The sequence below is a fragment of the Schistocerca nitens genome, chromosome 2, assembly GCF_023898315.1.
Source record: "Schistocerca nitens isolate TAMUIC-IGC-003100 chromosome 2, iqSchNite1.1, whole genome shotgun sequence".
In the NCBI taxonomy this organism is placed as follows: Eukaryota; Metazoa; Arthropoda; class Insecta; order Orthoptera; family Acrididae; genus Schistocerca; species Schistocerca nitens.
Genome location: NC_064615.1, coordinates 804,165,903 through 804,454,260, shown reverse-complemented (window position 1 = coordinate 804,454,260; position 288,358 = coordinate 804,165,903). Strand labels below are relative to the sequence as shown.

The 288,358-nt window shown below is 41.3% G+C and overlaps 2 protein-coding genes across 3 annotated transcripts; one reads left to right on the top strand and one right to left on the bottom strand.

Annotated features, from left to right (window-relative positions):
- The first annotated feature begins 27,957 nt into the window (after positions 1-27,957).
- LOC126237061 (uncharacterized) lies at positions 27,958-102,836 on the top strand. The gene is made up of 7 exons (XM_049946847.1): positions 27,958-28,191; positions 45,987-46,111; positions 55,696-55,862; positions 76,817-77,014; positions 85,016-85,202; positions 100,951-101,058; positions 102,371-102,836. Exons 1-7 carry the CDS (start codon positions 28,036-28,038, stop codon positions 102,486-102,488), a joined length of 1,059 nt encoding a protein of 352 aa, XP_049802804.1. The 5' UTR covers positions 27,958-28,035; the 3' UTR covers positions 102,489-102,836.
- Positions 102,837-156,557: 53,721 nt separating this feature from the next.
- LOC126234643 (homeobox protein Mohawk) lies at positions 156,558-278,304 on the bottom strand. Of its 2 annotated transcripts, none has more exons than XM_049943373.1 (6): positions 278,040-278,304; positions 211,426-211,525; positions 182,615-182,780; positions 167,947-168,127; positions 164,399-164,884; positions 156,558-156,955 (listed from the first exon to the last, which is right to left on the bottom strand). In XM_049943373.1, exons 2-6 carry the CDS (start codon positions 211,479-211,481, stop codon positions 156,855-156,857), a joined length of 990 nt encoding a protein of 329 aa, XP_049799330.1. In that variant the 5' UTR covers positions 211,482-211,525; positions 278,040-278,304; the 3' UTR covers positions 156,558-156,854. The 2 variants fall into 2 exon arrangements, with proteins under 2 accessions (XP_049799330.1, XP_049799329.1); XM_049943372.1 differs by having other exon boundaries at positions 156,559-156,955; positions 278,035-278,304.
- Between the last annotated feature and the right edge of the window lie 10,054 nt (positions 278,305-288,358).

Sequence of the window (288,358 nt, the reverse complement as noted above, 5' to 3'; positions counted from 1 at the left end):
AAGTTTAAACGCAGCCAAAACCTCTCAGACAAACAGAAGCTAAACGATGTCAAAGTTAGCGTAAGGAGGGCTATGCATGAAGCGTTCAGTGAATTCGAAAGTAAAATTCTATGTACCGACTTGACAGAAAATCCTAGGAAGTTCTGGTCTTACGTTAAATCAGTAGGTGGCTCGAAACAGCATATCCCGACACTCCAGGATGATGACGGCATTGAAACAGAGGATGACACGCGTAAAGCTGAAATACTAAACACCTTTTTCCAAAACTGTTTCACAGAGGAAGACCGCACTGCAGTTCCTTCTCTAAATCCTCGCACAACCGAAAAAATGGCTGACATCGAAATAAGTGACCAAGGAATAGAAAAGCAACTGAAATCACTCAACAGAGGAAAGTCCACTGGACCTGACGGGATACCAATTCGATTCTACACAGAGTACGCGAAGGAACTTGCCCCCCTTCTAACAGCCATGCACCTCAAGTCTCTAGAGGAACGGAAGGTTCCAAATGATTGGAAAAGAGCACAGGTAGTCCCAGTCTTGGTCGTCGAGCAGAACTGCGCAAAACTGTAGACCTATATCTCTGACGTCGATCTGTTGTAGAATTTTAGAACATGTTTTTCGATCACGTATCATGTCATTTCTGGAAACCCAGAATCTACTCTGTAGGAATCAACACGGATTCTGGAAACAGCGATCGTGTGAGGCCCAACTCGCTTTATTTGTTCATGAGATGCAGAAAATATTAGATACAGGCTCCCAGGTAGATGCCATTTTCCTTGACTTCCGGAAGGCGTTCGATACAGTTCCGCACTGTCGCCTGATAAACAAAGTAAGAGCCTACGGAATATCAGACCATCTGTGTGGCTGGATTGAAGAGTTTTTAGCAAGCAGAACACAGCATGTTGTTCTTAATGGAGAGACGTCTACAGAAGTTAAAGTAACCTCTGGCGTGCCACAGGGGAGTGTTATGGGACCATTGCTTTTCACAATATATATATATATATATATATATATATATATATATATATATATATATGACCTAGTAGATAGTGTCGGAAGTTCCATGCGGTTTTTCGCGGATGATGCTGTAGTATACAGAGAAGTTGCAGCATTAGAAAATTGCAGCGAAATGCAGGAAGATCTGCAGCGGATAGGCACTTGGTGCAGGGAGTGGCAACAGACCCTTAACATAGACAAATGTAATGTATTGCGAATACATAGAAAGAAGGATCCTTTATTGTATGATTATATGATAGCGGAACAAACACTGGTAGCAGTTACTTCTGTAAAATATCTGGGAGTATGCGTGCGGAGCGATTTGAAGCGGAATGATCATATAAAATTAATTGTTGGTAAGGCGGGTACCAGGTTGAGATTCATCGGAAGAGTTCTTAGAAAATGTAGTCCATCAACAAAGGAGGTGGCTTACAAAACACTCGTTCTGCCTATACTTGAGTATCGCTCATCAGTGTGGGATCCGTACCAGGTCGGGTTGGCGGAGGAGATAGAGAAGATCCAAAGAAGAGCGGCGCGTTTCGTCACAGGGTTACTTGGTAACCGTGATAGCGTTACAGAGATGTTTAGCAAACTCAAGTGGCAGACTCTGCAAGACAGGCGCTCTGCATCGCGGTGTAGCTTGCTGTCCAGGTTTCGAGAGGGTGCATTTCTGGATGAGGTATCGAATATATTGCTTCCCCCTACTTATACCTCCCGAGGAGATCACGAATGTAAAATTAGAGAGATTCGAGCGCGCACGGAGGCTTTCCGGCAGTCGTTCTTCCCGCGAACCACACACGACTGGAACAGGAAAGGGAGGTAATGAGAGTGGCACGTAAACTGCCCTCCGCCACACACCGTTGGGTGGCTTGCGGAGCATAAATGTAAATGTAAATAAAAGTGAATGGGTAAATTGGTTGTGATGACTGGTATACGCTACGGGGGTTTTAAAGACCTCTCTTACTGCTGGAGCTGTTAGGATAGTAGCTTCAATGACAGTATTTCGCAAAGTTTTAATCTGCAAAGTTTCGGACGGTTCAGACTCCATAGCAGTGTTGTAGTCATAATCCGATAAGGTATGAATACAATTTCCCTGTTTTCTGCTAACAAAGGTGGCAAGGAACAAAACAGAATAGTACGTAATTGTGTATACAATTTTTGTTTAAAATTAGACAGAAGGAGAAAAAATATACGGGGTGTCCATAAAGTCCCTTTACAACCTCAAAATTTTATTACAACGGCAGTTGATGAAATATTTTAACAAAATTTCTGTTATTGTAATTAGTGTTTATAAACGTTTTTTTACAGTGTTTAATAGACCTCTATATGGGCGCGTTTAGTTACATGAAGCACATCAAGACGGTGATCGATTTCTTGCCATGTTCGCTGTAGGATGGCGTCATCAATGGTGGCAATGGCATTACGAATCCTTTGCTTCAAGTTAGCAATGTCCCGTATCTGTGTTTGATACACTATATCTTTTACATACCCCCAAGGGAGTGATATCTGGCGAACGCCGTGGCCAAGGAATTGGCCCATCCCTCCCAATCCATCATCCTGGAAATGTTTCATTGAGAAACTGACGAACATGCAGTCCTCAATGTGATGGTGCACCATCTTGCTGGAAAATGATAGTTGGTTGTAAGTCAGCCAGTTGTGGTGCTACATATTCGGCCAGAACGTCGAGGTAAACATCTGCAGTAATTGTTGAGTCGTTCAAGAAAAATGGACCAATTATTCGGTTTTTACATGAATCCATACCACACATTCACTTTTGGACTATCCCGGTGAAGCTCCCTAGTCACATGGGGGTGTTCAGATCCCCAGATTCTCACATTGTGTGTGTTTAATGTCCTAGAAACATGAAAGTTGCCTCGTCACTGAAACAAACCCTCTTGAAGAATGCTTAAGCCTCCGAAAGGCGTTTTAGCATGTTGAGTGCAAACTCTGTCAGTTTTGGCTTGTCATTTGGCTCAAGTTTCTGTAACAGTTTCACTTTGTAAGGGTACAGCCATATGTTCTTGTGGAGGACCTTATGCACATTTGAATGTGGTAGTTGCAACTGTCTGGTAGCAGTGCGGATGGACTTCGTAGGTGAACAAGTAATGACGTTTAAAACGCGATCAATGTTTTCCTCGGATGTTTATGGTCGCCTGCTCCTCCCTTTATCCAACACTGTCTCCATAATTTTTTTGTGCCATGCACGGATTGAAGGGCGCGGTGGTGGATCTGTTCCATACTTCGTTCTGAAGTTTCGTTGAGTCTGAACATCCGATTTTGTCTCAATAAACGATGACGCACATTGTGCAACTCTTGAGGAGTTGTCATTTTATAGAAGTTCAGTTCCTTCCATCAACAGAGTATCTGAAACAGAAAATTATAGTATATATAAAAACTGTAGTAAACGATGATTACAATAAAAGAAATTTTGTTAAAATATTTGAACAACTGCCGTTGTAATAAAACTCTGAAGTTGTAAATGGTCTTTATGGACACCCTGTGTATGGAGAAACAATTTGTCTAATGTTTAAATGCTCTGCTACTGTAGTTAAAACTGACTGCAAGAAAGAAAACGAAACCGCACCTGTTTTCTGAACAGAATACCACAGTATTTTCTTTCTTATAGGCGGTGTTAAGCGAAAACCTGTAGGTTGTTGTTAAAAAAAAATGTGCGGAGGTCTGAATCTTTACAAGCCTATCATGTAAAAATATGAAATAAATTGGTCAAGAAATTTCGAGTATTTTCCTATTTCTGTGTATTTAATAAAATACGTAGCCTATGTTCGTCCAAATGTTTATTACAGTAAACAACTTGACTGCTTAGTGCTCCACAACTTCCAGATATTTATTAAATGACATCTCCTATACCCATCATCAGCGGCATATTATGTACCTCTATAACAGTGACATGCGTGTCAGTTAATACGTTATTGTTGTTGTGGTCTTCAGTCCAGAGACTGGTTTGATGCAGCTCTCCATGCTACTCTATCCTGTGCAAGCTTCATCTCGGAGTAACTACTCCGACACCCTTCTGAATCTGTTTAATGCATTCATGTCTTGGTCTCCCACTACGATTTTTACCCTCTGCGCTTCCCTCCAATACTAATGTCTCAGAACATGTCCTACCAACCGATACCTTCTTCTAGTCAAAATGTGCCACAAATTCCTATTCTCTCCAATTCTATTCAGTACCTCCTCATTAGTTGCGTGATCTACCCATCCAATCTTCAGCATTCTTCTGTAGCACCACATTTCGAAAGGTTCTATTCTCTTCTTGTCTAAACTACACTACTGGACATTAAAATTGCTATACCACGAAGATGACGTGCTACAGACGCGAAATTTAACCGACAGGAAGAAGATGCTGTGATATGCAAATGATTAGCTTTTCAGAGCATTCACACAAGGTTGGCGCTAGTGGCTACACCTACAACATGCTGACACGAGGAAAGTTTCCAACCGATTTCTCATACACAAACAGTTGTTGACCGGCGTTGCCTGGTGAAACGTTGTTGTGATTCCTCGTGTAAGGAGGAAAAATGCGTACCATCACGTTTCCGACTTTGATAAAGGTCGGATTGTAGCCTATAGCGATTGCGGTTTATCGTATCGCGACATTGCTGCTCTCGTTGGTCGAGATCCAATGCCTGTTAGCAGAATATGGAATCGGTGGGTTCAGGAGGGTAATACGGAACGCCGAGCTGGATCCCAACGGCCTCGTATCACTAGCAGTCGAGATGACAGGCATCTTACCCGCATGGCTGTAACGGATCGTGCAGCCACGTCTCGATCCCTGAGTCAACAGATGGGGACGTTTGCAAGACAACACCAACTGCACGAACAGTTCGACGACGTTTGCAGCAGCATGGACGCTCGGAGACCATGGCTGCGTCTACCGTTGAAGCTGCACCACAGACAGGAGCGCCTGCGATGGTGTACTCAACGACGAACCTGGGTGCACGAATGGCAAAACGTCTGTTTTTCGGATGAATCCAGGTTCTGTTTACAGCATCATGATGGTCGCATCCGTGTTTGGCGACATCGCGGTGAACGCACATTGGAAGCGTGTATTCGTCATCGCCATACTGGCGTATCACCCGGCGTGATGGTATGGGGCGCCATTGGTTACACGTCTCGGTCACCTCTTGTTCGCATTGACGGCACTTTGAACAGTGGACGTTACATTTCAGTGTGTTACGACCCGTGGCACTACCCTTCATTCGATCCCTGCGAAACCCTACATTTCAGCAGGATAATGCAGGACCGCATGTTGCAGCCTTTCTGGATACAGGAAATGTTCGACTGCTGCCCTGGCCAGCACATTCTCCAGATCTCTCACCAATTGAAAACGTCTGGTCAATGGTGGCCGAGCAACTGGCTTGTCACAATACGCCAGTCACTACTCTTGATGAACTGTGGTATCGTGTTGAAGCTGCATGGGCAGCTGTACCTGTACACGCCATCCAAGCTCTGTATGACTCAATGCCCAGGCGTATCAAGGCCGTTATTACGACCAGAGGTGGTTGTTCTGGGTACTGATTTCTCAGGATCTATGCATCCAAATTGCGTGAAAATGTAATCACACGTCAGCTCTAGTATAATATATATTTCCAATGAATACCCGTTTATCATCTGCATTTCTTCTTGGTGTAGCAGTTTTAACAGCCAGTAGTGTATTTATCACCCATGTGTCACTTCCGTACACGGCTACACTCCATATAAATACTTTCAGACAAGACTTCCTGACACTTAAATCTATGCTCGATGTTAACAAATTTCCCTTCTTCAGAAGCGCTTTTCTTGCCATTGACAGTCTACATTTTATATCCTCTCTACTTCGACCATCATCATTTATTTTGCTCCCCAAATAACAAAACTCATCTACTACTCTAAGTGTCTCATTTCCTAATCTAATTCCCTCAGCATCACCTGATTTATATCCACTACATTTCTTTATCCTCATTTTGCTTTTGTTGATGTTCATCTTATATCTTCCTTTCAAGACACTGTCAATTCCGTTCAACTGCTCTTCCAGGTCCTTTGCTGTCTGTGACAGAAATACAATGTCGTCGGCAAACCTAAACACTTTTTTTTCTTCACCATGGATTTTAATCCCTCCTCCAAATTTTTGTTTTGTTTCCTTGGAGATGGGCTATAACCCTGTCTCATTCCCTTCTCAACCACTGCTTCCCTTTCGTGCCCCTCGACTCTTTCAACTGCCGTCTGGTTTCTGAACAAATTGTAAATAGCCTTTCGCTCCCTGCTTTTGACACCTGCCACCTTCAGAATTTGAAAGAGAGTATTCCAGTCAACATAGTCAAAAGGTTTCTCTCAGTCTACAAATTCTGGAGACGTAGGTTTGACTTTCCTTAATCTATTTTCTAAGGTAGGTTCAGTATTGCCTCGCGTGTTCCAACATATCGATGGAATCCAAACAGATCTTCCTCGAGGTCGGTTTCTACCAGTTTTTCCATTTGTCTGTAAAGAATTCGTGTTAGTATTTTGCAGCCATGACTTATTGAAATGATAGTTCGGTAACTTTCACATCTGTCAAAACTTGATTTCTTTGTGAATGGAATTATTATATTCGTCTTGAAGTCTGAGGGTATTTCGCCTGTCTCATACATCTTGCTCACCAGATGGTAGAGTTTTTTGTCAGGGCTGGCTCTCACATGGCTATCAGTAGTTCTCATGATTTGTTGTCTACTCCCGGAGCCTTGTTTCGACTTAGGTTTTTCAGTGCTCTGTCAAACTCTCACGCAGTATCATATCTCCCATTTCATTATCATGTCAGTCTCTGACAGAATTACAATGTCGTCGGCAAACCTCAAACTTTTCAAGGTTTTTGTTAACCACATTTATGGTTTAGACAGTATGCATACATTTATCTGCGATCTGTATTTAAAAAGCATGTAGTAGTAGTAATAGTAGTAGTAGCTTTATTCACCCATAGATCTCTTTTTACAAGGATATAGGACATGTCAAAATATTAACAAGTTTTGACCAATTTAAAATAAGCTAATTCATATACACATACATTTACAGACTTCTAGTTAGAGACAATCATTAGGTTCACTCGTGGTATACAATACCTTTTTTCAAATAACTTATTAAATAATGTAATGCCAGACTCTGCACTCGTATCTCACTATCAGTCATTGCACAAAATATACACACATTGTTTCATAACACTTCACTCACTACACACACACACACACACACACACACACACACACACACACACACACACACACACACACTGGTGATCTCTGGGCCTTTTTCTGTATCGCAACTTCCCATTTGCTATCCTGAAAAATTGAGTCAGCATCCCTCCATAATGAGTGAGATGTTGAACTCAGAAAGAGGAATAGGTGCTATAATTGTGCTATGCATAGCTTGGGAGTAAGTATTTCTAGAAAGGAAAAAACAAGGGAAAAAACCTAAAGTGAAGGTGTTATGTGGAATTTTGGATGTTTTATAATCATTATTATTATTATTATTTATTTTTATAACATTCTTAGTCAAATCCCTACTCTGTTTTATCTTAGTAAATGGTTCAAATGGCTCTGAGCACTATGCGACTTAACTTCTGAGGTCATCAGTCGCCTAGAACTTAGAACTAATTAAACCTAACTAACCTAAGGACAGCACACACATCCATGCCCGAGGCAGGATTCGAACCTGCGACCGTAGCAGTCGTGCGGTTCCAGACTGTAGCGTCTAGAAGCGCTCGGCCACCCCGGCCGGCATTTATCTGAGTAATCCTTCAGTGTATAAATGTTTTGCATAACAGGTACTTTTAAGCTGCCTTTTCAAATGAGTGTATTTTTGCAATTTTTTTAATCTCGTTTGGTAATTTATTGTACAGTTTTATTCCTTGGTATCAAATGCTGTTTTGAGTTTTATGTTTATTTTTTCTTGGTAAATGCAAGTTGAGTCTAGCTCTTGTTGTATGGTCATGGACAGAGCTGTATTTACCCATGTTTTTTTGAAGTGTACAACTGACTGGTAAGTGTATTCACATGGAGAGGTTAAAATCCCCGATGTTTTGAACAGATCTTTACAATGAGCTCGACTAGTATTTTTGGTTATTATTCTTATGGCTCTTTTCTGTAGTTTGAAAATTGCGTTCATATTTTGTGCGTTTGTTCAAATGGTTCAAATGGCTCTGAGCACTATGGGGCTCAACTGCTGTGGTCATCAGTCCCCTAGAACTTAGAACTACTTAAACCTAACTAACCTAAGGACATCACACACATCCATGCCCGAGGCAGGATTCGAACCTGCGACCGTAGCGGTCGACGTGTGCGTTTGTTCCACAAAAAAGAATGCCGTAGCTAGGAACTGAGTGTATATATGAATAATATGTAACTAAAAGACACTTCATGTTACGCACTGATTATAGGATTCTGAAGGCATAACATGCTGATGACATTCTGTTTGCAAGTGTCTTTGTGTGTTCACGCCACTTCAACTGAGAATCAGTATTCATTCCTAGAAATTTTGCATTTGTTACACAGCCTATAGAGGCGCCATCTTCATATAATTTAACATTGTCATTTTTCCTCTTCAAACTGAAATTCATGGCATTAGTTTTCTTTACGTTCAATATCACTTTATTGCTTATTGACCTTGAGAGTTTCATTTGCTTTCTCTGCAAGGAGTTCTCTAGTTTTCACATTGACTATAATATTGCTGTCATCAGCAAACAGAATTTTTTGACCATGAGTAACACTACTGGGAAAGTCATTGATGAATATCAGGAATAGTATTGGTCTTAATATACTACCATGTGGAACCTCTATATTAATGTATTTTGATTCTGATAAGTGTTTTACCAAATGTTTAGATCTATCTGAAGTATGTGTTATCTCTACTCTTTGTACCCTATCTGCTAGGCATGATCGAAATCAGTCATCAGCTACCCCTTTTATTCCTAATGCTTCTAACTTATTTAGTAGAATCTTGAGGTCGACTGTATCAAAAGCCTTAGAAAGACACAAAAATATGCCTGTGACACACTCATCTTTATCAAGAGCATCAAGTACAACTTTAGTGAATTCTGCTATGGCTGACTTCGTATTTTTGTCGCTTTGGAAACCAAACTGCGATTCGCTTAAAAGATTGTATTTATTCAGGTAATTCATTAATCTGCCTTTCATATTTACTTCAATTATTTTTGAGAATGGTGACAGCAGGAAAATGGGCTGGTAATTTTCTATGTCTTCTGCATTACCTTTCTTAAGTAAACGTACAACTCTTGCCTGTTTTAGCTGCTCTGGAAATGTCCCTGATGTGAAGGATTCATTTATTATATTTGTTAATGGGCCTTGTATAGTCCTTATGCACTGTTTCAGTACACACAATGGTACTTCATCTTAGCCTACTGACTTTTTATTTTTTAGTTTTTGAACAGTTTTATTGACTTCATTCTCTGTGGTTGGAAGTAACGTCATTTTATATAGCGCAACATTATTTACAGGTGTTATATTTGTTTTGGGGCAATTTTTGCTGCAACTTCTCTGCAACACTTGAAAAATGCTCGTTTACATAGTTTGCTAATTGTTGTGGATCACTTATTACCTTATCCTCCTCCCTTAGCAGTATGTTATTCTGCATTTGTTTGCCCCTCATGGGTGTTTAAGTGTTTGGGAGGACTTCTTAATACTTGCTGTTATCTATCTGTTTTTGTGAGATGTTGATACAGACATGCACACTTTTGGAAATACCTTTTCAAAGTTCAATTTAAACAATGTGGAGAATTTAAAGAATTTCATATTCACATTGGTTTCCTTATACACTTCATCCCAGCTTTGTTTTTCTAGTACTTTTGAAAAATCTTTTATTTTGATTTCTGATAGTTGTCGTTTGTAGGCTTGTAGTTTAGGGAATGATTCGATGCCTGATTTTACAGTTGTTATTTGAGAGAGATGGTCTGATAGTCCGATATCTTTTACAGCTACATCACATTTTTCCCTGTCCATATTTGTGGCACATGGTCAATTACTGATGCAGTCATTGTAGTAACCCCTAGTTGCACTTTTGACCAATAGGGATATGCGAAAACTCTGAAGGATATTTATGAAAGTGCTGCTTGATTCATTTATGATATTAGTGTTGATGTTAGTGCCCCCACACAGAGTTATGTTGACTTTTGTACTTGAGACTTTATCTAGAACTTCTGTTAATTTATTGAAAAAAGTGTACACATTACCACTGGGAGATCTATACACACACAAAATGATTAATTTCTTGGTGATATCGAGCCTTGTTAATACAATAGCTGATATTTCAAAGTGTATGTCTTCACTTACTGTACTGAGGTCATGTCTTGATTTGAGCTGTGTTCCTTTTCTGATATAAATGTATGATCCTCCACCCCTTGCAGCAGTTCTGCAGCAACAGTTTGCCCTTTCATAGAGTGATAATACTACATGTTGAATTTCTGTGTCTCTAAACCAGTGCTCGGTTACACAAACTACTGTGCAATTCAAAGATTGGAGCTCAACTTTTAACAATTGTATTTTATTTTTTATTGATTGCATGTTTCGATGGAGGATTGTTAAGTCTGTGAAATGCCCCAGGTTACTCTTCCCAATGGTTTGTTTTTCTTTGTGACATCTGGTATGTGTTAAAATCTGTCTGGTGAGTGATTTTTCAGTATTTTTAAACTTCTGGAGATATTCTTTAGGCAGAGGAACCTGTTGTCTGGATTTATCCTAAAAATACTTACTTTTCCTACCTATGACAACAGGTATTTGACCATAAGTGGCTCGAGATCCACCCCCTATACTTTCATGAATCAGCTGTACCAATCTTCCCTTCCCAGTCCTGCTTAGGTGTATTCCATGCTTAGTGAAACCCCATCTGTTGATAGTCCCGAGGGTACCAGAGAAAGATGAGCGAAGTTGGCTGTCCTCAGATCCATCCCTAGCCCCACATTGATTCACCTCACAGCTCCATCAAGGTGTGGTCAATTATGACGCCGGAACAGCTCAACAAAGTGTATGTTGGTGCCACGAGTCAGAGAAGCTACCTTGTCCAGGTCACCCCCTATGGCATATGCCCCATCCCTGTCCAAACTGTTTCCCGCTCCTCCCACTATCACTACATGGTCTTCTTTTGTAAAGTCCTTACATAAAGACCCTGTACATGTAGTCTATGTCCGTCCGAAATTAAAACGTTGTATAAAAATTTGAAGTAAATATGGCAAGAACTTTCGGATGATTTTAGTAACAATGGTAAACAACAACCTGTCTTTATGATAGTAGTAAAATAATAGAATGATAGTAATAATAATAATAAGAAGAAGAAGAAAAAGAAAATAGTATTAGCTGGAATTACAACCTAATTACACTCGTCAAAATTTGCTTCTCATGAGTTAACTTTTACAGCATGCAACAACAATTATTGCAGTCACACTCTATATGTAGTTTCCACGCGAATTCAGTATTATTTATCGTGAAATGAAGTATAATGTAGCCGTCATATCTACTGTACCTCTACACGTACATGAAGCAAGTCATACGAAAACCTGTGTCCATCTGAAAATATCGTTACAGACCCACAAAATACTTCATGGATTATAAAAAAGTACAAGTACGAGCAGCACTGGCGTTCTGAGGTTTCCATACAAATTTAATTATGAATATAGATAATAATAATTGCATATGGCTGAAAGACTTGTGCAATTCTTTTTGTTGGACACGGCTTTGGCGACTTGTTTGTCCCTAACTATCCCAGTTATCCAACTGGGGAAGGGGACTTAACGCTTTAAAAAAATAATAAACAAAAGAAGACGCGTACTACCTATTGTTTCTGGCAAATTCTCCCATCGTTGACAAGTGAATGCTAGGTTAAATAGAAGACTGAAAAATTCGTAGTCCAACCAAGATCCGTGCCCACGACTTCTCGGTTTGTGTACATGAGCTTTACTGCGAGGCTACCAGGCCTGACAATTATGTCTGTAGTACTTCAATAGGTTTTGAGGGTGAGTTTGCGAGTATCCAAATACGTGACTTGCATGGCCCTATCTCTTGATTGCAATGGCTTTGAAGCTAAATTACTTACACCACCAAGGGACACGGTCCTTGTTATTTGACATAAATTTCAACTCCTGAGAAAAAGGGCTCTTTAAGGATGGAGAGACAGGCAGACGGACAACAAATAGCAAAAGACTTATTTTATGTGACATAAATGAATCGGTAGTTTGAAGAAGAGAACAAGCGCCAAAAAATCGATTTTTTTCGACAAATGTGTGTTAACATATAGATGCACACATTGAGCTATAAAAAGCAAACATAAACCACTTATGTGCCGGCTTAACTGAGTTTTGAAATGTTCGTTAATTTGAAGAAGGGAACAAAAGACAGTTTCGCTTACGTCCACCCTCTGCATGGTCGCGCTTACAGCCAGTGTTCGTACATGCTGTTCATTGGCTTAAAACCTCGTGTTTGCTGTGCATCAGAGTATTGTTTTGTGTTTAATGTCTGCCGTCTGAGTTTAAATATTCTGTATTAAAGGTAAATGCACGATAGTTATTAATATAGTAAGTAGATGTTTTAAAGGCTTGTTAGTTTGACGATTCTAACGTAATGTCATATTTGTTGTTGTAGGCCTACTTCTCAATTGTTTGGTGTGGAGGTTATTGCTACAGTGTGTTCATCCATCTTCGAAAGTAATGACTCTACTACAGTAAAACAGAAGTAAGGTACTCGTCATCCAGAAACGTACACTGGTAGTCATGAAGTGCAGAAAAACAAACGACATCGTGGTGACGAGAAAACGAGCATTAGGACAGGTGTAACAGACTATTGATAGTATTGTTTGCACTTGTAAACGTAAATGTACCGCAAGGTAAGTGCAGGTGAGAAGGAACTTTGCTTGACAACTTTGCGTGGTGTGTGTTCTCATAATGAACAGATTAGTGGGGCTGATTGAACTGAAATTACCATTAGCGAGGCGATCTCAAAGAGAAGCACCATTCAAACGGTACAGCAATTTTGTTTAGGCCTATCGTACAATGGAAGTAATGAATGGCAGGTAATGAACATATGACTGTGTGTAAAAATGAATTTAGTATTGTGTACTGTGTGCATTATAAAGCGATCTTTCGATTAACGTCATTAATAACTGCAAACCTGACTCCCGTGGATAAGAGGGGCCAGATTTGACATCGAGGTAACGTAATACTGGAGAACATTCGTTCTTTTAACGATGAACACGTTAACGAATTTCCTGCTAAAGAAACACATTATAGTAATTAGAATATGAAATATTTGAGTGCCGAACTTGAGGTCAACCATGTACGACCTCTTTTGTAAGAAACAACCAGATCTTTCCAAGGAAGTAAAACAAGACTTATATAGAAAGTAGTTCCACTAAAATTACGATTAGAAATTTGAACGTCGACTGATGACCATAGATGTTAAGTCCCATAGTGCTCAGAGCCATTTGAACGTCTCAGATCGGTGTCTGCAGTACTTGTGAAGAACTAACTGCAGAGATAAAAAGTCCGCATCTGAACGACAGCGAGTTGCTGTCACACTCGAAGAGATCATTCATGTTGGAGGTTTTATATCCAACCGACAAAAAATAAAAACTTTTTCTTCTAATGACCCGAAGGTTGGAGCAATTGTATTTGACTATATGCTAAACCTCCATTTGCCAAAATTGCCTGTTCAGGAAATGTTTTTGTGCCAGCCGTGCCGAAAAAATGCGTACGGGGGCGGAGCGGCAAAAAAAAAAAAAAAAAAAAAAAAAAAAAAAAAAAAAAAACTTCTCAGGAAACTCTGGTTATTCATATTCCGCATACCGACGTGAGACAATATCTGCCCATTTCCGTGTTTATCCGGAAGGCGAAGCTCAAAGGAGACCTGACGAAGCATGAAGCATGCACAAACAACATGGGCCCTCAAATTAAAGAACTTAATTTTTCAGTGACGCCTGCGGGGATCAAAACCGCACTAACACTTTAGTCCGCTTTCTCCTTGCATTGGTTGGCAATGGTCGACTTAACAAAGGTTTATAGTAGTTCCCATTGTGAGGCACTCCTTTCCTTAATGTGAGCGCAATTTTTTGACAGTGAAAGGAAAATCAGACGACTAGTCAGAATCTACACACCACAACAATGCAATGATTTGATTCAGTTCTCAAGAAAAATAGGATTCAATGTCATTCAAACCCCTGTTGAAAGTATCCTGGATTTTAAGAACTCGTGACCTAAGTTCTACAAAAACAAAAGGAACTTAGACCACGGAAAAGTCCTCATTTTCGTTATCCAATTACAGTTAGAATATTTCTTACCTAAAAGTTATTTAACAACGTCTGAGTTCATTGATGGTGTGGTGAAAAACACTTTCTTGTTGCAAGAAAACAACGCAGGAGTGCCTCACATTCCAACAGAAATGTCATACAATGGATAAATTCCAATACAATACAAGAAGATTCCATATGAGCAGAGACCATTTTGTGAGCAGGTGTTGATGAGATCCACAACAGCTATTGGTGCTGCAGAGGACTGTGAAAGTGGAGAACAGTAATGATTTTGAGAGTAAATTTCACAGATAATGCTTTCATCATCCGTGAGCAGTACCAACATTTTTCGTGTACACTGCTGAGCCAAAACATTGTGATCACCTCCTTAATAGTTTGTTTTCCCGTCTTTAGAACGAAATACATCACCGATTCTGCGAATCAGAGATCCGAAAGTTTGTTGGTGTGTTGCTGGAGGTATGTGGAATTAGTTGTCTATGCACAAGTCATGTAATTCTCGTAAGTAACGGGCCGCAGATGTGCATACTCGGTGATGGCGCCCGATATCGACCCAGATTTATTCCATAAGATTTACATCAGGCAAATTTGGTCGCCGAGACATCAACGTGAGTTCACCATATTGTTCGTAAAGCCACTGCAGCACGGCTCTGACTTAGGGACACGGACAATTATGCTGCTGACGTATGATACCACCGTCGGGGAAGACATCAAACATGAAAGAATGTAGGTGGTTCGTAGCTGTCAGCGTGTCTTTGATTACTACACAGACCACATGCAAGCGCTGTAGACTGTCTCCCATAGAGTAATTCTGCTTCTACCAGCCTGCGTCCGTGGCGCGCTACACGTTTCGAGCCGCCACTCACATCGATGACGGCGTTTGTGTAGACGACCACCAACCTAGTGTAGCAAAATTGTGATTCATCCTAAAAGTCGACACGTTTCCATTGATCGACGGTCGAATCCCGATGTTCCCGTGCCCACTGCAATCGTAATTGACGATGTCATTGGGTGAACATGTGAACACGTAGGGGTGGTCTGCTGCAAAGCTCGACGTTCAACAATGTACGCTGAACGATATGCTCCAAAACTTTTGCTCGTGCACCAGCATTATGCTCTTTTGGCAAATATGCCACAAATCACCATCTATCCTACTTTACAGAGCAGACGCCTCGCTCTGTGAACAGCCGTGGACGTCCAACCATTTAGTACCTAGTGGTAGTTTCATTGTCCTCCTACCTCTTTCCGTAGATGCTCACGAGTGTAGCACGTGAACATTCGACCGGCTTCACCGTTTTCGAAATACTCGTTCAAAGGCTTACCCCAGTGGAGTTCTCCATTTGCAGCCCCTATCTTCGCTAGGGTGAGAACCCGTCCCTGCCTGCTCCGGTTACATGCTTTTGTTACCGCGTCACGTGCCCGCAACGCTACAAGGTGGTATCCAACGTCACGGTAGGCAGTTGGTCACAATGTTTTGGCTTATCAGTGTATGTTGTATTATGAATGTTTTGTGAAAATGTGTATAACTATTCCTGACGATGTATTAAGAGCCGGCCGGTGTGGCCGTGCGGTTCTAGGCGCTACAGTCTGGAGCCGAGCGACCGCTACGGTCGCAGGTTCGAATCCTGCCTCGGGCATGGATGTGTGTAATGTCCTTAGGTTAGTTAGGTTTAATTAGTTCTAAGTTCTAGGCGACTGATGACCTCAGAAGTTAAGTCGCATAGTGCTCAGAGCCATTTGAACAATTTTTTGTAATAAGAAGTTTTAATGCCCAATTTATAATCAATCTGAAGAAGGGAACAAATCCTCAGCTTTTAATATCTTGAAGTGTACTTCAGAAGAGTCCATTTCGTCTATCCAAGGTACTGAGATACGAGGTTAATATAGAAAATCTCATATAACTGTGTGGTCAACACACAGGTAAAAATAAGAAGAGGAGAATTTTTTTTTTTTTTTTTTTTTGTACAAGAGGAGGTTTTTGGGTTCGTTCTCTTCTTCAAACTATCGATTCAACTACAGGTTAACAATTTTCGGATTTTTTCTTTATTTGGACTGTGAAACCTTACTTCTTGTCACATTTTATATTCTAAATTGGGGGGGAGTACCCTTGATTCTAACAAGGAAACACTTGAATGCGAGGTCGCAAGTTCAATCTTTAAGAACGCTCATTTGAAAGTGTTGTGTTAAACAATTATGACAGAAAATATTAGCTGCTAATGACTCATAAGAGGGCAACAGAAAATGAGTGTCCGGGAGGTGCAGAGCGCATCGTAAAACTGTCTATACTTTAAGGCGTAGCTGCAGATAATGCGGTAATATATTTTTTAGGCGCAGAAAAAAGAAACATCTAGATGCTGAATTTGTCCAGTGGTTCCAGGTGGTATGAACTGCAGTGTCACAGACTTTTCAGGAGTATGATTTTTATATGCAGCCCAGGAATCAAACAAAAGCAAGTTATTTTGACCAGATACTGAGCAAAAGTATTGCTCGTAGCATAGTTGTTCTCCTACGCCCATTTTCTCACTCTTGCTTGCTGTGACGTGAATATTCCCTCTTGCCCTTGCAAGATCACACACATGGGAAAGAATCGGAAGGGGGCAGAGCAAGGCAAACTCCTCGCAGCACAATGAATAACTTACCAGCCAATTTACCGTCCAGATTAGCTGTAGGCACAATTGTATATCAATGCGTTGAGGCATTGGTGTTAGTTAATCTTGATACAATTCTCTTGATACATCTAATTCCCAGGTTTCCTTTCATACAAACTTCCTCTTCAAATCCATATTGATCGCAGTTGAAAACAAATTCCTTACTGAACGATCTACAAATTTTTGAGCCATTTCCCCAGCTCGCCGTACATTGTCAAGGTGACGCTTTGTTTGAAATTTCGATATCTTACGTATTTTTCAATTCTGTAGCACTGTTTGAAATTATGCAACCATTCCTTGAAATCACGGTGATCTATGTAGTGCGCAATTTGATGCGCATAATAGGTCACTGTAATGCACACCCTGTAACATGTATTGAGCATCCTTGAAATGCGCAAACACTAGTTTTTGTAACAAGTACGTTTTGTCCTCTCTTGAATATCCGTGGTTTTTCTTATGCACTCCACCACGGCCGCCCAGGGCGTGCCAAACTTCACGCCTGCAGCATGTGCAGCCCACGTTCGGGCCAAGGGCCGGCCTGTCGCTCGGCTTTGTTCGGTCATTCTCGGAAGTACCCGGAACAGCGCGACATTTCATTTAACATTGCGCTGCGGCGTTTCGCGGTCGGCACAACTCTCTTGAGTTGGGCAGAATCGTGGTATCAGCACTGTTTACCCTTCGCTATTTGTTCGTGGGATGAAGAACGTTCACAGGTCCAGTGGCTGTTTGCGCAAAAAAAAAAAAAAAAAAAGGCCTAGAGATCCATCGTCACAATCCTTTAAAATGAATGGATATACAGAACAGAGGGACGGGAATTTTCAGTTTGCATAAGCGACGGGAACAGGTTATTTCCTACGAAACGACATTATAGTACCATGCAGAAAGAATTTAAACTTTTAGTTGACAATGAAAGTGCAAAAAATTATAACGATCGACAGACGAAATTCATTGTTCTGTACATCAAGAAGCACTTATGCTAAATTTGCAGGCTTGAGCGCTTGAAGAAATTAGTGACACGAATAGTAAAATTTCGGAAGTCGACCCATTATTCCAGTTTCAGCTGAACAGTTGTCAGTGGAAATGAACGAAGAGTATGGATACTTCATATATTACTGCAAAGTACGTTGGTTAAGTCAAGGGGCAGGCAGGGAACGATTATTCAATTTAAATCTCGCTATTGTTGAATTTATGAAGAAAAAAGGAGTGCAGGAACGAAACTTAGAACATCCGGAATGGATTGGAGACTTCACATTTTAAGTGCCCTTGACTGCACACTGCCCACAGTAAGACAATGCAAGGTAACTCCTTTCTGATTTGATGGGGATGCGTTTAAAAAGAAAATCGCGCTGTAGGACACATTCCGACAAAGATACTCCAGTTCCCTAAGCTCACTGTCGTGAAAGAAATGCGAGGTCTGATGAACTCATTGTGGCCTTGCAAGAATTACGATAGTTTTACATATAAAGGTTCTGAGGATACTGTCAATCTTACATCTGGTTTTCAACGGTTTTAGAGACCGATAATGAGGTTGCGAAACTGTTACAATATTTCGATCGAGATATTAGTGTGAAAGACTTTTTCTCTATTAAGAAAATAAATAAGTCACGATTAGGTGGCAACTTGAGTGCCAAACTCTGTGAAATTGTCTGCGTCCGTCCATATGCTGACACCTTATACCATATAAATGTTGTATTGTGTCTTCAGTGCATCAACAATAATTAATACTAAAAACTGCTTTTGTTTGTGATCTATATTCTGGGAAACGTGAAATACAAAAGCAAGTCGTACACAGTACGACTGTACTGCCATTGAAATGCGGCGCGTTCGCTGTTTTCCCGTCTTCCCCTCCACACGCTCAGACTGCGCAACATGGTGGTTGGGGAATGTGAAGATGATGATGTTTGGTTTGTGGGGCGCTCAACTGCGCGGTCATCAGCTCCCGTACAAATTCCCAACCTTTTCTCAGTCCAACCTCGCCACTTTCATGAATGATGATGAAATGATGAGGGCAACACAAACACCCAGTCATATCGAGACAGGTGAAAATCCCTGACCCCGCCGAAAATCAAACCCGGGACCGGGGAATGTGTAGACAGGCTGAACGCTTTGGCATTCGGACCCAGGCATGGACCGCAAGCCGAAATCTCGCCACCCCTGCACTGCTCTGTCATATTGCGGAGGACTTATTCGAAATCTGTTCATAATTGTTTTTTGACTATGCTGCGGATGATCCTCCATGTACATAATTGTGTATACTACCCGCTCCTTGGACAATGATTGCTCCTTTACTAGGTTTCAACGGAGACGGGATTTGTGGCTCCTTGTCTGACAAGGATGATGAACTACATTGCTCGACACCATTTTTAATATCACTCACACTTGTTAAGCACGTATCATCATCATCGTACTCGTCACGTACATTGCCCGAGCAGTAGAGAGTATACGACACCGCACAATCCACTGACTCATCTTACAGAAACGCTAATATTTCATCTGCCACTTTTTCTCACTCTGCGAAATTCCTGGGGTTGCTTTGTGGCGAAATGTTAACTTCGGCAACTGTTGTTGTTGATATAATGCAATGTTTACTTTGTCGTTACCAATGCTCTGCTTCGTATCAACACCACTAGCGCTGTAACACTGTCGTGAGTTATTCGTCGACTAAGCAGTTCAACTACTCTTGGTAGCCTCAAGCTGTGCTCATCATTGGATACCTCTGGTCCCACCCCCTGCTGCCGTTAGCAACCAATACTGCAATTGCATGGTAGACAATATGTGAGGCACCGAATGCCGTAAATATCATTGGTCTATTGGCCTTTTGCGACCTCGCACTCTATGGGTTCCTTGTAACTCAAACGGCAAAAAAATATTGTTTAGTGTGATAATTACAAATGAAGAATTTTCGGATTTTTCCTTTACTTGTATTGTGAAACCTTGCTTCTTACCAAATTTTTGATTCTATATTTTGACGAATAAGTTTGCGAGTACTAAAATAAGTGACATAAACGTTTGACTGGATTGATTTAAAGCTTAAATTTTTCACACAGACCGTAGACCTAATTATGCAATACCTCTACTAGTCCCGGAGAAAGGGCCGTAACAATCGGACAGACAGGCAGACAGACGGACAACAAAGTGATGCTATAATGGATCCGTTTTTACCGATTAAAGTACGGAAACCTAAAAATTGTTACTGACACTCATAGCTATTTTTACTTTGTTTTATACAATGTACAGTCTCAATTCCCTAATTAATTGCTGATCTTGCGTTGAGTGAAGTGGAAATAATTGCCGAAACTATAAGGGGCAGTCAAATGAAAAAAAGACAGGTAGAAGAAAAGTAAGTTAACTTTTATTATTTCGAAAGTACACCTGACAACGTGTCAAATATCACATCACCGCAACTATAATAGAAAATGCGATCTGTCCATTATCAATGGATAATGTCGTAATTCTATCCTTCTCCACTAAAGCGATCAGTTCTTTGAAGAAGTTTCCAAGTAATCTACGTAAGATGCAAAAGATAAGACTCCATGAAAAAGATCCCGAAGCATTTTTCTTATATTTTCGTTTCTCAATTTTCTGCTATCTTACGCAGTTACTGGTTAGGTCAATGACGTTAAGTGAAAGTGGTCCAACCAGCGGTTACCTACAAACATTTATCCTTCAACATCATCCTTTTCCTGTATCAACAGCATGGTTTCCTTATTTCTGTGGTAAAAACCATGTCTCCTTGACCTGTTACTTTTAAGCTCCTCATTCTTCTCCATTTCCTTATTTTTCATCTCCTTCCATTTTGATGATGGCCACAATTAGTTCTTTCCTTTTCATTAATTCTTTTCCTCATTGCCCACTACTACTATTGTTAGAAAGATACACTCTAAGGCAATAAACAAAAAGAAAAAAATGGAACACCATGAAGGAATTATACGAAAGGGACGGGAATGAGCAGTTGTGATGTGCATGTGCAGAAAAACAAATGATTACAGTTTCAGAAAAACTGGCTGGTTTATTCAAGAGAAAGAGCTTCATAAATTGAACAAGTCAACAATACGTTGCCCGCCCGGTTAGCCGAGCGATCTAACGCACGGCTTTCGGGAGTGGGAAGGAGCGCCTGGTCCCCGGCACGAGTCCGCCTGGCGGACTTGTGTCGAAGTCCTGTGAGCCAGCCACCGGGGACCAAACCGCGCAGTAACCCTGGGTTCGGTGTGGGGCGGCGGAGGGGTGAGGTGGACTGCGGTAGTCGTCGTGGGGTTGTGGACCACTGAGGCTGCGGCGAGGACGGAGCCTCTCCGTCGTTTCTAGGTCCCCGGTTAATATACAATATACAACAATACGTTGGCGCATCTCTGGACCTTATGCAAGCAGTTATTCGGTTTGGCATTGATTGATACAGTGGTTGGATGTCCTCCTGAGGGGTATCGTGCCAAAATCTGTCCAACTGGCGCGTTAGATCGTCAAAATCCCGAGCTGGATGGAGGGCCCTGCCCATAACGTTCCAAATGTTTTCAGCTGAGGAGAGATCCGGCTACCTTGTTGGCCAAGGAAGGATCTGGTAAGCGTGAAGACAAGCACGAGAAATTCTCGCAATGTGCGGGCGAGCATTACCTTGTTGAAATATAAGCCCAGGATGGCTTGCCATGAAGGGCAACAAAACGGATGTAGAACATCGTCGACATATTGCTGTGCTGTAAGACTGCCGCAGATGACAACCAAAGGGGTCTTGCTATGAAAAGAAATGGACCCCAGACCACCACTCCCACTTGTCGGGACGTGCAGCGGCCGACAATCAGGTTCGTATCCCACTGCTGTCCGGGGCGTCTTCAGACAAATCTTCGGCCTGGAATCTCATTGACTGGAGTAGAATTGTCTTCAGGGATGAGTTCGCTTCGAAATGAGCCCCGATGACCAGCGAAGACGGGTCTGGAGACGCCGCGGTCAGTGTTGGGATACCAATATGACTCGTCGCTCGCCATGCGGCCCAGCAACGAGGATTGATGGTACTGCTTAGAGTACAGGCTTTGCTTAGTGCAAAATTGAGCCTGTGACTAGCACAATGACTATAACTTGCTAACGGCCGTTCCTGTGACATAATTGCTTGAAATGCTTTACATTTACCAATCATATTCGCTCCTCCATCATAGGATTGTCCTCGGCAATCGGCTACTTCAATGCCATTCAGTATCCTGAAAGATGATGCTTGCTAAGTTTTCACCCGTCAGGTTAGTAACAACAATAAATTTTAGAAATTCTTCTCTTACAACACTATTCTCAACATCAAAGAAACGTATGCTTAGCGATAACTGTTCAGAAGTGCTTATGTCAGTTGTCTCATGTGCTATTATGGTGAAAAATTTGGATTGCTTTATGGAATTAACCATTTTTCCGGTAATAACATCAGCATGGCAATCCATTAAATAATTTGGTGTTGTCTTACTGATGTAACTGGGATTTTTTGAGACCGACTGTATGTGTTGTTCAAATGGTTCAAATGGCTATGAGCACTATGTAACTTAACATCTGAAGTCATCAGTCCCCTAGAATTAAAACTACTTAAACCTAACTAACCTAAGGACATCACACACATCCATGCCCAAGGCAGGATTCGAGCCTGCGACCGTAGCGGTCGCGCGGTTCCAGACTGAAGCGCCTAGAACCGCTCGGTCACAACGGCCGGCGCATGTGTTGTATGTAGTAATATTCCATCGCCTGCGTCAATTCAAAATTTCAGTAAAGCACGAAAGTTTTCCTCTGAAGTAAATTCCAATAATTCCCGGCCGTCTCCTGACTGCGTTCACCAATCAACAAACCGTCATCTCTATGGCCCTGCAAGGATACATTCTGCGCTCCACATAACAAATTGGGATTAGTTTCTTCTGTTTTCGTCCACTCTTTTCTTTCTGACGTCATCCATTCCCGTTAAAACATCCGTTGACTTCCCTTCAGTCACATGAAAACAGTTCTGCCAAGCAACCATATTTCTCTTATAATACTCTTTCTCTCGGTGACTGTGTGTAATTTCAGTTACTTTCTTATACATTCTCTAAGCTTCCTAATTTTACATCGTTGTTATCTCCTTCCGCTATTCCAAAGAGAACGCAAGTTTTACAAAATCCGTCGCTTAATTTGTTGCTGCAGGCCAGCCAATTTTCTTCTGGCAGTTTTCTCTACGACTATCGCGTTTTATTGCCTTCTGCAACTTGCGGAAAGCAAAATATGGTAGGAGGTACCCAGATGCACATTAACCATTGAAATATTTCCTTGTCCGTAAGATGTCGACTTCTCCTCACCAATTGACCGATATGATATTCATCCTCAATAGTCTCGTCATCACATAAACCACTCACATGACTTACGGAGGAATTACTAGTAGAAGCTGAATCTACAGTCGCTGAAAGTGATGCCCCTTCCCCAATATTAATTTCATTTTGACCTTCTAAGTTTTTCAAAGAAACCAGTGAAGTGTCCTTTGTCGTTTAGAACCGCTCATGTTCTCTCCTGTTTAACGCACAGCGGGAAGCAAACACAGTAATGCCTCTACTGCAACCATCTATCGGCCACAGTTGCAAATTGCGTGGGTCATGAACACGAGTACAATGCTCTGACTAGCGATGTTTTATGTTGTATATTAACAGCGTCTGGGGACGTGTCCCTGTGCCCCCCTCCCCCTTGTAAACCCGTCACTGCTGTTTATCGCGAAATACTGAATTCCCTAACGACTTCCGGAAATGGAATGTCGCACGTTCAAAGTGTGTTAAATCCCATCGTGCGGCCACATTCGCGTCGGTATCCTTTTCACGTCAATCATCTGAGTACAAATAACAGCTGCGCCAACGCACTTCCTCTATATACATTGTGTACTCGACACCACCGTCGTCTCTATATGTTCAAATCGCTATCCCATGACTTTCGTCACCATACTCTATAAACTACACTGTTAATGCACTGGTGCTCACGCAAAGGATTACTATGGTGTGACCTTAGTTAAAGTTCAACTGTGCCGTGTGCAAAGCCCGGCAAGTGACGCTGAGAAAGATGGTCCCCTTGTTCGTCCACAATGCTTTGTACACCGATGAGCCAAAAGATTACGAACACTTGTTCCTTGGGGCGCTCGCGTGAGCGGCATTTACACCACCTCTTCAACATGTAACTTTTTACGCACCTGATTCTCACGTAATACCTGGTTATCTATCAGCTCACTTTACGGCGCGTGAGCTTGACACTGACTGATTTGACTCTATATTCCAGTGTAATAATGCATGACCATTCGAAAATGAAAGCCAATTCCTGGCTGTAAATGCTGCCGCGCGAGCACTAACGTTGCTCCCAATTGCTCGAGCGGCTGAGGGTTAATAGCGTGTGATTGTACTTTTGGAACCCGGTACAACAGAGGTTCCGCTTGGCATGGATTCTACAAGTCCTTTACAGGATTCCTGAAGCACGTGGCGCCAGATGTCTACAGATAGGTCAAGCAATTCCCGTAAATTACGAGATGGTGGTTTACTGCCATGCATCTGGCGCCTGATATATGTCCAGTGAGTACAGATCAGGCGCTTTTGCTGACCAAGTCATCAATGTGAGTTCACTATAATGCTCTTCAGACCACAATAACGCGATTCTGCCCTTGTAACACGGACAGTTATTCTGCTGGAAGATGTCATCGCTTCATGGGGATACTTCATGCATGAATCGAGGCAGGTGGTCCGCAATAATGTTCATGTAGTTCGCTGCTGTCATTATGCCTTCGATTACCACCACAGATTCCATGGAAGCCCAACTCAATGTAACCTATAGCACACGAGGGGCGTTTGAAAAGTCCGTGCGAAGGCCGAGAGATGGCACCAGCGGCGCGTATTGAGGCCATGTTTAGTTAGTAGCATCTCTGGAAAGAACGCACACACACTTTCAGCCATATTGGTCTATTTCTTTGTGTTTGGCATTCGTGCGAATCAAGGAAGTCGAGTGATTGTCAAAAATGGACGAAAAAGAATTTCGTGTGATGATTAAACATTACTTTATGAAAGGCAAAACGCCTCAGGAGACTAAAGAGAAGTTTGATAAACATTACGGTGACTCTGCACTTTCGATTAGAACAGTTTATAAATGGTTTCAAAATTTTCTGAGTGGCCATATGGGCACAAGTGGTGCTGAACGTTCTGGACACCCTGTGGAAGTTACGACTCCAGAAATCATTGATAAAATCCATGATTTGGTGATGGACGACAGAAGAGTTAAGGTGTGTGATTCATAGTGCTGTGGGCATCTCGAATGAACGAGTACATAATATTTTGCATAAACTTTTGGACATGAGAAAGCATCTGCAAGGTGGGTTCTGCGATTGCTCACGCTTGACCAAAAGCGGAATCGTGTGAAGTGTTACAAGGATGGTTTGCAGCTGTTCAGGAAGAATCCTCAGGACTTTAAGTGTCGTTTCTTCACTGTGGATGAAACATGGATACATTACTATACTCCTGAGACCAGACAACAATCTAAACAATGGGTTACCAAGGGAGAATCTGCACCAAAAAAGGTGAAGACCATTCCCTCGGCCAGAAAGGTAATGGCGACAGTCTTTTGGGATTCGCAAGGGAAAATCCTCATCGACTATCTGGAAAAGAGTAAAACTATTGCAGGTGCATATTATTCTTCGTTATTGGACCGTTTGAAAACAGAGTTGCAAGAAAAACGCCGGCGATTGGACCGCAAAAAAGTCCTTTTCCATCACGACAATGCACCAGTACACACCTCAGCAGTTGTAGTCGCAAAATTAATGGAAATAGGATTCCAACTCGTTTCACATCCCCCCTACTCTCCAGACTTGACTCCTTCGGACTGCTATTTGTTCCCCAATTTGAAGAAATGGCTGACGGGACAAAGATTTTATTCATACGAGGAGGTGATTGCAGCAACTAGTAACTATTTTGAAGTCTTGGACAATTCCTATTATTCGGAAGGGATCAACGAATTAGAACAGCGTTGGACGAAGTGTATAAGTCTAAAAGTAGACAATGTCGAAAAATAAAAAAAAGGTTTACCCCAAACACGTAAGTAGCTTTTATTTTTGCACTGACTTTTCAAACGCTCCTCGTAATTCCGCTCTCACCGGCCTGCATTTGTGACGCGGTGTATGTTTCGTGCATCCATTCGCGTGGATGACGATGCGTAAGGACCCAGTCATCGACCTGGTGTAACAAGAAATGCGATTCATTCGACGGGCGACGCGTCTCTATTGATTCACGGTGGAAACTCAGTGGTGCTGTGCCCACTGGAATCATAACTATGTCTTTGGTCGACACAGGAACATGTGGAGCTCCATGTTCAATAATGGTCTTTGAACGGTGTGCTCCGAAACACTTGGGCCTGCACCAGTAATGCACTCTGTCGTCAGATCTGCCATACATCGCTGCCTATCCTGGATTACACAGTGAGGGATCCTCCAACGTCTACGTTTTGTGATGAGACATGGTCGTCCAATACCATGCGACCTACTCGTTATTTCAGCATCCTTCAACCACTTTCCATAGGTGCTCATGACAGCAGTACGCCAACAGGCGACCGACCAGCTTCGCCGTTTCAGAGATTTTCGTTTCCAGCCGCAGAGCGATAACAACGTTTCCTTGGTCAAAACCGCTCATGTCGTTGGATTTCTATATTTGCGGCCCTTATATTCGCTGTAATGACTGCCCATTACGCCGGCCGCGGTGGCCGAGCGGTTCTAGGCGCTTCAGTCCGGAACCGCGCGACTGCTACGGTCGCAGGTTCGAATCCTGCCTCGGGCATGGATGTGTGTGATGTCCTTAGGTTAGTTAGGTTTAAGTAGTTCTAAGTCTACGGGACTAATGACCTCAGATGTTAAGTCCCTTAGTGCTCAGAGCCATTTGAACCATTTTGACTGCCCATTCGCCTTTCTTTCGTTTACATTCTTTCCTTATAGCGTCACGTTCCCGCGAAACTACCAGGAGGCATTCGATATTGCGGCTGCAGTGGTCGTGATGTTTTGGCTCATCAGTGTAATTGCCTGTAATGCGAAAAATAACCTATGCTGCCAGTCAAGATTTTTCTGTCTTTATTTTCCACATGACGCGTTTCGGAAAATAATTATAATCATTAAGTGCGTTTTTCGTGTACTGCGGTATTTTTATTCGTTATGTTTGCGATGTGTGAGTTACTGCATCATTCTGGTACTTTTAGAGTAATATGAACACACGCAATTTTGTAATTACTAATGTATCCTTCTCTATCGACAGTTGCGATGTTCTCCGTATGAGGACAAAAAGAAATCAGTAAATAAGAGTGAAAACCAAATTCGCGATTAATTATAGAGAAAGACACACAGAGATTATAAAATTGCGCGTGTTCATATTACGGTAATAGCACCAGGACAATCCAGCAGCACACAAATGGCAGACATACGGATACAAGTGTCTTAGTACAAGAAAAACGGACTTCGTATAGGGAATTATTTTCCGGGATTCATCGCACAACAAATATATAAACAAAATCGTGAATGCAACAGCAAAATTTATTTTGCAGCAAATAAAAACTTTTTTTTTCAATCACAGTCTTTCTGCAATCACTTCATGCTGCATAAAATAGAACAAAAATATTAAAGAGCACTTAGAGGTTGACCGATAGTAATGTCTGCGAGCAAAGTTATTAGAGGGATTACTCTCCGAGTATTTTTTGAAAAATGCTTAGCCTGTGTTGCCCTCCCAGATTGAAGTATAGTATATTGGCTAGATGGCATAATCTCGCTGTGATCAGCTAGAGAGCCTGACGTTCCATTAACGGTCTCTGTCGGCAGCAGTTGTTGTCACGAGCAGCTGAGAGGGGGAAGTGAGTTCCGCCTACCAGCGAAGCTTCTGGAATGGCCCGGCGCTTTCGAAGGAGGGCGTTTATCCGACGCCCGAAAAATGTTATCTGTCTATTGAAAAGAAGGTGAATGCGCTGAACATGAATGCTTCGGCTACGCTGCCGTTAAGAATTTCGAGGCGCAGCGTCGGTGGTCACGTGACTTGCCGAAGGCTGTATTTAAAAGCACGAGACAGCGTCAGGTCAGCACAGCGGCCTGTTACGCGAGAAGTGAGTGTGTAGTGCGTGATACAGTAGCATTGTGGAGATGCCGGCAGACGTTATGGATGCGCTGCAGTTCGACCCTAAGACATTGTCACTGAGTTTAAAACGCGTGCCCGTCCCGAAAGTGAGTCACGATACCGATGTCCTCATCAAAGTAGCGTTTGCCGGTTTTTGTGGGAGTGATTTGCACATGCTGAAGGTGAGTTGACTACATGACCGGTAGCTGTTTCTCTCTGTCTACAATCTTCCGTACTACCATTATTTGTGGACTGTTATTTTCTACTTAAATACGTCAGTGAAGTCTGGCTGCAAAGAACCTTACATCTATTTACATTTCTAAAGGCGTACATCTATTTACATTTCTAAAGGCGTTTAAAAACTTTTGATTTGGTAGCAATATGTTCTACTAGACGACGTACCGTCACGTAGAACTGCAAATTTACTTTACGGTGCAAGTGCATGTAAAAATAGTTCTCTAATATCGTGAATATGCCACAAAGAAACCAGCCCTTAACGTCTCCTTAGTATCCAGATCTTTAGAAAGGGACCTTGTTGAACAGAATACGTCCCCATTATCTACATTAATATATAAAAAAAAATTAAAAAAAGGAAGCCAGATTTTAATGACGACCAGGTTATTAGAGGCTGAACATTAGCGCTGTTCGAAAACGTGGGAAAGGAAAGCTGCCCAGGCCTGTTTAAAGAACAATTTATTAGGGGAGAAATCAGTGTAAACGCGGGAAACATAGTCGGGATAGACGGGCAGGAGATAAAGCTATTCCGCTAACAATTACGAGACCGGTGCCCTAGCCACTGCTCCTTGCTTCGTCTTTAGAGGAAACACTTCAGCTTTCGCTTTTGTGTTTTGGGGAAAATTTTATCACGACGCCTCTAGTGGCGGTTGAGTCAGTTCTCTGCATGGAACCGGTGTTCCTCACTGCAGCACTTTACTGAATATAGTCTGTGTGCAGTGCAGCATACGGCGTATTGAAACTTATTGATTTACGTAGAGCGCAGGATCTCTCCGTTTCCAGCTTGGAGTGTCGATCTGGCACACAGTTTCACTGTGTCAGAAGTTTCATCTCCAGCTTTTTTGTAACACAAACTTGTCTGACGCTACACATTCAAGAGGCTTAAGAGTACGTTTTCTTCGAGATGGTTCATAGTGGCTGATAGCTCATAAAGAATACGTAATAACACGCTGAAATATTCTCGTCACTGACGCTACATGGGTGTAATCGGTCAACGCTGGTGCCGTGCTGGTCCGATAACAAAACAGCAAATAACATCTTCCAGCTTGCAACCTGCTGAGACCTACACTACACTATAGCAATTGCTGCTATAATGAATTATTCTGTGTTGCATACGCGTGAACTAATGCAGTACTACCAATGTTTCTCATGGGCCTCTGACTTAAACTAATTTGGTGCCCTCCCTCACTTCTTTCTATACATAGCGCCAATCTCTTGATCTTTATATGTCTGCTGCACCCGACGTTGCCAACAATGTACCGGTATACAGGGCTGCTGTAAATAATTCATTCGTTTCGAAAGCTCTATATTTTCCTAACTATGTACAATTACGATTGACTGATGAATAGAAGTATACTCTCATCAAGTTTTCATTTTGCTCTCTACAAATGTTCTACGACCGTCCCCCTGGTCACAGAACACATGCCCAAACGGTAACTAAGTTCGTTCCATACTTTATGCAGAAACATCCTGTCAGTGGTCATCACAGCAACACTGATGCGTTCTCTGAGCTGTTCTAGTGTTCTTGGCAGCGGGGGTACGTAAACACAGCCCTTAATGTATGCCCAAAGGAAAAAGTTAAAAGGCGTTAGGTTAGGCGAAATGGGGGTCAAGGGAATGGGACCAGATCATCTTCACCACTATGCCCAATCCAGCGATGCTGAACACCGATGCCCCAACGAGCTGGTGCACTGTCTTGTTGGAAGATAAAATTCTCGGAACCAGCAGTCTGTTGTGGAAAAAACCACAACTAAAACGTATGTAGGTAAGAGATTCCCGTCATAGTCTTCTCACCGAAGAAAAAAGGCGCCTATGGCTTCGTCTGTGAGATTGCACAGAAAACCTTTGGCTACCTCGTTCACGCGCCACAATTCCATGAGGATTTTCAGTGCCCCACACTTTCATACTGAGGCGATTAAGTTTCCAGATAAATGGAAGGTTGCTTCGTCGCTGCATATCTACCCAGAGGCGAAATGTTCAACCTCAAGTGCTTACTGCATTTTGTCTAGGCATTGCAACGCCAGCCGGTAGGCACAATGCAAGCTTGGTGAGATTACGATTCTATTCATCTATCAATCATATGTGTACATTTAGTACTTAGGAAAATGTAGAGCTCTGAAAATGAAAGAATAATTTATAGTAGCTTTATATTTCTTTGACTTCAGCTGCAATTTTTCCCCCTTTTTTTCTAGCTAAATCAGCCTGTTGTACGTCTTGGCACGTATTCCCACGAGTTTGTTGCACTTAATCCTGTCTTTGAAGGAATTATACCGTTACTCAACTGTTGGGACACAAGTTTCTGGTCCTGCGTTGCCCAATTATGTGATTTCATCAGCCCAACATTAGCCAATGGAACTGATGCAGATCGAATAATGTGGCACAAAGGTAAGGCACTAGACTCGCATTTAGAAGGACGAGGATTGAAATAATCCTCTGGCAACCCAGATTTATGTTTTCTGTAGTTCACTTCAACCACTTAAGGCAAATGCTGCGTTAGTTTCTCTGAAAAGGACACGTCCGATTTCCTTCCTTACGCTTGTCCAATCCCAGCTTGTACTTTGCCTCTTGAAGATATGCTCAACTCTAAGCTTCCTTCCATGCATCTTTCTTTCATTATTAAAATTCCTCTGCTTGCATATCCCATGCAAGGCAGTGCATTGCTTGCTGTAATGTCAGACAGGCTTATCGCTGCACCAGGCAGGAAGGAACGAACGAACCTACAGTTCAACGTGCCATCGACATCGATGCCATTAGAGATGGAGCACAAGCTCAGATTCTGTCAAGGACGGGGAAGGAAATAGGCCATGCCCTTACAAGCACTGCACCAGGAGAAGTAGCAGCAGCAGCAGCAGCAGCTTGAGAGCATGTCATCTGACGCCAGCATTACAGCCTGAACTACCAACTACTAATAATGATAAGGCTGATGTTTTGCCACAAGAACTTTGCATGTGGTACTGCGCATGTGCACAGCGCACTTTCCTCTTACCACATGTTTCACACTTCTCACAGTAGACTCCTTGTGGCTTGACCACAATTCATACCTGGTAGGTCCTGCAGTACATTTTGGACTTCATATTATCTAGCTCAGCATGTCGGTCACATCTCGTCACAGATGGAAGTTGTAAAGTACTAGCGGTCGACTAAGCCACTCTACAAGAGGATTGTGATGCTACTATGATGGCAGGCAGTTAGCCAGCATATACTGACAATGGCCCAATGTGTAGAGTTGATACTTCCACAGGAGCATTGACATCATCACTTGACAGCACAGACCGAGAAACGCTTTGTGATTACTTCTATGTCTGATGCACTTACCACACCATGTTGCAACAATAGTCAATATGCTGCTGGTGACCACTGACTTACACTGAGAGTTTTATGTGGAATGTGAACCATGGTTTAACTTGTTTCTTTTTTTTATGTACAGCATTCACTAACAAAATCTGAAATTCCTGTTACATAATGGAGGAAAAAAAATCCTAGGACTAATAAAGTGTCAAATCATTGGATTTGTACATAGATGCTACATTCACACTCTTATAAAATAAACCACTGAAAGCACTTATGTTTGCCCAAGTGGCAAAATCTGAGCAGCAAGAATTTAATCTAACATAGAATTCAATTTTAACTGTAAATTAACTGTAAAGCTTTGTGCATTGGATATTACTAAAGTAAACTGATATTATCTGGGTGCTGTGCAATACTTAAAATTTTGCAGTATTTTCAAATTCAAGACTTCAGTACTGCTCCAAAGAAGCTACCAACTGTTAGTACAGTGTTTAGGACACTGACTGCATATTCACTTGGAGTGGTGGTCAAACCCTTTCTGATTGCTTTGAATCATTGGAGGTGAATATTAGAATGATTACCAAGGTCGATTTCCTACCCTGTCCTTGTCCATCTTGGCACTGACTCCAGTGATTTCATTGTTGATAGGTGATTAAACTATATTACATTCCACCCTTTCCCAAACTCCTTTTCTTTCCTGATCACTTTTCCCATTTTATTTGTCATCACTTTTGTACTGACTGAAAATGTATTTTACGATAACTGCATCAGTAATGAATCAGAAACATTGCACAATAATGGAAATTAATGCAATAGATGTGCTGGATGGTTATCAATGCTAGACTCGCACAAAAACTAAAAGACAGCTGATCAGTCATATGAATCACTTATTTAGGAAGCCATGTAATTCCACTGCAGTTTTGTAGTGAGCTTTGTGTTAACAAGGGTAGGCATTACATGTGCACTTAGATACAGATCTAATCAATAAAATTCTATGGTTTTTTCAGTAGTGAGAGAGAGACTTGAAATTTCTCTATCTTTTTGCTGGCACTAGTGAAAAGCATGTCAGGAATTGTACTCACTTAATTTTTTGTTGCTTAGTTAGTTCCATGAAGTTTAGGAGCTGGACTAGATACCTTCTTTGCTGCACAAGTTGTCTGATACCCCCAGAGAGGATGTGGGCTGACATACATTACTACCGTGGATTTTCACAACCAAATGTTGATCCAAGTTGATCTTAGAGGAGTAAGTAGAGATCAGTCAGTAGCATTACACAATCTCTTTTGAATCTTGTTAAGTATTTGCATTATGTTGCCTTATAGAGATCACATAAGGGTAACATTAGTGTATCTTTGGAAAAACTGGACATGCTGTTAGATGTATTTAGAAAGACAAAATGGTTACATTATGATTTTGTAATAGGTGGAGATTTGAATGCAGATTTTGATATAACAGCCAAACATAGTGTCACTGAGCTCAAAAATCTTCTAAGACAGTACAATCTGCACTTTATCAATTATAGACCCACAAGAGAAAAAGCATGTCCTGACAATATCTTTGTCAGTTTCAATACTGCAGAAGAATCATGTGATGTGACAGTATTCACATTCTAAGATCGTGATTCTGTATCATTAAATTACATAAGTAGGTTCTGTGCTGATAAGAATAACATTGACAAGTCTGTTCCAAAAATGGTAAACACTAGACCGGTCACAAATGATAAAATTGACAGTTTTGAGTCCCTTACTAATGGAGACTGGTTTGGCCAATGGTCTGGTGACACAAATTATAGTCTATGTAAAGATCTGTCAGCAAAACTAATATTTGAAAGGTTTTTCAAAGCATTTTTGACACAATTCAATGACTGCATTCTGATAAAGAAATGCAAAATAATCGACAAAGGCTCCAAAGGCAAGGGTATAAACAAACAAAACCATGCTATACTGCACAACTAACAAATCTGAAAAACCATGTTATGTTGTTGCACAGTATACATAAAAATCTGAAGACCGACAATGCCAGATCAGCCTATGTTCAATGTAGGAATAAGTACAAAAAAGCCATTGTGGAAGCCAAAAGCGCACACGACTTCAGCAGTATTGAGAACTCCATGAATAAACACAAAGCTACATAGTGTTACTAAAGATGAAAGAAATAGAGATTTCAGTATATGCCCTCAGAAATGCAATGATTTCTTTATTAAATCAGTACAAGAAGTAGGAAATGCTATCACCAAACCTGTCATTGGCTCATCTGATATTCTTTCAAAAGATGTCTGTAAACCACTAGTAAATACAAGTATGTTTACCTTCTCTGATATCCCATCTAGTCTCGTCCTATTAAAAGTTAAACATGTGAAATCATCTGAGAGTGTAGACATATATGACATTTCTTGTAACATTGTAAAAAAAGGTAATAGATTGTATTGTGTTTCAGTTAACATACTGCATAAATAAGTGTATAACTGAGGGATATTTTCCTGATGAGTTAAAAGTGTCTAAAAGTGTTTAGGGTAGTCCAATATACAAAAAAGGAGATATTGACTCACCTTCAAGTTACAGACCAATTTCCATAGTCCCAGCTCTCTCTAAAGTATTTGAATATGTACTATACCAACAGTTATCCATGTACTTTGAAAATGAAGGAATAATTAGCAAATCACACTTTTCAACTGTTGATGCTACAGACAGAGTAGTCAAACACATACATCAAGTGTTTGAGGATAAAAGATTTGCTCAAGTCACCTTTTGTGATCTAAGCAAGGCTTTTGACTGTGTAGAGCATAAAATACTCCTAGAAAAAAAAAAATGGAATACTACAGCATTCGAGGTAACAGCCTTAAACTATTGAAATCATACCCACAGAATTGGAAGCAAGCTGTTTGTGTAGGTAAAGAATACTTCAGTATTGAATTAGTAAAAATAGGTGTACCACAGGGATCTGTACTGGGGCCTTTTATGTTACTGATAATGATGAATGATCTGCCATCATTCATTGAGTCCATGACAGTACTATATGCACATGCTTTCCTTCATTTTAGTAATGATTTCAGTTGCCTCAAAGCTTGTTTTGCAGACACAATTGCTCAAGCATCCTATTGGTTTAAAGCAAATGGCTTCCTACTGAATGATAACAAAATGCAGCAGCTGGGTTTTGGTCTAAAAGATGAGCATCCACCAGATGATCCTAGTTTTGTTAAGTTTTTAGTGGTATATGTAGATGAAAAATTATCCTGGGGCCAACATTTACAATATATTAGTGGTAAATTGTCTAGAGTGATGTATTTGCTATGGCGACTTATAGATATGTACCTCAAAATTATGTTCAGACATTTTGCATTTTTTCCAAAGCATCCTAACATATGGTATTATTTTATGCGGGAATTAAAGTTCAGTGCATGACATCCTAATTCTAAAAAAGAAAACCATTAGGATAATTACTGGTTCTCCATATAAAGCACACTGCAAACCATTGTTCTGTGAGCAAAACATCATGACTGTAATAAACCTATATATTTACTGTGTTTTACACCACACAAAAAAGAAGTTACTGGAAGCAAAACATAGAGAAAATATACATTTCTACAACATGAGAAGGAGCAGATGCATTTATACTCCTTAACACAGACTGTATAGTCACTTAACAGCTATGAACTGATGGGGCACAAATTATTTAATAAGCTTCCACAATATGTACAAGAACTACCTGAACAAGCATTCAAGCAAAAACTGTACGAATGGCTAGTTGCTCACCCATTCTATGACATAAATGATTATTTCAAATGTAATATAATTTTGTAGTGTTAATGATATGCCTCTTGTTTTCTTTGAATTAACAGTTATATTGTATTATATGTCTGACATTGCCTATTGCTGTAACGGCCAAATGACAATAAAATTATTATTATTATTATCTACTATCTTGCATATTAAATATGTGCACCTGAGAATGTAATTGTCATTGTTATATCAAATTGCATCATATATTTCTCTACTTTAAGGGCAAATTTGAAACTATGTTTAAATGAGCTGAAAGCTTGAAAAGCATTATTAAAGAGAAACTGAGTAGGAATTAAAATAATAATAATCTACCAAAATTATGAAAGCTCTTAATTATATTAAAGGAAAATACTGTTAAGAAAATTAATTACTAGATTTCTGGCCTCTGCTTACCTTCAGGAGGTGATAGAGGCAGGTGTAATAATAAGAGATATGTTTCTTAGCATTCAGAATTAAAATAGTTCATGCTTACATTTATGCAAGGTACATATTTCTGTGGCAATTGTTGAAAATTAAAGCCTTATAATAAATGTAAATAAAATTCATTCTGAAATAATGTCAGAAATATTTTCTGTTTTTTGTATCTTTTTCTCATGTCTACCCTCTTACATTCAAGGAACATACTTAATGTACATGGTGAATTTGAGTTATAAGTAAAAACTTGGGTGGTATAGCCTGATACAAAAAGAATGAAAATGCTAATATTAGCATATCTCCAGAAATGTGAATTTTCTGTTTCCTCCTCCCAATACCCTTCAGTACCTTTTATGGATTTTTACAGTGTATGTCCATGACAATTACAGGAAGATATTCTAAAGATTCTGAAGTTGAGTTCCTGTTGAGTTCTAAGTTTTTGTTACATTCAATGGGTCTTGCATATTTGAAAATAGTGGAAAATGTGTGAAAGTGGAAAGTCATTCTCAACTTCATATATCTCATGTAGATGACTGGATAAGTACTTCCACATGTTGGAGGACAGATCTATGTCTGAGAGTGATGAGCATGATACCAATCTGCCAAGTGCCTCTTTACCCCCCCGCCCCTCTACCACACACCTTAGACATCAGTGGAAATGTAAAAAAAGGAAAAATCAAACCAATTGAGAATGGTTTCTCTAGTACAACTGAAGATACATGGATCCAAGAGAAACATAGAGAAACTTGAGATGATATGTATATAAGAGAGGTATTTAAAGTCAGTAGAAGTCATTGTCCTGGTAAATTGTTTTCTCTGCCTTAAGAGAAAGCTCTTCATGGTAACAGAGATAAGGAGTATGAAAGCACCAATTGAGATGCACACACTGATGCTGTGATGTGAGAGTAAGATGGGCTAAAAGTGTGCATACCCATATTTTCACTATAAATAACCAGTTTGTAGTAGTTCATATCTACATTTTCGAGGTCATATTTGCTCTTATATGTTCTATGGAAGCTGTACAGACTACCACTGCTACTCTTATAATATGAGGATCTTACTAGGCATCTGTGATGACTGGACATCCAGAACCATAAATAAGAGTGTGAGAATGTTCATGTGCTCAATGTCGCCAGCATTGCTGTAAACGGATGTAGCATTTTCAGCTTCTGTAACAAATACCTGAAAAAAAACCTTCCACTCACTTAACATTATCTGAAAAGACAATTTTTCCACTCAAAAGGCAACAATTTCAAGACTCTCAGACATACTCAATTGACTGTGAAAAGCACAAGTGTGTCTCGGTGCCTTGTGTCTGCTTACTCTACACATTTGCACCAGACTAAAGGTTGTGACCTTGGACATTCTGTTCTGAAGAGAAGTTATGTTGTTGTCCCCTCTGATGGTGGGCAACATCAAAATCATTATCAGTATGTGTATTATAACCTAGATTCATATGGTATCATCAAATCAAAATTGACTCCATCCTTCCAGCATTGTTTTAATTTTTTCTGGTGGTGTAGGATGGATACACATTTTAGAGATCTTTATTCTTCCTTAATCTAGCTGGCATAAATGACAATGCATTAAAAGAAAGCTGCCACGAGGGCACTATGTCGTGAAAACTGGGCGCTGTGTTGTAAATTATCAGTGTTTTAGGCTGTATCAAGGAAATGACTGACCTTATCACACACATTATCAGTGCATCCCTAACTGAGCGTCTCAAAGTCCTTAGGTAGCTAGAGGAAGCAGAATGATAAACATCTGTAGACAATATAGAACACGAAGGCAGTATCTGAAGATCAAAGTCAAACCATCAGCAGAAAATATTGCATCCCTTGGGTGACGTGATAATGACCATTCAGGTAAAGAAAGTAGAAATAACGATGCCAAGAGTTCCTGAATTTCATCAATTATTCCACTCCAGTGACTGTAGTATGTCAGCCCATCAGGATAAACTCTGTAGAGCAGAAAAAAAGCTGCACAAATATTCAGATGGTTTTTAATAATATATCAGTGTGGTGCAGATATTGACAACTGGCTTTAAATGTTCAGAAACCTGAAACTGCACACTCTTCAAAACAAAAAATGTAGTGTCCTTTGTCTACAGTATCAAAAAGTCATAAATGGAATCAATCAACTTAAACAAATATCTGGATGTAACAATTTGTAGAGATGTGAAATGGAACGATCAAATAGGCTCAGTCATAAGTAAAGCACATGGCAGACTTTGGTTCATTCATAGAATACTAGGGAAATACAATTAGACTACAAAGGGGATTATTTACAAATCACTCGTGCAACTCTTCGTAGAATATTGCTCAAGTGTGTGGGACCAGTGACTAAAGGATACTAAAAGGGGATATTGAACATTTACAGAGAAGTGCCTCATGTATCGTCACAGGTTTGCTTGACCCATGAAAGAGTGTCACAGAGGTGCTGAAGAAACTGAATTGGCAGACAGCTGAATACAGACACAAACTATCTCAAGAAAGCCTCCTGATGTAGCTTCAGGAACCAGTGATAAATAATGAATCTAGGGATATTCTACAACCCCCAACATATCGCTCCCTTAAGGATGATGAGGACAAAATTAGATAAATTACAGCATGCAGAGGCATTTGAAAAAATTTAAAAAACAGACATTCTTCCTGGGCCCCATATGTGCATGTAAAGTGAAAAATCACTAATAATTGGTACAGTGGGAGTACACACTGCCAAGCATTTCACAGACTATGGATGTGTGTGTAATATATATATATATATATATATATATATATATATATATATATATATATATATATATATATATATATTCTTTTTGTCTTTTTGTCTTTAAATATGTCTGCTTGTGTCTGTATGTGTGGATGGATATGTGTGTGTGTGCAAGTGTATACCTGCCCTTTTTTCCCCCTAAGGTAAGTCTTTCCGCTCCCGGGATTGGAATGACTCCTTACCCTCTCCCTTAAAACCCACATCCTTTCGTCTTTCCCTCTCCTTCCCTCTTTCCTGATGAGGCAACAGTTTGTTGCGAAAGCTTGAATTTTGTGTGTATATTTGTGTTTGTTTGTGTGTCTATCGACCTGCCAGCGCTTTTGTTTGGTAAGTCTCATCATCTTTCTTTTTAGATATATTTTTTCCACGTGGAATGTTTCCCTCTGTTATATATATATATATATATATATATATATATATATATATATCTAAAAAGAAAGATGATGAGACTTACCAAACAAAAGCGCTGGCAGGTCGATAGACACACAAACAAACACAAATATACACACAAAATTCAAGCTTTCGCAACAAACTGTTGCCTCATCAGGAAAGAGGGAAGGAGAGGGAAAGACGAAAGGATGTGGGTTTTAAGGGAGAGGGTAAGGAGTCATTCCAATCCCGGGAGCGGAAAGACTTACCTTAGGGGGAAAAAAGGACAGGTATACACTCGCACACACACACATATCCATCCACACATACAGACACAAGCAGACATATATATATATATATATATATATATATATATATATATATATATAAAGTTGAGAGAGAAAATCAGCACATGTCAGAGGCATACTGATAATGATTTACTTTTGAACTCACTACTCTCCATTGCCTGGACAGTACCACTTTACAGTGTTGCACATAGGTGCAGAAACACGATAGTCATATTTCAATTTCAACAATCGTGAAGCATATAGCAGTTCATTCAGTATATGTGGGAATCAGAATCTTTGTCATAACCACATAAGACAACATTAGGTTCTCATCTCATTTAATGTGACATTTTAATGACAAATCAAAAGAGAGATGTATTAAATAGATGTTAAATTAACAAATGATATCACAGAAATAAAACAACATTAAGGATCGGGAAGCATTAAATACAGAGCCCTGTAAGGTTTGATATTTGGCTCACTCCTGTTCTTGACCAACTTAAATGATTTACCAAAGACAGTGGAAGATATCTGAAACAATTTCTATGGGTGGTACAAGTATAGTGATAAAAGGCCCATAGACATCTCTACCAATGATGCTTATCAGCAAATAGTTTCACTCTTAATCACACAGAAGCACATTATATAATTCCACTCATATGAAAGTGACATAAGTACCAGAATTAGGGATCAATGGGCATACTGTAACTGAAACTCCATATGTGAAATTACTGGGTCTCTATATGGATAATGGAGTGTGGTTGCACCAATGTGTGGATAAGTTAACCATAAAGCTCTGTTCTGCCTGCTTTGTACTGAGAAATCTCCCTCACTATGTTGAACTGTGAATTGGACTTCAAGTACACTGTGCACACTTTCACTCAGTACTGTCTTAGGACATAACCTTATTGGGACAATGCAGCTAAGGTCAAAATAATGTTAGGTTTACAGAATGGTGCTTTAAGAATATTATGTTAATAATCAAACATATTGCAGAAGCATCATCAGGAATTTTGGGATTGTTACACTTACATGCCAATACATTTACTCCCTATGCATGCTTGCTCTGCTGCAAAAGTCTATAATAGATTGCCGCTAGACATTGGGCAAGAAACTGAAAATCCTGAAATATTCAAAATTAAAGTAAAAGATTATCTTATCTGCTCCTTGTTTAGTTTTTTAGAAAATTTGAACACACTTATGTAAACACTGGCTAACACTAATGTTCACATTAATCAGACTTTAACTTTATCAGTATATACAGGGTGTAAATGATAGTTCTTTACAGTGCCACAATGATGTAGAGGAAACTGAGATGAACAGTTTGATATAGGACGGTTGTGGTCTATCGTGTCAGAAAAATACCTGACACTGGCCTTCAAAAATCACCTAAGCTAAAGTGCATGCATGCTGCATGAGATTTTCATTATCTTTTTGCTCTCTTTGCTCAAACAGTTTGTCCTAGAGGAGTTATTCAATAAAAACTTAAAACTGTGAGGATTGAACAAACCCTCACCCTCATGCTCATATTCCCACCAGTCAGTATTTCTATGGTGTTAGTAGTGTCATTCCATCATACCCCTGTACAAAACTCTGCAACTACACTTATTATTTCTCATGCTTAGTATGAAGTACTGGATAAAAACAGCAGCTGGATAGTTAAGAAGTGCAATGGCTTTTTGCAAAATAGCTGTCTTCATATACACTTTACAGATGTAGTCTGTAGTGACTGCTTCAAACACTTAACTTTTTATGACATGCTATGAAACACAACATGTGAGTGAATGGTACTTGGAGAAAAACTGCAACATTCATTCAATGAACACGAGGTAGAAAAACAATTTCCACTTTGATAACTAAGCATTGTGTACTATTCAGCAGGTTTCATTTTCAACAGACTTACAAGAGAAATGGAAAAAAGAGTGATTAAATCCAAATTCTGCAAACCTAATTTGAAAAGTTTCCTTAAGGTATACTCCTATTTTATATAGAAGTTCCTTGCAACAGTTGAGAATTTTCCTTTGTAATGTGTTATTTATCCATATACTCTCACAATTTCTTCTGTTCTTTATTAATTCTTTAGTTTATTTTGTTTGTAAATTTTGTAACCATGCTTTGGTGAACTTTGTTCTGACATGTTGCATGAATTAATAGCTTTCATTGCATGGTCCTAATCATAGTACAATCCATTCATTCATACATTGTGTTTTGCAAATACATGAAAAAGTGCTTTTAGAGATGTGGAACAAAGTTACAGATTAACAGGCAGGGGCAGCCACTGTAGGCTACTTCTGTAAAATTCACTAACAAAAAATCACAACAAGTGCTAATCTATCCACACCTGCTGCATCGTAGCAAACATTTCTATAATTTGGTGGGTTCAGTAAATAGCTGTCTATGTGTGAGAAATGTTAAAAAACTGTTTAGTATGACTTTGTTTTAACTGGAATATATGATCTCAAGTCCAAGTATTCTGATAAATTACATGAGAACATAATAATGTAAAATGTTACTTTGGTTTTTGATCTCTGGGGAGCTGTAGTTCCCTATATCATGCCTACAAGCACTCTGTTAAAGACTGCTGCACCCAGATGTAAAACTCCGTTCTGAATCCTAGGTAGGGATGAATGATCTACATGGCAGTTACTTTTACTTCATGAATTGTAGTTGTAAATTTCACAGTCCATTCTAAATTCACTTTTATTATTAGCCACTAATTTCTTCAGGGACTATTTACATTGACACAAAAGTGTAAGACAATCCCTGAAGAAGCTCCTGCAAGATGTTCATTGCCAACTTTGCAAAATATTCTTACTGTACACTTATATAGACTAAACACTTTTTTGACCTTAGCTGCATTACCCCTGTTATTATGTAACACAATATTGTGTGAGACTGTGCAAAGTATATTAGTAATCCCACTTACAGGTCAACAGATGCAGTATATGCAGATCTGAACTTTATTTTCAACTTATCCACATAGTGATGCCACTTCAGTTTGTCCATCTGGATTAGAGATGGGTGGTCTGCTCCTGAACTGATTCAGAGAACCACATCCTTCTAAGGAGTGAGTGTCACTGTATAAAATTGTGCAAATAAATGAATTATTCAAACAATGGAAAATCCAGGATGGAATGTAACAATAGTATGAAAAGGATAGTTGCTACTCCCCATACAATCCATGTTTTAGGAGTTTTTGAAGAAAAACCTCCAAATGCACCCACACCCCTATACTCATTCCCCCCCTTCCTCCACCTCTCGTCATGCCTTTAAATGAGAAAGTCCTCCCCACTATCCTTCCCACCCCTCCCACAGTGGTAATCTGCTGTCTACTGAACCTACAAAATACACTTGTCCATCCATGCACAACCCCTGCTCCCAACCCCTTACCTCATGGCTCATATTTCTGTAAGAGACCAAGATGCAAGACCTTTCCCATACATCCTCGTACCACCAGCTACTCCAGTCAGGTCATAAACATCACCTACCCCATCAAAGGCAGGGCTACCTGTGAAACCAGTCATCAGATCTACAAGATAAGCTGCAGCCACTGTGCTGGCATTCTATGTGGGTATGACAACCAACACTCTGTCTGTCCGCATGAATGGCCACTGACAAACTGCAACCAAGAAACAACTGGACCAACCTCTTGCCAAGCACGCTGCCCAACACGACATTCTTCATTTCAATGATTGCTTCACAGCCTGTGCCACATGGATCCTTCCCACCAGCACTAGCTTTTCTGAATTGAGCAGGTGGGAACTCTCCCAGGAATATATCCAACATTCCTGTAACCCTCTTGGTCTCTACCTTTGTTAGTGATGGATGTCAAATTAAACACCTTTCAGTCATCTAGCTTCCAACCTTATTTTATTTGGCAACCAGTTTCAGAGTTTTACTACACCATCTTCAGGCCCCTGACCAACATGTAGGAAGATTCTATCTTGGTTTCGATCAAAACAGGGGCCAGTAATACTAGTATTAGCAGACCTTTGCTATAGTGATAACTTCAACCATCATCTGCCGACGTTCATGTTTATGTATCTGCCAACAGATGATGGTTGAAGTGATCGCTCTAGCAAAACTCTATTAATACCAGTACTGCCGGCCCCTGTTTTGAACACATCCAAAGTAGAAACTTCCTACATGTCAGTCAGGGGCCTGAAGATGGTGTAGTAAAATGCTGAAACTGGTTGCCAAATAAAATAAGGTTGGAAACTAGATGGCTGAAAGGTATTTAATTTGACATCCTGTATCGAACAGCTGAGTCCCACAACCACCTGTAAAAAGATGGACATACAGAGATACATTAATCATTGTCCTCACCCATCTAGCCCCTTCCCTGTTCCCATTCCAGCACTACACAGCCCTCTATTCCACCAATGCACCAAGTCATTTTACTTCTCTCCTTTTGCACTACTCCTCCCCGCCCCCCTCCTTCCTAATTGTTTAATTAACATTTGGGTGAATTTTACCTTGATAATGTTTATATACTTTTGAATGTGTTGTTAATTCTTATCCTTTGCCATAGCACTGCACTCAAAACGTGTGGTCAGTGATCATGTGAGTCTTAAGGATTGAAGTCTTCAGCCACTGCTTACACAGAGCACATCACAAAGCAACTCAGAAGTCACTCCTCTCTGAATGATTCAATGCTCCCACCATTTGCATGGAGCTGATTGCAAAGCAACCCATGAGTCACTCTGCTCACCAAAGCTTACACAGAGTGGACTGCAAAGTTACTCAGGAGTCACTCTACTCTCTGCACTCTTGGATCATTTACCAGTTTAGCTTACAGCTTGCTTTCTTCATTCAGTGCCTCTCTCTCTGAGTTTAGCTTTAACGAGCCATTGTTTTTATACTATGTAATAACAGTATGTACATTACATAATTACTTTTAGATATATGATACTGTGTGTGTATATTATTTGTTTTATTTGTATTATTTATTTATTTAACCTGATCAGATAATGTCTTCAAAATCTCTCTTACTTGGGACCATGGTTTTATATGTAATTACAAAATTTATTACATCACAGTTACTTAAATAATTGTATTATTTTTAATATTTGATATCTTCTTCTTTTTGCATTTGTTAGGCATTTGCCTTTTTGTCATGTTATTTGAAATTATTTAGCTTTCCACTTTTTCCTGTCTTCCAGAGTAATAATTCATCATTAATTCTAGTACTCTGTCATGCTCCTGTCTTGTTACAAAGTCTGTTCAGTTGTTCCTGTATTCCTTAGCTGCTCCTTTAAGCTCTTCACTCCTAGTTCTTCTGATGTCAGCATTCATCATCCTATCAGATAGTGTGTACCAAGCTACATCTCCAATGCCTTTGTTCATTTCTACTTGTTACAGTGCAAAACTCACTTCCACATGCCTTAGTTGGTAATGAAATCGTTTTGTAGAACTAAGGTACAGTTTTTTTCACATTTTAGTTCTAAGTGTTAAATAGATTGTTGTGTCAGTGTAATTAGATCTTTCTACTGTCTTTTGTATGTCCATTTCTGTCATGAATGAGACAGTATTTCCTAAAAAGTTGAACAAGTTTACTGTTCTGTTTTCTGATCGTTTATTATAATTTTGCTGGAAATTGGCTCCTGATACCTGAAAACCACACCACAACTTTTGTTTTATTTGAATATACAGACAGGTTATACAACTTATCTGGTGTGGATAAAATGTGATCAGTTGTTCAGAATGTTACGACCCGGGATGTGCGGTGATTGTCAAATTAGGCAAATATTTATCTGAGGCATACTTGCCTAGTAACATCGATCCCTTGAACTGGTGGGGAAAGAAATTGCTGTACCCAACACAATACCAATTGGTTCTGAAAATATTGTATATCCCAGCTACATCAGTGCCCTGTGAGTGTATCTTTTTATAAGCAGGACAAAAATGAACTGAGAAAGAAACCAAACCATTTCATGTGAAATAGGTCAAATTTTATTTATAAATCATAATACTGCTTGATTTTTTTTTTCCTCATGTGATACATTTACTGTCGTACCGATTGTAAATCATGACTACAGATTATGTTACAGTTTTTATATTGTATTTATTACCAATAAAAGTATGGAAACATAACAAGAATCAAAATTATTTTTTAAATGTTCCCACTAAAAAAATTTAGCATTTCCTTGCAATATTTTTCAAGTTTTGCAGCAGACAAAATGTAAAACTATTAAATCTCAAAACTACTTGGGACTTAACATAAACTTTTTACTCTTCTTTGTGCATTCTTTCAAAATAGTACCAAATCAGATAAAAATACAGTTATAGTGACCAAAATGAAAAAGGAAAATGCCTTCATTTTATTTATTTTTGTGAGTGAATGGTGAGAGGTGAGTCACGAAAAAGAGGTAATTCCTTCCAGTGAGTGAGAGAGTCTAATGTAATCTATGAAGATCACAGTTTTGTCCATCTCTAATATGAATGCCTAGAAATTTTACTTACGGCAACTCATCCTTTGTGAGCCCATTAATAAAAGGAGGCCATTTAAAATTGTTTGAACTGTAGTAAGTTAAAACGCTAATGTAAAAGAATTTCAGTGTACCTGTGAAACATAAAATTTAGCCAGCCAAACAATGATTTCTCTCATTTTCAAAAAAATAACTATGTGTGCATTAAATAAAAGGAGTCTCCAGACGTTTTTATGATCTGTAACCTTGCTTGTTATACCTTTTCTTCATATGACAGGATTAATTATTATGATGCTCATACAAATTTAGTGAAACACGATATTGTACTAATTCAGTATATATGTTGTTTTCTGGTCATTATGTGTTGTTTTATTGTGAACAAATTGTTATATTAAATTTTCAGGGCCAACATCCTTGCATTGACACACCATTCACTCTAGGACATGAATTTAGTGGGACAGTAGTTGATGTAGGAAAAGCAGTACACCATGTGAAAGCTGGAGACAGAGTTGCAGTGGACCCCAACAGGTATGCAGACATTGACCTTGCTTTATGACAGATGAAAACTAAAAGAACTTACTTCTGGCATTATATAGGCTATGCAAAATATCATAATGTTTGTATAGACTGTAACCTTGCCAAAGACTTTGAAAATTTTACATTCACATTACTTCGCTATTCCGTTTATGAAGTAAATATTGTAGGTCTAATGGCAATAAATAAACTCAACCTCATTAAGGAGGTTCACGTTAAAACTGATGCCACTAACCATGAGATGGTTTCAACAACAATGATTATCAAAGTATGAAGGGGAAATCAAAACAAGTACTCTTGAAAGTTTTACATGATTAGTGGACTGGATAAAGAAGTAACAGTGTCATATCTCATTGGAGAACTCAAAACCTTTGGCTCTGAGGATGAACATATAGAGGAACTGTGTCCCAAGTTTAGTAAAATAACTGACCAGACTCTAGAAAGATATGTGCCTAGTGAAGTAGTACACGATGGGAGGCACACTCTGTGGTAACAGGTAACTCTAAAATAATCACAGGGCTATTTAGAAAGAAGCTAAAGGAAGATTGTTTGGCTTTCAAAAGGCAAATGCACAAATCCTTCAATGATACCTGCAGCACAGTCTTATCAAAGGACTTTTCACAAAACCCAATGAAACTGTGGTCTTATGTGAAGGATGTCAGTGGAACCCAAGTTAGTATACGATCACTCATGGATGGCACAGGAACTAAAATACAGAATAGCATGCTGCTGCTACGGTCACAGGTTTGAATCCTGTCTCGGGCATGGATGTGTGTGGTGTCCTTAGGTTAGTTAGGTTTAAGTAGTTCTAAGTTCTAGGGGACTGATGACCTAAGATGTTGAGCCCCATAGTGCTCAGAGCCATTTGAACCATTTCAACAGGATAGCAAAGCAAAAGCATAAATCATGAAATGTGCTTTCAGTAGTTCCTTTACAAAGAGAAAACCATAAATAAGTACAACAAAAAAGATTGCCAGAAAGTGAGCCTTCATTGGAAATAGATAACGTACATATACACATTCATGCAAACGTAGCTCATATCACATGACCACAATCTCTAGTTACTGAAGCCAGACAGCAAGCAGCAATGCAAAATGGGAGAAGCAACCAAGGCTGTGGGAGCATTGGTGGGATAGAGGGGTGTGTAGTGATGCAATAGGAACAGCAAAGTGGCTGGATGGGTAACAAAGGCTGAGGCTAGGAGGGTTACTGAAACATTGGATATATTGCAAGGAGAGTTTCCAACTGTGCAGTTCAGAAAAGCTGGTGTCAGTGGGGAGGATCCAGATGCAGTCACTGAAATGGGAGGGCGTATGGATCAGGTCTTGTATCTAGGTCTATTACAGGGATATGAGCCTTGAGGCAAGGGGTTGTGTATGGATGGATAAGGATATTCTGTAGGTTCAAAGGCAGTGGTGGTGGAGGGGGGGGGAGGGGGGGGAGGGGGGGGAGGATAGTGGGTAGGATATTCCTTACTTCAGAACATGGTGAAAGGCAGTAAAAACGCTGACAGAGAATGTATCCAGTTGTTCCAGTCCTGGATGGTACTGAGTCATGAGGGAATGTTCCTCTGTGGCCGGCCAGTGAGACTTAGGGAGGTGGTGGGTGTCTCGAGATATAAGGCATGGGAGATATGTTTTTGCACAAGGTTGGGAGGGTAATTATGGTTTGTGAAGCAACATCAAGACCCTTGGCATATTTCATGAGGGGCCACTTTTTATGTGCAACACAGGACACACTTGCTCAACTAAATTGACTAATTGTTTGTTCATCATTTTTGATTATTTGAACAAACAACTTTAATGTACTCGGAGAGTCTTCCATATTAAACACCAAGTAAACAAACACTTCTTTCATATTTCTTAGGTGGCATAAAAGACTGTTCTTGCTATTGCCAAGAATGAAGTCACTTTGCTACACACTATAGTGGAAACAAAAGTTGAGTTCTGGATTGTTATTAGTCCACAGGTTTTGAATGCTAAGTTCTTCTATGCGTGTGAGTTATGTCAAATTAAATTTCCTCACTACAAACCCTAAAATTAAGCCCTAGTCCAGTCCTGCCTAGCTGACAGGGTCTGGTCCCCTATAGCATGACATCTTGGTGAGAAGAGTGGTGGTGAATGGTGGACTGGACGACAACAGCTGTAGTGGTGGCTGCAGTTCCAAGCAGGTGATGTCACTGCTTTCTACTGCTTCAGCAAGAACTTGCTTCACAGAGGATTACTTCATTTTGATTGGCTGTAGTGCTGGGCCGCAGAAGCAGAACACCGTACCGATCTGTGCACACCAATTCCAGATGACCGTGATGATTGAGGTGTTGTGGCGAATGCCAGTCACCCTTGTAGGTAATGATGTAGCCATCTTTGAGGTGAAGATCAACATCGAGGAAAGTGGCTTGTTGGGTTGTTTATGACCAAGGAAAGCAAATGGGGGAGAAAGTGTGGAGGTTCAGGAGGAATGTGGATAGAGTGTCCTCATCCTCAATCCAGATCATGAAGATGTCATCAATGAATCTGAATCAAGTGTGGGGTTTGGGATTGTGGGTGTTTAGGAAGTATTTCTGTAGATGGCCCATAAACAGGTTGGCATAGGATGGTGCTATGCAGGTGCCCATATCTGTACTATTGATCTCTTTGTAGGTAACACCTTAAAAGGAGAAATGATTGTGGGTGAGGATACAGTTGGTCGTAGTGACTAGGAAGGTGCTTTAAGTTTGGAATCCATTGGTTTGGGAAAGGTAGTGTTCTATAGTGATAAAGCTGTGAACATTAGAGATGTTAGTGTAAGGGAGGTGGCATCAATTTCGGTGAGGGACCAGGTGGTAAAGGACAGGAACTGCGGAGGGTCAGTGGAGGAAATGGTTGGTATCTTTAACAAAAGAAAGTAGGTTGCAGGTAATAGGCTGAAGGTTTTGGTGTATGAGACCAGAGATTCTCTCAGTGGGGGCACAGAAACCAGCCACAATGGGGCAACCTGAGTGGCTGGGTTTATGGACTTCATGAAGCATGTAGAAGGTAGGAATGCCGGGAGTGGTAGGGGTGAGGAGAGAGATGGACTCTGGGGAGAGGTTCTGGGATGGGACTAAGGATTTGAGGAGAGACTGGAGATCCTGCTGGGTGTCGGGAATCGGACTTCCTCATTTGAGGGCATGGCAAGAGGTAGTCAAAAACATGGCAGAGAATGTGATTCAGTTGCTCCAGTCCTAGCTGGTACTCAGTCATGAGGGGAATGTTCCTCTGTGGCTGGGTTTGCAGGTGGATGAATCTCACAGCTGGCAGAGTCCTTCTGCCAGCAATTCTTGCAGTTCAGAACAACAGTGGTGGAGTGTTTGTTAACAGATAGAATTATAAGGTCAGCATCAGTTTTTAGGTGTTGATTGCAGATCATTCCTCAGATGTAAGATTAGTTTGCATGTTGAGATATTTGGGGAATGATGGTAAGGCAAGGTTGGAGTTTAAGAAATTCTGGAAAGCTAACAGGGAGTGATTTGGGGGCAGTGGGGGTGGATCGCAGTTGGATGGAGGTGCGAACTGAGTCAGGTAGGGTTCAACATTGGTCTTTGGTTGTGTTGATTGGTAAGGTTGGTGGTGAAAAAGTGTTTCCACTGTAGGGACTGGGAGAAGGAGAGAAGGTCTTTAACAAGTCCTGCATGATTGCACTTGGGAGTGAGGCAAAAGGTGAGGCCTTTGGAAAGGACTGATACTTTTGTGGATCTAAGGTTTTTGGGGAAAGGTAAAGGTTCATGACTGTGTTTTGTGTCTGTTTGGGTTCTGGATTCTGTATGGTGCTGGGAGGAAGCTTTTGCAGGTGGGCTAAATGTAGTTGGTCTGTGAGACAGGGTTTGTCAGCTATTGGGGGATGTGGGGAAGATTTTCAGGTGGTTGTAAAGGTGGTGGATAGTGGTAGTCAAAGACATGAGTAATAAGTGAACAGCCTGCAGAGATTTTTTGAGGTGGCATTGTACTTGTTGCTCTAGTTCCTGGAAAGCAAGCGTTTCAATGTGTGATCTGAGATCCAGGAATATGGGTTTGCATTGCAGGAGAATTTTACAAATGAACAGGAGGTATTGCAAGGAAGTTCAGGGCTCACTGATATGATTTTGTGGAACTACATTGGTGAAAGTTAAGGTTTGGTGGAATCTGAACACATGGCGATCATTGTGGAATGAAGAGTGGCTGCTGGATGGTAATGACTTTTGTGGGTATTCCATGAGCCAAGCAACAATGCAGGAACAGTATGTGGGACTGGATTCTGGCTAGGTATAATGAAACTTTATTGTATTGACACAGATGGAAGGAGCAAGGATCCATGGTGGTCAATAAAATACATAAACGTATGTATTTTTATGCACACAAACTAATCATACATCTAAAGAAAGATCTGCAATCCACCACCTATTAACTGATACTGACCATATAATCCTGTGTGCTGACAAAGGCTCCACCACTGTTGCTTTGAACTGCAGAGATTTCCTGGCAGAAGGACTCTGCGAGCTGTAAGATTCATCCACCTACAAACCCTGCCACAGTGTCTCATTCCAGAAATCCAGCAGGATCTCCAGTCTCTCCTCAAATCCTTCACAGCCTGTGCCATCTGCATCCTTCCCACCAACACCAGCTTTTCTGAATTGTGCAGGTTGGAGCTCTCCCTGCAATATATCCTATGTTCCCATATCTCTTGTCCTCAGCCTTTGTTAGTGATTTTCCTTACCCGTCTAGCCATTTCCCTGTTTCCATTGCAAAACTACACTGCCCTCTATCCCACCAATAAACCCACAGTGTTTTTATATCTCTCCTTTTCTGATAAGCCCCCTCCCTCTCCTCCTGACCTCCGTCCAACTTCCTGGCTGCATCTAGCTGCCCTACTCTCTCCCCATCTCATCCCTGTATGCTTCCACAAGCAGCACATTACCATCCCCCACCCCTACCCCGCTCTCCCTCTCCCTCCCCACTCTAGCCCACTCCTTCCCCCACAATGCTGTTGCTTCTCCAATCGGGCTTCAGTAGCCAGAGACTGTGTGTGTGTGTGTGTGTGTGTGTGTGTGTGTGTGTGTGTGTACCTCAAACAAAAATATTGCTGCCATATTTGGAAGTAAGCACAGGTTACACCCTTCTATGAAAAAGATAGATGAGGAGATCCACAAAACTATCATACAATATCTTTGACATCTTTTGCAGACATATAAAACATATTCTGAGCTCAAGCATAATAAAGTATCTTAAAGAGAATGATCTGCTCCATGCCAACGAGCATGAATTCTGAAAATATAAGTCATGTGAAACTGAGCTCAGCTCTGAAAGCCATGGATTGAGACAATCAGGTAGATGCAATATTTTTTGACTTCCAAAAGGCATTTGATTTGGTACCAGACCAACAGCTATGAAAGAATGATTGTGTGAAGTCTCAAATGAAATTTGCAGGTAGGAAAGAGTGTGTCTTGGATGAAGAACCGTTGCCAGATGTAGAGGTAGCTTCAGGCATGCTCCAGGGAAGTGTGTTAGGACCCTGCTAGTCATGACCTTGCACACAATATTATAACCTCAGACTTCCTGCAGATGATGCAGTTACCTATAATAAAGTGTTGTTTGTAAAATGCTGCACAAATATTCAATCAGATCGTAATAAAATTTCAAGGTGGTGCAAACATCGGCAACTTGTTTCAAGTGTCCATAAATTTAAATTTTTTTTACATCACAAAACACTAAGGCCTAGTGTCATATGTCTGCAGCATCAGTGAGTCACAGCTGAAAGCAGTCAAGTCACACAAATACTTGCTTTAACAGTTTTTTGGGATATTGAATTGAATGATCATATAGGCTCAATTATAGGTAAAGCAAGTAGTAAAACTTCAGTTCAGCAATAGAATATTGTGAAAATGTAGTCTGTCTGCAAAGAAGATTGGTTGCAAAACACCTGCGGGAAACATCCTAGACTATTGCCTCAAGAGTATTGCTCTTAGCTTTCCAACCATGTGCAGTCATTTACGAAACATGGTATTTTGAAAGCGTACTTGACCATCATCTTTAGGTGATACATGTAAAATAAGCATCTTTGCTACCCTCTGCCTCCTTTATGCTCTTATCACTCCTCACCCTTTTCTCACTACTTGGCTGCTTGCCAAGCCAGCTGGAACAGTGGGGGGTACAGTCATTTAATGCTGGGTGTGAAGTGCTGCAGTCCCTCGGTGCTTCTGCCAACCCCGTTACATGCAGAAGTTGCTCTTGGCCGATGTTGTGGCTTCAGATGGCTGAGTGCTATGCCTCACACTTAACTGAGAATGGAGCCACTATCTCTACAGATCAGGCCAGCCTCCAGGGGCTCAGCATTTGGTTGCTGGGTACGGGCTTGGCAACCCCTGCTTCCTGAACTGGGCCTGGTAAGTGCAACCAGTCCTCTGTTACCATAAGCTCTGCACTGCAGTGGTCACTGAAGTAAGCTCTGGGCATGCTTCAGTGACCACTGCAGTGCAGCAGTGGAATGTTGTGTGTTTCAGAGAATGGGGGCCTTGACTTCACCACCTGGACCATGAGGAAGGCATACTCCTCTCACTCCTCTCTCTCTCGGAGATGCATAATTATATGGCATTCTGATGGCACTGGAGAGGATTCACAGATATCACAGTACAAGGTTTCTTGTCTGTTGTGACTCGCTTAGTGCACTGCAAGCACTTCACCAAATGTATCCAGTAAACCAGTTGATTCAGCTCATTCATGACTCCTTACAGTGGCTCCAACATTGTGGCAAGGAGGTGATCTTTTGCTGGGTACCTGGCAACATCGGGATACAGAGTAACGATGTGGCTGACAAAGCTGCCGATGAAGCACGTCTGGGTGGTGCTGTTCATCAATATCCCAAACCGTTGCATGCCATCATCTCATTTTCTGGCAGATGCATCGTGCATCAGTGGGAGACTGAATGGTTGCAGATGACAGAAAACAAACTACAGTCACTCAAATCGACCACACAGGTATGACTGACTTCACGTCAATCTCACTGCTGGAAGGAGGTTCTGCTTACCAAATTGGGCATCAGCCCTAGCCCTTTAATAAATGGCTTCCTTCTGTGGTGGGAGGATCCACCACTCTGTGAAGTTTGTGGTGTGTGACTTTCAGTTCAACATATTTTGGCAATGTGTGTCCTATATACTGATGTTAGGGCAGCCCTCAGTCTCAATGAAGATTAGCCCACCATCCTCACAGATACTGATTCCAGTGTTGCAAAAGTGGTGCAATTTTGTGAACCGTCAGTCCTCATCCCTAAATTGGTGGGGAAGGGAGGCAGCCTTTAATACATAATAAATTGCTCAACATGTGGGGACAGCCTTCATCCCCACCCATGAGATTGGCATGCTGACTTTTCATCAGGGCACTGATGACCATGAATCTCAGTGCCCCTCACCTCAAATCATCATCAGATCAGGCAAGCAGCCACTCATATTTCAACAGCCTCCTTTAGAAAACAGTCCCAAAATGACATGGTCTGTCTTAGCACTTCTCTTTGTTTATATTCCATGGTGTGCCTTGTAGCAGTGCAATGTTTTGCAACTGCAGATCTTGTGGTTTGTTTGAGATAGGTGTGTCTCCTGTGCTTATGGCACCTTTCTTCATCTGCCCATACAGTCTGCCAATGTATGTTTTACTAAATTTACATGCAGCATGGTAGACACTAGGTTTATGGTGTCTTAAGTCATCTTTCACCATATATAATAATGCATGCATTTTCAGAGGTAGACAGAAAAGGCATTTAATGTGATGCCAAGTGAAAATTCTGCCCATTTTGTTCGGTACTTTGCTGGTGTATGGAAAATACGCCTTTGTCTTATCCTCTTCATAATGTTCTACTTGTTGCACAACTTCACTTGGCTGGAACCTGTAAGCAATACAAGTAGCTAATTTGCTGGGAAAGTTTAAGATCACACAAAGTAAATTTTAGTAATTTTATGTAATACTACAGTAATGACAAACATGGTTCTCAATAAGGATACTTCTACTGTTTATAATGGAATAGTGAAAGATAGGTTGTGACACAGTTTAGTGAAAGATTATTGTAGGCCAAGTTAGTTTACAAAAGAATGAAACAGATAATGGAGAATGAAAATAGGAGACAAGATACTGCTGGAAGTGGATCTGTGGGGATAGGTCATGAGTCGTGCATGGGAAGTTGTCGGTAGAGTGCTTCCCCATGAAAGCCAAAGGTTCTGACACCGAGTCTCAGTCTGGCACACAGTTTTAATCTTCCAGGAAGTTTCAAATAATGGAGATGCAATGAAAACAAGATCAAACAGATGACATAATAATTATAATACATATGCAGGTGTACAAAAGGCCATTCCTCTTAAACTTGTAGAGTATTACTTTACATGTAGATGTGACATGAATGTTCCTTATTTGTAGCTCGAGTTTCTTTTATGTTTTGGTAATTCAATAATTAATTTTTTTATTGTACTTCTCACAGTGCTTTCTTCCTTATGAACAGTTTTTTGTTAGTTTTCTGCACTAGTAAACTGTTTGGTTTTTGTTTCTGATTTTTAACTGTGAATCATTATGTTACATATGTACTCTCATTGTAATAACTTGGTACAAAACTAATTCAAATTAATTTTCTCAGGTAGCTGATATGTCTACAAATTAAAATTAGAGGAAATAATGTGTTATATATCTGATTTTCATGCAAGCTCACTTACAATAAATAAGAGCATTTTATTTTTATTTTGCCTCCTCAAGATATTAGTAACTCCATTATCCTTCTTATTCTACTTCATTTTTGTCTGTTTCTTCTTATTCTCTTCATTCTTACCTTTAGTGTTATCATTGGCATATAATGTTCCATGAGTGTATTGCGAACAATACGGGTTTGACAGGAAAGGGACAGGGGGGATCAACTGTTATCTCGTCGAGGAATTGAGGGGAGCCATGGATAACAAATACCAGTTTTATATTATTTGTGAAATGTTTTACTAGATATTGGTGTTAATAGTTTTATTTTTATGAGCAATAGTCATGGAGAATTGATTATCAACTAAAATTTTAAAAAATGGAGTTACATAATTTTTGGTTTTCAGGTACTTGTTTTCATTGAAATCCCTATTTGGCAGTAATGAAGCACACTGCCATAGAAGCCATAACAGAATCGTGGAGCTTATCTCCAATTTATCAGTTAAGTTGTGTCATTTCATTTTGGCTCCTGCTGTGGCATGTTATATAGTGCTGTAGGGATTTCAGTGTGTACAGGATCACTGGCATGTATCTGCAAACAAAGAAAGCATTTATTATTTTTTTTCCAAGGTGATAATTAACACACTATGACTATATATCATACCACTGATTAACCAAATTTAAACAACCAGTTTGATTTTATCTTTAAACTTAAACTCCTGCTTCCATTTTGGAGTAATATTTTGTAATAATCCTCATTTGTAAATTGAATGTACAATGTAGTTAATAGGACAGTCCCCACAGAGGCATGTGTGATGTTAAATGTCAGCAGTAAAAAGATAACAATGGAAAGACATCGACACCTTTGTAATCATAATTAATATTTAGGATTATAATCTCATTCTTTTTCATTTATAATTCCAGAGGCTGTGGTGCTTGTCAGTTCTGTTCTGTTGGAGACTATACTCGCTGTGTACTTCCAAAGAAATATTCGGGAGTGGGATGCTTTCGTGATGGTGGTTGGGCAAATTACTGTGTGATACCTGCTGTACAAGTTCATAAATTAACTGATGACATAAGTCTACAGCAAGGTAAATTTTGGTATTTCATTTCGTGAACATTCTATTCAACTTTTCATTGATATGCCTCACTTTAGTAATAGATTTTTCTTTGTATGATTTTCCAACTTGACAGTTAAAGTACAAATTTAATCAATAATATATTACAGAAAATGCAGTTGGCTCTTAATATTAAAATATCTAACAAAATAAAAATAACTTCAGCAATAGTAAAATTAAAACTGACGCTGAATGCATTTCTTCTTTCTCTCCATATTCACTGTTTGTCAAAACATTGTATCCATTTCTTCATCTATTTTTCATGCTTCTTTTTGTTACTGCTTCTTGGTACATGAATATGTAGGCTAGATTATAAATTTATTTTGACTTTACTTATGAGGGCAAGGTGAAAACCTCTGAACCTTCTAATGAACAACTATTTCTTAGTACAAGAGCATACTTGATTTTCACTGTCAATCCTTTTCATTTCAAGCAATTTGTCTAACATTTTACCAGTGAAAATATTCCATTCCTGAAGAGAGTCTGAAAAATCCATAAAGTATTCACTAAGGTTGCCATACCTTCTTCACTGATGTCTGAAAGTTTTCCAGTGACAGAGTTATTTAAATATGGGAACAAATGGAAGTTAGATGGTTTCAAGTCTAGTAAATAGGTTGGTGTTCCAACAACTGGTACTTAAAAATCTGTCATTTGTTTCATTGACCTAATAAAAGACAATTTTCTTTTATCTTTTGCACTGTAGATAAGTCATAGCTAGTTTGTCCTTCTGGTGGTGCAGAGGCCATGCATAGTAAACAATAATTTATTTTTTTTACAAGTTTCAAGGTAATATATAGAAAAAAAATACAATTTTGTATGCCAGAAAACACTGAACATAACCTTTCTGGCAAATTAAATCGACTGCATATTTTTCTGAATAGGCCACCAACTTTCAGCCACTGCTTTGACTGTTGTTTTGTTTATGGCATGAAGTTGTGGTACTATGTCTTGTCCAAAGTAATAAGTTAAAAACATAAAATCAACAGTATTCTCTTTGAAATAGTCAGACAATTACATAGAAATTCATTTTTGGGTTTGCCTTTGGTCAGCGTTCAACAAATGTGGTAACCATTGTTTGTGACGGCGCGGTTACTTTAATCCATTACCTGTACCTACCTGTGAACTTGTTGCAGCAGATCGCCAGTAGGAACAGAAACTTACCATACTGCAACTCGCACCAGGCTGCATACAACTTAACTATTTCAAGAATTGGGGAAAGGTCTTAATTTTGAATGAAAGATGGAAATACTGGCAAAACATCGTATGTTCTGAACCTTGATAATTTACACATTCACTGCCAAGCCCGTGTTAATCTTGATACAGTCATGCACAAACCCTTTCATTCACATCAGCAAGTTTATGGTAATGTATTTCTCAAAATCTGAACAGCTACTGAGCACGGATTATTGTTAAATGAAAATGCTCACCATACTATTAAGTTTATTGGTGTCTAATGCCCTCATGTTTTTAGTCTCAATATGCCATACGGAATAACTGTCTTTTCTCATACACAAAATTACTTAAAAAACTTGTACTTCCTAAAAAAACACACAGGAATAAATATGTTTTCACTTTAAAACACTTTTGAAACATGTAATACAACTAAAACCAGCAAATTATAATTTCCTTCAGAGCTCATATTACACATAACTGTACCATTGAAAGGCTGGGCTACACCCATTTCACTCTATATCTCCAAGAGAAAAGACAAACAAAGAATACTCCATTCTGATTGGTCAGTCTTCTTTAAGGCCAATTGAGAAACATTATTCTCCCAAGTTCGTCCACGCTTTTCATGACTAACCGGTCAACAAATAACACACTTTCGAACTGTACTTTTCCTGAAATAAAATTTAACATATATTTTGTTTATACTTTACATTACTATTTTCATTTGCACTCAAATTAGCTTTCCTTTTACCATAAACTTACTTAACGTATTATGATACAAAATTCCCCATCATCTGCATTCACACTGTCTCAAAACTTTCTTACACTAGTTCATACAGCGTTCATCAGTAGAACAACGATCCACATATTTACTTTAGATCACATTCACACATTATTCACACTGCTAAAAGCATATAAAAAAACTGTAAAAACACAAATAAACAAAAATCCTTCAAGAAATAAACAGAACAATTCACAAAAACACTCTCTTGAGCTGTTTCTTGAATGTCTCTGTAGACTACTGTCCTCCAGCAGATGAAAATTAGAACTATGTACTTGACTGAACCCGCTTCAGACCATCTATCATTGTGCGTGCATGAGTCATTCTCCCGATACACTGACTCTAGACAGGAGCGATATAAGGTGCCACACCTCACACCCCCTATGATTATAAAGTTTTTTTCCAAACATTTAGAGTTATACAATTATCAATCCTGGCTTGAAATTTTAAATCTTTCAAAAAATTCTCATTCTTATAAACTAATATTACAAATTTCTTATTCCAGACTTAGCAGTCTGCAACTAACCTATCCTAATCATTAATGTCTTTATGAAAAATCATCTCTTACTTGACAAAATTGATACAAATTTTCAAAAAAAAAATTCCATTTTTAATATTTTTTTCAACATTTTTAAATTCATATTTCATGAAAGTCTTTTGAAATTAACTACTTGTTCACTTTTTTATTTAAAGGCAATGTGATTTGTGTACTTCCATTTAATACATGCAGTGTTGTCCCTGAAATCATACTTCCGTGTAAGACTACTTTCTTTACATACATCCTAATACACAATCTCTTATTATTACAAGAAATTATTTACAAATTTTATATTTTGTTTGACTTGAAAGCAAGTCAACAGAGTGTTGCTTCCTTATTTCACTTTAATTAGCCAGATCAAATGTACTAGAATTTTTTTAAAGAATTTATTTCCTTTAGAAGAGTTAATGAGTTTTTTAAAGAAACTAGTTGATATTGAAAGCAAAACTTAAATTCTTCTTTACTTTATCTCAACTTGAGAACATTTAATTGTGAAGAACACATTTCACACAAAGCAATTATTTACAATCATTTTATAATACATAGTTACCACTTTTATGCAGTCTCTCTTTGCATTACTTCTTTTTCATATTTTTTACCGCTATTGAACAGAAATAAAAATTTTTTATTTACAATATATACATAATCTCCACATTCATTCATATTCCTTTCACAATAAATGTTCTACAGTTCTATCACGGTATATTTTTCATCATATTTGTTAAACTTCCTTTAACCTTTAACTATGTGGCCACTGCATATCCCTTTTCATCATTACAAAATGAATTTTCCTTACCACAGCACTTCAGTGTTCATCATCAAAATCTCCTTTATTAAGTGCACTTGTCACATCCGGTTACTTTCATTTCCCTATATTTCACACACCCTCCAATTTATTTTTACATATTCCAGTAGGATATTCCTTCCTATCTGCCATTATTTTAACTGATACGTTAATGCTTCGTAGACATCCATATCATGTAATAACTTCTCATAGTACTAAAGTCAGTCCTTACTGTCAGCTTTCAGCAGGATAATGCACCCTTTTTCTACTTTCCCTTTACATCATCACCTTTGTACCTTAATTATTTTCCTACATCAACATACTTATGTCATCACTTCACTCCATTACAATTTGACCCCCATTTCTCTCACCGTAAAACCTATTTTGTCATAAGACACCACAAAGCCCTCTGAGGCTCTCAAACACTTCACCTTCACTGATAGAGAAGAAAATTAAGGACGATAGATTCAGTTCAGAATGACAGACGAGGAAGGTAGAAAATACAAAAAGAAATTGAAGTAACATTGTCAATAACTCAAGTACCTGGTTTTTGCAAAACACCTAGCATTGCATAGGTTGGAATGCCCTCTGAGGTCTCTAAGCTTAGCTCACATCTGACTTTGGACTAAAGTATCTTTTCACATCAATAACATTTCTTAAGACCAATGGTTTCCCTGATTTCCAGTATACTAATCTGTATGCATTTGGGCATGGTTTTCCAGTATTCCTAAATGGACCCATACATTCATCTGTAAACCTTTTCGTTTCTGCAGTAATCTTTTTTGACTTTTCCCTTTGATGCTCCTCTAAGTCTGGCACCTCTTTTACTTTTTGTTCAATTTTTTCTTGCACCACCTTTATTTCCTCAAGGTCCACCCTCACATCATTCCCATACTCATTGTAGCCCTCTAAATGTTACATCCTTCTTTCATTGCTAGTGTCGGATCCCTCCTCCAAAAACTCGTTCACAACCTCCCTTCTATGGAAACCTTCCCTGTTTCCAGAAATTACACAGATTTTTGCAGAATTAGCCTCATTACTTTTCTTACCCATACTAAATATCCTGTCCACTAATGACAAGTCTTTTCTTTTTTTTCGCCATTCTACCTTTCCTCTCTCTCTTCCTTTTTTTCCACAATTAATTGACTGACCCCCACAGTTTGGTCATCATTTTCCTGCCTCTCACTTATAGCCTCTCAAATGTCTTCATTTATAGATGCTAGTATTTTTTCTACACTGACATCACTAACTTCCCGTAATTCTGCAGCTTCTGTTCTTTCTCCTTCCCCAGAATATGACTCGACTTCAACTTGGTTGCTAAAGACTTTCTGGAAATCAGGTTCTGTCACATTTTCCAGTAAACATCACCCATTTCGTTTGCAATACAATGCATATTTTGTTTATGTCTGTCCAAAAAATCCCCTAAACCTCCGTTAAATGACAGATTTTTATGTAGCTCATTTAGTCTGTTGTTACTACCTTCTTCTGCTCCCCACTTATAATCCCTGTCTGTTTATTTCTAATATGTACAAAGGGTTTTGCTAGGGGGTTCAATTTACTACTTCCTGTCTTGTAAACACTAGCCGTACTGTCCTGTAGCAGATGAAAATTAGAACTACATGCTCGACTGAACCCACTCCAGACCATCTGTTACTGTGGACGCATTCATTCTCCCGATACACAGGCTTTAGACAGGAGTGATGTAAGGCACCAAGCCTCATGTTGCTCAAAGTTTTCCCATGATTAAATCTCTATGTGAAATGTACTATACTCTTTCTTCTTACATACACCATGTGATCAAAAGTATCTGGACACATGGCTGAAAATGACTTAAAAGTTCGGGGTGCCCTCCACCAGTAATGTTGGAATTCAGTATGGTGTTGGTCCACCCTTAGCCTTGATGACAGCTTCCACTCTCGCAAACATACGTGCAATCAGGTGATGGAAGGTTTCTTGGGGAATGGCAGCCCATTCTTCACAGAGTGCTGCCCTGAGGAGAGGTATCAATGTTGGTCAGTGAGGCCTGGCATGAAGTCGGCATTCCAAAACATCCCAAAGTTGTCCTATAGGATTCAGGCCAGGACTCTCTGCAGGCCAGTCTGTTACAGGGATGTTATTGTCATGTAATCACACCACCACAGGCCATGCAGTATGAACAGGTTCTCGATCATGTTGAAAGATGCAATCACCATCCACGAATTGCTCTTGAACAGTGGGAAGCAAGAAGGTGCTTAAAACATCAATGTTTCTATACTGTGATAGTGCCATGTAAAAAAAAAAAAAAAAAAAAAAAAAAAAAAAAAAAAAAAAAAAACATCCACTGTTCAACCATCCGATGTTTACACTCCTTACACCTCCTGCCTAACTGTCATAGTACTTGCAGTGGATCGTCGTGCAGTTTGGAATTCTTGTGTGATGGCTTGGATAGATGTCTCCCTACTACACATTACAACCCTCTTCAACTGTCAGCGGTCTGTCAGTAAAAAGATGAGGTCAGCCTGTATGCCTTTGTGCTGTGTGTGTCCCTTCACATTTCCACTTCACTATCACATCAGAAACAGTGGACCTAGGGATGTTTAGGAGTGTGGTAACCTTGCATACAGACGTATGACACAAGTGACCCCCAATCATATGACCACGTTCAAAGTCCGTGAGTTCCGTTCGTTCCGCAGAGCACCTCATTCTGCTATCTCATGATGTCTAATGACTACTGAGTTGGTGAAATGGAGTACTTAATATGAAAATCATATGTTTTTGGGGGTGTCCGGATACTTTTGATCACATAGTGTACCTGTATTCTTATGAATTTCATGTACTTTTACTCACCAATAATAGAGTTCCACACTTCATACTTTCTTCATTTCCTGTGTGGCTTAAGTTTTTGGATCTGCTTAACGTGGTTAAATCTTCACAAAAAGTACAGCTATATTTTAATTCAATAGCACATTTCTTCATAGTTGAAAATGAAAAAGTAATCTCATTATAATTATCAACTTTGCATGAACTTACTTTCACCATAAATCATCCAAAACAAACAATTTTAAGATAACACAGTATTTTGATTAATTCTCTGGATTTAAACCCATTTGACATCACTAGTCCAAAGAATATATAAACCAGACTATTGTGTAGATCAGTTTATGGCTTGTCATATGTTAACACAAAACATGAACCAACATAGTAGAAACAAAATTTCATTGATATAAAAGTTATCTCTGTGACAGACAGAGAACTTTTCACCTTGTCCACCTATGCAGTTGGTAGTGTGGTTCTTCCTTCACAATGTGTTTTGGAATACTCTTTGTTTTGTGGATGAACTTAAGTTTTTAGAAAATCTTTATTACTTCTGTTGCTTCTGCATTTATCTGATTCTTCACATTGTAGCATGTTAAATACTATCATCTGTCACACAGCTCATGGTGAATTGTAGCCAGATTATGCCCTTTTACATAGAGGAACTAAATTACTCATAGTAGTTAAAAAATCATTTTCTTCCACTTTTTCTTCCCATTTGTCCCAAACATGCTCAGTGAGCACTATTATGGATCTTCATATCCCACAGAAATCTGATGTGCTCACTAGGAATCACCTGGAACTCCCAGGTTAGTAGCCATGACTGATAATTACTGGACCACAGAACACTTGTGTATGGAGGGGAAGCACAGCTCGTGAGAAAGCAAGAGAACAATAACCTGGGATTATTTAAAGTACAATTCTCCAGACTGGTTTCAAAAATAAAGCAGGCACACAGCGTACCTTATGAAAGTAACTATAAAGAGTAGACTGCTGGAATCCTGCATGTGAAGAAACAACTAAATGTGACCCACAGCAAAGCATCAGGTAATAGTTATCTCTGCACCAGAAAAATTAATAGGGGAGGGGTGGGGGAGAATTTTAGTGGCAAATAGGGAAGAGAATGTACAGAACAGTTTGTTGAAGACATTGATTATGGCTTGTTATCTGGTTATACTGCTTAACACACTGTGTGCTCGGAGGTAAGTTACCTGGGCTAATACCACTGGTCTGGTGCATTAATCAGTCTAAGTGTGATTGTATTATTAGTTTCCCCATGCCTAGAGCTCTAGGCAAATGCTAGACCGTTTACACATATTCACCTCAAAAACACAACATACAAGTAACTGAAACTTCCTGGCAGATTAAAATTGTGTGCACAACCGAGACTCGAACTCAGGACCTTTGCCTTTTGCGGGCAAGTGCTCTACCATCTGAGCTACCAAAGCACGACTCACGCCCGGCCCTCCCAGCTTTACTTCTGCCAGTATCTCATCTCCTACCTTCCAAACTTTACAGAAGCTCTCCTGCGAAACTTGCAGAACTAGTACTCCTGAAAGAAAGGATACTGCGGAGACATGGCTTAGCCACAGCCTGGGGCATGTTTCCAGAATGAGATTTTCACTCTGCAGCAGAGTGTGCGCTGATATGAAACTTCCTGGCAGATTAAAACTCTGTGCCCGATCGAGACTCGAACTCGGGACCTTTGCCTTTCGCGGGCAAGTGCTCTACCATCTGAGCTACAGAAGCACAACTCCTGCAAGTTTCGCAGGAGAGATTCTGTCAAGTTTGGAAGGTAGGAGACGAGATACTGGCAGAAGTAAAGCTGTGAGGACCGGGCGTGAGTCGTGCTTCGGTAGCTCAGATGGTAGAGAACTTGCCTAAGAAAGGCAAAGGTCCCGAGTTCGAGTCTCGGTCGGGCACACAGTTTTAATCTGCCAGGAAGTTTCATATCAGCGCACACTCCGCTGCAGAGTGAAAATCTCATTCTGGAATACAAGTAACTGCAATGTGATTACATACAGAAATAACACCATGAACTGAAATATGATGCACAGAACCTTCCTACTTTATGGTTATTGAAGTTTATAGCTAGAGGGAAGGTATTTGGGCATAGTATATAAATAACATTGATTGCCAAATTTGGATGGGTTACTGCTAATAATTAGCTGCTCCCACCATAGGTATAATTAATGCCGAAGGAAAAGAAGAATAAAGACAAATTAAGATAGACAATAATTCACCTGCTGAATAGTGTGTGGTGAATAGAAATACAAAATAGCACAGTAAATATGCACTGTCTTACACAAAATAACACAGACACCCAAACACTCACACCAGAGGACCTAATGTCTCACTCAGATGAATGGTGATATTTCTTCATTTTTGTTTATTGTTTCCATGCTGGAATTATTATTATTGTTACACTTTAAACCAGGGCTTCACAACATACGTGCTCGCGGAGCAAGCTGTGAGCAGCAAGGCGCAAGCACGGAGCAGCACGAGCACGGAGCAGCGCGAGCACGCTACCCCCTCTACCGGACTAGAGCGGAGAGTCACGTGGGGCACACAACGGCTGCCGCCAGTCAATGTAAATCCGCGGCCACCCGCAGGGATATCACTCACGAATTATTACTGCGACAAATGAAACAAATAAAGGAGAATGTACACGTACAACATAATTTTACTTAGTGTTTGCATCTACATTCGTATTAATTTGTGAACTGTTACACAATAAAAGGTGTCACTGAAGTGTGGGATTCTCGGTGAGCTTGTACTTTTTGCCCTTTACAATTGCGTCTATGTTCGAAGTAATGTTTTTGCGCATTGTAGGCGCAGCGAACAGTTTAAATTTCGATCAGACAATGCGTTTCTCAGGCGCGTCTTGTTACATTTCATTGCAGAGAACAGTTGTTCACAAACATACGTGGAACCGAACATTGATATTATTGTAGCCGCCCCCCCCCCCCCCCCCCCCCCCCCCAGGGGATCCACAACTCTTTTGTGGATACGTGCGTAGCGAGCACGGGACCCCGAGCTGATGTGGCCTTCCTTCCTTTCCGGGCTGCATACCTTCCCTTCCCGCATCCTTCCCCATCCCCCACCTTCGCCCCCCCCCCCCCCCCCCTTCACCTCTGGCTCTTTCTTTCCCTTTCTCCCCCTCTGAGGTTATGGTTTATGCCTATGTCCGGAGACGGATGCTTGTAAATATACTACATTCTTCGCCTTCCTTGATTGTAAGTCTTCATCCTTCCTTTGTCCTTCTCTTTTCCTTACCTCTTCTCTCTACCCTTTTATCCGCTGCGGCGTTTGAGACCTCTCTTCTTTCCTTTCCCTTTCTCTTTCTTCCTCCCTGTGCGTGTCTGAAGGCCAACCCACGCACTTCCATGCATAGCCGGTGACGGGGTAACGCGTAATTCCCCGCCCCGGGTAGACAGGTAGGACACGTATGTACCCCCTGGTAACGGCCAGGCCCAGGGAGGGGTGATTACCCGAGCTGATACCTTCCGAAAGTGCTGATTGGTCCCTCCGTCCGTTTGTCGGGAGGTGTGACCTGAGGTGTGAACAATCACCTAAGGCGGGAGTGCCCTCAGAGAGGGCCCCCACAAGGGAGGAGCGCACCATCGGAGACGCCGGTAATCTTGGGGGATTCTTCCGCAATGGTTTCCTCACCTTCCACTATGTCTGCTCACAAACATAAGTTCACTGAGTCTCAACCACAGTCAGTTCTTCCATCGTTGCCACAGTTCCTTGTTGTTTCTCGGTCTGACGAAGGTCACGACTTCTCCACGGTCAACCCTTTCATTATTCAGAAAGGTGTCGACGCAATTGCAGGTCCTGTAAAGTCTTGTTCCAGATTACGGAATGGCACCCTGTTGTTAGAAACAGTCAGTGCCCTCCAGGCCCAAAAATTGCTGCGTACCTCACTACTACACACTTTCCCTGTCCGGGTGGAACCGCACCGTACCTTAAATTCCTCGCGTGGAGTCGTTTATACACGCTCCCTCGATGGACTGTCTGACGAAGAAATTCAGCACTACCTGTCTGACCAGGGTGTAACGGCTGTTCATAGGGTTATGAAAAGGGTTGACACGAACATCATTCCAACCCGCACTGTCTTCTTGACATTTGACAAAGTTCAACTCCCATCGAAAATCAAAGCCGGCTATGAGATAATTTCCGTTCGCCCTTACGTCCCAAACCCTACTCGTTGCTATCGGTGCCAGCGGTTCAATCACACCAGCCAGTCCTGTTCCAATTCGGCCAAATGTGTTACGTGTGGCAGGGACGCCCATGAGGGTGCTTGTCCACCTCCATCCCCTCGCTGGGTGACCACGCTGCTTCCTCTCGAGATTGTCCCGTTTTTAAGGACGAAAAGCTCATCCAGGAAATTAGAGTAAAGGAAAAGGTGTCGACCTTTGCTGCTCGAAAATTATTCGCCAGTCGACAGCCCACCGTGCCTCAGAAAGGAAAATACAGCGCTGTCCTTGCTTCTCATCGGCCAACAAAGGAGGCGGCCACGCAGACATGCGACCCCACCTTTAGTGCCACGGTCGTCAGATCGGCCAGCGCAAAGATCGCACGTTCAACCTCACCACTTTTGCCTGCCCACTCTCTGGCTCACCCTTCGTCGAGTTCTGCTAAATCTCGAGTCCAAAAGTCAGACACCAAGACTTCGAAAAAAGAGCATACTCGTGAAGAGTTTTTACGTACGGCAACTTCCCAACCATCGGTTCCTCCTTCCTCTAAACATCATACTTCCAAGAAGGCTACAAAGAAACCCAGTTCCTCTCCTTCTCCGCCAAGGCGTGTCCCATCTACAGCACCACCTGGCGGAAATCGCCCTCGGCCGTCTTCTGTGTCGCCGAGGCGCACTGCTGGCGGCCGATCAACCGGCCGGTCGCTGGTGGCAGGAGCTGCTCCTGACCAACCTATGGATCAGGATCTTCTGCCTTCAGCTGAATGCCATTCCATGCTGTCGGTCGCAAGCTCAGAGCATTCGTTGAGTTGACAGCGACCTTGGTCACATTCCTCCATTTTCTGTTCACCCTATGTCCATTATCCACTGGAATATCCGCGGTATTCGAGGCAATTGGGATGAATTGTCGATCCTCTTACAATCCTACTCGCCGGTCATCTTCTGTCTTCAGGAAACAAAGCTGCGTCCCCATGACCGCTTTGTTCTCCCTCATTTTCAGTCCATCCGATATGATCTCCCCTCTGTTGAAGGCACTCCGGCACATGGAGGACTCATGATTCTTCTCCATGAAACTCTCCATTATCACCCAATCCATTTAAACACTTCCTTCCAAGCTGTCGCCGTCCGTCTTTCCCTTTCCGGATACACGTTCTCTCTTTGTACTGTCTACATTCCATCGTCCACACCAATGGCACGAGCTGATCTTCTTCATCTTCGTGGTCAGCTTCCACCCCCATATTTGCTGGTTGGGGACTTCAATGCTCACCACCCGCTTTGGGGATCTCCACATCCTTGTCCACGTGGCTCATTATTGCTAGACGTCTTCCACCAAGCAGATCTAGTTTGCCTCAACACTGGGGTCCCTACGTTTTTGTCTGCCTCCACGACGAATTTATCTCATTTGGACCTTGCGGTCGGTTCTGTTCCGCTAGCTCGGCGCTTCGAATGGTTCGCCCTTGATGATATACACTCGAGTGACCACTTTCCATGTGCCCCTAGACTGCAGCCTCAACAGCCATATATGCGCCCACGACGCTGGAAGTTTGCCCAAGCCGATTGGACACTTTTTTCGTCTCCAGCGACATTCGATGACCGTCACTTTCCCAGCGTCGACGATGAGGTCACACATATTACCGACGTTATTCTTACAGCTGCGGAACATTCAATACCATGCACCTCCGCATTGCCCCGGCGCCCCCCAGTTCCTTGGTGGAACAAGGCATGCCGTGATGCACTACGTGAGCGGCGACGTGCTCTCCGCGTTTTCCGCCACCATCCTACTTTGGCCAACTGTATCCGCTATAAGCAGCTCTGAGCACGATGCCGTCGTGTCATCCGTGATAGCAAGAAGGCAAGCTGGAAATTCTTTATTAGCTCATTTAACACCTTCACTCCCTCCTCGGAAGTTTGGAGTCGGCTTCGACGGTTCTCAGGCGCGCCTAGTTTCTCCCCGGTCTCTGGGCTCACTGTCGCGCATGACATATTAGTGGACCCCGTCGCAATTTCTAACTCGTTGGGTCAGCACTTTGCCGAGATTTTGAGCTCTTCAAATTACCCGCCAGCGTTTCTCCCGACGAAACGTGCAGCGGAAGTGCGACATCTTGCTTTCTCCTCTCAAAATCGCGAAAGCTACAATACTGTTTTCTCCTTGCGGGAACTCCAACATGCACTCTCTTCTTCTCGCTCCTCCGCCCCAGGACCGGATGGTATCCACGTCCAAATGTTGCTGCATTTATCAACCCATAGTCTGCGTTACCTCCTTCGCCTTTATAATCGAATTTGGACCGACAGTACTTTTCCCAGACGATGGCGGGAAGCTATCGTCGTTCCTGTTCTGAAACCTGGAAAGGACAAACATCTCCCCTCTAGCTATCGCCCCATTTCTCTCACGAGTAGTGTCTGTAAGGTTTTGGAGCGTATGGTGAATTACCGTTTAGCGTGGTGGCTGGAATCCCGCAGTCTTTTAACACCTGCCCAATGCGGATTCCGAAAGCATCGTTCTGCAGTTGACCATCTTGTTGCTCTCTCCACTTATATCATGAACAATTTTCTCTGGAAACGCCAAACGGTAGCAATATTTTTTGATCTGGAGAGAGCATACGATACCTGTTGGAGGACAGGCATCCTCCGCACACTGTTCTCTTGGGGGCTTTCGAGGCTGGCTGCCCCTTTTCTTCGCGAATTTATGGCAGAGTGCACATTTAGGGTGCGGGTGAACACCACTCTCTCCCGCACTTTCTCCCAAGAAAACGGGGTACCCCAGGGCTCCGTGCTGAGTGTTGTACTGTTTGCCATCGCTATAAATCCAATTATGGATTGTCTCATTCCTGATGTCTCGGGCTCCCTCTTTGTGGATGATTTTGCGATCTACTACAGCTCTCAATGGACCAGCCTTCTTGAACGATGTCTTCAAGGATGTCTCGATCGCCTCCACTCTTGGAGCATCGAAACAGGCTTCCGTTTCTCTCCCAGTAAGACCGTTTGTATTAATTTTTGGCGACGTAAGGAGTTTCTTCCGCCCTCCATACATCTAGGACCTGTCAACCTTCCATTTTCAGACGTCGCTAAATTCTTGGGTCTTATGTTTGACAGAAAACTGTGCTGCTCCTCCCACGTTTCCTATCTTTCGGCTCGCTGTCTGCGATCGCTCAACACCCTCCGTGTCCTGAATGGTACCTCCTGGGGAGCGGACCGAGTGGTCCTTCTCCGTCTCTATCGCGCCTTAGTGCGCTCGAAATTGGATTATGGAAGCATAGTCTACTTCTCTGCTCGGCCGTCTATTCTTCGGCGTCTCGACTCTATCCACCACCGTGGATTACGTTTAGTGTCTGGAGCTTTTTATACTAGCCCTGTGGAAAGCCTTTATGCTGAGACTGCTGACCCTCCGCTGTCCAATCGGCGAGCAGTCCTTCTAAGTCGTTATGCTAGCCATCTGTCTTCCATGCCTGCTAATCCAGCCCATGACCTTTTTTTCGACGCCTCCTTTGATGTAGGGTATGCAGGCCGCTCCTCCTCCCTACTACCCCCGGGAGTCCGCTTCCGTCAACTGCTCCATTCTCTTTCCTTCTGCTTTCCTAAAACCTTCTTGACAACTTGGGGTACAGCACCGCCTTGGCTCCATCCCCGGACCTGCCTGCTCCATGACCTTTGTCGATTTCCCAAGGATGGTACCCCTACACTTGTTTATCGTCGGGCATTTGCTGCTCTATGTGCACAAATGACGGACACCACATTTATTTACACCGACGGCTCGAAAACATCGTTAGGTGTAGGGAGTGCCTATATTGTTGGCGACACCCCAAATCAATTTTGGCTTCCTGACCAGTGTTCGGTGTATACTGCAGAACTTTACGCTGTTCTCCAGGCTGTCCACTACATCCGCCGCCATCGGCGGATACAGTACGTTATCTGCTCAGATTCTCTCAGCTCTCTCCTCAGTCTCCAAGCTCTTTACCCTGTGCACCCTCTGGTCCACCGGATTCAGGACTGTCTGCGCTTGCTCCACCTGGGGGGCGTCTCGGTGGCATTCCTCTGGCTCCCGGGACACGCTGGTATCTGTGGGAATGAGGCGGCCGATATAGCGGCCAAGGCTGCAGTCTCTCTTCCTCGGCCAGCTATTCAGTCGCTTCCCTTCACCGATCTACGGAGCGGTTTATGTCGCAAAGTTGCTCATTTATGGCATGCGCATTGGTCAACACTTCCCCATAATAAATTGTGGGAAGTGAAAGCCCTTCCTTGCGCTTGGACCTCTTCCTCCCGAATGCGTCGTCGGGAGGAGGTGATTTTAGCTAGACTCCGGATAGGGCACTGTCTGTTTAGCCATCGACATCTTTTAAGCGGCAATCCTCCCCCACTCTGTCCCCACTGCTCTCAGCTGTGGATGGTAAGACACCTTTTAATTGAATGCCCCTATTTTAATCCGTTACGCTCCCGTCTACAGCTATCACCTGATCTCTCGTCGATTTTAGCAGATGACACGCGCTCAGCTGACCGCGTTCTCCAGTTTATTAGTGACAGTGAAATGACGTCAGTCATTTGAAGCCTTTTTGGGGACAACCAACCCCTTTCTGTAGTGGATTTTTAAGCATTCCTTCTGCTTTTAGTTTCTCTAATTTTATGACCATGTTCCCATTGCTGCTGGTTTTCAATTTCGGTTTTTTACTGTTTCCTAAGTCACGGGCTGGGCGCTAATGACCATAGCAGTTTTGCGCCCTAAAAAACCAAAAAACAAAAAAACAAACAAAAATACATTGTAGCCGCCAGTTTGTGCAAACGAGGAAATCTATCCTGAGGGAAGTATCTGTAGAATTCCAAAATGTTTTTCTTGTTCTGAAATTTGTCTCTGTATTCTCTGTCACACTGCAGGTCAATAATTTCTAGTTGCAGCTCAGGACGAATCTCTTCAATATTCGCTGAATATGGAGAGGAGAACAGATCAAAATCACTGTCTAGTGCTGTCAGATCTTGAAAGCGTTGATCAAATTCTTCCTTATAGGCAACTAAACTATGTGAATAACGTTCACAGTCTTTGTGAACATCTTGCATGGATGATAATTTAGGAAAATGAGCTAGATTTCCTGTTTCCAGCTGACTCACCCAAAGTGTAAATTTCAATTTAAAAGCTCATATTCGATCTATGAAATGAGTAATTAGCGGATCCTTACCTTGTAGTGAAATGTTAAAAGCATTCAGATGGCTAGTTAAATCTGCTAAGGATGCGAGATCACAGTTCCATGAAGGCTCTTTCAATTCAGGAACACACATGTTATTTATTTCCATGAACATATTTATCTCGTCTATTAGGGAAAAAAATCGATTTAATAATTCGCCACGACTAACTCAGCGGACCTCACTGTAATAAGGCAGGCTACCATACTGGCTTTCTACATCCTCAAGAAAGCTTTTAAATTGCCTGTGTTGTAGCCCATGCTTCCTTATATAATTGGTTGTACGAACAACAACACTCATCACATTTTTAGAGTGATACTCTTTGCACATAAGTTTTCCTGGTGGGTCACACACTGAACGCCCCTTATTTTATTCGGCACGGTCAGTTTTTGCATTTTCTCCTTCAACAGCGCAACGAAACCTGATTTGTTCCCTGTCATCGCTGGTGCACCATCTGTAGACACTGAAACTAAAGAATTCCACAACAATCCTATATTTTCAACACTTTCTTCAACACTACTTAAAATATCACCTCCGGTTGTAGTGTTCTTCATGGCTACTACATCGAGGAGCTCCTCCCTCACCTGAAGATCTCTATTAACACCTCTAATAAATATGGCAAGCTGCACTGTTCCAGTGATATCAACACTTTCGTCCAGAGCTAGAGAATACGCCATAAAATCTTTACAGATATTTGCAAGATGGCTATGGATGTCGTCTGCCATGTCCTGTATGCGATGCATAATGATCATGTTAGATAATGGCACAATCCAAAACTGTTCAACTTGAAATGGACACAAATGTTCCGCTGCAACTACCAAACATTCTTTTATTAAATCGCCATCAGTGAAGGGGCGCAGGGATTTTGCTAAAAGCAAAGCAATTTTGTAGCTCACTCTGAGAGCTGCCTCAGTTGATTTTTCTTCGTCGTCCAGATCTTCTTCGGATAGCTTCCTTTTAAGTTTAATAACTTCCCGTGCATGATCTGGTCCATCACATTTTCCTCTTCCGTAGTCTTTCGCGTGGTACGACATAAAATGTCGTTGCAAATTAAATTTCCTAAAAGAATTCAGCGTTTTGTGACATGCTAAACATTTTGCAACACCATCTTTTTCTGTAAACATATACAATTCCTCCCAGTGGGGGTTCAACTGTTCAACTGCAAAAGCATGGTTGGGGTTACACAATGGCGACTTGACATGATTCTTAACCAGCGAAGTGACTGTTAGAGCTGGTCGTAGTACTTTAAACGTTACACAGTCGGCACGAATTCAATAGGCACGCTGCGGCCCTATTCAAACGTGCGTGCGCATTTCCCCTCCCTCCCCTCCGCGACCTTGCACCTGCTCGCGAGCACGGGCCTGAGCAGACGCGAGTACTCGCGCTCAAAACCGGCCAGTTGTTAAGCCCTGCTTTAAACAAAAAAGGGTTTATGTTGTTGGTTATGCAAGCTCGAAAAGTTTGATACAACATAGAGCTGGAAGACAGCATAAAAATAGTAAAATAACTGATGATTTATGTTATACGTCAACAGGTGCAGTACAAAACAGAATTGAAAGGATAATGAAAGCTTCCACCTGCCCCTCCTATCTCTTTTACTGTGTAAGACACAAAAATATACTCCTCTTCAAAAATATTTTATTCAATTCCTGTCTGAGGTGCCAGAGATGGCAGTCATGTGTGCATGAGGTGGGCTTGCTTGTTTGAATGTATGTGCTTTTTTTTTTATCTGGAGGAGGCCTGAAGCTAAATGTGTAACAGTCTTACTGTTGTGCTAGTCTGCAGCTCAACGTGTCATCTTTATGTTGAGTAGAAATCAGTCCTTTTCCTAGTATTGTTGTTATTTCATTAAATATTTTACCTTTTACACATGTCTTTGTAGAAGCCTGTTACTGTGATGTACAGTCCTAATTATGAAGTCCCATGTAGTAGCTATAAGACAGATGATATGAAATTCAAACCTCTGGCTACCAAATTCAATGAATTATTTGTAACAAGAAAAATTGGTCAATTGAAAGTGGATCCAGTGAACTTATTTAGATGGAATATGCCAACACCAGACATCAGTTTTGCCAACTCATCTGTCACCATCATGAGTCACCTTCATACAGTGCTTTATTTGCAAAAAAAGACTCTGGTACTGTGACTTCTGGATGGTGTTTTTGAAAATTAGACTTCTGACAATGTTACTTTAATGCTTTTCTGAGCATTTTAAATGTGTTGTACTGGTAAAAAATAAAATTCCCATGTGCACCAACAATCAATTACTACATGTTTTATTGATTAATTTAAGTATTATTTCTCAGTATATGATTTGTTACAAAAATGAAATTACAATAATGTGAACACAAGTAAATTTGAACTATGAGATGCCAAAAAAGGGAAAATCATAAATGTTTCAACTTACAGTTTATAAAACTGTCCAAAGCTTTGAAAGATTTTCATTGTGTATCTCTCTTCTCCCTCTTTTCCTGCTGTTGGTGTTTATAATGGAGTGCCATCTGCGAAGCAGCTAACATTCCACATACTTTTAAGGGTGAAAATGATTCAGTAGTTGGCCATTCTACTTCACAGAAAATAGTGAAGAATCAGTTTTTGTTAACAGAAAGGCTTTACCACCAGCAATGATCAAATTAATTTGGGAAAACTCTCTCTCTCACATTCACTACATAACATGAATTGTCTTGATACTAGTTGTCAATGGAAGAAAATTTGTAAGATTCTTTGTATTGATTTCACAGTTTTCATCAAAGTTCCCACAATTGTCAGAAATGTACTCACAAAATTCTTTAATTATATCTCATTTGTTCAACTGAAAGTGAACTGCAGGTGACTCAACTGCTTTTTCTCCAAAGTACTGTCTTTAATGTCTTTGGGCCAAGTGCTTGTGTTGATATCTCCCCCAGTCAACATTCTCTTTTCAGTCCCTTGTGAAAAGTTGCCATAAAAGTCAACACGATTAATAGAAAGTTCTTTAGTTTTTTTCATAAAGTTTGATTCCCATAAATCTTTTGTTGTTGATAGTTGTCACGGCTGACTATCTGAGCAATAAATGTGTCAAACAATATCTTAAGTTTTTTGTTAGCACAAAATAAGTCTACATCTAAGTGTTGCAGTTCCTCACAAACTTCTGAAAGTTCTTAGAAATGCATCACACATAACTCTGACTCCAGATTTTTGTCCAGTCGTCACTGAAGCTCTATTAAACACCACAGAAGTTAGTCTACTCTTTAAAATTTTCATCTAAATTGTAGCTTTCAAGGCAGTGAACCACAACAAGAAAAATGCCAAGAGATGTCACAGTTTTTATGTCATCTAAGTCCAAAAATAAATTTACAGGGGCTTTCATACTCAATTTTGTAAGGCAAACTGGTGATCAAGTTTGAACTGTGTCCATTGGCTATGGTGTGAATTTTTCAGCTTCTTTGTCTGGTTTTTGTTTGTCAGGTTTGTTATTGAAATAACTACTTATTTTATCCATTGTAAATGACAGAAAAGAACTTAAGCACATTGATTTTAGAATGTTACTCAAGAGAACTGAGCAAGCTCAACAGAAAAGTGACAGGTAAAGTGGGTACCTGACACACCAAACTGAACAGAATTGAATAAACTGAATGAAGTGGCATATGGCAACATAGTGGAGCTTGTGCAGGGTGGCAGAGCAGGCAGGGAGGCAGCAGAGGTAGCTGGCCACAGCATCTGCCACTGCCTATGTCTAGAAAAAGTACAGTCTAGTTTTACATAATTTCAACCACAGAAAAATTTCTATTCTACCACATCGCAAAATCTGTGGTTTTGATTTTTCTTTCTCGGAGGTACTGGTGAGGCATACCGGTGTGTAACATCACAAATCAAGCACTGCTTTTATAACCAGTTAATGAGTCAAGATGCATCTCCTGAAAGGCTGAAGTATGCTGCAGTAATATCAAGTAATGAAAGGGAAGATGAGGAACTGACTTCTAACCATGGGTTGATCTACCTCCTCCCCATGTTCTCAAACATTTTGAGGAACAGAATACTGAACCATACTTCTGAGAAAAACTGCTTAAAAATAACTCAGTTTGGCTTCCCTAAAGGTTTATCTTCTGAGAAGGCAACATATGACTTCACAAATCCAATTCTAGTAGAACTAAACAATAAAATCTACCCTTTTGGTGTTTTCTGTGATCTTGCAAAGGCCTTTGATTGTGTAGGTCATAAAAATCTATTAGGGAAACTAAAATGGTATTACATTAAGGCCTTTCTCTTACATGGATGGAGATGGAGTCAATAGAAAACAGAGGGCCACATTAGCAAATGATAAACTGGGTTAAGATTATATTCAGAGTGCATAAACATTAAAGATGTTGTGCCACAAGGTTTGGTGTTGATCCATTCCTGTTTTTGGTCTACACTTAAAATTTAGCTGGGATATTGGAGGACTCTTCAAAAACTCAATGTTTACTGATGACACAAGTATATTGACAAGGAGACCAAATATATCTATACCATACACAGCCGGGGCAATAATGGAACAGGCTTTCAACTGGTTCACAGCTGACAGCTTAACCCTTAATGTTACAAAACACCAACATTATGCAAATTCAGACAAAAAAAATTGACTTACAGTTGCCAGGAACAGAATTCATTGGGCAGATGCTCCATGTGTGAAGTTCTTGGGCATCAAGATAAATAAAAATATGATGTGTCATCAGTGTGTGTACAAGTTACTCAAAAACTTAAGTTTTTTGTGCTTTCCACTTAGTACTCTCAGTAGCTCCACTTAGAACTCTCTGCAGTGTGCTGTATACTTTGCAGACTTTCCCTCACTTCTGTCATATGGTATCATTTTCAGGGGCATTACAGAAGTTTGCAGTACAACTATTGTTTAAGGTTGATAACTGAACATTTGTAGAAGCCCCTTCAGGGACCAAGGGATTCTTACACTTACTTACCAGTACATAATTATACACTCTAATGGTATTCATGGTCAATAACAAATGTGAATTTAGTGTGAACTGAGCAGTTCACTATCATAATTCTAGAAGTAGAAACAATTTCCCTCTAGGGTTCAGAACAGAGTTTCACTTTCAATAATATCCATAAAAGGGCGCCAGTGGACAGCAGGCAGTAAATAGAAAACCTCAAAATATTTCAAAACATTTCAAAAAAAGTAAAAGATTACCTCATTACCCACTCTATAGCTTATAGAATATGTGGACTGAAGAATGTTAATAGTGTGTAATTCTAATATTTGTTCTGAATGGATCCTAGTTTTACCAGGATGTAATTACTATAATTCAGTTTTAGTAGATTATTGATAATCATAATTAGTTGTTAACTGACTTTACAGTACCAGCTAGGAGTGGTTGTTCCTGCTGGTTAATGTATAACTTGACTCATTCTATACATCTGAAGTCTCTGCTTCTTGGTGGGGTTTACAGAACACAATGTGTGGATGAATGAGTGAATTATTTTACAAACAGAGTGATCACTTAGTGATTCTTCTTTTCAGGTGCACTGGTGGAACCACTGTCATGCATTTGCCATGGATGGGATCGCATACAACCTATCAGAGTGGCTTCGCGCATTTTAGTAACGGGTGCAGGCATCATTGGAACTCTCTGGACAGCAATGCTACATGCTAGAGGTTACCAAAACGTGACTGTGAGTGAGATGGTAGAGCACAGAAGAAATGTAGTTGCTAAATTAGGTCAGTCTTATGACAGTGGTGTTCTAACAATGTATACATATAGATATTTTGTGCAAATGTGTCTTTCTTTTATAAATCTTCAATGGACATATTAAAAGTACAGCAACACTGACTTTCAAAACTAAGTTTCTATGCATTGATAAAGTTGCATTTTTCAATATTAATGATGTATTAAGAAAGCAATACATATGAAGCATTTTAATTGGCACAAATAACAACTTTTATACAATGTTAATACTAACTGTGTTGTTTACTTTGAGGATTTATTCACAATGTTGGCTGTACATTTCACCACAAAGGACTCATGTCTCTAGAATATTGACAGGGAATAATTTTCAGTGATACTCACACACAATCATTTATGTCCAGTATCTATGGCAAGGGTTTACAGAAAGCATTCTTTACATGTTATATCCCCACGAGAGCTGTAGAATATATTCACTACCATGAGTTCAACAGATGCTGAAGCATTGTACCAATGCTTAGCAGTGCTAGATGACAACCTAGGTTTGACCATTTTTGAGATCACAGAAATTACTTCTTTGATAAGACAATAATGCTTGTTTACTAAAGTTTTTCTTAAGGTGTGTACACAATAGACCAATGAAGACCAATAAACAACAGATACTGGATTCAGCCAAACATTAGTTTCCAGTGCGTTTGGCTTCTCATCCTCACCAAACTAATGGCTTGGGGCAAAGGGATTCAGTCATGTGGAATCACAGTTGGCTCCGATAATTTTCCAACATTGCTAATGTCTTGTTATTATTATAAGATGTGTTTTAATTATGATATCACCGGCTGATGTTATGAGGGAAGAAGAGGATTTAGCAGTTGTCGCATGTGTAGCATTTATTTTATTGCGAGAAGCTGATTGTCAGAAAAAGAAGAAGGTGTACAAAGAACTTCCTAGAGACACAGCAAATTGCTACGGAACCAATAAATATTCAACCCGGTGTCCACACTATGAGAGGGTTCCTAAGATCAGCCAACTGCCAATGCTTTGATGTTACCACCAGCAGACTGAACCACAACCAAAGCCAGCCAACCATTGGCTCTGATCTGCCACCCGTACACATTATGCAAATCTCAGCCAATGAAGTGGTTGGCTGTCATAGTGTGTATGACCTATTACATGTGTAATTGATGATAGGACATAATAAATTATAAGACCTCATTTTAAGGCAGGGTGCCCACTGGAATGACGTGGCGTGAAGCATTGCTTGGCACAAGGCATGCGTCTAGCTTGCAACTGCACAAGGAACATGCACAGTCTAATGGAGCAGTATCTCCCAGACTGATGCAACATAAGTCAGTCATATGGCATGCCACACCACTGCCAGATGAATGCAACATGCTCCAGTTTTTGACGCATGCCACGGCTGTGCTACTGACAGTTTACAAATGTTTGTGTTTTGGTTTTGTGAGTCCCTGCAGCCAGAAAAATGAGAAACAATCCTGAGTTAAATATTCATTTTTTTGGTCTATTGAAAAATTATCCTTGTATTTATGATCACACCAGTGCTAATACAACAATGAAAATGCTGAGAAAAAGTGTGGGCATGGGCTGCTAGTGAAATATGATGAACAGATACAGTAACTGAAATCCATTTAATTTTTTTGTGAAAGAGACTGAAGGTATAGAAATAAATAGAATTATATAAGCTGGTTTTCTATAAAAGATGTGTGCAAATCTTTCTACTGACTTGCTGGATCTAATGTAGTATCAGATACTTTGTTCTGAAAAGACAGTGCTAAGAAAGAAACAATGTAGTAGAATAATCAATTGCATAGCATTGTTTCTGGGTCTCTGTTGGTTTTAAGACTTTTGATGTGAGTTCTTAGTAGCATTCTGTACCTTGTGGTGCACAGATGACTTAGATACATTACCATGAATCCATATGAAGCTATGAATCAAACAAGAAGCCTGAACTATCATACCAATTTTATTCATGTCACAATTTATTGAAGTATCCAATATCCAGAACCTTGAAACTACCATACTGAGAGAGCATTTTGCAGACCTTACCTTGGATAATCTGTAATTAAGTATGTACTTCTCATTAAATACTTGTCTATGAGAATGTAACTGATTATGTGTTTTATATCTAAAAACACAGATGATGTGACTTACCGAACGAAAGTGCTGGCAGGTCGATAGACACACAAACAAACACAAACATACACACAAAATTCAAGCTTTCGCAACAAACTGTTGCCTCATCAGGAAAGAGGGAAGGAGAGGGAAAGACGAAAGGATGTGGGTTTTAAGGGAGAGGGTAAGGAGTCATTCCAATCCCAGGAGCAGAAAGACTTACCTTAGGGGGAAAAAAGGAAAAAAGGACAGGTATACACTCGCACACACACACACACACACATATCCATCCGCACATACACAGACTGATGAGGCAGCAGTTTGTTGCGAAAGCTTGAATTTTGTGTATATGTTTGTGTTTGTTTGTGTGTCTATCGACCTGCCAGCACTTTCGTTCGGTAAGTCACATCATCTGTGTTTTTAGATATATTTTTCCCACGTGGAATGTTTCCCTCTATTATATTCAATCATTGATTATGTGTTTTGTGAGAGGAAAAGTATTTAGTCCCAAGTTTTATCCTTATCATCAGTGTTAAGACCCATTTTGGGGTTGCACACTCTAATAATTGATGAGGCCCAGATTTATGATAAGAACACTTTATTCATGACACAAGTTCACAACAAAGTAGTTCAGATAACAACTGAAACACCGTTTCTGATCACTTGAAAGTAACAGAAATGAAGTTTTGTTATAATACCAATTCCAAGGGAATCTTCACCTCAGGAGTCTGCAGATCAGTGTCTGTGGAGGCCATGCTGTGTAGCGTACCGTGAAGTAGTGTGGAGATGACGCAGTGTAGTGTGGAGCATCTCAGCTGGTCTCGGTGAGTTTGGATTGATGAGCTACAAGTGCAGCTGGCTCCTGGCCTGGAACTGAATGAGCAATTGAATGCTGCCATTGGAGGTGGCGCTCTGCCTTAAATATCCAGCAGGTGGAAGTAAGCCTGTGACCATACGGAATGCACACAGAATTTGTTTCCTCGACAGCAGCACTGCCGGTTTCCTGATGCATGTACTGTTTGGAAGCAGGGCTAGTGCCTCTTGGTGGAGCCTGTAACAACTGGTGTATCAACAGATTGTTTGTACAAAGTCTCTGGAGAAGAGACGCCTGCAGGTTGAAGTCATTGTGCTGGAAGCATAATGTAGTTGGCATATGGCTGGTATACAGCACCCTCCCCCTGCCCCACTTGAGCAGGTGGCAAAGCCAGCTCAATGAAGGCCTCAGATCCTGCATCACAACTTCTCTGGGGTGACATGAGAGGTCCCATGGAACAGGAGGTCCAGAGTGGCTGCAGCTGAATCCCAGATACCCAGGACCCAAGGTTGTAAAGCAGATGCTGTCCAGAGTGTGGCCAATCCAGCCAGTGCTGCAAAGAGAAAATGCAACAGAATTAATGGAAGTGTAGAATGTGATGCACATGAGGAGCGTGTTGGTGTGCGTTGATGTAGGTTGTAGCCCAGAGTACAGAGAGATGCCACAAAAAGAAATGGGAGTGGCACAAGGACAAAAGGGAATGCTGTAGCAGAAAGGTCATCACTGTATGTGGACTGATGGAGCAATGCAAAGATGATAGGGTGGAGTGTACGGGCTGGTCTCAGTGAGTTCAGATTGATGAACTAAGAGTGTAGCCACTTCCTGGCCCACAACTGGACAAGCAATTGAATGCTGCTGATGAAGGTGGTGCTTCACCTTAAACATCCAATAGGTGGAAGTAAGTCTGTGACCACATGGTGTGCAGAATAAATTTGTTTTCTTTGTGGTCACACCACTGGTTTCCTGATGTTTGCAGTAGCTGGAAGCGTGTCTGGTGCCCCCTGATGGAGCCTGTACAATCGGTATCTCAACAGACTGTTAGTACACAGTATCATATCCACAACAAGTGATATCATTGTGCTATTTGTAAATAGTCTCCAGTGGAGAGACACCTGCGAGCCAAGGGTAAGCAACTCGCACTTAGAAGACATTGTGCTAAAAGTGTAACTTAGTCAGCCTATGACTGATATACAACAAAATGCTTCATCTGGAACAAAACAATATTGAAATTTGTGGTATTCTTCAGACAAAGATTTAGATTCTGGAAGTGGGAACATCTCCCCAAACAATGCTTTAGCGAAACAACTTTCTTTTAATACTCTCCCATCACTATTGCAGACATACTCGCCAGTGTCAGCTGATAAAAATAATCCATCTGCATCTAAAAACAGCTAACAAGACTATGGACTGGAATTAAAAAATGCTGAACCAGATTTAGTGGGAGCTTCAATCTTGATGTACTTTCCATTAATGCCACCAACACAGTTTGGTAGATTCCACAGTACCTAGTAACAATCAGCTGTTTTATGCCAGAATTATTGAGTTGGTGTTGGTAAATCTTCAGGCTGCAGATGTTCTCAAATTACCTTTGACATTTTAGCTACAATTCTTGAATGGTACTGTGCACTCAGAAAAAATAAAACTAAAGTGGGATACATATTCAACTTTTTAAATACCTTAAGGCTGAATTTGCAGAAGCGGAATGTTCATTCAACATTAGCTGCATGGTTAAGTTTTGAGAAACTCCTACACTTCTTTTATTGTTCACATGCTTCATCTGGCACAATCTAGCAAATTGCAATTATGATGGAATCTGGTAACAATTTTATAAATGAAGTCCAACTAAGGATAAAAGAGATTAGATAACTATAAAAATTAGAAATGCTGTGTTTTCTGAAGTATTCTTTGCATGACTGGTATATGGTTGATATTGGGAAATGTATAGTATATTCATTGTTGGTATAAAGATAAATACGAAATTTGTTAATTATTTATTTTAAACATCCCCAGAAAATGAAATGAATGACTGATGAGAATGAGGCATCAGTGGCAGCATGCATTACAATTTTTTTTATACAATATGACAAGGGATAATGTTCCCACATTTGTTTCATAAACAAGTGGTAGTAATGACATTGGATACCTTTCCATCACATGAATAAAGCCACATGATAGCCTTGATCAATTACATTACTGAAAAGAGTGATACTTACATAAATAGAAATAGAACACTGATCAAACCACATTCAGGAAGCCCTGCTCTAAAATGGGCTGCCGGATAGTGTGGCAGAGAGTCAGCAATAGAAAATTAGTTTGTTTTATTATATGTCAGAATAATTTGCAGATGGAGCTACAGAACACAATAATCAAGAGAAAACTTTGAAATCAACAAAATTGCACATGTAAAGGGAGATGAATATGACAGCTCATTTTCTGCCTTAAGTAACACCTCAGATTTTGCTATCCTGATAAGGCACTTTATCAGTTTCACTTACAAAATAATTAGTCTTTGCATCTCAGTTTCTTATTACTGACAAATTTCTTATTCTCTATCCTAGTTTGTGGCAGGCTCAAATCCTTTCACAGTAAATATGTCTTCAAGTTGTTACCATCTCTCTCATGTACATAACTATCCAAAACACAGTATGCTTTATGAGGGGCATTAAAAAAGAAACAAGCTGGAGGCATAATTGTAGAAAACAGCACCTGTGTGTTAGAAGTATTGACCCTGGCTGTTGAGACACTTGTCCCACTGTGACACAATGCAGTGAAAGGCTGTGTCATAAAATTCCTGGGGCTGCAATGTTAACCAATTCCACACATACAGCTGGACATCGCCATCCACACAAGTGCAGGAAAGGTTATGCTGACGTTCTTCTTTGATCAAGATGGCCCCCTTTTGATTCACTTCCTGCAGCACAGGACAACAGTGAATGCCCAATGCTACTCACAAACCTTGACCACTCTTTGCCAAGCGATCAAATCAAAATGACCTGAGGTCATTCTGCTCCACAACACTGCAAAGTGTCATATGGCCAACACAGTCCCGGCACTCCTGCAGGAATTCAAATGGGAGGTTCTTCGCCACCCTCCATAAAGTCTGGACCTCTCTTCCTGTGATTATGCCATTTTTGATCCCCTTAAAAAGACTCTGAGAGGCAAACCATTCACCTCCGACGACGACATCCAGCTGTACCTGCGGAACTGGTTAACATCGCAGCCCCAGGAATTTTATGAGACAGCCTTTCACCACGTTGTGTCACATTGGGACAAGCGTCTCAGCAGCCAGGGTCAATACTTCTAACATACAGGTACTGGTTTCTGTAATTATGCTTCTGGTTTGTTTCTTTTTGAATTCCCCTTACAATTACATAAATAGTAAAATACAATTTCACATTCATTATTTGCTGGAATACAAGCCATTTGTTTGCCAATAAGTGAACAAAACCAGTTTTTTAATACTTTGTGAATGAAACAGTTAGTGGAAACACGAAAAATTGCCTTCATCCATCCTTTTCGATGAGATGAGAGCCAATATAGACATAGCCAGCAACAAATAAACTGACAGCTGTATTTTCATCTCTGGTTTATTCCAGAGCCAACTGGTTTTCACATTCCATTATGCCATCATCAGGTGGTAACATAGTGGCTGAGCCTGTATTACCAGACAAAATATCAGGCAAAAGTGAACAAATATCTGTGGCAGTGTATGTAACACAGCTGTACACTTGTAAACAATCTGAGTGCAACTCTGTCTACACAAGCTTAGCCACTATGTTACCACAGAGGGCGTGACACTGGCATAATGGAATGTCAAAACTGGTTGCCTCTGGAATAAATCAGAAATGAAAATACAATTGTTGGTTTATTTATCGCTGGCTATAGAAAAATTGATGCATATATGATGTTAATAAGAATTCTGCTGACAGCTGATAAAATTCTTGTTTCATTGAGACACAAGAAGTATCAATAAAACACGAATTTTACCAGCTGTCCGCATAATTCTTCTTAATGTCATGCCTTTCAACAGCTGCATGTGCCCACCCAATATAAAATACAGTGTTGATGTATGTAGTATCTCTGGCACTTACTCTGTGATTGCCTCTCTCTGGTTTTAAAATGAAAATAACTGTTAACGGAATGTTAACTTAAAATGTGACAGTAACTGACTTCTTAAACAACATGCAAAAGATAAACATGAGCTACAATTCTGCATAGCATGTGGCGATAGTGTCAGGTATGGTGCATTGTAGTCTGTCATGGGCAACTGCCAAAAATATGTCATTTATTTACCAGAGTTTGGAAATAAATATGGCTCTCCTTCTGGTGTTAAAAATAATTTTGGTATGTGAGCTACATTTTATAGGTACAGCTGTGTATGACCTAAAATGTACCAAGTGTAAACTAGTTAGTGACTATAGTTTTCACTACAAATTTTTTGAAATGTGTGCAGTAGGTTACTTAAATTTGAAGTATATGGTAACTACAAGCAATAACAGAAAGAGAGCCACTTCATTATCAAACTGTAATGTGAGACTATATGGTGCAAAAGAATAATTTTTCTTTTTGGTCCTATAGTTCTCTAAAAATCGAATAGAAAAACACTGCATAGTCGAGAACACATGTGAATACCAAAACAGCGATTTTTAATTTTTTACTTAAAAGTAGAAGCTGAATTAGAACCTGACTACAGAGATGGATGTAACTCCACTTCATTTACATACAACATAACTGAGCTGACTAAAGTCAGAACAGCTTCATCATCCAAAGAGGACATGGCACCAATTTACTTCTATTGGCATTGAGTCACATGCATGCATGCATGCATGCCATGCTATGCCACTGTCATGTATCTGTGGTGGCATGTATATCACTTGTCACACCACATCAGAGGGGGGGACGGGGGCTTCTTAAGACTGCATGATAATTACACCAGAGAGTGAGAGAGTGAGAGAAAGAGTGAGTGAGAGAGAGAGAGAGAGAGAGAGAGAGAGAGAGAGAGAGAGAGAGTGTGTGTAAATCACGTTGAAAACTTTTCAGTTTTGTCACTCAGATCAAGAATAATGAACTATATTACATATTCTGCTCTTAGGTACAGGATGTGAAGTCATCAGCCCTGCTGAACTAAAACAGCGTATGCAGAAAGATCCATCATACAAATTTGATCTTATTGTTGACTGCAGTGGTGCCATACCTGCCTTAGAAACAGCATTAGAAATGCTTAATGATGGTGGAAAGCTGCTCCTTTTTGGAATGCCCCCTATGGAAGCTGAAGTCAAGTAAGTTCACAACAACAATATATCAAATAGAATTTGCTTTTGCTGATGCTAATTCTGCCCTTGCTCCTTTTACTAAATATGATATTGTCAAAAGTGTCCATCTTGTCTTAGATCTGAAACTGACCTTTCTTTTTAACCTTCCCCAACCTACATTCTTCTTATATCTTTCTGCCCTCCAATGAGGGAAGTAATAATCCTGAAAGCTAGGATATTGTTGTGTACTTTTATGTGTGTTTGTCGCCAGGACCAATTATTTTGCCCTCTAAAGGTAAAGTACTGACCAGCAATTCTGTTTCATAATTTTGCAAATACAACACAACTCTTATGTACAACACAATTTTGGTGCCATATTCTCATTTCTTGGCTTGTACCATAATTGGAGCACTCTATTTAGAAATTGAAATTCTAATCTTTGATTTACACACAAGAAAAGTTGGTTTTCTTAGCAAACACATGAGATTTCAAACACCAAAGAAACAAGTCAGGCATGGTTTGATAATAAAATCCTTGTGGTTTCTTAGTGGAGTCTTTTTATTTTTCTCTCACTCCAGAGTTTTTACTCCACTCAGCCATCTGATACACATATTTATGTGGTATACTTAATTATATGGAGAAAATACAGAAATTCATATCTACAGAATTAAAAACTCAAGCTCTCACAATTTTTTCTATGGTAAATTTTTAATGAATAGCATGATACACTGTGTGATCAAAAGCATCCGGCCACCTGGCAGAAAATAACTTAAAAGTTCATGGCTCCCTCCATCAGTACTGTGGAATTCAAAGTGGTGTTGGCCCACCCTTAGCCTTGATGACAGCTTCCACTCTTGCAGGCATACATTCAATCAGGTGCTGGAAGGTCTCTTGGGGAATGGCAGCCCATTCTTCATGGAGTGCTGCACAAGAGAGAGGTATCGATATTAGTCAGTGAGGCCTGGCACATAGTCGGTGTTCCAAAACATCCCAAAGGTGTTCTATAGGACCCTCTGCAGGCCAGTCCATTACAGGAATGTTATTGTTGTATAACCACTCTGCCACAGGCCGTGAATTATGAAAAGGTGCTCGATCATGTTGAAAGATGAGATTGCCATCCCGAATAGCTCTTCAACAGTGGTAAGCAAGAAGGTGCTTAAAACATCAATGTAGGTCTGTGGTGTGATAGAGCCATACAAAACAACAATGGGTGCAAGTCCCCTCCATGAAAAACATGACCACACCATAATACCACCGCATCCAAATTTTACTGTTGGCACTACACGTGCTGGCGGACGACGTTCACCGGGCATTCACCATACCCACACCCTGCCATCGGATCACCACATTGTGTTCTGTGATTCATCACTCCACACAATGTTTTTTCACTGTTCAGTCGTCCAATGTTTAAGCTCCTTACACCATGAAATCAAAGTTTTCTCACCTCCCGTCTGTCATAGTACTTGCAGTGGATCCTGATGCAGTTTGGAACTCCTGTGTGATGGTATGGATAGATGTCTGCCTATTACATATTATGATCCTCTTCAACTGTCGGCGGTCTCTGTCAGTCAACAGACAAGATCGGCCTGTACGCTTTTGTGCTGTACATGCCCCTTCATGTTTCCACTTCACTATCACATCAGAAACAGTGGACCTAGGGATGTTTAAAGGTGTGGAAATGTCACGTACAGACATATAACACAAGTGGCACCGAATCACCTGACCATGTTTGAAGTCTGTGAGTTCTGTGGAGCGCTCCATTCTGCTCTCTCATGATATCTAAGGACTACTGAGGTCGCTGATATGGATTACCTGGCAGTAGGTGGCAGCACAATGCACCTAATATGAAAAACATATGTTTTTGAGGGTGTCTGGATACTTTTGATCACATAGTGTAAGTAAATTAGATATTTGTGTTCAATTCACACTATTTCTTAAATTTATATGAATACTATTGAAAACTATAGATTTTTCCCTATACTCTAATGGAAATTAACAATCTTTTCATAAAGGCAGATGTCTTTTGGAAACAAAATAGTAGAAGCTGGTTGAGGGTGGGTTTATCCTGTATTCATCAATGTCTTCAAAAATCTGATCTTCCACAGTTAAATTTGGGACATGAATACAAGATGTGGTTCACATCAGCTTCTATCTCAGAATCACATTCACATGCAGAATAACCATAAATGTTGATTCTGTGCAGCTGTAGAGTGGGGAGGGGGAGGGGGTGGAGAGCTACAGATTTGCTAATATGATGGCGTAAGTGAGAGAGAGAGAGAGAGAGAGAGAGAGAGAGAGAGAGAGAGAGAGAGAGAGAGAGAGAGAACTAACAGCTTACATAATTTGTTTCACAAACCTCATCGTGCTGGAATATGCCTTTTGTAGTTTCCACAAAGGCCCATGCCTTACAAACAAAAATTTACAATAATGAATGATTAAGGCTGTGGACCACAGTCTGTGTATCTCTTATGTAGAGAAAAAGAGATATGGTTTAAGCAGTGTCAAATGATGGTGCAAATAGTTGATCAGTCCAAATGAGTCCTCTTAAACCATGGTCTTATGTGAATTTGAGATGTACTGCTGTGTAATATCCACCTTTCATCTGTTGTCCATTGTTCCACGTCTCTTGCCATTGAAGTTTTCTGTGGCTTTTGACCTCACATAAGTAATCTGTATATAACAATTTTAAATTGTGGACTGTTCCAGTAGCTGCAGCTGGCTTCAGTAAGAAGTCTTATTTAGACAGATTCTCTGTCCCCTCCATCTACTGCAAACATGTCCATTACTAAATTTAATATATACTGTTTGGATATTTAATTCCATCTCCAGTGTTTAATATTTCTAAGAACACTCTGGAAGACAGACACAGTTTATATCTCTAAGAAGTGTGTTGAATATTCAAATTTGAGTGCATCCAAAATTGTCAGTGTCTTTCATGTGAAAACTTGAGCTCCCTTAGGTTGTCTGAAGGCTTTATGGAACTGATGCAATTCCTTGGCCATATTTGGGGGTTAAATCTGTAAGATGGCTTCTATCTTATCTGGCAGTGGTAGCGATCCTGCTGCTGTTATCCTATACCCTAGGAAATCCTCTTGGGACTGGCCAAAGATGCATTTGGTGGTGTTCAGGACAATGCCATAGTGTTGAACTGCTTAAACACTTCCATTAAATGTTGCCAATGTTGCTCTATCAATGACAAAAAACTAAAATATCATCCAGGTAAGTGAAAACAATAGTTAGGCCCTGTAGCACTGATTCAATGAAGTGTTGCCATGTGTGAGCAGCATGTCTGAGTATGAAAGTCATAAATTTGTTCTCAGACAGGCTGAAAGGAGTGATGATCAATGTGGGAATATCTCATTCAGCTCAAGGGTTCTGTGTGTACACTTTTGCACAGTCCAGGATGCCAAGGAACTGCACCACTCAATGCATAGTTATAGTTACATAACAACAGTACTGGGTATCTGTACGGTATTGTTCTGGCAGTCATGGATCTGTAGTCACCACAAGGCATCCATGCATCTCCCTTTTTCGGGACCAAATGTTGTGGTGAGGACCAGGGGCTGTTGAAAGCCACATTACATCTTCACTAATCATACTGTTGAATTCTGCTTTTGCAATTTTAAGATGATCTGCAGCCAAATGTCATGGTTTGCAAGACGTGGGGGGACCGTCAGTGATCTCTGTGTAGCGGGCAGTGTTGTGCCTTATCTCCTTATGTGCTCCAGGGGGTCGTCTCAAAGCCGGAAATCCATTCAACAGCTTCACATACTTGCCATCTGCCACTTGTATTGCTTTAGCAATATGAATGGTTTGCAAATCTGCTGCAACAGTAGATCTACCTTGGCCGCCAACGTGTTGTAATATGTGTGCAAAACACTTGGCACTGTGCTAGCGCACTGCTCAGTGATTTCTCTGACAGGAGCCAGTATCATCACGTCCTGGATTTTATCTGCCAACTCTGCTATTACATCTAAGGGTGTGTCAGACAGTGACGCTATAATTGCTTTGACAGGCAGTGCTCCTTATTGCACCTTGTAAGCTGTCCAGAACAGTCCACATGTCGACTTTTTTTCTTAGGTGCCACAAGTACTGCACAGGCTTTCTGTCTCCAATGTCTTTCCAACTGAGAACCTGACAGACTTGCTCTTCATGTTGTGCTGACACTCACTGGATCAATTATGGTCGCGAAGTAATTATATCTTGCACTTCCACAGCATACTGGTGATTTAATTGGCCTACTATTGAGGCAAATGAGGTAGTGTCTGCAGAAATTCCAAACTAAAAAAAATTGGCCTCCACCTGTGCAAACAAGAAAGCTGTAATGTTTGGCCAGGAAAGGTAGTAGTCTTACAGCTAATTGTGCCACAGTGGTTGTCACGTCAGTCATTTTGCAAATCTCTTCTCTAAGTGCTCATTAATCCAATGATACTATGCAGATAAATCATGCTGGGGTACATCACTTCACCAGTACAAGCTGGGCAGACTGTTGTTTGACCATTAGAACCTGTGCGTACTTAATATTATGGAACCACACTACACAAAAACTCCCTTGAATAATGTTAACATTAGCTTTATTGATCACAGCCGCAGTAGATGGTGAAAAATACTTGGCTTGTACAATTGTTCCAAGCTTGCAATTGAAAATAACATGCAGGGAACAAAACATGAGTTATATCATAACTATACATGAACTAACTACCAGCCAGAATATACAAAAAAAAAAATTAAAAAGCACAATCAAATAATAAAAACACACACACATAAAACACTAGAAATAGTTAATGGGGAAAAACTGTAATTTGGGCTTCCGAGGTTAAAATTTGAAATGTACACTGCCAGGAAAAAAAAAAAAAAAATATCACACCTGGAGAGGCAACATCGAGGGGTTTGGTCTGATGTTGGCATATGCCACCTGGGGGACAGTAGATTTACTGATAATGGTTTCATTGTCGTCCGCCAACAGATAGCATTGTAGCATAGCTATCAGAGTGCCATTTGTGCCTACCCTTTAATAGGCAATGCTCAGTCAGAAGGCTCAATGTGGTGGAAAGTGGGCAATCATGTCATGGAGACCCACTTGTGTTTCCTACAGACAACTGAGTGAATTTGAAAGGGGTAACTGTTGCCTTCCGAGCATCCTTTTGGAGAACTGCTACACAAGTTGGACATCCTGTGTCAGTTGTGCAACAATGCTGGTGTCAGTGGTCACATGAACATGCTTACATGCGTAGATGAGGTTCTGGATGTCCACGCATCACAGACACCTGCCAGAATTGTCATATCATAAGGACAGCAGTGGCAGATTTACAGCTACCACAGCACAGATAAAAGGGCTTACAAGCCCTGATGTGTCAACACAAATTGTTGCGAACTGATAATCAGCAGTGGGACTATGGGCATGCTGACCTATAGCCCATCTTCCACACAAGCTACAGTATCAAGGTGCATGGCTCAACTGGTGCCATCAGAGGATCACTTGGAAGATGGAATGCCATGCTGTGGTCTTCAGCGATGAAAGCAGATTATGCCTGTACGAAAGTGATAGTAATTTGTGCATATAATGTAGAACTGTTGAGTGTTGTCTTGTAGAGTGCACTGGCCCCACCCCAGGCCTTATGGTCTGGAGTGCAATAAGCTACAACTCTCGTTGCTCATGAACTTCTAGGAGAGAGTAATCCACACTTACATATTGTGCATGAATTTTGATGCAAGACCGAAAAGATTCATAGCTTTAAATTAAATAATTATAAAATTGTGAGTGACTACTGTAGAAAGATACACAAGATGTTGGTGTAGACATTTATTTAGAAATAATGTCCAGTGTGAAAACATTGATTGGGTTCATGAACTCACTGTGAAGATGTCGTTTGAATCAGCAGCAGTAAAAATAAAGCTAGGTGAAAACAGCTTAATTGTAGGCCCATATAGATCATCAAATAGTGATGTAAGGAATTCTTCAGACATTTAGAAGAAGTTCTGGATAAGCCATTAACAAACAAAAAACAGGCCATATTATGTTGGAGATGTGAACATTGTCTCTTTAAGCTATAATGTAAATTATCTTGGGTATTCTGACATGTTACAATGCTACAACCATATCCATGTCAATTCATAAATTCAGTACCAGAATAACACCTGACTCACAATCTTGCATTGACCATGTTGTTACAAATTTAAATAGGGACGAACTATTGCTAAGATCTATCGAGAATTGTCTCTTGGACCTTAGAGCTCTATCCCTAGAGATTAAGGCAGACCATAAAATAGTTCCGCATAGTGACTTATTCACTTATAAAAGAAAAATTCACCATAAGAAACTGAAGAAACACAGAGGCTGACAAAAGGTATACAAATCAGATGATATTAATAAAAAAGTAGGATCATTTTTATGAAATATTTAACCATAGTTTTAATCAGGCATGTACGATAGTAAAACATCTAAAGAAATGAAAAATATTAAAATTGCTCCAGAAATCCACAATTAAAGGAAAATATGAACAATCTATATCTGCTGTTCACGGATATGAAATTACAGTACTTCCTAAGAAAGTAGAAAAACACAAGGAAAATACACAGGAAATCCCTGAAGACTCTAAAAGCACACTATTATGCTAAACAAATAACTGACCCCAGCAATGTCAGTAAAACAGCTTGGAATATAGTAAACAAAGAATGTGAAAATAAAGTGTATCCAAGATCCAGTAATAGCACTAAAAGAAACTGGAATGTTGATAAGTAAGTAAGTAAGTAAGTAAGTCAGGTCTTCATAAACATTTTAGGCATTCAAAGAAGAAATTGAACCAACACTACAAGTAAACTCAGTTAAAGTGAGTAATTCATGTTTCCTAAGGAGTGTAACAGAATATGAGGTAACGAAAATAATCTCAAAGCTCAAAATAAAAATATCTAGTGGCTGGAAAACCATAGGTGACATATCATCTACATTACTCCAGAAATTCAAAAATTAATTAATAAAACCAATTTAATAAGCAGGTTTGGTGAGGAGGGGACATTTCTTGAACTTTAAAAAATTACTGAGGTACCACCAGCATATAAAGATTTATTTTTATTTATTTTATTTATTTATTTGTTTGTTTTGATCCTCTGAATCATACACTACTGGCCATTAAAATTGCTACACCACGAAGATGAGATGCTATAGACACAAAATTTAACCGACAGGAAGAAGATGCTGTGATATGCAAGTGATTAGCTTTTCAGAGCATTCACACAAGGTTGGTGCCAGTAGTAACATCTACAACGTGCTGACATGAGGAAAATTTCCAACGGATTTCTCATACACAAACAGCAGTTGACCGGTATTGCCTGGTGAAACATTGTTGTGATGCCTTGTGCAAGGAGGAGAAATGCGTACCATCACATTTCCGACATTGATAAAGGTCGGATTGTAGCCTATCGCGATTGCGGTTTATTGTATCGTGACATTGCTGCTCACGTTGGTCGAGATCCACTGACTTTTAGCAGAATATCGAATTGGTGGGTTCAGGAGGGTAATACGGAACACTGTACTGGATCCTAACGGCCTCGTATCACTAGCAGTCGGGATGACGGGCATCTTATCCGCATGGCTGTAACGGATCGTGCAGCCACGTCTCAATCCTTGAGTCAACAGATGGGGACATTTGCAAGACAACAACCGTCTGCATGAACAGTTCGACGACGTTTGCAGCAGGATGCTCTATCAGCTAGGAGACCATTGCTGCGGTTACCCTTGATGCTGCATCACAGACAGGAACCCCTGCGATGGTGTACTCAATGACGAACCTGGGTGCATGAATGGCAAAACGTCATTTTTTCAGATGAATCCAGGTTCTGTTTACAGCATTATAATGGTCACATCTGTGTTTGGTGACATTGCGGTGAACGCACACTGGAAGCTTGTATTCGTCAAATGCCATACTGGCGTATCGCCCGGCATGATGGTAGGGGGTGCCATTAGTTACTCGTCTCTGTCACCTCTTGTTCGCATTGACGGCACTTCGAACAGTGGACATTACATTTCAGATGTGTTAAGACCCGTGGCTCTACCCTTTATTCGATCCCTGCAAAACCCTAAATTTCAGCAAGATAATGCACAACAGCATGTTGCAGGTCCTGTACGGGCCTTTCTGGATACAGAAAATGTTCGACTGCTGCCCTGGCCAGCACATTCTCCAGATCTCTCACCAATTGAAAACTTCTGGTCAATGGTGGCCGAGCAACTGGCTCGTCGCAATACGCCAGTCACTACTCTTGATGAACTGTGGTATCGCGTTGAAGCTACATGGGCAGCTGTACCTGTACACGCCATCCAAGCTCTGTTTGACTCAATGCCCAGGCGTATAAAGGCCATTATTACAGCCAGAGGTGGTTGTTCTGGTTACTGATTTCTACGCCAGTCACTACTCTTGATGAACTGTGGTATCGCGTTGAAGCTGCATGGGCAGCTGTACCTGTACACGCCATCCAAGCTCTGTTTGACTCAATGCCCAGGCGTATAAAGGCCATTATTACAGCCAGAGGTGGTTGTTCTGGTTACTGATTTCTCAGGATCTATGCACCAAAATTGCGTGAAAATGTAATCACATGTCAGTTCTAGTATAATATATTTCTCCAATGAATACCTGTTTATCATCTGCATTTCTTCTTCATGTAGCAATTTTAATGGCCAGTAGTGTACATTGTACAGAAATGCACATCACGATATAGAACAGGTCATTTGATACCTATTATGCATTTATAAGAACAGGAATCTATCAAATGATTAAAGTACTTCCTAACAAAGTAGAAAACCACAAGAAAAATATACAGGAAATCCCTGGAGACTCTAAAAGCACACTACTATGCTAAACAAATAACTGACTCCAGCAATGCGAGTAAAATAGCTTAAACAAAGAATGTGAAAATAAAGTGTATCCAACATGTAGTAATAGCACTAAAAAAACTGGTATGATTACATATTTATATCACATGTGTAATGTACTTATGTCTTATATTTATTGTGGACCCGAATTTAGCATTTGTACCAATAAAACTAACATTCAGTTATGTTACATAGGGCCAATAGTTTGGGATCCATTATCTGATGTTTTTGTTGAGCAGTTCCTTAAAGCCGGTTGTTTTTGAGGAATTCCTGTTTGCTGTAGAGGCAGTGTTTAATTAGGAGTGACTGTAGTTTTACTTTAAAATCCTTCACTTGTGTATTGTTCTTCACTGCTATTGGCAGATGATTGTAGAGTTTTATTCCCATATATTTGACATCTTTACTGTATAGTTTTGTTGAATGGGGAATTACTCATAGAGAGTTCTTTGTCCTTGAATCCTGTTGGTGCCAGTCTGAGTTTATATCTAAGTTGCTAATATTTTTCTTGGTGAAACATAGTAGATCCAGTATGTACTGACATGGGTGGGGTAGTATGTTCAGATTCTGTAATAGTGGTTTACAAGATTCACCCCTGACATAAATAATTACACACCAATTTTATTGACTTCAGTGCTTGGCTAGTTGCTTGAAAGAGTAAGTCTAGACTAAATGTAATCTTTCTTGCGTAAATACTCCCTATTAAACAAACTCACAGCATGGGTTTCAAAAGGGTGATCGATAACAGCTGCAGTTACAACTTTTTTTCATGAACTGCCGAACAGGCTGGATGAAGGAAACGAAGTCATTGGACTTTTCTAGATTTGTGTAAGGACTTTGATTCTGTGAATCATGCAGTACTATTGTCCAAATTAGAAACTTATGATATAACATGAGTAGTACCAAACTTCTTATGTTTGTATCTTCAAGACTGAAGACAATCTACTAAACTGTTTTTAAGACTGAAAGTAAAAATCCTAACAGTAAAATCAGCATACAAAACTCTCAATTGTGGAGTTCCCAGGGAAGTAGTCTTGGTCCATTTTTATATGTTGTATATGTTAATCACATAACACAGCCACAAAACTCAAAGCCAGTAAACTATTCCGATGATACAGTATGCTTGGGCCGTATTGAAAAGCTAGCACTACAAAAGCAATAAAAAGAACTCTGAACTGATCACAGAATAACAGTGAATAAACGTACACTGAATAAGAACAAGATTGCTGTAATTCAGTTCTTGCTGAATTATAATTAATTTCATACTGAAGCACTATGCTGTTGAAACATCCAATAAATGTAAGTTTTTAGGCATTGTGTTTGGTGAACATCTTATGTGGAAAGAGCATATCAACTACATCTGTTAAAAGATTAGTTGCAATATTTACTTACTAAAATGGCTCTCAAATACAATAAATATTTCTAACCTTAAACAAGAGTACTACAGATTAATTCACTCACATTTGCAGTATTGGGTTGAAATTTGGGGTGCGGAACCTGCAGTCTACATGGATAGTATATTCAGGCTTCAAAAAAGAGCGATTAAGATAAGTGATAATGTAAGTAAACGCCAGTCCTATATGAACGACTTTAAAAATTATAATTCACTGAATGTGGATTCATTGTATGTCTTTAAGAATATGTCTGTCTTTATAAAAGAGAATGATGAACTGAGCATAATGAACAGAGACATTCATAATTACAATGTATGAACCAGATGTGGTTATCATAAGGTACTGACTAATAGAAAGAGCTACAGATCACAGTCCACTTGGAGTTGGAAGACGACTCTATAACAGGCTGCCAAATAATGTGAAGCAACTTCATAGAAATATTTTTAAAGGCAAATTGAAACAGTTGTTAACTGAAAAAATTTTTATATTCACTCAAAGATTTCTGAACTCCATTATCAACAACTCTTACGTTTTGTATACCTCAGTATATTAATGGTGTTTGTATACAATGTGCTTTGTACGACAAGATATTTTTGAGAATGTACAAAAACTGATGATGTTCAAGACTGAAAAGTTATTGATGATGATGATGATGATGATGATGATGATGATCACCATCATCGTTTAAGACTGATTACGCCTTTCAGTGTTCAGTCTGGAGCACAGTCCCCCTTATAAAATTCCTCCATGATCCCCTGTTCAGTGCTAACATTGGTGCCTCTTCTGACGTTAAGCCTAGTACTTCAAAATCATTCTTAACTGAATCCAGGTACCTTCCCCTTGGTCTACCCCGACTCCTCCTACCCTCTACTGCTGAACCCATGAGTCTCTTGGGTAACCTTGCTTCTTCCATGCATGTAATATGACCCCATCATCTAAGCCTGTTCGTCCTGACTGCTACATCTATAGAGTTCATTCCCAGTTTTTCTTTGATTTCCTCATTGTGGACACCCTCCTGCCATTGTTCCCATCTACTAGTACCTGCAATCATCCTAGCTACTTTCATATCTGTAACCTCAACCTTATTGATAAGGTAACCTGAAATCACCCAGCTTTCGCTCCCATACAACAAAGTTGGTTGAAAGGTTGAACAGTGCACAGGTAACTTAGTCTTGGTACTGACTTCCTTCTTGCAGAAGAGAGTAGATCGTAGCTGAGTGCTCACTGCATTAGCTTTGCTACACCTTGCTTCCAGTTCTTTCACTATGTTGCCATCCTGCGAGAATATGCATCCTAAGTACTTGAAACCATCCACCTGTTCTAACTTTGTTCCTTCTATTTGGTACTCAATCCGTTTATATTTCTTTCCCACTGACATTACTTTCGTTTTGGAGATGCTAATCTTCATACCATAGTCCTTACATTTCTGATCTAGCTCTGAAATATTACTTTGCAAACTTTCAATCGAATCTGCCAGCACAACTAAGTCATCCGCATATGTGAGACTGCTTATTTTGTCTTCACATATCTTAATCTCACCCAGCCAGTCTATTGTTTTCAACATATGATCCAAAAATAATATGAACAACAGTGGAGGCAGGTTGCAGCCTTGTCTTACCCCTGAAACTACTCTGAACCATGAACTCGATTTACCGTCAACTCTAACTGCTGCCTGACTATCTATGTAAAGACCTTTAATTGCTTGCAAAAGTTTGCCTCCTATTCCATAATCTCGTAGAATAGGCAATAACTTCCTCCTAGGAACCCGGTCATATGCCTTTTCTAGATCTATAAAGCATAGATGCAATTTCCTGTTTTACTCGTAACACTTCTCCATTATTTGCCGTAAGCTAAAGATCTGGTCCTGACAACCTCTAAAAGGCCTAAACCCACACTGATTTTCATTCAATTTGTCCTCAACTAATACTTGCACTTTCCTATCAACAATACCTGAGAAGATTTTACCCACAACGCTGATTAAAGAGATACCTTTGTAGTTGTCACAATCTTTTCTGTTTCCATGTTTAAAGATTGGTGTGATTACTGCTTTTGTCCAGTCTGATGGAACCTGTCCCAACTCCCACGCCATTTCAATTATACTGTGTAGCCATTTAAGACCTGACATTCCACTGTATTTGATGAGTTCCGACTTAATATCATCCACCCCAGCCGCTTTATCGCACTGCAGTCTAGTGGCCGTTTTCTCCACTTCCTCAAATGTGATCCTATTTCCATCATCATTCCTATCCCATTGTACATCGAAATCTGAAACATTACTGACCATATTTTCACCTACATTGAGCAACTCTTCAAAATACTCCCTCCATCTGCCCAAGGCATCAACAGGATTCACCAGCAGTTTTCCTGACCTGTCCAAAATACTTGTCATTTCCTTCTTACCTCCCTTCTGAAGACTGCTAATTATGTGGTGTCACCGCCAGACACCACACTTGCTAGGTGGTAGCCTTTAAATCGGCTGCGGTCCGTTAGTATACGTCGGACCCGCGTGTTGCCACTATCAGTGATTTCAGACCAAGCGCCGCCACACGGCAGGTCTAGAGAGACTTCCTAGCACTCTCATTTGCCGAGACGATAGTTAGCATAGCCTTCAGCTACGTCATTTGCTACGACCTAGCAGGGCGCCATTATCAGTTTCTATTGATCTTGTGACGCATGTACCATCAGACCGACATTCACCATTAATGGATTAAAGTTAAGTATTCCACCAGCTACGTCCGTTTTTCTAAATTCTAATTTCCTTGTCCTGTTCCAGACCTCACACCAGCCTGCGTGAGCTAAAACGCATGCCTATCGGCTTCCTCTATTCATAGGGTGTTGGCTCTCCTTCCAACCCACAACAAATTACACTCCAGAATGGTTTTCCAGCAGTTTGACCCAAAGTCTCCAACCTGTTACAAAGTCTTCCCAAGATTTCTTCTTGGATGCTGCAATTATCTGTTTGACTTTGTTTATTTCTTCAACATAACTCTCTCTGTTTACCTGAGTTCTAATATGTAGCCATATTTGATATGCCTTCTTTTTCCTTTTACAGGCTGCCTTGACTGTGTCATTCCACCAAGCTGTTTGCCTCATCCTACCTTTACACACTACTGTTCCAAGACATTCTTTAGCCAATTCTAGTACTGTGTCCCTGTACCTTGCCCATTCCTTTTCCAATGACTGTAATTGACTACATTCAACTAACTGGTACCTTTCTGAGATCACTGTTATGTACTTGTGCCTGATTTCCTTATCCTGAGGTTTCTCCACTCTTGTCCTCCTACATATGGACATAACTTCCTGCACTTTCAGCCTCATAATACCAATTTCATTGCAGATTAAATAGTGATCAGTGTCATCAAAGAATCCCCTGAATACACGTGTGTCCCTCACAGCCTTCCTGAATTCCTGATCTGTTATTATATAGTCAATGACAGATCTGGTTCCCCTGCCTTCCCAAGTATACTGGTGAATGTTCTTATGTTTAAAAAAGGAGTTTGTGATTACTAAGCCCATACTGGCACAGAAATCCAAGAGTTGTTTCCCATTCCTGTTGGCCCTGATATCCTCTCCAAATTTACCCATAATCTTTTCATACCCTTCTGTTCGATTTCCAATCCTGGCATTAAAATCACCCATGAGCAGAACACTGTCCTTGTCCTTTACTCTAACAACTACATCAGTGAGTGCATCATAAAAACTATCCATCTTATCTTGACCTGTCCCTTCACAATGCGAATATACTGACACAATCCTAATTTTCTTGCTAGACACTGTCAAATCTATCCACATCAGTCATTCGTTTTTATACTTTATTGCAATTACACTGGGTTCCATTTCTTTCCTGATGTAAAGCCCTACACCCCACTGTGCTATTCGTGCTTTGGCTCCTGACAGGCAGACCTTGTATTCTCCCACTTCCTCTTCTTTCTCACCCCTTACCCATATGTCACTAACAGCTAAAACATCTAACCCCATCTTACTTGCAGCCTCTGCCAGCTCTACCTTCTTCCCAGAGTAGCCCCCATTGATATTAATAGCTCACCATCTCATTACCATTCATTTGCCGAGTCGTATCTTAGGAGACCCTGGTTTGTCCATTAGAGGTGACCTCAGTCACCTCCAAAGGTCTGAGGCATTTTGCTCTGATTGTTGCCAGCATCATATTTAAAGTACCAGGGAACCAGCTTGCTAGCCTTACTTACCCTGGGTCCCATTGAGGGACTAACTGGTGGATTTGGTAGTCTTTGCCGTCTGAGAACAAAGGTGACCACGACTCAGAATATGTCCAAGATGCCCAGCCTTATTCCAAAGTAACTTGTATCCCGACCATCAGGACCACATACTTGGCCACTCATACGTTGCCCATGGTTCATGAACTAGGACATGACAACAGGAACCCACACCATGAACCATGATGATGATGATGATGATGATGATGATGATAATTTAACCAGACATAATGTCTGAGAAAGGAAATAATAATAATAATAATTTTTGTTGTTGTTGTTGTTGTTATTGTTAAGGGTGGAATAAGCTTACAACTGGTACACTAGTCTAGTTGCACTGTTCATGGAGTGAATCTTTCTTGTTCCTTTTGGCAAGGGAACCTCTTGGAAACTAATTAACAGATAATGAGAATCTACCACATAAATTAATTTAGTCTATCATCAGATTTCAGGTAATGACTGCACACTTTCACTTGACGCCTGAGTGGAGGATGCTGGGAGCAGTAGCTTGCAACTGGCCTGTAGCACATTGGCTGCTGAGAAAAGCCCTGCTTCCTTTTCTCAGAGCAGCTAGCTTATATTTTATAAAAGAAAGGGAAGTGTAGCAGATTTGTGTGTTACAGACAAGTCGTTAGAAATGCCGGGTATAGCTTCTTCGCTCACCTTTATAAATGATGTTAATAATCACAATGCAGAACAGCAGACACAGGTTAACACTATATTCACAATGACTACTTATTGTTATGGTGCTCAATACTGTTATATAGCTAATATTGGCAATGAGTGTAAACATTCTGGAGTGGCACAAAGTCAGTTGACTACCACCGCTCACAGACGGGCCAAGTAAATGTGTGCAATCAGTATTAAATTAGACAGAGGAAGCCATATGGCAAGAGAGGCAAAGGAGAATGAAGATGATGTGGTTTAATTCATATTTCTGTTTTTGTAAAAGGAAGCCAATTCTCAATTATTTTAGGTAGGTTTGCTTCTTTTTTATCTCTCTTTTTTAGCTTACAGCTGTATCTCTGCTTCTATTACATGAGTCTGGTATCTTTTTGCAGTAATCATCAATGCTATAAATACCAGTACAAAAAGTAATATACCAAATGGAATGCAAACACTATGAGAGTAAAATTCTGGGTGAATCAAATCTTCGAGTAGACTGTTCAGGTCATACTAGAATATTATTTGCAAATATTGCTCAGAGCTTTGTTCATCTATTACATTTGTACAACCTGTCACTCTCTTTATTGTGAATATAGATTCTATCTCTGCAACTTTTTTTTCAGGTGGAAGCCATTCCTGATAATGATGAATGAAATTTCTGTTGTTGGAACCCATGTCAACCAGTGGAGTTTTCCAGAAGCAAGGGCAATGATGAGTGTTCTTGGACCAAAGTAAATACTATCTATTATTTTTACTGTAGACTGGTAGTTATACTAAATGTAAACATCACATTTACCTTAGAAAAGAGCACTTAAGTGAGTGTATAGCTACACCTGACTGCTACAGCATTTCTGTGCTTTGATACCAGCACAGGTGGTCCAAGGTTTGTAAATTTGAAGGAACACTGGCAACATGCAGTGGCTTGTATTCAGGTATCTGAGACAACAAGGTAGCAGGAACAAATCTTATGAGTTGCTCTACAGCACATTATCTATTTCTCCTCATTTTGATTTTGAAGTGGTGGTTATAAATTCTATTGCATTTACATTTCTTCTTTCATCTTGCCTCCAATACTGTGAAACTAGTCTTAATTTGTTATAAACCTTACAGAAGAAGGCAACAGTGGTTGCTTCCACCTGTTAATTTATAACTTGACTCATTACCCATTCTTGATGGTCCTCCATGATGTGATTCACACAACACACTGTGTGAATGAATAAATCAAAATATGCTTATTTTCTCTGCAGTATATTCTCTGTTTCTGTCACTTTCAACATGATAATTTTCTTTAATATGTTTACTCTTTTCTGTCTCCTACACCTAATGTCTCTCTTTGCTAGAGACTTTATATACCTTCTAACTTTCTGTGTCTATTCTTCAGTATACTGTATGTATTCCCATTGTTCTGTTATTTTTGTTTGTCTATTGATTGTCCTCCTTGTCAATATACAGTGATATATTTACTTTGCCCAAGATACTTGTTTCTGTCTACTTCTCTTGTCTTTCCCACATTGCTCTTGTTGTTTTGTTTCTATTTATTACATCTTGATGCATAATACAGCATGACTGAACTACACAAGCAATGTGAACTCTGTTGCTAAATGGAGTCTGAATTACAAAACCATGACCACATGGACAGAAATTTAAAATGAAATAAAATTAATTGCAACTGGGAGCTGCTTGTGATGTAATGTGATCAAAAACTTTTATTCATCCACTTGGCCCTAAATGATAAACAATTTATTTCAAAACATCTGGATTGTGTAAAAAAAATCTGGAGAGTCGGTTCAGAATTTGAATGCATTAAGAATGTAGTGATACATCCAAAAATATAAAGGAAGAAGATGATTTTTTTCCTTTCTTTGAGGTAGAGATACTGAAAAGAATTTTTACAAAATAGCAGAGTCAAGTTTCATGTCTTAATTTGTTTCCAGAGAGGATGCATTTGTGTTACTGACAAGAAACAAAATGAAAATAAATAAATAGGATGTATAAATCATTGTAAATACAGCTACAGAAATTTCATTTTCCATTTTGTTGCAGGTACATTGATTACCAGAAACTTGGAGTCAAGATCTTCTCTCTAGCTGATTATGAGCAAGCAGTAGCCGAAATGAAAAGTGGCACAATCTCAAAGGCTGTTTTCAAGATTTCATCATAAGTACTTTACAGCGCTGTTGTTTTTGTTACATTTTGATCTTGTAATTTTTTCAAATGAATTCCTGGTTACTGAATGCTTTATTTACTGTCTGTTTTGGCCACTACTGTGACTGAATCAAGATTCTGGACGCCACTACTCTCCAAGTTTGGGGAACTTCTCATGACATCAACTTACAAACAGCAGGGAATCAGCTGCACCATAGTTTGTTCATCATTCAATATGAAAAATCACAAAAAAATGATGTACTCACGATGAATAGTTACTCCAACAGAACTAGAAATTTTGTACGCCTTAGTGAATTGTTGATGAATAAAATATTGCTGTTCTTTTAATATACATTTACTTACACTTGTGTTTTGGACATTTCTTTTTTGTTTCCCACCAATATGTCACATGTGCTGTGGCACATCATTCAAACACATATGACAATCTGTCAGCTTGGTGACATTGGATGTATAATCTGCCTGCATATCAGAGATCCTTCTTCTTATGCATCTTTGTATACATGCTAGTTACAACAATAAAAAGTACTTAGAATGAATGTAGGCAATCATAGAGATGATGTAAAATATGGTTATAATAGAGGGAAACATTCCACGTAGGAAAAATATATCTAAAAACAAAGATGATGTGACTTACCAAATGAAAGTGCTGGCAGGTCGACAGACACACAAACAAACACAAACATACACACAAAATTCAAGCTTTCGCAACAAACTGTTGCCTCATCAGGAAAGAGGGAAGGAGAGGGAAAGACGAAAGGATGTGGGTTTTAAGGGAGAGGGTAAGGAGTCATTCCAATCCCGGGAGCGGAAAGACTTACCTTAGGGGGAAAAAAGGACGGGTATACACTTGCACACACACACATATCCATTCATACATATACAGACACAAGCAGACATATTTAAAGACAAAGAGTTTGGGCAGAGATGTCAGTCGAGGCAGAAGTGCAGAGGCAAAGATGTTGTTGAATGACAGGTGAGGTGTGAGTGGCGGCAACTTCCCGTTATCCACCAGGCCTCAATCTCCACTAATTTCAAGTTGCTGCCACTCACACCTCACCTGTCATTCAACAACATCTTTGCCTCTGCACTTCTGCCTCGACTGACATCTCTGCCCAAACTCTTTGTCTTTAAATATGTCTGCTTGTGTCTGTATATGTATGAATGGATATGTGTGTGTGTGCGAGTGTATACCCGTCCTTTTTTCCCCCTAAGGTAAGTCTTTCCGCTCCCAGGATTGGAATGACTCCTTACCCTCTCCCTTAAAACCCACATCCTTTCGTCTTTCCCTCTCCTTCCCTCTTTCCTGATGAGGCAACAGTTTGTTGCGAAAGCTTGAATTTTGTGTGTATGTTTGTGTTTGTTTGTGTGTCTGTCGACCTGCCAGCACTTTCATTTGGTAAGTCACATCATCTTTGTTTTTAGATATAGATGATGTAAAATATTAGATATACGCAAACTGAAAAGAAGCCTACATACCAGACATGGTATGCACCTAAATTTTGAAGGCAAAAAATTCTTGTGTGACAAAATATGAGAAATTATCAAAGAAAAAGATGACTTAAACAGAATTCTCAGTCACAAAGTAGACAATGATGTTTTTTTAGAGGAAAGTATAATACATTAACCCGTGCATATCAGAATGTCCAGTATGTAACTAATAAAACAGAGCAGCTGAGTGTTTACCTAAATGAAACTAAGCCACACCTCTTCGTAGCGAGTGAATTGCTATGCAAGGAAGAGGAAGCATATGGTTACAGGCTAAAAATTTACAAACTTATAAACTTGTACTGCAGAAAGAGACACAAAAGTGGTAGTGGTAGGCATTTATAGTAGAAATGATGTAAAATGTGAAAAAGTTAAATGGATAGATGATCTGAGTACTAGAATTGTATTTGAGGTTGCAGCAGTAAACCTGATGTATGGAAACAAGTTTTATTATAGCAGCACTGTATAGGCCACCTGGAAATAACACAGAAGAGTTTCTAAATTGCCTAGAGGACTTGCTGGAGGGGACAGCAATGTATAAAAAACACTTGTTGCTTGTTGGAGACATCAACATAGACTCATTAAATAATAGTGTTTACTGTTTGCACTATATGGATGTATTACAGTATTATAACTTTAAACAAATGAACTCAGAACCTACAAGAGTCACTGCAAATACAAAGACATGTATTGACCATGTTCTCACAAATGTAGGAAAAGAGAAAGTAAATGTAAACACCTTAGAAAACTACATTTGTGATCACAGAGTCCTTACTATGGAAATTGATGTAGGGAACATAGATTTAACTGAAAGTAATACAGTTCTATGTAAAAGAAATTTTAATTATTCTAAACTTAAGAGGGCACTAGGGAATGAAAAATGGGAACCAGTGTACAATGCAACTGAATTGAATGAAAAATGGGAATATTTCTATAAGTTATTCAGTAACACTTTAAATGAAACCTGCCCTTTAGTTAAAAAAGTAAATAAAGCTGTAAACCATAAAGCCAAGAATCTCCCTTCTGAAATTATTGAACTGAGGGAGAAAATGAAAGATTGCTATATACTTTTTAGAGATACTAAACTACAATATTTCTCAACAAAATATAAACTGCTCAGAAAAACAGTGTGTCCTTGACTAACCTAAAAGCACAAAAAAATACCTCTGAAATAAGGAACTCTTGCTGTATCAGTAACACTGCCTGGAAAATAATGCATAAAGAAAGTGGGAAACAGAATTCCTATGAACACAGCAACATAACATTAAAAGAAAATGGTGAAGAAATAAATGACCCAAAAGAAGTGTGTGAGAAATTTATACAAAAGTTCAGTACAGTTGGCACAAATGAAGTTCATGTCAAGCCACAAAATTTTAGTCTTGGAAAATCTAGCCAGTCCTTTTATATCCACGGCATTACTGAGAGGGACGTCCTAGTAATCATATCAGCACTTCGACCAAAAATGTCTTGTGGCTGGGATGACATTTCACCTAAACTGCTAAAGCAATGCAGGGATGAATTAGTGAAACCCCTGACTCACTTGATAAATACCTCCCTCAGAAATGGAGTATTCCATGACCTTTTGAAAATTACTGAAATTATACCAGTGCATGAAAAGGGATCAAAAACGGACACTAAAAACTACTGGCCAATATGATTAACCTCAGAACTCGGCAAATTGTTAGAGAGAGTAATACTAAATCAAGTTGAATCATATTTCACCAAACACAATCTGTTAAACAACCCACAACATGGATTTAGAAAAGGGAGTCCACTAAAACAGCAGTAGCATCTTTTATACACAAAATATTAAATAAGCTGGACAAAAGTGACAAGGTAATAGGCACTTTCGTAGATATGAGTAAAGCCTTTGATACTGTGAATCATACCATTCTTCTGTGTAAGCTAGAAGAGTACGGGTTGAGAGGACTATCCTTGAAACTACTTACCTCCTATTTGAAAGACAGGAAACAGTGTGTAAAGCTAACTTATCAAAATAATGAGCAGCTCCTAACAACCAAATCAAACTTCAGGACACTTCAATGTGGCGTGCCTCAAGGAAACATACTAGGGCCGTTTCTTTTCCTTGTATATGTAAATAACTTATTTGAACATCAAAATTGCATGGTTGTAAGCTATGCCGATGACATATCCTTCACCAGCTGTGACAGTGATATGCAGTCTGCAGCTAACAGTACCAAGACCAGTTTCAATACTCTGTCCGCATACCTTACAGCAGACACGCTTCTTGTAAATAAAGACAAAACGGTAATAATGAAGTTCATCCACAGTTATAATGCTGCCATAACTGATACTGTATTTACATCCCAATTGGGTCTTGCATATGCAAATTCACATAAATTTTTGGGCATCGTTGTTGATGAACACTTATCATGGAAAGACCATGTAGATAATATTTGCAAGAAAATCAGTAGAAATGTGTATTTATTGAAACGGGTCTCAGCCTTCTTGGACCATGATACTTTAAGGCAAATATATTTTGGGTTAATTCATCCACACCTGCAGTATAGTATTGAGATAAAGGGTGGGGCATCAGCAGTTCATATAGATAGACTTTTTAGATTACAAAAAAAGGCAATAAGAATGGTAACCAAGGTAAAGAAGAGAGAGCCTTGTAGAGACATCTTTAGAAAATATAAAATTCTTACAGTGTACTCCATGAATATACTGCAGACAGTCATGTTCGTGAAACAAAATCCTGAATTTAATATGAGAAAAAGTAATGAACACAACTATGATACGCAGGGAAGGGAAAATTGTGACCAATAAAAAGGCAACGGACCACAGCCCACACAGAATGGGAGCAATTTTCCACAATGCACTACCCTGTGAACTCACGAAAGTAAATCTAAATATGCTAAACAGTAGACTGAAGCAATTATTAATAGAGAAGTGTTGTTACTCTATGGAGGACTTTAAGTTGTAGTGCCATCTTGGAAAACAGTGTATACAGGGTGTTACAAAAAGGTACAGCCAAACTTTCAGGAAACATTCCTCACACACAAAGAAAGAAAATATGTTATGTGGACATGTGTCCGGAAATGCTTACTTTCCATGTTAGAGCTCACACAGCACCAGAACATACCAGTGTGACTTCAAACACTTTGTTACAGGAAATGTTCAAAATGTCCTCCGTTAGCGAGGATACATGCATCCACCCTCCATCGCATGGAATCCCTGATGCGCTGATGCATCCCTGGAGAATGGCGTATTGTATCACAGCCATCCACAATACGAGCACGAAAAGTCTCTACATTTGGTACCAGGGTTGCGTAGACAAGAGCTTTCAAATGCCCCCATAAATGAAAGTCAAGAGGGTTGAGGTCAGGAGAGCGTGGAGGCCATGGAATTGGTCCGCCTCTACCAATCCATCGGTCACCAAATCTGTTGTTGAGAAGCGTACAAACACTTTGACTGAAATGTGCAGGAGCTCCATTGTGCATGAACCACATGTTGTGTCGTACTTGTAAAGGCACATGTTCTAGCAGCACAGGTAGAGTATCCTGTATGAAATCGTGATAACGTGCCCCATTGAGCGTAGGTGGAAGAACATGGGGTCGAATCAAGACATCACCAACAATGCCTGCCCAAACGTTCACCGAAAATCTGTGTTGATGACGTGATTGCACAATTGCGTGCGGATTCTCGTCAGCCCACACATGTTGATTGTGAAAATTTACAATTTGATCATCAGAATCGAGGAAGTACAGTACATACTGACGAAACTAAAATGAGCTCTAACATGGAAATTAAGCATTTCCGGACACATGTCCACATAACGTCTTTTCTTTATTTGTGTGTGAGGAATGTTTCCTGAAAGTTTGGCCGTGCCTTTTTGAAACACCCTGTATAGACAACGTCTCCGATCTATCAGTGGTATGAAAGAATGTAATTATACACTGTATTATGTATACTGTACTATTATAAATATAAGCTAAATTGTGTTATACATCTCATAGCAAATACAAAATGCTGTTGATCTATGTGCTATCCATTTGCTGCTCATCACTTTGTAATGTCAGTGGCAATCTGCCCTTTTGATCATAAATTTTAATTATATGTCTATTTTAAAAATGATGTAATGAGCATCCAATGACAAAATGACAGCACAGATCAGTATTTGTCCACTGTGGGTGGGAAAAGTGCCATTTACAAACCTCCTGCTGCACCGAAATCTGTTTGTAAATAAAAAATTCAGTGTTATACTCCATTATTAAGTTACTTTTAATTCAGAATTTTCCAAACATACAACTTGCCTCTTCATGCTCTTCTTTTACTTACTTCCCTCCCATTTAAGCTGATAATTTAGGTTTATGTGTAAGTGGTATAAGTCTGCCAGTGGAAGAAGGCATCACTTGGATGGGGGTACTTCCACAGTGGTGTCTTAGTTGCCACAACAAGGATACTGGAGGACTCAAGGCACTATGCTCCAAGACTGCCAGTCTCTCAGCTGCATTCACACCATTGGCTTCTGCAATGAGGGAACCATTGTTTAATTTAAAATTTGTGGCAGATGTGGATAAACTTCTGGTACTGTGCAACAACAAATTTAAATGCTATTCAAAGAGAGCATGTCATGAGGTAGGTGAGGAGGTAAATCTGTTACTGAAGTTATTATTATTAGTAAAAAAATACAAATAAAATATGACATAAAACAAATATGTCCTGCATTCAATGCTTTGAAATCCATCTTGTTTTTAATAGAGATCAAAGATTTAAAAGCACTCATTAAACAATAATACATTTAATAAAAGCATAACTACAATGTTTGTGTTTACATAATAATATGTAAATAAAATGTGCAGAAATTCAATTACAAATTTTACAAAAACACATACTTCAAATACACAAAAGTATAAATGGAGCAATTATAGTAAATCCAGATTATTGTTGATGCAGTATTTCCACAACCATGGGAGGGAAGCACAACGTGGTAGAAAATAGTTGGCGAAATAATTCCTTTTTTCAGGCAGTACACTGTGGATTCAATTCAATGACTCACCTTGGCTGTATTCTGATGGTGGGAATTTCAGGGTTATTGCACTGTAGTTCACCACAACTGTATTGAATACCTTCATATTTATAAATGAAATTATGCAAAATGTACAAAGATTTTATTATATCAACCATCCTTTCTGTTGTTTGAGAATGAATTGGACTCATCAGGACTTGGAACTTCTGTGTCATAATCTCACAGATTCTCTTCCTGTGCTTAATCTACAATTATAAATTCCCTTAACATTATCAAGAGTTCTTTGTGGATATGGTTGCATGAAATAGTGTGACAGTTGAAATGCTTCATCTCCAATGAAGAAGTAAGGGAAATCATACTATTTTTGTTGTATCGTGCTTTTGATACAACCGCAGAAGGAGATTTTACTCATCGCCACCTCAGCTATTGATATTGCCCTGAAGGAACACTATGAGAGGAGAATGAGAACTCTGAAACACTGACAATGATTAGTGACAAGAAAACACACATTTATTGACAAATACTTAGCTTTGTACAAATCACCTCAGGCAGCAGATCCTGAAGTTCAACTACTATTCCAGACATTACAGCTGGATAGTAAACAATTCTTATCCCACTAGAATATTCACTGAAGGCAGTCTGGAGTGGACTCACTAGAAGCAGATGATGCGGCACAAAGTACACAAGTAGAAGGTGGTCTCCGTGGTAGTTGACTGACCTGGAACTGCCTGCTCTGCTGTGGCGCTGGCACGTCTCACTTCTATAGCGGCGCCACCACTGCAACTTCTTGATGCACCAACCAGTAGAATCACCAATGCAACTTCTTGATGCACCAGTCATTGGGCTATATGCTGTCTCTGGAGTGGACCTATCAAAGCCTGTGGTGCTGTCTGGTAGTGCGGGCTGTGCTTACAACAAATCTGCTGGCTGTTGTTGAATATGACTGTGGTGCAAACCAACAGCAAGGGAGAGGTCTGGGTGCAGGCACAGCAGATGGGGCAGGAACCAGAACTGAAGCCAGAGACAGGTTCCCATCTATGCCCCAGGGATGACTGGCAAACTGCAGGGAGGGCAAATGCCTACATCCAGAGTGGGAGTCTCAAATGCTGGAGAACCCCCTTTGGAGAGGGGACATCCATTGTGGGTGTCTCAAATGCTGGAGAATCCCCTTTGGAGAGGAGCCTTCTAATTGTGTACTTCGTGCCGCATCATCTGCTTATAGTGAGTTCACACCGGCCTGTCTTCAGTGCACATTCTAGTGGGACAAGAACTGTTTACAGTGCAGCCTTAGCTTCTGGAACAGTAGTTGAACTTAAGGATCTGCTGCCTAAGCCAATATGTACAAAGTTCAGAGTTCGTCAATAAATGTGTGTGTTTGTGACACTAGAAGCCAGGATGCTGAGGTGTCACCCACAGTGACATGGGCTGCTGTGATGATGGCACTGGGGATGAGGGCACATCCGCCTCCATCGGAAACACTTTGGGCTGATGTGCCATTTGGTCTGTGGTGGACAGCTGTGACTCTGGCTTCTGGCTGTGTGCTGAATCTGTAAAACAAAATGCAGAGGCAGAATCAGGAAACCTCAGAGACCACAGCTGGTTCTGATGTCCTTTGTGCAGCGACTTGTAGGGGAAGAACTCAAGAGCATGTTGGTCCAGGGACACATGAATTGGTCCCCTGTTGCCAACACTGTCTAGGCCAGAAAATCCTGAGCAATACTGCATCATGGATCTGAAAATGAAAATCTTTGCACTGACCAGTGCTCGTAGTTGGTGGCTGCAGCAGATGAAGCAGGGTTCAATGCCAGTGGCTGTGCAGGAGTTTAGCCAGGGGAGGTCCACTTCGAGGCTTCATGTGGTAGTTGGACGGGAATCCTCCCGTGAGTGAGTTCCATGGAATTTACTCATCTGTGCCTCGAATTTTCACACAAAACATTCAGCTTCAACATTTGATTGTGGGTGGAACAGTGCAGTGGTCACATGTTCAATATCATTCGCCATGCAAAGTTGTTCAAATTCCTGTGAGGTGAATTGTGGTCCATTATGAGACACTAAAACTTCCGGCAAGCCCTTAATGTAAAAAATTGAAGTAAGTGTTCTGACAGTACTGGCTGACATCACAGAATTCATGAGAACCACAAATGGAAAACGACTGAAGGATGCACTGCAATAAGCCATCGTTTGTTCCAGAAAGGACCTACAAAATCAATGTGGATGCATTTTCATGAACGGCTGGGACATGGCAGTCAGAAAAATGTTGAGGTGGAAGGTGGAGCTGTCTGTTGCTCCATGCAATCTGCACAGCTTGATGTCATATCTTCAATCTGGGCATCCACCACTGGCCAAGAACAATAGCGTTGAACAAGCTGCTTTGTCTTCATAACACTCCAATGTTCCAGATGCAGCAACCTTAAAAGAATCTGTTGAAGGGCGCATGGGATGATGGCCTGGGCCTGCTCACTCTCAGGGTGTAACAGTAAAACACCATCCTGAAAAAGCTCGATGGTAAGCGAAGCATTGACATAGGCCTACTTCCAGATTAACAATGTCTTTCACTCTCCATTGCTACCCTGTGCACATGTAATTCAGTACAGTGCTACATCCATAGCTGTTATGCAACAGAAGCCCATGGGAAAACTGTGAACTGCAGAAAAGTCCAGAGCATATGTCCAACAACATGATGCTTTGGAGGAGTCGAACTGATCATCCTTGTCCACCATTAACCTTGATAACACATCAGTGTTACAATGTTGAGCCATAGTGCAGTACAAGACTTCGTACTTGTAGTTCGACAACAGTAATGGCCATCGTTGCAATTTCTGAACCATGTTTGGCAGAACAAGGGGTGTAGCTTGTCTTAGATGGGCACTGTAACAAAATTTCATGAGGCCCTTTTACCTGACTGTGGCGAAGCTCAATTGGAGGGTAAAGATTCTTCACAAAAGAAACAAAAACTCTCATTTGGAATAAAATAAATATTTATTGATTAAGTACAGGTTACGTAGGTAAGTAATTATTTACAATTAATACTTCTAGGAGCCAAGTTAGCCAAACAATTAAAATATATTCTTTTCTCGCCTTTTTTCGGCAAAATTACTTATTAAATCGTCCAAAGCTGAAGATGATTTTAGTTTTTCGAGATGTTCTGCCTCTACAGACAGCAATGACAAGTCTGAAAGCCGTTTTTGGCTCATAGAAATCCTAATATAGTTTTTAATCAGTTTCAATTTCGAAAAACTTGTTTCAGCTGTTGCAGTTGTTACAGGAAGGATAAAAAATGGGAAATATGCTATTATTACCTCCAGAAAACTGGATGCAAGACTACTGAATTTAATCAGTAATAATTCCGTGAGTTCCTTAATGGAATGTATTTTCTGAATTTCAGTTTTTAAGCACATTTTCAAAGAAATTAATTATTCAATCAAATGGCATGTCTTTACTGTATTTAGCAGTCAGTTTTTCCGCTTCCTTTTTTATTACTTCATTTGAAAATGATGCACAGTTTCTCCAGTTGTAACATTTCAGATGTATTACTAGGGTCACAGGGGCCCGCCCGGTTCACCGTGCGGTCTAACGCACAGCTTTCCAGGCGGGAAGGAGCACCTGGTCCCCGGCACGAATCCGATCGGCGGGTTTGTGTCGAGGTCAGGTGAACTGGCCAGTCTGTGGATGGTTTTTAGGTGGTTTCCCATCTGTGGACTGGTTCCGCCTCAGTTACACTATGTTGGCAATTGCTGTGCAAACAAGTTCTCCACATACGCATACACCACCATTACTCTACCACGCAAACATAAGGGTTACACTCGTCTGGTGTGAGACGTTCCCTGGGGGGGTCCACCGGGGGCCGAACTGCACAATAACCCTGGGTTCGGTGTGGGGCGGTGAAGTGGACTGCGGTGGTCGTCGTGGGGTTGTGGACCACTATGGCTGTGGTGGGGACACAGCATCTCCGTCATTTCTAGTTCCCCGGTTAACAAACAATACAATACATACAAGGTCACAGACGCTCTGAAATCTTTGTTTAGTTTGAGAAATTAGTGTATCTAAACAGCAATAGTACACATTGACTTTGAAGTACGATTCCGCGTCTCAAATTCTCTCATCTGGTAACTCATCAAAATATCACTTCATCATCTTCCCTCTTTTATTTTTGAAAACGGTTGTTACTCTTTTGCTAGGTCTCTGGACTCGTTTAGCAAACCATGGAATGAATTTTGATTTCTTACTTCGCTCAGTCTATTTAGAACATTACTTAGTAAAATGCTAGCTTTCTGTAAGTCATTAATTTCATGCTGTAGAGCCTTAGGAACTGAATTAATGATCTCAGATAATGAATTAAAAAGGGCGACATGCACCATAAAATCGTAGTTCTCTATAATATTAATTATACACTACTGGCCATTAAAATTGCTACATCAAGAAGAAATGCAGATGATAAACGGATATTCAGTGGACAAATTTAATATACTAGGACTGACATATGATTCCATTTTCACGCAATTTGGGTGTATAGATCCAGAGAAACAAGTACCCAGAACAACCACCTCTGCCGGCCGCGGTGGTCTTGCGGTTCTAGGCGCGCAGTCCGGAACCGCGCGACTGCTACGGTCGCAGGTTCGAATCCTGCCTCGGGCATGGATGTGTGTGATGTCCTTAGGTTAGTTACGTTTAAGTACTTCTAAGTTCTAGGGGACTGATGACCACAGATGCTAAGTCCCATAGCGCTCAGAACCATTTGAACCATTTTTGAACCAACCACCTCTGGCCGTAATAACAGCCTTGATATGCCTGGGCATTGAGTCAAACAGAGTTTGGATGGCGTGTACAGGTACAGCTGCCCATGCAGCTTCAACACGATACCACAGTTCATCAAGAGTAGTGACTGACGTATTGTGACAAGCCAGTTCCCCCATTGACCAGAAATTTTCAATTGGTGAGAGATCTGGAGAATGCGCTGGCTACAGCAGCAGTCGAACATTTTCTGTATCCAGAAAGGCCTGTACAGGACCTGCAACACGCGGTCGTACATTATCCTGCTGAAATGTAGGGTTTCGCTGGGATCAAATGAAGGGTAGACCCACGAGTCGTTACACATCTGAAATGTAATGTCCACTGTTCAAAGAGCTGTCAATGCAAACAAGAGGTGACCGAGACGTGTAACCAATTGTACCCCAATCCAACACGCCGGGTGATATGCCAGTATGGCGATGATGCATACATGTTTCCAATGTGTGTTCACCACGATGTCGCTAACACGGATGTGGCCATCATGATGTTGTAGACAAAACCTGGATTCATCTGAAAAACTGACGTTTTGCCATTTATGCACCCAGGTTTGTCGTCAAGTACACCATCGCAGGCACTCCTGTCTGTGATGCAGCGTCAAGGGAACCACAGCCATGGTCTCTGAGCTGTTAGTACATGCTGCTGCAAACGTCGTCGAACTGTTTGTGCAGATGGTTGTTGTCTTGCAGACGTCCCCATCTGTTGACTCAGGGATCGAGACGTGGCTGCACAATCCGTTACAGCCATGCGGATAAGATGCCTGTCATCTCGACTGCTAGTGATACGAGGCCGTCGGGATCCAGCACGGCTTTCCGTATTACCCTCCTGAACCCACCGATTCCATATTCTGCTAACAGTCATTGGATCTCGACCAACGCGAGCAGCAATGTCGCGATACGATAAACCGCAATCGCGATAGGCTACAATCCGACCTTTATCAAAGTCGGAAACGTGATGGTACGCATTTCTTCACCTTACACGAGGTATCACAACGTTTCACCAGGCAACGCCGGTCAACTGCTGTTTGTGTATGAGAAATCGGTTGGAAACTTTCCTCATGTCTGCACGTTGTAGGTGTCGCCACCGGCGCCAACTGTGTGTGAATGCTCTGAAAAGCTAATCATTTGCATATCACAGCATCTTTTTCCTGTCGGTTAAATTTCGCGTCTGCAGCACGTAATCTTCATGGTGTAGCAATTTTAATGGCAACGCCGGTCAACTGCTGTTTGTGTATGAGAAATCGGTTGGAAACTTTCCTCATTCTGCACGTTGTAGGTGTCGCCACCGGCGCCAACCGTGTATGAATGCTCTGAAAAGCTAATCATTTGCATATCACAGCATCTTTTTCCTGTCGGTAAATTTCGCGTCTGTAGCACGTAATCTTCGTGGTGTAGCAATTTTAATGGCCAGTAGTGTACTTTTGCATTCGTCCCGCACTCTTTTTTAGTGGAAATTAAATTTATCTGGTACAAAGTTTTCATTATTAACCAATAATTGTTATTTATAGACGATTTGGCCCATGTCTTTAAGACCATCTAATAGGGCATACCTTCTTAAGTGTAATTTTATGTTTTAGATATTTATCGTCGCTCAGCATTGACCAGTGTTTTATACTATTGCCAAAAAGGTATATATTTTTCTCAAATCATCGGAAATAACTCAAACTTCAGGAATACGTTTCGCAACATCATTTAAATGTAATTTGGTGCATGTGCTGTACAATGAATATAATTGGCATTTGGCGCATGTCCTTTTAAGGGCTTGTAATACTCCATATACACACGACATAACATTTGCTACATCGTAACCCTGCCCTCTATATTTGGACAAATCAATTACATATTCTTTCATACTATTAAAATTTGCAGATTTAAGTCCTTCTACACTACAGTCAGCTATAGTATGTTTTTAGGCACACGATCATGATTTTCTACTATCGAGACACACAGAAAAACTACAGAAAGTTGGTCAGTTTTTGATAGGTCTTCAGTTGTATTCAAAATAATCGCCATAAACTGAGCTTTTTTAATTTCTAAAACAATATTTTCTCTAACTGCGGTAGCAAGTAAATTAACAATCTCATTTTGATTCTTGGGGCTTAAGTAATTTATTTCACATTTTGGCTTTAAAAGAAGTTCTTTTAAAAAAGGATCATAACTCGATAGTAAACGTAAAATTGACATGAAATTTCCAGATTCAGAATTATGGCCTCTTAAAGATAAATTGCATGAAGGTAAAGTAATTATGACATTAATAAAACGATGCAATACATCTCGCCTGAAAGTAATTATGACATTAATAAAACGATGCAATACATCTCGCCGGAAAGTAATTTTTCTGTTGATTTCACTTTGCAGTAAAGTATCGATGACATTACCTGGTAACCAATTATTAACCTGGTAACCAATTATTAAGGCGCATTAATATGCTACGTTGAGTTTTCATAGTCAGATATACATTGTGTAAAACTGCTTCAAACTGAAACACCATGAACCCATGCGGAGGAGTATGATTTGCTTTGACCATCTGCAAACAATCAACAGAAGTGACAATATGGTTTGTTTAAAATGTTAGAATAACATACCCATGGCCTTAAAATTTTTATACCAGTCTTATTGAAATATGAGTAGTGATAGGCTGAAAAACATCGGTTTGTTTCTGGATCCCTTGGAAACTGTCGTTATTGTTTAAATGGGCCAAATTTATAAATTTATTTTTTGTTTGCATTCGGTAAGGCTGCCACCAAAATTTCCTCTATCTGACGAATATATATTATGAAATTCCTCAGACTTATTAAGACCTTCGGTATGGATTTCTTCTATTTCCCGAACCCTGGCAGGCAGTGTGTTCCAGATGGATCTAAAAATAAAATGAAGTAAAATTAATATTGAGGATTTTTGGAAATTTTTCAAAACTGTAGGATTAAAAATGTTAATTCAACAACCCTTTAATTCCTTTAATTAATCTTTAAACCAGGCCCGGCGAACCCAAAATGTTCCACAGCCTCTTGATGATGTGCAACGTCAAAGCGGGCCACAATTTAAAAGCTGTTCAGTCTTAAGATAGGTGCGGTATGGGGGTGTGCGAAGTGCAGATGGCGGATGAACAACGGTGAGGTGGAAGGAGTGAAATAAATAAACCTAATTTGCGCCATCTTATTCAGTGCAAGAAGAAGAAGAAGAAAAAAACCCATTTTCCTGTCGAGCCGCATGACTGCACATTCAACGAATATAAGTGATATTTCGTGGGAGCACTTTCTTTGCAGAGTATTGATATTCGTATGTGTTACATTTTTCTGCCAAAGAATATGACATTAAAGTAAGTCCATTCTGATATAGATACTTCATGAATGAGAGAAGACAGACATTTACGATACGGCACTTACTAAACTTATACGATCCTGTTACGTGCCCTTGAGGCGTTGAAAAAGTAATAGATAATGTGGCTGGAAAAGTTTCCTCACCCATCTAGTAATATTAGAAATTCAACTTAGCGCCCAACAAAGCGATAACAACAACAATAAAACATACATGGCGAAACTGCTACTGCAGAGCAACATCATGGGCGAGATTCCTTTAGGACAGGGCTTCCCAACATGTGTTCTGCAGACCCCTTAGGGGTCCGCCAGATCTTTCTAGGGGGTCCGCAGCCACCCTTCACCAAATCGTGTAAAATAATGAGTAAAATTATTGAATAAAAATGTGAAAATCAAATTCATCACTTTTTTTTCGTGTGAAAAAAAAAGTGTACTTTTACTTCAGGTCGTATTCCCAAGCAGCCTTTGCGGTTCCTAAGTGAGAACGCATACACAGTATAGTGCCGGAGACTGCAGCTTCCCTGATCGACTGTTTCGCAACAATATGGGGGTCGTTTGTGCGCCGGCTCACAGCTGTAGATGCGCTAAAACCTTTTACGCATGCACGGAGCGAGCTTTGTCGACCAATCACAGCACTCGCTGGCATGTATGCGGCCCCAGGCATCATTTAAACTTGCTTTGTCAGTGCACTACCTATTTCATAAGTCGATTTTTGACCTTCAAGTTGTTTTCATTCATCTCTAAACCAAAGTCTATTGATACTTCAGGAGGGGGGGGGGGGGGTCATTGAGAACAGACTAGGGGTCCGCCATGGATTTTCGACTGAAGAAGGGGGTCCACCAGCTGAAAAGGATGGGAAGCCCTGCTTTAGAACATAGGGGGATCGTCAAAATGTGAATAAAATAGTGGAGTACGGGGCTTAATTTGGGCCAAAAAACGCAGGAGAGGCGTTTCAGCACCTCCAAGAGAAGAGATTTTGGGAACCGAGTGGACCAAGTCCGCACCAGAGATTGAAAGTAGTACGCTTATTTTAAAAAGTAATGTAAAATAGAATTCACCACTGCGAAGGCACCGGTGAACGTAACAGTTATTGATCTGTGTGTTACGAAAGAGTGTTAGCGATTTGCTTGCAAAAAAACATTCCACACGAAAATCAGTTTGGAATAGCTGCAAAACTGCAATGCGCGTTGATTGAACTCTCTGTATTTGTGCTGTCTCCATTTGTAATCCTCTGAGTTTAGTGTATATTGAGAGACATCTTTGTTCACTCATTTTACAGTTTTGAGAACTGTTACTTATGTGCGTATACTGTAGTCTTTTGTTCTTTTTCGTTATAAAATGTACCTGTCTTTTCTTTGGTGAGTTATTTTTTCATACTCTCAATTCGTGGCAAATTATTGTTGTAATAAATACTATGCAAGCATATTGACCTATGTTTTCCAAGGCGCATCAAGATTAGAAACAAATATTTGTAGCAGCTCTAAGACGAAATTAATGATCTTGAGGAGTACGTAACCAGCAAAGTCACCAAATCTAACACACCATCCTGCAATTTATATCGCTAATTCAGACCTTTTTTTCTAACCTATAATCCATAAATTCATCGATCTTACTCGAAAAATTCGATTATCGTTCTTAACTATAACGAATTTTCCATCGGGCCATTTCTCCCAAGGAACCATTTTTTTTTTTCTATTGGATGTATCAGTCCATATTTTGTCCTCATTAAGCGTGACAAAGCGCAAATATCCGTAAAACATACTTTTATAACCTTTGGTTACATATGCCGTACACGCCGATAATCGCGGCTCCCGACCTGCAATAAGTTAGGAACTAGTCAACAATCGGTAGTAAGATCTGTACTTAAATTTCTAGCATTCATTTCGGAAAAAAATTAATGTAACATTGGAAGTTTGTGTTAATTGCTTGGGACTGAAAAAGAGTTCGTAATTCGCCTTAACCGATAAAATTTACTTTTAGAACTAGTGTATTCCTGCCTGGACCAAATTTTCTTTTTTTTATGTTAACGATGAGTTCGCCTTGAGCGATTTCGCGCTAACGAGGTTAAACAGTAATGCCGTTCTATATTGATTAAAATTTTATTTTATTAAATGTGTGCACATCTACATTGACTAATTTTATTTTTCATTGCCCTTTCCACACCAGATGTGTTGGCTGGAAGATGTATCACCATCTTATTAATCGCTTACGATAAAAAAATTTATTTCATACACTCTGCATGAAGTGCGTAAAATTAAACATCCATGTACATACACCTAATGTGGGAAAACTTGTGTATGTAAAATTACGCAACGTATTTTCTTATAAAGACTCGTACTATGTGCGTACAAATCTAACGAACGCGCTGCTCGCATGTATTTACCTACTGCAATTTGTTCAAATAAACAATAGACCTAGATACAACCTTTAACACGCAGCTGCTCTCGAGCGACATGCATCGCATGTGCCTCTTAATCTAACCCAATGGTTTGTTACCATAATTCAAATAAAATTAGGTATGTTGTACATTTCCGCGATGACGTCTCAGAATATGATTGCTAAAAAATGAAGAAATTGTGGGCAATTTCTTTATAACTTCCTCCTTCTTCTGTTTATTTCTTCTTTTCATAGCTCCAATGGGGTAATCTCTTTTCTTTCACTCATTTCTTTCACAATCAAACTTATTAAACACAATTAACCTTATTAAAGTTAAATTAAACTTATTAAAGAACAAATAATCGCTAGATTTACAACGTTTGCACGTCATGGACCGCATGTACAGATTGAAATAAACGCTTATAGATATCTCATTCAACTCAAAAGGTGAAATGCCGTAATCATTGTTTTCTTCTAACGTGCGCCTCGGGAAATCTGAGACGTCCAGTGTCGCCAACATTTGGACTCCCAGTTAATTAAGCGTTTTGGGTGCGGCCTAAAGCCCGGTCCACACGCAACGATCTGTCTGCGCAGACATCGGCGCAGATGTCTGTACATGCAAAAGATCGCTGCAAATATGGTGTGTTCACACGACACAAACCCCAATCTACTACTCGTCCGCCATCTGTCGGTGTAGAAAAGAAATATCAGCGGCAAGCGACTACGCTCCCCGTAAATGTAAAAAATTTAATTCAGTTATTTTGAAATATAGAAATGGAGGAAGTTCTGTTGTGGTCTGTGTTCGCAACTTGTGTTGCAAAAAACATTCAGACCAACCGCAGGTAACAGAGAAAGCGGTCAAAATGGTGTACACAGTGGCTGCTAAAGCGAAAGCAGTTTTCTCACGTAAATTTACTACGAGAGTTCCAGGGCGACCCTAACGACTGGCGAAATTATTTGCGGATGGATGTCGAAACTTATAATTATCTCTTAAAGCTTGTAACCCCTCATATTATGAGAAAAAATACTTGTGTGAGAAGGGCAATTTCTCCTCATGAACGGCTGGCGGTAACATTAAGATTCCTAACAACAGGAAGGAACTACAAGGATTTGGAATTGTCAACTGCAATATCGAAACAAGCGTTGAGTGAAATAATACCCAACACATTTGAAGCTATTTACGCTGTCCTGAAGAATGAGTTCATGAAGGCAAGTCAAGTAAATTAAGCCTGTCAAGTTACAGATAATATTTTTGGTGTTGTAGACGTGTTTGAAACACAGTAGGCCCATATTATTAGAGATTATATACCCACATGGCCAATGAGCTATGGTTTACTTTGTTTCTGAGTAGGCATCTTCAGTTCGCTACTGTGTAGAAGCAACCTGTTCAATCTTTTATTCCATGGCAGGATGGATACGTATCGTAATAAACTTTGTTTTGTAAAACATAGACAAGTATATTCATATTTCTTTTTATAATAGCAGTTAATTTTCTATTATGTTTGCACACAAATATATTCTTTTGAATAAACTTTTGATAAACGTATGTGAAATATATTGTTTTACATTACCCCGTGTTCCATTTACTCGCACATTGACACTCCAATTTCATTTTCAATTGTACTCCTGCTTGGTCTTGGCGTTTCTTGATCACTAAGAAAGCCAAGCAGATCAAAATACCATAACGTTGGCTGGTATACTTGATCTACTCCTACACCAGATCTTCTAGATTTCTGAACTTTGGATAACTCTTTTCGGTAAACAATTCGCAACAATTTTTTTTTTTTTATTACTGTTTCTCTGTTTGCCGATGCGTCAACTGCCCGCAATTTTTCAATCAGAGCATTGTATGCTGCTGTCTTTTTGTCTCAGTCACTATATTCTTTACTTTTAATCTTCCACAAAAATGGGTGGTTTCTATATATTTCAATGAATTCACTTACAAACTCTCGAGAATACTGACGAGTATCAGCCATTTTAGTGCCCTGTGCCCACAAATACAAACACTAGACTGAGCAAACAGCTGTTTCGCGCCAGATTTGCGGCGATCTCCTGTCCACACGCTCCAACTTGTCTGCGCAGATGTGGTTTGAACCCACAGATTTGAGAGGTTTCGCTCAAACCTCCAACTTCCAGATTTGCACACACTTCAGGTTGGTGCAAATCTTCTGTCCACACGCAACGATCTGTCTGCGCAGATGTGATGTGTGCAGACAGATCGTTGCGTGTGGATGGGCCGTTAGACTTAAGCGTTCACCTTGAGTGAGATTGTGGAAAACTTTTACGAATTTTTGCTAACACTTGTCAGGGCCCCTGTATCACTGATACTGCAGTACCTGCACCTCTGGGCATAACAGGCTCGGTTGAGTGGAAGAGTGAAGTTAGTGGCTATCATCTGCAAGTAGAACTTCCTTCCGTAAAGGTAATAATGACACATGGTTGCACCATAAATGCTCGCCAATGCTTCGTTTTCAGTCACTGTAATTTCCCTGATCTTTTGTCAGAAGTTTGGAGGCAAAAGCTGTTGACTGAACCGTAGATCTGACATGATGTGACAGAATGGCACCTAGGCCAATAGAAGAAGCATTAACCACCAACACCACTGGTTTAACCGGATCAAAAAGTACGAGGCACGTTTTACTAAGAAGCACCCATTTCAGCTGATTAAAAACCAATTGACGTTCCTTGGTCTATGCAAACAGAACATCCTTCGCTATAACCCATGAAGTGGAGCTGCAACCTAGGCGTGAGCAAGTAGCAGTCCAGTTTCCCTTACACTGCTTGCAGTTCTTCTAGATTTTTGAAGGCTCGTAAATGAGTCTGGGTGGGGTGACTGTCCTGGACTTTGAGGACATGTCCCAGATATTTCTATTTCTATATGGAAAAAAAGAGCACTTGTCTTTGCAACACGTGAGGCCTGCTGACAACTGTACTTGAAAAAGACACACGAGATTGGCTAAATATTCTTATGCAGGAAGGCCAAGCATAATTTGAGCAAGAAGGCACCTTGGCAGTCACTTGTTCAAAAAAACATTGAAAGGTCACTGATGCTGAGGCACTACCAAAGGGCAGATTTTGAAATTCAGATAGCCCGAGATGAGTGTTCATAACTAAAAATTTCTTTGAGTAGTCATTAAAACACAATGGGGGGTAAGTATCTGCCAAGTCTGTTCATTAAAAGACAATTTGAGGTAAGTATCTGACAAGTCTATCTTGGAAAAATAACGAACCTTGCCTAATCTGTCGATCAGTTCCTCTGGACAGAGCGCTGTCTGAGAGTTCACAGTTGACATGAAATCAACACGCAGTCAAAGACATCCTGAAGGTTTGGGAAGGATGACTGATGGGAAAGACCACTGACTTGCACTGATTGGCTTGATGACCTCAACAGCTTGCCATTGCTATAATTGTTCAGTGATCTGTTCGCTAATGGCAAAACTTTGGTTATGCCTTGTCTTTGAGTGACACATGATCAAAAAAATTGTTCGTACAACTGAGACCATCACTAAAAAGCTCACTAAATTTGTCACACAGAGCTTAAAACTTTTGCAACACTGACTTGAGGACTGATGATCCGAAAATGCGAAAAGAATCTAAGCCAAAAATATTCTGTAAAGATTTGGCAGAAAGCACTGGGAATACAACTGTCTTTGGTACATCTTGAAAAGCAGCTGGCATACTGAGAGTTCCCAAAAATGGAATTTCCTATCCAATATAAGCTGACAACACATGCCTAGCTGGACTCAGTACTGATGAACCTAATTGGCTCAAATGGCTCTGAGCACTATGGGACTTAACATCTGAGGTCATCAGTCCCCTAGAACTGAGAACTACTTAAACCTAACTAACCTAATGACAGCACACACATCCATGCCTGAGGCAGGATTCGAACCTGCGACTGTATTGGTCACGCAGTTCCAGACTGAAGCGCCTAGAACTGCTCGGTCACACTGGCCGGCTTGAACCTAATTGTTCGTAAGCAAGTTTGTTCAGAAGTGTAACTGAAGTATCAGTGTCCAGTTGCAATTTGACATCTTTCTTAGCTACTGTCTTTTTTTGATATTTGGTATGCGTATTCCATAGATCTGTACATGCGAGTGATTCGCCTGGATGTGGAACGTGTCAATACAATTGCACAAATACAATTAATGCTACAGAATAGTAATATAATACAATGATATAGATATTAATAAGTATCACTTTTTCTCATTTACATGCTGTCATTTAACTAGTATAGCAATTCTCAATATAACATTATAACTATCACATTAACACTATAACATTAACATAATATTGTATCGTTCATCTAATAACTAAGGGACTAAATACATCTATTATTAAGGGAGGGCATTACTTCTGGAAAAGAATTCATCTAACGAGTACAGTGGATGGTCAAGCAGGTATTTTTTTAACATACCTTTGAACAGCGTTTCATTTTCTCTTGTACATTTAATATAATTAGGCAATGCATTAAAAGTCTTTATAGCAGCATACTTTACTCCTTTCTGTACAAGTGTTAAATTTTTTTGTTCAACATGTAGATCATCTTTACCTCTAGTATTGTAGTTATGGTATGAACAATTTGTTTCATACTGAGCATAGTCTTTATTATCTACATTCATCAGAGAGTATATGTACTGACATGTTGTGGTCAGAATACCTAACTGTGTAAAAAGTTTTCTACATGAGGTTCGTGGAGGAACCCCACACATGATTCTGACTGTTCTCTTCTGAGCAGTTAAGATTTTTTTTGAGGCTGGTGAATTACCCCAGAATATTATGCTGTAACTGATTAATGAGTGAAAGTACCCAAAGTAATATGATTTTAAAATGTTGATGTCCCCAAAATGAGTAATGATTCTTAGAGTAAAAGTTACTGATGAAAACCTTTTTAGAGTAAGGGACACATGCTGTTCCCAGTTGAGCCTACTGTCAATGTGAACCCCCAGGAATTTAGTGGAGTGCACCTGTTCTAGTTCCTGATTGTCATGAGCAATTACCATATTTTCTAGAGTTTTATTTTTTGTGTGGAACTGTATAAAATTAGTTTTTTTTAATATTAACTGAAAGAGAATTGATTGAAAACCAAGCTGTAACTTCTCTGAGTATATCATTGACATCGGTCTCCAGATCAGCAGTAGACTTACCATCTACAACAATGCTTGTATCATCAGCAAACATTGTGAATTCACAATTTTTACTAATGGACAGGGGTAAATAATTAACATATATTAAAAACAGCAAGGGTCGAAGGACAGATCCCTGGGGAACTCCATGCTGAATTTAACCCCATTCAGAATCCACTAGATTAAAAGATCCCTTGTTGCAGCCATTTAGAACCACCTTTTGTTTCCTGTCTTCAAGATATGATTTTAGCCATTTACCTATAGGCCCTTTGATTCCGTAATGATAGGCCTTCTCCAAGAGTATCTTGTGGTTTACACAATCAAAGGCCTTGGAAATATCACAGAAGACACCAACTGGTGACTTCTTACTATTAATAGACTCCAAGACATCATTTGTGAGTGAATATATGGCACACTCTGTGGAAACCCCTTTTTGAAAACCAAACTGTCTGTGCTTAATAATATTAAGTTTATCAAGATGTGCCACAATCCTGTTATACACTGCCTTTCAAGAACCTTTGAAAATGTTGTTAAGAGAGAGACAGGACGATAATTTTTGACACCTGTAGCATCGCCAGACTTGAAAAGAGGTCTCACATGGCATATTTCATTCTCTCTGGAACAACTCCCTCATAAAGAGACGTGTTGCAAATGTGAGCAAGTACTACACTTACATCATTACTGCAGGCTTTCAACAGTTTACTGGAATTGTTATCGATACCTGCTTGAAGATCCTTTACTTTTCAATGAGTGAATTATTTTTTTATTTCATTAACAGTTATGGGTGTTACATTTATATCATTAAAACATTGTGGGAGGTTAAGTTTCAGAATATCTGCAGCTTCCCTTAGGCCACCACTGCAACTTATTTGAGAGGTGACATTTAGAAAGTGGTTGTTAAATGTGTCTGCTATCTGTTTACCATCAGTTATTTCCAAATCGTTAATTTTTAGGACAGCAGTTTTTTCATTGTCAGATGGTGCAGTACCTGTTTCCCTCTTTATTACATTCCAAATCGTTCTAATTTTATTGTTTGAACAGTTAATTTCAGATTGTATGCACATACTTTTAGATTTTTTAATCACTTTAGTTAAGATTTTGCAGTATGTCCTATAATATTTCATCTGGAGGGGATTATTGGATTGTCTGGATATTATATACAGTTCTCTTTTTCTCTGGCATGATATTTTTATGCCCTTGGTGAACCATAGTTTTTTGCTTGATTGCCTGTTCTGTAGTCTACAGACCTTTTTTGGAAAGACATTTTCAAATATACCTGATAATTCATCAGTAAATAAATTATATTTTGTATTAACATCATTTGCAAGATAAACATACCTCCAGTCAGTCTCCCGAATGCATAATTTGAATTTTTGGATATTTTCCTCATTAATGTTTCTAATGGTTTTCCACTGTGCACTAGCTTTGTTCTGATTTGTATTAAAGTTGTCAATTGTGAGTATTTCTCCATCATGATCAGAGAGACCATTTATGGTAACAAACTCCCTGTCCCATCTACATCCCACATCTAAGAGAGAACTATCCTTCCTGCCTGTTAATGTGAGCTACTACAATACACGACAGATGAAGTCAGCAAGATTTAGTTGCGGACTTATGTTTGCATCAGCGTGACTTGTTTGGCACATGAAAAAATCACCTGCCTGGAGTTCACTAAGTTTTGTACATGGGCGACCTTTCACAACATTTACTACAGCCACTGTTCCATTGCAGGCTGCGGCATGACAAAATTTATGATTTGAATTGGTTTAGTGGTATGTTGCTTGGGAATTTGCTGTCCATGCAACTTTTTCATGCACACTGACTGAAAATGACCTTTTGTGTTGCAAAAATAATAAGTAGTGTCACAACTTTGGCACCGAACATGCTTATGGTGACTAAAGCACTTTGGGCAAGACTTTGCTCTGTTTTTCTGTCTAAAGGCTGTCTGCCACTGCGACATGGCATTCTTTATCTCTGTGCATGATGACACATGCTGTATCACACAGCCTGGGTGGGCACAGCACTGTTTATGTCCTGCATCACTATGAACACTGTCACTATGCAGTTCATTAATATTTTACATTTGCGTCTCACACTTAGCTAAATTATAAGAGTTTTGAGCCCAGTTGACTGTAACACTGTATCTATAGAATGTCATGTTGCTTCAAAATAGTGGCACAAATTCTATCATCGCAAATATTTTTGATTATAGAGTCACGCAGCATGATATCACTGTATGATTGTCCACAATGACACAAAAATTTGCAATGTCTAGTTAAACCTTGTAACTGAATAAAATGCACTAGAGAAATGCCTTGTGATGCAGAAGCCATACCTACAAGGAATTAGAATTGGATGCTGCACACACAATAACATACTTGTTTCAGTAGCAGTGTCTGTCCCGAGTCAAAAGTCCACACACTAATGTTTGTGAATTTGACCTGCTGCCCACTGAAGGTCCAAAAACTTTAACTTTGCAGCAGCCATGAATGTCATCAAAATAAGTGGTTAACTTACAAACTAAAGCCTCAAACTCTAACTGTTCTGATTGTTTGTCAGTAACAATTTCACTTTGAGCCTGTAAACTTCTGTGCCCACTACAGAAAGAAAAAAAATGTTTTGCTGTTCATACCTTTGCAATTGATGTGCCTCCATACAGTTCATCAACTGAGCTTTGTATTCCAAACAGTCCTGATGCTGTTTGCTGAAACTGCAAAATGGTGGATGACTGCTGGAGGCTGCAGCTGAGGCTGCTGTGCTGTTGTTGCTGAGTTACAACAGTCATAGCATGCAGCACCTGCTGGATTTGCTTGCTCTGAAACTGAATAAAATGCATTAGAGAACTGTCTGGTGACGCAGAAGCCATACCTGCAAGGAATTAGAATTGGATGCTGCACACAAAATAACATACTTTTTTCAGTAGCAGTGTCTGTCCTGAGTCAAAAGTCCACACACTAATGTACTAGATATATAAAAAGAAACAGCAAGAAACAAATAACAAGAAACAAGAGTGGGTGGGGGTGGGGAGGGGGGTCAAAAACAAAAATTAGTCCTGTTACTTGCACAGATCCTATCCCATCCTTGTCGCAGGCTGTTGTATTGTACTTTTGATACAACTATAGAAGGAGATTTTACTCATAGCCATACTCAATTATTTATAGAGTACTGAGAGAAACACTATGAAAGGAGACCACTGAATCACAGGAACACATACATTTATTGACAGATACTCAACTTTGAACAAATCAGTTCAGGCAGCAGATTTGAGCTGATTTGGAACTGCCTGCTCTGCTGTGACACTGGCACATTTCACTTCTCTGTTGGTACCACCACTTCAACTTCTTGGTTCAGCGATGCTGGATTGTATACCAACTTTGGAGTGGCTTGTCAACCTATCGATGCCTGTGGCACTACCTGGTGGCGCATGCTGTGCTTATGATGCCACAATTTTTATCACCTGGTAAGCTTGAAGGCAATAGAAAATTTAATCTTCCCTTTGTAAACCAGTGTTTGGTTGCTGAAGCATCACAATTTCTACCTGCATAACAAGTTTCAACAATAGTGACCATCAGGATCACTGCATGCCATCAATACAATGGGGTGATACTGTTACAATTGAAGTTAGTTGAGCCTGTCCCAGGTAATTTTTTAATGGGGATATACTTCCTCTCAAACACATCCAAGCAATTAGGTAAAACCCAGAGTGAATATATACACTGATCCATCTCATTCATTCATTCACACATTTCATTATCTTCCTGTAAATCATTGACATGATGTAGGAGTTGTCACAACAAAGTTATCATACAAGTACTACAAACATAACAGTGGAATATCACTTTCAAGGCATTTTTAAAAGTAGAAGTTTAGACATGTAAATAAAAATTTTTGGCAATAAATTTACATGCAATCAAAGTACTCATCTATGTCATAGAAAGTTTTGCTTAAAGGTAATTTTTAAGCTCAGTCTTATATTTTACTTCATCTATTACTTCCTTCATGTATACTGGAAGAGCATTGTAAAGTTTTATTCCAAAATAACTTATATGCTTTTGGGTTTGTGTTGTCCTTACCCTTTCTACATACAAATTCTTAAGACTTCTAGTATTGTGATTGTGGCAGTCCTCATTTGTACACAGATTTTTCATATGTGTTCTTGTACATACAATGCTTTTAAATATATACAGTGATGGTATTGTGAGTGTTTGTAGTTGTTTGAAAAGGGACCTCCAATGAGTTCTTGGAGAATTATGTGTTATTATTCATATAGCTCTGTTCTGAAATTTGAAGATATCTATTAAGCTTTTGATTTAGTTTTACCCCAGAACACTATGCCGTAAGGCACGATGGACTGAAAGTAAGCAAAATACACCAGTCTAGTGCAGTCTCTGCTGCATATTCTACATGATATCCTCAATGGAAAACATGCCAAATTGAGCCTGTGGAATAAATACTTGAGATGGTCTTTCCAGCTTAAGTTTTGATCAATGCTCATGCCCAAAAACTTTGTGGATTGCACACTCTCTATCTCTATCTCCTTATCAATTAGTTTTAACTGGAGGGTCATATCTTGGGTTGCTTTGCCATACTGTATATAATTTGTTTTTCTTAGATTAAGTGTTAAATCATTAGCATTAAATCATTGTTGTATATATTTCAGGACTAGGTCAATTGTGGTGTTTAATGTTTTTTTATTGTCACTTATAATTATGCTCGTGTCATCTGCAAACAACATTATTTTGGTAGAAATATTTGGATTTTTTATGTCATTTATATAAATCAAGAATAATAAGGGACCAAGAACACTGCCCTGTGGGACATCTATTTCCAATTTCTTTGCATCTGAAACCCACTTGATTTTCTGATTTTTATGTTCTGTGATGATTTCTACCACGTGAGTTCTATCTTGAAGGTAAGATTCAAACCATTGCCTCACAACTCCCCTTACACCTATTACCTCCATCTTGTTTAACAGAATTTGGTGATTTACTGTAACAAAAGCTTTAGATAGATCTAAATTAATTCCCACTACACATTTTTTAGTGTTCAAGTTCCTGACAATCTTTCAGTATTGCTTGGGTAGTTGATTCTGTGCTGTGGCCCGAGCAAAAGCCATGTTGATTGCAGTTCAGAAGTTTGTAAGCATCTAAGTAATTTATGAGTCTAGTTTTCATTCATTTCTCTAGAATTTGTATGGATCTCCTTTTTTAAACAGAGGTCTAACCTTAGAGATTTTCAACCGCTGAGGAAACACACCTCCGCTGAAAGACAAATTGGCAATATGTACCACGGGCTTTAGACTCTTTGTCACCTTTAATATTTCATTATCATTTGTGGGAGTTAACAACATACCACTGTTTACTTTTGGAGCTGTTAATTTCTCATGTTTAGTAAAGTTCTTACTTAATGACACAGATACACTCAAAAAGTAATTATTTATGTAATTTGCCAGAGTTTCATATCTTAATTCCATATTTTCACTATTTTTGAGTACTATTTCCTGATCCTTGAGGCCCGTACCTATTTCCCTTTTCATAATTTCCCAAGGAGTTATTGATTTATTACCCAATTTGCTTATTAATTTGTCATTACTTAATAATTTTGCTTTTGTAATTACTTTTCTATATATTTTTTGTTGTTTGTTACATAGTCTATAAACTTGGGGTCAGTTCAACTTTCCAGTTTATAGTTAATCATTTACATGGTCCTGGAGGCATTTCTTATACCTATTGTGATCCAGGAGTTAGCATGTAAATGCCCGTATGAGTTTGTTTTGACAAGTTTTTTTTAGGAAAACACATTTTGAAATTCAACATAAACAGGGAAGAAAAAAACATTATAGGCAGCATTTGTGCTAGTTTGTAACAGTACCTCTGCCCATGTTTGGTTAATCAGTGTATTTATGAAGTGACTGCAACTATTTGCAGAGAATGTTCTTTTGTACATTTGATATTGTTGTTATTGAACTTAAAATAAACACGCGGTTACCGTTTGATTCTCAAACTGACTGCCATTCTTGACATCTATGCAACAGTTTGTACACTTGTTCATTGTGATACGCAAGGTATTTGCTGAAAAAGTTTTGTTCAGAGGAAGATAATGCCTAAGAGGTTAATAAATGAAATTTTTTGGTAAAATACATAAAAGTTAGAATTAGTGACAGTTGCATTATACACTGCTGGCCACCGTAAATGCAACACCAAGAAAGACAAGAGGTAGCACAACAAAATTTATTTTGTAGATAACATGTTGACCAAGTATCAAATGATTACGTTTACAGACGTCTGTGACATGTGGTTCCTGCCAGAATTAGTAGCCAGAGTAGCCGCCATTGTTGGAGATCACCGCTGCCACATGTCTTGGCATTGAGTCAAAGAGACGTTGGATGTTTTCCTGGGGTACAGCAGACCAAGCAGCTTCCACACGTTGCCAAAGATCATCTGGTGTGGCAGCTGGGGATGTAATCTGGGTCACTCGTTGAGCAACCATGGACCACATGTTTTCTATCGGCGAAAGATCCAGAGAGCGAGCCGGCCAGGGAAGCACTTCAATCTGGTTATTGACGAAGAACCTTTGGACAATGTGTGCCACGTGTGGTCGCGCATTATCCTGTTGAAATATGGCTGTGGCCGAGCCCTGAAGGTAAGGAAGGGCAACTGGCTGCAGCACCTCAGATATGTAGCGCCGGCTATTTAAAGTACCGGCAATGCGTACTAGAGGTGTGCGAGAGTAATATCCAATACCGCCCCATACCATAATACCCGGTGCAACACCAGTGTGGCGGTGCATAATGTAGCTGTCCACCATCCTCTCTCCACGGTGTCTTCACACTCGAATCCGACCATCGTGGTGCTGCAGACAGAAGCATGCCTCGTCAGTAAAGACAACGTCATTCCATTCTGCCGTCCACATCCGTCTGTCATCACACCATTGGCGACGGAGACGTCTGTGGTTCTGCGTCAATGGTAGACGAAGCAATGGACGTCTTGCGGACAGACCACTCTGCTGTAAACGGCGTCGAATGGTACGCGCAGACACTGGATGATGCGTTACAGACGCAATGTGCTGTGCTATGGTTCGGGATGTCACTGAGCGATCCGTCACTGCCATGCGCACAATTTGCCTATCAGCACGTGCAGTGGTGCACCGAGGTGAATGCGATCGACCACGTCGGTCCGTCGTACCCTCCTGCATCCAACGGTCACATATCCGCATTACAGTTGTTTGGTTTCGTCCAACACGACTAGCGATTTCTCTGTATGATAATCCACAATCTCGGTAAGCCACTATCCTTCCTCTGTCGAACTCGGATACTTAATCAAACGATGTTCGCTGTTGTCTACGAGGCATAACTGATCGTCTTGTGAAACAACCACAAGGTAAACACACGTGCCAAACGTACACTCGTCGAAATCGCCAAGCCTTAAATGGCGCTATGAGGTGGCGCCACAGGCGCGCGTGATGTGCGTCTGCGCTGAAATTCTAATCAGTTGCATATCTCATCGCTGCAAACCCATGGTGTAAATTTCACTTGATTCGGATGCTTCCTTCAGGGTGTTGCATTTATGGTGGCCAGCAGTGTAAAATTAAAAATATAATATCTTTTAAGGTTAAATAGTTCGTTGGTTTCTGCAAGTCCAATAATGCAGTGAACCTCCTGTGATTATACTATCACATATGTGATTTGATGAGTCATGGTCCAAGTATTGCACTCTGATGTGCTGTGCTTATCATATATTTGAAAATGGCTTTACAATTAAAATCAAATTAAAGGAAGTAAAATAAGATGAAATTTGACTTAATCTAATGATAGCCGTTGTAGTAAAATGTTGACATTCAGACAATTGTTTGGTGGCTATGCAACCTGTTTGAACCAAATTAATAAATAAGAAATGTAATTTCCAAATTTTTTTCTCTGGTGACTTAGAGGATATTATTTCAAGTACACACAAGAGCTAAAATCTCCATTTTAATGTACAGTATTTCAATTGCTGGCTTAATTGTCTTCATAAGATACATTTTAAGGTATTTGTATTCCAGTCAATTGAGATCCTCAAAAGAATAAAAAGGAATCCTCACCCTAATTCTACACACAAGAACGTCTTCCAGTTTCCAGAATGAAATTTTACTTTGCAGTGGAGTGTGCACTGATATAAATCTCTTGGCAGATTACAACTGTGTGCCGGACTGAGACTCGAACTCAGGAACTTTGCCTTCCATGGGCAAGTGCTTTACCAACTGAGCTATCCAAGCATGACTCACAAACCATCCTCACAGCATCAAATCGTGTGTCATGCTTGAGTAGCTCAGTGGGTGGAGCACTTTGATAGGATAGGTGATACACTTTACTGGAGTGGAGTATGTGTTGGTGGGAGGATGTATGGGACAGGTCTTGCATCTTGGTTTATTACAAGAGATATGAACCAAGAGGTAATGTGTTGGGAGTATGGCTTGTTTAGGTGTGGATGATTATATTGTTGAGGTTTGGTGGACAGCGTAATATGACTGCGAGAGGGGTGTGAAGGATAGTGGGTAGATTGTTCTTCATTTCAGGACATGATGAGATGTAGCTGGATCCTGGCGGAGAATGTGATTGAGTGGCTCCAGTCCTAGATGGTACTGAGTCATGAGAGTAATGCTCTTCTGTAGCTGGACAGTGGGACTTTTGGATGTGGTGGTTGACTTGAGAGATAAGGCACAGGAAATCTGTTTCTGTACAAGGTTGAGAGGGTGAATATGGTCTGTGAAGGCTCCAGTAAGACTCTCATCATATTTTGAGAGGGACTTTGTGTCACTACAGATGTTATGGCCACAGTGGCTGGGCTGTATGGCAGGGACTTCTTGGTATGGAACGACGGCAGCTGTCAAAGCACAGGTATTTCTGATGATTGGCAGGTTTTATATATATGGAGGTACTGATATAGCCATATTTGAGGTGGAGGTCAACATCGAGGAAGATGACTTTTTAGGTTGGAGGATGAGGTGAAGCGAATGGGGAAGAAGGTGTTGAGATTTAGGAGAAATGTGGATCTTCACCTTCAGTTCAGATCAAAAACATGTCATTAGTGAATCTGAACCAAGTGAGGGGTTTTGCATTCTGTGTGATTATGAAGATGGCCAATGAATAGGATGGCAGAGGATGATGATATGGAGGTACATGACTCAGAGGAGGAAATGGTTGGCATCTTTTGCATCAGTGGGAAGGTTGCAAAAAAAAAAAAAAAAAGTTCAAATGGCTCTGAGCACTATGGAACTCAACATCTTAGGTCATAAGTCCCCTAGAACTTAGAACTACTTAAACCTAACTAACCTAAGGACATCACACACACCCATGCCCGAGGCAGGATTCGAACCTGCGACCGTAGCAGTCCCGCGGTTCCGGACTGCAGCGCCAGAACCGCTAGACCACCGTGGCCGGCAGGGGAAGGTTGCATGTAACAGGCTGAAGATGTTGGTCTACGAGAGCAGAGATTCTCTCAGTGGGGGCATAGTAACTGGCCACAGTGGGGCATCCTGTGTGGTTGGACTTATAGACTCTAGGAAGCATTTAGACAGTAGGAGAGCGAGGAATGGTAGAGGTGAGGAGAGAGATAGAGTCTGGGAAGATTTTCTGGGATGGGCCTAAGGATTTGGGGAGAGACTGAAAGGCTGGGTTTACGGAATGGAGTTACTGGGGCAGGGGCAGGATTGTAGGTGGATGAATCTGACATTTGGCAGAATCCTTCAGCCAGATAATCCTTGTGGTTCAAAACAACAGTGGTGGACTCATTGTCAGCATGAGATCAGGATCAGTTTTTAGATGGTGGCTGGCAGTTCCTTCTGCAGAGGTAAGGTTAGGTTGTATGTTGAGGGATTTATGTAATGATGGTGAGGCAAGGTATGTGGTTAAGAAACTGTGAAAAGTTAACAAAGGTTGATTTGGGGGCAGTGGGAGTGGATCATGGTTCGATGTAGGAGATCGCTGAGTCAGGCAGGGTTCAACATTGGTCTTTGGTTGAGTCTTGTGGGTAGGGGTGACAAAGTATTTCTGTCTTGTGGACCGCCGCTTACGACTCCGGAAATGTGTACTGGAACATCGCCGTAGACAAACAATGCAGCAACCCTTTGTCGGATTTCTACGTCCCTCGACCTCGCATCGCGCCGCATCTGGATGCAGTGTACAGGAAGTGTAATTAGTGTGTAAATTCCAGACTCTCATGTGAATCATGCTTTTTGGTAATTTTCGTCACCTTCTCACACATCGGCAATGTGACCGAGGCGCACACGTCGTCCGTCGAAACCCGCTCAACGCATCGGTAATTTCACTTCCGGACAGTGCAGTGCTCATTCGCTGATTAATTTGAACAATTTTGACTTGCTTTAGTGTAATGTATTAACTTTGTGCAATGCTTCGACATCGAACAATCATACCGAACAATGGACTGCAACAGACGTGGACTATGTTGCAAATCCCAGTTTGCACAAACTCTGAACTACGGCTAAATTGCATGCTTGGTCAAATTCACAGGAACAATTTCATCAAGGACATCCTACTGATCAACGACAATGCACCAATTACACCGACGACAATGCCGGCTGTTTCTCAGTGCAACACTGGACGTGCCACGCCTCCCTCTACGCAGCACCTGAGCCACACCGACTCTGACCGACTGCTACCGACAGCGATGTCACTGCCACTGCCTGCTGGCTCACTGACCTCGACCCAGTCAAAACAAACAGCTGCACGACATGCGATCCCGCCACAGCTACTGCACCCGCATCTTGTCAACAACTCGCCAACACTATTCACGCTTACTGCCTGGCCATTCACTACTCGATTGTGCCCGCAGCTTGTTCACCCACCCCAGAAGACGATTTCAGCCATATCAATGCTTCATAGAGCAGTGAACGTGTTCTCACTCCGCCGTCACTGAGTACTGGGTTTCACATTCATGATTGCACACACGATCCCTTCTACTCGAACTATTACGTCAATACTGTGCCGCTGACCTTGTCTTGTACACCAGGTTACCCTTTGATAGAGACAGATTCTGATTTCAACCCCATCTTACTCAGTGATACACAGCAGACTGCTTCACGACATACATTTTCGCTTGAACAACTGCAACAGCTATGTGAGCAAATTTCGACATACAACTTGTTGGTACAAGATCAGTTACAAATGCTGCAGCCCACACCGACCGAGCACGACATGCAACAAGATGATCCTGTCATTGTTCCTCCTCCGACTGCTTCCGATCCTTTGCCGTTACTACCAGCTACAACTAATACCCTGACGATCACGCTACATGGATCTATGTCCCAGATGCCACAACTGTCATCACCTCAAGTGGAAATTCTACATTACTGATGTGATACTAGCAACTTATTTACGCTGCTGCCACCTTTCCTTGGTAGTTTCTACACACTTAGTTTCTGTACCACAGCATAACCAGCCGCATTCCAGTGCCACTTGATTTGCCACCCTCTTCACTGCCTCCGCAATGTATGATCAACACATCTGCCGTTTCTGCTTCAACGAGTGCGCATCTTTCCACTCCGACACACGATCGTGCAGCAGTTTCACGCGAGCAGCTTGCAGCCTTATGACTCGACCGCAGCATCAACGGTGACAACACACACGTAGCTCCAGTTCCATCGAACTGTGTCACCTCTCCGCCACGGACCAGTAGTTCATTCGCCGATTCGACTTCTTCATGTTCACATTACGTCTCATTGCCTTCCTGCTCCGACCATTGTTTCGCCGACCACGTCCACCTTCCACCACCTCTCGCTGTCACCATGCCTCATGCACAGGGCTCACAGCCATGCCCCCAACCTTCGATCACGGCTGTTTCACACTTCAAAACACCGACACTGTCAACTCCGCTTGGAACATCCTGCCATCTACCGCTGTAACACACTCACTGTCCACGGACTCTGAGGTGACGCTTCCGTCTACACCGAAGTAATCCGCCGCCAAGGTCAGTCATGTGTAGCATGCTGTTTTCTCCCCTGATGCGACATCAGGCACCTCTATAACTCCGTCATTACCGCAAGTGTTGCTCATCCGGCATCTCTTACGCAACCTGTTAAGCCACAGCATGCTTGCTCCTTTATGTCATACGGCCAATAACAAACTGTTACCAGATGCGTTGCACTTACCACGGTGCTCGCTGGCAAATACTTTGGCAATACATCGCATCACATCTTCGATGCACTCTGTGCCTTTGATCGGATCAAAACCCCACTGCGCCGCACGGCCTCTGCATGACAATGTTCTCCCCACCGACACGCCACCACCTTCTGCTCCCAACGTGCCATCAGCAGCATGGCATGGTCAACATGTGGACGCCTTCCATGCCTCCTTCCCTCTGCTGGTCGTGCCTACAAAAGACATCGAGAAATGGTCCAATCGCGCCTTGCACTAGCGCCTGCCACGACACGATCGGTCACGCGCACCTGCGCCATCAGCCAGCCGGCTGCACACACAACTCTCGTCATCCTTACCATGCTCCCCACTACTGGCGGGGGCTCTGTGGCGGTTATCGACTGCAAGAATTGACCACCTCATCTTTGAGAATGAACTTCTTTGAAAACTGTTGATCTCAGTGTGTTCCGAACTTGTATTCGAGTGGATGTGTTTGTACCAACATGATCAGAATAAAGTTACTTCATTATAAACGAGTGAATACTTAATGTTGGGTTTGATATTACCGCACGTAACATTTCAATCCCCACACTAACAGTTGCCCATCATTGTCATGTAAACCTCTGATTATTGATTCTACTGCTAAATAACTGCAGTTTGTATGGTATAAAAACTAATTGTCAGTAGCTGTTTTGCTTTGTCCTGCAATCCTTGCAGGAAATTTGACTGTGTACAACACCATTAATCAGCCTTGATCAGTACTATCCAACAGAAATCAATATTAAAATCTCCACAAACAAGTATTCTCCAGTTAAGTCTGTGTAATCGCATTAAAACTTTTTCCACCTGCTTTATGAAGTCTAAGGTACTTCTGTCTGTGGTCTATAAACTGTCAGTACTACAACATTGTATATTTCCTGATCCACTATTGTGGTTCAGCGTTCAAAAAGCTGTTCAACACAGTATTTGTTAACATCAATGGCCTGTGACATGATTTTTGTGTATATAGGTACTCCCCCATTCTTTTTATTGATTCTACAGTAGTGTGATTTTAGTCTGTATCTATCAAGATGAATCTTTTTGATATCAGTGACTGAAATATAATATTCTACATGCTCAACATGCTGCTGTAATTCCTCCCACTGTTCATTTCCCTGAATGGCTATGAGAAATTCGTATTTTTATTTGTGAGGCTTCTGATTTTTTTTGATGGAAGATACTAAATGAATCTTCTTTCATGTTATTTGTCCAAGCTGTAGTATTCTGTTATATTAATAGCTGTTTCATGTGCAATTATATTTACCCTGCAGCTCTGTCTTTAAAATGAAGTTACTTTTAAAAAGATTTAGTGAAAACAATGGAAATCATTGGGATGGGATGTACACTACTTTGGCCCAACTGGATGCTTCTAGCAGTTATCTATGCAAACAGCCACCTACCGAAAGCTTTCAGTGGAAACCACGGTGTGTAGCATGTGACCAAGTGTGGGGTCATCCATCAGTCACGCTGTTGTTTGAATGTCCTGACCCCTGAGTAATTTTCCAAGTTTTCTGTTAATAAATGCCACAGAACACTTCATCCAGGGCTTATTATAATGCTCAAACAATGGCGTGCAATAGTATGAGGAGCATTCTCTGCAATGTGCCTGATTTCATCCTTAATTTTATAATAACTACATGATATTTTTTCCAGGATCCTTCCCCTAAGAGCCTAAACTACTGGTGAAATCCATGATTCCTGCACTTTGTTTAAAAATGCTAGTAACCTGGTAACCACTTTCCCAAGAGTTCTGAACCAGACCTGACATTCCCCTCCAATGACTACTACACAGCAGTAAGGCCTTTTTCTTCTTAAATATTTTCATCCTACAATTATGTAACATCTTATTCCCTATACTGTCATATTGTTTGGAATTTCATAGGAGACCTGGATGCTTTTGATCCTAGTCACCATACATTTGAAGCTATTCAAGACAGCTAAACTAAATCAACCAGATTTGCAAAGTATCCATGATTTTTTACTGATTTGGAAGGTTTGATTGGAATCCAATCTTCTGGTATAAATCTAAGATTACTACTGCAGACTGCAGCAAACAAAACTTATAATTCTTCTTGTGGCACTACCCAATTAGCACAAAGTTTCAAGACAAGATCCTCTTTATCTATTATTGTGTGTTGGTAGTGATACCATCTTTAATCCCAAATTGGACAAATATAAACTTCTCACCCTCAAAAGAGAGTCTAGGAGTAACAATGGATTAAAATATAAATCTGTCTGAGCATATAAATGCAATGTGTAAGCATCTCTCCATACCCTACAAAAATATAAAAAGCTTTTCTCCCTTGATATGAAAAAGAAACTTGCGAAAAGTCCTAGAATTATTGATTACAGTGATGTTATCCTGCAAGGTCTTTCTCAGGAAAGTTCATGACTCCTGCAGCTGGTTATGAATGCTTGAGTTTATTACACAGGTGTCCCACTCAGAAAGAGACCCTACAAACATGTGCGGCAATTCCACTGAAGCTGCACCATATAATTCGTGACATTTGACGTGGCAATACTATGCTCTGCAAGGCCATTTGAAACAGCAGTGTGTTTCCACTTGTAACTGTGGCTGGAGCTCAGTGTACAGTGTTTAGTGACAATGTATTGCTATTCTGTCAAGGAGCGCATGTTTCTTGTGAAATAATACTGGATTACTGGTTCCATTAAGGCATGTCAGCAAATGTTTGTTGAATGATTTGATGATCTGCATATACTGTCAAAATGCTGCATACAAAAGTTAGTGAACAAGATGCAGAGCAGTGAAACAGTGTTGGATCTTCATGATGATGGATGGCCGCCATTATTGGAAGAAAAAGTGACCGACAACCATGGTTGTTGGCCTCTCCTGCAAAGGCAGGACGTTTAGCTCAGAAATGTGGCATGTCATGGAGCACATGTCACAGAGCTATGAAGAATGTTGGCATGTATCCATACATGTTTATAGTTGTTCAGGAACTGAATGTCAACATGAAAGACCAAAATGCTACATTTTGCTGTTGGTTTCAGCAATTTATTGCTCAGAGGCCAGGAATATTGCAGCGTACATGGTTCAGTGATGAGGCATGGTTCCATATCTCTGGCTGTTTAAATTATCAGAACACAGGTTTGTGGTGTAATGAAAATCCACATAAACTGGTTGAGTAGCCCATGTATTCACTAAAGATTGGCATGTTCTGTGCAATATCACAGCATCACATCATTGGACCAATTTTTTTCAAGTCTACTATGACAAGTGCAGTTTACATCAAAATGATTTGGGAGTTAGTGAACCAAATGGATGATGAAGAACTTACCCTAGCTGGTACCAACAGGATGGCACCACATTCCACATCTCTTGAGTACTTGCAGCTGAAGTCAAATCATTTGTCACCTGCAAAGTAAGGTCACCTGATTTAACACTACCTGACTTTTTCCTCTGGAGTGGCCTAAAAGGCAAGATGTACAAGAACAAACCACACAAATAGGACGATTTACAAGAGAACATTATTCACAAAATCCACGCAGTGACACCAGAGGTTCTCTCAGCGACAATGGACAATCTGCAGCATCGTGTTCAACTGTGTTTACAAGTCAAGGGAGGTCACTTAAGCACCTTCATTTTTATTTCCCTGTGAACATGGTATAACATGTTTATTTCATTTCATTTCCTGAAATGCAGAGCCTTTATGTGTAATTTAAGCAAATATTTGTTTGTGGGGCTTCTTTCAAGTGGGACACCCTGTATCTGTGATGTTTGAATATTTGATCATTTTTCACCATCATGTGTACAGCTATGTTGCCTGCCTGCTGACAGTTGCAGAGATTTGCATACCCTCTGTCTTCCCTGCTACCTTATCAACATACACTGTTCCTCATTTCTCTCCACAGCCTTAATGTTCTTATCTGAACAACATGGCAGAAACACCCATCTCCATCAGAGCAAAATCATTTCTGCCCCACTACATCATTCAGCCACTTTCTCAAAGTTCTTCTCAGTAGCAGGAACTTGACTGTGGAATAGCCTCCCACATTGTATTAAAGAACTGAATAACATCTCCAGCTTCAGAAGACAGTTAATGACATATCTACTGAATCAACTACAGTGACTACCATTGTACCTGTATGCACTTATTGCTCCTATTTATCCTTCTTTCCAAACACATCTTCCTCATTTACCAGTATTCTTAGCTTTTACAGTCTCCTTAAAGTTCCTTTTCCCACACCTCGCTATATCAGGAAACATCTATTTTGTACACCTGTAAATTCTTTCTATATCTGTCTCTATAATTATTGTTATTGTTCTCATTATCATTATCATTATTAGTGGCAGCAACAGGAGTTGTAGTAGAAGTACTGCCAGTATTAACTGTATTAGTTCATGATCAGTATTACTTACTCACATTGTCTCTATAGACAGTCAAATCATTTGAATACTATGGAACCAAATTAATAAATAAGAAATGTAACAATTATGTAATTTCCTATTTTTTTTCTCTGATGACTTATAGGATATTATTTCAGGTACACACGAGAGCTAAAAACTCCATTTTAATGTACAATATTTCAATTACTGGCTTAATTGTCTTCATAAGAGACATTTTAAGGTATTTGTATTCCAGTCAACTGAGATCCTCAAAAGAATAAAAAGGAATCCTCACCCTAATTCTACACACAAAAATGTCTTCTAGTTTCCAGAATGAATTTTCACTCTGCAGTGGAGTGTGCACTGATATAAATCTCTTGGCAGATTAAAACTGTGTGCCGGACTGAGACTTGAACTCAGGAACTTTGCCTTTCATGGGCAAGTGCTTTACCAACTGAGCTATCCAAGCATGACTCACAACCACAAATTGTGTATTGTGCTTGAATAGCTCAGTGGGTGGAGCACTTGCCCACAAAAGGCATAGGTCCTGAGTTCAAGTCTCAGTCTGGCACATGGTTTTAATCTGCCAGGAAGTTTCATATCAGTGCACACTCTGCTGCAGAGTGAAAATTTGACTCCCTTAATATCTCCCAGGCTGTGGCTGAGCCATGTCTCCACAATATCCTTTCTTCCAGGAGTGCTAGTTCTGCAAGGTCTGAGGGAGAGCTTCTGTGAAGTTTGGAAGGTAGGAGATGAGGTATTGGTGGAACTGAAGCGATGAGAATGGGTCATGAGTCATTCTTGGGTAGCTCAGTTGGTAGAGCACTTGGCTGTGAAAGGCAAAGGTCTCGTGTTTGAGTCTCAGTCTGGCACACAGTTTCAATCTGCCAGCAAGTTTCATGTCTTCTAGTAATTTAACTGCTAAATTGGTTACAACTCTAATTATTTTTTCATATGCATAGTTCTATCAAACAGTGAATTATGCTTTAATCTGTTCAGTGTTGTATTAAGCACTGATTTCTCATTCATTACACGAGACTCACTATGGATTACATGTACATACATTTTATTCAATCTGCAGTTGTCATAGCACTGTTATATGCATCTTGAATTTCTGTTTCTCCTTAGAAGCAGCCATCCAATAATATGCTTCCTAAACAAATATTTTGCTTTCTATTTCTTGGCTGTAATAAGTCATTCTGTTACAGGCTGAAAAGACAGCTTGCATGTATTTCATGCAGCCTTTATTTGGGGGAGGGGGCACTAGAAACAGGAGCAGGTTGGAAAGGAAACTCTGCAACACATGTCAAAAGTTTGAAACTTGCAGGAGATAAAAATACTGTATAGAAAGTTCTGAGAATAAGTAAGCAATTTAGGAATAAAGGTCACTTACTGAATAGCAGAGGATGTTGAGACATTGATAGGCATGCAAACAAGACTGAAAACTTTATTAGCTTTCACACAAAACCTATTTTGAGCTAGAATGCGCATACACTCAAATATTTGTGTGTGTGGTTCAAATGGCTCTAAGCACTATGGAACTTAACATCTGAGGTCATCAGTCCACTAGACTTAGAACTACTTAAACCTAACTAACCTAAGGACATCACACACAGCCATGCGCAAGGCAGGATTCGAACCTGCGGCGGTTCCGGAGTTAAGTGCTTAGAACCGTTCGGCCACAGTGGCTGGCCTGTGTGTGTGTGTGTGTGTGTGTGTGTGTGTGTGTGTGTGCGTGTGTTTTTGTTATACAGTGTCAACAGCTAAGTTACAATGGTATGTAAAACTGAAGGAAGAGAGTGACTTTCACATGATGTGTTATGTCGCCAAGTATCATAGCTCAATGAAAGTTGTACCATACATAGGAAGGACTGCTATGGTATTGTATAGAAGGTAACAGAAAAACATACACTATCAGATGAACATAAATGGCATTCTTATTCAAAGACAATAATTAGACTGAAATCATGTCCCCAGGACATTACAAAAGGCTGGACATGGTCCATAATAGGATGCATGACCATGGATGGCAATGTATGCTCTGCAGCATGCTCCCATGCAAGCCACAAGTTTAGTAAGGCATTCTTGTGCTGGGGTGTTCTGTTTCTCCACCAGTGTGATTGACAATTGCTGTATGGTCGTTGGTGAATGTGGATGTGGTGCAATATATCTGCCCAATGCATCTTGCAACCATTCAGCAGGATTTAAGTTGGGGGATCAGTCCATTCATCAAATATCCTCTTGTTCTGTGAGCTGCTCCACCTGCACTGTTTGATGCAGTTACACATTGCCATTCATAAAAATGAAAAGATACACATGAGGAGGGAACATAGTGTCACACTAATGTTGAGTGGTGAATGTACCCTTTTAAAATATTTGGAGGTCAGTATAAGCATTATGTCTTCCCACACTGTAACAACTGGACCACCAAGCGATCATGTTTGTGACTGTTCCTGGGTGCAATATGTGTTCCTATTTCTTACTGTATGAGGTTATGTTCAGAATCACTACTCAGACTGAATCTACTCTCATCTGAGAAGAGCATGTGTGGCCTCATTACTTGTTTCCCAGTCTCTATCTTTTGACACCAATGCAAACACTACTCATCAGGTAAAGACAACACCCTGCAGTTGCTGTGTCTCCATGGAGAGTGATGTTGCTCGTCTTGCAGTTCTGTTAAAAATAGTTTCAATAGCGTGCACTGTTTGACATGGGTCCCTCATTGTCTGTTACACAATGCAGCAATCATCTTCCTCCTCTCCTATGGGCAGCTGTGCCTGTAGTTTAGAATGCTCCCCATGCATGTGAAACAATGCTCTGAGCAATACCAATCTACTGAACTTCACTCATCATACTTCATTCTTCTTCCAGTTTCCTGACAGTTCTTCCTGATGTGAAGCCATCCAAATGTTGTCTCCGAGCCACTTTGTAATGAAGAACATTGCCAAATTGCACCATAACTATTTGCTATTTTACTCTCTCCGTCTTGTGATGCCCAGTTTTCTGTGTACAATGGGAGTCCTCTGGGAATATGCACTTTATTCATTTCCTCTAAATTGTTAGTATGCTATGTTATTTTATCTATCTTATCCTTAAATTTTGCAGAGCAGTATGCTATGAATTTTAAAGAATTCAAAGCAAGGTACATCATGTAAATAACTGGGAACACAGAGCAACATCATGAACTTATTGAGACTTTCAATACCTTTTACTTTGTTATGTCATAACTTCTGTACTTGATAAAGGATCCACTTATTACACAAGCAGAGGTATCATTACATTTGAGAGTTTTGTGTTTATAATGTGGCACTGACAAGAAATTATTAACATGGCAGTTTAAAACTACTTTGGTTGCCAAAAACAGTGAAGTGCTTGGAAGACATACTCAGATGTGAATGTACCTGTGTACATGTACACACCATCAATGATTAGAGCTGCAATTCTCTGTGACAGGTGGAACAGCCACCAGAGGGTGCTTATGTTATTGTTGTTTAGTTTTGTCACCAGGCCTCACAGGATATACAAGGGGAACTCAAAAAGTAAAGGGACCTTTGAGTAAAGGAATCTGTTCTAATGATACAAAAATAAAACATACGTTATTTTTCCATACAACCTCCCTGTGCTTCAATGTACTTTGTCCAATGTTTCACAAGTTTTTTGATTTCACCAGAATTTTTTTTTTTGTCGCACCTGTAACCAGTTTTGTACAATATGAATGACTTCTGCATTGGCTACAAATCTTATTCCACTGAGTGCTTCCGTCAATGGTACAAACACATGGAAATTGCTTGGAGCCAGGTCTGGACTATGGGGCAGGGTGAGGGGGAAGGGGGGTTTCCAGCAATTCCAATCCCAACTCCTTTATTGTTTTGGTCATTTGTTTGGCAGAATGTGGCTGAGCATTATCTTGCTGCAGGATTACACCTATTCATAGTTTTTTGTGGTGTTTGGATCTGATTGCAGGTTTCAGTTTGGTTCGTAACACATCGCAATAGTTCTCAATGTTCACAGTTTTGTGTTGTGTTGTGAAATGAACAGTTACCACTCTTTCCATGTCCCAGAATAGTGTTAGTATAATCTTACCAGCTAATAGTTGACATTTAAAATTCTTAACTTTTGGTGATGATGGGTGTTTTCGAATTATGCTCACAGCCTTAATTTCCAGTTTGTGATGAGGTACCCATGTTTCATCCACACTAATGATTTGCTGTAGTAATCCATCTCCCATGCAATGATGACAGGCCAAATGTTTATGAGAGATGTCGATCATTTGCCCCTTATCCTGCACTAACAATTATTTTGGTAACTGTCTTGCAAATACTTTCTGAAAATTTTGCATGTCACGTAAGGTGGAATATGCTGAACCATGTCTGATATGTGAAGTATTGGCAATTTGTCCACTATGATTCATTTGTTTTCCATCACCATACCCTCAATGACTTCCAAATTGTCCTCAGTTATTGACATTGATGGCCTGCCCAATCTTTCCTTACCACATAGAGAAGTTATTCCCTGTGTGAAGCACTCTATCCATTCATAGATCTGGCTTTGCAATAAACAGCTGTCACCATACTGTGCTTGCATTTGATGAATAATTCCTGCAGATTTAACACCTTCCGCAAACAAAAGTGAATCACTGACCTCATTTCCTCCTTGGTGCAGATCCACAATGGAGCTGCCATGTTTCACAGTCTGCTACAATACAGTGACTTATGGGGGAAAAAGAATGACACTTTGTATAGAACTGTGGTGGACAAAAATTCTTCAGCCCTGGATACTGTCAGTTTTACCAAGCCCTATGGTGAAAAATTGCAAAAATCACTTTACTTTGTAACTTCCCCTTGCATAAAAGGTGTGAACAGTATCAGATGATGAGAGATCACTGTGAAGGACATGGAAATACCATGTACTTGTATGAGACAGCATTATCAGCACCTGACAGTGTTTGAAAGAGGGCTCACTGTGAGTCTCCATTTGGCTGCTGGTTGGATCATGCAGTATCCAGATTTGTGTGTCAGTTGGAGTGACAGGGCCCTAATGTTGGACACATGGGAATGTACCTGCTGTCAAGCTTCTGGTTGATCATGTCTGACCACCACAAGGAGTTATCCCAATATTGTGCACCAAGCACATTGTAACACCTTCACATGTGCACCTGCCATCTGAGAACAAGGCATGATTCCCTGCAACATCCTGTGTTACCCTTCACCATTGGTCAGAGATTAGCAGCAGCTGAACTAGGGAATTACCATCACATGTGTAGGCTGCCATTAACACCACAATGCAGATGGATGTATTTGGGGTGGTGCCATGACCGGAAAGCATGGACAGCTGATGAATGGCATAACCCTGTGTCTAGCAGTGAATTTTACTTCTGCACTACCCCACATGACAATTGTCCACGAGTATGGCAGCAGCTTGGAAAGAGGTCCTATTTGTCCATTGCTTTGGAGAGGCACAATGGTGTTACTCCTGGTTCCATGGTGTGGAGAGCCACTCAGTATGATTTCAGGTGATGGCTGGTAGTGACTGAGGAAACTCTGATGGCACAATGGTATGTTACAGATATCCTATGTCCTTATGTGTTGCCTCTCATGTGACAATACTGTGGTCCGGTTTTCAACTGGACAACACTCATTCACACATAACATGTGTCTCAATTAAATGTCTATATGATATTGAGGTACTGCCTCGGTCAGTGGGATTTCCACATATGTCCCTGATAGAACATGTATGGGACCAGCTCAGGTGTCATCTCCATCCCAGTGGCAGTACCCAAGATATCAAGGACCAGTTACAACAGCTGTGAGCTACCTTGCCCCAGGAGAGAATACAACAGCTTTATGCTACCCTTCTCAACCAAATCAGTACAAGCATCCATGCCACAAGTGGTGCAACATCATACTGATAAGTGGGCTCATACTGCCAAGTTCTTCATGAATTTGACTCCATTTTGAAATCACTGAAACAACATCACATATCTTCTCAATGCATGAAGTTTCATTTTGTTTCCTCCTCTGATTCTGGATGCTTAAATTTTTTTAAACAGACAGTGTAGATTTTTTTAGTTTCATTTTTATCTGAGGAAAACTGTTACTTTCAGTGCAGTATATTGGTAAGTAACATTTCAATGCAGTCAATTAAATAGTTTACAATTTCTTAGTAATTTAAGACAACACTGTATGTTCTTATCTGTTACAGACAGCTTTCCAAGTTTCCTTAAACATGTATAAGAGTCTGTTTACATTGTAATTCTCCTCTGATATTAACTACATAAGTCAAGTTAACAGAGGATAGTTTATGAAAGTTCCTGGCAGATTAAAACTGTGTGCCTGACCAAGACTCAAACTCAGGACCTTTGCCTTCCGCGGGCAAGTGCTCTACCATCTAAGCTACCGAAGCACAACTCACGCCTGGTCCTCACAGCTTTACTTCTGCCAATATCTCAACTCCTACCTTCCAAACTTTACAGAAGCTGTCCTGTGAACCTTGCAGAACTAGCACTCCTGAAAGAAAGGATACTGCAGAGACATGGCTTAGCCACAGCCTGGGGGATGTTTCCAGAATGAGATTTTCACTCTGCAGTGGAGTGTGCGCTGATATAAAACTTCCTGGCAGATTAAAACTGTGTGCCCAACCGAGACTCGAACTCGGGATCTTTGCCTTTCGTGGGCAAGTGCTCTACCATCTGAGCTACCGAAGCACAACTCACGCTCGGTCCCGAGTTCGAGTCTCAGTTGGGCACACAGTTTTAATCTGCTAGGAAGTTTCATATCAGTGCACATTCCACTGCAGAATGAAAATCTCATTCTAGAGGATAGTTTAGTTTCGCTCAACCTCACAATGTTGCATTCATGAAATCATGTCTATTTGTGCAACTGTGGAAGATGTAGTTGTTGTCATGCTCTTCACCACATACACACGGTTTTGGGTAGGAGATGATGTCTTACAAATCTAGTGCATATGTCTTGTGAAGTGACTATGTCTGAAGTTCCAGAGAACATCATAATTTTTAAGTCCATTGAACATCATCAGCTGTCATACCAGTGTTGCACATCATCAGCTGTCATACCAGTGTTGCATTCATACCATATACTGTGTTTGTGTGTAAGTTTTACCTCCTGCTTCAGCTGGACTACTGCCCTTCTTTGTTCCTTGCTTACCTATTTCAGATTGTAACACTGCGTACGAAATATGTCACTAGAATCCCACAGTGACTGGTATCTTGATTGTCAGTGGCCTTCTTAGCCAAAACATCTTGTGACATAGCAGTGTGGATTCTTCCGATCTGTTACATTTTTCTGTACCCTTAAGTAACCAATCTTTTTGCTAATTTTTGTCTTATTTTCACTACATTTATCTACTGGTATGTAAAATGTACATAAAAATCTCAAGTTATTATTTAGACTTGATTTCACTGGAATTTATTATTCAGATTCTTGTTTTCATTGTTCTGATTCCATTGATGTAATTAATTTTCATTAGGGCAATCATAATTAGAAAATATAATTAACTGCTAGATTGCTGCGTACAAAAAACCTATGAGCTAGTCAACATATTTGAGGAAAGTAGCGTATACCATTTAAGCATTCCAACTTTCTGGTTACATATTTTAAATTACCAAAAATTAATTGTTTACTGAACTTGAAGTTCAGGGCCACTGCCAATTTTCACTACAGATTTTGTCATTGCCACTGTTAGATTCCAAACTTTTGTTACTTTCTTTTTTTTCTGTATAAAAGACACACAGCACTGACTGATTAACTCATTAATTAATAATTTCATGTAATTTACTGTAATTTGCAATATAGTACTCACACATGTAAACAAGGGAATTCACATTGTCTAAGGATAACAGTGACCAAGTATTTCTCTAAATTTCTGACCAGCAACATTTTCTATAAGCCAAAATCACATAAGTCCTTGTAGTTCATCAAAATCGGTAAAATCCAACCTACTCATTTTTTGAAGCATTATATAGTTTTCAAAATAACACATTGTCCATATGCCCATCTATAAGTAGTCAGACTTCATCCAGAATTCCCAGTTTGTGGTTGTAAGATGGTAAGATCTCTCAGTGCTGACTTCAGCCACAAATGTACGTATCCTATATACAAAAATACACACATCTGCAACCATGAAACACAAGAACTTTAATGTGTATAATCTTTCCAGTGATATGTGTAACCTAAATGAATGGAAATTTAAATGGAACTGTGTTGTCTATAGGAAGCGTGTGAAGGTTATTTCCATCAGATGGAGCTAATGTTGGACTCAGTAATTTGTGTTATGACTTGACTTGAATGAACCACTGGAGTGTAATCATCTTTAACAAACTGCTGTAGGATATTGTTATGAGCAAAATGTGACTTTTTTTGTGTAAATGTGAAATGTATTTTAGTGACACAAGAGAAAAACTGTTAGGTATTGTGGCTTCTGATCTTGATATTTGTGTTAATAATTTCTTCATAACAGATAAACTGGTGACCATACTTAATAACTGAACTTTGTAAGGAATAAAATGTGTGTGTAAATCCCATCTAAATTAATGCCATCAAAAATATGGTCTTCTGCACATCTTTGAGCATACACCATCCTGCACTCATTTAAACTTTCAGTTTTGAGGTGATGAAGACTGGTGCCTGCAATGATGAGACTACAAAATCCAGGTCAGTGCCACTACAATCTCGATTTCATTTCTGTTAAAGCCATACTGTCTTTATTCAGCCTATAGATGGACATGGAACAACGTCAGCAGTACCTGTATGCTATGCACAAGGGGATGATTACTTCTTCTGATGCATAAATACTATTGGAAAGAAAACACTGATCTGAAAACTGATAATATGATAATTGCTTTTTCACATATTGGTAAGTGTTATGAAGAGGTTGTAAAATGGCTGACATTTCTTCTGTTAGAACATTGGTGTTCAGGGGAAGTAAAAAATTTTAGGTTGTTATTTATTTGCAACAGGGTCTTCAATTTGCCAAGCTCCAAGATATCTAAGAAGAGAAACAAGCAGAATGGGTGCATTCTGCTTGTTTCTCTTCTTAGATATCTTGGAGCTTTTGTTGTTTGCTTTGAAGTTACAAAGCATATGTATTACTGAAGGTGGTATTAATTCACCCATTCAATTTTCCATGTCCTATTGTAGCAATGAAGATAAAATTGTTATTGTTTAAATGGTCTCTGCATTATTTATGGTGGAAAGAGTATCAACAACACCATCATTCAAATACAGGAGGTAGAGATCATCAAAACAAAAATATTTTTATATGGAACATATGATCTCTGAAGTCAACTTGTAATGTTACAAAACGCGTTGTTAGTGATGCTGATGTAAGATGTGTCAGTCTCACTGTCTGGAATGTGTACTGACACTCAAAACTGCTCTGTAGACAGATGGTTGGTTTTGATGTGAGGTCTGCTTGGAAAGACACTGATTCATTGGCAAGCATCACCACCTTCTGACAACAAATTGTGACATCCTTGTAAACACACCAACTCAGTCACAGTTATTACCACCTTGTGACAACAACAGTGAACATGAAGTGGTTTACATATGCTGAAATGGCTGACAGGCCTCTGATATACTGTTCTGTGAATGGAAATGGATAGGTTGCAGAGAGAGAGTATTAATAGCACTTCCCCAACCGATGGGTTCCACAACATCAAAAATTGAGATGTTTGTATCAGCTACTACATGAAACAGGCATTTTCTGTGCAATTATGCATGGCACAGATCAGAATTGAACAGTGTGAATAAACTCCCAAAATCGAAGATGAGGTTCTGTGACATGTTAAAAACACTCCATCTACAAGTACATGATCCATTGCAGTCCTGCACGAGGCTTTATTCACTCATGGAGGCTGTTTCAAAATCCACAGTTTTCATGTTTGGGCATGTGTGAACCCATGAGGTACTCAAACTTGTGCTCATCATCAGTGGTTCAGTGTTAACATGTGGGCTGACATACTTAGTGATAAGTTCATTAGACCATGCAATGTTCCATTCCATCTCAATGGATAGATAAATCACATCTTTGTGCAACAAGTGTTCTCAGAACTGCTGGAGGGTGTGCAATTTGAATGTTAAACAAGGGATGTACTTCCAGCACAGTGGGGCACCAGTCCATTTCAGCATTGCTGTGAGGAATCACCTGAGAGCCATCTTTGAGTACTGACGGATCGGCCAAGGTGTCCTTGTGGTCTTGCCACCCAAGTCTCCTGATCTCCATGTTTGGATTTCTCCTGTTGGGGCATATGAAAGCAGCTGTGTATGAAACTGTTGTGGAAATAGAAAACCAACTCATTACTACAATTGCCATTGCTTCTGGTACAATTCCAGACATGCTGATGATATACTGTGTGCTTACAGGCCAACCAGTTCATGTGAATGTCACTGCTGTAATTAGCAAGCTAAATTGCATTCTGTGTAAATTATCCGGAGCACCAAAAATTGCCATCAGAGACCATATGCACCATAACAAACTATATTTGTTTTGATGTTCTCTACCTCCTATATGAATTTAAAAGAATAGTTTTGTAACATCCTGTATATCAGATTGATGACATTAGCACCATTTGTAGTGACTGGTGGTTGTTGCAGTGGAATGTAATATTAATTGATATTGCTGTTCCCAGAGTTGTGACCAAATATGGTGGTCCTTACAACAATGTTTGTGATCTTATTTCAAAACTGGAGTTGCCAATAAATGTCAAAGACAAATTTGTAGCAGAAATCAATGAATGAATCCAAGCTGTTTACATGAAAAGCTATCTTCAGCACATTCTTATACTTTCTTGATGGGAAACTTTGAGAGTGACATCTATAAGTGTATGTTTCAGGAATATGAGTGACAAGTTTAAATATTTATTTTCATGTATTGATACTCTGTGTTGTAACAGATGTTGGTGGATGATTCTGTTACAAAGACCTAAAGTTCTTGGCAAACGTAATAATCAGAACAGGAAAAATGTAACTGAAGAAAAAAAAAAATTAAATAAATAAAAAATTTAAAATGTATTATTTTCAACACCTAGTTAGCTCTTTGCAGTTCATTACTCCACACTTATATTTAAGATAAATTCTTTAAACTTTTCAGATGGTTATCCTACTACTTAATTATGTTTGCCAATTTTTGTATAAATACACAGGGAGGGCTTCATCATATGTAATGATCCAAAGTGATATTATGAACAAATTTTTCAGATTCCCCAGATTTTCCTTTCTTTCTCTTCTCTGCATCCCCTGTCCCCTCTCTCTCGCTGGTGGTTGAGGGGAAAGAAAACAATTACATCCTGAGCTGTTATTTTGCAAACAAGGTGGACTTTAAACATTTGAATATCAAACATTATAATTAAATATACTATTTCTTATTCACTCAGACATAAATCATCTGAAAGCGACAAAAAAACTTAGAAAATTTGATTTTAGTCTTGTGATAAAGATAACCTGAAAAAAAGGGGGGTAACTGAAAAGTTATTGGACTGAATTTCTGGCCATTACTTACCTTCAGGAGACAAAATTTGTAGTAATTCCAGTAAACACACTGAATACACAATAGAAAGTCCAAGATGGCATATCAAAAATCTGGAAATGATAGACTGCTACTCGTCACATAGTTGTAGACAGGCAAAATTAAAAAGAATGCTGCTACACATTCAGTTTTCAGACTAAGTTGTTTTTTAGAACACGCACATCCACACAAGCACAGCTCAAACACACATAACTATTGGCACCTTGGTGCTAAGGCCAGGCTGTGACTGCAACTGATGTGAGTAGCAATCTAGTTTGGGTGGATTGTGGGGGCAAGGAAGATGCATGGGTTGGGTAGAGTGAGGGTTGTTAGAGTTGGGCTGGGGGAAGATGTTAGTACTGCCTGTGGGAGCATGCAGGGTTGTGGTGGGAATAGGACAGAGCTGCTAACTGGAGAATCAGGAAGCTGTGCTGAGAGGGGGACAGGGGAGGGAGAGGAGATAAAGGGTGAAGGGAAAATGACTATGTAGGTGCATTGGCAGGATAGATGGAATGTGTAGTACAGTGCTGGAGAGGGTGCAGAAAGGGGATATGCAAGTGGAGAACAGGAACTAGTGAAGGTTATCGAAATGAAGAGGATGTGTAGAATGCAGCACAGTAGATGCAGCTAAGTTGATAGATTGCAATGGCTGCTCTCGCCGGTGGCCTTCCCTTTGGTGGGGTAGGAGATGTGTGTGACATGGCTGGAGTTTGATAGTAGTGAGTGGCATTTAGATATATTGCAGGGATATAAGCCATGAGGCAAGGGATTGGGAGCAGGGGTAGAATAGGGCTGTACAAAGATGTTGTATTGGTTGGGGTGGGGGGGTGGCAGAATACCATTGCAGGATGGGTAGTGAGTTTAGTGGGGAGGGTATTTCTCACTTCAGGGCACAATGAGAAGTTGTCAAAATCTTGGCAGAAAATGTGATTCAGTTGCCTCAGTCCTGGGTGTTGCAGAGTGCGAGAGGAGTGTACCTTTGTGGCCAGACAGTGGGTATGTGGGAGGTGGTGGGTGACTGGAGAGACAAGGTGTGGGATATCTGTTTCTGGACAAGGTTTGCAGGATAACTTCAGTCTGTAAAGGCCTCAGTGAGACTCTTGGTACATTTGGAGAGGGACTGTTAACTATTACAGATGCATTGACCACAGATTGCTAGGCTGTCTAGGCTGTATGGATAGGACTTCTTGGTGTGGATTGGGTGACAGCTGTCAAAGTGCAGGTGTTGGAGGTGTTTAGTAGGTTCAATGTGGATGAGATACTGATGTAACCATTCTCGAGGTGAGAGTCTACTTTGAGGAAGGTAACTTGTTGGGCCAAAGAGGACCAGGTGGAGATGAGATTCTGGAGGAATGTGGATAGTGTGTCATCACCCTTGGTGCAGATGATGAAGATGTCACCAATGATTCTGAATCAGATGAGGGGTTTGGGATTCAGGGTGGCTAGGAAGGATTCCTAGATTGCATACAAATGGGCTGGCATAGGTTGGTGCCCATGCCATACATTTGTTTGTAGGTGATGCCTTCAAAGGAGAGTTAATTGTGGGTGAAGCTAAAGTTGGTCATGGTGACCAGGAAGGAGGTTGTAGGCCTGTAGTCGGTTGGGCATTGGGAAAAGTAGTATTTAGTAGCAGCAAGGCATGGGTATTTGGGATGTAAGTGTAGAGAGGCATTGGCAGTGCTAAGCAGGACGTGGGGTGATAAACAGAAACTCTCGAGAGTTGGTGGAAGAAATTGCTGGTGTCTTTTATGTAGGGTGGTAATAGGCTGAAGGTGTTGTTTCACAAGGGCAGAGATTCTCTCTGTGGGGGCGTAGTAACCAGCAGCAATGAGGAAGCTGGGTTGTTGGATTTATATACCTTAGAAAGCTTGTGGAAGGCAGGAATGTGGGGAGTGCTGGGGATGAGGAGACAGACATTCAGCATGAGGTTCTGGGATAAATTTAAGGATTGGAGGAGGGACAATGCATCCTGCTGGATTTCTGGAATGGGGTCACTGTGGCAAGGCTTGTAGGTGGACTTACCTGACACCTGGTGGATTCCCTCCACAGGGTAATTCCTTCAGTTCATAACAACAGTGGTGGGGTCTTTGTCAGCAGGTAAGGATCAGTTGTTAGCTGGTGGATTGTGGTTCCTTCTGTGGGTGTGAGGACAGTTTCAATGTAGACAACTTGGGGAATAATGGAGAAGCAAGGCTTAAGGTTAGCAAATCCTGGAAAATTAACCAGGTGATTTTGGAGCTCTCAGGGTGTATCACAGCCGAATGGAGGAATAAACACAGTCAGGGAGGGTTTGGTATTGGTTTTGGAAAGAGTCTGGTTGGCCAAGAGACAGCTGGATTATCCATTTGCTGAACAAACTGCCCAATTTCATGTGCTTCATGACTTTAATTACTGCTTAACAGCCTGTGCCATCTGGATTCTTCCCACCAACACAAGTTTTCTGAACTACACAGCTGCCAACTCTCCCTACAACATATCCTTCGTTCGCGTAACAGCCTTGGCTTCAACCTTCACTAGTCCCTGTTCTTCACCTTCCTATCCCCTGTCCTCCTCTGACTTTAGTACTATACTACACACACCTTCTATCCTGCCAACATATGTACACAGTCTTTATCTCTTTATGCTTCTCTCCTCTGCCTTTGCCCCACCTTCCGAACAACACAACCTCTAGATGCTGTACCTAGCAACCCTATCCTGTCCTCGCTATATCTGTGTGCATGCTCCCACAGGCAGCAGTAACATTTTTCTCCCATCCTTACCCTGCCATTCTGCCCCCTCCTTACCCAGTACCTCTTTGTTACCACCACTACGTACCCCATCTAGATAGCTGTTCCTTGTCAGATGCAGTTGCAGCTGGGCCTTATGGCTTGGAGATGTCTATAACCACTTGTGTGTGAGTTGTGCTTGTGTGAATGTTTGTGAGTTTTCAGTTTCTGAAGAAGGACTTTGACCAAAATGCAAAATGTTTCTAACACCGTTTTTCATTATGCCTGTTTGTGGCTCATCATTTCCTCTGTGTGGTGAGTAGCAATCTATCCTTTCCATGTTATTGTTATTTGATAAATTTGTAAAGGACATAAACCTATTCTAGCTCTCAGAACCATTAGCTCTTTCGTCAGGGAGGGCACAGAGATACATTGGAGAAAGTTAAAGAGGGAGGGTTGGTCACACAGACCACAGGGTGAGAGGGGCCCACCAGTTGTGAGGACAATAGTTTTTAGGGCAGGGGTGTGGAATATGTTTAACATTTTGGAAGATGAATGGCAGCTAATAAGTAGCCATAAGAAAGTTTCATTTCCAATTCCATTAAAAACCTCTGTAATATCAATGTTCAAATCATTTTCTTGAAAGAAAAACGTCTGACTACACTAATTTTTTTTCTTTTCCCTCAAAGGGGGGGGGGGAGGGGGGGGGAGTGTGTCACCTCCCGTTGCCACTGGGCTTGGGTGCCCTTGATGAGGACAGAAGAGAAATAAAGATCTTAATATATTCCTCTGTCCTTTATATGTGTCTGTTAGCAACATGAAACATTTCACCTCATTTAGGTAAATGTTCTCTCTGGTATTTTTATAAATAATCTGGTACCATATAGTAGATGTATCCAATGTATGCTAATCACTCAGGCTGCTCTATGTGTATTTCCCATAAAGAAAAAAAAGGTATTAAGTCAGAAAGTCAGACAGTACACTTTAATGATCATTTGTCATAAGTATTATTTGTTATTGTATGCCTGGTGTTGTTATCGTAATGTCAAGAACAAGGAACTGAGTAAGTAATATATAATTCAGTAACTTCAGTCTTTTTCTGGTAAGAAAGAAAATACATATTTTACATGAAATGCTGTCAAGTGTTAGTAGACTAATAAACTTATTTATAAGTGATATTAGAAGTAGATACTGACAACTAATTTGTGTACAATTATTATTAACAAATTTTGGCAAAAAAGACTCAACAGAAAAATAAATGTCTGTCTACAACAGGAACTGTTTGTGTATTTTGCTTTTTACTTTATAGTTTCAAGTAACAAGAAAAAAATCTTGAAATGTGCATACAATCTTTGTTTATGTATGGAACTTATTGGTTATCAATGCAAGCCCAAATGTATGATAAGTGATTCAATCTTTTCTCTCCAGATAAAGATGTATATCTTAGAGTGTAGCAAATATCACAGTAGGCAATCTGAACATCAGACTACAACTGTTAAGAGATCATATATTATGCAGCTGAAGCAGGATCAGAGACTTCAATGCTGTGTTTGAGAGAGGCAGGTAAGTGCAAAAGCAGCGTCGAGCTCCTCTCGGTGGTGTCCAGCTGTTGATAACACAGTCTCTTCTGCTTGTAGTGCTGTTGAGAATGGAACCATTTAAGTATTCTAATACAGCCAACACTTGACAGGCAATAAAACTTAAAGTGACACATTTTATCATATAAGTTTGAATGCATAAGTGTGTGACACATACACACAGATATGGAAATTCCAGAATGGAAACCACAAATTAATATAAGAAAAGGCAACTACTCACCTGTGTGCAGTTGACGGGTCATGTACAGAAATGTAACAGATCAGGAGAATTTTTCTATTTCACAATTTATAAATGTAACAGGGATTTAAAAAAAAAAAAAAAAGACTTCAGAATGAGTCAAGCCAAAAGTAATTTCATGCTGAGGCACCTGAATGAGATACTGCAGTACCAGTACCGAAGCTTCTAAGTTATTTCAGATTTATTAAAATCAAACAACCCTTCTGTTTTTAACTCTTAGATGGTACATATCTGAATTGTTTCCACTTCACAAAATAAATCTTTTGGTTACTCTCCTGATACAACTTTGCAGTTTATCCATCCACTGGATTCAGTGCACCATTTCTGTGCATAAATATTACAAATGAAAAGCAGTTTCATATCAGAAATATATTCACCTGCAACTCAAGTCTTTGTGACTGTTATATTTACCTAGGGGTATAATCTCTTGTATACAACTCTAAAGAAAATATACAACATGAATTAAACTCTTATTTCTGAGAATGTATAAAGCTGACTAAGTGATTTTGAAATGACAGATTTGTAGAATTGCGTATATAGCATTAATGGTGGCACAAACCCCCCGCTCCCCACAAGCTCTTGGTTTGCCTTACTGTCACCATCAGAGATTAATGTTTTGATTCTCTCGTACTGGTAGTGCTGATGTGCATTGCTGCCCCACTGATATAAATGCCCACTGTAGTGCCTGTATCTATAATGGTGTCCACATTAGAAGGTGGGTTAATGCGCAGCAGCAGTGGGCAATAAACAGCGTGCTCCATCCAACAGCATAGTTCAAATGGCTCTGAGCACTATGGGACTTAACATCTGTGGTCATCAGTCCCCTAGAACTTAAAACTACTCAAACCTAACTAACCTAAGGACATCACACACATCCATGCCCAAAGCAGGATTCGAACCTGCGACCGTAGCAGTCGAACGGTTCCAGACTGAGCGCCTAGAACCGCGAGACCACCACGGCCGGCAACAGCATAGTTCTGTTGTTTCTCTCTGTAGGGAACACTTCAGGGTAAGCATAGAATATTTAGTGATGATTGTTAATTTAGGTATAATAAAAATAATTAGTTATTGTGGTGTTAATTATGGTTTGCATAAAGCATACATATGAAGTATTACATTAACAAGCAATGCCAATAGTTGTATAGGTGTATGAATTTTTGCAGGGAGAGTCAGAATCAGAAGCAGTGGGCCAGCAGGGCACTCACCCCAGCATTATCAGTGATCAGGGTAGGCTACATATAAAGTGTGTGATCTAATACGGAGACAGAGAGCACATTGCTGATGTTGGAATGTATTTTTTGTCTCTCTCTGTGTATTGTGCATCAGGCAGATGCCTTCTTACACACACACACACCACTCTAGTGTCAACTGCTGAGGTATTGAAGTTTACATCAGGAAATGGCTGGAAGCTACAAGAACAGCACATATAGACAAATAGTCTAATATGGCTACAATTATTACCAAAAAGTGGTTAGGTTTTGATGTCATCCTGAACTGCATCAAGACCTTCTTTACATTACAGTATCAAATCAGTGAGCATTAGGTGTGTTTCTGTTGTTTTGGATTACAGGCTAAACAGAGGGAATGGCTCTGATACCTGTAAGTTTTTATACTTAGAAATTACTGTTTGAAACACTTATCATTTCATTACATTTGACATGTTCTTTGACATCCATCTACATCTACATACAAACTTTGCAAACCACAGTGAAAAGTGTGAAAGAAGGTATTTCCCATTACACTACACATTGGGATTACTTCCTGTTCCATCTGTATATTAATATTGGAAAGAATGACTACTTAAACGTCTGTGTGCACCACACTGTAATTAGTCTAATCTTGTTTTTGTAAACCCATTCAGAACTTCACGTAAGGGCATTTTGTATATTCCTACATTCCTGATTTAATATGCTCTCTTACTCTCCCCTGATTCAGACCATGTGTGCTGCCCTCTTTTGTATATCCTCAACATTCCCCATTAGTCATATGTGGCATGGCTCCCACACACTTGAGCAGTATTCTAATAGAGGTCACGTCAGTGTCTTGTAAACAATCTCCTATGCTGACTGAGTGCATTTTCACAGTTTCCTACTAATGAACTGCAGTCTATAACCTATCTTATCTATAACTGACCCCATGTGATTATTTCACTTCATATAACCAATATCCAAAGCTGTATCCATCCTGATATTAATTAGGTAAACACTGCAACAGAAACACAATGGTTACCTGATGCATGTGTAGCCATTGCTGTTAGCACAAGTGAGTAGACCTGTTCAACAAATCTTTTTACATATTTATAGAGCCGTTCACGATACTTAAATTGCATCATTTGTAATTTGAGGTAATGTTTCAATGCACATTTTGAAGCCTTGTACTGAAAGAGTAATGGGCTTGGCATTAGTATAATTGATTACCATCAATTATCACAACTCTTGTGAAGAGCAATTTCTTTGTGCTACTTTCCAGATAGCATGTAAGTTTTCCAGTCATATTGTCATCATAGGAGGAGACTTTAACCATCCAACAATCAATTGGGAAAATTACCGTTTTGTCAGTGGTGGGCGTAGCAAGACATTCTGCAAAACATTACTAAATGCGTTCTCTGAGAACTACCTAGAACAGATTGTCAGAAAGTACATTGACACTGGAAATATACTGGATCTAATAGCAGCAAACAGACCTGATGCCTTTGGGGATATCTACATACACTGAGCGGTCAGAACATTGTGACCACTGACCTACTATTGATATAAACCCATCCAGCCAAAAGCAGCATCACCTGGCGAGGAATGACTGCTAGTCAGAAAAATGCACAATGCATTAGTATCAGTGAGTGTGCTGTCCATATGTAGAATGAGAAAGGTGTGCGATCTATCTGAATTTGACAGAGGACAGCTTTTGATGGCTTAGACGCTCAGCACGAGCATTTTGGAAATTGTATGACATGTTGGGTGTTCAAGAAGTATTGTGGTGAGTGTTTTCAATGTGTGGTGAAACAAAGGTGAAACCATGTGCAAACATCATGGGGTTGGCCGGCCACCCCTCATTACAGATGTTGGACAGGCTGATAAAACAGGATAGGTAGCAAACTGTAGTGGAACAACATCAGACTTTAATGCTGGGCAGAGTTCAAGTGTGTCAGAATACACTGTGCACTCCGAACAATGGACCTCTGCAGCCGGTGACCCATGCATTTACCAATGTTAAATAACACCACATTGGCAGTTATGACTGAAATGAGCACATGACCATTGGCACCAGACATTGGTGCAGTCACAGACCATTGCATAGTCATAGTCTGATGAATACTGATACCTTCTTCAATATGCCAATGGGAGAGCACAAATCCATCATTTTCCAGGGGAGAGCTCCCTGTTGCATGCACTGCAGGACGGAGACAAACTGGTGGCCACTCCATTATGCTCTGGGGAACATTTTCATGGGCATCCATGGTTCCAATGGAGCTTGTGCAAGGCACCGTGATGGCCAAGGAGTATTGTATATTGGTTGCAGACCACATACACCCCTTTATGAAGATCATGTTTCCAAGCGGCAGTGGCATTTTTCAGTGAGATGATGCACCACATCACAAGGGCCTCCCTTCCCAGAATTTGTGGGAATTAGGTGACTTGCGTGTGCAGCTGTGGTGCCACCTCCCTCCAGTGACCTACCAAGGCCTCATTGTTTCCATGCCACAATGTGTCACCACTGTTATCTTTGTCAAAGGTGGACACACTGACTATTAGATAGATGGTCATAATGTTCTGGATGATCAATGTAGAAAGGGTATCAGTGGCTATTAAGCAGTTGTAGCAGCAATGATTACCAAACTACAAGTGGTAACTGAAACAAATGGAAGGGTTCGAATGTCGGGCAAACTGGATAAAGAGGCAGTAGTATCATATCTCAATAAGGAATAGGGAACATTGAGCTCTGGATACGGAGCATGTAGAACTGTGGCTCAGGTTTGTCAAAGTGGACCATACGATTGCTAAATATATACCTAGTAGAATAGTTCATGATAAGAGGGACCCTCCATGGTACACAGTCACTGTAAAGTAACTTCTAAAGAAACATAGACTACTGCACTACTGTGTACATAGGGAGATACTGAATGAAACACATTTGGCTGTGAAGAGGACAATACAGGAAATCTTCAACAACTGCCATAGCAAAATATTATTGAAAGATCTCTCACAAAACTTAAAGAAATTCTGGGCATATGTAAAGGCTATTATGGGTACCAAAGTTATTGTCCAGACAGTCATAGACAAGACAGGTACTGAAATTGAGGGTAGCAAAGCATAAGTAAAAACAATGAATTCCAATTTCAAATATTCCTCTACAGATAAAAAAATTCAGGACTATTGCTCTAATTTAATTTTCACACTACTGTGAAGATGAATGATATAGCTAACAGTGTCAGTGGTGTTGAGAAACAGCTGGAACTGCTAAAATTGAACAAAGCTCCAGGGCCTGATCAAATTCATATTAGGTTCTATACCCAATTTGTGGCTGAGTTAGCCCCTCTTTTAATCATGATCTACCATAGATCCCTTGAAGAAAAAACCATGCAGTAGTTGGAGGAAAGCACAGATCACACTCATCTTCAAAAAGGGTAGCAGAAGTGATGTAAAAAACTACTGTCCAATATACATGACATTCATTTGTTGTAGAGTCTTAGAACATATTCTGATTTCAAATGTAATGAGGTATCTCAAACAGAATGACTTCCTCTGTGCCATCCAGCATGGTTGCTGAGAACATTGATCATGTGAAACCCAAATTGCACTTTTCTCACACGGTCTCCTGAAAGTGATGGATCAAGGTAGTCAGGGAGATTAAGCACTTCTCAGTTTCTAAAAAGCCTTTTAATCTGTTCCGTACCTACACTTACTGTAAAAAGTGCAGTTATATGGTGTATCATGCAAAATTTGTGAGTGGATTGAGGATTTCTTGACAGGGCAGCTGCAGATGTTATCTTGAATGGAGAGTAATTGACAGATGTAGATGTAACTTCGGCTGTACCCTAGTTAAGTGTGTTGGGTAACCACATTAATAACAGTCTCAAGACATTTTGCAGATGATGCAGTTGTCTGTAATGAATTACTGTTTGAAAAAGCTGCACAAATGTCCATTCAGAAGCTTGATAAGATTTAAAAGTGGTGCAAAGATTGGCAACTTGGTTTAAAATTTCATAAATGTAAAATTGCGCACTTCACAAAACGAAAAAACATATTATCTTCTGATTATGGAATTAACAAATCACAACTGGAATTGGTCAACTCATACAAATACCTGGGTGTAACCCTTTTTAGGGATATGAAATGGAGTTTTCACACAGGCTCAGTTATAGGTAATACAAGTGGTAGATAGGTTCATTGGTTGAATACTAGGGAAATGAAATTAGTCCACAAAGGAGACAGCTTACAAATCACTCATGTGACCCATGATAGAATGTTCTTCAACTATGTGGAACCTGTACCAAATAGTACTAACAGGGAATATTGAACTTATACAAGAGAAGGACCAGTAGAATGGTCACACATTTTTTTTATCCAAGGGAAAATGTCACAGAGATGCTGAAGAAACTGAATTGGCAGACATTTGACAATAGATGGAAACTACACCACAAAAGTCTGTTTACAAAGTTTGGAGAACCAGCTTTAAACGATGATTTTAGTGTTATACTATAGCTCCTACTGTATCACTTCCATAGGGATTGTGAGAACAAGATTATATTACTTACAATACACACACACACACACACACACACAAAGGCATTTAAACAGTCATTCCTTCCATGCTACACATATGAATGGAAGGGGAAGAAGCCCTAATAACTGGTACAATAGGAAGTACCATCTGCCATGCACTTCACAGTGGTTTGCATAGTGAGGGGGAAGATGAAGATGATGTCCACCCAATAACAGTGGTAAATGACCATTCTTAGGCTATCCATTTGTCAGGATGCACATGTACAGCTTTGGTCACTCAGCAACTGACTTACAAGTTTTTGCATACAGTCAGTGCCAGATGTGGACCTGAAGGGAAGCAGACTGTTAATCACAACCTGAGAAATAAATTCAGTGTTATGACAGAAAAAAAAACTTGGATCAGTGTATCATAATTTCAGGTATTATCAACAGTTAAATACTTAGTGTTTTGATTGTATAAATCAACAATTTTAAACTATTGCTTAGACTACAAATAGTAATTTTCTGGCATCATTATCATTTTTATCACTGTATTTAAGTCATCACTGTCACAGATAATGAAACTGAATCATCCAATGTGCAAAATGGGGTCACTATTGGCTTTTGCAAAAAAGTGAACACTGTTAATCTATGGGCATTGCTTTGCTTATTTCTTTCATTTTACTCATCTGACTGTCTTACCATACTTTACAGTGAGTGTGATGGAAGGAGGGAATGGAAGGAGCAGGTGTTAGCTGCTTTTGTCTGGCACACCTCTCTCACCACACACATCTTTCACCTTAAGACACTGTTTTAATCATTTTGTTGTCCATGATGAATGCACTAAAGGAACAATTTGACCAACTATCTTGTCCCTCTTAGAGGAATCTTTCTGATTTGATTCCCACAGGATCAAGTGAATGATGACCTCATAGTTGGATCCCTCTTGTGGTAATCCTTTTGTTTATCAACACTATGAGTTAGGTGCAGCATCATTGCGTTTTGCAGCATCATTGCATTTTGAATGTTTTTGTTGTTGCCTTTAGGACCATTATCTCTCCTTGAGGCATTCTTGAACAATTTTTTTCTTGCAACCTGTCCTTGAATACTACATTTACTGTAAAACTAACTCCCTGTGAGAAGGCTGGAACTATTGGCAAAATAGTATGCCTTTCCATATGGTAAAGGCACCTGCAAGCAGCTGAAAGCATGCAATACAGACCTCAGTGTATTTCCCTCCCTCAAAATTTGCAAGTTCAACATCTGTGGTAAGACATCAACTATCAAATTCACTGTGTGATTCCCCACTATGCTTTATCAACAACTGTGGAACACTGGCCCTAGATACTATGTACATTCGATAACTTCCTGGTAATCTAGCTCCTAGCTGATGCAACAGTTTCTCTGTGTACTATCAGGTGCTCAGAACCATATGATTCAACAATCTACCTTGCACAGTGAGGCTTCAGATTTTGATAAATAACACAAATGGCAAGAAATCTAGTCAAATAATTATGGGAGTATGAGAATCACTTTCTTCTTATTACCTGGGACATTCAGCCTGTGAGCCTTCCTGTAGTCTTGATTCGCCACTGCTTTCCATGTTATGTTTCTGGCTGACCATGTCACAAAACTATTACTAGGTTGGAATTTTTGAGCACTTTCAAGCCATTTATCTCTGAGGCACGTGTCCGCTTTTGGAGGCAATCCCGTTTCCATGTCAATGATTTGGACAAGTTGATCACTGTTTTCACTCCGCCTGCTGTCATTGAGGAATTTGTGCATCATGTGACTTTTGTATTTGTTCCTTGGTGGTAATGTTCTGAGATCAGACATGTGAGAATCGGTAGCAGGCGAGGTGATGTTGCATGACTGGTGGTGTACACTGGAGGCATCTATGACATATGGGATTTCGGATGCAGGGAGCTGGTGGTCACGGTGCAGTGCTGAGTAACTGTGATCCATTGCTGTTGCGTTAGCAACATAAGATAGTGCAGGTAATCCATCTGAGACCTCTACTTCACCATCTTGCTCTGAAACCAAAACCACGAAATCAAAAATTTTACTCAAAATGATTTTGTTAGTTGTACATTACATAAAAACTGTTAGTACTTCATGGTGAATTAGTCTGCTGAAAAAAGACATTTGAATCTGTGAAGGTATCATAGCATATACATAATATGTACACTACATGTGACTAACAATGATATGGAAATGGAAATGAAGTCCCTTTCCTCTTGACAGAGTGTAGGGGAACGATGCGGGAGATCCGCACCGCTGTACTAGGCAAGGTCCTATTGGAGGTGGTTTGCTGTTGCCTTCCTCTGACTGTAATGGGGATGAATGATGATGATGAAGAAGGCAACACAACAACACTCAGTCATCTCGGGGCATGTGACCCAGCGGGGAATTGAACCCAGGACCCTGTGCTCGGGAAGCAAGAACGCTACCGCCAGACCACGAGCTGTGGACTACAGTGATAAAGGATATGTAATTGAAGGTGGAGGGAGGGTGGGGAGAGAAAGGAAAGGAAAGGGAAGGAACTGATGGTATCAACATTGAGACTTTGTGTGGAATCAGAGGCAATGGTGAAAATGTGTGCCGGATTGGGATTCGAATGTGGGATCTACTGCTTAGTAGGCACTTGTGTTAACCACTCCGCCATCTGGACATAGTGTTATCGCAGATATGTGGACTATCTGGAAAGTCTCCCCAGCTGACTCACATTCACAACTAGTGCCACTATCCGCTGTCCCACTAGATTGGAATGTGAGTCAATCAGGGCACATGTCAAGAGAGTCTGTGCATTTGTGATAAACATTGTGCCTGGATGGTGCAGTGGTTAACGCAAATACCTAGTAAGCAGGAGATACTGGATTCAAATCCTGGTCTGGTATAAATTTTCACATGCCACCGCTGATTCCACACAAAGCCCAAAGGCAGCTGATATCTTTAGTTTCTTCCCTTTACTTTTTTTTCTCCCCCCCCCCTCCTCTCCTTACCCCAACTCCCCCCTCCACCATCAATTACATAACATGTATCACAAATGCAGATTCTGTGAGGTCTCTGTTCTTTCAGACACATTCAAAAGTACAGAAACCACACATTCATATAGTGTTATAAGTCTCTGCCAGGTCATCAGTTCAAACCAAAAGATACCATTTTCATGATTGTTTGCCATATGTAAAGAAATGCTGACATAGAGTATGTGTCTCTCTTAGCACATTGTTTAAGGACATATTTTTGCCATATGACTGACTGTAAAGAGTGCTTGTACAATATAGTCTTGTTTTGGTAGATGATCACAGAAACAAAAAAAGAGGGAGCTGTTGAAATGTGAAATTGGTACAAGGTCTATTCCTCTTGAATATCAGTAAACTCCGCTGACTTCTTTGTCCTCCATCAACAAAAGAATTACCCTTAACAGTGTTACATGCCCACGCTTCATGAGGTGGTCACTAGAGATATGGAATTTGGCCCACCGTATTGATGAATGTTTTGATGGGTAGGGAGCATTTGCTAGCTCCTCCCCAAACACTGTAAATTGTACTTCAAAATGGAGAATAGTGACACAAGCTGTCCCTCAGAGCTCTGTTCTCAGTACTATTCTCTTTCTGTTCTGTCTTAATGATTTGCCCATCAGTGTCAGCACTCCATCAGTTCTGTTTCCAGATGATAGGTCTGTTTTCGCTGAAAATTGTGAAGTGGGAAATATCCATGATTGTGTCATAAATACTCTTGATAGTTAAGAAACACATTTCCAGTGAAACAGGTTGCCTCTGAATATCTCAGAATTGTATATGGTACAATTCAAAACCCAAAGAGGCAAAGTGCCAGCGAATTAAAATAAGTTATAAAAATAAGGACAGAGCAGAAACGGAATCTGCCAAATTTCTAGGACTAAATCTAGATAAAAATTTAAATTGGAATACATACATTGAGTACCTTTTGAGTAAGTTATGTATTTTCACACAAAATTTCATGCTGATGTCAATAGTGGGTGGTAATCACCATTTGTATTTATCTCGCTAATGGCACGTTTGTGGATTCATGTTTACTGGAACATTTCTCCTTCTATTGCCATGTACCTTCAGCTATGTCAGTTTTCACTATTAATTACACTACTGGCCATTAAAATTGCTACATCACGAAGATGATGTGCTACAGATGCAAAATTTAACCAACAGGAAGAAGATGCTGTGATATGCAAATGATTAGCTTTTCAGAGCATTCACACAAGGTTGGCACCAGTGGTGACACCTACAACATGCTGACATGAGGAAAGTTTCCAACCAATTTATCATACACAAACAGCAGTTGACCGGCGTTGCCTGGTGAAACATTGTTGTGATGCCTCGTGGAACGAGGAGAAATGCGTACGATCACGTTTCCGACTTTGATAAAGGTCGGATTGTAGCCTATCACGATTGCGGTTTATCGTATCGCGACACTGCTGCTTGCGTTGGTCAAGATCCAATGACTGTTAGCAGAATATGGAATCCGTGGGTTCAGGAGGGTAATACGGAATGCCATGCTGCGTCCCAATGGCCTCGTATCACTAGCAGTATGTGATGTGGCTGCATGATCCTGTGTGGCTGAGTGTCAACTCCATATCTACATGGCATTCATGGGATCCTGATGTAATTTTACATAACATTAAACTGCAGTCTCTATAGGCCAAAATCTTGATGCTACCAAATTCTGACATGTGGTGGTAGATGTTTTTCTTTTTTATATGGAGCATGAAACAATCTTCTCAAAAACAACCCAATATTCAAATGTGATTTCTGAATGAGCAACCCTCTGCATAAAAATTTCTTAGGTACAGAATGTAGATGGGTTCCTCTAACTACTTTGTGTGGTATCACTTAAATGGCAATCTGCTGCATTCACAATCATGCACACCAAATTTGTGTTTCTTGCATTACGACTTCAAGGTTTTACAATTTTAACTGCCAGCTGTACCATATGAACACTTGTCAAATGGGCTATCACATCATAAGCAGTAAGTACCAAAGATGTAAGAGTTGGTATTTAAACAGCTAGTTGATTACTCACTTACAGCATCCTCATTGTGAGATGCTTGCTGACTTACCAGTATCGACAGTGTCGCATTCATCCCAGATACTGTCATCTGAGGAAATGCTGAATCTCTCGATGTTGCCTTGTGTCTTCCTGCTGTAGTTTTTGATGAGCGATGTCCATGTGCAGTGGTGTTCTGTTCCACAGCCTGCATTCTTCAACTTCCGTCTCCAGTTGGCAAACCAATTGCAGATCTGGAAAGGAAAGAAGTATGTTACTTAACAATGAAAAAGAGTAACAAGAAAATAAAGCCGCATCTGATACAACACATGTAAAATAAAATGCTGACTTGAATTTTACCAGAAAACACGTTATTTCATTCTACAGGGTGTCCAAAAAGACTTTCCCTGATTACATAAATTGATAACTCAGGCTAGAAGTAAGATACAAATATGAAACTTGTGTCAAATTGTTTACAACTATCAAAAATTTTTTCTGTTTTAGGTTCACAGCACGTAAGTAGTGGATGAGGTGCAGTGCCCAAGAAGCTGTGTTAACCAATCAGGAGAAGGCACAGTGTGTCCTGTGGTACCATGAGACACGATCACCAACCACAGTGCAGAGACACTTCCAGACAACATTTGGAAGGAATCCACCTGATGTCAACAGCATTAAAGCCTGGTATGAGAAGTTCAAGAACACAGCATTGGTTGCTGACCTACCGAGGTCTGATCGACCAAGAATCTCAGCAGACAGGGTAAAAGCTGTAAGGCAGTCTTTTCTGCAAAGTCCGAAGAAATTGGTGCGCAGGGCCTCACATGAATTGCAGATGCGAAAAAGCTCTCTCCATGACATTTTACACAAACGTTTATTGTTTTGTGCATACAAAGTACAAATTGTTCAGGCCTTGTTGCCCAATGACAGTACATGTCAATATGACTTTGCGGTCGAAATGCTATCACGTATTGAGGACGATGATGGTTATCTCAGACGAATTGCCTTTTCCAATGAAGCGACCTTTTTTGTCAGTGGAGTAGTGAATTGCCATAATGTGCGCATTTGGGGTTCACAACCCCGTGGCGAGGTCATGGAGTGCACCAGAGATCAAATTAAGGGGCCATTCTTCTTCGCTGAGGCCATAATGTGCGCATTTGGGGTTCACAACCCCATGGCGAGGTCATGGAGTGCACCAGAGATCAAATTAAGGGGCCATTCTTCTTCACTGAGGCTACCATCACATCTGCAGTGTATCTGGACATGTTGCAAATGTATGCTGTTCCTCAGCTGCTTCAGTATCACCCCAATGTCTTGTTTCAGCAAAATGGTGCACCGCTTCATTGGGGTTTGGACGTCCATGCCTATCTCGATATGACCTTTCCTGCGTGATGGATTGGTCATGATGGGCCAACGGTTTGGCCTCCATGCTCTCCTGACATAATCCCATTAGACTTCTTTTTATGGGGTTACGTCGAGGACGTGTACCAGATCTTGAAACCCTGCGGCAATGGATAACCAGTCGTTGAATCGATCCCTCCAGTGATGTTGGCTAATGTGTGGACGGAAATTAAATATTGCCTAGATGTGCTACGTGCTACGAAGGGTGCTGATGTGGAAGTTTACTGATGTGTGAAAAAAACTTTGATAGTTTGTAAACAATTAGACACCAGTTTCATATTTGTATCTACCTTCTAGCCTGAGCAGTCGCGGCTCGTAATTAAAGGCTCTGAGGCGGAGCCGCCCCAAAATATATGTTAAAGTAAATTTCGCAAGAACATATTACAAAATTTAAATTATCAGGACGAATTTCGCACATTTCCCATTCCGATTAAAATGATGACGGTCAACGATTTTGGAACTGTTAGTATCGATAGATGTTTTCCGAACGGCTAGTAGTGTTTAGGCTGCGCCTTGGAACGTCCGTAAGCTGCATGTAGTAGCGGTATGGGGGCGTGGCTTCTACATAGTACTGCTCTTTATGGGCGACCCGAAGGCTCAGAGCTTGCAGCCTAAGGGTGTCATACCAACCACCACACGTTTTTCACGTTCCACTATCTATGTAATAAAGGAATGTAGAGTGGCCGAAACTTCGCTATCCAATCTCTGTCTCTGCACATCTCTACTACGCTTCGATGCGTCATTAATCGACGTTTAGTATTATTGTTTTGATAATGTTTTACATAGTTGTTTTGTTTCTACCATTGGCTATTTTATCCACATTTACATTAAGTTTGCAAATATGCCGCCAGAGTGCACTAGACGACCGTAACTACAGGCTCTCTAACCTTAACAACGGTACTGCCATCTAGCGAGAGTTTCATAAGTGATTAGAGGACATAGCGCGCGAAATTTGTCCCGTGAATTTACTTTCCTTGCTTGCTGATGCTGACTGCTTATGTTGATATCGTGTGATATTAGCAAGTTTCTTTTTCGGAGTGTATTTTGCAAGATTTTAGTGAGTTTTACTTGCTTGTGAATATCTGCGACATACCGCAAGTGTGAAACCGGCGCAATATGAATTCAGTGTGCAATTTAATAGGTAAAAACTTGGAACACGGCCATAGGATGCAAGTGAAAGAACTTGGTGCACCCAGACCCGATCCAACGATCAATCAAGAACAGAAACAGTGCAAATCTAGGCAAGGATACAAACGCAGTTTTAATAGAGCAATTTACGATGCCGCTGAGTGGTTGTGTGGTTGTGAAGTGAAATATGCATTTTTGTGTTTCACCTGTCTTCGTACAAATAGTACTGATAGTGCCTGGACTGAAACTGGTATCACTGACCAAAATAATTTTCACGCAAAGGTGAAAAAACATAATTACAGCGAAAAACATTTAACTTCGAGCTTTGGAGGTAAACTACAATAAACGCCTTAAATTTAGAACTGAAAACACCAAAAATATTAAGCAACCGCAAAGTTAACATTCATCGCATTAAAGATCTCCCCGAAATGCGTCTTTTCATATGATTTGCTGCAAAGTGTCAGAAAATGTAATGATGACGTATAAAAACACTAACCAAAGATTTTAACTCGAAGTTAGCTTCTAATGAGATTTAATAAATTAATACCTGATTATAGAAGACACAGTACGTAAAATTATGGGTAGAGAGTGATCTGCCCACCCCCCTCCCCCTGAATTCTTAGTTGTTTATGTCAGACTAGTCTGTAACGTAACCAGAGGTCTATATTGGCTCCGATTGATAAATGCAGCAGCCTTCCCCAGTATAGAAACCACGAGCCGCGCCTGAGCCTGAGTTATCAATTTATGTAATCAGGGAAAGACTTTTCGGACATCCTGTAGTATTTTGGATAGAACTTTTTACAAGGCACATTTTAGGTGATTTATGCTCTTCTTTTTTGGTATGGACGACCTTTACATAAGTTAAAAAACCAAACTCCGCCCAAACAGGCCCTGAAGGCCCGATGATAGCAACTAGCTGTCATGTCATCCTCAGCCTGCAAGCATCACTGGATGTGGATATGGAGAGCCATGTGGTCAGCACGCCACTGTCATAGCCATATGTCAGTTTACAAGGCTGGAGTTGCTGGTTCTCAGTCAAGTAGCTCCTCAGTTCGCCTCACAAGGGCTGAATGCCCATACAGGTGCTATCCCTACCTGACAATGCTTAACTTTGTGTGATCTGACAGGAAGCAGTGACACCGTTGTGGCAAGCCTGTTGGCCTAGACCTTTTGATGCATATGATAAATTGAATTCTTGATAGGATAATGTCATTGCAGCTACATTATCTCTTTCTCTCTTAACCAAAATATGCAAATAAAGGGAACATCATGTTTAAGAACCCAGTGCAGTATCACTCCTAGTGTTAGTGAAGATCACATCAATAAGTATGTTATCATTTTAAATGAAGCAAACATACATGGAAAAAAATATTTTTTACTCTTAAATCTTATAGTATAACTTGAAACAACTCTGTTCTTAAAAATGCTTATAAGGTATTTCCTGTCATCAGGGTTGTTATTCAGTCACTTATACAACCGCTAGCATGATGCCAGTTGGTTCATGTTACTCAAGGCAACTGGGCAGAAATAGCAATAAAACATTTTACTAGTCTATGAGCTACAGTCTACATATTCTGGATCCTTAACATACTTACAAGTTTTTGTTTCTTGTAGGTGAAATGACTCAATGAAAACATCAATTGGAGGGCTGGGTGAATGAATTTCTGTTTGGTAAAGTCCAGACTATCACCAGTATGCCGCTGCCTGGAGATGTGTTAAATAATGCAAACACTCATTGGGCAGATTAAAGCTGTGTGCCAGATTGAGACTCAAATTTGGAATTTTTGCTTTTTTGCAGACAAGTCTCACTGACTGAGCTATCCAGGCATGATTCACATCCAGCTTTCTCAGCTTTGCTTTCTGCAATACCTTATCTCTGTTTTTTTCCAAATTTCGCAGAACCTCTCCCGCACATCTTGAGGAACTAGCACTAATTTTATTTCCAGTGTGTCAGTTCAGTAAAATATGTGGAAGAACTTCTGTGAAATTTGGGAAAAAAAGGAGATAAGGCATTGGAGAAAATAAAGCTGTGAGGGTAGGCTGCAAGTCATTCTTGGATAGCTCAGTCAGTGAGCACTTACCTGCAGAAGACAAAAGTCCCACATTTGAGTCCCTGTATGGCATTCAGTTTTAATGTGCCAGAATATTTCAAATCACTGCACACTCCACTGCAGAGTGAAACTTCATTATGGAAACACAAACATTTGATTGTTATTCCAAATTATCTTTATAAAATCCTGGAGTCCTTCTACCACTGTTACAACCATCTGGTTTCTAGATGCATATTGATGAATGCTCTTTGGAAAAGGTACATCAAACTTCTGTATGAATCATTGATAGCCAAAGCCGGAGAGTAATTGATGGTCTAACTGTAATTGGTACACAGTCTTTCATGTTGGTACCATTGTTACCAGTTCTCAAATGGTTCAAATGGCTCTGAGCACTATGGGACTTAACTTCTGAGGTCATCAGTCCCCTAGAACTTAGAACTACTTATACCCAACTAACCTAAGGACATCACACACATCCATGCCCGAGGCAGGATTCGAACCTGCGACTGTAGCGGTCTCACGGTTCCAGACTGTAGCGCCTAGAACCACTCGGCCACCCCGGCCGGCTACCAGTTCTCGACCAGTTGCTTTTACGATATATTGAAAATAGTGTTTCAACATTTTGGAAAAGGTATGTATCCAGCATCAGTTCACGAGTTAAAGTTTCGGAAGCTGTTCACTCACTCACTCAATCAATAACTCACAACATTTGCAAAGCTTCCTTCCTCATCTGGTTGCAGATTAAGCAGTGTTTGCTGTTCCTGCTTCTGCCTTGGGTTGAGTGTTGTGCGGCCTCTTGACGTTGACCTCTTTCTCTCATTGTCACATGTTTTTCCATCCTCTTGTTGCATGGCATGACTAAGACGCACCATGTCTGGACACCTCATAGTTGACAGCCACTGTAGTTAGTTGCCCAGCCCATTGACGAGTCGGTTGTTTGATTTCTCATGCTACCACCTAGAATTTTCTTGCAGAATGCCGGAATCGATCTTGGAGCGTCCGAATTCCGGCAATCTGATGACAGTCCCTCATCGGGAAGTCTGTAGGAAGGTGCATCACCAGCCGAAGAGTTTTGTTCTGTACCATTTGCAGCATCTTGAATGATGTATTAGTGGCGTTTCGCCACACCTTGGTGGCGTACTCGAGCACTGTGCTGATAACTGCTAGATACAGTGTGATGCCACAGTGTGAGGGCAGCAGCATCGTATGATTTGGAAAGGCATAAAGTAAGCGCAACCTTCCCAGCACTTTACCTCTCGCCCACCATATAGGTGCCTTGCACATCAGGCACCAGCCCAGGGTGATGTCGAGATACTGACTATTGAGTGACCAAGGGATAGGCTGGCCGGGGTGGCCGAGCGGTTCTAGGCGCTACAGTCTGGAACCGCGCGACTGCTACGGTCGCAGGTTCTAATCCTGCCTCGGGCATGGATGTGTGCGATGTCCTTAGGTTAGTTAGGCTTAAGTGGTTCTAAGTTCGAGGGGACTGATCACCTCAGAAGTTAAGTCCCATAGTGCTGAGAGCCATTTGAACCAACCAAGGCATAGGACCACTCACAATTCACACTGGATGTAGATTAGCTGGCAACTTCTGCTTGGTGATGACCTCTGCTTGGTTTTTGGCTACATTGAAATTGAGCTGCCATTTGGTGGCTCTGGCCCCAAGCTCATTGCAGGCCATCTGTAGGTGACAGTGCGTTGAGGCTCTGTGTAAATAGTGCAATATCATTGACATATGAAACCAGCTGAACTACCAGGTCTTTGGGACTGATAAGAGGGAGTACAAAAGGGGCCTGAGCAGAGACCCCTGTGGTGGACCCATTCTGATGTGACTTGCTCTTGATGTGACTCCTTTGGCACACACATGGAATGTCTGTCCACTCAGACAGATTTGCAGCAGGCAGGCATGTGACACAGGTACCCCCTGCACAAGCTTCATGACACATGCTGTCGAAGGCTCTCGAGACATCAAGGGCAGCACCTCTAGGTGCTTGCGATGCTCCATTGTCCCCATAGTCTGCACCACCGCAGTAGGAGTTCTTGTTGCGTGGAACAGCCCTCTGGGAAGCCCTCCCTGCCATTGAGCCTCAGTCTCTTGATGTAGAGCTTGTGGAAGACCATGGTGAAGGAGGGCAGCAAGCTGAAAATTCTGCACCAGCCTGGCGTTCTCTCCCGCCTTTGGAATGGCTACTACTTCCGTGTGTTTCTCTGTGGACGGATAGCGGCAGGTTCGGAGAATGATGTTGAAGATCGCCATCAGGATATGCACCGCATCTGCTAATAGCTGCTTCAGTAGGGTGTTGTCCATATGGTCCCACCCTCCTGCTTTCCTGGGTTTCAGGTGAGCGAGCTGTTGTCGATGACGCCTCTGTTTGCCAGGAACACCTGCAATCATCCGCTACCAGGCGGATGTGGTCTGTCATGAGCCAGCGTGAAACTAGCCGCGAATATGTCGGCTAGGACTTGGCTTTGGAGTCTAGTTCTGAGATAACATCGCGCCCCACTTGCAGCGGCGGTATGCGCTGCCTCCATCTCAGGAACTCATTCATCATAGTCCAGGCGCTCTCGCCGTCGATCCTGAGCGTGGCAATCTTGCCAGCCCACTCTCGATTCCAGTGGTTGGCGACTGCAGCTGCAATGTCAAGACAGAGTCGATTTAGCAGCCGTTTGATGGCGGGATTCCTCGTGATCTGCCACTCACGAAAGATCCGATTCATTTCGTTTATGACCTGGCGGATGTCCGGTGGAAGTTGTCGAGAGTTGTCCTTTAGCTTCCAAGGTCGGCCAGGAGTGGCCGCATCAGCGGCGTCCAGGACAAGGCGCGAGAATGCAGCGAGTACTGCGTCTGCATGGCGGCGACTGTCTTGGCCAAGTGCACTCGGAAGTGCTCCCAGTCGACGTCTCGGAAGCTGTTCGCTTACTTAAAATAGTGCGCACCCGGAAAGGCTGATTTCTCTTTTTATTGTCGAGTTATTTCCAGAAATATAAGCACTTCTGGTCCGGAAATGTACTGCCACAAACATTACTGGGCAACAGTGTCTAGCAATGTTGCTGAACATGGCCAGCAATGTTGGCAGTCAACAGTGTCAGGTCATATTGGTGGCAAGGCGCAATTTAATGACCCATCAAAATGCTCTTTGGGCGGTGATCTGATGGCGTCACGACTCGAGACTTACACGGTTACATACAAACAGTTCGGATTGTTGAGCTTGTCTGAATTTGAAAATACACTGTTGTGGAGAACTTAAGGACGGATAACTTTCGTATGATGTGTCACTACCTAGAAACATAGTTCGATAGAATTTGGACCAGACATAGAAAGAAGTGCCTTGGTATAGTACAAAGATAACTGAAAGATATATGCAATGAGACGAACAGAAATGATGCTATTAGTCATTGCTTCATAGATGAACAGATGAAACAGTTCGAGCGAATCACAACTTCCCTGTTTCACACCATTTTTAATCCAAGCACTGTGTTCTTGGTCTTCCACTCTTATTGTTCCCCCTTGGCTCTTGTACAATTTGTACATTAGTCGTCTTTCCTTATAGCTAGCCCCTATTTTACTCACAATTTCGTACATCTTGCACTATTTGACATTGTTGAACGCTTTTTCCAGGTAGACGAATCCTGTGAACGTGTCTTTATTTTCCTTCAGTCTTGCTTCCACTACTAACTACACTCCTGGAAATTGAAATAAGAACACCGTGAATTCATTGTCCCAGGAAGGGGAAACTTTATTGGCACATTCCTGGGGTCAGATACATCACATGATCACACTGACAGAACCACAGGCACATAGACATAGGCAACAGAGCATGCACAATGTCGGCACTAGTACGGTGTATATCCACCTTTCGCAGCAATGCAGGCTGCTATTCTCCCATGGAGACGATCGTAGAGATGCTGGATGTAGTCCTGTGGAACGGCTTGCCATGCCATTTCCACCTGGCGCCTCAGTTGGACCAGCGTTCGTGCTGGACGTGCAGACCGCGTGAGACGACGCTTCATCCAGTCCCAAACATGCTCAATGGGGGACAGATCCGGAGATCTTGCTGGCCAGGGTAGTTGACTTACACCTTCTAGAGCACGTTGGGTGGCACGGGATACATGCGGACGTGCATTGTCCTGTTGGAACAGCAAGTTCCCTTGCCGGTCTAGGAATGGTAGAACGATGGGTTCGATGACGGTTTGGATGTACCGTGCACTATTCAGTGTCCCCTCGACGATCACCAGTGGTGTACGGCCAGTGTAGGAGATCGCTCCCCACACCATGATGCTGGGTGTTGGCCCTGTGTGCCTCGGTCGTATGCAGTCCTGATTGTGGCGCTCACCTGCACGGCGCCAAACACGCATACGACCATCATTGGCATCAAGGCAGAAGCGACTCTCATCGCTGAAGACGACACGTCTCCATTCGTCCCTCCATTCACGCCTGTCGCGACACCACTGGAGGCGGGCTGCACGATGTTGGGGCGTGAGCGGAAGACGGCCTAACGGTGTGCGGGACCGTAGCCCAGCTTCATGGAGACGGTTGCGAATGGTCCTCGCCGATACCCCAGGAGCAACTGTCCCTAATTTGCTGGGAAGTGGCGGTGCGGTCCCCTACGGCACTGCGTAGGATCCTACGGTCTTGGCGTGCATCCGTGCGTCGCTGCGGTCCGGTCCCAGGTCGACGGGCACGTGCACCTTTCGCCGACCACTGGCGACAACATCGATGTACTGTGGAGACCTCACGCCCCACGTGTTGAGCAATTCGGCGGTACGTCCACCCGGCCTCCCGCATGCCCACTATACGCCCTCGCTCAAAGTCCGTCAACTGCACATACGGTTCACGTCCACGCTGTCGCGGCATGCTACCAGTGTTAAAGACTGCGATGGAGCTCCGTATGCCACGGCAAACTGGCTGACACTGACGGCGGCGGTGCACAAATGCTGCGCAGCTAGCGCCATTCGACGGCCAACACCGCGGTTCCTGGTGTGTCCGCTGTGCCGTGCGTGTGATCATTGCTTGTACAGCCCTCTCGCAGTGTCCGGAGCAAGTATGGTGGGTCTGACACACCGGTGTCAATGTGTTCTTTTTTCCATTTCCAGGAGTGTACAACATCAGAATTCTCTGTGGTGCTTTTACCTTTCCTGAAGCCAAAGTGATTGTCGCCTAACACAACATCAGTTTTCTTTTCCATTCTTCTGTATATTATTCCTGTCAGCAACTTGGGTAAGTGAGCTGTTAAGCTGATTGTGCTATAATTCTCGCACTTGTCGGCTCTTGCAATCTTCGGAATTGCGTGGATGATGTTTATCTGAAATGGTACATCGCCAGACCCATACGCTCTACACATCAAAGTCTACAGTCGTTTTGTTGCCACTTCTCCCAATGACTTTAGGAATTCTGATGGAATGTTATCTATCCTTCTGTCTTATTTGATCTTCAGCCTTCGAAAGCTCTTTTAAATTCTGATTCTAGTACTATTTCCCCTCTCTTCTATACTGAGTTCTTTTTCTTCTTCTATCACATCATCAGACAAGTCTTCTTGCTCACAGAGACCTTCAATGTACTCTTTTCACCTACCCTCTGCGTTTAACAGTGGAATGCCCATTGTACTCTTAATGTTACCATCCTTGCTTTTAATTTCACCGAACGCTATTTTGACTTTCCTGTGTGCTGAGTCAGTCCTACCGACAACCATTAATTTTTCAGTTTCTTCACTTTTTCATGCAGCCATTTCGCCTTAGCTTCCCTGCACTTCCTATTTATTTCACTCCTGAGTGACTAGTATTTCTGTGTTCCTGAATTTCCCTGCTCAGTTTTGTACTTCCTTCTTTCGCCGACCAACTAAAGTATTTCTGCTCCTACCCATGGTTTCTTTGTAGTACCTAAGCTTTTCTTTCCAAGTTCAGTGATTGCCCTTTTTAGATAAGGAAAAGTCGGGAAAGAGGACGCACTTAGTATTTAACCGCTTATATCTAGCAGATGAGAAGGTTAAAACAAACTTTTCTTATAACAAATTATTGCTGGTTTATTTAGGAATAACATATATCACTTACAGCTGGCTAACTTTTAACACAAACCTTAAACGTCAACATATGTAAGATACTGCACATTCGTACTCTTTCCGCATAGTCTGGTAAGAGTATGCAATATATAGTCAAAGAGTACTCACTAACATAAAACACAAAAAAATTCACAATGTCCTTCACAACCTATGCATTCTTCATGCCACCATTGGGAGCAATTATCATACTTAGTGCAGTCTTCCATGATAGACTCCTTCTTGGATTTGCACATGGGTGTTCCTGAAAATGATGACGCTGTTAAGTCCAGATTAGTCCCAGAGATTCTGCGTTGTTCGTTACTGGCACTTTGTCTATTCTTGTTTTTTTTTTTTCCTGGTTTAGCTTGTTTTTCTAACAATGCGTTATTGTATGGAGACCCAGACAAAATGTCGGATTTTTTTGCCATTTTCTTCTTTGTTGTGGTCGGTCATATTTTGACAGTGGATAAATAGTGAATAGGTCTACACCTGTTCGTACATCAACACTCTGAACTTCAGTTGTGTCACATTCTTGGTTTTTTTCCTAGTGACTGCAGAGGCATATCTGTCACTGAGGAGCAACATTTGTCCGTGGGTCCCTGTTCAACTCATCTGCCTTCTTCAGTTGTTGGAAATTCGGCGCTCTCAGTGATTTCTAATGCACCAGAGTCTTCTGTTGTGAAGACATCCGGACTGAACGGGAATATTCCCGATTACTCGAAAGACTTCTCAGCTGTTTGGATTGTGGCTACTCTGGGATATGCAGCTCGAAACGAAGGACTTAGTAACCATTAGAAACAAAGAGGGAGGGGAGGGGTGGATTAACAGTGCGCGCATAGTCTTTCCCGCTATATTACAGCTTACTCTTAACTGATGCCCCAAAGAGTTCAGAAAATATCATAAATGGCAGTCACAGCTTGGTTCGTAGCCGAGAAAGTAATGCACCGCATTTTTTTTTCTCAGCCGAAAGGAATGCTACGGATGCGAAACGTTACGTATGTATTATTTGGAGTCTCCTAAGTGAGCGCGCCAAGTTTCCATCGCTTCTGACAGATGGCTTAGCTGCAAGACAGTTTCAAAATGGCGTTTGTAGGTGATGTACGTTACAAGCAACGCGTAATCATGAAATTTCTCACTGCAGAGAAAGAAACTGTGGGGAATATTCTGCGCAAAATCTGTGGAGCATCTGCTGTCGACAGAAGTAGGGTCAGTCGTGGGCTCGGAGGGTGAGGCCATTAGAATGCGGTTCGGCCGAGCTCCACGATTTGCAGCGGTCGGGGAGACCATCCACGGCTGTCACACCTGACCTAGCCCCCTTGGACCATTTGTTTGGGCTATTAAAGGATGCCGCTCGTGGAAAACATTTTTAGGACGATGAGGAGGTGAGTCTCAGACTGAAGTACTGGCTCCACTACCAGGACAAGGATTGGTACCGACAGGGCATACACGGCCTTGTTTCACACTGGAGGAAGGCCGTAGAACGGGATGGAGATTACGTGGAAAAATAGGGTATGCAGATAAAACACCATTCTTTCGTGTGTGGAGTTCTCATTATGTTCAATAAAGAATTGCTGAAGAAAAAAAATGCGGTGCATTACTTTCTAGGCAACTCTCGTAGGTTTTTGTTGTCGGTCACCCTTGCCAGTATAGAGAAAATGCCAATGCGAACTCTTACCAGACAAGTACTCTAACCCAAAAAAAAAAAAAAGAAAAATGGCTCTGAGCACTATGGGACTCAACTGCTGTGGTCATAAGTCCCCTAGAACTTAGAACTACTTAAACCTAACTAACCTAAGGACAGCACACAACACCCAGCCATCACGAGGCAGAGAAAATCCCTGACCCCGCCGGGAATCGAACCCGGGAGTACTCTAACCGAGCCTTACCCTATGTTCATACCTCGTCAACTGAACTGCCTTTTGAACTCTTCCGTACCACAGTATCTATAGCCTCAGAGAACTTCAAGTATGTCTCTTTATTCGTCAGTACTTCGATATCCCTCTTCTTTGCATGTTATTCCTGACTAGTCTCCTAAACTTCAGTCTGCTCTTCATCACTATTAAACTGTGATCTGAGTCTATATCTTCCCCTGAATACACCTTACAATCCAGTACATGATTTCAGAATCTCTGCTTGACTACGATGAACTAACTGAAATCTTCCCAGTATCTCCCGGCCTTTCCCAAATGTACCTCCTCCTCTTGTGATTGTTGAACAGCGTATTCACTATTATTAGCTGAAATTTATTGCAGAACTCAATTACTCTTTCTCTTCTCTCATTTCGAGTTCCCCGGAACCCTTCCTTCCACTCCTTCCTGTACAACGGCGTTCCTGTCCCTCAACACTCTTAGATTTTCATCGTTTTGTGAGTACTGAATTACCCGTTCAGTAACCCCGTGTACTTTCTCTATCTCTTCATCTTCAGCTTGCGACGTCGGCATGTACAACTGAACTATCGTTGCCTTTAAACATGCTACAATCACCGATCATGAGAAAAAGACTAAATGATCAACAAAAGGCAAACGTTCTACGAGTCGGAGTGTCAGAGTTTGAACACGATACGGAATAATATCTCATCAAATCCCGTTTAGTTCATATTTTTTCCACAAGCGGCGCCGTATCTACCACTACATGAAACAAGTACGTACACTACTGGCCATCAAAATTGCTACACCACGAAGACGACGTGCTACAGACGCGAAATTTAACCGACAGGAAGAAGATGCTGTGATATGCAAATGATTAGCTTTTCAGAGCATTCACACAAGGTTGGCACCGGTGGCGACACCTACAATGTACTGACATGAGGAAAGTTTCCAACCGATTTCTCATACACAAACAGCAGTTGACCGGCATTGCCTGGTGAAACCTAGTGATGCCTCGTGTAAGGAGGAGAAATGCGTACCATCACGTTTCCGACTTTGATAAAGGTCGGATTGTAGCCTATCGCGATTGCGGTTTATCGTGTCGCGACATTGCTGCTCGCGTTGGTCGAGATCCAATGACTGTTAGCAGAATATGGAATAGGTGAGTTCAGGAGGGTAATACGGAATGCCGTGCTCCGTCCCAACGGCCTCGTATCACTAGCAGTCGAGATGACAGGCATCTTATACGCATGGCTGTAACGGATCGTGCAGCCACGTCTCGATCCCTGAGTCAACAGATGGGGACGTTTGCAAGACAACAGCCATGTGCACGAACAGTTCGACGACGTTTGCAGCAGCGCGGACTATCAGCTCGGAGACCAAGGCTGCGGTTACCCTTGACGCTGCATCACAGACAGGAGCGCCTGCGATGGTGTACTCAACGACGAACCTGGGCGCACGAATGGCAAAACGTCATTTTTGCGGATAAATCCAAGTTCTGTTTACAGCATCATGATGGTCGCATCCGTGTTTGGCGACATCGATGCCAACGCACATTGGAAGCGTGTATTCGTCATCGCCAGAATGGCGTGATGGTATGGGGTGCCATCGGTTACACGTCTCGGTCACCTCTTGTTCGCATTGACGGGACTTTGAGCAGTGGACGTTACATTTCAGATGTGTTACGACCCGTGGCTCTACCCTTCATTCGATCCCTGCGAAACCCTACATTTCAGCAGGATAATGCACGACAGCATGTTGCAGGTCCTGTACGGACCTTTCTGGATACAGAAACTGTTCGACTGCTGACCTGGCCTGCACATTCAGCAATTGAAAACGTCTGTTCAATGGTGGCCGAGCAACTGGCTCGTCACAATACGCCAGTCACTACTCTTGATGAACTGTGGTATCGTGTTGAAGCTACATGGGCAGCTATACCTGTACACGCCATCCAAGCTCCGTTTGGCTCAATACCCAGGCGTATCAAGACCATTATTACAGCCAGAGGTGGTTGTTCTGGGTACTGATTTCTCGGGATCTATGCACCCAAATTTCGTGAAAATGTAATTACATATCAGATCTAGTACAATATATTTGTCCAATGAATACCCGTTTATCATCTGCATTTCTTCTTGGTGTAGCAATTTTAATGGCCAGCAGTGTAGATTATCCGGCAGAGGCGCTACCACAGCGGAAAAATACTGGAGTTTAACATTTTGTCCCCACCACAAGAGCCTTGGAAGCTTGTAACACACAGCTGGACACACCTGTGTGTAGGTGAGTCCCGTCTGCAGGGCGAGCGCACGCTTCTCCTCGCGGCTGGGGTACGGGTTGTCCCGGCGGCGCAGAAGCCAACGCTTCAGCTGCTGCTTGATGTCCGCCGTAAACAGCCGCTTCGCCAGCCGCTGCTCAGCGCCCGAAGTGCACGCCCTCCTGCAACAAGCGGGAGGTGTGCACCAGCGTACACTCTCACACACAACACAACACAAAACTGTTATCTTGGTCTGGGTCAGTGGGCAACACTGTCCCAGATACAAATTAATAATGAAAAGTATGTTGTGGGAAAATTAAAATTAGAGAACATTTGACGCGCGTTTGAATGAGGCTCAGAATCATAGACAGCAGTTGGGATGTGCATTTTCAACTTCCCGCGGCGTAATTAATAGTCCATTAAATTTCGGGCATGCAGCCGCGCAAATAAAATTTCCTCCACTGATATTTCTGCGCCGTATCGTCCGCCTATCCTCAGAGTGAGTCACGGATAAAGCACGTAATCCGACTCTTGCGGTAATTAAACTGCAGAGAAGTATTCATGGTGTCACCGCCGGCGATCACACATCGATAAGCGAATCGAGCTTCTATACGCCTTCGGCACAGGTGGCGCATGTGTAAGTGTATTTCTTTGCCGCCGACCAGCATCTGTGACCCGCATGCGCAGTACCGCCGCGGTGAAGCATATAACGCCGCGTTTGGCATCTTGTCGTAAGTCGTGTGACTCACTCTGAGGATGGCCGGACGATACGCGGCCGAAATATCAGTGGAGGAAATTTTATTTGCGCGGCTGCATGCCCGAAATTTAATGGACTAAGCAGCTGGGATGTTCATAGTACCCTTTTCAACTTCTAGAATTCTAAGTTGAACATTGAACTTCAGATTCTCAGTCGGCACTTCATATATGGTACATTTTTTGAGCATTATTTCAAAGGCACATTCGATGTTTATCTAATATTTTTTATTTTTACTTTTAGGAAGCTACCCAAGCACGACTCACACCCCGTCCTCACATCTTTACTGCCGCCAGAAGGAGAGCTTCTGTGAAGTTTGGAAGGTAGGAGACGAGGTACTGGTGGAAGTAAAGATGTGAGGGCAGGGCGTGAGTCGTGCTTGGGTAGCTCCATTGGTAGAACACTTTCCCGCGAAAGGCAAAGGTCTCAAGTTCGAGTCTCGGTCCGGTACGCAGTTTTAATCTACCAGGAAGTTTCAGGTCCTGTATAGTTTTCAAGGGACTTCTATACCATTCCTCCCACAAAATAGTGACAAGTTGACTTAACCATAACGGAGGCGCATAACGATCACACACCCTTCTTCCCAAAGTAGACCACAAAGGCTCAATAAAATGGAGATCTAGTGACTGTGCTGGCCAGGATAGATGCGACAACTCATCCTCGAGCTCGCAAAACCAGTCCTGGGCTATGCGAACTGTGTGAACTTGGTCCCTGTTATCTCGGAACACAGCAATACCATTAGGGAACATAGTACCACAGGATGGACCTGATCAGCCAAAATGGTCATATAATCCTTGGTAGTAATGCGACTTGCAGAGAAATCATTGGGCCCATGGAATACCACGATGTGGCTACTCAAATGATCGCCTAGCCCTCGCCATGTTTTACTCTTTGGTCGTAGACTCTGCCAGATGTTGGGAACAGTATGAAAGTAGATTCATGCTACTAAATGACTTTCTTCCATTGCTCCACTCCTCAGGTTTTATGGCTTCGCTGCCACGTTTTCCCGTTACAGACATTTGCATCACTGGTGTGTAGCTTTGAAATTGCAGCTCGCCAGCAACTTCCAGCTTATGGAGTCCCTTCGTGTTGTTTTGGTGCTGACAGGGTTCACGAGTGCGACAGTCAGTTCTGTATTGACTTCTGCAGCTGTCGCTCTCTTATTTTTTCATAACAATCCTCTCCAATGACCATCTGTCACTGTCACTCAACACATATTTTCAGCAGCGTTGTGACTTAGCGGTTGACGTTTTTCCGCTTTCCCTGTGTGAGACATAAATCTTCGACATGGCGCGCTTTGGAACACCAAACACTTCGGCTAGCTTGGTTGCGGAAGCACTCACCACACCAGCACCACCAACAATTTGCCAACGTTCTAAATCACTTGCCTCCAAGACAATGCACTCACAACACTGTTCTGACCTCAACTGACATTTGCGACGTATTGAGGACAACGGACAGGGGCTGTTCAAGGTTTATTCTCCAGGCTTATTATGTGTTTGTAGACTGGCATGCAGTGGCGGCGATGACGATAGACACGACGACGAGGCATAGTGCTTCAATGCTGTTGCAGATAGAGCTAACATTTACTATTACTTTAAAGCATTGTAAACATTGATTTTCCTATCCCTCAATGTATAAGAACTTTAACTTTGCTGACTTAATCTCCGAATGCTGACGTCACCAACCGCTGAGCGTACATCGCGAAGTGGGGGCTCAAGGATTCAACAAATGGATAAAAATTTAATAAGCACTGCTTTCATACACTGAACTATAGTATACAGCAACTGCATGATGTATGTGTACCAACACGGAGGGCGGTATAGGGGGTGGGTTGGTGGGTTTTTCCCTTCCCGTACGCACCTGAGGTTTGGCTAACATCTGCACTTATGTTCAAGCATCCACTTCTCGTGGTTCAAAATGGTTCAAATGGCTCTGAGCACTATGGGACTTAACATCTGAGGTCAACAGTCCCCTAGAACTTAGAACTATTTAAACCTAACTAACCTAAGGACATCACACACATCCATGCCCGAGGCAGGATTCGAGCCTGCGACCGTAGCGGTCGCGCGGTTCCAGACTGAAGGGCCTAGAACCGCTTGGCCACTCCGGCCAGCCTTCTCGTGGTGTTTCCATATTTTTGTTCAACCCCTGCAGATTAAGAGAAACCGTAGACATATCAGTTTATGCGGTGATTTGATATCTTTTTACACAACATTTACATAGCACCTGTTCGGGAAATATTTCAATTTTTCATCAACACTGATCACTAATTAAATCGTTCTTAATTACACGGATTACTTTCACGAAATTAATTAGTTAATTTTTTCGAAACTAGATTTTAAGGTGGTCCTATTTTCCGATGTCGTACTCCCCGTTTGGCTGCGAAAATTCAGCCGAAAAGTTTCCCTCAATTCACAATTTTTCTTAATTATCCTGATTACATTCGAGCAATTAATACTTCTTTTGAAAAACTCACCCTCGTCAATCTAGTACGCCTTTGTTGTTCAATTCCCAACTTTCGTTTGGCTCTGAAATTACGGTCCAAAATCAACTATGTAATTGAAGCTTCCTGGCAGATTAAAACTGTGTGCCCGATCGAGACTCGAACTCGGGACCTCTTTATTTCATTCTGGAAACATCCCCCAGGCTGTGGCTAAGCCATGTCTACGCAGTATCCTTTATTTCAGGAGTGCTAGTTCTGCAAGGTTCGCAGGAGAGCTTCTGTAAAGTTTGGAAGGTAGGAGACGAAAGCCGGCACGGTAGCTCAGCGTGTTCGGTCAGAGGGTTACGTGCCCTCTGTAATATAACAATTGAGTCAATCGATCAACAACGAACATAAATTGATGTCTTACGACGTCCGCCTTGAGCAGATGCAACGAACAAAAGCGAACAAAATGAGATTAAAAAAAAAAAAACAGATGGTAGAGCACGTGCCCGCGAAAGGCAAAGGTCCCAAATTCGAGTCTCGGTCGTGCACACAGTTTTAATCTGCCAGGAAGTTTCATATCAGCGAACACTCCGCTGCAGAGTGAAAATCTCATTCTGGAAACAGTGTAATTTCTAGGGAGTCTTGATTTCGCTCCGGTCAAACATTTTACCAAAAATGGGTCCAGTGCCCCGGTTTCCGATCAAGGTTTTTGGGACTTACATCCTATGTAGCTAATGTGCAAGGTTGGTTTGCTCTATAATCACTCTCATTGAGCGAGAATTCGCTCTGAACTGAGACGCGAGAAGTGGAGGCATGGTTAACAACGACAAAACAAGCCGCTAGCACTCGTCAGGCATTCCACTGGACAAATGCCAGAGGAGTACCGTGCCAGCGACGCGCTTGCTGTGTTTCTCTGTTGCACGTGCTTATACGTGCCGTTCAAGCAACCCTAATTACCTCGGTGCGAGGCACACCTTAAAATACCGTTGAAATTGTACTGTTTCTTCTCTTGACTCAACGAACTGAATTTGTGCAATCAACGAGTGGCCAGGAAGCTCCTTCCCTGTTCTACATTCTCTTTACACAATACCAGTAAATCCCTGATTCGTGCATAAAACGGCTTCAGATTTCTGTTTACAAATTAATTAATGCAATAAATATTTTATGTCAGGCGTGTAAGCGTGAAATAGTTTAGAAAAGGTCAGACATCTTGCTAAGTGCTCTCATTATTAAACACAGGACGAGTATAGACTGGGTGATTTGCATTTCGTTTCAAGCAACAGCGCGTCTCAATGTTTATGACGTCATATCTCCTGAATCATGGGTCGTACAATGATATAATTTCGCTGGTACATTCATTGTTTTATGTGGATACTGTCTGCAAAATGTGTTGTGGTTAGAGTTAATAGTAATGAAGTAATAAATTAAAACGCCAGGCCTTACGATAGCGTTTCAAGTTTTTAAATTTGGTCAGCAATTATATGAAATACTGAAAATCAAATTTGTTGCCCCTGGAAGATGTTAGATAGACCATTTGCAATTTGCACTGGGTGCCATGGACCGGGTTAGCCGTTTAGTAATATAGACTGTTTTTCAATTTTTTAAGGATTTTGTTTTTAGGGATACCACATCCTCATCACCTTTTATTTATTTTTTCAAGGCAATGTCTTGTCCAATTGTAACCTTCCCGTCACGAACCTCTCTTGAAACCCTTAAATGTTGGGAATTCTGGAATGGTCATTCTTGATGCAGAAATATCTCCAATTCCAGATACTAGCAAGCCCCTAAGAATAGACAGGGAAAGAAACAACAGCACTCGCTAATCCTGAGCCCCCTATGAAGAAACTGATACTAATGTGGGGGGGGGGGGGGCAGGGTAGCTAGCGACCAAGCTGGATAACCTTGTCTGAATGGTGATTAGATCAGATAACTGTACTGTTATCGGGACTACATAGGCAGGCCTCGTAGGCGACGAGTGTAAGTTGTTCAAAATAGAGACGTAATATTTTAGGTAAACAAATAAGCTGTAAACTACGGCTACTTGAGGTGTAGGGGTTCTCTTCAGCCCACAACGAAAAAAGTTTCGGTCTGTTGTCAGACGCAACAGTTACTAATGAGATTGTTAGTACTATGATTTTCCAATATGTAGCAGTAATGTCTTCAGTACGGATTGATTTATTATTTCATATACTGGCCACCAGATGCTGTATTCTGGATCGTTTGTCACAATGAAAAATTATTGTTTCGTTTACTTCTCAACTTTCGTCTATATGCACATCATCAAAGGATACAGATTGTTGGTAAGCGTTTTCTTTTTTTTTTTTTTTTCAAACTTCACACATTTTACAATTTTATTCATAGTCATTTTAATGTTTTTATTAAGTAAATTGTAAGAACACATGGATTAAAAAACTTATCAATATACTATAACATGCAGTACCGTAACCGAGCTACTTCACCCGCTTTTTTTTGGCACGTGATTTGGGGTCAAGTGGCCCTGAATAACATAACTAGCCTTCAAATGCGATAATGTTGCCTACAAAATACATTCATTTGCAAAACTAGACTGATGTTTGTAAGAAGTAGTTAATTCGAGGGTTTTCGAGTAATTACCAAACAGAAGACTAGGGACCTCTAATGGAAGGCACGGGGCCCACCAACAAGGCCTGTAAGTGGCCAATATCGAAGGATACTTCGCTCTACGAATGGGAGGACATAATATCTTCAAAAACTGTGGAGAAAGGACTTTTTACAGTCACTTTGAAGCACAGCGTATCAGGCCCGGCGATTCATGTTTTGTGTGACTGGATATTTCTCCAAGAAGTGCCCCCCCCCCCCTTGTAAATGTAATTAAAAATAAGTCTGTTTATTTCATTAAATTCTGTTCAGTACAAAAAGTCAGTTGCATAATGCAACAACTGTACTGCACCTTGTAAGTGTAGTTAACGAATCTTCTAAATCTACACTCCTGGAAATGGAAAAAAGAACACATTGACACCGGAGTGTCAGACCCACCATACTTGCTCCGGACACTGCGAGAGGGCTGTACAAGCAATGATCCACACGCACGGCACAGCGGACACACCAGGAACCGCGGTGTTGGCCGTCGAATGGCGCTAGCTGCGCAGCATTTGTGCACCGCCGCCGTCAATGTCAGCCAGTTTGCCGTGGCATACGGAGCTCCATCGCAGTCTTTAACACTGGTAGCATGCCGCGACAGCGTGGACGTGAACCGTATGTGCAGTTGACGGACTTTGAGCGAGGGCGTATAGTGGGCATGCGGGAGGCCGGGTGGACGTACCGCCGAATTGCTCAACACGTGGGGCGTGAGGTCTCCACAGTACATCGATGTTGTCGCCAGTGGTCGGCGGAAGGTGCACGTGCCCGTCGACCTGGGACCGGACCGCAGCGACGTACGGATGCACGCCAAGACCGTAGGATCCTACGCAGTGCCGTAGGGGACCGCACCGCCACTTCCCAGCAAATTAGGGACACTGTTGCTCCTGGGGTATCGGCGAGGACCATTCGCAACCGTCTCCATGAAGTTGGGCTACGGTCCCGCACACCGTTAGGCCGTCTTCCGCTCACGCCCCAACATCGTGCAGCCCGCCTCCAGTGGTGTCGCAACAGGCGTGAATGGAGGGACGAATGGAGACGTGTCGTCTTCAGCGATGAGAGTCGCTTCTGCCTTGGTGCCAATGATGGTCGTATGCGTGTTTGGCGCCGTGCAGGTGAGCGCCACAATCAGGACTGCATACGACCGAGGCACACAGGGCCAACACCCGGCATCATGGTGTGGGGAGCGATCTCCTACACTGGCCGTACACCACTGGTGATCGTCGAGGGGACACTGAATAGTGCACGGTACATCCAAACCGTCATCGAACCCATCGTTCTACCATTCCTAGACCGGCAAGGGAACTTGCTGTTCCAACAGGACAACGCACGTCCGCATGTATCCCGTGCCACCCAACGTGCTCTAGAAGGTGTAAGTCAACTACCCTGGCCAGCAAGATCTCCGGATCTGTCCCCCATTGAGCATGTTTGGGACTGGATGAAGCGTCGTCTCACGCGGTCTGCACGTCCAGCACGAACGCTGGTCCAATTGAGGCGCCAGGTGGAAATGGCATGGCAAGCCGTTCCACAGGACTACATCCAGCATCTCTACGATCGTCTCCATGGGAGAATAGCAGCCTGCATTGCTGCGAAAGGTGGATATACTAGTGCCGACATTGTGCATGCTCTGTTGCCTGTGTCTATGTGCCTGTGGTTCTGTCAGTGTGATCATGTGATGTATCTGACCCCAGGAATGTGTCAATAAAGTTTCCCCTTCCCGGGACAATGAATTCACGGTGTTCTTATTTCAATTTCCAGGAGTGTAGTTTATCGGTAATATCGCATTAAATATGCAAAACAAAAGACTATGATTGAGTCGATATTGCACATTGCTGATCTTAAATAAGATTTGAAAGGATGTAAAAAGGAAAACTTGGTTTATTAGAACAGGATAATCTATGAATTGTAATAAGTAAGCGAGCAAAGCCCACAAGTTGAGGAATTGTTTTTTTTAAGAACTCCACAACTTTCCTCAAGTCTTTTCCTGCTCGTTTTGTCTCTTCACGAAATGCAAAAACATTTTTCTATCGCTTATCTGTCTCTCCAAGTCAAAATCATTTTTGTAAAATTGTACAATTTTATCGTTGCCTGTAGGATGTTCCAGAATAAATTTTTCACACGATTTAAAAAATATTGCAGAATCGTTGTCGAGTCTATTCTGAGTGACTAACTGAAAGCTACAAAAAATGATTTTCTGACAAATTCTTCTAGTGTTTTGAATCTGATGTATTATTTATTTCCTTGATCGAGACGTTTTGGAGTTTTGTGCTAACGCAGAAATTTAGGTTGGTCACGATCAAGATCAACAACTTGATCATTTTTATGCCAAATTTCCGAAAAAATCACGTGAAGTACTTAAAAATCAGTAACTGATTTTGTTTGTTCATAAGATTTGATGGTATATGTATTAGACTTCAGTAATTCCGCGTGATTCGGTGAAAAACTTCAGTAGGCATTGTTGAATTAAAATAACACTCAAACCTTTGAAGTAACGACAGAAGCTTGATGTTTTGGCCGATGCCATTCTATCATTTCGCTTTAAAACTCCAGTCACAATTCAATAAAATTTAAGTGTAATATACACTTTGCTGGAAAGCAGGTAAACATTTTCATTTTCTTTCTCAATTTCAATTTGCAGTTTTTTGAACTGAGCAAAGTACTTCGATGTGTTCCATACACAGTTTATTAAATTTTTCATTATTTCAATAAATTTCATTTCTTGTAAAAGGTTTTCAAACTTATCCTGCACGATCAGATTAAGATTACGAGCATTTCAATGCATAAACAGTGCTCCGTACTCTTCTCTGTGTATTCGTGACTGCACACTTGAGGTTTGGCCAGAAACACTTGTGCCCCATCGTAACAATGGCTTCTGAGATTTGAGATTGGTAACTCGTATAGGGTTAAAACGTCTTTAACGGGATCAAACTACATTCCTGCCGAAGTACCATCCATAGAATAAAATCTAGTAACATATTTATTCGCTGTCAGATCTTCAGAAACGACGTCGAATCAAATAGAGATTTGCTCGCTTTGAAACAAATCACAAGTTTTATCCTATAAAACTGAAAAATATTCAGCAGTTATATCGTGCGTAATTCCAGACAAGGTTGTAGTGGCCATCAGCTCGCAAACTTCATTTTGATTATAGTTGGGAAGCCATTTCTAACCATCTTCTTGTAAGCAACACTTTAATTTTCCCACATCTGCTCGAGTCTTTAAGAACGTCACAAAGTTGTTAATTTTCGTCATTGTTGAGTCCTTGTCTTGGGAGACCCTATTTCGCTCGTACCTTTAAGACTAACTTCTCATTTAACATGGTCGGAAATTCGATTTTTTATTGCATTTTTTGACAGGTATGTGTGTTTATAATGTTAGGACGAAAAGGTTTTTTTATCCGTGCGTTACAAAATTCTACAGCCCAGTGTTCGAAGGAGCGTCGCGGCCGTCATGGGACGCTCTCAACCAGACACCCAGCTCAGGTAGAAAACCTGTGCCGTAACGCACCTTCACAAAATGATTTATTTTGCAGTATGCAAGCATACGAACAACGTGCGCAGTCTACCGAACGCACATATTCAGCACTTCCAGATCGGCTTTTCTCGCCAAGAAGAACGAGGGAATTTCTCTCCAGGAACAATTCGAGTTAGAGGAAGGGTTGATATACGGTCCTGGAATTGAAGACTAAACGTAAGTAACGAAAACACTTTTTTGGCAAATTTTGGTCAAATTTGGTCAGAACATAATTTTTGTCCGCCATATTGGATTAGCCATTTTGAATTTCGGAAATATAACATCAGATTTGTGTTCAGCGACATCAAAAATTTATAACTTTATCCAAATTGAACTAATAGTACATATAAAAGTTTTCCCTAAATTAAACAGGTTTTTCTCGAGAAACGATTTGTGAGAACTGCGTGCAGCATAAAATAAAAACGGTTTATCCTGTTAATTTCCACTTTCGACCCGCCCAAAGTAAACGCTTTTCTTGGGAGCTTATACCATAAATTTAATGTAGTATCGTCTGATGTTATCCATTTTTGCTTTCAGATATCTCCTGAAGGGCTAAACTGCACACAGTCTGTGTATTTCAAATTCACAGGCCATTGTTCAGTCCATAGTTATGGGTGCCATTTTATTTTATTTTTTTTTGTATTGAAAATCTAAAATAAATTTCAAAGTATGGTCAATCATAATCCCCAAATAGACTCTTTGTATGTCTTTTCACTCTCAATAATAATTTCGAAACTTCGCCTACTTTTTGCTCATTTTAATGAGAACCTGGCCTTAATGTGCTGAATATTTTTAATAACGCTGTTCGAATATGTATCATTTGTTTCACTACAATGACGAGGATGTTAGTAGTTTCTACATTTTCTAATGTTACGGCGCAATTTATATGAAAATAACTTTTTGCATTAGTCCGAATCTGCTCAGCTCCATGTTTCCAGTTTGACGATCAGTCGTCAACCCAAAAGTGTTTCAGTTCTATGGCCTGCCTGTCGAAAGTGGCTATTAACTATCGTTTACACAGTTCAGTATAGATTTGGCAATTTCTTTATTATGTTTGTTGAGCTGAAACTGTGGGTTATCGTGCGTCCTATAAAAACAACACGAATGACTCAGACGTTCTGCAACATTATAATTTCTTCACTTACATTTCAGATACGTAATACATTTCGAAAGTCGCCTGCATATCCGGTAGTAGGCATTAAATTGTGTACCACATTCTCTTAGGCGTGAAACCACACTGGCGCTATGCAACATCAGACGGTGCGCACGCATCAGTCTCTCTGCCAACAGATGGCACCACCAAACACGCAGATACGTGGTTTCACCTTACGTGTAAGGCAAATGTAGACGCATTGACCAGGTTTCATTTGAATGAACCTCATATTTGGGACAGCAGCCCTTCCAAAAGCAGGAGAGAACTCGCGCTGAGTAGGTGGACGAAAATATGGAAACACCAAAAACACAACACATTACACTGCATAATACGGTGCAGGAAAACCGTTGACATTCAAAATAGCTTCCAATCGTCTCGTAACGGGTAAATACATGTCCTGCATGGTTTTCAAGGAACTATTATACCATTCCTCCCGCAAAATAGTGACAACGTAACGATGATGGAGATGGATGGCGATGGCGCACACCACCAAGGCTAAACAATAGTGAGTTCTGATGACTTGGGAGGTGCGACAATTCATCCTCGTGCTCAAAAAATCAGTAATGAACGATACGAACTGTGCGAATTGCGACCCTGTCTTATCGGAAAGCAGCATCACCATTGGGGAACTAACGCTTTACCGTGGGATGGACCTGGTCAACCAAAATGGTCACATAATCATTGGCAATAATGCGACATTGCAGAGTAACCATAGGGCCTGTGGAATATCAGATATGGCTGCCCAAATCATCACTGAACTACCGCCATGTTTCAATCTTAGGACGATAACTCGGTCAGAAGTTAGAAACAGATGAAAAAAGTCTCATCCGACCAAGTGACTTTCTTTCCCCGTAGGTTCAAATGTTACAAAGTTTTTATTTTCCATTACATGTATGTATATATTTTCTTTGTTGGAACTGCCAGATGTATGATGTTTCTCTTTGATGTTACGGAAAACTCACACAAATAAATCATATAAACAATCTTAGAAAACGATTTGTTCAGAATAATAGAAAGCAAGAAAATTATGCAAGGAAAATAAATTGCAACGCCCCTTTCTTCTTTAGAAAGGCATTAAGAAATATTGATACGTGCTGTCAAAGGTCTCTCTTATTTTTTTCTTGGTTGCGAAAATGGGAAGGGGGCGGCAAACTTGAGCACACGCTGGGCGTCAGAAACCCATGCTAAGCCACTGCGGTAAAGGCAAACAAAGAGAAATTGAAAGGCTTTGCAGAAGAGGAAACCGATCCTTCAGAAGAAAATTGCATTCTCAGGAGAAATTTAGCTGTTGCATTTGATCATACTACATCGGAGAGTGACTTTGACAACCTGTGTGAGGACAATTCGGACGACGGCACTGAATCTGGCGGGGAAAAGTGTCTAGTTTGTGCAGTACGGTGAAGTACAGTGTGGTACATGTGTACAGTCTGTGGCCTGTGGGCACATTCAGACCCTTCGGGGTGGAATGAACTACTGTGGCTTTCCATGTTTGTGACCATGTGACATTTATTCCTTAAACTTAATTCCATAAAGATTTCTCTGACCGTTGTTATCTTTAAGTACTGCAGTATTTTCTTTGATTCACTCTGCACACGAGAGCTGATAATAATATCGCAAGACCACATTGTTTCTAAATTTTTATGTTTCAGGGAATATAAACATATCATTTAGTAAATGAGTACTTGGGTTTTAGATATTCTAATTTTGACTCTTTCTTAACTGACCACCATTTCCCCCATTACTCCTATACTATTTTTTATTTCTCATACAATTAAAAAAGCAAACCCCTGTTGGCAATAACGAATAGAGGAGTGTATAGCTTGCACACTAAATAAATCTACAAAGTGAGGCTATGTTCGTTACTGCCTCAACATTCACCTGCATGACTCTGACAAAGTGATGCACGCAAGAGGGGAGGACAAGCCGAAATGAAAATTCAAGGGTTGAGAAGGTATGTTGTGTTATTTCGGTGATTAGAAAATCGAGTCTAATTTAGGAAGAACTTAGATGTATGAGCCATACTATCATTAAGATACTGAACTCCTCTGGCTCCGATGCATGCCCTAAGTCGGTTGGGAAGGGTGCCATACCCAAGCTGGCCCATAACTGTTGTACTTGATATCATGGATACTGGAACTGAGATGGACTCCAAGTCCGAGCTGGTTCCATTCATGTTCTATGGGGAACATATCTGCGGATCTCGCTGGCCACAAGCGTAACTCAGTCACACACAGACATTTCTTGGAGACACGTACCATGTGTGGACGAGCATTGCCGTATTGCAAAATGGTGCTACGATGAGAGGTAACACATGGGGACGGAGGATGTCCCTGACATTTCGTTGTACCTTCAGAGTTCCCTCAATCACTGCCATCTGTGACCTGAAATCATACCTGATGGCTGCCCACACCAGAGCGCTAGGAATAGCTCTGCTACTCTTCTACGACGGTTGCCCAGAAAGTAATTCACCGCATTCACAGCCGAAAACAACGCTACGAATGCGAAACGTTACGTATGTATTATTTGAAGTCTGTTCAGTGAGCGCGCCAAGTTTACGTCACTTCCGACAGATAGGAAGCTGCAGGACAGTTTCAAAATGGCGTCTGTAGGTGATGTAAGTTACAAGCAATGTGCCGTCATTAAATTTCTCACTGTGCAAGTAGGCGGTTTACGTTTTTATGTTGGTGACGCCACGTAGCGCTCTGTATTAAAATCGCTGACTGCGCTGTGTGCAGTCTGTGTCTGGTTGGACTCATTGTTGGATTATTCGCTAGTGTAGTGCTGGAGAGTTGGATGTGAACAGCCCGTAGCGTTGGGCAGTTGGAGGTGAGCCGCCAGCAGTGGTGGATGTGGGGAGAGAGATGCCAGAGTTTTGAGATGTTAATATGAGATAACGATCTGGACGTGTGTCCGTCAGAAAAAGGAAATTTGTCGAACTGGAATCTTTCATTTAGGTGTCAGTATTGGCGCTCCCTGTATTCTAGTAGTTCGAGTAATGAAGATTTTGATGAGATAAGTGATGCATGAAGGATAGGTTATTGTTTGTCAGGGCTATTCTTTTGTAGGGATTATTAAAAGTCAGATTGCGTTGCGCTAAAATATTGTGTGTCAGTTTAGAAATGATCAGAATAAGTAAAGAGAAAACCGCCTGGGTGCGTTCAGTTTTACTCAGCTGTTTCTGTATAAAATAACGCAGAAGTTTACCAGCACAATCTTTTTTTACGTTCAAAGGGGAAGTTTCAACTGCAGAGAAAGAAACTGTGGGGAATATTCCCAAACGCTTGTGCAAAGTCTATGGAGCATCTGCTGTCGAGAGAAGTATAGTTAGACGCTGGGCACGTAGGGTGAGGTCATCAGAAGGCGTTCGGCGGAGCTCCGCTATTTACAGCGGTCGGGGAGACCATCCACGGCTGTCACACCTGACATGTTGCAACGAGCTGATGTTGTCGCGAGGGAGGACAGACATTCGTGGAAGACATTTTGAGGACGACGAGGAGGTGATTCGCAGAGTGAAGCACTGATTCCACCACCAGGACAAGGATTGGTACCGGCAGGTCATACACGCCCTTGTTTCACGGTGGAGGAAGGCCATAGAACGGGATGGAGATTACGTGGAAAAATAGGATGTATAGATAAAACACCGTTCTTTCGTGTGTGTAATTCTCATTATGTCAAATAAAGAATTGTTGAAAAAAAATGTGGTGGATTACTTTCTGGGCAACCATCGTACAAAACATTGGGAAAATAGGACTCACCGCCATGCTCGCCGACAATGGTCATGTGCGGTAGTGCAGAACCGCGTTCATTGCTGAAACAGCTCGACGCCATTCATGAGCAATCCGAGCTTCTCAGCCATGGCTTCACTTCAAATGCAGTCGTTTGTATTGTGGTGCTTAAGCCAGCCAACACGTGGGATGGTAATTCCCTAGTCCAGGTGCTGTTGGGTTCCGACCAGTGGTGCGACGTGACACAGAACGTTGCAGTCAGTCCACGGCATGTGCAGATGTAAGGGGCATTATGTGCTTGGTGCACAATACGGCGACCCTCCCTTGTGGTGGTCAGACACGGTCGACCGCAACCCTGACGGCGAGTATGCCTGCCCTCATATTCCCACGCAGTCCGGCAGTGGGCCACGGTCACATCTGAATGCCACACAAATCTGGATCACTAAGCATGAACAACACTAATCAACTCTGGTGGACGTTCTACCTGTCACAGAGAGTTCCAGCTCAAATAATTTACGTACCTGTGAATGATGAATACGTGTACGAAGTTATATTTACAGCCGATCACGCATTCTCGGTGGTTCACTATTTTTTTTTCAAGGTGAGTAATTGCTCGTTCGCTTTACGGTGACATTATTCTGTGACCCGTGTTCATGTTTACGTATGACAGAAAGAGAAAAACCTATATTCTTTACTCACAAATGTGGATATTGCAGAGTTGGATTAGCTGGCCAAATGGACACCAACAATGAGGCCCCATTCAAAGTCTGTCAAGTGCTGATGGCATTCCTGCGTCCTTCACGTTGATTACTCTTCATACCCTACCACACCTAGTAATAACACTATACACTAACACCACTAATCACTCTGCTGGATGTTCTACATTTCACAGAGAATCGCAAATATATCATTTAAATACCTAATGATGGTGTGTATGTGTACGAAGTTACATTCACATCCGACGATTTCTTCTGGATGCTTTAGCTGTTTTGTCAGGCAATGTGTCTGTAAACCATCTGTGAATGTCATGGAAGTGGCAGATCTTAGTACAAATTATAGAGCAGGAAATAATCAATATGCTTCTCTTTGATCGCTGCATCTCCAACGTTAAGACGCTCCGCTACATCAGTTACAGTTTTTCTCTGAACCGTATCAAGAAATATGATCCACAACTACCAACCCCAACGAACATAACACAATCACAGTACATTGAAATTTTCCAACATGTGACTGTTGAAAACTATGAGGCGTGATGCCTTATAGCTATTTAACGTTGTTGTTTGGTTCTCATCTACTATTCCCCCCCCCCTTCCCCCCGTCCCCTCTCCGTCCCCAAGACTATGTACACCCCCACCTGCCTACCTGCTCTGCGAGTCGGATCGAATGGTGTGGTGTCCTACTGGATCAGCTTTTCTCTTCCATGGCGGCGCTCGCCTTACATGAATCTCATGTTTCTAGTACTCGTACCTGCTGCAAGGACTAATCAGTCGGCCGAGAGGTGCAGTTTGCATCATATTTGCGTACATTCAATCATTAAGATTTGTATGTGCTTTCGTTATAAGCGTAATAGGCGACATGCGGTATGCCTGTGCATAACTGCTATTCTATCGAGCTATCAATGATTAGAAAGCAGATGGCGCCCTTGCTGTTGTAGAGGAGGAAGTGAAAACTATTTGCACCCGCAGCTTTGGTCGCTAAAGCAAGTGACATGTCACTTGCCACCACCATCAGCGATGACAACTCGCAACAAATGGAATAAAGATTCGGTAAATAACTCGGTACGATCACGTTTAGTGATTGCATTGGCTACGACATTCACAGCAGAGAGACCAGAAAACTACTGAACGCTCTTTTTAAATGAATACCCCCCTCCCCTTTTGACTGTATTGTTGTTTATTTAATTACGACCCAGGCTTCGACCTTTTACGCCATTTTCAAGTGATTCAGTTTATGTGATTAACATATATTGCAGGACATCAAGCTCAAAATTGGCCGTTAATTATGAAAAATATTGGCTCCCCACGAAATGTCAGATGCAAAATGCGGCTACCCCGCGCGGCGATTTGTTGCAACGCAGGATGATACCAGGAGCACTCTCGTGGTTAGGCCACGCACCCTCACTGCGAATTTGTACGTCAGTCTGGGGTCCATCTGTTGTGCTGCCGTTCACGAACAGCATTCCAGTGGATGTTTTCCAACTGGGGAACGCTCGCCCACATACCGCTGTTGTAACATAATATGCTCTACAAAGTGTCGACACCTTTCCTTGGCCTTCTCGATCAGCAGGTCTATCTCCAACCGGGCATGTACGAGACATCATCGGACGACAACTCTAGTGTGATCCACAAACAGCATTAACCGTCCCTGTGTTGACTGACCTGGTCCAACAGGCATGGAACTCTATCCCATAAACTGACATGTCACCTGTACAACACAATGCATACACGTTTGCATGCTTCCATTCAACATTCTGGCGGTTACACCGGTTATTAATGTATCACCATTTCACATTTGCAATTACTTATCTCGCGCTTACATTAACATGTGATCTTTCAACATTAATCCCTTAAATATGTTACGTAGCCAAATGTATTCCCGAAATCTCATTAACCTACATGAATTATTTTTTGTGTTGCAATTTTTTCCTTCAGGAGCCCACTCGAAATGTAAATGGATGCGAAAACATACTTGACCTCTTTGCAACAAATAATCCCGAGCAAAAAGAGAGCATCATGACGGATACAGGGATTAGTGAGGAAAAGGTTGTTGTAACGAGACTGAATACGTAACATCCAAACCCACAAAAAATAAACGGAAAACATATATTTAAAAAAGCGGATAAAAATTTACCTGACACCTTCCTAAGAGACAGTCTCCACTCATTCCAATCTATATAAGAGTAGACCAGATGTGATTTAACTGCAAGGAAATAACATCGACGGCAACTGAGAGATATTCGTCTATACAAAATAAAATAATAAGAGATGTTACTGATCCCCCATGGTTCACAAAAAAGGTCAGAACACTGTCACAAAAGCAACGAAGAGGCATGCTAAACTTAAAAGACCGCAAAACCCCCAAGATTGGCGAAGCTTTATAGGAGCTCGAAATTTAGAGCGAACTTCAATGCGAGATACTTTTAATAGTTTCGACGACGTAACTCTTGTCTTGAAATCCATAGAGATTCTGGTCGTATATAAAGTACGCCAGCAGGATGACACAGCCAATACCTTTATTGCGAGATAACAGTGGTGGTGTTACGAATTACAGTGTCACAAAAGCAGAGTCACTAAGCACTGTTTTCCGAAATTCCTTCATCAAAGAAGACGAAGTAAATATTCCCGAATTCGAATCAAGAACAACTGCCAACGTGAGTAACTTAGGAGCAGATTTTCTGGTTGTAGCAAAGCAGTTTAAACCTCTTAATAAAGGCAAAGCCTGTGGTCCATATATACCAATGAGGTTCATCTCAGAGATTGGGGATGCAATGGCTCCATACTTAGCAATCGTATACAAGCGTTCGATCGTCGAAAGATCCGCATATAAAGACTAGGATGTTACACTATCTAAAGACTGGGAAGTTTCACAATACCCAAGAAAGGAAAAGGAGTAATGAGCTGAACTACAGACCCATACCGCTAACGTCGATTTGCAGTAGGATTTTGGAACATATACTGTGTTCGAACATTATGGGCTACCTCTAAGAAAAAGATTTATTGACAAACAGACAAGGATTCGGGAAATATCGTTCTTATGAAACACAGCTAGCTCTTTATTCTCACAAAGTAATGAGTGCTATCGACAGGGGAGGTTAAGCTTATTCCATACTTTTAGATTTACAGAAGGCTTTTGACGCCGTTCCTCACAAGCGACTTCTACTTAAATTTCGTGCCTATGGAGTATCGCCTCAGTTGTGCGACTGCATTCAAGATTCAGGAAGGTCACAATTCGTAGTTACTGACGGAAAGTCATTGAGTAAAACAGAAGAAATATCTGGCTTATCTCAAGGAAGTGTTATAGGACATCTGCTGTTCCTGATCTATGTAACAAATTTGGGAGACAATCTGAGCAGCTCTCTTAGATTGTTTGCAGATGATACTGTCATTTACTGTCCTATAAAGTAACCTAATGTTCTAAAAAAATTGCAAAACTACTTAGACAAGATGTTTGTATGGTGCGAAAAGTGGGAATTGACTCTAAATAATGGAATGTATGAAGTCATCCACATGAGTACTAAAAGGAATCCGTTTCGGTTACACTATAGAATACACAAATCAAAAGGCTGTAAATTCAACTAAATACTTAGGGATTACTGTTATGAATAACATAAATTGGAACGATCACATAAATAATGTTGCGGGGAAAGCAAACCGAAGTCAGCGATTTATGGGCAGAACGCTTGAAAAAACAGTTCAACTATGGAGTATTACTGTGCGGTGTGGGATTCACATCATATAAGATTGACGGAAGATATCTAAAAAGTTCAAAGAAGAGTAGCTCGTTTTTTGTTATCGCGAAATAGGGGATATGAGAAGCGAATTGGAGTGGCAATCATTAAAGCAAAGCAGAGGTGATTTTCATTGTGGCAGGACGTTTTCATAAAATTCCAATTACTAACTTTCTCCTCAGAACGCGAAAATATTTTGTTGTCACCCATCTACATAGGGAGGAACGATAAAATAATAGAAATCTGAGATCGCACGGATTGATTTAAGTGTTCATTTTTCCTGCGCGCTGTTTGAAAGTGGAACGGTAGAGAAATAGCTTGAAGGTGGTTCGATGAACCTTCTGCGAGGCACTTAATTGTGAGTCGCAGAGCAATTATGTAGTTGTAGATTGTAGATGTAGACTCGGCACTGAGAGCAGATTACACGCTCGAACGGTGTCCAATGGTCAAGATATAGACGTACGGAGCTTCACGTGGGGCGTGCAGACACGAATATACACGATGTTTACAGATGTGGGCACATCATGCCTCGCGTCACGGAAACCAGATACAGGCTCTCCTAAACACACTACAGACAAGAAAAATAGACAACTTCGCCGTCGTGCAGTAGCGGTCAGAGAGATTCTGGAACTATTAGAAAGAGCGTTGGACTTATCAGTCTGTATTGATTTCAGTGCAGGAAGGAAGGTTAGAAGAAAAAGGAAGTCTAATGTTTCGTCGATGTGGATGCGATCAGACTTAGAAGTTCAATTGTAGCATAGCTGAAGAAAGAAAAATGTAACATAATAACAATAATAATGATTCTTATTATTGTTGACCATGTGACGCACAAGAAAGGACATTTTTCAAAGTTCTGATTTATCTTTTCTTTATACCCCTATTATTTTTGTTCTCTCGGAATGGGCTTTTTCCTGGCGTCGTACCATGCTGTTCCGGTGTTCGTGGGTCTTTCAGGCAAGTCAGCTATCCAATCCTGAATTTTCCGCCTAAAATTTTTTCTGCCTGATGTATAAAGTTGTGTTACTCATGCTTTGGGTCTTCTTTTTCTGCACCGATGCATTTTATTGTTTCAGTTTTAGTTTTTTTTTCTACAATTTCACAACCTTTCTAGTTAATTTCGTTGGTTTTATTCGTTTAATATGTCCACAGAATTTTAGCCGGTGTTTTTTCATACCCAAATAAATGCTGTTACGCTTCTCAATTTCAATGAGGTAATAATAATAACTATAATAATAATAATACATATGTCATTTCACGCCACACTTTTTGCCACTTGCCGGCCGGTGTGGCCGTGCGGTTATAGGCACTTCAGTCTGGAACCGCGTGACCGCTACGGTCGCAAGTTCGAATCCTGCCTCGGGCATGGATGTGTGTGATGTCCTTAGGTTAGTTAGATTTAAGTAGTTCTAGGGGACTGATGACCTCAGATGTTAAGTCCCACAGTGCTCAGAGCCATTTGAACCTTTTTTTTTTGCCACTTGTTTTTCTTTTCAGTAAAACCTTTCACCAAAGCTTTGTAATGGATTATATGAACACCTTATCTTCTTTTTGAACTTATTTACTAACTATGGTTTTCCAAAATTCCTCCCAAAGACAAGTAAATACATATTCCAAGAACCCGAATCAAGAACTGCTGCTAACATGAGTAACTTGGCAGATATCTTCGATGTAGCAAAACAACTCAAATTATTTAATAGAGGGAAGGCTCCCGGTCCGAACTGTATAGCAATTATGTTACTTTCAGAGTATGCTGATATAACTCGATACTTGACAGTCATATACAACGCTCGATCGACCTAAAAACTGGAAAGCTGTATAAATCACACCAATACTCAAGAAAGGAAGTAGGAGTAATTCATTGAATTACAGACCCATAACACTGACGTCCATTTGCAGTAGAATTTTGGAAATATACTATGTTTGAACATTATGAATTACCTCGAAGTAAAGATCTACTGAAACGTAATGGTTCAAATGGCTCTGAGCACTATGGGACTCAACTGCTGTGGTTATCAGTCCCCTAGAACTTAGAACTACTTAAACCTAACTAACCTAAGGACATCACACACATCCATGCCCGAGGCAGGATTCGAACCTGCGACCGTAGCAGTCGCACGGTTCCGGACTGCGCGCCTAGAACCGCGAGACCACCGCGGCCGGCACTGAAACGTAGTTAGCGCGGATTCAGAAAATATCGTCCTTTTGAAACACAGGAAGCTCTTTATACACGTGAAGTAATGAGTGCTATTGACAAGGGATCTCAAGTTCATTCCATATTTATAGATTACCAGAAGGCTTTTAATACCGTTCCTCACAAGCGGCGTATAATGAAATTTGTGCCTATAGCTTATTGTCTCAGTTGTGTGACTGGATTCGCGATTTCCTGTCAGAAAGGTCATCGAATAAAATAGTAGCGACATCAGGCGTTCCCTCAGGTCCTCTCTGGCGATCTAGTGGTAAACTGTGTGCCTTCCAATCGAGAGGTCCCTGGACCGACCCACGGTCGGACCATGGAAATTTCTAGTCTGCAATTTACGTAGCCTCCACCTCTCAACGCTGTGAGGAGACATCAGGTTGGATTTGACGTTAAACTGTAGGTCCCTTTTCTCTGAATGGGTAACTGGGGTTGATAGGGACATGAAAGTCGCAGAAGTGGCGTCCAATTGAAAGACTTGCACACGGTCAATGAGCCACACGAAATATTTATTATCTCCTCAGACACAAATTAGCTGGCAATCAGATGTTGGCTGATGTGGAAGTCCGCGGATATTCTAACTGATTGGAAAAGTGAAGAAATGATTACCGCCGGCCGCTGTGGCCGAGCGGTTCTAGGCGCTTCAGCCCGGAACCGCGCGACTGCTACGGTCGGTCGCAGGTTCGAATCCTGCCTCGGGCATGGACGTGTGTGATGTCCTTTGGTTAGTTAGGTTTAAGTAGTTGTAAGTCTAGCGGACTGATGACCTCAAATGTTGAGTCCCATAGTGCTCAGAGGCATTTGAACCATTTGATTACCAAAATGTCTCGCAGCAAGGCTTATTCTATGCGAGAAAAAGATTAAAACTGAAAAGAGGACAAAACAGATCCAGCGGATTCGGTTACTGACGACTTGTGATCCGGGTGGAGTATCTGCGACAGTGTAGTGAACTACAAAGCGAGGACTGGCTTAAAGAATTGGCATACTAGTGCTGGTCGATGGTAATGTACCAGTTGTATTCTGAAAGGTCATCAGCTGCTCTGCAATAGGTGTTGTTCTTATGAAGCTTATCAAGTATTTTGCCGCCAGAATTCTGCATATAGAAAATGTCTTTAGTAGTTCAGTTAATCCTGTCTTCTCCGTAGTTTGCTCTATATGTTTAGCTTAACGAGCTGTCCAAGTAAAGACATACAACAGAATGAAAACGAACTCTACTCGAGAGACAGTCTTCAGATATGTCTATCTATATATTTATTTTTTGAGTCATCAGTCTTCTGACTGGTTTGATGTGGCCCGGCACGAATTCCTCTCCTGTGTTGAGTGGTACTTAAGTAAATAAATTAGTGAAATCAAAGTGAACTAGAAATTAGAATATAAATGAAAAACTTGGTTTAGTTTAGAGAGTTACATACTCGCAAACAGCGGGCAGAACAGCAGAACAGAAGAGACAATGACCGTGAAGTCAGCAAATTCCACATAAGCGGGCGCTGTCGATTCAGCCGTCAGGGCATCGCCCGACCGGCTCACATGTTTCTCAGTTGTCGTATGTGAGCAAAGGCCCTCGCCTACATCCCAAGAGCCAATGACCGACGTTAAGAAGATGCTTCGAGAAGCTTTTCAACGTGACAGAAGAGGCAATGACCGGCTCACGTGTTTCTCAGTCGTCACATGGGATCAAAGGCCCTCGCCTGCATTCCAAGAGCCAATGACCGACGTTAAGAAGATTCTTCGAGGAGCTTCTCAACGTGACAGAAGAGGCAATGACCGTAAAGTCGTTCACCTCCAGTAAATTGAAGTGAATAAATACGCGAGACGCAGTGGGCCAGACAGATGAAGACGGAGACGGAGACGAAGACGAGGACGGAGACGGAGACGAGACGAGACACGAAGAAGGAAGAAAAGAAGAGTAGCAGTAGTTTTCTGTCAGTTTCGGTGCTCAAGACCGTCATGCAAGAAGAGACTGCATCATGCACAGACGCACCAAGTCCGCCGCTGTAATGGAATAGCAAGCAGCAGCCGCGGTGCCAGAAGACAGCAGTTACAAGGTATTTGAAGTCGGATTTTTACATACCCGGGTGACTCGTGAGGACGGGAAGGAGACGGCCTCACATCAGCAGTCACCTGTGAGCTGGGATGAAGACCTGACAGCCGAAGACTGGCAAGCGGGAGTCCGTGGTTCGAGTCCGCCACACTGGCCTTCCCCCGCCGCGCCGCTCCGCTGGCCGACGCAGAACACACGCGGCCGCTTAGAGAAGAGAAACACTGGGACGCGACACCCAAGGTATCATCCGATGCACGATTTCGCTCGCAATAATTAAACGGGCCACCTCGCGCTGCGCGTCTCCAGTCAACTGGGCGAGACGGCGACACGAGATACACACCGCTACGCGTAATCAGACGCCGCCGCCGCCGCCGCCGCCGCTGCCGCAGCAGAAGACTTCACAAACGACACAGCTGCCGCTCTCCGAACCAGAACATCCCGTAAGATACAGTTGTACAAATCTTCAATAAAAGTTATCTTATGTAAAAATAATGTTTCATTCGACCTCATACCCGAGCCAAGGAAGAACCCACCCTGCCCACATGTTGTTAAGAGACAAAAGTTAATTTATTTAATATTTTCACCCTGACAGAATGCTTTAGAATGCTCATCCTGACAATTGACTTGCATCAAAAGAGAAAACCCAGTTACATTTAGTGACAGAAGTGTCACATTTAGTAACACAACTGTTACACCTGTGCTAACCTCTTCATGTCAGAGCAGCATTTGTAGCCTGTCAATTGTTTGCTGGATGTATTCCGATGTCTGTCTTCCTCTACACAGTTTTCACTCTCTACAGCTCCCTCTAGTGCCATGGAAGCTACTCAGTGATATCTTAACAGATGTCCTACCATCCTGCCCCTTGTATTTGACAGTATTTTCCATAGATTCCTTTCCTCGACGATTCTCCGAGAAACCCCCCCCCCCCATTCCTTAACTTATCAATCCATCTACTCTTCAGTATTATTCTGTAGCACCATATCTCAAATGCTTCCAGTCTTTATCATACAATACTGTGTTCCAAACGGGTATTCTCAGACATTTATTCCTCAAGTTAAGACCTATGCTTGATATTAGTAGACTTCTGTTGGCTAGGAATCGCCTTTTTTCCAGCGCCAGTCTGCTTTTTATGTTATCCTTGCTCCGACCGTCATGGGTTATGCTGCTGCCTAGGTACCAGAATTCCTTAACTTCATCTACTTCGTGATCAACAATACTGATGTTAAGTATCTCGCTGTTCTCATTTCTGCTACTTCTCAATACTTTCGTCTTTCTTCGATTTACTCTCTATCCATATTCTGCACTCATTAGACTGTTCATTCCATTTAGTAGATCCTGTGATTCTTCTTCACTTTCACAGAGGACAGCAATGTCATCAGCGAATCTTATTGTTGATATCCTTCCGCCTTGAATTTTAATTTCACTCTTCGCCCTTTCTTTTATTTACGTCATTGCTTCTTTACTGTAAAGATGGAGCAATAGGGCCGAAAGACTACATCTCTATCTTACACCCTTTTCAATCCGAGCACTTCATTCTTGGTCTTCCACTCTCATTGTTCCCTCCTGGTTCTTGTACGTATTCTACATTACCCGTCATTCCCTACTGCTTACACCTATTTTTCTCAGTATTTCGAACATTTTGCACCATTTGACATTGTCGAATGCGTTTTCATGTCGGAAATCCTATCAAAAGTCTTGATTTTTCTTTAGATTTTCTTCCATTATCAAATGCAACATGAAGATTTGTGCCTCTGGTACCTTTTTCTTTCCTGAAGCCAAACTAAATGTAAATGTCGTGTGACTAGGGCCTCCCGTCGGGTAGACCGTTCGCCGGGTGCAAGTCTTTGAATTTGGCGCCACTTCGGCGACTTGCGCGTTGATGAGGATGAAATGATGATGATTAGGACAACACAACACCCAGTCCCTGAGCGGAGAACATCTCCGACCCAGCCGGCAATCGAACCCGGGCCCTGAGGATTGACATTCTGTCACGCTGACCACTTTTTTTTATCTCATTTTGTTCGTTTTCGTTCGTTGTATCTGTTCGGGGTCGACGTCGCAAGACACCCGTTTCAGTTCGTCGTTGATCAATTAACTCAGTTTTTTTATTACAGAGGGCAGTTAACCCCATGACCGAACACGCTGAGTTACCGTGCCGGCTAAAAACTCTATCGATTGCACCAACTGTATAACACACCACTCAGCTGCCAGGGGCGGACGAAGCCAAACTGATCGTCATCTAACACATCTTCAGTTTTCTTTTCCATCCTTCTGTACATTATTCTTGTCAGCAACTTGGACGCATCAGCTGTTGATCTGACGGTCCGACAATTCTCGCACTTCTCGGCTATTGCAATCTTCGGAATTGTGTAGATGATGTTTTCCCGAAAGTCAGGTGGTATATCGCCAGACTCACACATTCTATACACCAATGTGAATACTCGTTTTGTTACTACTTCCCCAAACGATCTTAGAAATTCTGATGGAATGTTATCTATCCTTTCTGCTTTGTTCGGTCTTACGGGTTTCAAAGCTCTTATAAATTCTGATTCGGAAACTTGATTCTTTATCTCTCTATATTTTCGACTCCTGTTTCTTCTTCTATCGCCTCATCAGACAAGTCTTCTCCCTCATAGAGGTCTTCAGTATACTCTTTCCACCTACGCTCTCTCTCCTCTGCATTTAACAGTGGAATTCCCACTGCACTTTTCATGTTACCATCCATGCTTTTAATGTCACAGAAGGTCGTTTTGTTTTTTCTGCATGCTTAGTCAGTCCTTCCGATAATCATTTATTTTTCGATTTCTTCACATTTTTGATGCAGCCATTTCGCTTTAGCTTCCCTGCACTTCCTATTTGTTTCATTCCTCAGTGACTTGTATTTCCATATTTCTGAATTTCCCTGAACATTTTTGTACCTCCTTTTTTCACCGATCAGCTAAAGTATTTGTTCTGTTACCCGTGGTTTCTTCGCAGTTACCTTTCTTGTGCCTATGCTTTTCTTTCCAACTTCTGTGATTGCCTTTTTTAGAGATGTCCACTCCTCTTCAATTGAACTGCCTACTGAGCAATATCTACAGTCTCAGAGAACTTCAAGCGTATGTCTTCATTCCTTAGCATTTTTTAGTGCTTTCATATCCTATTCCTTTGCGTATTGAGTCTTCCCGACTAAACATCAGCCTACTCTTAATCATTACTTAATTGTGATCTGAGTCTGGATCTGCTCCTGGGTACACTTTACAATCCAATATATGATTTCGAAATCGGTACCTGACCATGATGTAATTTGATTTCGTAGACTTCCCCGGCGTAATAACTGCTGATATTCTTCACGGGTTTGCAGCCGCATCATGTCGTCGTCCAGACACAATATTTCGGCGGACTAGCTGGCCGCCATCTTCAGGTGAGTTAATGCTCGTGCACTGCCTCGCCGGAAACTGAATTCCAGCCACTACGACGGAAACCCTTATACACCACGGACAGAGCACCACGCGTGCGTGAGATGATGGGCAGCGCCTCCAGGCGGCAAGTAGGCACGCAGAGCGCCGGTGGGAGAAGACGGCAGAAACGATAAATCGCAGCAGCACTAGTTGGAAGAATCCAATGATCGAAAAGAAGACCGTTGTTGTTTAATGTCGGACAAAATCGGATTCCATATCTTACTTAGAGGAAAACCTTAATCCCTGTTAATAATATTACTTGATAATCTAGTTTCAGTGGATTCTTTAAGAACACATTCCCAATAGCGAGCAGCAGGAGCTATCAATTGTGTCTTGTCATACATCATCCTGTGTCCTTCTTTAAGGCAGTGTTCAGCCACTGCCGACCTCTCAGGCTGGAACAACCGAGTGTGCCGATGATGTTCCACACACCGGTCCTGAATAGTTCGAATAGTTTGGTCAATATACTTCTTTCCACAGTGACACGACATAAACTCCGGGCTTCCTCAAGCCCAAATCATCTTTAACTGAGCCAAGAAGGGCTCTGGTCTTGGCCACCGGCGTAAAAACACTTTTAATATCATATTTTGTTAAAAATTCTTGAAATTTTGGATGATATACTTCACGCAAAGGGTAAATAAGCAACGGCTTCAAAAGTATTCTCTACTGGCTCGCGTGACGGACCAAACTGAAGAGCACGGCATATTTGTTGTTCCGTATATGAATTCTGTTTAAAAACAATCTTCAAATGATCAAGTTCTTCTTTCAAATGTTCCTCGTCAGAAATGGCATAAGCTCTTTTCACCAGAGTCCGAAAAACTCCACTACATTGGTGTGGTGGATGAGGATGACAGCTGGTCGCATGAAGATAGCGGTCAGTATGAGCAGGTTTCCAATAAACACAGTGTCCAAAAGTCCCTTCGTCCTTTCTTTGAACTAAAACATCAAGAAATGGAAGCTTACCATCACTTTCAATTTCCGTAGTAAATTGAATACTCTGATGTAGACAATTAAAATGATCTAAAAAGCGATTCAAAGCATCAATTCCATGTGGTCAAACTATAAAAATGTCATCAGCGTATATCAAAAAACACTTTGGTTTAAGAAACGAAGTTTTGAGTGCCATGTCCTGAAAGTCTTCCATAAAAGTTTGGCGACTATGGGGGAGAGTGGACTCCCCATAGGCACTCCGTCAGTTTGCTCAAAATATATATAATTAAAAAGAAAATACGTTGAAGTCAACACATGACGACATAACTTGGTGGTTTCTTCATCTAATTTCTCACCTATTTGTGACAGGAACCCGAGTAAAGAGAGAAATAAAGTCAAAGCTGACGAGCAAGTCAGAAGGACCACAGCACAACGATTGTAATCGTCGAATAAAGTCGGACGAATTTGATGTGTGATGTTCACATTTTCCCACATATGGCTTGAGGACTGAAGCTAAATATTTGGCCAAATTATAGGTAGGGGCGCCCAAGATGCTGACAATGGGAAGAAAGTTCAGAAGTAAGGAGTGCAGCAATCAACTGATTTACAAAGTGTAAGTATAGTGCACACATCTGAACCTGTTTGATTTTAATTAGAGTTGTAGCGAGTATGTCAAGCAAGTGCTGCAGTGAACAGGACGTTTCGTAACGTCTACCCTCATTGTGGATGGTTAGCTTTCTTACGTGAGAAGGAGGTGTAGGTAGCCCTTGCGATGCACCACGAATACCTTCGCCATTCATTCTAACAAACATACCCACACAACAACACACAAACTAAATATCAATTATCTTTCAACTTTTTAAAAATAAATTGTTCCAAGAAAAGTCTTTCATTCTACAGTTTAGTTAGATGCTAAGTTTGCGACAATGTGGGGGAAAGGAAGAGGCAACAGTCGACAGTGGGGTGGGTGGGGATACTGGCTAATGTTTGATTGTACGCAGGGGTAATGGTCTAAGAAAGGTTGAAAACCACAGAGATATAGCATGAGCCCCACGCTCGTGAGATGTCACGCCAATAGGTTCTTTTTGTGGAGTTACATAAAGGACCGCGTGTACGTAATACCCATCAGTGACACTGCTACCCTTCGTGCTCGAGTCAATGGAGCACTCAGAACTGTAGATGCTGCAATGCCGATCTGTTCATGGGCAATACTCGAATATGGCCTTGATGTTTCATGAGCGTCCAGATCATGATTTTTTGAAAGGATAATGGCTATTTTTGTCCGAACGCGTTTCTTTGCTAAATCAGTCTCCACCGGACTGAATTATCGGACGCTAAGGTTCGTGACCCGTCCGCCCCCATAGCTGATTGACCTGCAGAGATCCCGTGTTCAGTTACTAGCATTGCCAGGACTTCTCCTTGGTGGAAGGACTTCAATGGGGTGCTGACCACATGCCCCTTCATACCGCATCAAAATGACGTCATATATCAGATGGTGATGTGGCAGCCGGTTAGCATCGTGTGGTTCTCTTGCCTGATCACAGTTAAAAAAAGGAAAATATTGTTGGCAGCCTTGTCCTTACCTGTTCCTGCGGGAGCGCAGCACGCGCCTGCCCACCTGCGGCGACGCGGCTTCCATGGCGGGCGTCGGGGGCGACCCTCACTGCGGCTCCCTCATACCTCCTGCAACACAAACGGCACCGCCAGCTGTCACACACGAGTCTCTCCCTGGAACAGCTACGCGGCCTTCCACAAGTCAAGGCAGACTGCCAAAAATAACATAAATTCATTTAGCAGCTAGTTTAGCTGCCTTCCTAATGTATCAACACATTCAATACAAATTCGACACACACTATCACAGGCCATTAAGACTTTCGCCCCCACAATATTCACTCTCAATCACTATTTCAGCAAAAATCTACATGGAAAACAGCACATAACTGATTTGGGTTTTTTAGCAAAGATAAAGGCACCAGAAGGTATTTCTGATGCATTTGATTTTGGAAGCCAGACTTCAGAAAAATCAAGATACATTCGTGGGATTTCCCGACCCAGAATAAGAATTTACCAAGGTAAAATTGTGCATGAACTTTGATATACTCTTGATATGGGGAAAAACAGGCAATATACAATACTAGCGAATCTGGCACTGCTTCACAGTTCCTGAATATGTACATGAATTGTATATATATACTCATCTTCTTCTCCCCTCCCCCCACTCTCTGTCCAGTTCCTCCTCCCTCTCTCTTTGTCCATCTCCCCCTTTTCGCCCTGTCTTTGTTTATCTCCTTCTCCTGCTCCCTTTCACTGACCATCTCAACTTCGATTGAGAAGTGAAGTCACTTAAAATGAATGGCTATATCGGTTGGGATGATTAATATAAGGCGTGTAGGAGATACCACTCTAACTGCTGAATCTGTGAGCATAGTAGCTTCACTGACAGTATTTTTCTCAGTTTTAATCTGTGAACAGATAGTATTGCAAAATAGTATTCTAATCAAGAAACTTCCTGGCAGATTAAAACTGTGTGCCCGACCGAGACTCGAACTCGGGACCTTTGCCTTTCGTGGGCAAGTGCTCTACCATCTGAGCTACCTAAGCACGACTCACGCCCCCTCCTCACAGCTTCACTTCTGCCAGTACCTCGTCTCCTACCTTCCAAACTTTAAAGAAGTTCTCCTGCGAACCTTGCAGAACTAGCACTCCTGAAAGAACGGATATTGCGGAGACATGGCTTAGCCACAGTCTGTGGGATGTTTCCAGAATGAGATTTTCACTCTGCAGCGGAGTGTGCGCTGATATGAAACTTCCTGGCAGATTAAAACTGTGTGCCGGACCGAGACTCGAACTCGGGACCTTTGCCTTTCGCGGGCAAGTGCTCTACCATCTGAGCTACCCAAGCACGTCTCATGCCCCGTCCTCACATCTCCAGTATTCTAATCATAAGTCGATTAAGTTGTAAATACAACATTAGTTTTTTCTCTTAAAACTGACTACGACGGAGAAAACAAAACAGCACATTGTTGTGTATATAATTTTTGTTTAGAAGTATATATAAAGAGATAGAAAATACTCGGAAGAAAAAATTAGTCTAATGGTTTAAATGCCCTGATATCTAAGTTAAAACGCATTGTGAGAAAGAAAACGAAACCGCACATTTTGACAGCACAGCAATTTCTTTCTCGCAGTTGATTTTAACACAAAATCTGCACGTTGTTGTTTAAAAAAATATAGTCTGTATCTGAATTTTAGTGGAGTATCGTGTAACAAACTAAAACTGTCAAGAACTCTTCGAGATTTTTGCTAACAACGTTTCCCTTTATGTACTAGACATGTATATTTCTACACCCATGTCTGTCCAAAAATTTATTGGAGTACAGTGTAAAAATTGGAATATAATCGATCAACGACTTTTTGAGATATTTACTGGCTACGTTTTCCCTTTACGCATTACATATATATTTATGTACCATATATGTAAAAAATATGCAGTCTATGTCCATCCTTACGTTTAACAGAATACCATGTAAAGATTTGAAATAAACCTGTCCGGAACATTTAGAGTTTTTTGCTAATTACGTTTCCCCTTTATGTAGTCCATATTTATGTACCATATATATTAAAAATATACCATAAATATTAACAAATGCTTCTCAGGGGACACCGCTTTAACGTAGCACTGTCCGTGCGGGCTAGGAGGTTTGCATGCTCTGGATCTGAAGGGCTATGCCAGCGGTAGCTTACCTACCAGAAGGATCACACAAGCCGGATAGACCGAAGGGGAGGAACCACATTAGTGTGTTCCACAACGGTTAATTGGTCTCTTTCTCCTTTACTAAGCCTGTCCATTCTATGTCCCTTTTCCTGTCATCTGCAGTCATAAGTAAAGGGTAAGGAGGACTCTCAGGTGTAGGGAAGCCAGCATTCCTAGGAGAGTAAACCATTAAAAGAAAATCAGACGGGTTGGAAGGCCGTGAAGTGGCAGCCCCACTCTCCAACCATACTTGCGCAGCCCTCGTAAAGCGGCCATTACTACTAGTACCCAAAACAGCCTCGAAACAAGGTCAGATAAACCGATGACGAAGCCGGCAAAGAGAAAGGTTAAAAATAACAACCAAAGCAGCAATATGGACTGTCAGAGGTTTAGCAAAAAAGGAAGAGGAGATAGCAAAAATTTTAAAAAAGGCCAAGATAGACATAGCTTCCATAACAGAAACAAAGAAAAAGCTTCAGGGTAACAAGTATGTAGGAGAATATTTGATGTTACATAGCGGAACACGAAAACAGGAGAGAGCAAGCTAAGGGGTTGCAATTTACATACGTAAAATGTGGGAAAATAGAATTATAGGGTACATTTCAAATGAAAGAATTACAGTTTTAACTTGACTATCATTGCAGTTTACACACTTGATGAAGGGAAAAAAGGGGAATCTGTAGATTTCTAAGACAAACTGTGATCTGGTTTGGACAAGTATAACAATAAGTATCAAATAATATTGGCAGGCGATTTATGTGCAAGGGTGTGGAATAACCCTATCCCAAACACTGAGGGGACGATGGGAGAAAACGTCATAAATAACTGTGGTGTCACCGCTAGACACCACACTTGCTAGGTGGTAACTTAAATCGGCCGCGGTCCTGTAGTACATGTCGGACCCGCGTGTCGCCACTGTGGGATCGCAAACCTAGCGCCACCACAAGGCAGGTCTCGAGAGACTGAGGAGACCTCAGCCCCAGTTGCACGGACAACATAGCTAGCGATTGGACGTGCTAAGCCTTGCTCTCATTTGCCGAGAGATAGACAGTAGAATAGCCCTCTGCTAAGTTAAATGGCGACCACCTAGCAAGGCGCCATTTGTATCAGTGCCAATAGCTTACGAGTATGCAGGAGAGATGTATTCCAACAAGAGAATAAAGTTGAGTATTAAAAAAGCTACGTATTTTTCTTTAGTGCATTTATAAGTCTCATGTTCCAGACTTCACGCCCGTCTGCGTTAGCCTTGCGTGCCCTATCGGTTACAGCATTGTGTCTGGGCTGTATGGTCTAGACACAACAATAACAATGGAAGATTAGTTAGAGAATTTGTTTCTTTCATCAACCTAAAGATAACAGACGCAACCTTCCACTGAAAAGATATTCATAAATGTACATGATCAGCCCGAGGATTTAAGCTTCTTATTGATTACATTATGATGAATGAAAAACTGGAAAGCAAAGTAAGAGACACAAGAGTATATTGGGGTATGGCATAGGTTCTGACCATTTCTTGGTGATATATCAAATAGATATGTATACGAAATGGTGAAAAAATAAAAGGTTGACAGGAGAAAAGGTGAAAGAAGAAAATTCTACTAATTACATCTACTAAATCAACAAAGCATAAGAGAACTTCACCAGAAGAGACTTAGTAAAGAGCTAGAGAAGAAAGAAAAAGCCGAAGAAATAGAGAAAAATGGAATAATACAGAAACTGCGGTTAAAAAAGCTGTTCAAGAAGCCTTAGGAAAAAGAAGATAAGAAGGGAGAAAGGGTTAAAAATTAGGACACCAGAATTGTTATAAGAAAAGCAAGGCGCATATCTTAAGTACCTCAATGAACCAACAGAGACGAGTCATCGAATTTCCGAACAGAGAGAAATGCAACAAATAGAGCAGTGAATCGAGCTTGTCAAGAATCTTGGGACAGGTTTATAAGCGTAAGAGAAGGCGATATTCACGGAAGGTAAATGATAGCTTATAAAACAACGAAAATTGTAAATCAAACAGAAAAAGAAGTTGCTCAAATAAATAACATCCGACAAGCAAAATGGAAAGAACATTACGAGAACTTGTGGTATGAAGAAAATTGCTCCACAGAGAACATAGAGGATGAACTTGAAATAAGATGTGTAGACGAATGTATGTGGATGAATTAAGACTCCACGAAAAACGGGTAAGTGACTGATATGAGCTAAAATATGGAGGCGCCTTATTACAAAAGAGATTACTACATTTATTTAATATGTGCTGGAGAAAGGGAGCTATTCCAAAAACATGGTGATATCACTACTCATAAATGAGTCGGCAATAGATGCGATAACTATAGAGGAATCAGCTTTCTTGACACCTCATACGAAGTTTATGCAAGAATACTGAACGAAAGGTTAAAGGTTATAGGCGAAGAACAAATAGGATTTCGAAGGGGCAGTTCGACGACAGATGCAGTATTTATGATGAATCAAATAATCGAAAAACAGAGAGAGCAAAGTAGGGAAGCCCCCACTTAGCTTTCATTGATTTTATCAGTGCATTCGATAAATATTTTACAGACACGACCGTAATTTTAGATACGAATGGCACTCTAACACAGCCTATAGACACAAACAAAAGAGTAAAACAAGGGTGCAGCATTTCATGCGAACTTTTTAACATTTATTTACATGACGCAGTGCGGAAGTGGAAGGATATTTTTAACGGGAAATTAAGATTAACAGTAATTCCCGCTGGAACTGTCTTTGATATGCAGGCGACGCCACACTTCTGGCAGATAATGTAGATGACCTACAAAGGGGACTACATTTATTAGTTAAGATTTGTGAAGAGTACCATCTGAAGATTTTAGAAATGAAGAACAAATCAATGACTTTCAAAGGGAAATATCCTGTAAGGACAAAAATTGTGATCAACAACAAAACAGATCAAACAGCGTAATTATTTAGGTTGTGACGTCATATATGAGTATGACGAAGACATGAAGAAGAAATTAGCAGAGTTTGAGAATATAAGTGGAACAATGTCTAAAAAATTAAACGAGATTGAAACTTCATAAGGCAATGGCAGTTCGAAGGCTTTTTTTACGGAAGTCAGTCGTGGGCTATAAGAAAATGACAAGAAAGTCGCATACAAACAATGGAGATGAAGTTTCTACGAGCAGAAAAGTGATGCGAAAGAGCCGACAGAGTAAATTAGGTAAATGCTGAATATATTTAACATTCGCAAAAAATAGATGGAACTGGAATGAACATCTCGAAAGAATTAGTGGGGAAAGGCACCTCCCTAAATAAGAAGAGTTAAGGCAGTTGGGAGAAGAAGTCAAGGTAGACAAAGGAAGCGTACCGTAACAGGCAAAACAAAAACAAGTCCTAACGCTTGACTTGAAGAAGAAGAAGATGATGTTAACAAATATGTAGCCTTTGTCTTTCTGAAAGTTTATTAGAGTGTCGTGTAAAAATTTTAAGTAATCGGTCACGAACTTTCGGAGATTTTGTCTCCAAAATTTCTCTTATCTATAGCTAGTGTGGTCTCGGCTGCCAGAGATTGCGTCGTGTGTGTGTGAGTTATGTTTGCGTGAGTGTATGTTTGTGTGGCCCAAAGCTCACTTTCCAACAGTCTTTTTTGTTGTGCCTATCTGCGACTCAGCATCTCTCCTATATGGTGAGTAGCAATTATCTTTTCATAATATTGGAACAATATAGTCTTTTAAATAACTGAAAATATTAAACTTACTTCACAGCGTCTTGGCGTAGATTAGAATTACGCTGCATCATATTCTATAACTGGTACAATATTAAAACAATTATAGCTCTTAAAATGTTCTTGCAATTTTCCTATCAAGTTAAAAACTTGTAGTAGTCTACTGTCCGAATACTGGTTTGACGTTAGCATGTCATATGGAAGCCACTTCATTTCCGTGTAACTAGTGTAGCCTATTTTCATCGCAATCTACTTACCATAATCATCTACAAATTCTACCTTCAACACTATCCTCCGTTATCGGTTTCATTAATCCTTGACGCCTCTTGATATATCTTGTCAACCTACCTGTATCTGTACTCAGGTTGTGCTTCAAAGATTTCTCCACAATTCTATTTAGTGTCTTGACTGGTTATTCGAGCTACAATCCAACCTTCAGCATTCTTCAGTAACAGTAATTTTTGGTGAATCCACCCTTGGGTAGTCCCAGCCCAGAGATCCAAAAGGGGACTATTTTATGTCTGACCCAAAATACTGCCACCATTTAATCATGCAGTACAACTGCATTTGTCGGGAAATACAACGGCTGTAGTTTTCTCCTAGTTTCAGACCTGCCGCAATATCAACATAGAAGGGCCACCTTGGCTGACGTAACAAGGTAAGATCAGTCATCCATCCAGACTGAGAGCTGAAGCTACTGAAAAGGCTACCGGCGCCCTTCAGGAACCAAGTGTTAGTCTGATCTCTCCACAGATACCCTCTTCGACATGGCTCTATGTCACAGAGGCACACAAGCTGTGTGTATGTGGGACGGGGTGGAGGGTAAGGGTGGTGATAGCGAAAATTTTGGTAAAAATCCCTTATAGCAACATTTATTTACTTTGAAACTGCCTCTCCTTATCGAAAGCAGGAGAGAATTTCAGTTGGCTTGCATCACTGGGGCAGAAGTGCTTTTGGGTTAGTGAGGTACATTTTGGCTGTGGTTCCAGTATGCATCAACAGTTTCTCTTGCTTGTGATAGAGGACAGATCACACATGGCAGTCAGCAGTTTGCTGATATTTTGGTAGGTAGGCAGTCGATTAACTGTAAAAGTGTTCAATTTTTGTTTTGCTTAGGATGACAAGTAAAACAATACATAACTTGTTTCATTATTAAATCTTGTTGCTGTTGGAGATAGCAGCGCAGATGCAACAGAGAGAATAAGAAATTAACTTCTGTTTGTTTGATGATTCCGTCGCAAATTGCAAGTATTATTGTAACATTTATGGACTATTCCGTAGGTGGTTAGAGGAACATAGACATACATTATGTGATCAAAAGTATCTGGACACCCCCAAAAACATACGTTTTTCGTATTAGTTGAATTGTGCTGCCCCCTACTGCAAGGTACTCTATATCAGCGATCTCACTAGTCATTATACATCGTGAGGGGGTAGAATAGGGCGTTCCGCGGAACTCACGGACTTTGAACGTGGTCAGGTGATTGGGTGTCACTTGTGTCATACGTCTGAACGCGAGATTTCCACACTCCTAAACATCCCTAGGTCCACGGTTTCCGATATGATAGTGAAGTGGAAACGTGAAGGGAGACATACAGCACAAAGGCGTACAGCCCGACCTCGTCTGCTGAATGACGGAGACCGCCTACATTGAAGAGGATCGTAATGTGTAATAGGCAGACATCTATCCAGACCATCACACAGCAATTCCAAACTGCATCAGGTCCCACTGAAAGTACTATCACAGTTAGGCGGTGTAATAGTTCTTTATTTACGTGACCATTACGGCACTCCAACCCCAGTTCTCGATACCAGTAATATCGTACTACTTTTCTGCGAAGTAACAGACATATTTTTGTAACAATATTCACATTTGGTTTTATTAATGTATAGGTTCTCCGATGTATCGATATATTACAGTGATGTGGTTCTTGTGTGTATTCATTTCTGTGAGACTGTCATAATCTTTGATGTACTTGTAACCGTTTTGGCGCGAATGCGCACAGAGCAGCCTTTGTTTCACTTTGCAGAAGTTAAGTTGTTATTTCGCTTTGTAAAAGAACAGTCAAGTCTTGTTTTTGATTAAAGTGGAAATTAAATATATGAAGATTGATACAAAACTGTTTTCTTGATGGTGTGACATTTAAGAAGAAGTATATGTGAATTTACAAGAAGTTTAATAAAAATGTGGATCGTGAACACTAGGTCAAAAATTATTTCTGCCATACCATTGTTCTGATCTGGGATTGTCTGATCATTAAGAATTTCCTTAAAAACGCATTTGTTAGGTCTTCAAATATTGCTGAAATACAGATCTGGACCTTCTAGCGGTCAAAGTGGAATCACTCTAGAATCAACAAGATGAGCCATAACAACTTCGACGAAATCTACGTGGGAATCCATTCAAGATAAGTGCCACAATTAATGACTTTTTTACAGTGACTTCATTATTTCCATTCTGACGATACCATCCACAGTCAATAACTTTGTTGTTGCCCGATAAAGCGAACATATGCTGCGTGAGCAACATTATTAATCTGATTTCTAACCTACTTTGCATGTGGTGGTATTGTTAGAGCGGGAGGTGAGAAAACTTAGATTTCATGGTCGAGCGGCTGCTCATAAGCCATACATCATGTGGTAAATGCCAAATGACGCCTCGCTTGGTGTAAGGAGCGTAAATATTGGACGATTGAACAGTAGCAAAACGTTGTGTGGAGTGACGAATCACGGTACACAATGTGGCGATCCGATGGCAGGGTGTGGGTATGGCGAATCTGCCAGTGTGTGTAGTGTCAACAGTAAAAGTCGGAGGCGGTGGTGTTATGGTGTGGTCGTGTTTTTGCACACCTTGCTGTTTTGCGTGGCACGGTCACAGCACAGGCCTACATTGTTGTTTTAAGCACCTTTTTGCTTCCCACTGTTGAAGAGCAATTCGCGGATGGCGATTCCATCTTTTAACACGATTGAGCACCTGTTCATAATGCACGGCCTGTGGCGGAGTGGTTACACGGCAATAACATCCCTGTAATTGACTGGTCTGCACAGAGTCCTGACCTGAATCCTACAGAACACCTTTGGGATATTTTGGAACGCCGACTTCGTTCCAGGTCTCACCGAGCGACATCGATACCTCTCCTGAGTGCAGCACTCCGTGAAGAATGGGCTGGCATTCCCCAAGAAAACTTCCAGCACCTGATTGAACGTAAGGCTGCGAGAGCGGAAGCTGTCATCAACGCTAAGGGTGAGCCAACACCATATTGAATTCCAGCATCACCGATGGAGGGCGCCACGAACTTCTGAGTCATCTTCGGCCATGTGTTTGGATACTATTGATCACATAGTGTATTAAAAAATGTTGTGCACAGTGTTAAAAGTTGCACAGTTATTAAAAATGGGTGGAACATCTTTGGAACTACAGAACCATGTGTAAAATGTGATGAAACTTAGCCAGACTGTAAAACACGGGAAAAAACGTAAATAATGAAATGAAAATAAAGTTCTAAAGAACGTATGCCGGAAATAGTACATGTTTTAAATATATAGAGTGCACGTATTTCTTTGGCGTAGCGCAACTAACGAGAATGCAGAGTGCCTTTCCCCCTAGTGGAAAATACGGCTCATATAACGGCGCGCCCCATACAGGTCATCGGCATCATAGTAGACAGAAAATCTGCGTGAACTTGCAACAACAATAGAGTCTCCTTTCATTACAGAATTTTTGGCTTGTATGCAGACATTCGTTGGAGAATCGTACAATCCTTAAAAACTACCAGAAGGTTTTTGGATTCATCGGTAGCCTTTTGCATACAAGGACGATCTCTTTGGATAGTGTTAAGGGTTTCTGATGACGAATTTTTCCTTTTGGAGGAAAGCATAAAAAGTGGATTTTCTTCTCCTCCGTGATGAGCGTTACGGAAATTGTAAATTCCGTATCTGGTGACTATAAATACGAGGGCTATCCACAAAGTACATTACGTTTTGAAATTAAAAATAAATAAAGTATTGGAAATTTGTTTTATTATATACAGATGAAAGCCACACTTAAATACTACTTTTCTACATAGTTGCCATTTAAATTAAGGCACTTATCGTAGCGACGGACGAGCTTGGAAATTCCTTCGTCGTAAAATTCGGCCGCCTGCGCCTTCAACCACGTGGTTACCTCTTCTTGAAGCTGTGCGTCGTCATCAAAACGCTGCATAGCCAACCACTTCTTCATTGCTGGGAATAAGTGGAAGTCGCTCGGTGCCAGGTCGGGACTGTACGGCGGATGAGGAAAGAACTCCCACTTAAAAGATTCGAGAAATTCACGAGTGGCATTTGCCGTGTGGGCCCGGGCGTTGTCGTGAATCAGCAAGATCTTTGAGCCCCAACTTTCCCCTGCGCTTCTTTTGTATTGCTCTTCTGAGGTTGTGCAGAGTTTGGCAATACCTTTGAGAGTTTATTGTAGTGCCTCTTTCCAGGAAAGCCACAAAAATCACACCTTTTCTGTCCCAAAAGACAGTCGCCATCACCTTCCTTGCCGACATTGTCTGCATGCATTTCTTGGGTTTTTGGGGGAAATTTGTGTCCCCCCACTGCATTGACTGCAATTTTGTCTCGCAATTCACATGCTTAACCCATGTTTTGTCACCAGTAACGATGCGATCGAGTAATGAGTCGCCATCTTTCTCGTAAGCGTCCAAAGAGGTTAACGCTGCAGCCATTCGCTGATTTTTGTGAATCTCTGTCAAGATTTTTGGTATGCATCTTGCACAAAACTTGTGGTAACCAAGCTTTTCGATAATGATTTCGTGCAACAAACTTCGTGAAATTTGTGGAAAACTCATAGAGAGTTCCGTTATTGTGAAATTACGGTTTTCACGGACCGCGGCATCGACTTTTTCGACAAGTTCGGCAGTCACTATGCTGGGTCTTCCACTTTGCTCTTCGTCGTGAACGTTAGTTCAGCCATTTTTAAATTTTATGACCCATTGACGCACTCCACCTTCGGTGATTATGTTGTCCCCATACACTTCACAAAGCTGCCGATAGATTTCTATCGGTGTACAGTTTTTTGCAGTCAGAAACCTTATTACAGCACGCACTTCACACTTCGCGGCATTTTCAATTAACGCTGACATTTCAAACTGTCACAGTAACTCAACGGAGTACAGCACGAACCTCTCACTAGCACGGCAGGATGCCGACTGAGCGGCGGAATGCCATGACACCAAGATGACCGCGATAGCCCCGCCCCTAACGGACACAAACGAAAACGTAATGTACTTTGTGGATAGCCCTCGTAGTACATTGGTAGATTTTACACTGTTTACAAGGTGCGCAAAATGAAACTGGCCTGCAAAATGCTTGCAGCAAGACTGACGCGGGTTTGACGTTTGTTTATGAACATCACAGGAGGTGCTGGAACTGGTCACTGTTGACGTCGATTCGGCACTGTGCCCTTTTTGAAAGGTCTCGGCAAGAGAGTGCCATGGCAAAAATCTCACTAGACGGCACTGTTTTCAGGTTTCTGTTCTTGCCCGAATGCTTTATGTATCTTCCGTATCGGTAAGTATCAAGCAACACAACGAATTTGATGAAGACGAGTTCTAGAAAGAACCTGAACTTTTCTACGGAAAACAGTGATGAAGACACAGACGCTAGTTCTCACTCTGAATATTTACCACGTTCTGAGGACGAATTAACATCAGAAAGTGAAATTCAGGAATGTGTTGCTTGGCATTATACTGCTCTCATAGTTCATTATGTATATTTGCTGGTTGGACAAAGTGTTATTTCTATTTACGAGACACGTTTCTGATACTTATTTACTTGTCTTTATGAAATGATTACAGTATACATTACGTCACACCATTTAGGTTCTTTAATTTTATGTTGTATACATATTAATATGCCAAAAGTAAATTTGTTGCTTGGCACTTTCTTGACCTAAAGATTCGAATTCCATATTCATGAATAATTTAATAGGTATTCTGGATAGTATAAACATGTGAAGTAATAGATTGTTATTATGAGGTGTTAACGACAATACGCCTTTAATCTATATACATATATTTCCTTTCGTTAGGATGACAGTAACTCTACTTCACGAAGAAAAACGGCATCACATGAGAGACTGCCATTTTGCAGTCCTCCAAAACAACAAAGCCCAAGAAAGAAGGTGCAACTCACGAAGAAGATTCATAGGAATAAAAAAAGAAGAGACGAATGCCGTGAATATACATCTACTGCAGGTAAGCCTGTTCCAGCAGCGACAGTAGGAGAAATGTGTAAGTGTCCGTTAAAGAAATTCTCCAGAGAATTATTGCAAAAGCAGCAATTTCATTTTTAGAGTGAAGTTTAATGTATAGTCATTGAGAATTTGTAAAAAATCATTTATCAGCATTCATGGCCTACAAAATCACAGAGGCTATATCAATAATATAATGTCGAGAATGAAAATTAAAGATGGAACACCTTCTTCTGGTAGACGAGATAAACATGTCAACAGGCCTAATGCTTACACTAGTGGTCCAGTGAATTGTGTCCATGCTCAAGTCCATTCCCAAGTACTGTTCTCATTACAGTAGGTCACAAAATCCTGAGAGTCTACTTTGGTAGTGATATGAACGCCACACAGCTGAATGAAAATTACTGTCAATACTGCAAGCATGCAAACATACAAACAGTATCTCAAAGTAAGTACAGAAAAATATTCTGCGAAGAATATAATATAAGCTTTAAATTCCCAGCAGTAGCTACATGTAAAACACGTGAATACCTCCAGATAAGGATCGAAAACGGGACAGAAGAAGAGAAATCTGCTGCACGCGTAGAAAAGGAATTGCACTTGCGTTGTACTGAACATTTGAAGTTCAAACTAAGTGAATTTTCAGAGTTGTCCAAGCCTGATTGTAATACACATGTCATATACACATATTGTCCACTCCCAAGTCCCGTTCCTCTGTCGCCTTCTACGCCAGAAAACTGTGGACATATAATGTTGGAATACATGATTGAGGCCAGAATATTGGACGTACGCTTGTATGGGATGAAAGTATTGCAGGCTGAGGTAGTGATGGGATTGGTAGCTGTATCCTCAAATATTTGAAAACAGTACCCACCTCTACAAAAAAACTTACTGTATTTTCTGACAGCTTTGGGGGCCAGAATAAGAACTGGAATATAATGGCAGTTTGGAGTTATCCGACCGACAGAAAGCGGTTTGAAGGACTTGAACATTATTTCCTTATTCCTGGACACGCTTACTTGCCCTCAGATAGAGACTTTATTAAAACTGAGAAATATCAGAGGGTACAACCCGATGTATACTCTCCGTCACATTGGAGAGAAGTAATTGCTTCTTATGGCCGTAAACACAAGTTCAGTATCGTAAATATATAAAGAGGTTATTTCTTTGACATAACGGGACTGAAAAGTGGGCTGCTTAATACTAATAGGAAATGGAAATGATCGTATGGAGTCAGTGGCCGGGAGTCCCCAGGCGGGAGGTTCGGCCGCCCAGTGCAAGTCTTGTTGAGTGCGACGCCACACTGGACGACTTGCGCGTCGACAATGGGGATGAAATGATGATGAGGACAGCACAACACTCAGTCCTTGAGAGGAGGAAATCTCCCACCTCAGCCGGGAGTCGAACTCGGGGGGGGGGGGGGGGGGGGGGGCGTGCGTGGCATTCCAACGCGCTGACCGTTCAGCTATTGGAACGGACATACTGATAGGAAACAATGTGTTAGTGGTGTTCAGCTTAAATTCTCAGAGTCTGTATGCTTCAGATTTGAACAAACCAACCCATGGGTTATGAAACTGAAAAACAGAATGAACATAGAGTTTGAAGAGGTATCTACAAGAAAGAAACGGTACACAATTACGATGGCTCTAAGACCGAAATACGATGGACCTGTTGAAATGAGGAAAATCAAACTGAATGGTGTAATGAAGTTAATGGATTATGTTCCACCAATCTACAACGACTTTTATCGCAACTTGCTGCCTGCTGCTGTTAGTGATGAAGATAATGGAGAAGAAGGTGTAGAAGTATTTCGTGCCATTGATAATCTGTTTTTGTAATGCAACATTGTCTCTTAAGAAAGAAAGTAAATAAACATTTGTTTATAAGCACTTATAATGTTAATAAAAATATTTGTCAAATAAGGTTTACGTTTTTTGTTCAACATAATGCCAAGCAACACACCATCTTATTTTAAAATATTAGTTTCTATATAATGTAGTTTAAAATATTTATATTATGTCTCATAAAACAAAATAAAATGTACCAGAGAAACGTATTACATGTGTTCAACCAAAATTTAATAATTCACGTGATTTGATGATTTGCTCAAACATTAATATGGCTTTATCTCGAAAGCATAAAAACGTGGCTTGTCACTTTCTTGCCGGGATCCCCTCATTTATGAAATTGCGAGACATACGTAGCAGCTTTGCCTGAGGAACAGCAGAAATGGCGATTTCAGTGTTAAGCTGCAGCAGTTCCAGTGTGGGAGAATTATTTAAGAATACCTGGCTCTTCAGTTTGCTTCTGAGGTAAAAATCGCAGATAGAGAGATAAGGCGATGCGGCGGCTAGAAGATTGTACAGCCTTCAGTGGTCGTGCTCTCCTCACCGAACACCTCATGCATTCGTCGCAATGTTGTCAGTGTGCCTTGCAAAAATATCCATACAATTTTGATTTTCTGTGATTTGATCCGTGTATGGATTAAATATATGGATTTCCAAAGAATTATAAAGTGGACACTACCTGAATTTTGAAAAAAATACACAACATTCAATTCCGTACAAAAACAGATTCATATCAACAACTGATATATCTTGGAAACAAAAGAATTAATCCCCTGACATATTTTGCATATTTCCACTCAACAACGTTTTAAGGAATAATTTTATGGTGTAACTCATCATTTATAAAAAAAGAACTGAATACACAAAAGCGAACAGTAAGAATAATATGCGGTATTCGCTGTGTTACGCTTTTTAACTGCACCGTACAGTGTATTCGCTAATGAGATTCGTAATAAATAATCCATCACTCTGAGAACAGTGAGGCCAATTTCTACAAGACTAGAGGGACAAATTACCTCTATTACCCATTATTAAAGCTGCCAGTGGCTCACAAACGAGTTCAATACGTGGTAACGAAAATTTTTGATCATTTGCTCAATACTATAAAATGTCTGACAGGTAGCAAAGCAAGTTTCATATCTAACTTAAAATTCTTTTCTCCTCGTCAGTTCCTTCTATTCAGTTGACGCATTTCTCTTTAAAAACTGGTAGTAAATAAAAACATGAAACCTTGTTGTAAGTGTAGTTGCATGAGTAGGACTAAAAAATAACGTGTTCATTAATATTAACACTAATCTGACTTGTTCCACATCATTTCGGTAAAAGAATCCTTCAAATGATCTATGTAACTTGTAACAAATTAATTAACTATGCGGATGCGTCGGTTAACGTTAACAGTTGGGTAAAAGAATCTTGATACGATGCAGACATCAGACACCGCGCACCAAACACTGTCATTAGATTATGCAACGGCTCTTCAAAGCACTGGTGGGAATGTTCTGATGTATAACGCATATCTGCTCCTCTTACTCACTCAAACATCATGACACAGCAAAGCATTCGGGACAGGGATAGCGGGAGGTTGTGCATTCGCAAACGTGAGGCAGCGACCAATCGGTGCACTGATATCATAGTTACCTGAGTTTGCTGAGATGGGCAGTTCTCCTGTTCATTAGGAAGAGTCAAATTCTCTTCAGTCATATCCATATTTTCAGGCCAGATTTGTTTTGCCCGTCCTTTGTAATTCGGGCGGACATTCACAGAATTCACAAAGGGAAGAAGAAAGACGTAGTTCGTTGGCGCTTTCACCAGCTGCATATTGTAGGCCGTGATGCACGACTACCGCATTTTCAGCATACCATTCGCAGGCGCGCTTTTCAATTTCTTGATCACGCCAGAGCTTGGAAACAAAGATAACTTGGAAGAGAATCGAATTTGGTCAGTTTTGTTCGATCTGGTATCTCCAGTCACTAGCAACATGTTCCTCTAAATTAAGCACACAGCGTATGTAAAGCAAGGATATACTGTAAATCCAAAGGAAAGCCATTGTAACCGTGGCCAAACGCCGATGACACCTCTTTTGCATAATATGACGCGTGTCTATACCTAGAAAACTTTTACTTTAACTGTTTCTGGCCGCAGAAGTCAACGAACTTACATCACCGTATGTGTACTTTACCGCCGGTGTGCTCAAACCATTTAAACAAACCAGAACTACTATTATTTCGACGTAGCGGAAAGACGAATGAACGCTAGCAATGGCGTAATGAAAAATGGCGCGAAAGATGCACACAAGGCAGCGTCCGAATCAAATTACATTCCCTTGAACCGCCAGAGAAGGAGAAAAACATGGATGTATTTCTGTTGTATCTTGCATCAGGTCACCACTAGAGCGATTATGTAGTTTAAAATAAAGAGACTGCGCCGGCCGCTGTGACCGAGCGGTTCTAGGCGGTTCAGTCCGGAACCGCGCTGCTGCTACGGCCGCAGGTTCGAATCCTGCCTTGGGCATGGATGTGTGTAATGTCCTTAGATTAGTTAGGTTTAAGTAGTTCTAAGTCTACGGGACTGATGACCTCAGATGTTAAGTCCCATAGTGCTTAGAGCATTTGAACCATTTTGAAAAAGACTGCCTCGAGTGTATGACAATACCTGCACTCTATCTACATTTGTCAACATCCTGACCTGTCTGCTGTAACAGTTAGGTTCCCAGTCAGTTCACCTGCGCACAAATGAGACGGAGACAGGTCACTGACATTTTGCAAACGAACACTTTGCAGCAGAAGAGCTCATTCGAGTACTACAGCGGGGTAACGGCAAGGCCACAGGCCTGAACGGCACATATTGCGTCTTGTTACCACACTAGACAATGTAAGCACTGAACTCTCATGCAGCATTTTTAATAAAACGTACGATATTAGAAATGACATTCCGGAATGGAAGATGGCACGAGCCCTTCCTAAGAAAGAGGAAACCTCCAACAGTACCCACAAGGGCGATAAATTCCACCGTAAAGATCGCGGAATGGATAGTGCAGCACAGATTAGAGTTGTATGGATTTCAGGACTTGGTTCTCAAGACGACTTTTAGTGTTTCGGAAAGGCTACGATTCAAATCGTATTACTTATTAACTGTTACTAATAGTGTACCTCTATGCAATGCAAAAGGCTACATTGTTGAAGTGTTCACCATGCTGGTTAATGGATGTGATGACCTATACTTACTCTCTCAGCTTGCAAAATACGTAACCACGAAATTTCAGTCACTTGTGTTAACGAGCTTCCCCAAGCCCACTTTGAAAGACAACAGATTGTCAAATTGCAAAATGATAGAGAAGTCCGTTGGAAGAAGAGTAGAGCTCTTCCAAAAGGCTCAGTCTTCTCACCACTGATGATGGACTTACACAGCATCTTAAATCGATGCATAAATTTAATACAACGTATGGGTGGTCTTTTTATTTATGCAAAGAGTGAAACGCTAGCGAAATTGTCCAGTCAATGCATAATTAATTTTCTCATATTTTGTGACAAATAAAATAAGCATACCAGACAGTAAATAGTCATAATTATCAGAAATTCGAACCTTTAAATTAGATATTTATGAATTTCAGGTTCAGAGAGTCATCAAATATCTCGCTCTTTTCGTCTATATATTCATAAAGCAGCATGTATGTATGTACACACATATGTTTGTATCACAGATGTCTGGGATCTCCTCCCAAACCCTAGAACAATTTCAACCAAATTTGACACACAGACAGAAACTTCACGAGTATCAGCACTGTGGCATTTATAATTTGCCATCTCTCAGAGGAACAGATACAAGCAAAAACATGGTTTTTCAGTCCCTACTTTGTAAGCTGTCATGCACGACAGGTGTGATGTGTGGGAGTATTATCAGCCTGCCTTATTGACCTTCTTTGCAAGGCAGCCTACACGTCACAGGCAAAAAAACTATTTTCAAACCCCTGATATGTAGGCTGACTGGCACAGCAGGCATGTTGTGTGAGTAATATAGGCCTGCTTTATCGACCTATTTTGCAGGGGCTACATGTGCAGATGAGGATCGCTGGGAGGGGTATTGATATGGAGGAGATGGACAGAGAGGGGGGCAGGAGAGCATCGATAGCAGAAGGGGTAGGGAGAGATGGACAGGAACAGGGAGCAGGAGGAGAAGGACAGAGAGACATGGGGACAAGGAGATGGACAGAGAGAAAGGGGGCAAGGAGATGGACAGTGAAACCGTGGACACAGAGAGACGTGGACAGGAGGAGATGGCAGAGAGAGAGGGGGAAGGAAGCAATGGACAGAGAGAGATGGAAGGAGGAGATGGAAAGAAAGAGAGAGGGGGACAGGGAGGTGGACAGAGTGATTGGGAAGGACAAAATGAACATAGGTACTGGTGGGAGGGAGCAGTTGGAGAGAGGGGGGAGGGAGGAAGAGTCGAGGGACAGTGAGAGGTGGAGGAGGAGAAGGACAGGTAAAGGTGGAAGGATGAAGAGGACAGAGAGCTTAAAAGCGTAAAAATACAACAAATATACAAAATTCTAAAATGGTAGTCAATTGGGCACAAATTTTATACGGGCCCTTTTCAGATATGTCTGCATCTGCTCTGATTTGGCTGCTGATTAAACATTACGCCACCTCGATAAGTGCCAGTCTAAACCACACATTTCTTGCCTTGGATCAGAGTGCGAACACCAACGGAAGCCCTACTGCTGAGGCTGAAGGCACCCTTGTATCATATACGAAGGCAATATCTTGGTGCGAAATTATTAAGGAAGCGAGTGCTGTTTGCTACAGATAACCTCTTGGTGAACAGGCGAGCTAACAGCGTGGGTTTTACTTTAAAAATACTTATGAACGAACGGTCGCTTGCGCCCTGGTGACTACCATTCGTGATATCACCAGAAGCAGATCGCCTTAGAGACTACACTGCTTTGATGTTATCTCAACTCCTATTCTTACAACATCTTACAACTCGAATTGTCGTTAAACCCCGATATGCAAATGGAAAACTGACAGACCCATGGAAAACGATGTCTTGCTAAGAGAAGAAGGATGCGTAAGAGCTTACTGGATTCCACTGCCAAATGCAAAGATTTATGCCTCAACTGCTATCACTGCTCTGATAACCGAGCTGACAGCCATCTTAGACAGTCTCCAATATGCTTACCAGTAAGTATAAGAACAGATTATCATATTAACTGATTCCAGATAATTTATTACTTTCCTGAAGCTTTTATGTACCAAAAGAAATAATCGCACAAATACGTACGACATATAGGAACTGTTAACACTACGAGGTCTGTTCAAAAAATTCCGGAACTTTGTCCACAACATTTTTCTACGTTTGCCTTTTACTTATTGTGCGCGGTCTCCTTCGAAATAATCTCCTCCACATCTGATAAACGCTCCCAATGCTGTTTCCACTTCTTGAACCAGTCTTGGACTGCCTCTTGCTGGTTCGCGAGAAGCGCCGTCTGCAAATTTTCTTTTATCTCCCCTATCGTTGCAAATCTTAGTCCTTTTAACGGGGTTTTTAACTTTGGAAATAAAAAAAAAAGTCGGCAGGGGCCAGGTCTCGAGAGTACGCAGGATGAGGCTGCACAGTGATTTCGTCTTTTGTGCAACAGTCACGCAGCAACAGGGATGAATATGCGGATGCATTATCGTGGTGCAAGAACCATGAATTATCTCGCCACGTTTCAGGCCGTTTCTTCCCACATTTTCTCGCAGGCGTAGCAACTCGTCCCGATAGTACTATCGATTTACAGTTTGTCCCTTTGGCATGAATTCATGCAAACTAATCCTTCAAAGTCAACGAAAACTATCACCGTGGCTTTGACATTTGACCTGACCTGACGAGCTTTTTTCGGTCTTGGAGAACCTTTCCCGACCCTTTGAGAAGATTGAATCCTGGCTGCAACATGATAATCTCAGATCACGTCTCATCACCAGTTATGTGTCTCTTAAGGAATATCTCGTTCTCATTTGCGTGATTCAAAAGCTCTTCACAGAGTGCAAGGTGAAGGTCTTTCTGGTCTTGATTCATGAGCCGTGGGACGAACTTGGTGGCTACATGATGCATTCCTAGTTGCTGTATCAGGATTTCATGACATGATCCAACTGAAATGTAACATTCTTCTGCAATCTCTCGGACAGTTAGTCTTCGACTGTCACACACAATTTCGTTGACGTTCCTAGCATAACGTCGTCGATAGATGTCGAAGGGCGTCCTGAATGAGGTCCATCTTTTGTCAACCGTTCAGAACATCGAGTATAGCTTAAGCACTCATTGCCATAAGCTTCCTGCGTCATTTGGTGTGTCTCTGTAAAGGTCGAGTTTCACGTAAAATTTAATGCAGACGCATTGCTCCTCTAACTCCCCCATCTCGAAATTCGCGAATTGTGCGACACAACACTACTCAGTACAGCACCAACTTCCAGCAGTTACACATTAAACACAAGTGCGTGGAGGGATGCCAACCGCATTTCGCTCCAACACACCACTGGCGCGAAATTATGAATATTCCGGAATTTTTAGAACAGATTTCGTATTTCACAGTAGTCAACATGTCATCGTCTGTTGGATAAAGGTACATTTCGGAATTAAGAGAATATGTTCCAGCTAAGTAGGCACTCACGAAGGAGTGATTAGGCATTGTGAAATCCCGGCTACCGATTTCCTATGAAGAATTAGAGCTACAGCAACGCAAGTGTGGAACAAGTAATTATAGAAGTAGGGAAAGAGTTTACGCTAGACTACACTTAAAGGTACCAATGCGGCACTGATACGACAGTTGCTGGCGGTCAGGAAGTTTCAGAATCAACTTTGTAAATGATAGCTTCAGCGACTGCTGCTTATAGAGACATCTGCACCCCACTGGCCACACACTATTGCCTCTGGTTCGTGTGGTGAAGAGGACAACACCAACCACATCTTCATCAACATCATAAATCAAACAGACTCCACAATTTCTCTACACCAGAACCTACTTTGACTGAACTATCTCTTCCCAACTTCAATAATTCCATTATTATTAGAGAAGAATATGTATTACTAGTTCGAGTAAAGCAATACTATTGTAAGAGATCTTCTGATATACCGATCTTCTTCTTCTGCACTTATGGATTAGAAATTCTTGCCTGTTCCGGCTTCACAGTTGCCTCTAGCGTGTCCTGGGTAGTCGTCTATTTCTTTTTCCTCTGCGCATGTAACCAACGCTGTCGTGGGAAATCTGGTACCTTCCATTATTTTCTATAAGTTCTCGGACTAATTCTGTTCCTTAATGGTTTATTATGTACTGATTCAATATTTAATCCTCTCTCAATATCTTCATTTCGTATCTTGTCCATCCTCGTACATCCCTTAATACTCCGTAAAAATCTCACTTCCGACGGTTGTATTTTACTCACAATGTTTCTTTCGAGTAGGCACCCAGGCTTCTCTGGCATAAAGCAATGTTGGTAAAGCCATGAAATTCTAAATATTCATTTTCATTTCTTTCCTAACTTTTTTTTAAAAAAAAATCTTTGAATTGTCTCACATGCGGCTTGAAATTTTCTAACTTTTTGGTGAATGTCCTTACCATTATAAAAACTTGTGTGACAACCAAATATTTAAAATTCGATATCTGTTCTAAAATGTGGTTTCCTAGCACAGTTTTTCATCTGATTAGATCCTTTCTTCTAAAAGCCATAATTTTTGTCTTATTGCGTGAACATTATAAGCATCATATAGATTATTTAAAAGATTTATGAATTTCTGTAACTGTGTCTCACTTAGTTGAATCTTTATTTGATCGCCTGCAAATAAAAGTGTGCTTGAATAGACACTGTTTGAAAATTTAATTCCTGGAACTGCTAGCAATTTCCATTTCTATAAAATGTCGTCAATACTTATATAAAAAAAGGTGGATGATAAGCTACACCCTTGTCTAAGTTCTGTATTTGCTATAATTTTTTCATTTCTCTTAATTCCCAAGTCTACGATGAAACTAGAATTTCTATACAGATTACTTATTTTCAAAATCACGTGTCACGTGCTCATTTTCTAATGTTTTCCGTAATTTAATTCTATTTATTCTATCAAACGTCTTATCTAAATTTATGAAAGCGAGATGTTCCCAAATTCTTTTGTCTTCTTCGTTCTATTATTTGTCTAATGGTGAAGACATTATGCATGCACTCTCTCCTTTCCCTAAACACAACTTGTTCTTCTCCTAAAGGACAACATCCAATAATTTTAATGTGTTATTTATTATTTTAGGCCGGCTGTTGCCGCCGAGCAGTTCTAGGCGCTTCAGTCCGGAACCGCGCTGCTGCTACGGTCGTAGGTACGAATCCTGCCTCGGGCATGGAATGTGTGTGATGTCCTTAGGTTAGTTAGGTTTAAGTAGTTCTGAGTCTAGGGGACTGATGGCCTCAGACGTTAAGTGCTAAAGAGCTTAGAGCCATTTGAACCAATTTTATTATTTTAGTGTAGATCTTATACCCTATACTCATGAGATTAATTCATCTATAATTTTCACAAGGAACAATCCCCACATTCGCCCTAAGCGTTGAGGGAAATTCCCTAAAACTTAAAACTTCATTGCCGGACATGGATTTGAACCACCATCCTCCGGAACCCGAATCCAGCTTGCTGAACAGTCCGTCAACCCGCTCGGTGTATTCGGGAGGAGCAGGATTCCAGTCGCAGTCGGACCATCCAGATTTAGGTTTCCAATGGGCTCCCTAAATCACTTAAGGCGAATGCCGGGATGGTTACCTTGAAGAGACCACGCTCAATTTCCCCCCCCCCCCCCCCAGTACTTGTTCAACAGAGTCTGTAAATCACCACTAATGAAATACACTGATGGCCGTAGTATCGCGTACACGACGAATAAAAGAGCAGTGCATTGGTAGAGCTGTCATTGGTGATTCATGTGAAAAGGTGCCCGACGTGATTACGGCCGCACAACGGGAGTTACCAGACTTTGAACGCCGAATAGTAGCTGAAGCTAGACACGTGGGGCATTCCAATTCGGAAATCGTTACGGAATCCAGTATTCTGAGATCCACAGTCTCAAGAGTATGCCGAAAATACCAATTTTCAGGCATTACCTCTCACCAAGGACAATGCAGTGGCCGATGTCCTTCACATAACGAGCGAGAGCAGCAGCGTTTGCATAGAGTTCTCAGTGCAAACATATAAGCAACACGTCGTGAAATAAACACAGAAATCAATGTGGGACGTGCGACAAACATATCCGTTAGGACAGTGCGGCAAAATCTGGCGTTAACAGGCTGTGGCAGCAGACAACCGAGGCAAGTGCGTTTGCTAACAGCACGAAATCGCCCGTAGCGCCTCTACTGGGCTCTTGACCATATCGGTTGGGCCCTAGACGACTGGAAAACCTTGACCTCGTCAGATGAGTTCCGATTTCAGTTGGTAGGAGCTGAATGTAGATTTCGAGCGTGGCGTAGGCCCCACGAATCCATGGACACAAGTCGTCAGCAAGGTTCTGTGCAAGCCGGTGGGCCGGCCGCGCTGGTCTCGCGGTTCTAGGCGCGCAGTCCGGAACCGTGCGACTGCTACGGTCGCAGGTTCGAATCCTGCCTCGGGCATGGATGTGTGTGATGTCCTTAGGTTAGTTAGGTTTAAGTAGTTCTAAGTTCTAGGGGACTGATAACCACAGCAGTTGAGTCCCATAGTGCTCAGAGCCATTTGAACCAAGCCGGTGGTGGGGTCACCATAGTGTGGGCTGTGTTTACATGGGGTGGAGTGGGTTCTCTGTAATTTTCGGCTACTTGGAGGCCATATGGAGCCATTCATGGACTTCATGTTCTCAAACAACAATGGAATTTTGATGGATGACAATGCGCCATGTCACCAAGTCGTGTGAAGTTAGCACCCTTTTTTTCAGAAATCTATATTTTTTTCAGAGTTCTTGATAGATATGAAATAGTTCTAGAGTTCTTTGTACAAAATTTCAATAGTTCTGCAGAATTTAGCGAAAAAAACAACAATACTCGAAAAAATTTTCGTATCGAAAACATTCTTTGTCAATTTCCGCAAAATGTAAATAAGTACGACAGTTCTGAGCACAGTTCTGAATAGAGCTCCAAGAGTTCTATCGGAAATCCCAGTAACATTTTTTTGTGCAGCTAATAGTTTACGAGATAATTGCAATTTAAGGAGAAAATCTTTTCACTTACTGTGAAGTTGGCACCCTTTTTTCCAGAAATCTATATTTTTTCAGAGTTCTTGACAGATATGCCATAGTTCTAGAGTTCTTTGTACAAAATTTCAATAGTTCTGCAGAATTTAGCGAATAAAACGACAATATTCGAAAACATTTTCGTATCGAAAGCATTCATTGTCAATTTTCGCAAAAATTAAACTCGTACAACAGTTCTGAGAACAGTTCTGAACAGAACCCCAAGAGCTCTATCGAAAATCCCAATAACATTTTTCTATGGCTATAATAGTTTATGAGATAAATTGATTTAATGTGGGACACACTTTCTCTACAGAAAATATAAATGTATTCGTACAGCAGATCTGATGACAGTTCTGGACACCACGTGAAGAGTTCTATCGAAAATCATGGTAGTCTTTTTTTGTGCAGGTAATAGTTTAAGAGGAAATTGCAACATAATTAAGAACTCTATAAGAGCTCCCACTGTGAAGCTGGCACCCTTTTTTACAGAAATCTATATTTTTTTCAGAGTTCTTGATAGATAAGCCATAGTTCTAGAGTTCTTTGTACAAAATTTCAATAGTTCTGCAGAATTTAGCGAAAAAAACAACAATACTCGAAAAAATTTTCGTATCGAAAACATTCTTTGTCAATTTCCGCAAAATGTAAATAAGTACGACAGTTCTGAGCACAGTTCTGAATAGAGCTCCAAGAGTTCTATCGAAAATCCCAGTAACATTTTTTTGTGCAGCTAATAGTTTAAGAGATAATTGCAATTTAAGGAGAAAATCTTTTCACTTACTGTGAAGTTGGCACCCTTTTTTTCATAAATCTATATTTTTTTCAGAGTTCTTGATAGATATGAAATAGTTCTAGAGTTCTTTGTACAAAATTTCAATAATTCTGCAGAATTTAGCGAAAAAAACAACAATACTCGAAAAAATTTTCGTATCGAAAACATTCTTTGTCAATTTCCGCAAAATGTAAATAAGTACGACAGTTCTGGGCACAGTTCTGAATAGAGCTCCAAGAGTTCTATCGAAAATCCCAGTAACATTTTTTTGTGCAGCTAATAGTTTACGAGATAATTGCAATTTAAGGAGAAAATCTTTTCACTTACTGTGAAGTTGGCACCCTTTTTTTCAGAAATCTATATTTTTTTCAGAGTTCTTGACAGATATGCCATAGTTCTAGAGTTCTTTGTACAAAATTTCAATAGTTCTGCAGAATTTAGCGAATAAAACGACAATATTCGAAAACATTTTCGTATCGAAAGCATTCATTGTCAATTTTCGCAAAAATTAAACTCGTACAACAGTTCTGAGAACTGTTCTGAACAGAACCCCAACAGCTCTATCGAAAATCCCAATAACATTTTTCTATGGCTATAATAGTTTGTGAGATAAATTGATTTAATGTGGGACACACTTTCTCTACAGAAAATATAAATGTATTCGTACAGCAGTTCTGATGACAGTTCTGGACACTACGTGAAGATTTCTATCGAAAATCCTGGTAGTCTTTTTTGTGCAGGTAATAGTTTAAGAGGAAATTGCAACATAATTAAGAACTCTATAAGAGCTCCCACTGTGAAGCTGGCACCCTTTTTTACAGAAATCTATATTTTTTTCAGAGTTCTTGATAGATAAGCCATAGTTCTAGAGTTCTTTGTACAAAATTTCAATAGTTCTGCAGAATTTAGCGAAAAAAACAACAATACCCGAAAAAATTTTCGTATCGAAAACATTCTTTGTCAATTTCCGCAAAATGTAAATAAGTACGACAGTTCTGAGCTCAGTTCTGAATAGAGCTCCAAGAGTTCTATCGAAAATCCCAGTAAAATTTTTTTGTGCAGCTAATAGTTTACGAGATAATTGCAATTTAAGGAGAAAATCTTTTCACTTACTGTGAAGTTGGCACCCTTTTTTTTCAGAAATGTATATTTACATGGCATAAAACAAAATCAGAATGCGTTTCAGCAGTAGCAATTTGTTTTAATGGTGGAGTAAAAATGGTTCAAATGGCTCTGAGTGCTATGGGACTTACCTTCTGAGGTAATCAGTCCCCTAGAACTTAGAACTACATAAACCTAAATAACCTAAGGACATCACACTCATCCATGCCAGAGGCAGGATTCGAACCTGCGACCGAAGCGGTCGTGCGGTTCCAGACTGTGGCGCCTAGTACGGCTGGGCCACTCTGGCCGGCCTGGTGCAGTAAAGATTAAAAACAATGAGCAGAACAGGCATCAAAACTAGGAACAACATGAACATTGTGCTGGTATGGGCGGACAGGCAACATGTCACATCAACTGAAAAAGCTGCTGAAAGCATGAAAAGGAGGCCAGAATAACAAAGAAAAGAAGTAAAAATAAAGAAAATGAAAAGGACACGAAAGGTATCAACAAGATTATGGAGCAGGAATGGTTTGCAATGTCGTCATTGAAAAGAGAATGACATACAAATCTTTAGTTTCAGTTTTCTGTAATCAACGTGTTTGCATACCGAGATACTGTTACCGGTATCTCATCCACTATTAAAGCTACATAAACAAAGCTATGGATGAATAATAATATAGTGCTTGCCTACACACTGAACCACATTATTCAACAATGGATTAAGTATTTTAAGCTGCAGTATCTCATATTATGTTCTTAAATCATTAGGAGAAAAAATTTACTCTTAAAATACATTTTTTTAAATAATCAAAACATGAAACGTAAATATTACTGGTTTGCTGTTTCAACAATGTAATAATTCAAAGAATAAAATTTGTTTTTTTTTCTTATTTGGAATAGCGTTAAGTACATTGAACCTAAAATAACATTTACGTGTAATTCAGTATGTAAGAAAACATCAATATTCACTGCACAGTGTATTCCACAGATTTACAATTTTTTTTCACCTGGAGCTCACAATATACCAATTCTTTGATAAAAGTTTCATTCCTGAATCTATTGACAGTCTTGCATTATTAAATTTCAGAGTACCAGTAAAAACTACAGGCTGTGATGTACAGGTCCCGTTAACAGCTCTTCTTCAGGATACACTAAAACCTAGAAGGAAATACATATGTAGGGAATTCAGTAATAAATAAGCATAGAATTTATGAGGTGTGAAACAACTAAGAAAAATAAGTACAAAAAATATATACGTGAAATTTAGGGCATAAAATGCTCTTATTCTAGTAACCAAAACAGGAGGCTGTGATACCAGAAACAAAGATAGTAAGAATTAACATAAGAGCTATATTTGTAATATTTAGATACCAACTTTTAGCAGTTGCTTACCTTATAAAGCAAAGTTCCTATGTAGGAACTACTTGTTTCGTCTCGTCGGTCTTGTAGCTGCCATTTGAAAATTTTCCTGTCGTGACATACATGAACAGGTGCGGAGAAATTATCGTTTCTTTTGAAACTTTCTGTACATCTTTATACACGTCATCGTACTGCTTCCAGTAGGTTCCATCGAAGACATATGCCGTGTAGTGTTTGATGCAGATATTAGAATGAATGGCTCCAACGAGATTGTACTCTTGATTGTTGACTACGATTTCTTTCGTGATCGTTTGCAAAACACATTTCTTCCTTTGATTCGGAGGAAACTGATCTTCAGTTAGTGGACAAGTTGTTATGCTAGTATCCATCATCAAGTAGCATCCGAATTTCTTTTCTTCGACTGCTTCTCCTTTGCATTTCTTGCATTTTAAATAGTCTTTAGAACTCCATTTGTTGCATCTACAGCCTCTTGCATGAAATTATAACCAAGTCCGAAAAGAACATACGTATCAACGGAAATATAATATCGTTTCACATAGCATGAATTTAGGCACGTCAGACACGATATATTTTTGTTGCAAATCGGGATATCTTTTAATATTTTCTCGTATAATTCCTGCATTCAGAGACAATATTTTTCGAGACATTACTCCTTTTTTTTAGGAGTATAAAATATCAAATCTCTGCTTAAAATGCTGGGAGTTTATAATTTTTTTGTCCAAAACATCCAAAGCCAGATCCAAAAATGGATGGCCCGCCATTTGAATTTTACTTTTGAAATCATCACTGAGTGATATTGCTTGCATGAATAAGGTCATCAAAGAATCGAAACTGCACGTTCCCTTCAAGTTGTAGGTAGCAGATTTGAATTTGCTTGAGGACCCATTTAGGAAAAGTGGCAAATTAATATCTATGAATTTCTTAGTCGAATTCCAGTTTGGGCAATCATCTAAGTAGTTTTTTCTTGCTCTTAGCTTGTATGCTCGATGTGACAACGATTTCATTTCGAAGCTTTTTCAGCATTGCACTCTCCTCCATTTTATTGTTACAGGTCTCTCTGTTTTCTTCTGTTTTCGAACCACAGGATGAAATTTCAGTGACATCCCTGTTGAAGTATGATTCTTGATAGTCTTTTGTGGAATGAAATATCTCTTTAGAGTCCAAATTGGGCAGTAAATTATTATCTGAAGAGCGCTGAAAACACACACTATCACTCTTGACTGTTGTTCTACGCATTCATAATAAGTGAGCTCGAAGTAGGAGAAAATCTGTATTCAAAACTATTAAAATTTTGTCTAACTCTGTCTCATTGCCATCTTCGTGTTGGGTCTCACTTCGTAAGGTATTATTCAGTGTGCTCTCAGAATTATCGAGTATATGATTGCTTTTGGGGTTTGTTATCTTCAGCTTCTTATTTTTTCCTCTCCAGTTTTCTTCTTCATGGTAAGGCAATGATGCTTCAGTTGGTTTGTGCTTCACAGTTTGCTTTGAATCTTCTTTTTCCATCATAAGTAGCGCTAACTGTTTTGTTTCCTCATGCAGCCACTTCAAATGTTGAAAAATCAATTTGTCTACTCGTAAAGGCAGCTTGTCAAAGCCTATTGTCTATAATTATGAAAATTGTCCTTCCATCGGTGCTGATGAACGAATAGATGAAGGAATACGGGAAGAAGTATACATCACAGCTGTCCACAGTCGTATATAGTTCATCAACTCTTTCAGCATCTCTGCAGCATTAGGAATGTTGTACTGATTCACATCAAAGAGATTGTCATCATTAGTCTGATTCGTGATGACTTCAGCTTCATTGTAGATACGTTTTGCCTTATCAACCCACGAGTTTGTAGTAGATTCCTTAGAGTTCAAAACTGATTCCAAAAGCCAGTCATCATTGTTTTCAACATCATCAGTTTTCTTGTCATCATCTTTCTTTTCGTCAATATATGAATGACGTGGACCACCTCTGATAGTGATATCAAGATGGCACTGATGTTCCATTGATGAATATTCTTGACCGCACTCATCAATACCAAGACGTTCACTCAACGCAACAACCAAAAGTGAGCTCAAAGCACTTTCAATATCACGAAAATGTATCATCATGCAAATATCGGCCAAAACTCGAAGATAAAGTTGTTTGACTTGTGATTTACTTCTTGAGAAGCATTTCCACCTCGAAATCATGGCCATAAAATGGTTTAAATCTATTCTCAAACAACACGAGGGTAGAATTACTCTTTCATGCAAAACAATATGACTATAACACCTATTCAAATAATCTGTTAAGTCCGAGCAATTGGCTATTGTTCTAGAAATGGCAACCAACAAAGCCTTACCAAAATCAGTTACCATGATTTTTGGTATGGGAGCTCCAGATCTGACGATTTCCATAAAGAAAAATGACAATAATTATGTGTCATGCCTAGAGGATATCATCTGATAAGTTGGGCAACTGATTGATGATCGATTGACGATATTTGGATCTTTACTAGTGACATTTACTTCGCGGATGCACATGTACCGGTACAGGCATATGTACTTTGACTTAATTTACACTCAGTCAGCCCTGTTTGACAGATCCCCAAATCGTGAAATAACTCGAAATGCAACGCCACCTGTAGCATCTATTGAATCGTATACACTGCTATTGATTTGATGACAATATTTGTGCAACTGACTTTGATCTTTCAGCCAATATATACAGAAGAATGGGTCCAATTCGACTGCGTGAATTTCGTCCCGATGGGTTGTATGCGTTGCGATTTACAGGTTTTCAAAAGGCTTACTCGTTGTTATACCAAATCGTTTATCCCTTTCACGTTCTTTAGCATTTCTCAAGACATCAGCATTTAGTAAATTTGGAGGAATCATGTCTCCGAAAGACATATTTTTCGCTTCATCATTTCGCCAAAGAGTTGCAGGCATCCTGTAATCAACCAGTTTAGCAGCTACCTGTTGACTTCTCGTGCCACGAAGTTGTCTTCTTTTCAGGTGATTACTATCATCTGAAAAGTTTGAAAGTCTGCAGTTCAGAATAATATCGTTGTCCTTTTTTCGCTTCTTCAGAGTAATCCCTTCGAAAGTGTCTCCACATTCTGTACATCTTCCTTTGATCTTCAAGAAGTACTTTGAACATTCACACATTTTCGCATATTTGAAAGAAAAGGCACATGGAATTTTGTGATGTTCATAAATTTTATCACCCATCAAATCAGTCCATTTCCCTATTTCCAGTCTTGAAGGCTTTCAAAGTTTCCTCTTTGTTGGTTTTATGCAAGACCATTTTTCTGCTGACAGTAGTAAGTCAAATTGCTTTGTCATGTCCTTGTTGCACGAAGAACCAAAAACATTCCACGACTCATCTTTGCTGTCGTCGTCTTTTTCTTCAACGAAACATTCCAGCCTGAAGGTGTTTCTAACAAAAGTAAGCAGGCCATGGCGATCTTCTTTAATTGTTGTATAAATATGTTTTGAAGACATTTTCGAGCCGATGTTGGCCATGGCATCGGACAGTTTTTGGAAGACCGGATGAGACGGAGTGAATTGAATGCCTCTATCATCGATTACTTTAAATTCCTCCATGCTGAGAAGACGTTTCAATTCTGGTAAATTGTACATTCTTATGGGTATTACAGTTCATAAATATCACTTACACAACAACACCGACTGCACAACAGGCACCGACTGCACAAGAGCCCTGACTGAACGAGCATAATGATAATTCGCATGAGAGTGAGTAGTATTGTTACATATAGTCATTAGGGGCAGATCAAAGAGTGAAATGCAGCGCTGGCGGGCGCCTTCACACGAAGCGGCGCGCGCGCCACCCAAAAAGTGCAGCTGTTGTTGTCATTAGCTTTGATGCTACCGCGAGAAGCTTTCATGCTACCTCTATTGTAACTGCTACGCTGACGTCATTTGTCGATTGTTTAAAAGACGCAGTTCCCGAGTTCATTGTTTCCAGATGTAGTGCCACGACTTTTGCATTGTTGCTGTGCTTTGTTTATGATTTTTTGGTCTTGAGAGGTCTCAGGGACGTATCATAGTTTTTATTATCCTTCCATCGGGCGCAGCTATTCAGATTGATACATGTCGAAATTTTCTGTAAATTACTTTTCAACAATTTGCAGTATTGGCGCCTTCTCGTTAATAGCTTCCCTTTTCCGTATGCCTTTCATTGTTGTGTGATTCTGTAAATTACTTGGCAAACAATTGGCAGCACTGGCGCCTTCACGTTATAGCTTCCTTTCTGTGTATGCCTTTCATTCTTGTATGATTCAGTATCGACGCTAATGCTCTCTTGATGAGATATGAGCCGATTGCTCGTTTTTATCCACTGTGCCCTTTCGTATTTCATTTCAGCAATTAATTTATTTCTTTATCAACGTAGTAAGTAGTACAAAGCTAATCCATAATGTAAAATGCACTTAAATTCTGTTTGAACTGTTTAATCGTCATTGTCCGCTGTCTGAACGTCAGATATCAAATTAATACACTGCGCCTGGTTGCATTATGTTATTAGGAATTTTATTATTTTAAGTGGGATGTACCAGATCATGTTGAAGAAATCCAAAGCATATTGTTCGAAGAGGATAATATTATTAGAAATTTACCTGGACAATAGGCGCAGCCAAAGCAGCCTTTGTGAGGCTGTAATTGCCTCATAGATGACGACATTTGTCTATAGTAGTTTTGTATTCCATTCAGCATTTTGAGAGCGTCAAAGCTTCATTTCAGCGTGAGAGAGCGGTAAAATCAATAGATGTTATTGAATTGAAAGCCTTCATCAGTCTCTTGTTTTTAATTGTTGTTAACAAAAGTAACAGATAAAGCCTGGAAGATCTCTGTGGAATTGATATGGATGGAACTGAAAAATTTCACCTCGCAAATGAACTTAAAACGTTTCAAATTTATTGTGGAGTGCCTTAGATTTTACAGTCGCGCTATTCGTGATGAAAGGAGACAAGTAGACAAGCTAACAGCAATTCGGGAAATATTTACTGTGTTTGTATGCAACAACCAGAAATCTTATACCCTCGGAGAAAATGTTACAGTAGACAAGAAGCTGGACGGATTCTGAGGAAGGTGCAGTTTTTACCAATATGTACCTATCAAAACAAACAAATATGGATTTAAAATCTATGATTTTGTGGATTCTTAAGTATTTTACCTGTACAATTTGGAAATATACAGTGTTGCAACCAGAAGGATTTACCAACTGAGCAATAAATATTTTGATGTTGTTCTGTGACTGTGTAACATATATATCAGTCAGGTCGAAATGCGAAAGTGGACAACTGGTATACTAGTATTGGACTGATAATAGAGCTATGAAGGGAGAATTTTTCTTTTGTTGGCACGATGAAGAAAAACAAACATGAGATTTCTCTAGAGTTGGCTATCAGTAAAAGAAGGGCTGCCCACAGTTCCCTTTTTGGCTTCCACAAGACTGAACTCTAGTTTCCTTTGTACCTAAAACAGGGAAGTGTGTGATCCTGGCATCACTTTTGCATGAAGATAATTCGATAGATGCTGACACTGTAGATAAACGGAAGCCATCCATCGTAAATTTACAATAGCGTAAAGTGTGGTATTTTCACAGCGGATAAGCTGAATGCTTTGTACAACGCTGCAAGAAATGTGCGCCGTTGGTCACTGGTTATATTTTTGTAATAATCAATACGGTTGGAATCTATGGACAAGTGTTTTATTGTGCCAACAGTAAGAATTGTACCAGAAGGAAAGGGCTCCTGAATCAGCTATGTTATACATTTTTGTTTTCTTCGCTAATTTCTGCAGAACTATTGAAATTTTGTACAACAAACTCTAGAACTATGGCATACTTATCAAGAACTCTGAAAAAATATACATTTCTGAAAAAAAGGGTGCCAACCTCCCAGTAAGTGAAAAGACTTTCTCCTTAAATTGCAATTATCTCGCAAACTATTAGCAGCACAAAAAATGTTATTTGTATTTTCGATAGAACTATTGGGGCTCTGTTGAGAACTGTCCTCAGAACTGTTGTACGAATTTACTTTTTGCAAAAATCGACAAAAAATCGTTTCGATACCAAAATTTTTACGAGTGCTATTGTTTTCTTCGCTAAATTCTGCAGAACTATTGAAATTTTGTACAAAGAACTCTAGAACTATGGCTTATCTATCAAGAACTCTGAAAAAAATATAGATTTCTGTAAAAAAGGGTGCCAGCTTCACAGTGGGAGCTCTTACAGAGTTCTTAATTATGTTGCAATTTCCTCTTAAACTATTACCTACACAAAAAAAGACTACCAGGATTTTCGATAGAACTCTTCACGTGGTGTTCAGAACTGTCATCAGAACTGCTGTACGAATATATTTATACACTCCTGGAAATTGAAATAAGAACACCGTGAATTCATTGTCCCAGGAAAGGGAAACTTTATTGACACATTCCTGGTGTCAGATACATCACATGATCACACTGACAGAACCACAGGCACATAGACACAGGCAACAGAGCATGCACAATGTCGGCACTAGTACAGTGTATATCCACCTTTCGCAGCAATGCAGGCTGCTATTCTCCCATGGAGACGATCGTAGAGATGCTGGATGTAGTCCTGTGGAACGGCTTGCCATGCCATTTCCACCTGGCGCCTCAGTTGGACCAGCGTTCGTGCTGGACGTGCAGACCGCGTGAGACGATGCTTCATCCAGTCCCAAACATGCTCAATGGGGGACAGATCCGGAGATCTTGCTGGCCAGGGTAGTTGACTTACACCTTCTAGAGCACGTTGGGTGACACGGGATACATGCGGACATGCATTGTCCTGTTGGAACAGCAAGTTCCCTTGCCGGTCTAGGAATGGTAGAACGATGGGTTCGATGACGGTTTGGATGTACCGTGCACTATTCAGTGTCCTCTCGACGATCACCAGTGGTGTACGGCCAGTGTAGGAGATCGCTCCCCACACCATGATGCCGGGTGTTGGCCCTGTGTGCCTCGGTCGTATGCAGTCCTGATTGTGGCGCTCACCTGCACGGCGTCAAACACGCATACGACCATCATTGGCACCAAGGCAGAAGCGACTCTCATCGCTGAAGACGACACGTCTCCATTCGTCCCTCCATTCACGCCTGTCGCGACACCACTGGAGGCGGGCTGCACGATGTTGGGGCGTGAGCGGAAGACGGCCTAACGGTGTGCGGGACCGTAGCCCAGCTTCATGGAGACGGTTGCGAATGGTCCTCGCCGATACCCCAGGAGCAACAGTGTCCCTAATTTGCTGGGAAGTGGCGGTGCGGTCCCCTACGGCACTGCGTAGGATCCTACGGTCTTGGCGTGCATCCGTGCGTCGCTGCGGTCCGGTCCCAGGTCGACGGGCACGTGCACCTTCCGCCGACCACTGGCGACAACATCGATGTACTGTGGAGACCTCACGCCCCACGTGTTGAGCAATTCGGCGGTACGTCCACCCGGCCTCCCGCATGCCCACTATACGCCCTCGCTCAAAGTCCGTCACCTGCACATACGGTTCACGTCCACGCTGTCGCGGCATGCTACCAGTGTTAAAGACTGCGATGGAGCTCCGTATGCCACGGCAAACTGGCTGACACTGACGGCGGCGGTGCACAAATGCTGCGCAGCTAGCGCCATTCGACGGCCAACACCGCGGTTCCTGGTGTGTCCGCTGTGCCGTGCGTGTGATCATTGCTTGTACAGCCCTCTCGCAGTGTCCAGAGCAAGTATGGTGGGTCTGACACACCGGTGTCAATGTGTTCTTTTTTCCATTTCCAGGAGTGTATTTTCTGTAGAGAAAGTGTTTCCACATTAAATCAATTTATTTCATAAACTATTATAGCCATAGAAAAATGTTATTGGGATTTTCGATAGAGCTCTTGGGGTTCTGTTCAGAACTGTCCTCAGAACTGTTGTACGAGTTTAATTTTTGCGAAAATTGACAATGAATGTTTTCGATACGAAAATGTTTTCGAATATTGTCGTTTTCTTCGCTAAATTCTGCAGAACTATTGAAATTTTGTACAAAGAACTCTAGAACTATGGCATATCTGTCAAGAACTCGGAAAAAAATATAGATTTCTGAAAAAAAGGGTGCCAACTTCACAGTAAGTGAAAAGATTTTCTCCTTAAATTGCAATTATCTCGAAAACTATTAGCTGCACAAAAAAAATGTTACTGGGATTTTCGATAGAACTCTTGGAGCTCTATTCAGAACTGTGCTCAGAACTGTCGTACTTATTTACATTTTGCAGAAATTGACAAAGAATGTTTTCGATACGAAAATTTTTTCGGGTATTGTTGTTTTTTTCGCTAAATTCTGCAGAACTATTGAAATTTTGTACAAAGAACTCTAGAACTATGGCTTATCTATCAAGAACTCTGAAAAAAATATAGATTTCTGTAAAAAAGGGTGCCAGCTTCACAGTGGGAGCTCTTATAGAGTTCTTAATTATGTTGCAATTTCCTCTTAAACTATTACCTGCACAAAAAAGACTACCAGGATTTTCGATAGAACTCTTCACGTGGTGTCCAGAACTGTCATCAGAACTGCTGTACGAATATATGTATATTTTCTGTAGAGAAAGTGTGTCCCACATTAAATCAATTTATCTCATAAACTATTATAGCCATCGAAAAATGTTACTGGGATTTTCGATAGAGCTCTTGGGGTTCTGTTCAGAACTGTCCTCAGAACTATTGTACGAGTTTAATTTTTGCGAAAATTGACAATGTATATTTTCGATACGAAAATGTTTTCGAATATTGTCGTTTTCTTCGCTAAATTCTGCAGAACTATTGAAATTTTGTACAAAGAACTCTAGAACTATGGCATATCTGTCAATAACTCTGAAAAAAATATAGATTTCTGAAAAAAAGGGTGCCAACTTCACAGTAAGTGAAAAGATTTTCTCCTTAAATTGCAATTATCTCGTAAACTATTAGCTGCACAAAAAAATGTTACTGGGATTTTCGATAGAACTCTTGGAGCTCTATTCAGAACTGTGCTCAGAACTGTCGTACTTATATACATTTTGCGGAAATTGACAAAGAATGTTTTCGATACGAAAAGTTTTTCGAGTATTGTTGTTTTTTTCGCTAAATTCTGCAGAACTATTGAAATTTTGTACAAAGAACTCTAGAACTATTTCATATCTATCAAGAACTCTGAAAAAAATATAGATTTCTGAAAAAAAGGTTGCTAACTTCACACGACTATGTCACCAGGCCACAATTGTTCACGACTGGTTTGAAGAACATTCTGGACATTTCGAGCGAACGATTTGGCCATCGGCACGACTGAAAACCATAGAATATTTATGGGACATAATCGATAAGTGAGTTCGTGCACAAAATTCTGCACCGGCAATTATGGACGGCTATAGAGGCAGCATGGCTCAGTATTTCTGCAAAGGACTTCCATGACTTGTTGAGTCCATGCCACGGCAATCTACTGCATTAAGCCGTGCAAAAGAAGGTCCGTCACGGTATTAGTAGGTATTCTTTGACTTTTTCACCTCAGTGTAGTTGCTGATAGGTTGCAACCTCCTAACCCTATTTGTCTGTTCCAAATGAAACATAAATTATTGTGCTCAACCACAGTTCCTGTGATTCATATGTACACATTAGTGAAGCAGACTCATGTGAGCTAGATTTAAAAAATAGTCGGAATGTAGAACTTGAACAATTTTTTAAAACGTGCACCAACAATCTGTATAAAATTATCGCTGATCTCATTTCTCCTTCAATTGCGGTGTATTTATTAGGCCAAAGTATGTACGACTTAGGTGATTAGCTTTATGGCCATTATCAAGTGATCAATAAGCGTTCTACGGTTTCTACACACACTGGTTACTTGATAATGGTCGGAGAGGCCGAAATAAGCTGAACATATTAGACGTATAGAATGTCACGTAATTTATACAGCCTAATTAAATGATAAATAACGTCAATCAGTAACTTCGTCATTGATGACCACTGGCAACATGCTCACACACACACACACACACACACACACACACACACATATATATATATATATATATATATATATATATATATATATATATATATATATATATATATATATATGCCCCTTAAGAGCGTCAAGCACTAGCTCCTTCAAGTTGTATGAATATCGTTTACGGGCCATTCAGATTATTATGGATGCACTGAGTTCAAACAGGTGTCGACTCTAAAAGCCGTAAATTCAACTAAATACCTATGTATTACACTTAAGAACAACTTAAATTGGAAGGAACACATAGAAAATGTTGGGGCGAAGGCTAACCAAAGACTGCATTTTATTGGCAGGACACTTGAAAAATGTAACAGACCTGCTAAGGAGACTGCGTACACTACGCTTGTCCGTCCTCTTTTAGAATACTGCTGCGCGGTGTGGGATCCTTACCAGATAGGACTGACGGAGTACATCGAAAAAGTTCAAAGAAACGCGGCACGTTTTGAATTATCTCGAAATGTGGGAGAAAGTGTCACAGAAATGATACAGGATTTGGGCTGGACATCATTAAAAGAAAGGCGATTTTCGTTGCGACGGAATATTCTCACGAAATTCCAATCACCAACTTTCTCCTCCGAATGCGAAAATATTTTGTTGACACCGACTTACATTGGGAGGAACGATCACCAAGATAAAATAAGGGAAATCAGAGCTCGTACGGAAAGATATAGGAGTTCATTGTTCCCGCGCGCTATACGAGATTGGAATAATAGAGAATTGTGAAGGTGTTTCGATGAACTCTCTGCCAGGCACTTAAATGTGATTTGCAGAGTATCCATGTAGATGTAGATGACTACTGGCAACCTCGCCATTGGACACATGGTCATAGGAACATTTTGCACTCTTTTGAACCAGTAAATCATATTCTCCCTCCCCCTCCCCCTTCTCCGGTGCTTGTTATGGATGTGTAGATACATCTTATACACATATGCTGATTATTACTCATGTATTTTCAAGTAACTGGAATGCATATTAGCGTTGACAGTAATAAATGTCCTAAAGCAAGTGGTGAGTGCAATAGGATAACACGGTAAATCAATGACACTAAATGTCTGTGTGAAAGAGGCAACAGTAACCATTATCTCACAGAAACTCATTTTGTTTCCAAATTATAATACAACGCTTAATTTGCAGAAGGAATCAAAAACAAACAAACACCGTCCGAACAGCCCCTGAAGGCCCAATAGAACCGACCGGCCGCCTTGTCATCCTCAGCCTGCAGGCGTCACCGGATGCGGAGGGGTTGTGGACAACACATCGCTGTGCCGGCCGTTGCCAGTTTTTGTGACCGGTGCCGTTACTTCTCACGTCAGTCAAGTAGCTCCTCAATTGGCCTCAGAAGTGCTGAGTTCGCCCCGCTTGCCAACAGCACTCAGCAGACGCAGACGGTGACCCAGCAATCTGCTAGCCAAGCCCGACAGCGCTTAATTTCGGTGATCTGGCGGGAACCGCTGTTGCCACTGCAGCAAAGCCGTTGGCTGTAGAAGGAATCAGTGGGTTAAATATCTGGACATATGGCTTTTAGAAGAACTCACTTCTGATTGTGAAGTAAAATGCCGCATTGAACAAGCTTGGTAGAAATTCTTATATTTTTAAAATGTTGAAATTTTGACGTGGGTTTAAGGCTAAGGTTGATACAATGTTTGTTTGCTCAGTACCTACGTATGGCGTAGAAAACTTGAGATTAAAATTGTACGCCATCAACAAAATAAAAACTTTAGAGATGTGGTTATACTGCAGTGCTTAAGGACTGCGAGAATGACAAATGAGGAACACAAGTTTAATGCGTTAGCATAGACCGAGAAGTAACACATAATTGAGAAGAGAAAGGCGGCGTATTTACAGGGTGTTTCAAAAATGACCGGTATATTTGAAACGGCAATAAAAACTAAACGAGCAGCGATAGAAATACACCGTTTGTTGCAATATGCTTGGGACAACAGTACATTTTCAGGCGGACAAACTTTCGAAATTACAGTAGTTACAATTTTCAACAACAGATGGCGCTGCGGTCTGGGAAACTCTATAGTACGATATTTTCCACATATCCACCATGCGTAGCAATAATATGGCGTAGTCTCTGAATGAAATTACCCGAAACCTTTGACAACGTGTCTGGCGGAATGGCTTCACATGCAGATGGGATGTACTGCTTCAGCTGTTCAATTGTTTCTGGATTCTGGCGGTACACCTGGTCTTTCAAGTGTCCCCACAGAAAGAAGTCACAGGGGTTCATGTCTGGCGAATAGGGAGGCCAATCCACGCCGCCTCCTGTATGTTTCGGATAGCCCAAAGCAATCACACGATCATCGAAATATTCATTCAGGAAATTAAAGACGTCGGCCGTGCGATGTGGCCGGGCACCATCTTGCATAAACCACGAGGTGTTCGCAATGTCGTCTAAGGCAGTTTGTACCGCCACAAATTCACGAAGAATGTCCAGATAGCGTGATGCAGTAATCGTTTCGGATCTGAAAAATGGGCCAATGATTCCTTTGGAAGAAATGGCGGCCCAGACCAGTACTTTTTGAGGATGCAGGGACGATGGGACCGCAACATGGGACTTTTCGGTTCCCCATATGCGCCAGTTCTGTTTATTGACGAAGCTGTCCAGGTAAAAATAAGCTTCGTCAGTAAACCAAATGCTGCCCACATGCATATCGCCGTCATCAATCCTGTGCACTATATCGTTAGCGAATGTCTCTCGTGCAGCAATGGTAGCGGCGCTGAGGGGTTGCCGCGTTTGAATTTTGTATGGATAGAGGTGTAAACTCTGGCGCATGAGACGATACGTGGACGTTGGCGTCATTTGGACCGCAGCTGCAACACGGCGAACGGAAACCCGAGGTCGCTGTTGGATCACCTGCTGCACTAGCTGCGCGTTGCCCTCTGTGGTTGCCGTACGCGGTCGCCCTACCTTTCCAGCACGTTCATCTGTCACGTTCCCAGTCCGTTGAAATTTTTCAAACAGATCCTTTATTGTATCGCTTTTCAGTCCTTTGGTTACATTAAACCTCCGTTGAAAACTTCGTCTTGTTGCAACAACACTGTGTTCTAGGCGGTGGAATTCCAACACCAGAAAAATCCTCTGTTCTAAGGAATAAACCATGTTGTCTACAGCACACTTGAACGTTGTGAACAGCACACGCTTACTGCAGAAAGACGACGTACAGAATGGCGCACCCACAGACTGCGTTGTCTTCTATATCTTTCACATCACTTGCAGCGCCATCTGTTGTTGAAAATTGTAACTACTGTAATTTCGAAAGTTTGTCCGCCTGAAAATGTACTGTTGACCCAAGCATATTGCAACAAACGGTGTATTTCTATCGCTGCTCGTTTAGTTTTTATTGCCGTTTCAAATATACCGGTCATTTTTGAAACACCCTGTAGGATCCATGAAGTGAAACGATAAATATGGATATTCGCAGCTAATAACTGAAGATAAAAATGAAGGAAGAAGAAGAATAGGAATGAAGAGGATATTTTCACTACGAAACTTTAAACAATGGAAGCGGCTACATGGTATTCAATGATTGATATGCACTCTGATCAGAAACAGTCTGAAAAGGGTTCAAATGGCTCCGAGCACTATGGGACTTAACGTCTGAGGTCTTCAGTTCCCTAGAACTTAGAACTACTTAAACCCAACCAACCTAAGAACATCACACACATCCTTGCCCGAGGCAGGATTCGAACCTGCGACCGTAGCAGTCGCGCGGTTCCGGACTGAAGCGCCTAGAACCGCTCGGCCACCCCGGCCGGCACAGTCTGTAAAGCTTGTAAGAGTATTGCAGGGCTGAGGAACAGTAATTAAGAAAAAGTTCGACACATTGTGCCGTTCCCGAGTTATTTAGCATTGAAATTTGCCAATGAGACAGTTGCGCGCGCGAACTGAAGCACTTGGCACGTGCTGAAATGCACAGACGTCTGTGAGTCCGTGAGATACTATTTCTTCAATTGCTCATTGCCGGTTAAAATGTGCCTTTGTCGAAAGTCATAAATTTAAGCTACGCGAACAAAAACTATGTCTGCTCAGTTTGAAGAAACCAAGCGAAGAACGTGATTGGCTATACTGTGGCAGGCTCTTGAATTTGCGCGCGCGACTCCCTCATCGGCTAACTTCAGTGGTAAATAACTCGGAAACGACGTAACGTATCGATTTTTTTCTTAACAACTGTTTCTCAGCACGACTTCCCCTGTAACACGCTTGCAAGCCTTTTAGACTGTTACTGAATACTCTGTACATCGAAGGAAACTGTGAGCTATGGAAAATTTTATCGCAAACATTCGTTATTGGATAACCAATGAAGAAGTAATAGTGGTAAATTAATGATAATAACCATAAAGTTCGAACTTACCTTCATCTGCGGTTTACATTTTCTCAGGTTCGTTGGAGAGCAGCTTATTTTCCTACACTTACGTTCCTTGGTATTCAATGAGAACCTTATCGGTAAACTTCAAATAAATAGGTGATGAAGAAGGAAAGCAAAGTTTCTGATGTTTGCCTCAAAATTGTGGCTCATAGTCTGCTCGATACTGAAGTTGAACTTGTTTGATTCACCACACTTTTACTGACACACTTTTTGCTACAAAAGCCACTGAGAATGAAAAAAACGAAAGTGACTGTGCTAAGAAGTAGAAAAATTTGCGCTTCCTGAGATTCGTTTTCACTTCTGATTCAGAACGCACCTGCTTTTAATCGTTTGTTGCGCTTCTTTCTTTTTCTGGTTGAACATGTGGTACCGTTTCCGGTACTGGGTGTTGCATTGTCCTTATCCGTGTATCGTCATACCTGAGACGAAATTCGTCTGCATGGCGTCACATTTTAAGCCTAGACCTTTCGTACTGAGGTACGGCATGGCCCTAATGAATGTACTGAATTGTCGAAACACAGCATCGTATCGTCTTTCCACCGCTGAAACGGCTATATGTGCACATATCGATAGCCAATAAATTTAAATAAATAAATAAATAAATACCCCCCCCCCCCCCTCTGTTACTGTTTCTATGGGAGAGAGGTTATCAAGAAGTCCGCAGTTAATAGCGCCATAGAGACAACAGTTGTTGAGTCTGGTGTCGAGTACACAAATTGAGGGAGTCGGATCTCAGAGCACCGGGGAAGCGCTTATTTGCGTGCGGCTGAGCGGCCGTACGTGCAGCAGAGTGCAGTAGCTCACGCCTGGCATGCCGCCAGATTAACTTCAGAGGCGTGCATCCAGGGAGCATCGCGTGGCGCATCTTGTCATCACTGCTGCCGACTGCCACTGCTAAGCGGAACCGCATTCGCCGCGGCGCCATTGTAATTACATAGCGCTAAATCTGTGGTTGGGAGTGTCAGCAACTATACCGACAGAATTGCACTGACGGAAAGTGTTACATCCTGAACACCTTGACTGGGCGCTATCGAACACAATATACATCCCTTTGGAATACGTTGATTGAAATTTCATCATTAGGCGAGATTGTTTTCAGTACAGAAATAAGACATACCTATAGATGGAGAATGGGGTGAGTACATGATGGCTGTCGAGTGCGTTGAACGTTACTGGAATTTTCCCGGTACGAGATCACAACACATCATGCCCAGAAGGCGTGAATTCGCAACTTGTCGATTACGATTCTGCAGTGGTTGTGTTGTTTAGAATTACGATGCAATATTCGTTCGGAGAGGCACTCGTGTTCGAGGGAACAGGCACTGCAGCAAGTACAGCCATTATGAAACACATGAAATTTATTCGCAGTTGCGAACACGGACGACCATCAGCTGTATAATGGAATCACGACAATGAAAACTTGTGTCGCAACAGGGCTCGAACCGGATTTCCCGCTTATCGCTAGCGCTCGCATTAGCATTACGCTATCCGAGCACGCTCCACGGCCAGACCCAAACATCCATTTGTTGACAGTCACGTGTCTGCAACCTGCAAGGTCTCAGAGCTGCTTGTTCTGGCATGCAATAGGGTAGACAGGACGACGTGTTCTACGTTAGACGGTCACCTATATGGACTACTTCTTGTGGAGTCGTATTCAAAGTTTTATTTACGAGACTTCTGTACAGACATAGGAAGATCTGCTGGCAGGAGTTTTGGCAGCTTCACTAGAAATTGGAGAGACACCATGTGGGACGGAGAGTGTGTACCAAAACATGCTTCGTAGGTGCAATTTCTGTACCAATGTTGGTGGGCGCCACGTCTAGCCGCTGTTGTAATGTATGAGTACTGTTCCTATAGAATGCAGGGATCTCTTTTTGTTTTGGAATAATGTAAACTCGTAATCTTCATTTGTTAATACAAATAAATGTGCTTAAGTGATAAATGGATGTTTCGTTATGTTTCCTTTCGAATTGTTTCTTAATTATTGTACTGCGTCACGCCCAATTCAATTCCTCAAGCACAACTGCATGAGTTAAACATCTGAGCTGAAACCGTCATAGAAGGGAAACGGTACCTTTCCGGAAATGGGCTCCTGTTCAGAATATTATGCACTCACTCCCCTCTACAAGTCCTAGAAGTTTGTAACGAGAATTTCCGAACACCTTGTACACGAATAATTTAGGCAGAAATAAATGTTTTTAAATTTGTTCATTTATTCTAATAGTAATATAGATATAAATTTATCCAAATAATGTCCGTCTCCTTAATAACGCTGCCCGACAGTGCGTAGTGGGAGCTGACAATGTACTAGTAGGATTTTCATCGCTTTTAGTTCCATTCGCGGATAATTCGTCGGAAGACGTTGTTGTAATATATTGTATTCTATGTTAACCAGGGGCCTAGAAACGACGGAGAGGCACAGCTAACCGGGCGGGCGGAATGTACGTTACTCGCGGCTAGGTTTGTACAGGGTAATTTTGCTATATGGGGACAACTCGCAGGAATTTTCCGTAAGAGGATGTGGAACAATAAAGGTCCTGTAGACATATGACTGGTAATGCGATCCAAGGGAGGTACACACACTTGGAGCTGAAGAGAAAAGATCTTTGACAGTATAGGTTTCAGCGAATGAAAGCACACATAAGAACGCGGGAGGCAAGTAAGAATGTTATGTATGTACTAGTGTTTCAGATCCACACTCAGAGTGTGGGACCAGTCATCCTTCCACAACGCCTCACAGGCGATGCATGACTACACGTCCTGTGGCTTATACTGCCTCCCCTGGCTGGAAGACGCGCATTTGGTGGTACTAAGGGTAATGTGGCTGCTATATGAAGGCGTTACAGCTCTCTTCCGCATTTCCGTACGAAGGCATCTCGACAACACGTATGCCGGCAAAAGGATCGGACGAGGTTGCGAGTCTCGCCCACTCGCCAGAACTCAAACTTTCGGATTTCTACCTGTTGGAGCACCCCATAGAAGTCGTGTATGTGGAGCCCATTCCGAACGTGCAGCCACTAGAAAAACGCAGTCATGCTGCCTGTGACGCCATTCAATTGCAGGATGGCACATGCGTCAGTCGCTGCTCTGTCGTAGTCACGCATGCTTAGAGCCCCGTGGACTCCGGCTCGGACACCTTCAGCAACGGTGGTATCATCACAGCACCTCTTACAATGCATTTTGTTGTACCGGAACGAAGAATTCATAAATACCCTGGAGCGTAGACACCATGCCTTCCTGACCATATGTCCATACGACCTTTCCTGCGCTTTATCCTCTCATGGGTAGTTTCCTGCTGTTTGTGACCATTTAGCAAAATCGCCTCGTGTAGTTGCTCCTTAAATCGCTGTGGACAAACGCTCTCAGATATGACACGGATATCATTTCTTTTCCAGTGACTGATTCCAGAGCATATAGTCAGTTGAGATGAAACGTATGAGTATTAATTCATCACGTGGAGGAAGTACATGACGTGGATGGCATGGATATGTGTAGTGATCTTTGAGAGAACGTCAGTAACGAAAAATCTCCTAGATAACCACCCTAAGACAAGGCTACGTTTTACACAAATGACTTAATTCATTTTCATATACAGGGTGTTTCAAAAATGACCGGTATATTTGAAACGGCAATAAAAACTAAACGAGCAGCGATAGAAATACACCGTTTGTTGCAATATGCTTGGGACAACAGTACATTTTCAGGTGGACAAACTTTCGAAATTACAGTAGTTACAATTTTCAACAACAGATGGCGCTGCAAGTGATGTGAAAGATATAGAAGACAACGCAGTTTGTGGGTGCGCCATTCTGTACGTCGTCTTTCTGCTGTAAGCGTGTGCTGTTCACAACGTGCAAGTGTGCTGTAGACAACATGGTTTATTCCTTAGAACAGAGGATTTTTCTGGTGTTGGAATTCCACCGCCTAGAACACAGTGTTGTTGCAACAAGACTAAGTTTTCAACGGAGGTTTAATGTAACCAAAGGACCGAAAAGCGATACAATAAATGATCTGTTTGAAACATTTCAACGGACTGGGAACGTGACGGATGAACGTGCTGGAAAGGTAGGGCGACCGCGTACGGCAACCACAGAGGGCAACGCGCAGCTAGTGCAGCAGGTGACCCAACAGCGGCCTCGGGTTTCCGTTCGCCGTGTTGCAGCTGCGGTCCAAATGACGCCAACGTCCACGTATCGTCTCATGCGCCAGAGTTTACACCTCTATCCATACAAAATTCAAACGCGGCAACCCCTCAGCGCCGCTACCATTGCTGCACGAGAGACATTCGCTAACGATATAGTGCACAGGATTGAAGACGGCGATATGCATGTGGGCAGCATTTGGTTTACTGACGAAGCTTATTTTTACCTGGACGGCTTCGTCAATAAACAGAACTGGCGCATATGGGGAACCGAAAAGCCCCATGTTGCAATCCCAACGTCCCTGCATCCTCAAAAAGTACTGGTCTGGGCCGCCATTTCTTCCAAAGGAATCACTGGCCCATTTTTCAGATCCGAAAGGATTACTGCATCACGCTATCTGGACATTCTTCGTGAATTTGTGGCGGTACAAACTGCCTTAGACGACACTGCGAACACCTCGTGGTTTATGCAAGATGGTGCCCGGCCACATCGCCCGGCCGACGTCTTTAATTTCCTGAATGAATATTTCGATGATCGTGTGATTGCTTTGGGCTATCCGAAACATACAGGAGGCGGCGTGGATTGGCCTCCCTATTCGCCAGACATGAACCCCTGTGACTTCTTTCTGTGGGGACACTTGAAAGACCAGGTGTACCGCCAGAACCCAGAAACAATTGAACAGCTGAAGCAGTACATCTCATCTGCATGTGAAGCCATTCCGCCAGACACGTTGTCAAAGGTTTCGGGTAATTTCATTCAGAGACGACGCCATATTATTGCTACTCATGGTGGATATGTGGAAAATATCGTACTATAGAGTTTCCCAGACCGCAGCGCCATCTGTTGTTGAAAATTGTAACTACTGTAATTTCGAAAGTTTGTCTGCCTGAAAATGTACTGTTGTCCCAAGCATATTGCAACAAACGGTGTATTTCTATCGCTGCTCGTTTAGTTTTTATTGCCGTTTCAAATATACCGGTCATTTTTGAAACACCCTGTATATATTAATAAACACCATTATATTACTGTAAAAGCAGTTATTAAAACCTATAATTCCTTACACCCTGCGCTATTAAAACCTCATACAGATGTCGTCACAAGTGCCTGGTAAGAACTAACAACAGCAGTAAGCTTGTGCCTAGGGATGACTGAGACTATGAGTTGCACAGTTTAGTTAGTTTTGAGATATTCTGAAATTATGAATTCTCCCTCTTAAGGCCTCCATAAATGATCAAAGATTTTTTCAAACTTCACTGTGTTTGTCAAATATTTGACCGTGTAAGGGTCGTTTGACGTCTTCAACAAACACAGAGCGTTTTGACATGTTTGTCAAAATATAGTACGTTTGACGTGTTTGGAAGAAATTATTAAAAAGATGGCAAGATGGCAGTCGTTGTTTGTGTTGATGTATGTTTAGTGAGAAAGAGTTAAATACAATTTAACTCTTGGTATCGTGAGTTTCCACAACTATGAAAATTCTGATCAAGGATAAAAACAAAATAGTACTGACAATTACCGAAATAGTAGAGCTGTTACGTTTTGCCCAGCCGCATATCATGCATGAAAAGGTTAAGGAGAAAATCAGTATTCTACACACAACGCACAAGCGGGAGTCCAAAAAATAAATAAAATCGAAGCTCTCCGTTTCTTCGACGGTCGATGTAGACTGTATATTTCCAGGGTGTGGTATTTTAATGGACTGTTGTTAGATGACCAAGTAGAAGAGAATAAATTTTCGCATACTTGTGCCTTCTTTTTCCGTGTGAGGGTGAAGTAACTCTAAACAAGTTATTAAAAGTTTCACTGCCCATTCTGAGAAAGTTGATGTAATGATCAGGTTCCGAGAGTAACATTTCCTTTAAGAGATTTTCACTTGTATATTTCTCTGTCATTTAAACTATTTCATGGAGCAATGTCTTGTTTTCTACTTCTTCTTCTACTACTACTACTACTAGTACTTCTTCTTTTAACAGTGTGCCAAGACCAATACTAGAAATGTTTTTTCTGAATTTGCAACCATTCCCACTAGGATCAAAATACAGAATACACGAGCAGCGTTTACTTCAAAAGTGAGATTAAATTGACAAACTTTTCTGCTGGTACGTGCACGGGCTTGCTCGACAAATCCTTGGCTAGATAAGAGCGAAATTTACAAACAAGGTTAATCGCTTACGAGGACCTTTATGAAACTCGGGATTGCAGGGGGGAAAGTACAAACAATAGAAAAGCGAATAAGATACCAGAGAAATGAGCTCTCCCAGATTTCTAATTTGTTGCCAACAATATGTGTGTGTGTGTGTGTGTGTGTGTGTGTGTGTGTGTGTGTGTGTGAAATCTTATGGGACTTAACTGCTAAGGTCATCAGCTCCTAAGCTTACACACTACTTAACCTAAATTATCCCGAGGACAAACACACACACCCACGCCTGAGGTAGGACTCGAACCTCCGCCGGGACCAGCCGCACAGTCCATGACAGCAGCGCCTTAGACCGCTCGGCTAATCCCACGCCCAACAATATGCTACCAGTACTAATGACGTTATACAAGCATGCAAATATTTAGGAAAGGACAAAAATTTAGTCGTACTGGAGTCGCCAGTGATTGTTCGAATGATTACTTTGAAAATAAATTATTTTGCAGCGCAAACACAACAACTTCAGTGAGAAATTACCTGTCTCAAGCGTCACCGCCCATCTTCAGATAATAAGACAGACGTTGCAGTTCACTCTGACCACTGAGGAAACCAAGTTGTCAGTGCGGTTCCTCAGTAGCTGGGGCGAAATTCAGCATCTGTCTTATGATCTGAAGATGGCCGGCGACGCCTGAGACAGGTAATATCGTATTGAAATTTTTACTTTATTTTATTTTCAACGTTTATTTCTATAGGATCAAATTGAGGCGCAAATCTCCGTGGTCATGGAACGAGTAAATACATGAAATTAAAGATTGCAAGCTGCGCGTATATATTACCATAATCTACAATATAAGACAGAAATTAGGTTATTTTTCCCCAAGAACTCTCCGACAGAAGAGAAGCAGTGAACCATAAGGAAATTCCTCAGCTTATAACTGAATGTGTAAGGTTTACTGGTAAGGCCTTTCAATTCATGTGGTAGCTTACTGAAAACGGTTGCAGCAGAATACTGTAGGCCTTCCTGCACAAGAGTCAAGGATATGCGATCCAAATGCAGTTTGGACTCCTTCCTAGTATTAATTGAGTGAAAGCTTGTAATTCTTAGGAATAACCGATATTGTTAACAACAAACGACATCGAAGTATTTATATATTGAGAGGCCGAAGCCGGAATTTCGGACTCCAGGACAGGGTTCGATAAGATATTCGCGAACATATACCTGATATTGCTCGAACTGCGCTTTTCTGTGCCAAAAATACCTTTTGTGAGTATGAACAGTTACCCCAGAATATAATGACGTATGTCATAAACGAATGAAAGTAAGCAAAGTAGACTAATTTTGGTGTTGGACCCTAAATGGTTCAAAGGTCTCTGAGCACTATGGGACTCAACTGCTGTGGTCATTAGTCCCCTAGAACTTAGAACTACTTAAACCTAACTAACCTAAGGACATCAGACACATCCATGCCCGAGGCAGGATTCGAACCTGCGACCGTAGCAGTCGCACGGTTCCGGACTGCGCGCCTAGAACCGCGAGACCACCGCGGCCGGCCTTGGACCCTAACTTATTGCAGATACTGTTCTAGTGGTAAATGCAGCAGCATTCAGTATTTGAACAATATCCCGAACATGGGCTTCTATGACACTTTTACCGTCTATCTGGACACCTACAAATTCGAACTGTTCAGAGTTACTAATCACATGCCCGTTCTGTGTAATCAAAATGTCAGTTGGTTTGACTGTGCAGAAAAATAAATTACTTTCGTAACAAGACAAATCTTAACTTGCTTGCTTCAGACACGACACTAGTCATTATTTCTCTGTAGTTATTTTTTCCGAAATTCCTTGACCAGAGAAGACGAAACAAATACTTCTGAATTCGAATCAAGAACAACTGCCAACATAGAAGTAGATATCATCGATGTAGCAAGGCAGCTTAAATCGCGTAATAAAGTCGAGGCCTGCGGCCCATTGTGTATATCATTCAGGTTCCTTTCAAAATATGCAGATGCAATATGTCCATACTTAGCGATCAAATGTAACAGCTCGCTCGTCGAAAGATCCATATGCAAAGACTGGAAAGTTGCACAAGTAACACCAATACCCAAGAAAGGAATAGGAGTAATGCGCTGAATTACGTAACCACATCGCTAACGTCGATTTGCAGTAGAATTTTGGAACATATACTATGTTCGAACATTATGGGTTACCTCGAAGAAAAAGATTTTTGACATACAGGCAACAAGAATTCAGAGAATAGTTAGGGCTTTATTCTCACAAAGTAATGAGTACTATCGACAGTGTTGTATCCGCGGATCCAACCGAATAGCGCGCGCGCCCTGCCGTCGCATCGCTTGCCACAGTTTTCCGTCGCGACCGCCGGCGGTGCATGGCGTTTCAGCCGACCGAAGACGTCGCGCCATTGCTGAGCCGGGGCCTACAGCGCCCTCTGGCTACACGATATAGCAGTAGCGCTGGCCCCTAGTCAGGGGGTCTTGCAGACAGCTCGTTGCAGTCGTCAGTGCCGTCTTTCGTTGTCTGGTTAGCTAGCTCGCTGTGTGATTCAGTATTGTATAACGACTTGGGCCAGGAATCAGGAATATTCTTGGTACACTAATTGGAACTGTATCTACGGTACACTCTTCGCTGTCAATAAAGCTAAGTAACTGTTTTATACTAGCTGCCGCTTATTTGTCACTAATCGTTTTCCTGCCACCAGATTTTAGTCACAACCTGGTCACGTTCTACTCCATATCCAACTTATGGTTGCCACGCCCGGGCAGCCATAAAAGACAGGGGATGTCAAATTGATTTTGAAGGCTTTTTGACATCGTTCCTCACAAGCGACTTCTAGACAAATTGCCTGCCTATGGAGTATCGCCTCAGCTGTGCGACTGGATTCGAGATTTCCTGTCAGAAATGTCACAGTTCGTAGTAACTGAAGGAAAGCCGTCGAGTAAAACAGAAGTAATATCTGGCGTTTCCCAAATAAAGGTTTTGCAGGCCCTCTGCTGTTCCTAATTTTCATAAACGAGTTAGGAGAGTATCTGATCTGTCAGATTGATTGCAGATGCTGTAATTTACCGTTATCAAATTATAAAACAAATTGCAAAACGATTTGGATAATATATCAGTATGGTGCGAAAAGTAGCATACATAATGAAAAGCGTGAAGCCATCCACTTACTATTAAAAAGAATCCATTTCGGTTAGAGGGTAAGTCACACAACTTTAAAGGCTTTTAAACTCAACTAAATGCTTAGGGATTACAGTTACGAATAACTTAAATTGGAACGAACACGTAGATTATATTGTGGGAGAAGCAAACGAGAGACGGCGATTAATTGGCAGGACACTTAGAAAATGCAACGGGTCTAACAAAGAGACAGCTTACACTACGCTTGTCTGCCCTCTTGCCGTGCGATATGGGATCCGCATCAGAGGGAAGTGACGGAGGACATCGAAAAAGTTCAAAGAAGGGCAGCTCGTTCTGTATTATCGCTAAATAGGATAGAGAGTGCCACGGATGTGATATGCGACTTGGGATGGCAGTCATTAAAGCAAAGGTGATTTTCGTTGCGGCAGGATCTTCTCATAAAGCGGTTACGGCATCGATGATTTCAGCCGTAAATAGAAATATTAAAAAAGGTAGGAAGATTTTTCTGTTTAGCAAAAGTGACAAAAAGCAGATTACAGAGTACCTGACGGCTCAACACAAAAGTTTTGTCTCAAGTACAGATAGTGTTGAGTATCAGTGAACAAAGTTCAAAACCATCGTACAATATGCGTTCGATGAGTATGTGCCAAGCAAGATCGTAAGAGATGGAAAAGAGCCACCGTGGTACAACAGCCGAGTTAGAAAACTGCTGCGGAAGCAAAGGGAACTTTACAGCAAACATGAATATAGCCAAAGCCTTGCAGACAAACAAAAATTACGCGAAGCGAAATGTAGTGTGAGGAGGGCTATGCGAGAGGCGTTCAATGAATTCGAAAGTAAAGTTCTATGTACTGACTTGGCAGAAAATCCTAAGAAATTTTGGTCTTATGTCAAAGCGGTAGGTGGATCAAAACAAAATGTCCAGACACTCAGTGACCAAAATGGTACTGAAACAGAGGATGACAGACTAAAGGCCGAAATACTAAATGTCTTTTTCCAAAGCTGTTTCACAGAGGAAGACTGCACTGTAGTTCCTTCTCTAGATTGTCACACAGATGACAAAATGGTAGATATCGAAATAGACGACAGAGGGATAGAGAAACAATTAAAATCGCTCAAAAGAGGAAAGGCCGCTGGACCTGATGGGATACCAGTTCGATTTTACACAGAGTACGCGAACGAACTTGCCCCCCTTCTTGCAGCGGTGTACCGTAGGTCTCAAGAAGAGCGTAGCGTTCCAAAGGATTGGAAAAGGGCACAGGTCATCCCCGTTTTCAAGAAGGGACGTCAAACATATGTGCAGAACTATAGACCTATATCTCTAACGTCGATCAGTTGTAGAATTTTGGACCACGTGTTATGTTCGAGTATAATGACTTTTCTGGAGACTAGAAATCTACTCTGTAGGAATCAGCATGGGTTTCGAAAAAGACGATCGTGTGGAACCCAGCTCGCGCTATTCGTCCACGAGACTCAGAGGGCCATAGACACGGGTTCACAGGTAGATGTCGTGTTTCTTGACTTCCGCAAGGCGTTCGATACAGTTCCCCACAGTCGTTTAATGAACAAAGTAAGAGCATATGGACTATCAGACCAATTGTGTGATTGGATTGAAGAGATCCTAGATAACAGAACGCAGCATGTCATTCTCAATGGAGAGAAGTCTTCCGAAGTAAGAGTGATTTCAGGTGTGCCGCAGGGGAGTGTCATAGGACCGTTGCTATTCACAATATACATAAATGACCTTGTGGATGACATCGAAAGTTCACTGAGGCTTTTTGCAGATGATGCTGTGGTGTATCGAGAGATTGTAACAATGGAAAATTGTACTGAAATGCAGGAGGATCTGCAGCGAATTGACGCATGGTGCAGGGAATGGCAATTCAATCTCAATGTAGACAAGTGTAATGTGCTGCGAATACATAGAAAGATAGATCCCTTATCATTTAGCTACAAAATAGCAGGTCAGCAACTGGAAGCAGTTAATTCCATAAATTATCTGGGAGTACGCATTAGGAATGATTTAAAATGGAATGATCATATAAAGTTGATCGTCGGTAAAGCAGATGCCAGGATGAGATTCATTGGAAGAATCCTAATGAAATGCAATCCGAAAACAAAGGAAGTTGGTTACAGTACGCTTGTTCGCCCACTGCTTGAATACTGCTCAGCAGAGTGGGATCCGTACCAGATAGGGTTGATAGAAGAGATAGAGAAGATACAACGGAGAGCAGCGCGCTTCGTTACAGGATCATTTAGTAATCGCGAAAGCGTTACGGAGATGATAGATAAACTCCAGTGGAAGACTGCAGGAGAGACGCTCAGTAGCTCGGTACGGGCTTTTGTCAAAGTTTCGAGAACATACCTTCACCGAAGAGTCAAGCAGTATATTGCTCCCTCCTACGTATATCTCGCGAAGAGACCATGAGGATAAAATCAGAGAGATTAGAGCCCACACAGAAGCATACCGACAATCCTTCTTTCGACGAACAATACGAGACTGGAATAGAAGGGAGAACCGATAGAGGTACTCAGGTTACCCTCCGCCACACACCGTCAGGTGGCTTGCGGAGTATGGATGTAGATGTAGATGTAGATGAAGTTTGAATCACCATCTTTGTCCTCAGAGTGCGAAAATATTTTGCTGGCGCACCCATACATAGGGAGGAATGCTCATCATAATAAAATAAGAGAAATTAGAGCTCGCGCGGAAAGATTTAAGTGTTGGTTTTCCCCACACGGTGTTCGAGAGTGGAAGGGTAGATAAATAGCTTGAGTCGATTCGAAGAACCTGCAGAGTAATCATGGTTCAAATGGCACTGAGTACTATGGGACTTAACATCTGAGGTCATCAGTCCCCTAGAACTTAGAACTACTTAAACCTAACTAACCTAAGGACATCACATACATCCATGCCTGAGGCATGATTCGATCCTGCGACCGTAGCGGTCGCGCGATTCCAGAGTAATCATGTAGAACTTGGATGTAGACGAAGATGATGAAGTCCAGGACTCACACATGCGCCATGTTTTAAGCAGCTGGCATTACGTCAGTAATGAGTTTGTCACGAGAAATTCATTTTAAAAACATTTGTTTTCTATTAAGGGTTCTCTCGTACTTACCGCTAATACCTTGAGTGATGTAGCTGCTGTTGGTACTGACAGTCGTCAGTGTACAGAAGCGACCACGGCTGGGAGTTAAATGTTGCGTGCAAACTGAACAGCCGTGCGGAGCGCTCCTCCTAGGGTGCGGATGCGGACGAGCGGGCAGTACGGCAGGTCTCTGCCGGCACGTTCGCGCCTCGCTTGCTCCACGCCCACCAGGCAGCGCAAGCGGCACCTCGCACCAGTCACCGGCCGAAGCGTCAGCTTCAGGGAATCGAGAGCGCTGTTCTAGGAAACCAAAACGAGTCGAATACACAGCGGGGAACAGACAACTTCCACCGGTACTCTCTAACTGCGTGGTACAACGCACAATTCAGCCAAGCAGTTGTACTGTGTTAATCGCAAGAATAAACCTGATTTACACTATGTATTCTTCCGCGTTTGCTAGATTCTCATTGGATTTAGCTTCACATGGAGTGGAAGCCAAGCTGCCTCGAGTGCAGTCACGTACGATAATGAGGTTACGTTTTATGCTGTCTGTTACACGCACATCGACTCATCGATAATATGAGACAACAGCTTCACCGGCGCTTTCAACTTGGAGAGCACTGGCCAGCCAGCTGGTCCTACTAACCAGCCGTGATGGGAGCAGTTGCGGTACGGACGAGAAGAGAAAAAATACAGCTTCGAACGCCATTCAATTTTTAAAGAGAATGAAATAATATTCGGTAAACCCCACCATTACCGAAAGCCTCGTAGGGGACCAGACGGAAAGCATGACATGCTCTCGTTCTTAGCTAACACGGTCTACACCTACATCTACATGGATACTCTGCAAATCACATTTAAGTGCCTGGCATAGTGTTCATCGAACCACCTTCGCAATTCTATATTATTCCAATCTCGTATAACGCGCGGAAAGAATGAACGCCTGTATCTTTCCGTACGAGCTCTGATTTCCCTTATTTTATCGTGGTGATTGTTCCTCAGACTTCAAGAAGAATAAATAATTCCAATCCCAAAGAAAGCAGGTGTTGACAGATGTTAAAATTTCCGAATTATCAGTTTAATAAGCCACGGCTGCAACATACTAAAGAATTCATTACAGACGAATGGAAAAAACTGGTAGAAGCCGACCTCGGGGAAGATCAGTTTGGATTCCGTAGAAATGTTGGAACACGTGAGGCAATACTGACTCTTCTATTTATCTTAGAAAATAGATTAAGGTAAGGCAAACATACGTTTCTAGCTTATGTAGACCTAGAGAAAGCTTTTGACATTGTTGACTGGAATACTCTTTCAAATTCTGAAGGTGGCAGGGGTAAAATAAAGGGACCAAAAGGCTGTTTACAATTTGTACAGAAACCAGACGGCAATTATAAGAGTCGAGGGGCAAGAAAGGAAAGGAGTGGTAGGGAAGGGAGTGAGACAGGGTTGTAGCCTCTCCCCTATGTTATTCAATGTGTATATTGAGCAAGCAGTAAAGGAAACAAAAGAAAAATTCGGGGTAGGAATTAAAATCCATGGAGAAGAAATAAAAATGTTGAGGTTCGCCGATGACATTGTAATTCTGTCAGAGACTATAATTTCGCACCTTACAAGCACTCATATACATACTTTCCTGTGTTTTACAACCAGAATTAGGTGTCATTTGGTAAGTTGTACATCGTATATATGAATATTTAAAGAAGACTGACATTGTCACGTACACCTTGTAAATAATTGTTAACGCTTATTGCATGAAAGGTGACGGAGTGTCTTTATTATCAAAACAGTGTAATGAATGATTGCCTATACTAGTAGAGGTTGGAACGCCAGTCGAAATGAAACGGCAGGCGTAACTCGAGCCCTGGGTGGAAAAGCCCGCACAGGTGTGCTTCACATAGGAAGTGCCAAGACGGACGGTCTGGGCACCTGAGCGCGGAAGCACAATACAGCGGCAGCGGCCAGTGTTGTAGAGGGGGCCGGAAGGATAATACTTCGGAAACTGAAAATCTTGGACACAGCAGAGAGGAACGAGGAAGCGTTACCTCAGAAATCGCAGGCTGGGTTATTTCCGAGGATTGTTACTCTGAGAAGCGTACCACTGTATGAGTATAGGTATTTCCTCGCAAACTTTCCGCGCTGGATGACAAAGAGGCTAAAAGATGGTTGGTTGGCGTTCAGAAGAATCTGTAGAGAGGGAGAATACTTCGTAGTTTAGAGAATATGATTCGCCAGATGCAGTACATATGGCGATATTGCTAATTGCTTCGGTTTATTAGGACTATAAAACTAGACTGCTGTGATCACGTAAATTTTATTTCCATTGAGGTTGCACAACACTGTAGATGATCTTTGAAAGTAGTGTCTTCTAATGTTTGGTACGTAGGTGATGTCAGTCATCTCGCGTTATTTACATTAGATCACGTAGCCATAAAAAGAGGCAGATTACCAATCGTATTAATTAGGAAATTCATTTGTATCTCTTTATGTCCATTGGACATTGATATACACTCCTGGAAATGGAAAAAAGAACACATTGACACCGGTGTGTCAGACCCACCATACTTGCTCCGGACACTGCGAGAGGGCTGTACAAGCAATGATCACACGCACGGCACAGCGGACACACCAGGAACCGCGGTGTTGGCCGTCGAATGGCGCTAGCTGCGCAGCATTTGTGCACCGCCGCCGTCAGTGTCAGCCAGTTTGCCGTGGCATACGGAGCTCCATCGCAGTCTTTAACACTGGTAGCATGCCGCGACAGCGTGGACGTGAACCGTATGTGCAGTTGACGGACTTGGAGCGAGGGCGTATAGTGGGCATGCGGGAGGCCGGGTGGACGTACCGCCGAATTGCTCAACACGTGGGGCGTGAGGTCTCCACAGTACATCGATGTTGTCGCCAGTGGTCGGCGGAAGGTGCACGTGCCCGTCGACCTGGGACCGGACCGCAGCGACGCACGGATGCACGCCAAGACCGTAGGATCCTACGCAGTGCCGTAGGGGACCGCACCGCCACTTCCCAGCAAATTAGGGACACTGTTGCTCCTGGGGTATCGGCGAGGACCATTCGCAACCGTCTCCATGAAGCTGGGCTACGGTGCCGCACACCGTTAGGCCGTCTTCCGCTCACGCCCCAACATCGTGCAGCCCGCCTCCAGTGGTGTCGCGACAGGCGTGAATGGAGGGACGAATGGAGACGTGTCGTCTTCAGCGATGAGAGTCGCTTCTGCCTTGGTGCCAATGATGGTCGTATGCGTGTTTGGCGCCGTGCAGGTGAGCGCCACAATCAGGACTGCATACGACCGAGGCACACAGGGCCAACACCCGGCATCATGGTGTGGGGAGCGATCTCCTACACTGGCCGTACACCACTGGTGATCGTCGAGGGGACACTGAATAGTGCACGGTACATCCAAACCGTCATCGAACCCATCGTTCTACCATTTCTAGACCGGCAAGGGAACTTGCTGTTCCAACAGGACAATGCACGTCCGCATGTATCCCGTGCCACCCAATGTGCTCTAGAAGGTGTAAGTCAACTACCCTGGCCAGCAAGATCTCCGGATCTGTCCCCCATTGAGCATGTTTGGGACTGGATGAAGCGTCGTCTCACGCGGTCTGCACGTCCAGCACGAACGCTGGTCCAACTGAGGCGCCAGGTGGAAATGGCATGGCAAGCCGTTCCACAGGACTACATCCAGCATCTCTACGATCGTCTCCATGGGAGAATAGCAGCCTGCATTGCTGCGAAAGGTGGATATACACTGTACTAGTGCCGACATTGTGCATGCTCTGTTGCCTGTGTCTATGTGCCTGTGGTTCTGTCAGTGTGATCATGTGATGTATCTGACCCCAGGAATGTGTCAATAAAGTTTCCCCTTCCTGGGACAATGAATTCACGGTGTTCTTATTTCAATTTCCAGGAGTGTATAAACATTTGTAATATAAAGGGGTTTTAATCTACAATAAATGTATAAGCGGAAACAGCATTTATCATTTGGTAGTTACTAGTTCCCTTAATCATTCATTTTTGTTTATGTTGTTATTTATATGTTAAAGAGCAAGAAGGAGATAATCACCATTAACAGATCCTAAGATCTGCTTCAGGGGGTAATCAAACAGGGCCAAATCTTTATTTTCGCGTTCAGTATTTCCGTTGAGCACATTCATTTTACACCCGCCTGGAGTAGCATCTTGTAATGATGATTATGATTATGATAATGATGATGACGACAATTATAATGACGACGTTGAAGGGCATGATTAGAAAAAACGTGGTAAGGAAAGTTGTTTCTGATCTCACAAAGCAACACTTCCTCAGAGAAGAAAGAAGGGAGTGAAATTCAGATTTTAATGATTCATGGTCGACGAGATCATTAGATGTACAGTAGACTGCTGCCAAGACAAATAAATTTATAGTGAGTTCATCAGAGATGGAGCGCTACATATGAGCGGACAAAACCGGGAAAGAAACGAGTTGTTTGCTGGGGTAACCAAACCAACATTCTTTTAAAGTGATTTATGGACATCACGTGTCACGTATTATGGGGTAGAAATTTCGATCAAAATAAAAGAGTATTACCTGAAGAAATATTTCCTACCACTACTGCCACGCAACGTAACTTTAATTGTAGTAATAAGTCCCATAACTGGAAAAAAGTAGCACAAGCTGTCACAGACAGCTGAAGCTAGTCTCAGAAGGTTACACGATTTAAGCAACACATGCAAACCACGCAAAAATAAAAGCTCAAATACAGAGATTTTATATGGAAGCTTTTTTCTACTTGTACATATCGGAGCTTTACAGAATACTTTAAAAGGTTACAAATTCGGCCATAAATATTCATCTTAACTTCAGAGACTAAATATAGTTGCACATCTGCCCCTTGCTGCGCTTCTGCTGAATTCTTAACTCTATTTGACAATGAGTAGAATTATGGTTAATATGTGCACGTCTTCAGTCTATGCAATTAACAGTAACTAAAAACCCGAAATTGGTAACATTACAGCTTCGTTTGTCAGTTGCAATCATTTGAATATACACCGACGGAAAAAATCACACCACCACAAAATAATTAATGTAGAGTAATGAACTTCCGCGAATACATTTATCTAGGTAACATGATTAAGTGATTAAGACTGCAAGATCACAGGTTGAAGTAAGTGCGAGACAAGCCATTGCAAAAGTGAAATGCTGGTACATTAACAACCGGTGTAAACGCCAGAATGTTGAATGCAGGGATGCATACGTGCATGAACTGTGTTGGACAGGTGCCGGAAATCAGTTTGTGGATTGTAGTTCCACGTCTGTTGCACTTGGTCGGTCAATGCAGGGACAGTTACTGTATTCGTGGATGACGCTGGAGTTATCGTCTGATGATGTCGCACATGCACTCGATTGGAAACAAATCTGATGATCGAGCAGTCCAAGGCAAGATGTCGACACTCTGTAGAGCATGTTGGGTTACGACAGCAGTATCTTGGCGACCGTTATCCTGTTGGAAAACACCCCCTGGTTCAAATGGCTCTGAGCACTATGGGACTTAACATCTGAGGTCATCAGTCCCCTAGAACTTAGAACTACTTAAACCTAACTAACCTAAGGACATCACATACATCCATGTCCGAGGCAGGATTCTAACCTGCGACCGTAGCAGTCGCGCGGTTCCAGACTGTAGCGCCTAGAACCGCTCGGCCACACTGGTCGGCACACCCCCTGGAATGCTGTTCATGAATGGCAGTACAACAGGTCGAACCACCAGATTGTCGTACAAATTTGCTGTCAGGGTGTGTCCTATAACCACTAGAGTGCCCATGCTGTTATACTAGAGTCCGCAGCTCGTGGTCGTGCGGTAGCGTTCTCGCTTCCCACGCCCGGATTCCCGGGTTCGATTCCCGGCGGATTCAGGGATTTTCTCTACCTCGTGATGACTGGGTGTTGTGTGATGTCCTTAGGTTAGTTAGGTTTAAGTAATTCTAAGTTCTAGGGGACTGATGACCATAGATGTTAAGTCCCATAGTGCTCAGAGCCATTTGAACCATTTTTTAGTTATACTAGATCGAGCCCCAAACGATAACTCAACGTGTAAGTGCAGTCTGTCTAGCCCACAGACAGGTTGGTCGTAGGCCTCAGTAGCTCTCCTTCTAATCAACAAGGGGCCATCACTGGCACCGAGGCAGAATCACCTTTCAGCAGAAAACACAATAGACCTCCACTCTACTCTCCAATGAGCTCTCACTTGACAGCGCTGAAGTCGTAAATGACTGTGGTTTGGGGCAGTGGAGCGCACGCTACAGGGCGTCTGGCTCGGAGCTGTCCTTGAAGTAATCGATTTGTGACAGTTCATTATGTCACTGTGGTGCCAACTGATGCTCAGATTGCTGCTGCAGATACAGTACGGTGTGCCAGAGCCAAACGTCGAATACTATGGTCTTCCCTCTAGGTAGTGCCACGTGCTCGTCCGGAATGCGGTCTTGTGAGGGCACATTCTAATGACCACCCCGCCAGCAATCATGTACAGTGGCTACAGCTTCTCTTCGCCCTACTACACGACGCAAATCAAAGTCAATGAGATGTTGATAATGGCGTCTTGGTCACCTTGAACGCAATCTTGACTAACATCAGCTCACCACGTCCAATCTCAAAGGTAACTAACGCTGACGAGCGTTACAGCATGTATTTAAAGCAACCCTGATTTGCATCTTCACAGTGCCAGTGCTAGCGTCATTCCTATGCGTCTTAAGCGAAATTTAAATAGAGATCATATTTCAGATGGAGAAACACACCCAGAAATTTTCGTTCACTTAACTCCTTCTCTGTATATTGAGCAAGCAGTAAAGAAAACAAAAGAAAAATTCGGAGTAGGTATTAAAATTCATGGAGAAGAAGTAAAAACTTTGAGGTTTGCCGATGACATTGTAATTCTGTCAGAGACAGCAAAGGACTTGGAAGAGCAGTTGAACGGAATGGACAGTGTCTTGAAAGGAGGATGTAAGATGAAAGAACATCAACAAAAGCAAAACAAGGATAATGGAATCTAGTCGAATTAAATCGGGTGATGCTGAGGGGATTAGATTAGGAAATGAGACACTTAAAGTAGTAAATGAGTTTTGCTATTTAGGGAGTAAAATAACTGATGATGGTCGAAGTATAGAGGATATAAAATGTAGACTGGCAATGGCAAGGAATTCGTTTCTGAAGAAGAGAAATTTGTTAACATCGACTATACATTTAAGTGTCAGGAAGTCGTTTCTGAAAGTATTTGTATGGAGTGTAGCCATGTATGGAAGTGAAGCATGGACGAAAACTAGTTTGGACAAGAAGAGAATAGAAGCTTTCGAAAAGTGGTGCTACAGAAGAATGCTGAAGATAAGGTGGGTAGATCACGTAACTAATGAGGAGGTATTGAATAGGATTGGGGAGAAGAGAAGTTTGTGGCACAACTTGACTAGAAGAAGGGATCGGTTGGTAGGACATGTTTTGAGACATCAAGGGATCACAAATTTAGTATTGGAGGGCAGTGTGGAGGGTAAAAATCGTAGATGGAGACCAAGAGATGAATACACTAAGCAGATTCAGAAGGATGTAGGTTGCAGTAGGTACTCGGAGATGAAGAAGAGTAGCATGGAGAGGTGCATAAAACCAATCTCAGGACTGAAGACCACAACAACAACAACAACAACTCCTTCTTGGTGTTTCGATTTTTTTTCCGTCAGTACAGTAAATGCCAACGGCCTTGCCGAATTGGTAACACCGGTTCCCCTCAGATCACCGAAGTTAAGCGCTGACAAGCTTGGATGGGTTACCGTTCGGATCTGCCAGTGCTGTTGGCAAGAATGGTGTACTCAGCCCTTGTGAGGTCAACTGAGGAGCTACTTGACTGAGAAGTAAAGACACCAGTCAGGAAAACTGACAATGGTGTGCTGGTGCTGACCACAAGCCCTACCGTATCCGCATCCTGTGACGCCTATAGGCTGAGGATGATACGGCGGCCGGTCGGTCCCGTTGGATCTTGAGGGCTTATTCTGACAGTGTTTGTTATGGTCAGTGTAGTGAGTAGCTTCGTAGTAACATCTTTGTATATGGCCCTCTATCTACGAGTTGGTTTACGTGGGACTCCCAAAACCGGATTTCGTAAACCGATTTCCCAGTACGCCTTCTGGTTGGTCATGTAAACACGCCAAAATCGGTTCTGGTAATTCGGTTCCAGCTGCCGGTTTTCGATTTTCCAATTCCATAATCTGTTTTCGCTCCCATGTAAACGCACAAACGAATTTGAGATAGTGCTTGGGTTGTCAGGATACGTATCGTTCTTAAAAATTTTCAAATAATGTGGGCGGAATAAGGGAAAGTATAAATATTGGACTGAGCATGAAGCTGTCTACAAATCTAATATTTAACTGAAGAGAAATAGCGATTGTGCTGACTAAATCAGAATCTAGAACAGCCGTTTTCCAGACGCCATATTTAACGGGGCTAGCAAATCCTTTTGAGGCCTTAGCATGTAAACAGGACAACGAGAAACGGTTTCCGAAATTCCGCTTTCATGTTCCGGAAGATGTGTCACATGTAAACGTAGTTTACGAGAGATTTACACGTAAGGTTTGCAGCGTGTGCCGTGCTTAGTTTAAGTTCTACGATTCGTAACAATCTATGGCGCTTTTGACTAACTGACTGCATCCAGAGATATAATTCTTTGCCCATTGGAGAAGAATGGTTCTTTTGTCAACAGTCATCTGTCTCGATGGGTATGTCTACACACAGTCGTAAAGACACTGTTTTGTACGAGGTTAAGTGGATCTATACAACATGAAAACGGAAACGCATACAGTGTCAGTGAAAGATCGATGTATTAAAATCGAATACCGATGTGTAGAAGAAGATTAGAAATGAAGTAGAAAAAAATTCGTGAGTAATAATTGTAAATTAATAGTTTAATAGTAGTAATTTAAAACTTGAGAACTGTTTATAATCTTGGCAGAAAGATTTGTAAGGAAATCCATATTGTTGTAGTGGCCACGGAAGATCAACGTAATGAAAGCGAAAGGCGTTTGGTCTAAATACGACTTTCATTACAGTTGTAAAATAGGGTACATCACACATGTTAGTTGTACAACTACGACTGCGAAAACGATACCTAATAACAAAAAGGACAGCATGTAGAGTCTTTGTTTGTCTGTCTCCCCCCCCCCCCCCCATCTCTCTTTCTCTCACTAACTCGAGGTAAACTTATTCAACAAATACTTAAATAATTGCTATGTGTTAGACTTCTCTACTCTCTGCCTCCTTCTTCTCATCCTTATCTCTCTCTCTCTCTCTCTCTTTTTTACCTACTTAGCCTTCCCCTCCCTCATCCCCTTCTCGCTCTTTTGCTCACTCTCTCTCTCACACACTCTCGATCGTTGCCCCGCGCCCTCCCTAGCTACGCTAAGCTTACCAGGAACTGTTTGCGCTCTTCCCTCAAGTCTGTTTGGTATGACGGTATTCGTCTGTCGCGTATGTCTGTGTAGCTCATTCATTAAACTCCAGGACTGACCCACACAGTTAATAACACAATTTTCCAAGCGCTCGGGAGCGTTTTGCTCCAATCGATCTCTGCGGATCTTAGATACTCAGTGTACGTTGGTGTACTGTATAGCACAAGGCGGAGCAAAAGTTAGTGTATTACAGTTCTTTTCCATGTTTCGATGCAAATCCATATTACGACAGATCTTTCTAATACTCATATCTTCACAGCCACAATCTCTGTGTGTATGTTGACTTACAGTTTTGCTTCATAGATCAGATACACCAGGTATACACACAGTATTGCTATATAGTTCACAGCCTCGAGCTCTGATTGCCGCATCAGAGCAACTTTTCCGGCTGAAAAGCAAATAAAAAAAAATTGGCTGTATTCTTCTAGCTATCGCGGTGGAGGTTATGCCAAAGCCAACTGGATGACACTTAGGAATTGAAGGAATTGACTCAAAACAATAGTGTACCTTCCTAACAAAGAAAGTAATAAGTATCTAACTTAAAAAAAAACCTGTACCTTCCAGTTAAAGGCATGCTCAGTTTGAAGAATAGAGGGAAATCCTTCTATCATTTTTCTTTCACAGTATGAGTATTAGACGTTCACTACTCTACAAATCAGCTACTTTCCTCAATTTTCACCTTATATGGAAATGAAGAAGTTATCACATTAAGTGCTCTTATGTTTTCATACATGAATTATTTAAGGTGCATGTACTTCCAGCACTTAATAGCAGTCTGCTGTGTACTGTGCTTTTATTTTTACTGATCCCGGGAATTCAATGCTAATAAATGTGTGGAGAAATATATTTGAGCTAAGGAACATGAAAAATTACTTCTCACTTTTGTCATAGCCAAGAGATGTGAACATGATAAAATAATCCATCTTTAGCTATGCTGAACAGTTGCACAAAGACAAAATAATTATGAAAAATTGTACAAAAGAGTTATTTTTTTCTTATTTTACATTGATATATGGGACTGGAAGGAGCTCCATGAAGTGATTTATTTTGCGAGTGCACAGAATAGGGCCTAAGAGAAAGAGCGCTGATTATTCAACAACTCCTCAATGTGGGTATGACTAATAAATATTTCAAGTCTCACTCAAAATTTAAGTTTTTCTTTGGTGTTTCTGAAGGCAGAAGCTGTCGATAGTTGTCATTGTTCAGACAGTTATTTTAGTTTTTATTTTCAAGAAACTTACTAAACTGTGACAGTCACAGACACGATACTAAAAAAGAATAATAAAAGGATTAAATGCAAAAGTTACTGGCGATACATTTCGTTAATGGCTCCAGTTCGTTAACAAGTAGAGGGTGAAAGCATATGGTATTAAAGGATTCACAATATGTGTGTACGCACAGTGAAGAAAAACAGTGACAGCTGTTCCGTGTACTGGTGATGATAATTTAACCCTTGTATGGGCAACTCTTTCTGCGATAGAAACGTAAATTCAGGCTATATTGTGAATTAATTTCTGTTAGAGTTTATTATAAGGAGATTCATTAATTCTAACATCGATAAACGGCACTGTTTACGAAGTATCATTCTCAGAGACAATAACGTTACAAACTCCCCTCGACCCGACAGTGTTGTAGATGTTACTTCTTTGAAAGGAAGTGTAGCTAGAGGTCGAGAGAAAACGTATCGCAATACTGACTTTATAAGTAACCTGAGTTCATATGTAAAACAGATCAAAGTGTTCTTAAATAGAAAACTTGATACAAATAATAATTTATTGACTGCACAGTTGACACCATCAGCAACTAGTGTGACTTTCTCTGGATAGGATATGTATCAAACAGAGAGAAAAAGAAAGAAACATGCTATGTGATACGTCACGTGAGTTTAAAATTAGACCCTTTTTTCAGTATGTACCAACTTCCAGAGATTTCTGTCTTAATTAGTTATAGTGTACAACACGTAGTTGTTGGACGGAACGTGTACCTAAAAACATTTCAGCGTTCGTAAACTAAGGCAAGAACTAAATACTTGTTGCAAAAAATTCTCTATTTTACGTAAAGTGTATGTAAAATGTTTGTGAAAAAGAGGACTTAAAAGTTATATCCAAGTAAACGAAAGCTGTTTATAGTAATTAGCGGCGAAGTATTTCGTTCATAGCAGAAGTTCACAAACACAAACTATTAACAACACATGTTGTAGGCGAAATTATGTTAAAACAGTTTTCCAAGATGGCAGCCCGCCACAGAACGAGCAACATGTAAGCTATCTTAACGGCCGTATTTTGTGTTTCTAAAGCAATATTGCTTGTAATTTCGTGATGCCTTATCTGTACACGTTTTTTATTGGTATCTGAGATAGGATCAACCGTTTAATAGTGGAAAAAACTATTCTTAAAACTTCTTTACATCGGCGTTCAGCTGACGTCACGCTCGCAAACATGGCCGCCGGCCGTTTTTTTTGGCCCCGCGTGAAGAAATCGTGTAACACCAATCACAGCCCGTCACACAGCTCTCAGCGAGGCGATCTGCACGCGAATACACATGGCGGACGTGATTCTACAAACGGAACATCTCGTCAGGCGCGTCGAGACAGATGCGTTGCCGTAAAGTGAGAAAACATAGGTCGTAACAGATGTAGCACCCTCTCGTTTTCAGCAGATCGGCAGGATTGTGCAGCGGTGACTGGCACGATTCGTTACCTAGCAGTCGGTGAATGCTTGTGCAACTGCACTTTCGCGGAATGCGCTGGTGAATAATTCGCGAAGGAAGGACGGAGACAGATACGTGGCCGTGTCTTACCTGACCTTTAGTCCCACGCCGCAGTTCTTGTAGTCGTAGTGGTATGTAAGGCGCCGTTTTTTCCTCAGGCGCGTAGCTAAAATGATTTAGGGCTCGTCACCGAGTACGGGCGAGTGCAAATATCCGTCCCGCGAGAGCGGCGCTGGGGGTCGGCCAGCACGAGCAGAGTACGGAGCAGAGGGTGCTGGTGACGGTGACGGAGACTTGTATCCTGGTGACGGGTGCGCGGCTACAGGTGCAGACGGCACTCGGCTCACGCCTGCGCCTCGGCCAGAGTCTGACTGCTGTTATTTCGGTCCGCGGCGCCCGCGGCCAGCCGCTCACACACCGTTGGCGACATCTCCCGCTGAGATACCGCCGACCTGCCCCAACAGCCATCTCGCGCCTTCCTCCGCCCCCGTCGCGCACGTCTCCATCCGGGGCAGTTAACTCTCAGTGGGCCTTAATAACCACTCCTCCTGATGTATAGCAGGGCGGCATCGTCGTAAGCGAAAGTAGCGCTAGCCTACCTCAAGGTACTGTGATCGACTCACTACTGTTGTTGTCGAGAACAGTAGTGCCTTGCCTGCGGGCCTACGGGGTATCGTCTCAGTTGTGCGACTGGATTCGTGATTTCCTGTCAGGAAGGTCGCAGTTCGTAGTAATAGACGGCAAATCATCGAGTAAAACTGAAGTGATATCAGGTGTTCCCCAGGGAAGCGTCCTGAGACCTCTGCTGTTCCTGATCTATATAAATGACCTGGGTGACAATCTGAGCAGTTCTCTTAGGTTGTTCGCAGATGATGCTGTAATTTACTGTCTAGTAAGGTCATCCGAAGACCAGTATCAGTTGCAAAGCGATTTAGAAAAGATTACTGTATGGTGTGGCAGGTGGCAGTTGACGCTAAATAACGAAAAGTGTGAGGTGATCCACATGAGATCCAAAAGAAATCCGTTGGAATTCGATTACTCGATAAATAGTACAATTCTCAAGGCTGTCAATTCAACTAAGTACCTGGGTGTTAAAATTACGAACAACTTCAGTTGGAAAGACCACATAGACAATATTGTGGGGAAGGCGAGCCAAAGGTTGCGTTTCATTGGCAGGACACTTAGAAGACGCAACAAGTCCACTAAAGAGACAGCGTACACTATACTTTTTCGTCCTCTGTTAGAATATTGCTCCGCGGTGTGGGATCCTTACCAGGTGGGATTGACGGAGGACATCGAAAGGGTGCAAACAAGGGCAGCTCGTTTTGTATTATCACGTAATAGGGGAGAGAGTGTGGCAGATATGACACGCGAGTTGGGATGGAAGTCATTAAAGCAAAGACGTTTTTCGTCGCGGCGAGATCTATTACGAAATTTCAGTCACCAACTTTCTCTTCCGAATGCGAAAATATATTGTTGAGCCCAACCTACATAGGTAGGAATGATCATCAAAATAAAATAAGAGAAATCAGAGCTCGAACAGAAAGGTTTAGGTGTTCGTTTTTCCCGCGCGCTGTTCGCGAGTGGAATGGTAGAGAGATAGTATGATTGTGGTTCGATGAACCCTCTGCCAAGCACTTAAATGTGAATTGCAGAGTAATCATGTAGATGTAGAAACACGTTTCACGTTAGTAGCGTAGGTCAACAGCCTTGCCGCGTTGGTAACATCGCCGAAGTTAAGCGCCGTTGCCTTGATGGGTTACCGTGCTGTCTGCCGAGCGCTGTTGGCAATCTGGATGCACTCAGCCCTTGTGAGGCCAAGTGAGCAGCTACTTGACTGAGAAGTAGCGGCTCCTGTCACGAAAACTGACAGCGGCTGGGAGAGCAGTGTGCTGACCACAGACCGCTCAGTATCCGCCTCCCGTGACGCCGGTGGGATAAGGATGACACGGCTGTCGGTCGGTACCGATGGCTCTTCAAGGCCTGTTCGGACACGGAGAGTTACTAGCGTAGCCTTATGTTCTTGCTGGCGCGAGGATCCCGTCAGGCAATGTCTATACGGCAAAAGCCGGTCCGGCCGCCTTTCCTTATCACATTTCTCGGATATTTTTGTAAAAGTTTTGTTTCCAACATTAACTGGAGTTGTATAACTGTACTCGCCTTTTCAGGCACTCTGCCGGCCGTGGTGGCCGAGCGGTTCTAGGCGTTTCAGTCCGGAACCGAGCTGCTGCTACTGTCGCAGGTTCGAATCCTGCCTCGGCAATGACTGTCCTTAGGTTAGTTAGGTTTAATTAGTTCTAAGTTCTAGGGGACTGATGACCTCAGATGTTAAGTCCCATAGTGCTCAGAGCCATTTGAACCATATTCAGGCACTCTCAAATGCCACTAAAAGTTAATTATGCCCTCAGTTTAAAAAAAAAGAAAAGAAACACTCACACACACAGTTGGTGCTGCAGCCATGGACTGTGCGGCTGGTCCCGGCGGAGGTTCGAGTCCTCCTTCGGGCATGGGTGTGTGTGTTTGTCCTTAGGATAATTTAGTTGAAGTAGTGTGTAAGCTTAGGGACTGATGACCTTAGCACTTATGACCCATAAGATTTCACACACATTTGAACATTTTTGAACTCACAGTTGTTTCAATGTATCTGTTTACCTCGCTAATACAAGACTTAAGAGTATTAAACTGCACAACAAAATTACATACCCCTGTGCGTACCATTACTTACGAAATCCTCGTTTTGATAAATTGACCATATATAACAACAATATAACTGAAATGGATATATCTCTGTATGTTTCTCCTCCTAAACCACTGGATAGATTTCAGCCAAACTTGATACCCATATTATTTACCATCTGGCAAGAACCACTGTAGTGATAAGGACCGTCTACCTGTCGAATGCGGTCACAAAGAAGCGCAGCTTACGACGGGCAAATAGGCTATATTCATCCGATATTTCAGGATGCAAACACTTAGTAACTTGCAACGAACTTTACAAATAATTTGAAATATTTTCTCTGTTCTTGCAGTAAAGCTTCTAGATCTAGCAAGACGTTACAATTTAGTTCTTCTTTACTACTGACTCTAATAACAACACATTTCGCCTACAGTATCTACATACATCACAACATGCATCTGCAACATTATATTGTTGTACGACACGTAGTTCAAGCGCCTTAAACGTTGAGCTGCATGAAAACGAAACAGTAGGGCGAAATTCGCTAGAGATACTGGTGAAATATGTCTGCAGATATGTGCGAAATATGTTAAAGATGGATGAAATATATGTGCGAACCTGGCAGAGCACAGGTCAAATTGTCCTCGTAAAGTCTAGCATCGATATCAAACAAGCTTGGTGCACTTGTTACTTACTGTCTGGAAAGAAATACTGTGGGTCTGAGAACCGCCAACATCCTGTTGGGCTAAGAATGATAAGATTATGATGGAGAGAGAAGCGCGAAGAGGAGATAGAGAGGCGGAAGGAGGAGATAGATGTGGAGGAGGAGTAGGTGGACAGAGAGAGGGGGGGGAAGAAATGTACAGAGAAAGTTAAGAGGAGAAGATGAACAGAGAGAGGGGAGAGGAGGAGATGGACAGAGAGAAGGGTAGGAGAAGATGCACAGAGAAAGGGGAAGGAAGACATGGATAGAGAGAGGGGGAGGAGATGGACAGAAGGGTGGAAAGGAGGAGATAGGCGGAGGTAAAGGAAATGGAGCCAGAGGGAAGGGAGGAAAAGGTGGACAAAGATATTGGGGAGGAGCTGATAGACAGAAAGGAGGGAGGATCAGATGGACAGAGAGAGGAGGGAGAAGGTGATGGAAGAGAGAGGGGGAGGAAGAGGAGGGGGAGGATGAGGAGGAGATGAACAGAGAGAGGAGAGGAGCAGGTGGACCGAGAAGGGCAGGAACTCCACCACCACCGACAAACTTTCAGAGCTGATAGCGTGGATCAAAAAAGAAAAAAATGTTCAGTAAACTTGGGCTCTAAAACGTATACCTAAACTGTTATGAGCACTTGTTCAATAGATTCTGTAGCATTTTAGAACATATACTGTGTTCAACGTTATGAACTACCACGAAGAAAACGGCCTATTGACAAACAGCCAACAAGCATTCAAACAATATTATTCCTGTGAAATACAACTATCTCTTTATTCACACGAAGTAATGAGGGATCTCAAATTGATTCCATATTTCTATATTTCCAGATGGGTTTTGACACTGTTCCTCACAAGCGAGTTCCAATCAGTTTGCGTGCTACGGAATATCATCACAGTTGTGCGACCAGATTCATCATTTCCTGTCAGAAAGATCACGGTTCGTAGTAATTGACGGAAAGTGAGTGATATCTGGCATTCCTCAATGAAGTGTTATGGGCCTCTGCTGTTTCTAAACTCTAAAAATAATTTAGAAGACAATCTGAACAACCCTCTTATACTATTTGCAGATGATGCTGTCATGTACTGCCTCTTAGAGTCATCAGAAAATCAAAACCAATTACAGAACGATGTGGACAAGATATCTGGGTGGTGCGAATATTGGCAGTCGGTTCTAAGTTGCGCTTCCCATCATTAAAACAAAGGCGATTTTCATTGCGGCGAAATCTTTTCAAGAAATTTCAGTCACTAACTTCCTCCTCCGAATGAGAAAATGTTTTTTGACGCCCATCTATATAGGGAGAAATGATCATCGTAATAAAGTAATCAGAGTTCGCACTGAAATATTCGGGTGCTCCTTCTCCCCGCGCGCTGTTCGAGACTGGAACAGTAGAGAAATACCGTAGCTTGAAGGTGGTTCAATGAGTCCTTTGCCTGGCACTAAATTGTGAATTGCAGAGTACTCATGGAGATGTTGTTGTAAAGAAATGTATTTCTCACGGTAGAGAAGATGAACAAGTGCTCATGACTCTTAAGGTATGCACTTTCGAAACCACGTTCAGTGAGATTTTTCCTTGTTTTGGCACATAGTACCATATCTGAAAGTTTGTCGGTGTTCTGCTTCACCCTGCACATAAATATTATATATAGGATGTTTTAAAGAGAAGCTTCACATGTTCCTACATGAAACAGTATTGGTCAAACCTGGAACAAAACTACTTGTAAATATGCGTGGACTGGACAAAACTATGGAAACACTGTGACAAATGCATGCTTGAGCAAAAATGCAGATTCTACCCCAGCCTATAGGTTGCGCTAATGTACCACGAAGGACACCTGTGCAAGATCCACAATACATTACAAGTCTCACCACTGGTCAGAACAGTGTTAAACGTAGTTGTGAGTGCATTATATTGGAGATAAGTGAATGAAAACATAGGCAAGCTGCTGGTGCTCGTTTGGTCGGTGCTTCCGTAAGCAAGGTAGCCAAAGTGTTTGGTGTTTCAAGAGGCACCGTATCGAAGATTTATATCACATACAGGGAAAACGGAAAACATTATCCGTCGAGTCACAGCGCGGACGAAAGTGTTTTTTAAGTGGTCATGAAAGACTGTCATTGAAGAGGATTGTGACGAAAGATAAGAGTCACTGCAGAACTAAATGTCACACTCACGAGCCCTGTATTTATTTTTATGCTCTAATAGTATTCCACAGGTCTATTAACGTAATGAATGGGTAACTGAGATGTTCTTTTCGTAATTTGTATTAAAAAAACCAGTCCGAACAGGCCTTGAAGTCCTAACGGTACCTACCGGCCGCCGTATCATCCTCAACCCTTAGGCGTCACCGGATGCGGATACGGAGGGGCATGTGGTCAAGACACTGTTGTCCCATCCTCCCCAATACCTGAACGGTCAGCGCGTTGGAATGCCACGCACTGGAGACCGGGTTGGGGTGGGAGATTTTCTCCCCTCAGGGACTGGGTGTTGTGCTCTCCTCATCATCATTTCATCCCCATTGTCGACGCGCAAGTCGCCCAATGTGGCGTCGCACTCAATAAGATTTGCACTTGGCGGCCGAATCTCCCGCCTGGGAGCTCCCGGCCACTGATGCCATACGCTCATTGCCGTTTTTTTACTGCTGTCCCGGCCGTTGTCAGTTTTCGTGACACGTGCCACTGCTCCTCAGTCAAGTAGCTCCTCAATTGGCCACACAAGGGCTGAGTGCAGCCCGATTCCCAAAAGCACTCGGCAGACCCAGACGGCGACCCATTCAAATGCTAGCAAAGTCGACAGCCCCTTCGGTGATCTGACGGGAACCGGTATTACCATTGCGGCAAGGCAGTTGGCCTAATTTGTACTACTACCTGCAAAATGCGTAAGTAATTCCACATATTGCCTATGGCCAAGCAAGAAATTGAACTAACTGTTCACTTCGGTCTGTAAGAAGTCATATTTTTCCGTTTGTTCGGCCTAGCAGCCTAGGAAAGAGAGAGACCTTCCCCATGGCCATACACGTATAGCTTCAAGTGGTCCTCAGGGCCAATGCAGCCTCCATCCTCAACCTTCCCCTGACTTTGAGCTGGCTATGTTAACGCGCCAGGAGGTAATGCGCCGTGTGGCTTGAAAGCGCTTGTGCAAAGACGCGATGCCTACTTGGAGGATTGTCTCCTTTACTTAACGAAAGAGGCGGTTGGAAGTTTTCCTTGGGAACCGCAAGATACAGCGTCTTAATTGCTGCTCTGGAACGTGTTTAGAAGTACAGTTAGCCTCTGCGCATGACTCCCCCCCCACCACCAAATAAATAAATAAATAAATAAAAAGTATCATTCTCTCTGGCAATCTGTAAGAATATTGAAATTTCATTGGAGCGTTGATGGCAATCTCGGAAAAACTTGGCCAGAGGTTGGATGGCGCTCGGTATCATTACCATCGGTGGATGGCTTGGAGCTTTTCCAAAACTTGAGAGAGAAGACAGGGTTTCTGTTTTAATCTCTGCCTTCTGCCTCCACGAACGACGGTCTTACTGCAGCCTCGTGAGCCGCACACGCGGAGGTGGAGCCAGTACGCTATTAACTGCGACTGACAGCCGGCGCGCATGCAACCCAGTACCGTAAGTTTATATGGCGAGATGCGGCCACCAATACTTTTCCATGGAATAGCTGACGGAGTGGGGGGGGGGGGGTGGTATTTGTTAACTTTACGGAGTTAGTCGCTTCAGTAATTGATGACCGCACTTAGCTGTTTGATTTGCAGGTTGCACTTTGCATCTGTGAACGGTATTTGTTCTTCTGAGTTCACTTTCATTAGCGCTTTCTGATATGCTCTTCGCTTGACCATTGGCAATATTCATTACACAATCTTAAAATTGGTACCAAAAGCGGATTTAAACATAACTGTTCTCTACCTTTGCATCCACTGTTATCTTGATGAAGTTATCCCACTTGAATGCTCGTTTAGGAAAATAAATAGAATATTTTATTAGCGCACATTTTCGTTTCATATGTAGATCCTATCTTAACTAAAATGTGGTGTTATGTGGTGGTTGTCCTGCGTATTTCATGCATGACTATTAACTATTTAAGGTGAGCCTACCCCTGTTAAATGTAGATTTAATAAGACGTTATCGGTCGTGCGGTAGCGTTCTCGCTTCCCACGCCCGGGTTCCCGGGTTCGATTCCCGGCGGGGTGAGGGATTTTCTCTGCCTCGTGATGACTGGGTGTTGTGTGATGTTCTTAGGTTAAAAGGTTTAAGTAGTTCGAGGGACTGATGACCATAGATGTTAAGTCCCATAGTGCTCAGAGCCATTTGAACCATTTTTGGCTCTGAGCACTATGGGACTCAACATCTTAGGTCATAAGTCCCCTAGAACTTAGAACTACTTAAACCTAACTAACCTAAGGACATCACACACACCCATGCCCGAGGCAGGATTCGAACCTGCGACCGTAGCAGTCGCGCGGTTCCGGACTGCGCGCCTAGAACCGCGAGACCACCGCGGCCGGCTGTACCATTTTTAAGACGTTATCTGTTGTGCGACTGTTTCATTACTTTTTAAAAATAAATTCTTATGATTTTCCGTTCATAGGGACTTTAAGGGGGGGGAGGACGTCAAAAATTAAAAAAAAATTGATTTTTCAAAAATATCCCTTTTTGTAGCGCACATTATATTTGAGAAATTATATGGCACTTTATTTGGTCTTCTGTCTACCAAGATGCAGCGCCACACGCCTTTGCACAGCATTCTTCTGTCATACGTAAGTGTATTTCGCTCGGTAGAATTCGAATGTTTATATTTTCGCCAGAGATTGTCATACGTGAAACAAAGGACTATGGACATCGATTCTCTCTCTGCTGCTATCGACGTCAATTGTTGTGAACGCTGATTGTGTATGTTCTCTGTTTTGAAAGGCTTGCAGTGTGGTGTTGTGAATTTCGAAACGATTTTCATTTGGCTGTGTTGTTTTGTGTTCGTTTGTGGCATATTATCACACAAGATGCGTAGAATTCGTTGCTTCAACCGTAAAAAACGTCACCAGGGCAACAGATACACAGTAAAGAGTGCTACAACAAATGTTACACCAGTAGCTCAAGACTGCAACCTCTCAGAGCCGGTAAACAAACCACCGCCGAGTGCTCCAAGAAGGAAACTTGTTTTTGGTGCAATGAATTGCAACAGTAAGACGGTCTACACCACCAAATCCTATAATTTACTTATCACAAGTAAATCAACTGATATCTCAACAGGTATTGGTTTCTAGACAAATGATAATAGGGACTTTCTTTCTAGCTGTGACCAATTCTGTCTCCTGTGAGAACATGTGATTCGCATTGACCTATCGCTGCTTTAATTTCGTGAGCGGGTCAAGATACACAGGGTGATACCATGATTATGTTATAAACGTTCAGGGATGATGGTAAATGGTAAATGGAGCAGTTTGAGGTAAGGGACTCTGCTCCGAAAACGATCGGGTCGAAAATTATAAGCAGAAATCGTTCTGATGTCTCTGACTGTGGGTTACTTGTACCGATATTGTTGTTGCTAAGACTGTAGGTTAGGCAATCCCGACGAGCACTGACGTGTACACGTTGGGGAACTTATTAATTCAATAAATTTTTAGACAACGTAGTTGCGTGGAGATAGCAGCGATTGGTTTATATAGTTAGATAGTTACCAACCGTGCGTAGGCAGGGTGACAACTCCAGCGAGCGACCAAATGGTGTAAATTGCCCTGAAGATGACTTAATCGCTGGTTCAAACCGGTTGGCGACAAAATAAATAACGCGATTGTGACTGTCATTTTGATTGATTTATTAATTCAATGTAGATGGCGTACTGTGTACTTACATGAGGAGTCCTGGTTTACAGTATCTGTATTGCAGTAGACTGCAGTATGCTTTTACAAGCAGAAGTAGGCTACTGACTGCGATCAGCGCTAAACAAATGGAATTGCACCCTGTGACGGAACTTGCAGACATAATTTTCGCGCAAGGGAAGCATACGGAAGCAGCAGAGAAGAGGAAAGGTCGTACAGGACCAAATACCCGCATACAAGACATCCCGCTCAGATCATGCTTCCAAGACTGTTACAGGGGCAATTTGTACCACAGTACGGCGACCGAAGAGGGCAACTACACAGACTCCTGACTTAGAACATGCAGTACCTGCTCGAGTGGATGAAGCGCCAGCACTCAACACTCGAGGAGTTGCTCGTGAAATGAATGTTCCGCAGAGTACTGTGTGGCGAGTATTACGGGAAATGCGGCTACTCCCCCACAATCCACAGAAGGTGAAATCTATAACTCCCGCTCACTTCGTTTTGTGTTCAACCAATGGTTCTTGCAGCGACTTACTGTCGATCCTCACTTTCCTGGATATGTACTTTTCATGGATGAAGCCTATTTCACCGGAGGCGGAACACTGAATGACCGCAATAGTCATGTTCGGGCCTATGAGAATCACCACACTACGCCTCAGACGTGTGGACAGGCAGACTTAATGATAAGGTGAAAGGCCTGTTTCTTCTTCCACGCCATTTAAATGCACATATGTATACAGTGTTTAAGAGAGACACACTAAGCAGGTTCCTGGAACATACTCGTATCCCACTTGTTATTCCTCAACGGATGTGGTTCCAGCATGATGGAGCCTATCTCACTTTGGACTGAGGAACACTTGGATCAAACATCCCCTGCAAAGTGAATAGGCAGAGGCAGCACGTTCACCTGATTCTCACCCCACTTGATTTCTTATTGCGGGGCCACGCGAAAAATCTTGCGTACGAGATGCCTGTCGAGACTGAAGAGCATCTCCTGGCCAGAATTCTCGCTGTCTGCGACAATGTTCAGATGACACCAGGATATTAGAACGGCTACGACAGATTTTTTTGCGTCAATTCCAAGCCTGCACTGACGCTGGGGGACGCCATTTTTAACAACTGTTGTAAATGTAGCCGTTTGTGAAACTTGTGCAGACAAGCGGGATTCGCTATTATTGTACTGTAGACTTAAGATTTTCGGTCTCTATGACATCAAGTT

Coding starts and splice junctions, on each gene's coding strand:
- LOC126237061 (XM_049946847.1), top strand. CDS start 28,036: ATGCCGGCAGACGTTATGGATGCGCTGCAGTTCGACCCTAAGACATTG. Junction 55,863..76,816: donor TGACATAAGTCTACAGCAAG/GTAAATTTTGGT, acceptor TCTTCTTTTCAG/GTGCACTGGTGGAACCACTG. Junction 101,059..102,370: donor ATGAGTGTTCTTGGACCAAA/GTAAATACTATC, acceptor ATTTTGTTGCAG/GTACATTGATTACCAGAAAC.
- LOC126234643 (XM_049943373.1), bottom strand. CDS start 211,481: ATGGAAGCCGCGTCGCCGCAGGTGGGCAGGCGCGTGCTGCGCTCCCGC. Junction 182,781..211,425: donor CTGCGCTCCCGCAGGAACAG/GTAAGGACAAGG, acceptor CGCTTGTTGCAG/GAGGGCGTGCACTTCGGGCG. Junction 156,956..164,398: donor TCACAGGCTGAATGTCCCAG/GTAATAAGAAGA, acceptor CATTCTCAACAG/CACTACAAGCAGAAGAGACT.